Source organism: Amblyomma americanum, chromosome 7 (assembly GCF_052857255.1).
Source record: "Amblyomma americanum isolate KBUSLIRL-KWMA chromosome 7, ASM5285725v1, whole genome shotgun sequence".
NCBI lineage: Eukaryota > Metazoa > Arthropoda > Arachnida > Ixodida > Ixodidae > Amblyomma > Amblyomma americanum.
This window is the reverse complement of record NC_135503.1, coordinates 155,498,790-155,787,147: the sequence shown is the minus strand read 5'-3', so window position 1 is coordinate 155,787,147 and position 288,358 is coordinate 155,498,790. Positions and strand designations below refer to the sequence as shown.

At 48.5% G+C, this 288,358-nt stretch overlaps 3 protein-coding genes and 1 long non-coding RNA gene across 8 annotated transcripts in view; 2 read left to right on the top strand and 2 right to left on the bottom strand.

Moving 5' to 3' along the window:
- Positions 1 to 1,986, top strand: part of LOC144097536 (uncharacterized) — a 36,546-nt gene extending 34,560 nt beyond the window's left edge. For both annotated transcript variants that reach the window (XM_077630233.1, XM_077630232.1), the window contains one exon: positions 1,791 to 1,986. In XM_077630233.1, coding sequence (XP_077486359.1) covers positions 1,791 to 1,826 — 36 coding nt within the window. In that variant the 3' untranslated portion in view covers positions 1,827 to 1,986. The remainder of the gene's footprint in view (positions 1 to 1,790) is intronic.
- A 7,841-nt stretch (positions 1,987 to 9,827) lies between these two features.
- On the top strand, positions 9,828 to 91,491 carry LOC144096703 (glutamate receptor ionotropic, kainate 2-like). Of its 3 annotated transcripts, none has more exons than XM_077629546.1 (16): positions 9,835 to 10,006; positions 35,719 to 35,845; positions 40,082 to 40,245; positions 41,395 to 41,659; positions 43,557 to 43,735; positions 50,716 to 50,769; positions 51,810 to 51,971; positions 56,544 to 56,702; positions 59,988 to 60,092; positions 65,704 to 65,817; positions 66,324 to 66,533; positions 68,613 to 69,173; positions 70,330 to 70,555; positions 77,443 to 77,714; positions 81,711 to 81,940; positions 87,839 to 91,491. In XM_077629546.1, the coding sequence occupies exons 2-15, from the start codon at positions 35,764 to 35,766 to the stop codon at positions 81,888 to 81,890; spliced, it is 2,733 nt and encodes a 910-aa protein (XP_077485672.1). In that variant the 5' UTR covers positions 9,835 to 10,006; positions 35,719 to 35,763; the 3' UTR covers positions 81,891 to 81,940; positions 87,839 to 91,491. The 3 variants fall into 3 exon arrangements, with proteins under 3 accessions (XP_077485674.1, XP_077485672.1, XP_077485673.1); XM_077629547.1 differs by lacking the exon at positions 9,835 to 10,006 and adding an exon at positions 33,075 to 33,198; XM_077629548.1 differs by lacking the exon at positions 77,443 to 77,714 and having other exon boundaries at positions 9,828 to 10,006.
- A 2,674-nt stretch (positions 91,492 to 94,165) lies between these two features.
- On the bottom strand, positions 94,166 to 247,474 carry LOC144096705 (glutamate receptor ionotropic, kainate 2-like). Of its 2 annotated transcripts, XM_077629549.1 has the most exons (15): positions 247,319 to 247,474; positions 214,520 to 214,681; positions 176,989 to 177,237; positions 160,877 to 161,043; positions 158,970 to 159,023; positions 149,791 to 149,955; positions 143,855 to 144,010; positions 126,126 to 126,230; positions 118,759 to 118,902; positions 116,026 to 116,229; positions 110,503 to 110,843; positions 107,394 to 107,592; positions 98,917 to 99,142; positions 97,137 to 97,411; positions 94,166 to 95,449 (listed from the first exon to the last, which is right to left on the bottom strand). In XM_077629549.1, the coding sequence occupies exons 1-15, from the start codon at positions 247,416 to 247,418 to the stop codon at positions 95,279 to 95,281; spliced, it is 2,718 nt and encodes a 905-aa protein (XP_077485675.1). In that variant the 5' UTR covers positions 247,419 to 247,474; the 3' UTR covers positions 94,166 to 95,278. The 2 variants fall into 2 exon arrangements, with proteins under 2 accessions (XP_077485675.1, XP_077485676.1); XM_077629550.1 differs by lacking the exon at positions 126,126 to 126,230.
- Positions 140,443 to 142,204, bottom strand: LOC144096706 (uncharacterized). Its single transcript, XR_013306817.1, has 3 exons — positions 142,073 to 142,204; positions 141,315 to 141,408; positions 140,443 to 140,578 (listed from the first exon to the last, which is right to left on the bottom strand). It is a non-coding gene; the product is annotated as an uncharacterized LOC144096706 (long non-coding RNA).
- Positions 247,475 to 288,358: the final 40,884 nt, after the last annotated feature.

The following is a 288,358-nucleotide window of genomic DNA, read 5'->3' as shown; positions in this document are numbered from 1 at the left end:
ACACCCAAGGTACGCACGCACAAACCTGGGTTGGGAACTTAAAGTTTAATGTCTAGATTCATTTGTTTATGCTTCTGATGAATGCAAGACAGGAAAGATTAAGTAAGACGAATAAACACATAAAAAGTGAAAATGCAAGCAATGAAGAAAAATAAAAGCTCGACCTTCTTTGATCTCGACGCATACGCAACAACTTGGTTTCCTGTGCTGACTTAAATCTGATTCTTGATTCTTAAGCCATATCGACGGCTCGCTGACGCAGTCTCTTTCCTGTCCGACGGCGCGCAGTATATACTTGAAAAAGTTCCCGGGACACTTGGTCATTCGACTTGAGCGGTCCTTGCGTTTTGTGAATAAGCGGGGTGCTTTTGCGTTCACACTCGCCGCACTGTGCAGCTGGACTCCTAAAGCGCCAAAGAAGTCTTAGGGCTTGCTTAGCTTCAAAGTAAATATCTCTGGATTTCCAACCCTGCAATGTACACCACACGACACGGTATACAAGGCAGGCGACCACATATATGTGTGTGGACGGCAGTTCGCCCCTGAGAACTCAGTGAAAAATTTGCACCCTGTTTCTGGCCGTACAACATTGTGTGACGACTCGCTGAAACCAGTTGCACAGTCGTTCCCGACGGAGCGGCGCCCTTTCAGTGACGGCGCGCGTATTTGGAAGCGTTGCATATGGTTCGGCTAACGCCGTAATCGGCTTAATTTCGTGCTGCGTTTTCTTTCTCAATATTTCCGGCCAAGCAGTGGTTTGATGATCCTTTAAGAAAAGGGAAATTCGCCAAAGCTTTGGAATGATTGCGTTATCGCAACTTTATCACTTTACGTGAGCTACGCAAGACAGACTATGATCGATCATTATTACGGTGAACAGCGTTTATAATATAGAAATTTCGACGGACAGCGTTAAGGGTGCCGTTCAGCAGGAAAGCCGGCGTTGTAGTGCCCATCGGCGTTGTGTCGAGGAAGTACGGATTGGTCGAGAGAGTCGTGATGTTATATTACTTCGCGCGGGTAACTCAAACATCCCATAATTATCACACAGTAAAACAGGGATGACGTCACAGCACAGTTCCTTATTGCTTGACGGTGTCGTGATGTTATTCCACCACTGTTACGTAGTTCCCCTGAAGAACTGAAAATAATTGCGCTTAGCAGAAATATGTTCGAGCGACGACACGAACGGCTGCCCCTGTGGTTGTGAGCCGGGCGCGCTGTGCCTCGACCACCGAGGAATTAACGCTCGTTCGACTCGGTTAAAGGGACGCCTTGTGCGACTTCTGACAGAAAAAAAAACGGTGAGAATGAAAAATTGAAACGAAACAATAAATAAAAAAGGAACAGCCTCCGAGTCTGCGAAGCCACATGCAAAGAGGACTGCATGCCGCTGAAGGGCCCCATTAACGCTGTCGCGTCACACCTGTAAAGCGCAGCTTAGTGTCCCCGGAATGTTATTTCGGAGTTGCCGGTGATTTATTAAGAAAGTTAAATTTTAAAAGGTCGCTACATCTGTGCTATTACAAATGTTCATTAGGAAAGAAATGTTGCGGTGAACTCAGTTTTCAGTAAAGGTTTGGCGCTGGCTTTATTATCATGTTGATAAAGTAATGTTCCGTCGCTGCGACAGAGAAGGCAATCTGTGACTGCAACCTACATGGCGTGTGCCACAGTGGAGTGCCGCGAATATATTCCTTACAAAAATATAATGCTCATTGACAGGGGCTGTAATCTTGACTAATGTGCGGGCTTTTACTGCAACCTACTGTTTTTCTTTCCCTCTGCAGAACACCCAAAACCGTTGCTGTCGAAAGCCGCTGTAGGCCACTCCAGCAAGGATTTTTTTAACTTGGCGGCCAAATAAGTTCCAATTTTGAAGAGTAGTGTCGGGCATAATCAGGACAACACTGAATGTGAATCACTTATGTTTCTGTAATGTTACGTGGCTATAGGGACTGCGAAGTCCAAAAATAAAGTGATATTTCCGGCTTTATGTTATTGTTAGTTCATTTGTGTTTTTGGTGCTCTGTTGGTGTAACAAACGGGAAAACAAAAAAATACTGTTAATTTTTAATTCTAGAATTTTTAAAAATTTATTGAAGACAATAATACATCATGAGTCTTGGTAGACGTGAGTAAAGGCAGGAAACTGCCTGACGAGGTCACGTCTACCTGTGGCAAGCAGCGGTTGACGCTCATGTACAGATAAAGAAAAAATAGCGGCACTGTTTACAAACAAATGAGAAACAAAAAAAACATCTTTTAGAGAGCACTCCCGAAAAAAAAGAAAATATGAACCTGTTCTGTTTTTTTTTCCTTTTCCCTGTCTTTTTTTGCACATATAAACAATCACTACAGGCGTAAGAAACAAACAAGACTATGGTGTAGGAACAGCGCTAAGAACAGGACAGAAGTCAAACATGGAAGCACAGGGACGGGCGCTGTCCCTGTGCTTCCATGTTTGCGCCGTCCCTGTGCTTCCATGTTTGGCTTCTGTCCTGTTCTTAGCGCTGTTCCTACATCATGCAATACCAACTAGCCCATCAACTCGCTCTCCTAAACAAGACTACTTATACAGTTCTACTAGGAACCGCATAGTTGAAACAAAAAACACATAAACATAACCATCCAAATTACATAAACATGACTGAAACTGTCAGCTTCAAAAAAACTCCTAAAAATATTTAGATCGCTGCTCCTGCTTCAAAAACTCATTCTTCAGAATTTCCTTAACTTGATTTAAGGAACGAGCATTTGTTAATAAATCTTGAATCATTGGACATTGGTTCATTAGATCTTTTATCTGATAGCTTAACTTTTGGTGCTCGTAGTTGGTTCGCTAAGCCACCGCGGCGGCTCGCTTTTGATTGGTCGTCTCCATCTCAGTGCTGGTGTGAAAGACGGCAGTGACTTATTTATTTCTTTATTTATTTATAGAATACTGCAGGCCCTTCTGGTCCTTAGCAGGAGGGCCAAACAATGCAACAAAAATATAAAAAACACTGAAAGAAATTTGCAACACCAAGCCGATAAGTTTGATGGCGTCAATCTTTTATTTTTTTCAGTGGAGTCTATACCGTGTAGTGCTGTCAAAGGTAAAGCATTCGATTCAGGTTCGGTGCGAGGGAAGAATGCGTATTTAAATTGGTTTGTTCTGGCGGTGAATGGAGATTCAGAGTGGCGATGTCTTGTTGGCCGTGGAGCGGAAAATGTCTTAGCATAGGCATCTGGGTGCATTGACAAATTTTTATATTTTAGAAGGAAAAGAAATTTCAATCTGATAATTTTTGCTCTCACTTGTGATGTTTGAGTCCGGTGTTCTCGCGTTATAGCAGCTGGTGAGTCGGTTGGACAATATTTTGAGAGATCTATCTAATTGCCTTTTGCTGAATCTTTTCAAGTGATTGAATGTTAGCTTTCGTAAATGGGTCCCAGACGGCGCAACCGTATTCTAACTTTGGTCTGTTTTATGATTAATAGCCTAAAAATTTCAATTCTACTGGAACAGTCTTCAGTTTGTGCTGGAGGACACAAAATTTGAGGAAACTTGATGCGTATACGTTACTTCTATGTTTATTTCAGCGTAGATTGTTAGCTATTTTCACGCGAAGATACTTATATTCAGTTACCTCGGAAAGCGGAAATAATCGAAGAACGTAAGGGCACAATCTACTGTTCTTTTTATCATTTAATCTCATCAATACAGTTTTCTGAACGTTAAGTTTCATATCCCACTGATTACACCAATCCAAAATATTTTCTATTTTAAATTGAGTAAGACTTTGTCTTCAAAACAAGTAATTGAATTAAACAAATTACAGACATCTGCAAACAGCTGGATATGAACGGGATGAGCAACTACTTCAACAATGTCCCAGAAACGGACATGTTAGCCGGGAAGCCCAGTTCCTTGAGGGGGACAGTGCTGGGAGTGAATGTTTCTACTCGCAGACAAAGTAGCAGCATGGTTCATCGTCTGAACGCGTCTCCCGTAGCACACACAGGTTCCTCCGGCTCAGTGATGACTAGCCCTCGCACGGACGCTGCCACAAAGAGCGCTTTTCTTTTAAACAGCCTAGGAACGCGACACCGGACACCGTAATATCAGGCGGAGATAAGACAACTGCGGACAAACTGTGCCGTCACATTCACTGGAGAAAAGTGAAGTAGCCTGCCTCATTGCCACCTAAAACAAGGCCGAACATAATCGCTCCAGAAAAATAAGAATGTGAATGTTTGGCGACAAACACTTAGTTTTTGCGAAGCCATATAACGGGGCCACTGCATAGAGTTTATAATGAACAAATTACTACCATTAATCCTGCATCTAAGAAAATACACGTAAACTGGTAGTAGAAGAGACTGCATTGGAAAGTGTGGATGGTGAAACTAAACATGAGAACTTCGTAATCTGCGCACGTCTCCTGGCGTCATGCTCCTAAGATTCGTATTTGTAGGGTTGTGTACGCAGAAAGAAGCAGATAAAGGAGATATTAGTGAAAAAACGGGAGCAGTTAAACATCTTGCTGGGTAACAGGCGTTGCTTTTTAAGCTTAAGGTCGCGGGAGGGTCATACGCAGCAATTCTGGACTATGGCATTTTTGAGGGGGAACCGTTTTTTAACGCAATTTTTTCATACGGTGTAGCATTTCACTACAACAAAAAAATATATCCGCAGATCATCTGACGGCAGTTTTGCTTATTTTTTTTCTATTAACGTTTTTGCTGTCGTCAAAATCGTTACCCTTTGGTTTTTTAAGGCAGTCTGAACGGCTCGATGTGATAGATGGAAACCCTTTAAAAGAAATACTTTGCTACATTGTTACATAAAAAAATGGACCATTACTTTCAATATTTCCATAAGATTGTCTTACAATTTTCTAATTTTCAAAATTTTTGCCCGAGATTGTTGGGCATGATGAATTACGAAGAGGAATTTGCGCGACAAATTTTCGATTCTAATAACTGAGTGCAAGATTAAAGTAGCAAGTTCGGTAGCTGTGCGGTATACTTATGTGCACTCTCAGAAGAAACAAAGCCCTTCATAAAGAGCTAGAGCACGTAATTCTCAAAGCCACAGTCAGGATACCCCAAGCATAAATTTCAGGCTAAATCAGTAAGTGGGAGATAACCGACCAGATAAAGTGCAAGGTGCGGCGTATTGAGCAACTCATAGATCCGAGGGGATACGCCAATGGAGAAAAGAGAAAATTAGGTGCAAGTAGAAAAGAAGGAAACAATACGAGGATAGGACGCCGACACCATTACCAATTTGGACAGAGAGCAGAGAAATTCGACTTGAGTTGGTGGCCTTGGCAAAGTAATCGAGGTACGAAACATTTTCAATCCATGAATCGTTAATGGCGAAAAAATGGCATTGAAGGAACAAATTTTGCGGCTTCTGAAGAGGAAGCAAGGAAAGCCTCACAAAGAAAGCAGCTAGGAAGACCGGTAGAGTAACGCCAAGAAGAGCAACTGCAGCGTTCTTCAAGAGGTGTTTTATGATAGCTTGCAAGTCTTGTACACCATTCCTCATGACCTCAAGTGTACCAGAACCAGTCATGAAAGGATGCCTACTTAATACAGATGCGTTAGAAAGGTAATATGAAAAGGTAATAATTATTGACCTATAAGCAACTCACTCTTAGGTCAGGGGAGAATTATGACGTTGAAAAAGAACAACGTTAAACTGCAGTGAAGCAATTGAAAAGGCTGGTTTCAGAACACAATACAGGAGAAAACGTCCATTCCATCAGTCAGGTTACAAGATAGCGTGCAAAATAATGAACTCTACTTGGTGTATCTTCACCTAATTCGGAGATAGTGGCTTCATTTCCGGACCAGCCTCCAGGCGCCCACGCTGTGGGATCTGTTGGTTTTTTCGTGCGGACGGACGGACGGACGGACGACTAATTCATGCTTTCATATCCATGTGGCACCTGAACGAAAGTTCGGATTGTCAGTGTTAATCAGAATATATTGCTGCCGATGCAAAGGTTCCTCCTCTATAACTTTTCTACATTATTTGCTCGATCGGTCTGCAGGCCTTCAGAGATATGCGGCGTCTTACAACGTGTGTAGAGTAAAAGACAAACTGAGCAGAATCGTTATTTTAATAAAAGTTACAAAAGAACTCGTAGATGAGTCTGACAAACATTGGGCTTAGAAAATTTCAATAGAAATAGCTCTCGGACATATTGTGAGAGGAGACCCGTGGTGAATCGACCTTGTAGGGCTTTCTCTGCGGATGTGAAGTTTCATGTGATGTCCAGGTCACAAACGAACGCTACGAATACTATGACGGCATCGCTTGCTGGGCGACGTCGAAAAAACCTATTCCTTTTGATTACGGCCTCAGTAACCATGTCGAACTCCTCATCGAGAAAGGTGACGGCTCTGTTATAAATTTTTGCCTCGCCCCGACACGGGGGGCTGAGTTGCGGCGGCAGGCAATGTCGCGTCCCGAGCGAAATAAATCCATACGGCTTTTTCGCGCCAAGGGTGGATTAAGAATGACTTTTTCTTATTTGATGGCAAGTTAAGGCACCGATGTTCATAAATACACCTTTAGCGACTGGTTCCTCTGCCTCAATACGGTGCTGTTGTTGGGTGTGCCGGTGCCGGCAAAGAGGGCGCGGACGGTGAAATCCCAGAAAATATTGACTTTTTACGCGAGGGCTTTAGTACCCTCATTCAGTAAAGAATTGTCCAGCGTCGACGTTGATGCCGGCGACTGTTTGATTAAGCCTACCAGCCGGATCCGCGGCCAAAGCAACCGGAGCGTCGGGAGGATGCCGGCTAATTGGGTCAGCCAGGTCACGTGACCTTGTGGCGTCATTGCAGCCTGTCCACCTTATGCCTGAACACCATGGCAGGGGGCAGTTACATGATTGATTGGTCGCGAGAGGTCGCTCTTCCCGAGCAGCCCTACCGGTGCCAGCACCTGTCATCGCAGGGCAGTTGATTGCTTAACGGTTACTCCACTGCGTCAGGAGGGGTATGAGGACTCAGCGGTCTATGACCAATTCCACATATATGGGCATTAACCCATTAACGCTACCGCGTCGTGTCATTAATGGGGAGCTTAGGTGTCTCCGCAAAATTTTAATGCGAAATCAATACAGAGCTCATCTACACGAGAACCTTGCATCGCCCAGAAAGTGGCGCCGTTACGAAATCTCGCGTTTGGTCGAAACGGTTTGACGTCATCAAAGACGGAAACATTTTAAAATGATCTCCGCTAATAGCAACTGGAGAGCTGATCGGGCTGTAGATGGTAATTCGTGATGGTCAGCTTCACACTTGTGAAAAAGTTGCACTGTGTTGTACTCCCAGCTTTAATAGTCAGTATAGCGCTCACAACTGCTCCATCTACAAAGGGATTTAATAGAGTTGTAATATAATTTGAATGTAATTAAAATAAAATTGTAATCATAGTGGAACAGAATTTAAATGAAATTGCAACATAATTAGAATGGAATCGGATGAGGACCCAATCACGGGAGCTGTGCAAGACTTTTTAGAGCACATAAAGTTCACTCTCTCTCTCTCACAATCCGATGGGCAGATTTTTATGACGCCACAAGTTCATGTTACCTAGGTGGCCCACCTAAATTGCTTCTGCGGGGATTTTCTGCAGAACGGGCACCTTAACGCTATCGCGTTAACAGCTTGTCAGGTGTTTGCTTCACGAAGTTGCCGTGCAACTGAGTCTTTTTCTGCTTCGAAGTAAACATTGCCAGAAAGTGCCATAGAATGAATTTTTGTAGCGATAGCTACATTAGGGTGGCATTTCGAGCCTTCAGCGTGGCGGCGCCGCCACGCTGTCACGTGGTGCGAAGCAGCTGCCGGCGGCGCGGCGCCGTGGCTGATCACGTGGTTCGTGACGTGGTTGGTCACGTGACCAAGCTCCATTCGGCCAGCTGTAGCTATCGCGACACTGCAGGCTTAACCAGAGCTAAACCACCGCTAATTTTTTCTAAGAGGACATTCCGATTCAGCTATCCCCAGTGCCGCTTTAAGTTTCACGAAAAAAAAAATGTATCCTCTTCAATGATGCCGGCTAGTATCCATCAGTAATGCGTCTAAGCATCTAGAAACGTTTTTAACGGCTCGTGGCCAGCAGGGTAATGTTTGGTACGACATGGGCGTCAGGCCCATTAATGGTTGATTTCACTCAGAAATTAGCCATCTAATTTGAAATAATGTCACAGTGCCCTGGAACACACTGAAAACGCACTTCTTGCACATGAAGGCGCTCAAATTGCACTGGGAACGGTATAAGAGACTAGTCCTCGAGCTTTCAAGCGCTGCCAAGACTGAGAGACGGTCCGAGCGAATGATTGCATGAGAACTATGGCGGGGAACGTTTTGAAGAGCCAAACCAATAGCAAGAAATTCAGCAGCAAAAATTAGTGTCTAATCAGGAACTTGGATAGAAAAACACCAATCTAGTGCGCGGGAATAAACACCTACTGCTGCCTTTTCACGAGGCTGAGATGCATCCGTAAAATAGATACCGGAACAGATATTCTTTCAGGAGACCATTTAGCACATTGGCAGACCAGTGCTTTGTGTACTGCGACAGCGCATGGTCGAAAAAAATAGCCGATGCAGCCTGCACATTGCTAACGCGCTGTACGGACCTACGCGAGACTGCACTTCTAGACAACGGGTACACTGCAAACACAAATTTAGGCAGTTTGTAGAGCAGCCAATGCTTATCTAAAAACAAAGCTGGGTTTTATAACAAAAATGGAGGAGCCACTCCAGGCAAGGGCTGAAGTCCCCGTAAGAAGGTGCGCACAACGAGGAGCTGGAAGCGAGAGTTGAAGCCACGTACGCGAGCTTCCAGAAAGAGGACACAATTTGCCACAGATTTTGGCAAACCCAGGCAAAGCCGTAGAGCGCGTCTCTCCAAAAGCAACAGAGGTTGAATTTTGTACCTAGTACAACCGGAGAACAGAACACAACCGAACTCCAAAACTGGTGTTCTGTAAGTACTATAGAGAAAGAAAAGAGTGTCTCTTCGCATACCGAATTTCTTATCGATGATTCGCGTCAGGCGACAGACAGCTCGCTCACCTTCGAAGACTACACTCTTGATATAAGGTTGCCAGTCTAGACGAGGGTGGTATATTAGACCTAGGTAGTTTCATAGCAGTATTAGTGGATGACGGAGACGGTGTGCAGTGCACAGCGCGAGTGCGTTGCAGTTTACCGCGCGGAGTGTTCGGCTACGGCGATTGCTCTGCGAAGCTGATAAGTTCGAGCACCTGCGGTTTCGATTCCGAGCATTGGTTATTTATGTGATTTCTTTCGTTTATTGCTTTCACCTGCACGAAACTACACAAATCGATCGGAATAGTGCTTCCGCGCTATTCCTCCTGCAGTGCATGCTTTTTCCTCATCTATTATTAGTTGTATTTTGTATTTTTGTAGTAGTATTTGTATTGCATTTTTTTTTTCCTCTGTACTTTCGGCCAAACGAGCAGAAGTTATTGTGTTTCCCCCCTCTGCAATAATGCCTTCGGGTGCTGCAGGTATCTGTAATAAATAAATAAATAAAAACATGTGCCTGTGCGAACCTCCAACCGAGGGCTATCGCTCATGAACACCGGAACGGCAGCCTTCTTTTTTTTTTTGCTATACGGCATCACGTAAAGTGCGGCAGTTGTGCGGAGAATGTTCAGGATGTTCCTCTGCGGTTGATTGGATGCCGACGGCCGCATCCCGAGCGCGCGTCGACCCCCCCCCCCCCCCCCCCCCTCTTCCCCACACGACGTCTCGTGGGAAAGGGGATGTGGCACAGCCGGCCTGCGACCGTACCTTATTCTCCCTCGGCGCGTGGAGGAGGGGATGGGATGCTGCGGAGCCGATCGATGGCGCGCCATCTTGGAGCGGCGGGCTGCATCGCCGAGCGCCTGTTCCCCCTTCGGCTGCCGACGACGAACGCCGTGCAGTTGGGCCCCCGTCCTCTAGATCGTCGACACCGGGCTCGACGGTGAGTGAGCGTTTGGCGTAGAACTGAATTTTCAGGGGCCAGCAGCCTTGCGCTTTGCACAACTTCCGTCGCCACCGCCCGTGCTTTTCCTCGGCACCATTCGCGTCGCGCCGCTTTCGCTCGGAAGGTGCAGTGCGTCGTTTGGCTCTACATGACTGATAGTGGGTGCAGTAACATCCTGTGGTCGGTGTCCGCACTCTACCTGGCATATACGCATCCTGAGGAGCGACTTGGGACAACGTGAATGATTAGGACTAATATTTGCGTCTTGTCGAGTCGCCGCCTTGCATATGGCGCTCTGCATCATACGCTATATGCAGTTGTCTTCTGCTAGGCTCCAGCTGTGAAGCTGCTACGGTGGGTTTGACAGCAGTTTTTATTCCATTATGAGCGCTGCCTTTCGATAGCGTGCGAACTTGAACGACACAGAACGTGGCAACAAGCACACAGTGCTGTAAAAACAAGCTAAAACTTGCCATTGATGGGCATAAAATAAAGACAAACACTGCAAAAATGCGAGTACTGACACCCTCCGGTACATAGGCCTCTTGAGCTTGCAATTGATTCCTTCTCAAAGGATCAGGTGGTGGCTGTGCATAGGCTTGCCCCTCGTAGGAACGGTCCTGCTCCCGTTCTAGTAAGATTTTCAGCCGTCAGCATTCGAGATAAGTGGCTGCTTGCTCGGTCAAGACTCCAATCCTTGGATCAAAGCAATGAACACTCCAAGTTGTTCTTCGCCGAGAAGCTTTCAAAAAACAAGATAACTTTTCTGGGCTTCACGTACTGCAGCCAAGGCAAAGGCCTACGATTTTTTATGGGTTAAGAACGGTCACATTTACTTGCGTAAGAAGGAAGGGGACCCGTCCATTTGTGCTAGGCATTTATCGGACTTATCGGTGTTGACTTAGGCTATCTTAATCACCTCCTTTCTTCTCATGTCTTCTGGTTTGCTTTCATTTCGTGATTTTTCGGCTCTTCGCGACGCATTCCTTACTGCTACTGAAAGTTGTTTTGCTGTTCTTCATGTGAACATTCGAAGCCTTCGGAAGCACTGGGACGAATTCTGCTTTATAGTAGGTGTATTAAGTGATTCCATTGATGTTTTCGTTTTGACCGAGATTAACATTTCACATAACCATTCGCACCAATTTTCAATATTGGCGTACTCTAGGTTTTCTTCACTCGTGACTCTGGGCTAGGGGGCGGTATAGCGATTTGTTGTTGTTGTTGTTAGCCTATCAAAAGATAGCACATACCCACACTGGGGGATCGGCCAAGAATCGGGTGGCTATTCACCTGAACGCAGTTAACAAAAAGGAAAAGCACGTGGGAGCGCAACACCGGTGATTTTTTCGTCATGAACAGAAAAGGGATGAGTGTTTTGATTTTAAAATTTTAAGAATAATAATAAAGAGAGGGATTAAATATGAAAGATTTAGTCAAAATGTAATAATTGATAGAAAAGAAAAGGTTGGAACACTTAGCAAGGCAGTCGGTGAGATTCTATCAGGAAATTTAGAACAGCGGTACAAACAGATCTGTGGCTGAACCCAAATGTGGTGGCGCCAAATGATAGCAAGAGCGGGCTGCTCAAACTAAGGACAAGATGCTGCAAGGGCTCCTCCAGCAACCTTTTTCCCAGAGAGTTGAATCGGCGACAATACAGCCAAAAATGTTCAATAGATTCAGGCTCACGGCAAAATGCACAAAGGGGAGAGAGCGCCAAACCCGACTTGTGTAAATAGAAATTTAGAGGGGGGATGCGGCAGAACAGCCTCGTCAGTGATACTTCAAGCTGCCGAGAGCAACAAATTTTCCTGTTCCAATAATATTTAAGGTGCTCATAATCCGCCGATGTTAAAAGTGATGTAATATAGGCTGTAGCCGGGATGATTGGCAACACGGGGCCGCTGAGGGAAGCCTTTGCGAGATTATCAGCAATCTCATTTACTGTCACACTACTGTGACCGGGAACCCATACTAAATGAACAAGGCTCAAATGCGGAGGAAGTAGGGATAAGAAAGTTGATAAAATGGGACCGTCAACATGGGCAGCGAGGGACGAACACAAAGATAAAGAATCAGTAATTACTGCAACTGCTGTAATAGAGGGGTCTAGCTTGCGTAGAGCAAGTACAACTGCTAGAAACTCTGCTTGAAAAATAGGGGTGAAATCTGGAAGGCGCAGAGAAAAGGACCAGTCTAAATGCGAGCAAAATATTCCCACACCTGCTTTTTCATTGCTTTGCGATGCATCAGTGGCTACTGCTTTATCTGTAGGTAGGGTCCTCAGATGATCTTCTAGAAGACCATTTAGAATACTCGGTGGCAAAAGTTTTGCATTTTTTGGGAATATGTCGTCGAAAACAATGTGGATAGCGGGCCCATTGCGAAGCGCAGGAAGGATATCATAAATGTTTACATCTAAAGGCTGAAGTAATCTTTGCACAAACACTACCTGAGGGGAATTGAAACGAGACCAGGGGACACCAAAAAAAGGAGGTCGGCTGAGAACAGCAAAATGCTTTGGGAACGGTGGAAATGAGATTCATCGATCCTGAGGTAAATTTTCACAGTTAAAAATTGAAGGCGTGATAAGAGAGACGGAATGCGGGCTTCAAGGTACAGCACAATGATAGCCACAAATTTTGGAAGGCCGAGGCAAATGCGAAGTGCTTCCCTCTCTAAAAGGACGAGAGGGCGAAGTTTATATGTAGCCGAGCCTGAAAACAACACTGATCCAAATTCTAAAATTGGCCTGACATACATTATGTAGATCATTAATAGCGCATCTCTGGGCATGCCGTACCGGTGATGACATAATCTCCGTAACATGCCCACGGCACGAGCCCCATTCGCCGCGACATGGTCCATGTGAGGTCGCAAGGTGAGTTTGTTGTCATAAATGACCCCTAGGTATTTTAGGGATTGCACCTGCGGTATCATTTTTAACTGACAAGTGAGAGAGACCACTACAGGAGTGAATAGAGGGAAAACAAGAGTGGCGCACTTGCCCACATTTAACTTCAGGTGTAATGTGCTCAACCAGTGCTCAAGTGTATTCAAATATGACTGCAACAGACCATACAGAGAATGTATATCCGGCGCAGCAGCAAAAAACGCAATGTCGTCCGCATAGATGTAAGTGCGTACATGGCGGTGGAGAGGAATTGAGCTTAACAGAATATTAAAGAGCACAGGAGAAAGAACAGCTCCTTGCGGTACACCTCGCGTTTGTCTATACCTCTCTGAATGAACACCATTATGGACGCAAAAGAATTCCCTGTTATGAAGAAATGCAGATATCCATGCAACTATATAATCTGGAAATTGAAGAGACTGTAGCCTATGTATCAGGATGGAGTGTTCTACACTGTCGTAAGCTTTGGCGACATCTAACGTAACCAAAGCCGCTACCAGGCGTTGACGACGAGCAAGGAGAATTCTGCTCTCAAGATCAGCATGTACATTCCATATCGAACGAACACCGTGGCCGGAAGCCGAGTTGGCACGGGCTGAGTATACTTTTGCGGTCCACAATGGCTGACACCCGAATTAGTAACACCCTTTCTATCAACTTTACCACATTTGATGTTAAAGAAATTGGCCTCATATTATCCAATTCATAGCCTCCACCCTGATTTTTAAGTAAAGGGATCACCTTGGACAGCTTCCACTCAGAAGGTATCCAAGCGTGTTTGAGAGAGTAGTTTATTAGGTGCAATAAGGAGTTGGGAGACTCTTCAAATAGAATCTTGAGCATCTTTGTGGTAACACCATCAGGACCAGGAGCAGCAGCTGGCAATCTCTGGACAACTTGTGAAAGCTCTGATAGATTTACTTGTGAGGCATTATCATTTGGCACGACTGGTGCAAACAACAATGGTCGCATAGGTAGTAAAGACGAGAACCGCTTTTGCAGGCCTGTGGCTATTAATTCAACCGCCTGGATAGCTTCTACAGGTGACATAACTAATGACTGAAAATTATGAGAGGACATGAGCTGTTTCCTAGACCGTAGAAAACCGAATAGTGCACGTCGGTTGCCCGCCTTTGAAATATAATCGAAGTGTTCTGAGTCATATTTTTCCTTTGCGCGAAAAACTGTGCGTTTAAAGGTGGCTGCAATAAATTTATAATCACTCCAGTTATTCGGACATTGGTTATGGAGAAGCTTTTTCCGTGCTGCCTTCCTCCGCCTGTAATCTCTTGTACAGTCCGCATTCCACCAGTTAGAAAAATTCCCTTTTGTTGGCCTCACCAGGAACTCCGACTTTTTACGGCTTTCCTCAATAGCCAGACATATGCTTGCTGACTGGTGGACCTCGGCGATGTTAGACACTGGAGCAAGGGCAGAGCGCAACGCCGTCTGAAATCTGTCATAATTTACATGTGACCGCAACTGAGAAGACGCCGGAGTAACACGACATATGATATCAAAATGAATAGGTATATGATCGCTTGAGGTGCCGCTATCAACTGTCGACCAATTCGTTACGCCAATTCCAGGACTAATGAACGTGAGATCTAAAACAGATTGAGTGTGTGAGCGAAGATAAGTGGCTGATCCTGAATTTAAGCACATCAGGTTGTGATCAGAAACCCAATCCCAAAGGCGCTTGCCGCATGTATTAGTCCTAAAACCCCAAGACACATGGTGAGAATTGAAGTCCCCAGCCACGAGAACTGTTTTTACAGTTTACGAGTAAAAAGTCCAGAGGTCTAACATCCTGGACTCTATTGGGGAAATAACAATCTGCTATTGAAAATGGAGAGCACCCAGGAAGTACAAAGTCTATTGCCAAAATCTCACAGTCAGGAGACATTTGTTGAAAAGATACCACAGCCCTGTGGCAAAATTTTGAAGAGACTAAAGTTAGTAAACCCCCGCCTCTTGACTGGCGGTCTAGGCGAAATGAACGGTAATTTTTGATATGAAAATGTTTGTCGGTTGAAAGCCACGTTTCTTGCAGAATTATGACATCCGGATTAAGCTGAGTAGAAAGGCAGTGTAAATCTGTGGAAGCGGAAAGAATAGAGCGACAGTTCCACTGCAGAACTCGCAACGACGCTATGGTTGCGAAAGTCTAGCAGCAGCAACTGCCTGCTCCAAAATGGTATCCTTGGGTTTAGTGCCAAGCTGCTTCTTCTTTGATTTGGGCTGGGTGCCCAGAGAAGACAACGAATGAGACATGGGGGACCCACTGCGCTTAAGAAGCCGCGCATCAGGCTCCACCATCTCGAAATCATACATTATATCAACATCCCTCGAAGTACCCGAGGTAGGTACAGCGGAAGGGACAGGAGTTTGTTCCTGGGGTTGTGATGCTACTGGAATTGGAGACCGGATAAGAGGAGAGGGAATTGCTGTCGAAAGAGGTGCCAAACTACCCTGCACGGCATGTGTAATCTGAGTCGCTAGAACATTTGTAAAGCACTCCGACACACTTGCGACAATCTTTTCTACCATTTTAGACATCGAAGCCTCCACAGCAGCCACAATTGCCTGGGACAGCGTTGAGTCTAACATGACACCTTGCCGAGCGGTCACACCGGCATAACCGGGGGCACGTTCTTTGACCTCTGAAATAGCGTCACGGCGCGAACAGCGTTTCCTGTCAATTATTTGCAGAATTTGAATTTCCTGAGCTCGAAAGGGACAATTTGAGTAGTTTGCAGAGTGAGCACCATCGCAAAGGCAACACTTCTCATTCTTCTCAGTGCAGGTGCTCGTTGAATGACCATCCCCACAGTTGCAACACCTCAAGTAGGATTTTCAACCGCCGGCGCTATGTCCATAGCGCCAGCAGTTGTTACACTGCAAAGGCCGAGATGATAATGGGTCTACCCGAAAAATTAGAGGCCATGCATTGATTTCAGAGGGGCAGGAAGTGCCGGCAAAGGTAGCAATCACTGATTCAGTGGGCATCCGCAAGTTGTTTACATCCCGGCTACAGCGGTGCACAGCAACAACACCTGCAGCCGACAGAAGCTCCAGAGTCTCTGCCGGAGACAGGGAAGAGTCTACGCCTCGTACAATACCTTTCGTGCACGCCAGATGTGAAGGGATGAAGGAACTTATCCGAAGGGAGGCAAAGGATGAGGAGTTTAGTAAATCTCTTACACAGGCGAGGTCTGGCGATCTGCACAGAATCCCGCCGCGTCCAAACTGGCGAACCTCTGAAATTGACTCATAATGAGAAGTCGCCGACTGGAGAGCAGCCCGAACAGCACCAGGGTTGTTCATCTTGATAGCACCACCATCCTTAGGCACCAGCGCGACAGGGATACTGCCGGCACCACTGTGCAAAAAAGCTTCCAACGGTAGGAGATCAGTGGACAGAGAAGCCGACCAGAGGGAACTCCCCTGGCCGGGAGACTGGGTGGACATAGCCAGGGCTTACTGCCTTACCGCGCAAAGACGCAGAGAGAAAATGCCACAATCAGGCACCCGAAACTTAGCCGATCGTTCCCAGCAGAGCAGAGCCGTCGGGGCAGCGATGAACAGGACGAACGCCACTGGGTCGAACGATGTCACGGACAGTTGGGTTTCGACAACTACTTCTATTTCTTTCACTACTGCTGAATCATTAGCTGTCTGTATTCACAAGGGACATTTTCACATAAGTGTGATTGCTTTATATTGTCCACCGAAGCAAAATATTGCCTATTTCATCGAAGAGCTGAGCAAGGCTAACCTTCCACAGGGTCGTATTTGTATGATTGGTGACACCAATTTTGACCTTCTAAAAACTAAAAAACAGTTGGTTGTCGATTACTTAAACACTCTTGCCGATGCCGGCATTGATGCCACAATCAACCTTCCCACTTGTGTTGAAATGTTTGGTAGTAAATTAGTATCGTCATGCCTTGGGGGACCATGTGAACGTTCGCCTTGAACACAATGAATCCTGTTCATTTATCGTAGCCAATGTAATCAGAGCGCTAATGAGAAAGACAGCAGTGCACAGCAATGCGTCATCCCGCCAGTAACGAAAGATGAAGTAAAGAAAGCCTTAGAAGCAATGAAAAGGGGAAAAGCAGCTGGGGAGGATCAGGTAACAGCAGATCTGTTGAAGGATGGAGGGGACATCGTGCTAGAAAAACTAGCCACCCTGTATACGCAATGCCTTATGACCTCAACTGTACCAAAAGCTTGGAAGAATGCAAACATTATCTTAATTCATAAGAAGGGAGACGCCAAGGACTTGAAAAATTACAGGCCGATCAGCCTACTATCCGTTGCCTACAAAGTATTTACTAAGGTAATCGCTAATAGAATCAGGGCAACGTTAGACTTTAATCAACCAAATGATCAGGCAGGCTTTCGTAAAGGATATTCCACAATGGATCATATTCATACTATCAATCAGGGGATAGAGAAATGCGCAGAATATAACCAACCTCTATATATAGCTTTCATTGATTACGAGAAAGCATTCGACTCAGTGGAAACCTCAGCAGTCATACAGGCATTGCGTAATCAGGGGTTAGAAGAGCCTTATGTCAAAATACTGGAAGATATATATAGCAACTGCACAGCTACTATAGTCCTCCATAAAGTCAGCAATAAAATTTCAATAAGGAAGGGCGTCAGGCAAGGAGACACGATCTCGCCAATGCTGTTCACCGCATGTTTGCAGGAGGTATTTCGAAGCCTGAATTGGGAACAGTTGGGAATAAGAATAAATGGAGAATACCTAAATAATCTGCGATTTGCTGATGACATTGCCTTGCTGAGTCACTTAGGAGGTGAACTGCAAATCATGATCAACGAGTTAGACAGGCAGAGCAGATCGATGGGTCTAAAAATTAACATGCAGAAAACCAAGGTAATGTTCAACAGCCTAGCAAGGGAACAACAGTTCACAATTGGCAGCGAGAGCCTAGAAATTGTGCCGGAATACGTCTACTTAGGGCAGGTAGTGACAGCTGATCCAGATCATGAGAGGGAGATAACTAGAAGGATAAGAATGGGCTGGAGCGCATATGGCAAATTCTCGCAGATCATGAGTGGCAGTTTACCAATTTCCCTCAAGAGGAAAGTGTACAACAGCATAATCTTACCGGTACTCACCTACGGGGCAGAAACGTGGAGGCTAACGAAAAGAGTTCAGCTTAGGTTAAGGACAACGCAGCGAGCCATGGAAAGAAAAGTGATAGGTGTAACATTAAGAGATCGGAAACGGGCAGAGTGGGTGAGGGAACAAACACGGGTTAATGACATCCTAGTCGAAACCAAGAGAAAGAAATGGGCTTGGGCAGGTCATGTAAGGCGAAGGCAAGATAACCGCTGGTCCTTAAGGGTAACGGAGTGGGTTCCAAGAGAAAGTAAGCGTAGCAGTGGGCGGCAGAAGGTTAGGTGGGCGGATGAGATTAAGAAGTTTGCAGGTAAAGGGTGGATGCAGCTGGCAAAGGATAGGGTTAATTGGAGAGACATGGGAGAGGCCTTTGCCCTGCAGTGGGTGTAGTAAGGCTGATGATGATGATGATGATGATTTCTTTGTTGGCGTTCGTGTTTTTCCACAAGCTGGGTTAAGGGCTATGAAGCAAGATAAATTGGACACAATCGAAGTCATTGACAGACTTCGACTTGACTCCGTACTGGAAAAATACGACTGGGATCTGTTCCTAATTCGCACTTCTGAAAGCACGGTTTAAGATTCATTTTTTGAAGCCTTTACGCTTTTGATGGATTCGTGTAAAAAAAAACTATAATCATAAAGCAAAGAAAGTCTGGTCTTCCGTGGATTAACAACGACGTTTTATCGGCTACTGCAGAAAGGGAAATGGCTTGGGCCCGTTGTAGGCGTTCGCCTAAGAACACTCAATTGAGGGCACTGTACAGGGCAGCCCGCAACAGGGCTAATGCATTACTCCGATCAAAAAGGCGTCAGTATTTCCAAGCAAGGTTTGTGGCGTCGAAAGGGAAGCCAGCTAAGTCCTGGGATGTTGTTAATCGCTTACAAGGCTGTGCACCTAGGAATGTGGCTGATTCCATTTCCCGTAACTTTGGGGCATTATCTCTGACACTTGCTGATGAGTTCAATGCCATTTTTTCGGCTGCTGGTCTGGCTGTGCATTCATAAGTTCCCAGTCTACCATCTAGTAGCATGCAATCTGTGCTTGAATCAGCATTTCTGCCACCTTGCACTGAAGACGATCTACGTTGCATTCTTTCTGGCTTCAGCAGGCGAAAGCCTCCAGGGTGGGACGGTATCTCAGTCGATACACTTTTCAGAAATTTCGAACGAATAAACCATGTGCTGCTCGCGATTATCAAAGGTATAATCGCCACCCAAATAGTACCTGAGGGCTTGAAGGCGGTGGTTATCCCTATCTATAAGAATGGAGTAAAAAATAAAGTTGAAAATTATCGTGGTATCTAGATCCTACCATGCATAGCGCTTGTTTTAGAAAAACACATTTCGACGGTGATGGTCAGTTTTCTTGAAGCTCACGACGCGTTCTCTGGCAATCAGTTCGGGTTTATTAAGGGTCTTGGTACGCTGAACGCGCTTGATGAACTTCGTGATATTCTAAACAGCTGCATTGAAGAAAATGAATTTGCCTGTGCTTTATTTTTGGATGTGTCCAAGGCGTTTGACACGGTTAATCATGTTGTGTTGTGAGATAAACTCCACAATTATGGGTTTAGGGGTCCTTTTCTGTCTCTTCTTGTTCACTATTTATCTAATCGTTCACAACTCATTGCAGTAGGTAAATTTAGAAGTGGCCTGCTGCAAACTAAATCCGGCGTTACTCAAGGATCTATACTTGCACCCATTTTGTTTAATTTATATGTCAATGACTTGAGCTCTGTCTGTAAACTGTGCCGTGTTTTTCAATATGCTGATGATACACTCTTAGTTGCTAGACATAATGACTTTAAGACAGCTTTATCTCTCATCCAACACGACAGCGAGCTGGTTATGGAATGGTTCAGCAATAACTTAATTAATTTTAACAATAAAAAAACTAAATTAGTATTTTTTCACAATTATTTAAAGAAAATTCCTAATGATGTGTCTATTCGTTTGCACAGACCAAATTGTGCCCCATGCAAATGCCCTTTAATTATACCTGTGTCAACAATCAAATACATAGGTGTATTCTTTGATTCCGACATGTCTTGGAATACCCATTTGTCTTTCGCCTGTTCTCAGCTTCGGAAAATTGCTTGTTTGATGCACTCTATTAAGACCCTTTGCCCTATGTTTGCACGCAAGCAAATTGTATACGCCTTAGCCTACAGTGTGTTACGTTATGGTATTCGCTGCTTTTATTTCTGTTCCGCCTTTTGGCGAAAGAAGGTCAACAGCATTCTGAAATCTATCCTTAAATCAGTTTTATATGGTAAGGCGCGAAATGAAGGTAGTAGCGTTTTTGAACTATTACACATTCCTGACTTCTCTCACCTTTTTTTTGAATCAGTAGTTTTTAAGCACATTTGGACAAGCTATTTTTGTACACCATATATTCCGGTCAAAGATCTGCGAACTCGTGTTCGTTTTCTCGTGCTTAGATTGCGAACCCGGTACGGCCAGCGTCTGCGAAAACATTATGTTCCTTCTGTTCTCGACCGGTTACCTAAAGAAATGTTTCCTGCTAACTCTACAAAAATAGTGAAAGCTTGCCTTGACAAATTACGTTCTTAGCTCCAGCATTCTATTTTGATACTATGATTTTACATTTTCTTCGTTTTCTTTGTTTCCTCTCCGCTTGTGTGCATTTTTGCGTCCGCGCTTTTCGAATTCATTTTAGTTTTGTCAACCCCCTTTTTTGTTTTTTGTTTGTGTGCTCGGTGCATGAGTTTTGTGCCGTCTGCTGCCGGGCGCTGCCACTCAAGCCTTCTAAGGCTTTGGCAGGCCCGCATTTGTATTGGAATGAGGAAATAAAAATTTTCTTATTATTATTATTGAAATTACCTGGAGCTGTGTGGGTGTCTGCGCAATGTTTCCACGCTAGAATGTGGCCTACTAGCCTACCAGGACAAGTAATAAATCAATCAATCAATAAATAGTTTTATTTTCATCACAAAATGATGAGGGTTGGTTCAGGCAAAAAGTCGGAACAACTTCCACTTGAAACAGCCTGAACCCCCCGTATACATGGCTTGCAGCGTGGGGGACACGTTTGCAAAACAAGACCAAAAAAAGAACACGAATAATATTTGCGTGCGAAATAAAGCGCAAAACATTTAGCACTTAAGATATACATCCTGGTAACTCAAGAAACACGTCAAGCAAGGCGGTCACTAGATCTCGAAATATACCACAAACAGAAGTGCGTCAAGTGATTAATATGCGGTCTCAGGCACAAACAACATAAATAACACTACAATCGTAAACATATGTCCCGGATGTCTTTCTGATTGCAGGTGTCAATACAGACGTTGTTCAAGATAAGCTTATTTAGCAGTACTGGAACGCTATGGCGCAGCATTTGATCACCATATGTAGAGCGTGAAAATCCGAGATCATGCAGTCAGCAGCAGAGCGCTGCATTTTTTTTTTTGCTTTCCCTGCTTACAGCCTCTTGGGTCGCAGTGAAGTGGCCTAGGTGTATTTACTGTTACTTCCAACTATGGAGCGCTCTATGCCGACACAGGTTTATTGCACCCTCGTACTCGTGGCAAGCTCTCCTGCACAGGCAAACTCTTTGAAGACGCCTGCTGCGGACTGTTCTCAAAGGTAGACTATACTTTAAGCATCGATACCCATTTGGGCACGGCGATGGTTCGGAGATAAAGCGCGCACTTTGCGAGTTCCGGGTCGGTTGCTGGAATCTCGGTACCTCGGCAATCATTCGCCAGTAGAAAAAAAAAATCCGGGTGTACTTCGAATTCAACAACCCGGCTTGGGTTGCTGCCTAATAGCGGCGAAGAGCCGACAAACAGTGAGGACGGGGTTCAACAAAAGTAGAAAGGCCCGTTGAGAGAACAAAAACGCCACTTCTCATCAGAAAAGGATTAGGTCACCGTTGCGCAGCACTTGGGCACCAGTCCAATACAGTTACACCAGTAAAGCCTAAGCCTTCTGTCCCCAGGTAGAGGTTAGATTTACGAGGCAGAGGAGTGTGCTAATAATCACGGGGCCGGACAGGCCACCTTTGAAAATTGAACCTGGCAAGCTTTAACGCAAGAACCTGTTCGAGGAATGCTAGCCAAGCAGTGCCGTTTCAGGAGCTAGCGGACAACAAATGGGTTATGATACGGCTTAGTGAGTTTAAGAGGAGGGATAAGACTTGTTTGTGCACCGTTAAAGGGCGGGCATGTAATACTCTATCCATCTTTACCGGAGAGCTGAGACCTAGATGTTGTATTTTTGAGCGGAGAGAGGTTACTGCCCTGCTGTGAATAGATATCGTTCTGTAAATACCTGAGGTACAGTCTCTAGTGTAGAAGCGGGTTTAGCGAGCTTCTTACAAACGTTGACTCCCCACACACCAGGAGGGGCCGAAGCTGCAACATGGGGGAGACCCGGTGCGGACCCGACGGCTTAAGTCATCCCCCTACCTCCAGAAGCCGAGGCTGGCGATCGAGCCACAACACCACAACGGTGGTGCATTCTTGGTTAACCAGAGTATACCTGACAGCACCGAAGAATTCTTCTCATTAAAGATAGGGTGACGGTGGCCGTTATTTGCTTAATAAGAGGTACAGTTTAATTTGGTCCATGCTTAGCACACACATGCATATGAGTCTCGATGATGAGGTAGTGAAAAAGGCAGTTTGAAGACGAAGAATATAGAGCAACAGAGAAATATTTAAAAAAGCGCTGTCACCAAGCGTTATATACGCCGAAGTCACAAAATCCTTCTTACAGCTTAAGTCACAGCCACCGCTCTAGCCCTAAATGAGAACAAAAGTATAGTAACTGCATGTTCGATTTAAACAAACGTTAGCAGTGGCAGCGTCGTTTGTAACCATGATACACCTTTAGCTCGCATTCTCGGCAAACTCAATCGAACATCGGCCGGAAATTGGAGTGAAACAAGCCAAATATGACGCCGAGCATGAAGCGAACATGAAGCCGGACGTTTCGCTAACGTTCCGAAATATTCGCTAATCCTGCAGAATATCTTTACCGTATACTATAACCCTGAGTGGGATTCGAACCAGCGGTGAGCGAAACAGGACACCTTATCTTCCCGATGGCTTGAGCGACCGGGTCATTAACGGTTTTTTTCATGTGGCGTTTATTGCAATAAAAGAACTTATATCTACAAGATATGTTCAAATAATGAACCGACCCTCGAAAACACAAGAGGAACTGCAATAACACGCTGAATGAATGCAAGGTTTAGCAGATAATAGGGGGTACTGGTTGGATTTAGAATAAAAAAAAAGACAAACAAAGAAGGATCATAAAGAGGGTACTTTACAAGCTATGCTGTCCAAAACGAGCACGTATAGAGGCTAATAAGCAGAGTATAGCGTATTAAGTTCGCAGATGTGATGAGAATTCGAATTAAAAGAGTGTCCCGGTTGAACAGCCGGTAAAGCGTGATCAGTTTTTTTTTTTCGGCCACAGCACAAAAGGCAGTCGACACGGACATTCTCCCGTTTATGTACGAGTTCTCACGAGGAATGTTTCAGTGAGCGGCTTGTACAAGAAAGTCATCGTGGAGGGCTAGAAAGGCGTTTTAAGTACTTTTAAAATTAATGTCGGAGACAGCAGTCTCCACAACTCACGAGCGGCGAAATAAGTTGACGTTTCTGCGGTTAGCTCGTGGTTTTAAGGCGAATTTATGGGCGAATGTCGGACTCTTGTGCATTAAAGCTGACAGTGAAAAGAGGTAACCACAGGGAAACATGGCACCTATGCGTCCAGATTACGTTCTGTGTGTCCTGGAGGCTTCTGTCCTCGACGGTACATGTTCAGGAAGGCCAGAACACACCCGGCTCTATACGTGGACGGAAGGAGGTGTGTATGACATTCAATCTTCACCCGACAACGTTAAGGCTCCCGTTCTGCAAGAAGCCCGCCGTCGTCGGCGCTGTGAGCGAGAAGTGCCTGGAGAAGAGCCCAGATGGTCCATCTAGGCCACGTGACCTTGAGGCGTCGTCACAAGCTGCCCACCGTGGCAGATGGCAGTTAAATTAATGATTGACCGCTCCGGAAGAGCTACCTCGGTCGCACAGCCCCCACCGGTGGGAGCACCTGCCATCGCAGTGGCGCATGGCTTCAAAGCTGCACCACTGCGCCAGGAGGGGAACGAGGCATCCCAGGGAGCTATGAATGTAAAGTCGACACTGACCAATTCTGCATGTATCGACACTAACTAATTAACGCTATCGTGTCATGCCCTTAACTCGGAGCTCAAATGCAGTTTCCAATTTTTTCTACCACCGTTCTTGCAATGCCAAAAACGAACACTCGAGAGAAATACGAAAAAAAAATTGGCTGTGGTTTAGCTCTGGTTAAACCTGGTTGAATTACGAAAGCTCGTTTAGCTGCTTCGGCTTCTTGTCGTTTTCGAAATCGTTCTTCTCGTTGTTCTTCTGTTTCCTGGGCACGTTGCAACCTCTCTTTATCGTTCTTCCTAGCTTGCTTAGCTTTCGCCTTAGAATTTAACTGTTCCGATGCAGTAGAGCAACTAGATTGAGATATAGAATCTTCGTCGGTACCTTCCATGGCAAGACTGATCAACCAGTGCGTAGCGCACCGCTATATATCCCAGTGAAGCTCCCACGGAGCAAGCGCAAGGCGAGGAGATCGTCATATCAACGGAGAGACCACCTGCTAGGCGCGGCGCCGGCTCGAGGAGCGGTTAGACCTGGCGTAGTATTGCTTTCCCAATAAAAGACACGAACAGCAAACTGCACCTCATGCCTTATCCCCCCCAAACGGCGACAATGACCAAAATGCACGAACGCACGAATTCTCGAGTGTAACTGTCTCGGAAGAACATGAAACGCGAGACAAACTGCCGCTCAGACTGATGGATTAAGTCCGGCAACGCAAACAGGCCAGAAAAGTTAATCCCATCTCATGGGCTCACATGATGAACCCCACACAGATGCCGCAACGCTCCGTTGAAGCGCTAGGTGCAAAGCCAAGCGAGATTAATTTCTTGCAGAACGGAATAAATGTAACATATATTGTGACGAAAAAATGGACAGATGATTACAGCAGTCGGCAATGCGAGCCACCTCACAAGCCACTTGCCACCGCTGGCAGGTGGCGTGTTACGCTGCTAGCCACCCTCCAGGTGGCGTTTCGCTCTGCTACACGGACAACCGGTTACGCTTACGCGGAACGGGAGCCAGAGGGCTGTGCTCTAAATCAGTTTCAGAGGTTGCCTCTATACCAAATACCGAGAAAGCATGTACGACAAAAGTCAGAACATCTCGCAGAAACTTCAAAACGCGTTCTGTCCAGTAAGCCACCTTATGTTCAGACACGTTTTGCATGCCAAGGTCAAGGTTGCTCATACATCCATGTAACGACAGCGTATTTAGCCGATCTGGATCCCTAAGGAACCCCAAAATTGGGATGGCTCATCCGAAAATTAGGAAAGACAATTAGGAAGGAAGGTGTGGATGTCAACAAGAGAAGGTATTGCGGTTAGGGTGGAGGGATATAAAAGGATATACGAGGAAAAGTTTGGGTTTAAAATGAATCACCCATCGAATCACCCAGCCACGGCTCCTTCAAAAAACGAACAACTTCATCGGTCTGGGGCTTCTAAGCGAGAAAATAGCGTGATCATCTGCCTAAGCTGGGACAGTAAGCCCGTTACCCAAAATACGGAAATTCCGAAGCGAGCAATTTTTCAGACCCCTCCTACACGGCGGTTCCAAGTAAAAGGCGCACAGCAGCCATGATAGTGGCCAACCTTGATCTATAAAATAAAGGATTGGCTGAGGTTTTGAGAGCCAACGTTGACGATAAACCAAATGATGAAGTATGGGGAGATTTAGCCAAAGCGCTGCACAAATTTGCAAACAATCTTTTTTGTTGTTCATTAGTATCAACAACTGCACAGATACCATAGTCCTCCTTAAAGTCAGGAATAAAATTCCAATAAGGAAGGGCGTCAGGCAGGGAGACCTGAGCTCACCGATACTATTCACCGCCTGTTTACAGGAGGTATTCCGAGGCCTGAATAGTGAACAGTCGCGGACAAGAGTTAATGGAGAACACCTAAATAATCTGCGATTCGCTGATGAATGCTGAGTCACTCAGGAGATGCATTGGAAACCATGACCAATGAGTTAGACAGGCAGAGCAGAACGGCGGGTCTTTAATAAGATGCAGAAAACCAAAGCAATGTTCAACAGTCTATAGCAAGGGAACAGCAGTTCACAATTGTTAGCGAAGTGCTGGAAGTGCTTAAGGAATACGTCTACATAGGGCAGGTAGTGACAGTTGATACGGATCATGAGTTGCAAATAGCTGGAAGAATAAAAATGGGCGGGAGCGCATATGGCTGGCAGGTTCTCTCCGACCATGAATGGCAGTTACCAATACCCCTGAAGAGAAAAGTTTATAACACCTGTATATTACCGGTACTCACCAACGGGGCAGAAACGTGGAGGCTAACGAAAAGGGTTCAGCTTCATTTAAAGGGGCTATGCAATGAACTAAAACCCGCTTGTACATGTTTTCATTGCATTGAAATGAAGCTAAGGAGAATTTACATTAAGTATGAGCCTTCGGAAATAAGCTGGCAATTTATTATGAATGTTTAAAAACAGTGTTCTTCAGATTCCGCGGGCCGACTGGTGTTCTTGTAGCGCCGGATTTTGCAACTAAAATCGTGAAAATATACGTCACTAGTTCCGTGACGTCGGCAGGCCACCACACACTGTCATTCTCTGGAGCCACGGCCCCCACGACGTCACGGGCACACTTCCGGTAGCCGTGAAAGTCGTCTGCTCGTGCCGCCGCGCGAGCCCCTCGGGAAAGCGCGAGCCAGGTCATCACCTTCACGCGTATGGTTTCAATTTACCTCTGCCGCCTCTTTCTCTCTGTAGTTGCGGGGCCACCCGCAGTGTCTTTTTCGTCCGCAACAACAGACGAAGCAAAAGATTCCGACGCGCGCCGCAATCCAGAACGGCGAAAAGAGACTGCGGAGAAGCTGCCGATGCTGCTGCTGGGGCGCTGGGTGCGACAACCGGAAGTTGCAAACCGAACGTCAGCGGATGACTTGTTCATAGTCGGGGCCCAGTCCCAACCTTGCTTTTTCTGGTGCTCCGCGTGTACGAGTTGAGGGGGGAGAGGAGAAGTGTAATTTTTAATCGTCTATATCTTGGTTGTTATTGATGCTAGCTCAAAAATTCTTGCACTGGGGGGAGGAGTGGTCGAATGCCAATATCTCGTCTGTTTTATGTAACCTCAATTAATTTATTGCGTAGTGTCTTTAAGGAGAACTCTGCGAGCCATGGAAATAAAAATGATAAGTGTGACATTAAGAGACCGGAAGTGGGTTGAGTGGGTGAGGGATGAGACACCGGTTAATGACGCCCTAGTAGAAATTAACAGGAAGAAATGGGCTTCGGCAAGGCATGTAATGCGAAGGCAAGATAACCGCTGGTCCTTAAGGGTAATGGAGTTGATTCCAAGAGAAGGCACGCGTAACAGGGGCGACAGAAAGGTGGGCGAATGAGATGAAGAAGTTTGCGGGCATACGGCGGGCGCAGCTGGCATAGGACAGCGTTAATTGGAGAGACATGGGAGAGGCCTTTGCCCTGCAGTGGGCGTAGTCAGGCTGCTGATGATGATGATGAGTATCAACAATCTGGAGGCCAACGGAAATGTTTTAGCTAAAATTGAGGACAAAGCAGCGACGCATGGAAAGGAAAACAAAAAGTGTAACGTTACGAGACGGCAAGACGGCAGAGTGGGTGAGGTAACAAACGCGGGTTAAAGGCATCCTAGACAAAACCAACGGGAATAAATGGGCTTGGGTAGGGCATGTAATACGAATGCAGGATAACCGATGGTGATTAAGGACAACGGTCTGGATATTAAGAGAAGGCAAGTGCAGCAGAGGGCGGCAGAAAATTTGGTGGGTAGATAAAATTGAGAGAGAGACACCACGTTTATACGCTTCTCATAGCGTCCTGGGAGTCTTGGTGGGTGGAGTCCCTAGCCTATGACTTCTGCGGCAGCTGCGGTAACTTGGGCCCGTTCGAAAGCTGATGAAAGCTGGTTACCTGGTTCCCAGCTGGACAGCGCAGGATAAAATTAAGAACTTTGCGGGGACACGGTGACCGCGGCTAGCACAGGACAGGGTCAGTTGGAGAGATATAGGAGAGGACTTGGTCCTGCTGGTGACGGTTACGATGAATGTCAATAAAAAAATAGCAGTATTGCTGCTCAGCAGAAAAAGTACAACCTATTCTGTTTGAATTCCCAGTGGATGCCGAGGAGCGTGCATGCTATGAACATTGTCCGGAGCCACTCACCCATGTTCCTCTAACAGTAGACTGTTTGTCAGGTGCCTTAGCCTGCTATCTCACTATTTATTTATTTATTTATTTATTTATTTATTTATTTATTTATTTATTTATTTATTTATTTATTTATTTATTTATTTATTTAGTACGATACATTCAGGAACTGCGGGGCGTTTAGAGGGGGTGGGTGTAAAAAGAAAAAAAATACACATAGTACAATGTACAGGCAAAAAGCAAAAATCATGATTCAGACGCTTGGTCGACAATATAGTTGGTGATGAGTGGCTTGAAGGATTACGCGTGTTCAGTGCAGGCGATATGGGATGTAAGGTGACTCCAGTCTATGCTTGTCTTCGTCAAGAAAGAATTAAACAGTACATTCAATTTGCAAGCAGGGATGGCAACTTTATGCGGACCGTCAACACCTGATGATACCTATGATGGGGCAGTAGAAAAAAAATTCCTGTTTAGTGTCTAATCATGGAAGAAAATCCAGTGGAAAAGACTGAAGCATGAAATGTTTCTAGGAACTGCGAGGTTAATCAGGCCAAGTTTAGCTTTTATTAAAGAAGCACTAGACGTGCGAGAGTAATTCGAAAGGATGGACCGATTTTGAACGCAGTCTATAGCATCAATGAAAGGGAGTTGTGTAAGGTCACATATTAATGATGCGTATTCTGACTTAGGCCGTATTAGTGTTTGATATAAAACTAACTCCAAATGGGATGGAGTCTCAGGGAAGTTTATGCATACGTAACCAAGGGTACGGTTTGCATTGTTAGTGACATATTCTATGTGCATGCCCCAATATAAATTGCTAGTGATGTGAACATCAAGATATAAGACAAGACGCTCTCTAGTGGAGCTCCACTAATCTTGTAAACGAACGTTTTGGGCGTGTTAGGTTGGCGTGAGATGAACATAACTTTACACCCTTTTTTGATGGGTTGAGAACCATAGACCATCGCTGACACCAAATAAAAACGTTATCAATATCGGACTGAAGGAGGGAACTATTGTTAGCGTTATGTAGTGCACGAAAAATAACACAGTCATCAGCAAAAACCTTAAGGCAAGAGTTATTTCGAATCAGAAGGTCATTAATATATATAAAAAGAGAAAAGGACCCAGAACAGAGCCTTAGACAACAGCACATGTTACGGCACATGGGGATGATATAGAGTCGTTAGCTGATACAAACTCGGTGCGGTTAGTCAAGAAACATTCAGGTAATCTGAGAACATTAGGGTCAATATTCGGGGAACTTATTTAAGGAGTAAGCGATGAGATACCTCATCGAAAGCCTTGTCAAAGTCAAGAAAGACGCAGTCGGTTAGTAAACCGCTATCTAAAGACGATTTTAAGATATCAATGAACGACAAGAGCTGAGTCAAGCAATAAAAGTTTTTCGAAGCCCGTGCTGCTGACAAGAACTTAAGAAAGAGTTACTTTCCAGAAAAGAAGCGAGGTTAGAATATATGATGTGCTCCAGAAGTTAACAAGGAATGATCGTTATTGAAATAGATCTGTAGTTAAGGGGAGAATTCGGATTACCTTGCTTGAAGATTGGAACCACCCTCGCTACCTTCCAGTCAGTTGGCATTGTGGCGTGTTCGACAGTCTGGGTCAAAAAGATGCGCTAAATATATGCTGGAATATACAGAAGTGTTCTTCAAAAACTTCCAATTAATGTTATCGACACCGCAACTGTATGATAACCTGAGGCTCTGGATTAACGTCACAATGCCAGAAAAATCGATGACAATGGGGTCCATCGGAAAGAAATCGTTTTTAAGCAATTCTGGAGCAACGTGGAAGGAACAATCAGAAAACGATTTTGCAAAGGCGAGGTTTATGGCAGCAAAACGTTCGTCACTTGTCACTGTATTTCCAACACTATCAGAAAGCTGAAAGAAAGTTTTTCTTTGGGTCTGATAATGTTCCAGAACTTAGATTGATTAGTGGAAAGGAGTGACGGCAGAGGTGTTATTTAGAAAGACGCGCTTGGCTACTTTGATAGCTAGTCGTTAAGTTTGTAGAACATCACTGTATGCGGACCAACGTTCCGCAGAGTTTGCATGTTTTGCAAGGCGACAGAAGCGGTTATTCTTATTCAAAAGTCGTTTCATGGCGACGGTGAACAACAGTGATCGGGATTTTTTTTTACATTCGGCGTATCGGGACGCGCTTATCGACCGGCAACGCGACTGTACTCTTAAATAAAACCCAATTTGTCAATGGTTCTCTCGAGGAAGATAGGCATGCAGTTCTTTATGAGCAGTGCTGGTTCGGTGTTATTTGTTGTGTAGTCGCCTCTCTAACAGTCTCTAATTGTCTTAAGGCTGCTAACTTTCATAGGAGTATTTGCTGTTATTTGGAAGTAAATAAGGCAATGATCACTCAAACCGGGCATGTAAGTTATTATGCGCTCTACATGCAGTGAACTTTGTCATCGCGTTTGTAGGACATTTAATTTCACCACTTACTATCTCGCAGCATTAATTGTTGATGCACCTCAGCCAAAATTCAATGCCCAATGATTTTTATTTTTATTATTAGTTTTAATTTTGCTTCTCTTACTTTTTACTTTATAATTCTCTTCCCCACGCGGAGTAGCATGTTAGCGAATTTTTCATGCCTGCTACAATCTATTCTCTTCAGTAAAATGTTTCTCTCCCTCTCTGTACCGAAAAGAACAGCACAGTGGAATTCCTTGCCAGGTGTTGTTGCAGAATCAGACACGTTGTGATCATTTAAAATTAATATTACCGCGAACCTCAAAAGTGCATTTTGCATGCGTTGTAACTTTGTACTCGTGTTTGTATTGTTGTTTACATTCTAATGTTGTTCTTTGTTGTCATGACCTTACCTTTTTCTTGTGAAAAAGTGTGTTCTTGCTCTTCACCTTGTCATGGTCTTTACCGGAGAACACTGTTAGAAAATAAAATCTTCTGGATGTGTATTCCTTTTATTTTGTTAAGCTCTTGCGGGCTTAAGACATCCGATGGGTGTTGCCTTGTGCCTATCTTTTCTGATTTCCTGCGTTTTCTGTTTTCTGTTATAGCAACTTTGGAGCAGATTAAGTCCTTCTTTATTTTTCCTATTCCACTCACTCCTCCCTTTAGCTCTTTAATGCCTGTCGGTGCAGATTGTAGATATTCGATATTCGAATCACTGCATAAATAAGTTGCCTCTTTGCAATTGCAACGCTGAGATCTAGCGATACATACCGACGTTGAATTGTGCTCAGGATCCTCTTGAACTGGTGGCTGTAAGATTTCGATGTAAGATAACTCGGGGATAGGATAAGGTATAGTAGCAAGAAGCTACATAACGAAGATTGACGCCCATAAGGTTGAAGAGCCAGTTGAAATCATCTCGTACGAAGGCCTTCTTTTCCTTTCAACTGCCTTGTCAAGAAACCATTCGTAAAGAAAGGGGAGGGAAAGCATGATTGAATGTTAGGGCGAGATGGCAATAAAGGTGTAACTGTTCAGTCAGCATTTCCCTTTCAATACGCCGAGCTTCGAAAAAAGGCTTCCTATAAAAGGCTTCCTGTTTACTCTCTAGTGGTTATTCATGCTGACGTTATCTGTCGAAGTACGCATACGTACAGTATGAGCTCTTTGAACTTTTAAAGATTTTTATTTCATGAATCATTAGATGTTGGTCAGTGCGGTCTGCGCATGTCGATAGGGAAAGTTGGACATTATGTACGTGATAAAGCTAACTAAAAGACAGTTCATTAATTGAAATTATCCATTAAACGTTAAAATATTTTTTAAGCTTCAAGATTAGATTTCGAGTTTGAAGCCCGCAAACTGAGTCTACCGAAATTGAAAGCCGACCCTAGAATTTAAGTCTTCTCTGTCGGTGTGTGTGTGTGTGTGTGGAGGGGGGGGGGTTGCAAATATCGAGCATGAAAACTATCCTTTTGTGACATCGTTCAATTGGCTTTCCCACCTTGCACGTTTATAAAATGGCGTCAAGGTGCGTGGTATTGCCACGCGTCCCAGTAACTTCTCCTTCATCATAAATTGAAGATTTGCATCTATTGCGGCGCCATTTTATCACTCTGCCACGTGGGAAAGCCAACTTAACGAGCTTTCAAAGGCACATTTTTCACCTTCCCTATATTAAAGCACGAAACCGACTGAGAAAATTTAATAACTGGGCTTGCCTTCAATGTTCACGCTTTTTCAGTTCTGCTCTATCGCGCACATAAGGTACGCATTGCTGCGTAATCAACCCGCAGAAACCGCACCGAAGTACCTTTCACTGCGTTTAGAATAAATTACGTAAAGACTAAAAAAATAAAATGACCAGCAATAGTATATATGCACTTCGAGCAACAAAAAAGAAAGTGCACTTGGTTGTCACTCGCCCCCTTTTTGTCCTCACTGTCTCCTGTCTACTTTGTTCTACGTTAGCAAGTCTGTACCTGCCAGCCCGACTGTACGCTACGTGTCCTTGTAGGCCGCCTTTATATACTCAAGGGTTGAACTGCGCAAAACCCGCAGAATTTTTCCGCTACAGAAAGAATCGCTCAGCCTTCAGATGCTACGAGCCGTGGTTTGTCATACTGGCCACAGCGTTCTTGCCCCGGAGACGCTCTGTATGATGAATGAGCCCGTCAAGAGCAGCTGCCGCTCTCGGCCAGCTTAGAGCGTTGGTAGTTGCGGGGAATAGTCGCAAAGGAAGGATAGCTAGCATCATGCCGCCTACCGAGGAAACGTGGCTTCCTACTTCCTGCTAGCAGTGCAAGCAACCCCGTCCCGGTACGGTGAGTGTCGAGCCTTCCGTTCCAGTTACAGTTTTCGCAAAAGCGGAGGCTCGGATATGATTGTGGAGACATCGTTTGCAGTGCTCCGTTTTAAAGGGCTCACTCAGGTTGCCGCTGTTCCACGGACGATCTGTTACGCTCTTTGCCGTAGTTTTTTTTTCCTTGCCCAAGAATATTGACGCCTTAACGTGCTTGTCGAGCGGGGCAAAATGCTGGTTCGATGGCCAATAGGTCACGCCAAGCTATATGCTTTTCTCTGCTCATGCTTTTTTGGAGGCTTCACAAAATTATACCTTAGAGTTTTTTTTTCCCGACAGGGAGAATTTTAATGCTAATCGCATTCAAATAAACAAAAAGAAAGAAATGAGAACCGGCAAGGGTGGACCGTATAGAAATGACGCAGACGCTTGCCACCATTCTTGTCTGCTCACAACTTACCTCCTTCAGCAGCAACTCTAGCGTCCTGCGTCCTGCCAGTTTCTCATTTATTTGGTCGCAGGACCAAGACGCCTGCAAGTTGTGTGCGCCTGAGCAAGAATCATTCAAGAGGTAGCTTTGGATATTTGCTTTCAAAGTTGCACTAAAAGAAGATTCCAGTGGCAGTGAAGACAAAGTGGGAGAATTACATTGAAGTGGATTGTGAGGCTTAACGTCCCGAAGTTAGAGATCGGCAATGAGAGACGCCGTAATGGAGGGCTCTGTATAAATCTAGACCACCTGGGGTTCTTCTTAATGCACTGGCATTGCACAGCACGTGCTCGTTTCTGTATTTAGCCTCCGTGTAAATAATTCCGCAATGGCCGGAATTGAACGCGTAACCATTTGTGTAAAATAATTTCAAGCATGTGGAAGCAAAATAGACAGTGCCGGTGGTTTTCCGCCCCAAAAAAACTAGCTTCCTTGTGCAGAAAAACAGACCCTCACAAGGCTAAAAACACAGAATGCAGTAAGAAGCACGAAGCTCCGTTTGCGAAGTGTGCCGTGGGCGTTGTGCATCAGATACCTCTAAGCTGCGAAAAATATGCATAGGCCAAACTGCTCGTTCTATCAATGATCGTCTATCTGAACATAACTGGGATTTAAGGTATGGCACGGGGCCGCATTTACCTCATCACTGCAAAGCCTGCTTTGAAGAAGACAAGAGCATTTGCGTGGCCAGGTAGAAGGACACCAATATTTTAAAAAGTAAGGATAAGATAGCCCGCGAACTGGTCGAAGTTTTCCTTATCAGAGAAAAGGGTAGTCATTGTGTATGCACCCCATCAATTACCATGTATAAGAATGAAAGTGTTTTCTTCGAAAGAATGAGGCGAGACACGTGTGTGCTGCTGTTGCTTGCTGAAACGCATTCCCTTGCGCCTCCTCTCCTCCTTACCCTCTTGATGATCCTTCGTATATTCACTCGCGCACGCTGTGAATGAAGAGTTGCAAGTTGCGCCTGTCCAGTCTTTCTTGGTGTGCGTTGTCTTATTTGGCATCTGTCTTTTCTGCCTCAGTTGAAGGGGGAAGCTCCGCCCTAAGAGTGTGACGTGATGTCTTTAGTGTGTTAATGTCTATATATGCGGAACTGGTCATTCTATACTTAACATTCATAGATGGCGGCGAGTCCTCATACCACTGCCAGCGCAGTGGCGCAGTGGTTGAGAGGCGCCACTGCACTGGCAGGTGGCTGTTTCTACCACAGCCACCGGTAGGAATTGTGGTGCCCATGTTGCTTTTCCCGAGCAGCCTCTCGCGCAGCTGCAGGGATGCTCCTCCGAACGTACCCTACTTACCCGTGTAGTCTCGTGTAGTTGCTACCTGAGTAACCTCGGATTGTTAGGCAACAGCATAAGAACGTGCGTACGGTGAGCTGAGGTACGTACGATGAAGTTACGGTGACGACATTATTGGTCGGTGTTGGTGAACGGATGAGTGCTGTCGCATACAACTCACTTTAGCGATCACAAGACCGTCACTGCTGCATTACATTAAATGAAACTCTCGAAAGCAAGCATGTCTGTAAAATTCCTCAGCGAACGCTCAACGCCCTTGAAAAGCGCCGCTGCTGCGCTGCACGGGGGCTGCGAGCGGAGCCGAGTCAAACGTGCATGGGCCACAGCTCTTCCCTCGGACACCCCCGCGCTTAGTTTTGCATCCTAGAAAGCTTCCCTGTTTTTTATTCGTACTAATGCAGGAATATACTCCATGGATATCATGATTGTTGCAGTGTGTTAAAGCCTCCGAAACAGCGGCAGTTTCAAAGCTAACAAAAGCTGGAATGCGCACAACCATTACGAAATCTTGTACATGTGGCCAAATTCCTGGCGGACCCTTCACGACCACCCGTTTTGAAAGAATCATGCGTGTGAATAGCAACTCTGTTTAACGTAGATGGTGTTTATCAGTACCCAATGCCTATCGAACATTTGTGTGCGTTGGCCCCTTTCCTTAGCCCGCTGATTGGTACACTTTAAGTATGCAGCTGTGCCACTATCGCCATTGGCACATATTTCGCGGAATATAGTAGCGTATTTGCAGGTTGGCCATGGCGGCGCCCCTCGGCTGAACGCCTGAGACGCCACCATGCGGGAGCGCGCCTTCCACCCGCTGCTGCTGCTGCTGCCCCTGCTTTGCAGCCGGTCATCCATGGCTGACATCAAAATAGGTGGGATTTCTACCTCCTGAGAATTTCCCTTATGGAAGCCTACGTGACGACAGTGTCCCAAAAGGAAGAAATTTTCCCCTCCTGAGCTCCCAGCTTTTCAGAGTCAACTGTCTGCCACACTCGTCCGAGACACTCTCGTTTGAATGCACGCATGCATAGTTAATTTCGGGTTAGCTCCCACTTTTTTTTCCGCTTCAGCATTCGCTGCTGTGTTTTTAATTTGCTGAGATTTTTTTTGAACAATGAGGTAAACCCTTTTGTTGGACTTACACTTGGAAGATTCCTTATGGCAGATGGGGATAAACATATAGTTCTTCTGCCTGACTTTTCACACTTGCTGGGCGGAAAAGTTATAACGTGCTTCGCTAAAGGATGTCTTTACACCATGCCCACAGGTTTGATAGCAGCATGACTGGGTGCAAACTTTTGGCAAACTTTCTCATCTTTGTAGCACCATTTTTAGTCACAAACAATGAAACATTCCCTTTGCACCTCCGAAATAAAAAAAAACCTGTTTCTTCAAACTTTGCACTTACTGTTTTCCTCCGTTCTTGTGCAGCCTTTAGTAAATGGCAGACACTTCATCCCTTATCCCGCTCAAAGTGTAGTTGTTTACGGGCAGGTAATTGTTCCCGTTTTTCTTTTATTTGGTTAGCTCATCTGTTACTAGCGCCGTCACTGTGCAACTCAGGCACTGAGAGTGCTTGGGAGGTCCACAAATGCTGTGATGTCATTTGAAATAAAGTACAGCTAGAGAGTTGCGCAAGAAGCCAAAGCCAAAACACAGTATGCGCCACATCTGTATGACTGGTCACCAGCGCTTGAGACTGGGGCATCAGCAGCTGGCGCTTGTTCTTCCCTTCGCTCTGCCCGAAACACCTCCACTCGGCGCCGAAAGGAGAGCTGCAGTGAATACGTCCGATACGCCCCCCTTAGAACCACCTACACTAGCAACAAAGCACCTTGGTGTAACACTCATTTAAACAGGTTATCGAACAAGAAAAAGCGTTTATTTCGTTCAGCTACACTCTCCTCAAAATTACCTCATTGGTTAGCGTACAAAAGGGCGGCCAAATCTTATGTGACGTCTTTAAGGTCAGCTAAGTTTTCATTTTTAAACACTACTCTTCCACAGTTACTAAAAACTAATCCATAGCGATTTTGGAATGTCATTCGAGGCAACACTAATAAGAGTGTCTTTTCACTACTCACCAGGTCGGGGACTCAGTGCCGCCTCATCTCTGTTCAAATGTGCGTAACAATACATTCATTAGGTCATTTTCATCCCCAGTACTCTCCACTCAGATGCCAGTTGTGAATGATACCAATTATCATATCATGGACCCCATAATATTTGAGTCAGCAGGTATCAAAGCTATAATAAATAAATTGAAACACAAATTATCTTGCGGAGTTGACGAGATCAATATTAAATTTTTGGAAAATACGGTGGAATACAGTTCAATAACACTAGAGTACATTTTCTCCCAATCGTATAACTCTGGCACTATACCTCATGACTGGAAATCTGGAAAAGTAATCCCCATCCACAAGTCAGGTCCAACACATGATCCCGTCAATTACAGGCCCATTTCCCTTACATCTGTACCATGTAAAATCATATAGCACATTATATACACGCATCTTGTTAACTATCTCGAAAATAACCACTTTTTCTAAGTGCCCAGCATGGATTCCGCAAGCATTTTTCTTGAGAAACTCAGCTTGTCTCCTTCACTAATGATTTGCATGCCTATTTAGACTCTGGTTTTTCAATTAACTGTACAATTCTTGATTTCTCTAGAGCTTTTGACAAGGTAAACCATGCGCTACTTCTTCATAAACTAAGCGTCTTAAGCATTGACCCTGCAGTAATTGATTGGATTCGCGCTTTCCTCACGTCCCGCGTTCAGTCTGTAACTACTAATGAATTTAACTAACATTCGGCGCCAGTCCACTCCGGCGTTCCGGAAGGGTCGGTTCTGGGTCCTCCCTTATTCTTGATTTACATAAAGGACTTGCCTTCTTGCGTTTCTTCCAAAATTTGCCTGTTTGCTGATAACTGTGTTCTGTACCGTAAACTTACTGATAATTCCGAGGTCCTATTAGTTCAGAATGACCTTAATAATATTAACGAATGGTGCAGTACATGGTGCATGCAATTAAATATTAACAAATGCAAATCGATGATGGCATCTCGCACTAACTTAACAAATCCCACGTATACGCTTAATAACATCTTATTATAGTCTGTGACATCGTACCGCTATCTTGGTGTAATCATTAGCAATGATCTCTCTTGAAAATCGCGTGTCAGTTTCATCATCGCCAATGCCATTCGTACTCTTGGATACATTCGCCGTAATTTCTCTCTTGCACCAGCATCATTAAAATTTATAATGTACACAACCTACATTCGTCCATAACTCGGATACGCATCATCTGTTTGGGATCCCGCCCAAGTAACCCTCATACAGTCCCTTAAGGCAGTGCAAAATCGCTCAGCCCGGTTCATCTTAAATAACTATCAAACGACAGCCAGCGTTATAATATGAATGCATACTTGTATCTCCCGTTATTATCAACTCGAAGAAAGCTATCACGCATCTCACTTTTTCATAAAATATACCACCATAACTCAACATTACGCTCATTGTGGATTCAACCCCCATCATAGAGTTCATATCGCCGTAACCACAGTCAAAAGTTCAACATTCCACACTAAAACACGGTTGCCCATTCTAACTCGTTTCTTACCCGGACCTGTAATGATTGGAATAACCTATCTACATCATTCCCTAGTATAACTGGAGAAGGAAACTTTAAATCCGCGTTGCAAAGCTTCTTTTTTGTCTAGTGTTAAATCCCTTTTCATTTGTCTATCTTCATTGTGTACTGTGCTCCTTGTTGTATTTTTATATTTTTGTTGTATTTTGACACCAATGCCGCCTTAGAAATTACATTTTGTACCTTGTTCTTTTTTCTTCTGTTTTATTTTGTTTTCTTAATGTGCTAGCTTTACTTTGTATACATTTTTATCTAAACCTTGTCTTGACATTGTATAAACTGTATCCGCCCCTCCCCTCTGTAACGTACATCTGTACCCTGAGGGTATCTTAAATAATAACAATAATAGCCGCGCTACTGCATGCACAATTCTTGACAATTCCTTCAGTGTGGACCATATATTTATTATTTATTGAGTCATAAATACTAGAGCCGCTACCGGGGGCAATTGCAGTGGTTGGATAGACAAATAAATAAACATGTTATATAGAAACAAATAACAAAAAACACAATTAACATAAAATCTCGCCACCCGCGACAGACCTGATCTTCTGGGCATGGCGGCGAGGTCCATTTTTGTAACGTGTGGGAGATTTCAACCTAAAGCTTTTCACAATCACGTCTACCTGCCTTGCAGCACAGCTCAACGCTCGGTAGTATCAGTACTCACCTGGCAATTATGTATGTTATGGCTCAAAACTTAATTTTAGTTTTTTCCAGGAAGCGCGTTGGTATGCACAGTATATTAATCCTTGTTGTTCAATGATCACTTCTTGTCCCTACAATTTGCAATTACGTGATTTTCATTTATTACATGCCCTTTATTCGGCATCCATATATGTGCCCACTTGCAATTTTACACTCGCCATGTCGATGTGAGATCACTTACCCCTCATGCGAAGTGGACGCTTGCTCAAAAATGTGACTACTTCTTTTTCCGTCGTAGTTCACCACTGCTTCGTTAGCTCAACAAAACATTGCCGGTGGTTTAGCTCTGATTAAACCTGAAGTGACGCGATAGCTACAGCTGGCCGAGTGGCACTTGCTCAGTTGACTTGCAAAGTCAATCTTTCGCCGCTTCGTTTCGCTGCACGTACCTTCTTCATCTTCGTCCCACTTGACAGTTCGCATGCGCACAGCTGTGGCAGCTCGGTTTCGCCGGCGCGCCGCGCTGCCGGCAGCAGCAGCTGCTACGCACCACGTGGGTGGTCACGTGACCAATCAAGTGACGAACCACGTGATCAGCCACGGCGCCGAGCCGCCGGCAGCTGCTCCGCACCACGTGACCAACCACGTGACAGCGTGGCGGCGCCGCCACGCTGAAGGCTCGAAATGCTACCGTAATGTAGCTATCGCTACAAAATCGAGAAAGCGTCCTGTCAGGCCGGCAGGCTCCCCGTTGGGCAAACCGCCGGAGGAGGACCCGCAATCAGTCTTTCCCACTCACAGGCGGCATCTTCGAGACGGGCGACGACGTGCTCGAGATGGCCTTCAGCTCGGCGGTAGACCGCATCAACACCATGGGCCTGGGTGAGCCCGGAGCCCAGTTCGTCACCCCCGGATCCCGCCTGCTGGCCCGCGTAGAGCACACCGAGCGTCTCGATTCCTTCCAGGTAGGCTGCTTTGGTCGAAGCGGCCGTTCCCATCGCGCGTTGCAGGGTGGCAACATAAATGAAATCGTAAGAATCCATGCTATTTACGCCAATATGTCAAACTCTTGCCGATATAACGCGCGGTGGTATAAGACATTTAAGGTATGTTGAGGACTGAAAGCAAGGTTCCAGCATTTCATAGAATAACGTTTCACGATTTGATAACATTTGTATTTATTTTGATTATTTCCTGACACATTGCAAGTGCACATAACTATTCCCCGGAACTATTGCGTATAGCAGAAATGACTGACTATATCTTTCTTTCTATTATTCATAGTTTAGCATAAATTGACCAGTGCCGGACAAAATTTACTCGTCGCTTTTATTTATTCCATGTGCTGGCCGTGGGGACGATCTTCTGAAATTCCGTATTCCTAATCTACTGGATTGTTTTATGTGTCTAGCGGGTAACTGCAGTTGGGTGGGTCGCGCTATCCCCGGAAGCGTCTACATGGCGGCACACGTGGCTCCTCCCAGCATTACCGCAAGCAGTGACTACATGCACAATTGTCACGCGCTGCTCGTTTTATGGTACGCTCTTATTTGCTTTTCAAGGAAACCATTTCCACTGTGAACCATTATGGAAGACACGCACACGTCAGATACATCCGGTCGCACCGAAATAATGGTGGTGAAGTGTTCTCGGCCCGCGAATTCTTATGCGCAAAGCCATAGGGGGCCATGGGCTCCACAAACATAAAGCGACATCATATCTTCAGGGAAAGGGCATTTGGACAGAAGGGAGCTACACTCGCAAAAAAAAAAGCAGAAAAGCCAAAAGCAACTATAATAGAAGTACAGTTTTCGCGGAAAGAAGAAATGTACAGAGCGCTTCAAGCCACTTAGACACAAAAATTTACTGAATGTGGATTAGCGTTAGAAAAAATTATTTCTGTGTGGCGGAGAAGAGCAGGTCAGCCAGAAGCGTAGAAGCAGGATAGAACATGGGCGCAAATATCATTTAGCGGGCTTACCTAGTAACAGGACGCAGTTCGCTCTCAGAAAAAGCTTCCCAGAATTTTCGCCCCTATCCTGGCCGCAGCAGCGAATAGAAGCTTAGGCCAATGTTATCCAAGGTGGCGAGCGGCATAGGGCGTCCCCGCGCAGGCCTCGCGGAAGGTGTGCGCCCTGCTCGAGGAGGGCGTGGCAGCGGTGTTCGGCCCCCAGTCAGGCGAGGCGAGCGCCGCGGTGCGGTCGGCATGTGCCGTGCTCGACGTGCCGCACATGGAGACCCGCTGGGACTACCGCGCCCGGCCCGACAACCACTCGGTGAACCTGTTTCCCCACCCGGCCGCCCTGGGCAAGGCGTACCTGGACTTCATCAAGCACAAGGACTGGCGAACCTTCGCCGTCCTCTATGAGGAGAACGACGGTGAGCGGGCCTTACACATTCGCTTCCTCTTCTCCTGAAGAGTCTCTAACGGGCACATTACATAGACGTATGCATATTGACGTCAAAACACTGACAATGCAAACGGTTTACGTCAATGAAGGGTCCTTCTTGATGGCCGATTTAAGGAAGTGAGTTTGGATGACTGTATCCCCTTCGGTGCCTTTCTGATCTCAAATGCGGCTTCAATATTCGAGCAACTAGAATCTGAGCATTGAAAGGCGTGCAGCTAGCCAAATGAAAGCAAATTTAAGAAAAGAAAAATACAGAAATGTATTTGCATTAAACTAGTGGGACCATAGGTGAATTATGTCTCAAATGCGTGAAATATGACGGACCAATGTGGACATCTATGAGCACTTCACCTAGTTCTGTACGTAGAGTGGAGCTCAGTTGTTTACTTTAGCGCTTCAAAGCGACAAATAATGATGTAAAGTGCAAACAACCGAAGAACTCTCAGTGATGGAATTCAGTTTTTCTGGCAGTTTAAAGACCCGCAAAAAGAGTTTAGCGATGCATGGATGTGGAGCCTCGTAATTGCTCTTCGCTGGCGTTGACTGCATGCGACGTTTGTAGAAGGAACCGAGGGTCAGCATTTCAGCACAAAAACAAGAGTGATGAACAAACTCCCAATATCGGACAGCGCTTTCTCTTTCTCCAGAGTCCGATATTTTCCGCGAAAGAAAGTGTTATATCACGTCGTACCGCTCTTCTGACTGAATCATCGAGCGCCTCGTCTCTTTCCAGTGACAACACTGACATCCGAGGGGTGTTCCTGCGAAATCTTGACGAAAGGACACGCGGATGTCCCCAGGAAGTGCGGGGACACTCCCGCGGAAATCCCTCACATATCCTTCTATTCTCACTTACTGCATCCAAGGGTGGTCCGCAGGAAGCCCCTGAAGATTTTCGTAGTCCTTAACAAGGACATATTGTTTATTGCGGAAATAACGGCAAATTTCCCTAGATCTTTTTTTATGGGCCCAGAAAAAAAACTTGCTCGGCCCACGTGAAAACTTCCGCAAAGAGTAATTTGCAAATTCTGTCATTTAGATGTGAAGAAACAAATGACTACAGCTGATTACAATTGTGTAGTTGCTTGGGCTAGTGCTCACATTTTTACGGGTGAAATCCGCATAACTTCACACGCTGTCACGGCGAACATGTCTAACAACACGCAAATGCGAAACACAGATCATTCTTCTGAAACGCTACAATTCAGAACTCATGCAGGGCCAATATATTGAGCATCCATGCACAGAACGAAAAATTGCCATGAGCCTATATACGCCAAACGTAAGACCATCGTTTTCCCAAGCAGCACAAGTAATTGGCCCAACATTGGAACTGTATTGGCACAGCTAGCCCTACAAAGGGCCAGGATGGGACCATCCTCTTGCAACATTGGGCCGATGACCTGTGCTGCTTGGGTTAGAACCAGTAGCTCTAGCGCCTTGAGCGTTGTGATGAAACAAACAATAAATGAAAACGAGCAGATCACGTTGCGTGTATCTTTTATTAGGAAAGAACATTACACTTCACTCTGCCATCTTTGTCGCGAGGTAATCCCGGCATTCGGGCCAGTGCTAACACGTGTAAGCATAGCATACAAGAGCAGTGAACTGTGCTGTATTGTATGCTTTATACTTGAGGAAAAAACAGAAGCGCAAGCCAGAGAAGGCAGGACGAGCGCCATACCTCTGTCATCTCACTTTGTCCGTGTTTTTGCGCCCCCCCCCCTTCTTTTTCCTTAGGAATGCACCCACTTTACTGCTGCTCTAACATCGAGCGTGTCTGTCAGCTCAGTGTTTCCGAACAGCCCTTTTTCCCATCGAAGACTGTGCGAAAGCTGTGCTTGCTCTCTCCCTCTCTCTCGCAGCGCTCATCCGACTGCAGGAGATCCTCAAGGACCCGCTGATGCGCGAGCGCAAGGTGGTTGTTCGGCAGTTCGAGCCGGGCGTCGAGTACCGCAAGGTGCTCAAGGACGTCGGCAAGAGCGGCATCAAGAACATCGTGCTCGACGTGCCCACCGAACACATCCACACGGCGCTCAAACACGTGAGCACTGCCTGCCGGCGGTGACAGAGTCTTGTGCGCGGCAGACGTGAAGCACCCCTTGTGTGCAGTCGAGGGCCATGCGAAAACAATAGGAGATGCAGATACGTGCACTACCGCGGTCGTGGGTTGAATTCTACAGCTCATATGCTCAGCTGCCTGAAAGTCCTTCCATTCATCCCGTGATGTGACGCACACACCAGCTGCTTGCTGCTCTAGCCACCAATCACGCGCCGTCTAGCTCTTCGTCTCTCCTCTGTACACTTCACCTGCTATCACCCCCGCCCGCCTTTTTTCGCACACACAGTATTTATTTCTCTAAGGTAGAAAAATAACCCTGGGCTAATGGCTACTTCCAGAGGAACCTTTCACATGGCAACAGACAGCATACAGCATTCATAAAAAAAAGTAAAGCATAGGGTGAGATTGCATAAGCCATGTAACGTCAATGCGCAATAGAGAGGATACGTGTAGTTTTACCAATTCAATCAGAGAGAAAATGGCACCATATGACAGGCAAGAAAGACAATGCAGGACATCATTATCAGGCTTCAAGAACACAATTCAACTAAACAGTCAAAGTAATAAAGACCTGATTACAAAATAATGCTAATGTTCTCTGTTCAAAGTGCAATGCACTGAAGGTGGTAGAAGGGTACAACACAGAATATATAAGAGAAAACAGTGTCATCATCCATCTTACGTCTGAGAAAATTTCTCACCAAGATATTCCTTTTACGGCCAGTAATTTTACACCACCATTCATTTGAATATAGTGTGTTAGAAATCATAAATTTCATCATTTGCCGCTCATTATTATTCTCCATTGCCTTTTTTACCTTAGTTACCTTTGTTTGTTCTCTTATCTTGCGCTTACAACTTATGCTTACTTCTTTTACTCAATTAATCGTATAACCAGGAACATGACGCTTGCGTGTTGAATTTTTGCTTTTGTTCTCTTTGTATAATTTGTAACTACTCCCCTCTGAAATGCCTTTGGCCCTGAGGATATCATTAATAAATAAATAGTATGAACCTAAGGTATTGTCTATTTCTTTTTTTTGGCTTTTCCATTTGTTTTAAGGATGCAAGTGCGATTGGAGGTCATGGATTTCATAGGAAGCAAGGTGTAATACTTTAGCATTTTGTGTACGCGATACGTAATCTGCACAGGAAATAAATCGGATAGACTTTTTCTGCGTTAGGAGAATGTGGTTAATACGTGAGCGGGCTGCGGTTCTCCGGACGAAGTGGAAATAGTCAATCTGAAAGTGAAGTGATGTGTGGTGTATAATTTTCTTAATTTCTACAGGTAGTATATCGCGACAATGACAGATAACACCTACTGTTTTTGATAAGTTACGAGTAAGGTGTTGAATGTGGTCAGACCACTTAAGATGTTCGTCAACGATGACACCTCGACGTTTGCGTTTAGTGACGACTTCAATCATCTTGGTGCCAAGAGTTAGCGACTTAGATGCAGATACTCTGCGTTTTTACTGTAGGGGCAAATATTGCTTTAGATTTTCCGGTGTTAAGTTTTAGAGTGTTCATGTTGGACCAGTATAGCACTTTTTCTAGAACGGCATTTCCTTTGACAAGTAATTCACTTTCAGTTGTGCCGACAAGAAACCAACTAATGTCGCCGGCATAAATTATAAATCTTGCCATATTTGTAACCTGCGCCAGGTCATTTTTCTCCGAGCAATGCCACGGCCCCTGGAAACATGGCGCTGATATTGTAAAAACTAGAAAACAAAGCAGCAGTCATGCATGGATCAAAAACGTGGTAATAAAAAGCACTACATGCAGTATCTAAGAAGCAGAGGGCTTGAGCGGGACAAATTGGAATATGAAGACAGCGAGTATGGGCCAGTGTAAAAAGAGAGGAGTTAGTTCAGAAATAAACCGTTTCTGTACAGTTCAACAGACAGTGGTCCACTGTTTGAAGGGAGATTATAGTGCCTATGAACGCGCAGCTCAAACAGACATATGGCCGAGTTTATTATTCTGCAAGGAACAGTAAATATAAAGAAAGGATTTTGCATATTCTGTATCAGTGTTGAGCCAGGTCTCGATACAGGCAAGATCTGTATCAGTGAGGTTCATGGATAAGGAGCGTAATGTAAATAGAACCATGGTAGAATTCAGTAAATGGCGGTTCTACAATTGGTAGCTTAAAGGCCGTAAAGGGAACTAAGATTAGTTCCTGGGAGTTAAATGAAGTAACATAAACCATACAGGAGTTCACGTTTGAAAGAAGAATGCTCACGACGGGCTGCTATTAGGCAACTCAACTGCAGGCGGGTTGGTAAGAACGAGTTCTAAGGCTTCCAGCATAAGCAGCAATGGCGTCCAGAATCCTAGAACGTAAGCATTGCATCGTCATCTTTTTGTCGCGGCAATAAAGCTGGCGTCAAGGGTTCAACAAAGGGTGAGTTGCAATACAGTACTAGTTAAGGGCGAGAAAAATGTAAAATTAATAGGTAAAGTACTGGGCCATACCGTTTCAAAGGAGACGCTTTTCCTCCGGATGCCTCCATGCATTCGTTCTTCAGTCTTCCTTCCTTCCGTCCGTTCATTCATCCATTTATTGTGAAATTACGATGGTATGCTTTCAAAACTACGACATACGAAGCTAATGCGATTACCACAATGGCTTAATGCAAATAAGAAATATTATAGGGCTTAAATAGCCTTATCGAACAATGTAAAGTGTATAGGAACGCTAGCACCACGTTTCTTCAGAGCACCTAACAAGTTCTGGTAAGAAATTTGTAAGAAATTTGTATATCATAGAATGTGAAAAAATTACATGTCGTGATATGTAAATTTCAGCGGTAAAATTAACCATACAAATGAAGAAAAAAACACAAAGTGGGCTGAGAGTTTGAATTCACTTTTTACAATTCCAGCCACTTGAAACGATAGTAAATTTCAGTGTTTTCAGCCAGCGGATAGCTCTCCTATAACAGATGTTGAGATCAGCGAAAAAGAATAGGTTTCCGCATCACGTAGCAGCACGAAGACAGAAGTGTGGAATAAGTTCCGAATTCGCTTGTGAATGTTGGCTCGGAAAAAGAGTCCAAGCCCGGACGGAATCTTGACTGAATGGTTACGCTGATTGGATTTCGATATCTCTGAAAGAAGGTTTTCACTCGTCTACCAGCGTGGTTGCGTGGCTGTTGCTTGGACACTTGCTAAAATTGTTCCTGTGCATAACAATGCTCCCACCTTGACAACTACAAACCCATTTTCCTCATTAGTACTTGTTCTAAGTTACTTCAGCGCATTATGTACCAACATTTGTGAACTTATGTTTACATTCTTGGCAGTATCAATTTCTTTGTTGGCAAATAAGCTTGGGTATCACACCTCTCATGGAAACTGTACCTGATCTGTGCTTGTCAATTAATTCCCGCATGAGATAAGATTGCATTTTTTTATTTCTAAAGTTAATGTTCCGCACCCTAAGCAACTATTAAAGTTAGCTCTGCATTTAAAGATAAAATATTCACTAAGGGGTTTACGTTATGTCTCTCCCCTCGAGTACAGTATGTTCAGGTTCAAACGTATAAATGCAGCACTAAATCAGCCCACTGCAGTGTTGCCCCTGGCAGCGTTCCGGGTCCTCTCCTGTTTTTGATTTTGATCAGTGACTTGACAGTGAGGCGCACCAGTTATATTGTATTGAGAGGGCTCTATCATTAATAAACAAATTACTGCTCAGGAATGCCATATATAGCTAAATATAAATTTGCCAATAATAAACGAATAGTGTGAAAGCTAAGGATAGCATTAAATTCGGATAAAACTTGTTTTATAACAATACTAGAAGGAAAACTATTTAGGAATACAGCTATATCAGCGGTAGGTTTTTAATCACGTTGAGTAATTACAAACGCCTTGAATTAAAAATTAATTCTCAATTCAGCTGAAATTGACACATAGATGATGCGTGCATCAAGGCCTTCTAGCACTACGGAGCCTAAGACGCAATATATGCGGTGTATGTTCTGAAATAAGGAATCTGGTTTTTAAGCGTCCAGTAAGATCAATCATGGAATGTGGAAAATAGACCCGCACACTTATCGCATCTGTTCTGAGCCTGAACGAATTCAGCGTCTCGGAGCAAGGTTTGCGTTTAACACGCAAAGGCATTCTCATTCACCCACTTCCTTGTGTGAGCGTGCCTAGCCACAAGGCGAAAATTAATCCATACATCAAAATACTTTGAAATTAATATAGAAGGAGCGTAATGGCATCGTCAAAGCTTCTATATCTCAATGCCGACTGTCCGAAATAATTGCTTTAAATTTAGCTTTTTAAAGAGTGGAACATGCTACCACACCCTGTTGTCACATCACACTCACTGCGCGAATTTTTAGAGAAGCTGCACAATGTTTTGTCTTCTGCTTGATTTCTATGCCATTGTTTTATATTGTAAATGTGGCGAACACTATTTGCAGGGGATTTAATGTGACTTTCAATGCTAGTTTTATTTTCTTGTTGCTTATTGCGTCATGTTTGTACATCCCCTCCTGTGATAGTTTTTTGCCTGAGATGACAGAATGAATGAACGAAATAACTGAAAAGAAAATATAATGAGAATCTCGAAGAGCACCGCAATTTACGAATTCATAATAGCAGGTAATAATGCTCATAACGACACTTTGCGAATAGTTCGAGAAGTAACTGCGTTAGAACTTCAGCGCAACTGTGATTATTTTTTAATAAAGAAATTTCTGAACAACTATTTCGTGTCTATAAAATAATTTCCTTTCAGATCAAAAGAAACGCCCAGAGTGAATCGGGCAATTAGGGACAAGAAGGGAGTAAGAAATGCCCGTTGTGCTGCATTCATCTCTTGCCTCTATTCCCTGTCCTATTCGCGCAGTCTTAACTTATGCACTGATCGCAAAACCTGATTGACGTTTAGATAACAGCGCATCTGAAAATTAGCAGGGCACTTGGCATTAAGCGTCCGAGAAGCAGTTTCCAGCTGCAGCGTGTTTGCAATATTTTATTGCTAACTACGTGGCTGTGTTCATGCCCAGCTTGTCTGGGCTCAGCAACGAGCGCCGTCAGATGGCCGCCAATGGGGAACACCGCGTAATTCAATGGGAGTATTTGAAACTTGTAATTTTGAGAAACCTAGGTAGTCGGGAGAGATTCTGCACGAACGCGGTATATATCACTGCCGACTCTTTCTTTTCGCTTTGAAATTTGACTGATAAATATTTACCTGCACTCAGACGAACTTTTTCCAACGGCCATAGAAAAATAAAGGGGACAGGGAATTCAAAATTCTCGTGGTGATTTTCAGTGATCAGCGCCTCGTGGCACGTGGAGGCAGTTAGAAAAACAGGAGCGTTTCTTCAAAATCCCTGAGCTTAAAATGTTCGGTTTAACAATAGAGACATTTACAATAGGGTGACGCTGTCGGTTAGGGGCGTTTGAGAATAGCGCGGGACGAGAGCTCAGACGCAGGACAATAACGCCCCTTCCACCGGTTATTCTCCTGAACCTGCCCATTGCTCTATTGGCCTGTGCCCCTAACCGACGGCGTCGCCCTATTGTAAATGCCCCTAATATCTGTTAGCCCCGAGTCATGCGGTAGAGAACGTTTAGCCTCCTTGGCTCCTTTCTTGTAGGCCCAGAATGTATGCTTTATCGCAACGCTAGCGCGACGTGCAAGACTTGCAGGCAGTTTGCGTCTGCATCCTTGGCGTGAACTTTATTGCCTCGTAGGCCTCGAACATTGATAGAGCTTTCTTGACATTTCCGATTTTACGCCACGGGAATTAAATCAGTGCGTTCTGTAGCCACACTGCAGGATTAGTTTTACCAGACAGTAAGCGTACGTGTGTTTCTTTTATTTTTTCATTCATCTCGTTTCGAATGTCGACGCCGTGAACAAGAAGTTACTAGTCTGCGGCGTAGCGCTTGTGATCGATCGCCACTTCAATCAGTCCATGTCAGCGGGCTGTTAACCGCATGCTCCATGTATAGAAACAACCCTGATGGGTGTGCCTGCACACATCGCTGCCTCCCTATGTTGCATTTGCAGGGAAGTTATAATGAACGCGGCACGCAACGCTACCAAAGTAAATAATTGACAGCTGCATTTAGTCGATAACAGGCAGCCGAACTCGGCATCTCGCAGACGAAACACCTATGATCATGGTTATACGCTGGAGCAAAACATTTAGCGCTATTCTTTGATTGTGATAGCAAGCCTAACGTATACTTTTTCGTGGTGCTTTGCGCAAAGTTAACAGGTGGCTAAAGGGAACGGAACACACGCACACTCAAAACTCAAGCTCTCAACTCTCAACTTGTTTTCCCTGGCGTGGTTACAGCACCTTTCTACGGTACCGCCAGGGCCACTATTCTCCTAATTAAAATGGCAAGGAGTATATGCAAAATCCACGCTAAAAACGCTTCACGAAAAACAAGGAAACTGCGCCATTGGGCTTTCTTTCATGCAGTGTCTTTTATTGTTGCGTGGCAGTGATGGCATGCAACTGGCGCGCAGGCGTACGCAACAGACAGGCCGCCTGACGCAGAAAGAAAGCGCTCAGTTTATTGGACGAAATTGTGCCCACAAATCAGTCGCTTGGCTGCACGAAAGTGACTCGGGGAGATTTCAAGATACGGCACTTCATCGCCGCGAACAGTCACCCACATCGCAGCATCGGCCGCCTTTGGGCGGGATCTTTTCAGGTTTTTCTTTTGTTATTCCAAGGATTGCACGTATGGTGCGCTGCTTTGGTATAGGCACTCACAGACACTCATAGGTAGTAGTCTTGGAGGCTATTTTCGTGCAGGAACGTGAGCAGGCTCCGGCGCTTATTGTTGTCTGACAGCCACACCGAGACGTCTTCCTCCCAAGCAATTCGGCCATACCTCGTTCTTGCCAGGTTCCTACCCAAAATCAGGTATTTCCATGACACTAACATCTGATTTTTTTTCCTTTCTAGGCCCAGCAGGTTGACATGATGTCCGAGTACCACAACTACTTCATCACGTCACTGGTGAGTAGATAACGACTCATGCGTATCTAAATGTAGCACGCAGTGTGCATGTAAATTTCTGACATCGATTTTATAATGTGGAACATGCGACCTTGCACACAATCTTGGCTGGAGCACAATCTGGTGCTTTGCTTTCCTCCAAAATAGGACATAAAAGGACATCAAATGGGACATAAAAGGAGGTAGTTTTCACGCGCCCAGTCAACACTGAGGATAATCAGGCACTCGGTATAGTTAAGAGCTGCGGATTAACTTTTGCCAATTAGGATTCTTTAGATGCCCTCAAGTCTGAGTAGACGAGCACTTGGGATTTCGCGTTCATCGTAGCCTCACACCATTCAACTCGGGCTCGGCAGCCGTGCGTCCATGCAAATAGCCATCACGGCAAGCAAGCGAGCGCAAGTCTTCGCTTGAATTTCGGCAACTTGCGACTGATAGATACAAATTCAAATTTAAAATCTGTCGCGAAATTTTTGTTACTTCAGTGTGAAACGGGCGGCAGATGTGTATTTCGTGACAAGAGCTGTCACCATTTCGGCGCGAAGTTTTCAAGGCATTCAAGTGCGGTGTTGGCTATGAATTCTTTCACACGCAAGGAGGGTGGAGAAGCGTTATTGGGCAATTATCGCCCGCGATGCAAAAGTAATTAGCATCTGCTCACTCGCTAGTAGCAGAAAGAATGCGCCGTAGCTCTTCTTGAAGCAAGTTGCGCGCTTGAATTGGTACTGTTTTTCTGTTTTTTCTACGCATAATTTGTCCACAGCACATAAAATCCATTTTTGCTTCGGCGCAAGTTCCGAGTGGAGTGATTGCGGCATCATCGTAAAAAATGGCTTCACCGATTACAATATGCGTTTGCGCCTGAGTGACGCACGCGAAGATGTCAGCACGTCCGGTCTTCACAGAAGCCTCCGAGACCCGTGGTTTCACCGATTACAATATGCGTTTGCGCCTGAGTGACGCACGCGAAGATGTCAGCACGTCCGGTCTTCACAGAAGCCTCCGAGACCCGTGGTATATATAGCCTCTCTCCACCGCAGGACGCACACACGGTGGACATGGAGGATTTCCAGTACGGCGGTACAAACATCTCGGCCTTCCGCCTCGTCGACACGCACGCCAAGGAGTTCGACGAAGTGGCCCGGGACTGGATGACGCGCAGGCTCCGACATGGACAGAAAGGCGAAGGCAACTTCTACCGGGTATGCCCTGCTCGCACCAGGACACCTCGCAGAGCGGTGTACAACGTGTACACGCAGTCATATCGGTCGCCTTTTCTTTTTTAGTGAACGCCAAACCAGGCTGCTGGCCTAGGAGAGGAACTGAAAAATTAAGAGGCACCCTGCAGGGTTCTGCCTCTCGTCTCTTAGGGTTGTGAAACGATCTCGTTACTTCCGATGATGAAGGCCGTTCAAGCGGATATTTCCAGCCTCTTTCCGCTTCCCTATCCACTTTAGTGCAGCTATAACGAACAGTGCACATTTCGCGAGTACAGCAATTGTAAGATGGTGCTGCGGATGATGCATGGTTTAGCTGCGCGAAATATTTTCTTGCACCAATGGAGATTGCTGCAAATTACGCTGCCAATGCATCCTCTCTAATCCGCCCTATCGGGCACTGCTTTTTACCGCTGTATTTTTGGGCTACGTCTCTGCATTGGCCTGCGTCAAAACTTCCTCTACAGCAGCGCCCTGCAGCCTCATGCGATGGCTGGCCGTGTGCTATACAGGGCTACATTTTCTGCCTCTTCCATTTTCCGCGCTGCTGTAATCGAAAGTGTTTCTAGCGGGCACCGCCTCCGCATAAATATTAGTAAACGCTCCAAGTGATTACTTTAGCACTAAAACCGCGCTTCTAACATTGTACTGACTTCTGTGACCACGCCTCACAAGTAATATCTGAAGGGTGTCTTTATGACCATAATCTCACCTGAACACGAAAGTGCTTCACCGCAAAGAGACACGCTGCGCGAAACAACTGTCTCATAGATGCGGAAGAAGCGAATCACTTGCTTAAAAGAGGAGTGTCTCTCAAGAAAGCTAGAGGAAGACAACAGCAAAAAAAATGATCAAGCAATAACGTCAATGAGGTTACCGAAGCTGGCGCAGCACGAAAATATATTATATCCTATCTTATTTTTACGCACTGTATTCTTATGCGAAGCTGCAGTGAGTATTTTTTTACATACTTCAGCATCGCATGGGCAGGTGCAGGAAGGAGCATTCCCCGGGAAAGGTACCCTGGCTGTTAGCGCTGCTGTAAAGGAAGTTATGAATCAGGCCAAAGCGTAGACGAAGTGTAACTTACCGCGGTAATAAGCAGTGGCTCATCCCCAGTAAATCTGGATGAACCCTTCTAGTTTGCACGACTCCCATCACGTGCAGCGTGGCGCTAACTACTCAAAACCAGCACGGGATTTTCGCATCTTTGCTGCATCACACTGAGTTTCTAGGCTGTTGGAAGTAATAGGTCGTGAGCGTAGGAAACATTTTATAGTTCAGATTTAGCAGCGGAGAAGAATATTCGGTCATGATAATTACCATGTCCGAGCAGAATCTCTCGGGACTTTTCAGTTCTTCCATAATTACGATTTTAAAATATTCCCCTGAGATGCGCGGGGTTCGCTACTGGTGGCCAACAGATGACGCAAGTTGCTGATGTCCAAGAACGTTGGGCAAGATTAAGAGAGGTCGACTTTTACAGCCGCATTTTAGACGATACGAGGGCATTAAAGGAGCAAATATACATTCTATGCGAGTCCCACGCGTATTGAGGCCTAGCCTCGCTTTTTGATCGCAAGCCAAGAGCCTGACGTCTTGGAGAGCGTGGCAGAGAGGTGCTGTGAAAACCAAGCTTTTTATTCATTTATGTTATGTTATAAATACGGGCTCTCCACGACATCTAACTGCCGAAACATTTAGATGAATCAACTGTTATTCGCGGTTTGTTTTATGGTAAAGAAATATAGTGTACTACTGGGAGTGAAGGGTACTGCTTCTATTTAGAGAATTGGGGTGCCATCACAGAGCAGTCTTTCAACTGGTCATTGCGGAGAGTAATTGCTAGGAGGTTAGACTGGAAAATGTGGAGCTGTAAATGCGGAAAATGACGAAGTGCTTTGGGAGTGTTCAATCCGGGAAACCATAAATATCGGGAAATATTTATTGTACGCAAGGTTGGTAACTGTCTCAGCGCGGATTATAGGGCGTTTGAAGCTACTGAAAAAGAATAAGAATTTCAGAGCAACAGTTGCTCACTAGACCACGAATTTCTAGCGCTTTGTAATCGTTATTAATTTATTTTTTTTATTTATTTATTTGATATACTGCCAGTCTCTAGTTGAGACCTTAGCAGGTGGGCATAACACGTATCACAGCAGAGGATAACATTTCTAAAAGCGGCTGTGCGAAAGACAGCTATAAATTAGACAGTTCATATCACAGAAAAAAAAGCTCAAAAGAAGTTGACATATTTGCTCAAGTAACTGAAGAAAAAAACATGCTCGTTCGAAAACATGAACATTAACATGGGCAGCAAAAGCCTTCTGTGATGCAAAACTGGGTGGTAAATTTCCGTGCAAGGTATTTTTTCCCTTATAAGATACGGTTACAACCTTATGCCTCGTCGAACATTTTCACACGGAAGCCAAATAATCAGGTTCAGACCAAAACCGCTTCCCTTGTGTTCTTTATTCCTGCCTTCTTGATTGTCTGTAAAGCCGTAGTTTTTCACTTTCAATTTGTGCGTGCGTGCGTGCGTGCGTGTGTGTGTGTGTGTGTGTGTGTGTGTGTGTGTGTGTGTGTGTGTGTGTGTGTGTGTGTGTGTGTGTGTGTGTGTGTGTGTGTGTGTGTGTGTGTGTGTGTGTGTGTGTGTGTGTGTGTGTGTGTGTGTGTGTGTGTGTGCGTGCGTGCGTGCGTGCGTGCGTGCGTGCGTGCGTGCGTGCGTGCGTGCGTGTGTGTGTGTGTGTGTGTGTGTGTGTGTGTGTGTGTGTGTGTGTGTGTGTGTGTGTGTGTGTGTGTGTGTGTGTGTGTGTGTGTGTGTGTGTGTGTGTGTGTGTGTGGGTGCGCGCGCGCGCGCCCTTGTCAGTGTTTAATTTTGCAGTGTATTCTATAGTTGCTGCAAAATTGTAAAAAATATGCTCTTAAGTGTCACTAAATTTTCTTTTGTTCGTTGTACCTATTTAAAACGCAAAGCGGTGGTCTGCTTTTTACTCTATGCTCTTGTTTTTTTTCTGGCAATCGTGGCAATCGTAGCTTTACCTTATGTTTTGACTTTTTTCTGACTCCTTTGGAGGACATGTGATGAACTTTTCTTTTTTGAGCACTGTGAACAGACGGTGTATATAAAGTCTTGTCGTGTCCCTAACACTTCCACATCCACTTTGAGGCTAGCGCTGTATGTTGAAATGGGTAATAATAATAATAATAGTACCCAACTACATGTTTCGCTGATGTTATTGTATGCACACCTAATGTACTGCATGCAGGTGTGTATTCATTCTAATATTTTTCTTTATCTGTAATAATATTCATACCTTTCCTTTTTATGATATCGCTGGCTATGAAACAATTTGAAGAACCTTACGGTGAGTACAAAATGTCTATTATTGCCCATGAATTTCATTCCTTCCTACGTCGTAAAATTTTCAATCGCTTAGACGCTTAGAAGCTGCATATAACAATACCGCTGATGTATATTTCAGTTCTGTTTCGGATGGTATGACTCAGAGCTAAAAATATCATTTTTGTAAGAGACTTTAAAAGTTTTGTGCTGGGGCTTTGTAAGTTGTAGCACGGCAGATGGCGAAAATGTGCTGCACTTTGTGAGCACCTACCGTCAAAGGATTTTGTAAGGTGACCTGAATGGAAAATTAATCTTTCCAGCTGGGTGCTTTGCTTCAGAATTCATACAACACTGCGTAGTTCACATGCTCGAAATTATACTGAGTATTCCGGGCGGCGTGCACAGGCTGTGATGAAATTGTTTTAGTTAACATTGCGCTTCATGACGGTGGCAGCACACTGTTTCATTACCAGGAGAATTTTCTTATCGAAGCATACAACCATCTAGCGAGCGGCTTTCACAAGCCTGTGCGTTGAAATAGACGACCCAACATGGCACGCAAACAACGTAGCGCAGGCGCCACGCAAGAAGAGCACGCATCCATTGGAACAAACAGTGCGGTAAAACATAGACTGAAAAAACAACACAGGACGAGCGCTGACTCTCAGCTCACGCATTTACTGAACATATGAACGCGTCGCTTAGTTCACTCGATCTTAGTCAGCTATACCTCGTTCCATATGTTAGGCGCAACGCTCTGAAATGTACGTAAATAGTCCGCATGACGAAATAAAGGAAGGCGTGTTCCTCCGCGCTTGTTTTGTGGAAGAGTGGTCTAAGGCGTGAGAAACCGACAGTGTGCCGTCAGCAACAAGAGCTCATTTAATAAAGCTCATGGCAAATATATCATGTAATAAGGCAGCGGGCAAACAGTTGATAATTTCTCGCGCACTACAAGCAGCGCACTACTTTTTAATCGCGGATGTGGGCAGCGCAAACAAGAGCGCTAGATTTGACAGCGTTGCACCTGGTGTACGAAACAGCGTATACACATTCCTAATATGAACGACTACCCACTTTACGTCAAGGGATGAAAAATATTGAATGCTGTTTTCACCTACTTTGTGCTCTCCATGGCAAGGGCGAAATTTCCTATGGCGCGTGAAGACTTCAGGCCTCTCAGCCGAATGCTTCTGACGCACTGCTTGCAGACGAAAGTCGCCCTGATGTACGATGCCGTGCGGCTGTTCGCCACGGCGCTTCGAGATCTGCAGCCGAACAACGGACCGAAGATCCAAGTGCGGCCGCTGTCGTGCGAAACGGAAGAGCCCTGGTCGCAGGGGAATTCCTTCGTCAAATACATGCGCATGGTGAGGAGCCGGCAGCTGAGCGCCGTTGCATGCGCCTCGCGTGACCTCGCGTAGACCGCTGGCAGGCTGCTTTGTATGACTGCCTACAATGTGGCGTCAAGGCAGAAAAGGCCGCATTAGCGTTGGCAATGGTTTGCGCGCTATCGCCCAACGCTCGCTGAGAAATACAATTCCCGAAATGCACCACGGCCGTAATTTCTCTACATGATTCCAGCTCGAGATAAGACAGTAGTTTAGTGGAAGTTAATTCTTGCTAGGCTCTTTTTCAATGCTAGTGTTGTCTGTCCTTCTGTGCGTGATTTGTTTTATAGGCTTCGCTTAAAAAAAGTGCTGAAATGCGCAGTATGGTGGCAAGCCTTACCGCTAGGCGTTTCCTGTGATGAGCTGCACATAGCACTGTGATTTCAAAAGGACCCTTGCGCAACAAGATATGAAAGCGGACAGACAACAGCTTTGCGCTCACGCATTTAAAGATGAGCACTACGCATGTATGTTGCATTGCAACGCATTCGACATTAAGAAAAGAACTGAGCAAAAAAAAACATGGACAAGAAGGGCACAGGACAGGATATACGTCATAATGGTAGCGAATGCGTAAACAGCGCACTAAAAGCAGCAGTGTGCTGTGATGTAGTCAGTAGGTATGCAGCAGCATCGCGCAATACAAAGTAACCTCACTGAGCACTTTAAACAAAGACACCTCTAAGAACACAATCCGTCGCGTGCAAAGAAGAAGCAGTGAAGCACTGATTGCAATACTATTTTTTGTGCGAAATGCTCCCAGTGTCTTTGTGCCACTTAATTTTTATCCATGCCCAGGACGTTACCCCGTAGAATTGATCCTCGCACTCACAGTTGCTAGGTGCGCAACTGTTTTGCTAATGTATCGAAATCAAGAACGAGAAATGGGCTTGCGCAGAATATGTAATGCAGAGGCAAGATAGCCGCTCTTCCTTAAGGGTAACAGACGAGATTCCAAGGGAAGGGAAGCGTAGCAGGGGGAGGCAGAAAGATAGGTGGGCGTATGAGATTAAGAAGTTTGCAGGCATGGGGTGGACGCAGCTGGCAAATGACAGGGTTAATTGGAGAGACATGAGAGAGGCTTTTCCCCTCCAGTGGGCGTAGTCAGGCTGATGATGATGTGCTTCAATAGAAGAGAAAGGAGGGATATCTGGCAAGAATTGAGGGTACTTCTGTAGTGCGTCAAAGCGATACACAAGTGGACTACTCTATGAAGCCCTTTGTAGTGTTGCTGTGCTGTGCAAAGCGGCAGTGTTGTCGCGTTTGATACCGTGCCCCTTGTCAGCACATCGTTGACGCAGTCGCCTTGCCTCAATGACGCTTCGACGGCGCTTTAGGCATCTCCCGGAGGTCACTGAGGCCTTCTCTAGCCAAATTATTAGCAAAGTGGAGGTCTGGCGACTATGTGCCATTCGTGACTTGAAGACGCTTCGTAGCAAGACCCTTAGCCTTGTGTACCGTCTCTACTATGTGGAGTAATTCTTTGGCTGGTCTCTGTTGAAAAGCCTGTCCATGGTTCTGGCTTTTTGCAAACGGTGTCGCAAAGGACCATGCTGGAAGTGCGGTCGCACTTTGTGCGTAGTGAAGATGGGCAAACGATCACTCTTTATCTGTCTGTGAGCGACTTTATCAAATGGTGAGAAAGGAGGTGAGGTCATCAGCGGTGACCCGGAGACAGCTAGAAGCCGAGGCTGGGCTGACAGGAAAGAGCACTGACAATCGCCTCCTGTCATGTGATCGGTCTCGGCGGTGTCGCCACGGACTGGTCTTTTTTGCATGTTCTATTGGCCTATACTTCCAAAAACATTGGCCAGAAAGAGCAGGGAGACGTGAAGCATACATGGCTTAAACTTCTGTCTATATGGAGAAAGATATCTCTCCAATCGTGCTCAGGTTGTGAGAGTCAAAGATGACTTCAGCCATTTCAAACCAATTCTATATGGCGTGCCACAAGGTTCCGTTTTAGGACCTTTCCTTTTTAATATTTATGTCAATGATTCAGCACATCTAGGTCTGAATTCATTACTCTACCAATACGCCGATGACACGGCGTTGCTTGTTTCGCACGAGTCATACAATAGGGCTGCAGAGCTGCTACAGTCGGATGTTAAACAAGTGTGCGACTGGTTTTCAGGTAATCAGATTTACATAAATAAGCAAAAAACAACTTTGGTTTGTTTCAGAAATTCACATAAAAAAGTTATATTAAATGAATGTGTTATTCTGCATGGTAATGTTTGCTTTAGTTGCCAGTGTGTTCCTTTACCCTTCTCTGAAACAGTCAAATATCTGGGCATTCATTTTAACGCCACCATTACCTGGACAGCCCATGTTGAGCATCTCATCAAACGTCTCCGTGTAATTTCATGCATCTGTACAAGATAAAATTCAATACTTCTGTCAGGCTGAATCAACTGGTGTTTAAGGCCCTAGGGGAGTCCGTTTTAAGGTATGGCGTCACTATGTATGGTTCGTGTGCATCGTCAAGAATCAGTCAAATCGATAGAATACTGAGCAGAATTTCCGCTAACGTTTTGTATGGCACGTCAATGGAGGCCCTTGAAAGCGCCAAACGGATGCTCGTTGCTGATATGTTCTGCATTGAAGATCTATCCACGCATGTAGTAATTACCAGAAACTATTTCTCAAATAAATTTAAACTCCTTGAAAACAAGCTCAAGGTATTAAGAAAAATAAATCCGTTCAAACTTTCCAAGGTATATACTAACTACGGGAAAAGGTGCCGAATGTTCTACATCCCATTTCATTTTAACCAGCTTCCAACTGAAATTCTATCATTACAATTCCTTAAAGAGGTAAAATGTAGAATAATGTCCTGGCTTAATATGTCAAAAGCCCTGTAAGCTTGCATTAAAAGAATGCTCTAAATACTTGAGTTTGCCATCCCATGTGAATCTAGGTTGTTTAAGTTGTTTTTGAACCTGTGTAAATAAGTGTCTTAATTTGGCAGTGTGCATTAGTGATATTGTTCTTTTTTTGTATTCAGGAATATTATGTGTCTTATTGCAATAAGCTTTGTTGTGTAGTATTTGTTTTGTTTCTACATACAGGAAACTGTTTTTTCGTCAGTACTGAGCCTGTACTTCGTTCGATTGCCGTGACCCGCCCACAAGCGCATTTGCGCTTCCGCGGGCACACTTATTTCAACTTGTAATTGTGACAAATAAATATGTATATATGTATGTATGTATGTTCTGTACATAAAAATGCAGGCTGTGAAGCACTTTTTGGTTCATGTTGCAGATCAACGTTCAAGGTCTGACTGGCAACATCAGGTTTAATCCCAACGGCCATCGGACGGACATGAAGCTCGCCATTCTCGAAATCACTCACAACGGATTGCGTGAGGTAAGCTTATTTCAAATTTTCCAAACGCTCTTAGAAGGAAACCATCGACTGAAAACAAGCACCTTTATGTTCAAGCCAAGCAACCAACTTGCCCAAAAGCTCTTTTTACTAAGGCATATCTTCTTCCGCTCTTTGTTCCGTCATCCACATTGTACAGGGATGTACAATGCTTTTTTCCGAAATAACGCAGGCAAGGGCTGCTTTCGGTAACAATTGCAGTGCGTGACGCCAGACATTTTTATTCGGCTGCATGTAGGAGGGGAAAGAAACGCTCTCATCAGTGCAGAGGATAGTTTCCTGTCTTTGTACATAAGCGTAGTGGCCGCATTGTGCCACAATTTATAGCAACTTGGTACAAGACAACTGCTGATAATGAGCGAGCTTCGTTTAAAAGGTACTGGCCAGATGCTTCGGAGGTTTTCAGAGGATCGTACTGTCAGTGAGTCGAGAAGGCGGACCAGAACACATAAAAATGATAACTGAAAAAAACCTTCTTTTTCAAGCCTTCCTCAGGACAAAAGACCTAGCTAAACTTGAAATATTTAAGAAGTATCGCAACAAACTAAACGCGGAATTGCGAAGAGCAAAGAAATACTACTACAACCACCTTTTCAGTACTGCAAGAAAAGAGCGTCCGGACAAAGTTTGGAAAATATTCAACGAAGCCCTAAATAGAAAAATAACACGAGAAAACACTTCTGAATTGACAATAGATGGTAAAAAATTATCCGGAATTCCTCTAGCCGAGTATTTCAATGAACACTTCGTCAATGTGGCAGAGCCAGCAGTCGTTAACTCGACTAGCGCTTTGCTTCACTACCAGTGTAAGGAGACGCTATTTCTATACCCAACGGATGAAACAGAAATCTATCGCACATTTATAAATTTGAAAAACACCAATGCCAGCGATATTGACGGCTTTCAAATAAAGGCAGTGAAATACGTTATCGATATTATTGCGCCGCATCTAGTATACATATTCAATCTGGCCCTTACATCTGGATGTTTCCCGGATAGGATGAAAATCGCTAAAGTTTCAGTTCTTTTAAGGGGGGGCGATAAAAACGATGTTAACAACTATAAACCCGCCTCAGTTCTTCCTGTATTTTCTAAGGGTTTAGAGAAGATTATTCTTTTGCGCATGAACAGCTTTTTCGTTAAACATAACATGCTTTCAGATGCTCACGAGCACGCTTTCGGAAAGGCAGGTCAACGGAAACTGCACTATTAACTCAGAAGGAATTAATAATCTCTAATATTGATGAAAGCAGACTTACCCTCGAATTTTCATTGACTACAGCAAAGCATTTGATCGCCTAAACCATGAAATATTACTAGACAAACTGTTCAGTTATGGTGTCCGAGGAGTTGGTTTCGCTTTACTTAAATCTTTTCTTTTGAATCGTCAGCAGCACGTCTCTATCGCTGAAGTGACTCATCCCACAGATTACTAACTTCCGGCGTGCCACAAGGAAGTATTTTAGGGCCGTTTCTTTTCAACATCTATGTGAACGATATCGTGCAAAAGGAAAGCAATGCAATATACGTGCTCTACGCAGATGACACGAGCATCTTTTTCACCGGTAAAAATGTAGACGAACTATTAATAGAAGCCAAAAAAGAGCTTGCAATAATTTGGGATTGGTCAAGTAAGAACTGTTAAAAATAAATGGCAATAAATCTAAGGCCATATTATTCATGGCCAGAGGGAAGCAAGCACAGATAGAAGAAAGGTTGGTTCTTGGAGGTGCACCCATAGAAATTGTTAAGAAACATAAAATTCTTGGCGTGACCTTTGCTGCTGACATGTCGTGGAATCATCACGTTCAATCATTATCAAGGACACTATCTACGTCAGTCGGCGCACTAGCACGGTGCCGTCATTTTCTTCCAGATAGAGCAAAACTTCAAATTTATCATGCACTGTTTTCCTCTCACATAAATTACTGTACACTGGTTTGGGCCACAACCACACAAACAAATATTCAAACACTGCTCCTTCTTCAAAAGAAAGCACTTCGTTGCATTGCAAATGTGTCCTATTTACATTCATCTGCACCATTGTTCACACGGTATAACATAATAAGCGTCGGAAAAATTTACGATTTCCGTCTACTGTACTCATACTTATTTTCCGATGAAAAGTTTAAGAGCCTCATAAAATTCCTTTCGCATTTGCAGAAACAGAAAAGTGATTGTCGCACCCGTGGATCTGAGACATGGCTGATACCACGCAGACGTACAAATTATATGCTACAGTCGCTCACGCACAAGTTGCCGTGCTTGCTTAACAAATTACTGTCTGCAAATTTTGACTTAAGCGCATGTAATAGAAAACAGACACGTGAAATTTTTTTCTCATCCCAGTTTTTATGCAGCTAATCGTATTCAATGTATTTTCATTGCCTTTATGTTTTTCGTACTGTATACTTTCTTGTGCTGTGTTTTAATGTGTTTCGAATGTGTTCCGATGAGTCAATTTCTGTGAAAGTGTAACTGAACATGTGTTCAGAATTTTGTGTTGGCTATATGCTGCTGCCTTGTACGGGCATCAGGCACCCTCAAGCTGCCAATGGCAGCTTTTTTGCCTGATGACCCCCAACGAGTCGTTGGAAATAAAGTTTTGAATTTGAATTTGAATTTGAATATACATTCCATCGCTTCAACCACACTAGCCTTGGGAAGTGCTTGTGAGTGAAAATGTTATTTGTAAGCGTCTTTAGTACAGGTTAAGCATAACACGTCGGATTGTCATTTCAGCGCATCTTCACATTGTTACACTGTCAGTTGCTTTTGTGTGTTTGCGTGCCGGCGGCTCATGTTACCTATACTCATACGTTCCCAGCTGATGCGGCAGGCGACCACCCCTGAGGACAAGTATTGTAATGCAGTAATCATAGTTATCAAAGGGGCGCCTAGAAAACTATTTCGAATCCTCTTTGACGCGCTTTCTGCATCTCCCGTGTAATACTCCTCTTGCAGAATAAACAAGCAAAAAAGCGAGGTGCCAGCACTGCGCTGCCAGACTTAGAGAAAGAAAGAGAGGAACATCATCCAAACACTCAAAAAAGAAATCTTGAGTCCGGTACAACAATCCTGCGCCCCACTGAAGAAGAGCGCTTTATGCCCCACTTTCCTTAGGCATGCCCAGCAACTTGCAGGGCCACAAGGATGAAAGTATGCCCCATCTTTTTTTTTTGTGCATCGCCATGGCTAGCGTGTCTCACTTTGTTGTTTTTTCAGTGTTCTGCTCATGCATACGAATTTGAACGAGTCTGAAGAGTCCTCGTTTAGGCCTGGCGAAGTGCAGTGCTTTACAGAGGTCATTCCCAATTGCTGAATTCAATCGTGTTTGCGCCAGCCGCGACGTCGTGATTCCAGCAAAACTTGAAACATGCGCTCGTGACTTCTCCTTCCTCTGGACAGCTCTCGGCGGTTTCCGGTACAGTTTTCATTTTCTTTCAATCTCATCTGTCACTCCACAAGACTGCCGATGTGCAGTTCTGCATTTCAACCAAAATATTGCCAATTCGCTTTATCTCTCCAGTACACGCCGCTTCCTTTTTATTTCTAATGTTGCAGCCATGATTTTTCCTTTCTGCCACTGAGTTGTACGGCCCACTACTTCCCTCTATTAACACTTCTTTTTGGGCGAGTTGGTGCATACTTGATTTGAAGAAAATAGCGCCAGAGCATGCAAACCACGAAAAGACAAGGACGAGACACAAAGCGCTAACTCACAACTAATTTTATTGAAACCAGGCAGCGCCTTTATATGGCGACATTTCACTGAAAAAAGAAGAAGGAGGAGGGCAGGAAAGGTAAAGAAATCTAAGCGACCATCACAGCGAGCACACATGAGCAAGCGGTAACCAAAACAAAAACAAAAAAGTTAACAAAGATTATTTAAGGGCGGCATCTAAAAATTCGAACTCGGACGAAAAAAGTGAAACAGATGGGGTGCTTACACACCTATTGCCAAGTTTCCTTATGTAAAAAGCCTCCAGACATTCACGTGCCTTCTTATCTGTGCTTTTGCCAAGAATCTTAGTCTGACTCAATCGTGCCTCGCATCCGTCGCAACCCATAATATGCGCCACCAAATGTGCATATTTATCCTTTAAATCTGATAAATTCCAGATTCTGATAATCTGATAAATCTGATAAATTCCAACTCCCATTCACACATACCATAAAGTCTAAAAGCCTTCTTCACGTACTAGGTGCTCAAGGAATATACCAGCGGTGAAATGCTTTGGGCACATTCCACTTATCCCGAGGTGCCCACCATCTTTGCGCAAAGTATGCAAGAGAACGGACCGATTCTTGAACGTTGCGGGCCCTCCATAGAATGCTACGTGCATTTCTTCAACGGTGGCCAGGTCATATGAAATGCAATTGTTTATTTCACATGCAAGGCAAATATAACAACAGCCAAAGAGGAACACCACACAGGAAGGAGACACGAAACGAGGCGGAATACAACGCGAAAGCATTCTTGCCGTTCACAGTACAGTAGGAATCATAAAACACAAAAGGCAACGTTCAACGAGTAGAAAAGAACAAAAAGAAATGTTCAGCGAACTAGAAAGATGCTGCAGCATGATCTGAATCTCAGCTAGGTGGTTCAGAGCGCAAGCATAATAACAGCCAAAGAGGGACACCACGCAGGAAGAAGGCATGGCACGAAGTGTCCCTCTTTGGCTGTTGTTATATTTGCGCTATGAACTAACTAGCTGAGATTCAGATCATCCTTTAGTTTTACATTATTGCTGGGGAAAGCCTTTCTCACCGTAGTTTTACCACATCAAATTGTTGTGACAATGCCTGCTGCTAGGTAAAGAAGCGCTTCACAGCAATACCAAGAAAGGGAAGCAGTTCAGTAGTGCAATGGAAATTTAAAAGAGTGATAGGGAGACACAAATCAATCGTGTCAGTGAACGCTGGCAGTGCACTTCGGGTGGCGGCACTATTATTACTTTACTGCAAGAATCGCACTTCTGTCTGCCTGCTGGAAGCAAAATGTCATACGTACAGCCCCCGTACTCGAAGCCATTTATTGTTCGAGAGATCATAGTCGCTGAGCACACGCAGCTAGACACGCTTAAGGCATCACCAGCAAACCTACTGGGCTGCATACTTCTGACGAGGGGTTACCTTTCCCGGTTATTTCGTTGCTGCGGCTTGAACACCGTGTGAAAAACGGAACACTGCAACTTCCTTTTTACTATAATTTTAATAAAAAACCACTACCACCACCGCAACACTGAAAACGCAACACTGTAACAGTGCAACAGAACACAGCAAAACTGGAAAACTGCATTACCTGCAGTATGAAGTGATGCGAATAAAAAAAATATACCAAGGGCTCTTGCTTCATGAGCACAAGGACTGCGTGCTTGGGAACTACTAAAATCAGTGCCAGGCCTTCCTCTGGTCTCATCGATTTCCGAAGTCATGTTAGTCCCGTATAGAGTATCAGGCACAGGCTACCTGGTACAGCAGTCAAACTGCGTAATTTTACTCCTCGCATTCAGATACAGAAAAGTACTACCGGTGCCTCACTCAACGCTTTTCAGCGTCTCTTCTGTGGCGTGCGCCTACGTTGCAGGCCGGCGAATGGACCATGCACGGTGGAATCAACATCACCACCAACTACTCTCGGCAGCTTGAAGAAGCCCGCCTGCATCTCATGAACAAGACGCTGATCGTTACGACGCTGGTGGTAAGAGATTTGATGCTTTGCTGTCTTGAAGTTTATTTTTATTTATTCCTCTCAAAACATTTCAAGGTACCAGCTTTAATGGAATGTGGTGGTAGTCTTGTTCATACATGTACAGGAAAGACAGTACACAAGTATACGGGGTGTTATATTTTATGGATGATACGTTGCCTTTACGGGGTTCTTAAAGCATGTGATGTGCAGTTTCTTGCGTTTTTACCTGCTCCTAATCGTGTTACCGGTTTAGGCCTCCCGGCTTTTTCTTGTCGTCAACGAAAAAAGTGCTTTCGAATTCACTCTACAGAAATTAGCCTCTATTAGAAAGTTACAAGTGTTGCTGTTACCGTGTTAGCAACGCTAGCTGCCACGGGTGCATGCTCGTAAATAATGACGAAGAGATCAGCTGTGTCTTTGCCAGCTACAGCACTGCTTGGATGGTCTTTAGCGCGACTATATTCGCTGCTCTTGGCACGGTGGTATCACGTGTGATTTTTTTCGTATCTGCTCAGCAAGCCCCGTACACGATGCTGAAGGAGAACCACGCCGAGTTGGAAGGCAACGCCAAGTACGAGGGCTACTGCATCGACCTGCTGGAGGAGATTGCCAAGCTGCCCGACATCAACATCAAGTACAAGATACGCGAGGTGGCAGACAAGGCGCACGGCAGGCGCGACGAGAAGAACGAATGGAACGGCATGATCGGAGAGCTACTGCAAGGGGTGCGTGGGCTGTCCACACCGGCGCAGACTTTGCTTGAGTGTGCCGTTTCCCAGATGCGCAGAGACTGACTATACTGGTGCGCATACGCGCAGCATGTTCGCAATTGAATTTCCAACCCTGCGCCTTCAGCAAAACGAATAGCAGTCGCAGTCGCACGACACCAGTGTTCGTAACGGGCAGTACGTATAATCGCAACAAACCACAGCTAGTTCTCCACTTAATAGCGGTTAGTTCATTTCACGATAGTGATTCTGAGGGGTGCCCACAGTAACCAGTATACCTGTGCTTCCACAATTTCGCAAATTATCCAGCGTCAAGTACGGTTCTTAGCAATATAGAAGGAAAGACGGAGATTTTAATTTTGGTCTAGGGAAACACGAATTTGACGGTGTAGTTGCCCTTTTTTTTTTGCCTGCAGCGCCTCACTGCCTTGGTCATCTTACCTACCTTAGCTCGTATACACCGCTTTCCCAGACTTGAACTTCCGCTGTCTGAGCACATGAGTAACGACGCCGATGAGCTGCTGCGAAGCAGTGTGAGGTCTGGGGAAAAGTGCTGGCGTGTGTGTGTGGAATGCGATGGCGGACTAAATGCTTCGCCCAAGTGCGGGAAAGGAGAGGAGGAGGGATGGAAAGAAAAGGTGTACGGACAGCGAGTGCGGATAGAGCGGACGCCGGCCAGCCTTATGTCGGGGGGAGGGTGTAGAGGACACCGAGCTGCTGAGTGACTGTAGTGCTCCCTACCTTTTGGGCTGCTCTGTGCGCATACTTACGTGTCCGCTTTGCCGAGTGCGAGGACAGACAACGAGTACGGTGGGTGGCGCATTGCACGAAATCACGCATAGCCACGGTTTCTGAGCTGACATGATGAGACGGCTGAGGAGACGGTCCAAGGAGCAGCACGCGCTGCGGATCGGATCACGAATTACACATTATGAAGGGCGTGAGGCCAAACAGATTCTACGGCGGTGCGTATGAACGGGAGAACAACGCAGGGCTAATCAGCATGGGCCAGAAACACACTGCAACACGCCAGGCTGACCATCAAGTTCACCGTGTGCGACAAGCAGCGCAGTCTTTTCTAGAAAAATAATGGCAAGCGGAACTTGGCCTAACGCGGGCGCGGCTGAAACGAGTGACGCGCCGGGATAATCCTAAGTGAGAAGGCGAAACAAGGCTGCCAAATTTTTCCTTCACATCTTCGCTTCTGATAGACGTAAATCATTTTTTCCATACCGAGGACATATCAATTGCACGCTCCCTGTTTTGAGAACGTGGATAGTGCCACATTATTTGACTCGGTGATGGCCGCGCCAATTGTCGGGAAATATATTTTTAGGGGTTTTTGTCTGTTTTTGATTGCATCTGCATGCTCATTCTGCTTTTATTGATTAGGCTTCATTTTGACCAAGCATGTTTTACGCTGTTCTTAAATGGGACTGCGGGGTGAATAAATAGCCTTCAAGGGGCTATGAAAGGGGGTCTCAACCTGTGCGCTGTACCTAGAATGGTAAAGGACGCCACTTCACAAATATCCCCCAGCAATGATTTTTTAGACGCGTTTTGTGGAAGCTGAGTTATCTGTAGTTAAAGTTCGAATTTCGGCAGTTTCGCGCCTTTCCCTCTCCTCTCGTCACTTTTTGCGCGCTAAAATGTCGGCGCTCCTCCGCCGGCCCCTCGCACTCGCCCCCTCCGCCGGCTGCCGACGGGCGCGAACCATTGCTAACAGTCCGCTGCTGACGTAACGAGCGCTACATGATGTAACGAGCTCGGATGCTGACGTAACGAGCACGGATTCGGGCGAGAGCCCCGCACCGCAGGTCGGCCCTATGCGCGGAAGCGGGAGTTTTAAAAATTGCATTGTAAATTATCGGCTCCCTTTTGAGGTCTTGCACGCGGCATGAACGCTCGGTGGTCTATACTCTATGTAATTCGAGCATTTTATAACCAACCTCAAACACTCTTTTAAGAGACCCTTTAGGCTTCACGCGAGTAGTCTGCGTGGTCTTGCAGCAGCAGCTTACAGAGCACTGACGCTGCATTCTCATGGCGCTCTCGCATTGTTGGGGACTTTCGCAGAAGGCAGATTTGGCCATAGCGGACCTGACCATCACGTACGTTCGCGAGGAAGTGGTGGACTTCACGATGCCCTTCATGAACCTGGGCATCAGCATACTGTACCGCAAGGCAGACAAGAAGCCGCCCTGGCTGTTCTCCTTCCTGGCGCCGCTGTCGCTCGAGGTGTGGATTTACATGTCGACCGCTTTCCTGGGCGTGTCGCTGTTCCTGTTCGTGGTGGCGCGCTTCAGCCCCTACGAGTGGGTCAACCCGCACCCGTGCGACCCACGGCCGGCGGAGCTCGAGAACCGCTTCACCATCTGGAACACCCTGTGGTTCACCATCGGCTGCCTCATGCAGCAAGGCTGCGACGTGACGCCTCGCGCGCTCTCGACGCGTGTGGCGGCCGGCATGTGGTGGTTCTTCACCCTCATCATGGTCTCCTCGTACACGGCCAACCTGGCCGCCTTCCTGACCGTAGAGCGCCTCGTGTCACCCATCGAGAGCGTCGAGGACCTCGCCAAGCAGACGACCATTCAGTATGGAAGCCTGCAGTCGGGCTCCACCCAGGCTTTCTTCAAGGTGCGCCGACGCGTCCTTGATTAAATTTTGGCCCAAAACGGTTCGAAAGCATTGAAATACGATGCCATGTAGCGGCACGAACAGGAAAGAAAGTTACTTTTGAAAATGCTGTAAAAGGTGTGCCGTTAGTCGTCGGCATGGAGCTCATAAATCGTGAACATTATGCAGGCGCAACGATGATAATCGGCGATCAAGCCGTGAGCGAGGTTTTATGTCATATAGAAAGTTGAAAAATCACAAGGTGGTGATTCCAGCTAGTTGGTGTGGCTTAGCAAACGGCAACAGCGCACTGTAGATTTCAAAAAATTATTTCGGGGCGAAAAATGGTCATCTGAACCAGCGTTTTCGTTTTTTTCAGAAGAAATTGATGTTCTTGGTTGTCTTTCGCTGCGTTCATGTTTTTTTTTTCACTGTGAGATGGATTGAATAGAGTGAGGATTTTATATATTTCTTGCGGATAATGGTTTCGCATGCGTTTTTCTATTGTGTTTAGAGACTGCATGCGCCTGCGGCTACAGTATTTTCAGATAAATACATAAATAAATGTTCAAACACGAGAAAAACCGTACCAGCTATCCTTTAGTTTTCTAAAAAATATGCAAAGCCGGATATAAGGAATGATTATGCCGGGCCTGCAATATTTTTTCGTGCGTCTTTTTTGTTACTTCTTCAACCTGCATTAACAGACTTGAATACACGTTGCTTATTTGCGATCCAGCGTGTCCCCGGTCAGGTTCCCTCGTTGCACTCTGCGTCCCCTTAGCGTGTTTTTCTAATTATCAATGAGCAGTCTTCGTCTAAAGACTACGAAAAATAAATGAGAAACCTCAAAAGATACAAATTGGCTGTTACAAACCGCAATCATTTATTCCCTTCAGCACATGATGTGAAGAAGAGAGCATATGTGGCAGAGGAGTGTGATAGTTGAGCATAAGAAAAACTGTTATACAGCACGGGAAAAACGAAACACAAGTAAGCTCAAGACGAGCCTGGCCTCGGTTTCCCCGCACTGTGTAACTTTTGCTCAGAGAACATTCAACATATATCAAAAGTTACCAGTGCAAATATCACACCATGGATAAATCACGAGGAAAGGTTCTAGAGCTGCAAGAGCTGTAGGAGTTGTCTGTGCTGATGAAGGTGTACTGCTCCGCAGGAGTCCGAGTTTCCCACCTACAAGAAGATGTGGCACGTGATGCAGGCCGCACGGCCCAGCGTGTTTACCGAGTCCAACCAGAAGGGCATAGAACGAGTGCGCCGCGGAAAGTACGCCTACCTGATGGAGTCCACCTCCATCGAATACGCCATCGAGAGGAACTGCGACCTCACGCAGATCGGCTCGCTCCTCGACAACAAGGGCTACGGCATCGCCACTCCGCCTGGTGAGGGGCGTCAGTCGAATACTTTCAGGCGGCTCCGCACCCCACTTTTCCGCCGGACGCTTTCCGGCCTCGTCGCATAGTGCACTGTAGCCACCTGCAGGGCCAGTGAAGAGTAGCCGGGACGGATGGTGTAATTTGCACACGAACTAACCGGCACTTGGTCGCTGACACCCGGCACAGCCATGTAGAGGACGACGCGAAATATTACTTCCTGACATGCTAAGAAATCACATCAAACGGGCGTTATAACGAGTAGGAAATTCCTGCTGGAACTGTAAGTTTATAAGGCTGAGACATGAGGAGAAAACGGCGCATTTAAAGAACGGCCTGACTTACGATCTAATAGAGATCAAGGCTTAGACTCTAGTTCAAATGTACAATAATGATGCGTGCCATATTCCTATGATTAATATGAAGTTGTACTTTTGTAAATATTCAAAACTGATTTATTTTTATTTTATTTATTTCTTTATTTATTTATTTATTTATTTATTTATTTATTTATTAGTTGCCTGCAACGCCCCGCAGGGCATTACAGCAGGGGGGTACAGACTTCATTTATAGGCATAAAGCAATTATTGCAGTGCATGGAAAAATGCTTCGTTAGATGTAATACATACAATGCTCGATGGCAAACTGTTCCAGTCACGAACAGTTCTAACAAAAAAAGAATAACGCAAGACGTCACCCTTGCAAGAAAATTCTCTGACCTTCAAGCAGTGGTCCAGTCGCTTTGATATATAATGAGGTGCCTGGATATATTGTTCGCGGTTTATGCCAGTTTTTGAATAATAAATCTCATGGAAAAATTTCAATCTGATGTACCTTCTACGGTCCTTCAACTCTTGCCAGTTAAGTTTTCGTTTGCTTTCCGTCATACTAACTTGCCAATTATAATTACCAAGAACAAATCTAAGTGCCCTATTCTGAATTGTCTTTAATTTTCCTACACACTCAGATGTGTGTGGGTCCCAGCAAACACATCCATATTCAAGTATGGAGCATACATAACTGAAATACAGCTGTGTTCTTAAGTTACTTGGTAAATGGCTAAACTTCCGCCGTAGAAAACCCAAACATGACGCTGCCTTATTCGCAATATAATTATTGTGCTTATTCCATCGTAAGTCCGATGTAAAAAAGACGCCTAGATATTTAAATGACTTGCTTATGTTGAGAGTAAAATCATTAATTCTATACCTATACGGATGATTAGCACGTTTTCTTGTGAAGGTGACGTGAACAGTTTTGTTTATATTTAAGGACATGTCCCAACGTATACACCAGTCTGCCACAGTATCTAAATCAGTTTGCAGGATTTGTGAATCAGAAGTGGAATTTACTACTCTGTAAACAACACAATCATCGGCAATCATCCTGAATGAAGACTATGCCAACTGAAATATCATTAATATACAGCAAAAACAAAAGTGGTCCTAATACTGAGCCTTGGGAAACTCCCGACGTAACTGGTGCATACTGTGAAGAAATACCATTCAGAACAACAGCCTGCCTTCGTAACGACAGATATTCTGCAATCCACGCAATTATTTTACAATCCAGGTTATACGCTTTCAATTTGGAGAGAAGAGGACTGTGCGCGACAACATCAAATGCTTTGCGGAAATCCAAGAAAACGCAGTCCACAATTTGTTGCTTATCGATGCCGATGCCAAATTATAAACGAACTCTACCAGCTGCGTACTGCAGGAAAATCCACGCCTGAAACCATGTTGACTAGTGCATAGGAGATTGTGTTTGGTGAGATGGGCCATAACGCAACTATATATTACATGCTCCATAATTTTACAGGTTATGCTGGTTAAGGAAATGGGTCTGTAGTTCTGAACGGAGTTTCGCATACCACTCTTATGTATGGGCACGACACGCGCTACCTTCCAATCAGCAGGCAAGTCGGTTTCATTAAGAGACTTCTGAAACATCCGGGTGAAATACAGACATAATGTATCCATACAATTCCTTAAAATTGCGGCAGGAACGTCATCAGGGCCACAATCCTTAGCCTGATTCAAATCCTTCAATAATTTACGCACACCGTCAACACAAAAAGTAACTTCCGGCATGCAATCTATTTCAAGAGGTAATGCAAAACAGACAGAACGTGAACTAGGTGGCAAAAACACAGATGAAAAATAACGGCTAAACATTTCAACTTTAGCCTCATCATCATGGATGATTATCTCATCATTTTTCAGAGCAGGTACTAAGCTGTCGTCCTTACCATTACGCTTCACATATCTCCAAAATTCTTTGGTATCACTGACAAGTTTTTCTCCTAAATTCGAAAAATACAAGTCTTTAGCGATGTGAGACTTCTGTCTGAATTCATTTTTATTGTTTTCAGCAAGGCCAAACACTCTGGCGATTTAGACAACTTGTATCTTCGATACATTCGTCGCTGTCTGCGAACAAGGGCACGTAACTCAGTGTTAAACCAGGGTTTATCTCGAGCTCTCTTTCTTGATATAACGCTTGATGGAATAAAAGCTTCACGTAATTCGAACAATTTCTGTTTGAATGTATTCCATAGCTGTTCGATATTTAAGTTATCCGCGAGTTCATCAAAAGTTGGAAAGAACGAATCGAAAGCAGCGCTAATCGCCTCGTAGTTGGCCCTGCTGTAGACATAAATCTTTCGCCTAGGTGGTTTTGCAACCTTCACATAGTGAACTAATAAATCTGCTAGAATAATACTGTGGTCGCTCAAACCAGGCAACACTTGTACATTGCATACAACATCAGGCACGTTACACAGCAAGATGTCGAGTACGTGACCAGTTCCGTCCGTTCGTGATGGCTCATGCACATACTGACAAAAGGTGTTGGAATCTAAAATGTCAAAAAAAGTTGAGTATAGATTCCCTCGAGCTATATCTCTTGGTTCGTCAGCTGACCAGTCAATGTCCGGAAGGTTAAAGTCCCCCTCCCCCTAAAACAAGGCATTCAGTGTTAATGGTTTCAAGAAAATGAGATAAGCCAACTAGCGGCTTTACAGAACGACCAGGAGGCCTATAAAATGACCCAAGAACCATTGCTTTCCCGTTCGGCGGTCGTACTTTGCAAACAACCAATTCAGTTTCACTATCAGAGAATTCCATTTGAGCACACGGGACACTTTTATGGACCAAAATAAACACTCCTCCGCCACGTGCACAACGGTCGCGACGAAAACACTCGTACGTGTCAGGAAATATTTCAGCGCTTGAGATGGTCGGATCGAGCCACGATTCTGTTCCCAAAACAAAGGTCGGTTGGACGGTATGAAGAAGAAAGTGAAAGTCATCAACTTTATTTTTTATACTGCGGCAGTTAATTGACAAAATGCTGACTGGGCACATCGCAGAATGAACAGTGGTTTGTCATTGTTCCCGTACGGTGCCGGCTTCACTGTCCCATTGGAAACGCCTACTACCCAAATGAAACGTATCATATTTCAGAACTGCTTTCACGCCTTCTTCGCCATTTTGTTTGGCATAATCCCATAATTTCTTTCTCTTATCACGGAGAGTACGGGAAAAGTCTTCAGATATAGCAACACTGGATCCCTTGAGCTTGAATGCATTTGCAGGCACAGCCTGGCGGTCTTTAAGGGAATTGAAGCACACAATGATAGGCCGATTTTTTCCTTGGGAGAATTTACCCAGCCTATGAGCACGTTCAATAGACACGGAATACAATTCCAGCTTCTCAGTGCACTGACTTATGATAAGCTCCTCAAACTTGGCTGCCGTCTCACTGTCATCAGAATCAGTTAAGCCGTAAAAAATCAAATTATTACGCCTTCCACGATTTTCCAAATCGTCTATTTTTGCAATCATGCTTGTCAGAACTTCATGATCTTTTCGTTGTTGATCTTCAACGTTGGCTAGAGCTGTTTCAATTGCGTCAATTTTTCCTAACTTAGTTTCCAATACAACAAGCCGGGCTTTTACGTCAGTCACGTCCGTGGTAAGCTGCGATAACTTGGAAAGAATTGTGGTTTGGCCATTCAACAGCTCTTGAAACTGTTCAGCTGTTGCTAGGCCAGGGTTACTCTCAATATCCCCGCCACAAAGCAACAAGATTAGCAGATAAAACGCTGGGCTACGAAAAACTGAAAAATTCCTCTTAACATACAGACGATTTGACAACACAAAACCGCGTGGCTTACAGGAAGAAGTAAGATAAAGCATTTGGGGTGGAACCGGCAAAATGTAGCGCGACGGTTTCAAAGGGTGAAAAAGACCAACCTGCGTGAGCAGTAGAGAGCTTGTAAGGGTCACCGCCATCTCGCCGGTTCCACGCCCCATCGTTACAGTGCTGCTCCGATGCTTTTGTAGCCGACACTTCGCAGCGTCGACGCCCAGTTGGCAATGTTGCCAGCTCGGAATCACAAACTGTTCAAATTCGTCGCTGGCTGGGCACTGTTGCAATTCGAAGTTCTCAAACAATGCAGTCGTACACGAAGAACCACTGTCGACCAATTCCGGGCATACGTCGTCGAACGGAAATCCGCCAGGAAGGACCGCCGCCAAAATGTTCGCCGAAAACACCTGCGTGAGCAGTAGAAAGCTTGAAAGGGTCACCGCCATCTCGCCGGTTCCACGCCCCCTTCGCTTCCTGCTTCGCGCCCAGCGGCAAGGAAAAGACAGACTTGAAAGGAGCCGGAAACGTGTCTGACAACAATGTACAACAAGTGTTCGCTTTCACTCTGAACGCACGCTTCGGCAAAACCTGCCGGCATTCGGGTGTCTGCCAGTCACTGTCAGGTGTGTACCTTTCACGGTGGTGATGTAAAGCGCCGTTGTACGGGCTTACCGCGCGTCGCGTTGCTTCCACGAAAACCCGAACGGACGCTTCTCGTGTCTTTTTTCTGTGCATGCGGCGTGCGTCTATAGATCCATTTTGCCTAGAAGGCTAATTTTCTGTGTGCTAACGAAACGACTTCGTAAAGAACTTGACACAACTACCTTCAAAGAGCTTTGCCCTCGTACCCTCCACCTTTTCTCAGATGGATCTCCCAAACGTATTCTCCTAAGTCCGCTCGAGAAAGCATTGCTCATCTAATACCAAGGACGACCACTCTTTCTTTCCAGCTTCAGTTTGCCAAACGAAATGCTCACTTGCATGGCGCACAGCCTCTATGGCGTTCTTGCCATACGCACTAGAACACGGGTTCGATGCCCGCCCGCTAGTGCCGCATCTTGATGGACACGAAACGCAGAAGGACGTAACTAAATTTATAAACTTTCCGCTCGGCTCGCAATTGTAATTCCCATTAGCCAAATGGAGCTTCGAGTGGTTTGAGTTCACGCGCTGCGAAAAACTGCTGCTTCTAGAAGAGGCAGGATGACCCGTTCTGTCTGTGGCGCAAACCTGCGTCGGAAAACTTGGCATTCAAAACGCTGTTCTGCAGAGGTACCAACGGACGTTAAAAATTCACACGTATATATAGCCTCGCACTTCAGCGTCCGTTAAAGCGGCTGCGAAACACCGCTTGAACGGATGCCGGCTTCCCTTCAGATGGATTCTTTATGTCTCATAGATGCTGACTCAAAAAGAATTACGAGAATCGATGCATATGAGTGGGAGTTATTCAATGAAGGAATTTCAAAATACAAGAAAACAAATTGCTCCCCTCAACTCGATTTTCGCGCAGCTTCTCATTCCCATTTCACTATCCCAATGACAACACTTGGTGCGACCAATCAAAGCAGCGTATCTGAGCACATGGCAGAAGTTTGCACTCCGTGGTTGCCTGTTCTCTGTAACCTGTTCATGTCTAGGCTGGCAGCGCCATTTGCATGGTTACAACAACCATGTGAACGCCCAGCTGACCCAGCGATGCTTGATAGTAACGTCGACGGAGCAGAAGAGAACACTGATCAGTGACGTTCCTTTACTTATGGATCCAAACTGAAGCGCGAGATACTGCGACGGTGTGACAGCCTGCGCAAGATATCAGACATATTTAGCATAACGCGTACTGCTACTGCTTGCTTACCGCCGACCATCGCCCGTCGCTCCTGGCGTGCTGGTTGGTCACGACGAGCCAGGAGCGCGCGCTGTTGGCGGGAACATGGCGCCACCTGGCGCCACCGCCCGGCTATCCTCCACAAGCTGACGAGGCGCACTCCCTGTTAAATTTGCAACGAACGCATCCTTCCTTGGGGCCAAAACGAGCGCTTATAGAGTTCAATGGCTCGATCGGATCGATTCCGCAAAGCCGCTCTCAGATACATAGAGAGCAGCGATAAGCGTTGAGTGCTAGGTCGTAGGATGTTTACAGAGAGGCGCAAAGTCCTTCGATGCAAAAAGTAGCCAGAGCCTCTGGTGGTGTATTTTTGTCTTACTTGCTTTACAGTGCTTTTCTTTAGGGCAAACAAGTTGGTTTTGTTCGTGTAATATAAAACACAAAAACTTGACAAAACGTATCTCTAGTTATTAAGACAATTTTCAGTATATTTACTCTTTGTCCAATCATCAAGCTCCCACTAAGTGATCTCATATCCGCTGCTAATACCGCCACTGTATGGTGACACCATCTGCGCCACGAATTTGTTTTGCGAGCTAGTTAATATATTAAAAACCGGAGTATATACGCGGTACGACCGATGCTAATAGCGTCACTATAACTCATTCTATGCAACCAGCAGGCAATACAATGCACTTAAAATGTGTTTCGGGCCCCTTCAAGGCTGAGACAGTAATAAATTTTTGTCTCCAAACTTCCCTGGGGTTCCAACTGATGTGTCGCAGTGGCGGCTTAGTGTGACTTTGTGCCGATGCGCAGCTTCGCGCTTTCATAGCCGTGGGAAAAAGCTCAGTTGTGCATGCCACTCCGGAGGCCCTGCGCCCAGGTGAGATAAGAGATTGGGTGCGCGCAGGGTCCCCGTACCGCACCATGCTGTCCCAGGCTATCCTGCAGCTGCAGGAGAGTGGCACCCTGCACGTGCTCAAGGAGCGCTGGTGGAAGAAGCGGCACATCGTCAAGAAGTGCCCCAAGGAGGAGGCAAGCGCGTCCAAGGGCACCTCTGCCCTGGGCCTGGCCAACGTGGGTGGCGTCTTCGTCGTACTGCTCACCGGATCCTGCATCGCCTGCATCACGGCCATCGTCGAGTTCGTCTGGCGCTCCCGGAAGGCGCTGCCCGAAGAGCGGGTACGCCTGCTTTGAGTTGGCGCTGGTTGAATAGCTGAGACACAGCGCGGAAACACAAGGGGCAAGAACTTACTTAAACCTTACTTGCCCCTTTGAACGGAAAGACGTGTATGTGTGTGTGCGTGCGTGTGCGTGCGTGCGTGCGCATGCGTGCGTGTGTGCGTGCGCGTGCGTGTGCGTGCGTGCGTGCGTGCGCACGTAACACTGGTACGCAATGCAACCTGGAAGGTGGCGGTTAAAATAATGATTGGTCGATCGAGGTCGCTCGGGAAGAGCTACTGGATCACAGAGATTCCACCGGGGGCGGTACCTGCCATCCAACGGCAGTGGTGTACCGCTTACATCGTGGGTGAACAGCGCAACAAGGCGGGACAAAGGCAAGACCCGCCTTTGTTGCGCTGTTCACCCACCATGAATGCTTACCAACTCGCCCAAATCTCAGCTTTACTCAAAGTGTACCGCTTAACCGCTGCACCACTGCGCCAAGAGTGTTTTTTTTCTTTATTGCATCGAAGTACACGCAGCCTGACAGGCTTCAAGCTCGATTTAACCATGTTGCATTCCGCAACCCGTCATACGCGCTCACACCAGCATCCTGCTCTGACTTTACCTGCATATCAAAATTCCGGGCAACACGTACACATGCATCGAGTAAAGGCAGCCACGCACGAGGTCGATCCTGCGCCGCATATAGCCCACGAGGGGTGTGAGGACTACCAGAGAAAGAGTAGTTCTGCATATATGGGCATTAGCCCATTAGGCATAGCATACTCCTAAGGCGGGCCGCGGTGCGGCTACGACTGCCTTCACGAATTCAGCACACAGATAAGAAGCGGTGCGGCGGCGTCACGTCATCGGCTACGTAGAGCTATGCAGAGGTAGAATTTATAGATGCATGGCAGCGGGTTACGTCACGCTGCCGCGCGCAGCGACAGCGTTCACAATGTGAGCGGGCGGCCTCATGGCTTCTCACGCGTAAGCAGTCTCAAGTGTCTCTGCCTACTTCTGTTGTCCCTCGCGATTCCTCGCGAGCAACAATGTCACGCTTCATGCAACTCGTCGAGCACGGCTCACCCGATGCTCCCATGCAACCCTTGAGAGTGTCAGTTCAAAGCAACAAGACAGGCCGAAATATGCGAAGCGTTTTCATATTCGTTGTTAAACAGCGCAGGAGGATAGGGCAGACGAAAGAAAGAGCACACGTTTTAAAACGTCTGACGTCTGTGTTCTAGAAGTATGCGATAGTGTACCAGGCGCTGCTAGCATTAGATACATGCAGTCCATCTCGTCATTCGAGCGCAGATTCAAGCAAGATGTGAGCTGGAGGAGCAGGTCGCAGATTCCGCGGTGGTTCACGCAGGGTGTGCATTGTGCCGAGAATCGCGCTTAACTGGCTCCAAACCGACAGACGAGAAACACACGTAGGAACGATAGTACAGAGGAAGCACGCTCCCACAGCTGGCTTTAATGGTCGGAAAGGAACTAATTTACACACAAACGTAGCTGTGACAGGAGGTTCAACACCAGCAAAGACATCAACGCTACCAAGAATTGAACCAAGAGTGATCAGTACGATAGTCCCAGCCATTCTCATTTCGCTACCAAAGAGATCAGGTGATGCAGTACTAAGATGTCTTTGTTCCCGTGGCTGCGGTCATTGTAAGGATCACAGAAGAAAATTGCATTATTCGTTTCTTTTTATTTTGCTACCGTATTTGGGTTCGTGTTCGCTCCTGTTACACCTCACATCATATCTACGTCTGTGTATAAATGATCTTTTTTTTAAGCAGTAAAATGATTTTAAGAAAAACACACCACCCGCCGCGGTGACTCAGTGGTTTGGGCGCTCGGCTACTGGTCCGGAGTTCCCGGGTTCGAACCCGACTACGGCGGTTGGGTTTTTATAGAGGCAAAATGCTATGGTGCCCGCGTGCTGTGCGGTGTCAGTGCAAGTTAAAAATCCTCAGGTGGTCGAAATTATTCCGAAGCCTTCTACTACGGCACCTCTTTCTTCTTCTTTTCTTTCACTCCCTTCTTTATCCCTTCCCCTACGGCGCGGTTCAGGTGTCCAACAATAGAATAATAATAATAATAATAATAATAATAATAATAATAATAATAATAATAATAATGAGTTTATTTTCCCTCGGTACAAGGAAAAGGAGCAGCCGCAAAGAGCTGCTGCGAAGAGCAGCTTGACGGGCCGACTGCCCCCATATTTGACAACAGCTGGCAGCATGACACGAGTCAGCACACAGTGAAACAGCCAAAAAGGTTAACAATGAAAGTAATTGAAAATGAAACTGCAAGAAAAACGCAACGAAATAGTCCAGGCAAAATCCATGGCAATCCTACAGAGAAACATATGAAAGAAAACAGTGTACACTTGACAGGACTTCTCATAGGACGGAATGAAGATTTTCATTGATAATACGGCATCTAAGACATCATCAATAAGGTTGGGAGGGTTTTTTTTTTCTTGTGGAATAGTGTGAGTAGTATATGAGACAGATACTGCGCTATTTCCTTTCCGCAAAAATACCATTTATTATTATTATTATTATTATTATTATTATTATTATTATTATTATTATTATTGTTATTATTATTATTATTATTATTATTATTATTATTATTATTATTATTATTATTATTATTATTATTATTAAAACACACCCTTAAGACACAGACAGAGATAAAAAGGATGACACAGCGCTGTGTCGTCCTATATTTCTCTGTCCGTGTCTTAAGGGCGCGCTGTTCTTACCAAAAATGAATTACCAACTACCACGTTCGACCAGCCTTGCAAGTGAAATGATTTCTGAGTTCACGCTTCGTCTGTATTATCGTTCTTCCGTGTGTTTTTCGCCTTTCGTATTGTAACCAATTTAGCATGATTCCCTGCACAATGAACAACCAAGAAACCCCCATTATCACCTTGTTAGTGTAATAATAAACGATGTACTATACGGTATCGGCGAGGTCTCCTGGAGTATGTGGTGTTGGGCAGCCGCCATCACCAGCCGTTCCTTATCGCTGAGTAGTTTACTGGGTGTCCTTCGATGTTCCCGCTTGCTGACGCTTTGCTTGCGTGCACTTCCACGGTCTTAGCGACGCCTTCGGAGAGACATTCGCGAGAAGTTAACGTGAGTGAAAAAAGAGGTCATAAAAGCCAAACAAGAAAACGAGGGAATGAGGAGGAGGTGGGAAAACTTTATTCGTTAAGACAGAAACGAGACTTGAGGTCGAGGCTAGGTGACAGAAGACGTTGCTTCGAGATGACCTCGGTGGTCACTCGAGAGCCCGGCGTCGGAGGACCAGGTCCGAGTTGAGCAGCGCCGCCTCCCATTGCTCAAAAGGACGGAGCTGCATCTCTCGTTTAGGAAAATTAGCGGCGCATGCTAGCGCATAGGATGTGTGCTCTATCGGAGCTTTGACCTGAGGCCGCATTCGTGGCTATAGCTACCGCTAAACATGGAGGAATACTGGACCGGCGTTGGCAGGGACAGCGTTTCAAGCTGTCCCCAAAAGGCTATTTCATATTCTGCAAGAGGTCTATAACACGGTAGAAAAAGCAGTCTTTCGAGCGAAAAAAGTTACCTAGGGCACTTAAGTGGAGTAATGCGAAAGCATTGAAATCCGGTTCCAACTTTATTAAAATTCCACTAGGATTGTATTTCATTTCTACTTAAATTCAATTTCAATTACATTGTATTCCTTTGTAGCTGGTGCAGTTGTAAGTACTAGTGCGAACTATTACTGGCCGACATTTCTTATTTTCGCAACCTTGATGACGTCACTGCGTTGAACCAACGCCGCTACTTATAGGAGACGCCCGGTTTTTGTGTCGATGAGCCATCTAATGGTTTCGCACGAATAAACAAGATGTAACAGTACAGGTGGATGTAACAGTACAGGAGGAAATCTCGTTACCATGATTCGACAAGGAGCTTCACTGCGAGCCCCATCAGACACGCGCCTAACCACTGCTTGCAGGAGCCGGTGTGCATGGAGCTGTGCCGTGAGCTGCGCTTCACCCTGACCTGCGGCGGCAAGAAGCCCGTGCGCACCAAGGGCGACGACCGGGTGCCCCCGACGGCCGCCGGGGAGAACGGGCTGCCCTTCATGCCCCTCACGGGCTACGGCGCAGTCGTCTCCAAGGACAGCTTCTCCTGACAGGACGAGCCCCGGGGCGCGCCCGACGACAAACTCGGCTCCTGCTACCGGTGAGCACGCATTTCGATACGAGGGGCGCGACCAATCAAACGTGCTCTAAGAGGGGCCTCGGGACATCTGCTTTTGGAGGTGCATTTGAGGAAAACTATTCGCCACGAGATGCGGGCCCACTTTGCCGGGACGCCTGCTCCTCGCGAACATTGGCATTCCAGGGCCTCTGGTGTGCGCAAGTTACTTTTCGAGCCTGGCTGTAACCATTTTGCCGTGTTTTCTCTTCTCCTGCCACAGAAGCCCGCCGCCTGCTCTGCTCGACTACCACTAACTTTACCAGCCTTCGTTAGCCAGAAACAGCACATGTTATCTCGGAGTAACAAAACCAGCCGTTAGACGACGCCACTTTCGAGCTCTAAAAAAAGCAGAACAAAACGAAAAGAGGCTGTTATCTGATAAAAGTAAAAAATCCCGTGACCGCATAAAAGAGAAATATCAATGGCGCAGGGAAAGATTGAGGTTGTAACCGTTAGATAAAAAGTAATCTCCTAAAAATATTCGCACTGGTGTCACGTACTGGGCACAAATTCAGCAAACGCCTAGAAATACAGAATGTGGCGAGGGCAGCCTACACGAAAACAAGGCAAGCCATGCAGTTTCTATGTGAACACATAGTGCATACATTTAAAAAGTGCGCGAGCAAGAATCGAGAAGAGACTCTGCACCTTTCCACAGATCAGCTACAAGTGGAAACAAATAGAGCAACAAGTTTAGGTAAAGCGCCGGTGTGACTGCCTGCTATATCTGCTACAGAAACGACCGCCTCTTTAAATTACGCTTGTAGTGTACCAACTGTTACGGGTTCCGCTGCCGGCATACGTCGACACTACGCTGCGACTGAATACGAAAAAGTTGCCCCGCTCTCTTGGTGCTGGTTACGCCTTAATACGCTGCAGGATCCGTCACAGCGGCTCGGTCTCTCCGAGGACACATAAGAAATGCACCCCTACACACTGCAATATAGGTAAATCCCAGCAACCTGGAGAGAGAGTGAAATGAGCCTGATCATCATCACCATCAGGCTGACTACGCCCACTGCAGGACGAAGGCCTCCCCCATATCCCCCTGATTAATAAGTTTGCTCTTGTTTCTTGTTTTGTTCCTTTCTAAAAACCTTACTTTTTGTTGTGGAAAAGCTCGTCTTCTGCCTCCACCCTGTACCTGCCTGCACCGGCCTACAGTATTAGAAAATAAATAAATAACCCTGTCCTGTGCCAGCTACGGCTCTCCTTCCCCCGCAAACTTAATCTCATTCGCCCACTTAACTTTCTACAACCACCTGCTACGCTTGCCTTCCCTTCAAAAACCACTCCGTTAAATTTTTATTTGTTCTTTTATTCATAACGCCTCACACGCTCCAACAACTGAGTATTGTGTGAGGCGGGATTACATAGATAGGGGTAATGACAGGAGCATGAGCTCCACGTTTATACAAAAGTTATTGACAATTAGTACCGGCCTCTGAAAAGTAGGAACGTCATTATAGCATGTTTAATGACACGTTGGTAACTTGAGAATATTGCCGTTATTTCGGCCCTAAAACGAGCTCGATCACGAATGTTCACGATGTGTTCCAGAAGGTCATTCCATGAGTGATAGCCTGTTGCAGGGTAGACGAATTAAATGCACCGGTTCTACCAGACATGCGTTGGAAGCTTAGAGGGTTGTTCAAACGACGTGAGGTGCGGTTTGGTTGTGCAGCAGGTAGCGCTGAAGAGTAGGCACTGTAGACTATTCTCTGAAGTAGGCAGATCAGGGAGATTAATCTCCGCGACTGCAATGTAGAGAGAGAGAAAGAGAGAGAGAGATCGATAATTTGATGCTTGTTAGGCTCGAGTGACGGTTGTAGATTCTGTAAATGAAACGTGCAGCATGGTTCTGAACAGATTCAAGATAATTAATTAAATAAGCTTGATGAGGTGACCAGATAGAAGAGGCGTATTTGAGTTGTGGACGAACAAAGTTTGGTAGGCGAGCTTACGGGTAGTGGCAGGAGTTCCATGAACATTGCGTTTTAGATACCCTAATGTACATGATGCTTTAGCTGTTACTTTCTGCACGTGACTGTACCAACAGAGGTTACCCGAGAAATGTGCGCCGAGGGATTTGTAATGAACTGAAGTATTCTTCAATAAGTAACTGAAAGAAAAGTTAGTTTTTCTCGGCTCAATATCAGTAACTTGCATTTCTCGGTGTTAAGTGAGATTTGCCATGATGTGCGCCAAGCGGTTATGCGACCGAGGTCTCTTTGAAGTTCTAGGTGATCGGCAGATGATCGTTTTTGCTGTAAACGATGCAGTTATCTGCGAACAAGCGAATAGTTGAATTAATGTTTGATGGCAGGTCGTTTATGGAATTAAGGAAGATGAATGGGCCCTGGACGCTACCTTGTGGTACACCAGAGAGGACGTCGTTAAATAAAGTGGGGACCGTTAACAACTGTAAACTGCTTGCGGGATGACAAAAAATTTCTAATCTATTAGGTAGTTAATAAGTCCAGGTTAAGTCAGGTGAATTCAGATGCTAAACGTGAATGCGCGACGCCGCCAAATGCTTTAGAGTAGTCTAAGGATATGCAGTCTGGTTGAAAGTTCTCGCCCATAATATGTCGCAGTTCGTTGTAAATTCCAATAGTTACAATCCTTAGGGACCATCGGTTATCTTGTCTTCGCACTACATGCCCTGCCGAATCCCATTTCTTCATCTTGATTTCGCCTAGGATGTCATTAACCCACGTTTGTTCCCTCACCCACTCTGCCCTCTTCCGGTCTCTTAACGTTAGGTCAATCATTTTTCTTTCCATAGCTCGCTGTGTTGTCCTTAACTTAAACTGAACCCTTTTCGTTAGCCTCCAAGTTTCTGCCCCGTAGGTGAGTACCTATGAGATACAGCTGTTGTACACTTTTCTATTGAGGGACATTGGCAAACTGATATTAATGATCTCAGAGAACCTGCCATATGCGCACCACTTTTTTTCTTATTCTAATTATTTCACTCTCGTTATCCGGATCAGCTGTCACTACCAGCCTATAAGTATACGTATTCCCTTGCCACGTCCAGCACCTCGCTACAAATTGTAAACTGTTGTTCCCTTCCGAGACTCCTGAACATTGCTTTGGTTTTCTGCATATTAATATTGATACCCACAGCACAGAAAATGCAAATGTGAGCGCAATGCCACCAGTATATGGACTTTCAACGGCCGCATCGGCTTTTCTAAAGCAGTGAATGATCATTTAGATGGCTGGGCTAATAAACAGCGATATTGGGGGAACTGCAGAGAAATGTAAGAAAAGATCGCTCGTTGCAAGAACATCGTGGGAGAAGGAACTGAAGACGGAACGATGTTGGTGGCATTTCTGGGAATTCTAGAGCTGTATGCAAATGTAGACTATTTTCTACTATGGCAAACCTTCATAAAAAGTGGCGTACATAAAAATACTGGAAGATATCTATCACGACTGTACATGAATAGGACAAATTGCCGGGCTAGTTGGTAATGATCCATTCTTGTTGACAGCGCGTTAAAGCACAGGGACAGAAGAAACACAGAGGACGACGTCACAGGCGCTGAACTTCAACTTTATTCAAGAATCATCGAAACACTGCATATATACCCATGACAGAGACGCCACCAAGCGGCGAAAGTTTTATGCGCTCGTGGAAACAGAGATGATAAGGCAGGTGGGGCGAAATGACAAAGGCTAAAAAAATCGAAAAATTTTTGAACAGAGCAGGAAAAAGCAGAGCAAGAAGATGCAAAAAACTTTACCAATTCATTTGAAAGAAACACTCCGACACGTGAAAATAGTGGCGCAGAGGACGGACAGAATTTTGAAGACGGGTTCCCGAAAACATTGAACCAAAATATACGCGTAAAACAAAAATCAAACGTGGCGAAAAAAGAAAAGCATAGTGGCAAGCAAAAACCAACAATGAAAAAGCACAGTGGTGATTGGATAGGCAAAACAGACATTTATATTTAAAAAGTCACATGACCTGACGTCACTCGCGCACATGCCCAGAAATATAACAGTCTAAGACTATATCATGAGTCAAGATTAAAACCTTACAACGCGATTTCAGAACTCTGTGATTAACCGAAAAAAACACGAAACAGCCAGAAAAAAACAAAGGTACTAAAAAACAAAACACAAATCACGTGTTGTCAAGAAAAGCGACCTCTTTATCGACCATCAATAAGGAAGGCTGACTGGTGCATTCATCCCGTCTTTTCCGAATGTGATATATGCCTCAATGAGCTCCCTTGTCGTCTTATCTCTATGGCGGAATAAAATACGTGTGCGCGCGACTAGAGGTCTGCATACTTTCTTATTTTCAATCTTGCATGCTTCGCAGTGCTCTCTTAGATGCGAATAGTTTGAATCTGATAGTGAACGAAGATGCTCCCTAAGTCGAATATTTATACATCGGCCGGTCTGTCCTATATATACTTTTTTACATGAAAGAGGAAGTTCATACACAACTGAACATGCGCACTCTACACACCTTGATCTATGGGAAACCAAACAACGAAATGGGCTAATTCTTGATATATTGTCATGGCGGTCCCCTATCATGCGACAAAGCCTCCCCCCCCCCCCCCCCCCCCAACTTGTGTGGCGCAGAAAACACCACATTCACGTCAAATCTGCCCGCCACCTTTTTTAGATTATGAGCCGTTTGGTGCATATACGGAATAACAGCAAATTTTTTTCCTGTTCTGCCCAATTTTGTATTCAAGAAATCTTTTCGCACTACCCTCACCAGCTTCTCGCAAGTTGCTGAAATCACCCCCTGTGGAAACCCTGCGGCTTCTAATCTACTTACTTGTAACATCAGACTGTCGGCTATGCAGTGATGGCATGAATTTGTGAGGCTTGAACGTAAGGTAGTCATTGCAATTCCATTCTTTACTAGCTTTGAGTGCCCCGAGGTAAAACTTAACACCGGTTTTTGGGATCGGGGTGAATGCATCCAGCAGATGTGCTCTTCCCTAAAAAACAACTTCAAACTTAAAAACTGCAGTGCATTTTCTGACGGCAACTCGAAAGTGAAGGACAGTCCTTTACCACATTCTTGAAAAACCTTTAGAATGTCATTCACTCTTGTATTGAAACTATCCCTGTCTACTAAAACTAAAAAATCATCAACAAATCTTGAAATATGCATTGCAAGACCCCCAATTTTGTTTTTTATTTCCTTGTCTACCTGGGAAAGATAAATGCTGCTTAGGGCTGGAGCAACCTTCAAACCTATGCATATGCCCTTTCTTTGAACATATACATCTCCTCGCCATCCCACGATGTGGTTTCCTTCTTTGTCTTCCGTCCCTTTCGCGCTGTTTTTTCCACCCAAAATGAACGCATACCAACTCGCCCAACTTTCCAGTCCACCAAGCTAATAGGCTCTTTTTTTCGGTGATAAAGTTTGCTTTCTGAACAAAATGGCCGGACAATTTTTTCATGCGGTGCTCCAAGCTCTACCACAAACTTGCACATACGAAGGAACGGAGAGTTACCCTTCTTTCAAATACCGCAGGGCGCCTATAATGCTTATATACGAAGCTGAACTCGCCTATAATGCTTATATACCAAACTGGACAGTGCGAATCAGACTTTTTCACACTGCTGCTAATCGCATGCATACCTCTCATTCGCTGCCCTCTCCGAAGCCGAAGGAAGGAAACAACGCCTGCACTTTAGAACGTACTCCTCAAGCGTGCGGTTACAACGAGTGACATTAAGGCACCGAGAAAAAAGTGAAGCAATGTTTTGTGACACGTGCGGCCATGCGAGTGGCCAGTGCAGACTTGGCGACATTGCGGTTTCTGCACTTGCTCTAAACTAGTTTCTTCTGCTTGCCTGACGAGGGCGCACCTGTGTTCTTTTTTGCAGCCCTGTCCGGGATTCCCCTAGAAGTTACCGGCCGGAGGACGCCGTCGGTACCGAAGTCTAGACTTCGAGCCCCAGTCTTTAGCACCTCTCTCTCTCTCCCGTAGGGTCTGTCGCGCGCCTCGCTCTTGTTTTTTTCTTTGCCCGACACGTCGACGTTGTGCACTGTCGCAGTAGAGTTTTGGCCTTTCCAGGTATTTCTGCATATTTAACAGCGAGTGGGCCCCACGAAGCTCGTTGTTCGAAGAATTTCGAGGATGCCTAGAAATTACTGACTGCTTTTCGAGCTCAAGCGCTAGAGAGTACACAGTTGAGTGTTGAAAAAGGTATATGTTTTGTTGAAAACAGCGAAAAACGTGTTTGATGCTAACTTTGAAACGTTACTCTTGCCTGTGCTCGGAGTCTGCTGTCATGCTTTGCGTTACGCGTTAACGCAGCCACAGTTTGTGTATTGAAGAGCGGCAACAGATGCCGCCGAAAATTGCTCAGCAAATATTGCCAGTCCGAATAATAGGAAGGGAGCTTTAAAGACTTCTTTCGCCATGCCGAGAGGCGAAAAATTTCCGCCCCTTCTAGATTCTGGCTTGAACTGACGCAAGGCTCTTCATCGAGGCTCCACTCATGCACAGAACGAGTGCGCCCCACAACTGCGCCCTAAGCATGCGTGTTTTGAGACACAGCAGCAGCGTAAATAACGAAGACGTAGAAGAAGAAGCAGACAGGAGCGCAATCACTCAACTTTTTGTTCTTCCACCTCTCCGTCCTTTACGCTAGTGCAGTGCTTTGAAAGTTGACTCACGAGCGGACCCGACTTTCTGCATTAATTTTCGCCGTTTTACTTCAAACTACCTCCAGAAGGGACTGACTGTCTGCTGTTTGCGTTACGGTACCACATAACGCATTTCGCAAGGCGCCTCATTCAGTGGTTTGTTGTTTCCACGATTAACACGACCAAGAGTTATGCATCAAGGCAACGAATATGAAAGACTTACTTTAGATTCGTAGCAGTGTTCGCATCGACCTCGGTAAATTAATTAATCGTCTCTTTTGCAAACTGGTAGCTGCAGTAGAGGGAGACGAGGTTGTAACACGATTGCCCCGAGTGCGAAACGCCCGTTGCAAAAGCCTCGGTAAAGTTCAGCCCATTCCATTATCCTCGCGTGCTTAAAGCCCCGCTTTGATTCTGCAGAGAATAACCCACTTCATCAACCACCGTTTTCTTAGTCTTTTCATATTAATATTCTAAACCTGGAATGTAATGAAAAAAAATGCGAATCAGGTACAAAAGAGAAAAGAGAGGCCGTAAACATGCATGGCCCGTTGGCTAACTGTGGAAAACGCACATTTAAAAAAAAATAAAAGTACCTTCGCATCGTCACTACGTCAAGCAGTAATGTAAATAAAAAATAATTATAAAAAAGCCTTTGAAGACATTTCAGCCAGAAATAATCAAGAGCGTGCAGGCCGGTCCGAAAATATTTAAAACAAATTAAGGGGAATAGTAAATCTAGCTATATTGAAAATTGGTGCTGCCATATTGCTTACAAGGAGGAGGGTTATATTATGGGCAGGTGACCGGGGCATGGACAGATCCCAGACTGGCTCACCAGATTGCGTGCCGGGACAATGGACCAGGGCCACCGTGTCGAGGACTTCTGAACCCGGGGCAAAATAAGCTTCGAATCTCGTTACGTGAATCTGACACATGGCTCCTGACATCGGATACCACCATGTTTCACCAGGGGATGAGACCTTAAGTATTGATGCTGCCTGTTTTCTTAGCTCATGTTTATTACTATAAATTATTATAAATTATAATTATTTTATTTTTCATTTGATAGAATGTTAGGTGGGACATTTCGCCCTTCGCGGTACGTAAGGTGCAACCTTCGCACTTGTAAGGTTTGGTTTAATACTCTTCTACGACGGCCTACAATTGTCACTACAGCGGAGCAATAAGCGCCGGGTTAGAAGTTCACGACTAAGTTAGCGCACAAGCACCTAATTAGCTGGAGAACTATAGATGTCTCGTTTATTCGGCAAGCACAACGGAAATGCAACTCCGTTATTTCCAGATGCCGAAGTTAAAGAAGGCGATATTTTGAGAAGCTTGAATTAATATTGCAGATAGTAATCGATGTCCCACTGTTACTGACAAGATGTACAATATGCTTTGAAGATCTGCGAGCACCGCCTATTCTACCTAGCACTAATGGTTTTGAGATTTGACCTGCCGTCGTTGCCTGCTCTGAATGAAAATAAGTTTAATCGCAATGGCGTCAAGGCTTGGCGTGTTCTTGTACGGCCTTCAGCGTGTTGACTTGTTTTGCGTGGAAAGGCGCTCTATTTTTTCCTCACTTATCTCATGCACCCCATTTTCACAACTATCAAAAATGGTTTATGGTAGACTCACATGGTTTAAAGGGCAACTGAAGAGGTTTTAGAATTCGATTAGTTTAAAAGGGCCGAATGTGTGAAACATGCAGGTAAAGCCTGCGAAATCATTTTGCCCTAGCATTTTAAATGGCGATGTAATCGCCGAATAAAGCACTGTTGGCGTTAAGGCTTCTCTGCAGCGCACAGCGAGTAACAGAGGCCCCATTAATGGCGTCACATACGACAGCACTACATTTCCAGCGAATAAACAGTTGCTTTATGGAATAAAACCAACGCCATTAAAGGTGAATCTCACAAAGCATTGTTTCGAGGTATCGGACGACGCACAGCACCATGTACGCGAAGGCAGCGGACATCTGAAGTTTCGACAGTCATAACGTCACAAGTTTCCCCCCACTTACCATTTCAGCTTCCGTTTAACCTCCCAAGTGACTCGCGCTATGAGGGACGCCGTAGTGGAGAGCTTTGAATAATTTCGACCAACAGGGTTCTTTAACGTGCACTGACATTGCACAGAAGACAGGCCTCTAGCATTTTGCCTCCATCGAAATGTGACCGCAACGGCCGGGATCGAACCCGCTTCTTTCGGGTCAGCAGCCGAACACTATAACCACTGAGCCACCGCGGCGGCCTATCAGAAATGTCTGCAGGGCTCTTGCAACATGTACTGCGAGCATTACTACAACTAGTTTGCTATCTTTCACCCGGTCACACTAAGGCTGCAGCAATTGTTTGAGCGGGCTATCATTTTGTCATTGCTATGATTCTTGTGCGGGCGCTTTCTGAACGCAAAAAAGGTAAGCTAGCGAAATTTGTCGACTCACGAAGTGGTTGCGTTGCACGCATTGTGTTTACATTGAAAAGGAAGACTGATTGAAAATGCTTGGCTTATACGCAAATAGGGGCGAAGTTGCTTGGGGAAGCAACCGTACTGCTTTAAACTTAAGTGCAGCTTGGAAGTTACAATGAAGAACGCGTGCGAGACCGATTCTCTCAGGGCTCTGTCACTACGTGCACTTTTGTGGTTTATAGAATACAGGATGCGAACACACCCAGTGATATACGAGCGGCCCAAGGTGGCCGCAACTGGTACAGGGCCGGGTTAACTGGAGAGGTATAGGAGAGGGATTGGTCCTGCAGTGGCCTTGGCCAGGCTGCTGCTGATGATGATGGCGATGAATATATTAGCCACACAAGCGTGAACCGAGAATGCAAGAGCAAGAAAACCGGCGATGCAGTCGTGTCGTTTGGATCCTAAACACTTCGAGGCGAGGTAGGAAACAGAGCTTTAGTGCAACTTCGCGACACCATATTTCAAAGCGTACTTCTGATTCAAGAAGGCGGCTAAGTCGCCGAGAGGCGGCTGGAGGGCGCTTTTCGTTAAACACTGCACGAGTGTGCAGACTGCAGTTGCAGGCTTCTGTGCTTCACAGTTTGCTTTGTGCGAGAGCATTCAGTGACAAATAGTGAGAAAAGGATGTTGCTCTTCATTCAACAGCGGCTCGGCTGGACAAGTTTCTGTTCCGGATGCTCGACCTTGAATGATATTGAAGCTACTGCACGATGCAGTAGGATTTTGTTGTCATACGACGGTTATATGCGGTTAAAAATGAGCTGAAGAAAGTATTTGTTGATAGGCAACGACTTCTGGGTGTTCACATTCCTTTGTACTCGCCTGTAAATAAATCTCTATTCACTCACCGTTCACTGAGCTCCTTCCCGGCCGGCACGCCAGAGAGAGTGGAGGAAGCGGCCCCTTCCCCAAGTGAGTTGTGTCCTCTGCTAAATGCGGGCTTTCTATGTTTTCAAATTCAGGGACGCGCGAACAGCGTTTCCATTTTTACATCGACTACGACCGATGAGGTAACCCTGACCTGAGTGCGCATTTAAGGCTGCCGAGACGATGGGTTACAAACGCCGGACAAATACCTGTTTTGAACTTACCCCGACAATTGTTCACCGCTTCCTTTCATAAAAGCTCACCATTTGTGACAACTGAACGTAGCGACATAAAGAAAACATCGCTTTTCCGAGTGTTCTGTGTGTCGCCCTACGTCCCAGCGTTGAAGCTGGCCCCACATATGGAATCACACCAACTAGCCCGCAAGAAAGCCATTCTGCACGAAGCCCACCACAAAGAGGGCTGACAGTCTCGTTGCAGTGCCGTTGACTGTTAATGCCTTTATTTAAAATCTATCCTAACCCTAGCCGTAACCTAACCAACTTTGAAGCAAAGTTAAACATAACCAAACTGACCATAAAAGTGCCTTTAACTAGTGCAAGTAATTGCTAACTATAAATTGTTAACGTCTCAATATGAAATCTAACCTAATCATACACACAGCAAAGTGTCACGAAATTTAAAATTTAAATTTAAAACTAGTTTTTGGGGAAAGGAAATGGTGCAATAACAGTCTCACATACCTCGTATGGAGTGAAACAAGAAAGTAAGAAAGGAGTGCCGTAGTGGTGGGCTGCAGAATAATTTCGACCACCTGGGGATCTTTAGCGTGCACTGACATCGCACAGCACACCGGCGCCTTCTGCGTCGCGCAGTGGATCTAAGCCTGGGTGCGGTGAACTTTCGTCTGCGTCAGATAGGCGTCCAGCTTCTTGGACATCGCTTTCAATTGCGATGCAACTGTGGAATATTATAAAATACCATAATGAGCATATTCATGGGAATAATGTAACCTTCCGATGCGTAGCAACACCTTGATTTTGTTTGTCTTCTGCACGTAGAGAGTGAGGCCTTTCATAGAAAACCAATAAGGGGTTGTGTTTTAGGCAGTAAATTGGAGAAATCCACATGATTGCCGAGGAGAGATTCACGGTTATATTTATTTTTATGGTACCATCTTACAATACGCGAATAATTGCTTTCCCAAACAACCTCCCGTTGAAAAACGCTCTTGTCTAGAATCGGTGGGTATGAAAACTGGCGGGCTATTGTCCGGTGCCCGTCTCTCGTTGAAGGCTTTCATTGGGGGGGGGGGGGGGGGGGGGCACTTGGTGTACGCACACACCGGCCGTTTTCGAAAGCTATACGCTACATGTTTACGATCTCGAACGCCAGCAAAAAAACGTTAGCGATGACAATCATCCTGAATCTGTAGCATTAACAAGCTACTTCGCGATGCTGGCGTGAAATTAATGAGGCTAATGCAATACGTTTTTAGCGCATTGAAGTAAACAGCGAGTTTTGGAAAAGGGGGACCCTTCTGGTTAAGGCGTCAAGAAAAAAGCGGGGCTTCATGCAGAAAACAATAACCGGAGAGGCGTTCTCGTTCGGCGCATGCGCATTGGCTTCCCGCTATTCTCTTATCCCCGAACTTATAGAGTCCCCCTATTTTAAAGCTCTGTAATGTCCGGACGGCCCTGGTCCAAAGCTGTAGTCGCGTAAAGCCCTCTTTAGTCAGACCCAGAAGATAATCATGCGCGGCGACTTGCCACAAACATGCAGACAAGTGCACTTTTCACAATCGCTTGCCTTTTCATTTCCTATTTTCTGTGGTCCTTCCAGCGTTGCATCTTTGCAGTGGGAGTTCACTGAATGTGCAGGAGACTGCTCTTGCAATGAACGGGTGTGAGCACTGAATACAAACATGTGCTGGAAATCAGCACTCTATCCTGGTTGGTGTGGCCGACCTACACAACTGCGATTACGGGGATTGAGGCCATCGCTCTGAACAGTGCCGCATGCACCCACGAAGGCCACAGTTTTTTTTTTCAAGATTTTGACGGCGTGCGGCCTCTACATGAAAGCGGTTGTATCATTTTATTTTCCCCACAATGCAATGGAACCCATATTACGCCTACCTCTTTTGTATGACAACCACCCTGCAAGACAAATTAGCGTGCACCTGACGGACTCTTTATGGGGATAAGGCGTAGAAAATCTGGGAACTGCCCCCAATAAAACAGGCTGGTAGATGAATTTATCGTTTTATTAACAGGGTTCACATCACGCCATGTTATTCCGAATAAGAATTAAGACGCAGATACGCACGCATAGCGATGCGATTTGCGCTCGACCAGTATAACTGACCGTCGGCGTGAGGCGGCTCTCGCGTCGTTTGATTTTCCGCCGTTTCTCTGCAGAAACCGTTGTTCATATCAATCGCGCCCTATAGTTTAATGTCAAGTCATGTTATTACGTCACTGTAGATAGCTCCCCACGGAACATCCCGCCCAGGGAATTGATACAGACAGGAAACGCAATCGCACTTTGCCTACTACTTTTTCCGACTTTTCGGATGTGAATTTGGAGGCTGTGACTCTTACATGAGCGCGGCTCTCACCTAAGTGTATACGGGAATCCTGGAGCCGCTTGATGCTAAATTTTAATCTTCCAGTTGTAATTCCTTGTATTCGCAGCATGAATAACCTCAGCGAACCAACGATTTATTTCAGAACAACAAATTATTTTTACTTTGTTACCTTACACCAGAGCAGTACGCAGTCCAAAATACTAAGTGGACCGAGCATTCACCAGGAACATCGAACCTGAAGCGGCGACAAACGTTTAGGCGCTGAGCGTATTTACAGTGACTTGGCGTTTCTCAACATCAAAGTTTATAGCAAATTTCACTGTTACATTTAGAGCTATTGAGCTGTCGCCGAAAACACCTACCTTCATATTGGCCACTTCACACAGGCGTGAGCCTATTTTACAGACATTCATGAATCTACGATGCTGAGAACATTTCTTCTGTGAAGAAATTTATTTCGCGCTCCTCAGGAAAATGCGCATTTTTTTATCGAATGCTTTCCCTCCATGAGCTTATTTCGACCTTTTCGCGCCACTGCCCTAGCGTATTTTGCTGCTTCATGTCGATCGCATGCTTTCGTCGACGATGTACAGTGCATTAAAATGCGCAACAAATGCGCTGTCCGCGATCTAGTTTTCCTCTTCCTTAAGTTATTTTTCACTGCGTGAGCTTTCGCGGGCCGTCTATATCGCGTACAAATGTCAACTGTCAAATGGACGGCGGGAGACACCTTCATTGTGCGTGCGGAGAAGGATAGGCGCGAGCCCATCGCGAATCACGGGGCATCGTTGGGCGTGGTGATGGTCGGCGTCTGCGCTGGCTGTGCTGCTGCTCCGGCGGCTGTTGTCTGGTTCTGGGCCGAGTCCTCCTCCTCCTTGGGGTTCTTCTCCTTGCGACACAGTATCGCCGCGCGCAGTTCTTCCACCAGGGTGTTCCACACGGCACTCTGCAGGGAGTCAAAACGTGTTTCAAAAGGTCACCGGCCTCCACAGGTGCCTCCACACACACTGCGTCGTTGGCAGCAGGCGACAAAGACGAGTTTTGCCGTATAGCAATTGCGGCACGGGGTTGGGTACAACACGAAGGCGAGAGCCTCCGAGATGTCTATTTTTGCTCAGATTATTGCCTGCGGCCGGTCAGAATGAACTGAATGAACCTCAGTCGTTCGAAGTCCAGGGCAGCAACCAGTACCACCGGTCTTTTCCTGAGCTTGTTGCTATATGCAGATCGGTTCGTTTTCTCGCATTCTATTCAAAATCAAAATTCTGCTCTCGATCACTTCATAAAAGTGTATAGATAACGCTTGGGTCATCTAAGTGGCTGCTCCTAACCTCGCAAGTATGCCGCGCGACCATTACCTGTATCATTCGTTTCTTGTTAGGAGTGAAAATACACACGCACAAACGGCAAGAAAGGCGACCCACATACAGGCACTAAACGTCATGTGTTTTATTGGTGGAATCTGCCAGACTGGACGTTGCGTTAACGGCCTTTTAAAGGACCACTGAGTGCAACTCCATCCAGTTAAAGCTATCTGTGAAAACTGATTCTAATTATTTATTTATTTAATCATACCGCAGGCTATGTTGATGTTTGTCCATCAGCAAAAGACGCATTTATCGGCGAGGTAAGTGTATGTAAAAATCTTCCCGCCAGCCGATTCAAACCCATGACGCCCTTAACCAAATGGACCGGGTCAGCCGCCTTGAAGGCAATGGCGATGTAGCATGTAGCCTCTGTCGTCCCCGCCCAAAAATCGGTGTCAACGCGCGCATTTCACTCGCGAAATCGGCCGCTCATGGCGACCCCTGTATTTCGCTCTCTTGGCTTTTCTTAGCCTATAAAAGCTCCGTCTGTGGTCAAAGTGGTCTCTTTGTGATCAGAACGCGGTCCTCTAGCAAAAAAGCTGAACTTATAAGTGTGCTCAGTGCCCTTTTAAGCAGACTGGAAAATGAGCTGTCTTCACAGCTTACAGCTGTATGCTCTGATGGTCCACCTTTTGTGTGATGTCATTGGGTGCCCACGCATGCTTTTTGCTTGTTCATCGATGACATCCCTATCCTTAGATAACAGAAATGCTTCTCTTATATAAGGCGTGAGCTCCCGGCCATAAACCAGCTGGGAGTTACCACCCGTATGTTTGTCTTCTTTCTTGTGGACTGTCAGTGTTTGCGCTAGTATTACATGATCACGATGTACCAGCTTGCACAAAAATGAGTTATATTGAAATTTTACTTCCAAATACACACGGGCTGGAGGAGTAGACATCACTTGTAAGTCCGCGCGGTTCAAACGCAGGCGGAGGACTGAGCGGGACAAGCAGCGGCACTTCTGTGGGGGGCAGTCTATCAGCGTGCTGTTCGTCGTGCTCACCAGCTGTTCACGCGGAGCGTATGCAACAGTGGGAAGTTTTCCGTAGCATCAAGAGCACTAATTTGTCCCTCCCGCTGCTAGGGACGCTGATCGCACTGGCTTCGCTCATTTAGTGCTGTCGCAGATGCCGGACACACCGTGAGCTTAACAAAGGGCCGTAGTACTACTGACGCAGTGCGCGTCCCCACTGCCTGGTTTGTTGAGGCTTCTGTATCTGAGGGTGTACGTGGAGTAAAAGAAGGGACGGGAATAAAACTGACCATGGACTCGGCGCTCAAGTTCTTGCGAGCGTGTCCGCGCACGAAAATGAAGAGCATGACGACCATGGTGATGACGAGCCCCAGGAGGAGGAAGACGAAGACGAGGCTTAGTCGACCGAAGCGCACCGTGAACGGAGTGGGCCGGTACACGGGCTGCTCGCGGGGGCAGTTGACGGCGCCCTGCTCACGCCACCAGTAGTGGCGCAGAAGCTGCAGCGTGCCCTCGCTCTTGAGCCGGATCACGGCCGCCGACAGCTCCGACTGGTACGCGCTGCCTGCGACATTCGGCCAAGAGCGGTCGCTTAGCAAAGAGCCTCTTAAAGAGTGCATGCCCACCGCAGCCCCTGCGTTGTTACTAAGCTCGACACCAAATCTGAGTTGAAGGCGCTCAGGAATCAGTCCTTGTGCAGCACTGACTGCGCTTGTGTTACCATTAATGTTACTATTGAGGCCAACTCGCGGTGGCCTAAAGACGACAAAAACGAGCCGCTTTAGGGCAGCCTTAATTTATTTGGAAAGCTAACGTATGAATTTTTGTTTACTTAGACAAGTGAACACTGTGTGCTGTTGTGTGCTGCTGTATGCGAACAAAACTTTGGAACACCTGATACTACATGACACTTCAAGGGCTACAGACAAAAAGTTTAAACGGTGCGAGGTAACTGACACCGGAGAGACGGAAACAGTATTTAAGGCCGTGGATCAATTATGGCCTTGTTAGATTCTGTGTCTTGTCTTATTATGCGGTGGATGTGTCCTGACATTTCTTGCAGAGTTCTGAAATTTGCTTTCTGCTCGGTCGGAGCCGCATGCAGGATCGTCCATGCCAAAGCTGTCCCGTTTCCGATAAGTTCGTCCCCAACCAGACTGGATTACGAGCGGCGTAGGCGGCCAGGGGGACCGGCATGCCGACACCGCTGCAACAAAGTTGACCGCGTAAGGCTAGGCTTGGGGTGTACACGATTTGATGTGTGCTCCGACAACAGTTGGCTTTCGGACAGCCGACCTCATCCGAACAGACGTCCTCTCGAATTAAGAAAATACCGGAGACGCGCAGGCCCGCAAAGGCCAAAATTCCCCCCGGAAAGTCCACTCACGAGGTCGCCGCAGCGACCCTTCAACACCCTATAGGCCACCACCGAACCCCTACAAGGTGGCTTGGCCCATCGTGCTGAAGGCGTCAGCGCTAAGCGACGCTCACTGCTCCCATCAGCCTAGGGGCTTCGAACTCATAGCTGCTGAGCACTTTTTTTTTTTCCCGCTCACCAACAGGAAACGTTCCACATTCAACAAGCACTAACCGCGTAGATGGCGCGGGGGCACGCCTGAGGCGCGGATGAGCGGCAGAGAAGTGGAAGAGGGAGACGTGGAATAGGCTACAGACAACCTTGCACGCAAGGGGTTCTGGGACGTATATTTTATTTGCTTCTCTTCTTTATTAATAAGGCCCTGAGTTCACGATTGTGGGTAAATCTCAAGGGCTGCGGCCACGTCCTGTTAGTACCTGATTGGTTTATTCAAGCCCCAGGTGGGCCAGAGTCAACGACTTCGGGTGGCGAATCATGAAACTGTAAAAACAGTCAGGTAGTTCAAGCGCCAGAACAAAAGCGAGCGAAGGCAGTGGCCCATCAGCAAACAAGGCACCCGACCGAAACTCGAGTGCGGCTACCTACAACCATAGAAAGCCCATTTAGAAGGTGCTTAACAATTTCTGCATTGCATTTCATGCTTACGTCTTTTTACCAAGCACGAGCGATTCGGTTCGCTTAGCAGTACTCACCCTTGGGCAGGGCGATGGCGTAGCCCGACGAGCCGATGATGTCCCCCACCTGCTGCACCTCGCAGTAGCGGCTCTCCAGGTACTCAAGGGCGGGCGACTCCATGAAGAGGGCGTACGTGCCGCCCATGACCCGCTCCAGGCCTTCGGCGTAGCTGTCCACGAACGCGTCGTCGCCCTGACCCTGGATTCCCTGCCACAGCTTCATGTACTGCGGGAACGTCGAGCGCTGCGCACACCAAGAAACAGCACGTTTTGAAGCATTTCGTGCACTAACTGCTTTACTTAGAGTCGATGCAAAATGCCAACGAAGTATTGGAACGTGAACCAGAGAATATCTTGAAATGAATTATTTAATTAAGGAAAGTAGGGCGCATGGTTGCTGGATGGGGGGGAGGGGGGCGAAAGGAAGTGGGAATTCCGCGGGACCTTGTTCTTGAGCACCTTGTTATAATCCGCCGAAACTTGTTCTCGACAAAGCAGCCAGAGCTGCAAAGCCTAAACGATCTCTTGCCATACATAGCGAATATAGCCCTGGTTGAAACTCTTATTTACACGGAGATGTTCAAAGTGGTTAGTGCCTGACAGCGGCGTAGGTAATTCCTTTTCGCACAAAGAAATATTCTAGATTAGAACAGTCGACATAACACACAACAAAACACTGCTTAGCACACAATGCAATACAATGCACACAACGCAAATGCTAAGATTAAATGGCAGATAAACTATAAGAAAAGGTCTGCCATATTTCAGTAAATAATAAATTATTTATAAATGCAATAAATGAGCAGTCAGCAATAACCAAGTACATAAGGATGCAACCATTAGGTTTACATTCGCAGACGAAAGAAAGTAATACATAAAATTCATTGCCAGCCAACCGATCAGCATATAATGCATGCACAGCAAGTGCGCTAACTGTAGACGGGTCGCAACTAATGGTTTTATTTTCATACAAGGATAACCACAATACTCGTTGTTAAACGCGTATTTCTGGCATAACTGCGAACTGCCAACTTTACAGAGCCACGGTAAAGGTAGTGTCTTTGGAGACAACCGGATTTTCTAGTCATATGTCCGTGGATGGTTTTCGCGGGACTCAACCCCGGAAAGTTGAAGGCATCTATCTGCATGGTCTCCGCTCCGAGTCGTGAGGAAGGGAATGTTTTCACGAAATACTACAAGTGTAAGACAGGTAGTGCAGGGCCACTGTGCTCAGACAGTGAGTGAAGTCGTACGCAGGTAGAACGAGCAATAGACCTCTGACGGGATAAGCTGATACTTTTTTGATACGCCTTTATTTCTGCATAAAATAGGCCTAGCCTTGCGGCAGAAATGAGGGGCTTCATGGGGGTGGAGGTGGGGGAGGGGGAGGAGGGCCGGTCTCCACTTCTTCTTCGAAGTGGGGTGGTCCTGTGGTCGGCTCTGCAAAGAAACGGCCAGGCCCTTCTTCTTCCTTGCAGTATAGGAGAAAAGCCCGCCAGAGCCGGAGTGCGTCCGATGATCCGATGTGTAATGGTGGATCGACCCATTCCTGCAAGGTGCCAGGTCGGTGCCCGCCCAGGGACTGAAGTGCTCGCTCCCGCACCACGTCAAAAGCAGGGCAGCGCCACAAAAGGTGTTCGGCCGTGCCTCTGGCCGGGCATGCCGGGCATTGAGGGGTCGGGTATGAGTGCGGGTTGATGAGGTTGAGCTTTGCTGGCGACAGAAGCTGGTCAGTCTGGGCGCGGCGGAGGAGTACCGCCTTTACCCTTCGGAAAGTTCTAGGTGGGCGGCGGTATAATTGCTCAGGGTTCGCCACGTGCTGGAGGATGCGGCGGCGATAGCATTGTGCGCGATGCCATGTCTCGGCCCTATCCATAGGAGGTGACGACGGATGTGCAACGTCATCACGGCCCAAGAAGCGGAAACGAGTGTGCATCCAGGCAAAGGTGCGGAAAGAGCTGCAGCGCGCGCTGCCTGGTGTGCCTTTTCGTTTCCAGTGATTCCTTCGTGTGCAGGAATCCACCTAATAACAATAGTGTAGCCCTCCTCTCGCAGACGTCGGGCTTCCGTTCGAATTGCGCTGAGAACGGCATAGTCTGCTCCCCCCGCGCGGCATGCGGTGTACGCTGCTTGCGAATCAGTGTAAACATGGTAGGTGCATGGAGCCGGATCCTGTCGATCTACTATTAGAGTAATGGCAAGGCGTCTGGCAATGAGTTCGAGATTAGTGACAGTGTGTTCTTCGGAGAGCCGTTCAACTATTGTGGTATCTGACTCAGAGTCGTGACAAGCTATTGCGGCGCCAAGTTGAAACTGAGCGGCGTCTGTATATAGTCGGATAGCCCCTTCCTGGGCTAGCTTGTATGACATCTTCTCGTGACGTTTAGCGGCAGCTTTGCGCCTTTGGGGATTAGCTGAACTCATGTTCTTTGGTAGTGGCATACCCTCTACTAAATCGAATAGTTCCCACGGTGGGGCAGGAGACGACAGCAGCTCTAATTTGTCAGTGTTGTAGCCTAATGCCCGCAGGATCTGACGGCCAGCCGCCGTTGTGGAGAGACGGACACGCTGGGCTTGCAAGTGCTGCTCTGCCACATCCTGTAGGGAATTGATTTTGCTGCATGCGTGTAGGTCCTCTACTGGGCAGAACTGTGGTAGGCCAGTAACAAGGCGCATCGCCTTCCGATTGATTCGCTCAAGCTGAAGGCGTTGGGTCGCGTTAAGCCGCATGTAGGAATATGCATGCAGTATTTTTGATGTTATGAGTGCCAGGGCTATCTGACGGAGTCCCACCTCTTTGATTCGCCACCCACGAGCAGAGACGCGGCGCATAAGATGTAAAGCCTGATGGCAACTAAGCACCGTGTTATGAATCCAGCTTTTGGCTCCTCCATCCTCGTCAATAAGCATTCCGAGTATACGGATTGTTTGTTTCCGGCAAATAACCGAGTCCCCTAAATGAAGAGAGATAAGATTTCGTTCGGCCTCGGCTCGCAGCCGCGGACCGTTTATGACAGCCACGTACTCGGTTTTTTCCGGAGAGGTTTTCATGCCACATTTCTTGATGTAGTTGTGGACGGCATTAAGGCCTGTCTGCAAGGATAATTCCTGCTCCGCAGGGGACCCAGAATTGGTCCAGAGCGTTATATCGTCCGCAAAATTAAGACCGGGTATCGACGTTAGAATTGGCGGAAGACCTGACATCGCGATATTAAAAACAGCCGGAGATATGACGGCGCCTTGGGGTACGCCGGTTCGGTTAGGTTGCCGTGCACTTTGAGTATCCCCAACCATTACCGAGAAAGTTCTGTCCGCAAGAAACGCTTTCACGAAGCGGTAGAGGTTCCCGCGTATCCCCACTTCCTGGAGCCGTTGAAGTATGGTAGAGTGGGGCACGGAATCAAAAGCCTTTTTAACGTCAACCCCAACAACCACACGGAGCTGTGCGCTGCAAGGGTATGCGAGAACGTCGTTATGAAGTCTTCTGAGAATATCTTGCGCGCAGAGTCCTCGTCGAAAACCTACATGCATAGGAGACAGGACGCTGAACTTGTCTAAGTACCATTCCAGTCTTCTCAGAGCCATACGTTCCATGACTTTACAAAGGCTGGACGTCAGCGATATCGGCCTGAGGTCTTGTAATGTCCGACTTGGCTTACCGGGTTTTGGAATTGGTATGACAACTGACTCCTTCCAGGCAGGGGGAAGAGCACCGTTGGTCCAGCATTCGTTGAATACTTTCAACAGGGCAAGTTTATGTGATTTGGGAAGGTTAAGAAGTGTTGAATAGCGTGCACCATCCGGCCCCGAGGCACTTTTACGGTTTGAGTCATACAAGGCTGCCTCCAGTTCGTCTAATGTGAAGGGAACGTCGTAATCATTCGATGTATCTGAGACGGGGTCCGCAGGCAAGGCATCCACCTTTTCAGGTTGGGGAAAAAAGACCTTCCCTGCTTGTATAGCTAGATCAGCCGGGGAGACGTTCAATTTCAGGGCCATGCCTTGGGAAGGGGGAATCGGCCTTTTGCGTCCAAGGACAGCTCGAAATATGTGCCAGGCCTTCGACAAGTTAACTGTTCAATTGAGCGAGTGGCACAGCAGCTGCTAATCTTGGAGAGCGAACTGCATAGTATACTGCTCGACCTCTTGAGTAATGCGGGTGAGGGCGCGCCTACGGTGGGATGTCCGACCAGAGCGGCGGTACGCCTTGAGAGCACGAAGCCTACGATTCCACAGACTCAAAAGGTGGGAGTCCGGCTTCGGGGCATCGTATTTAACTGAAAGCTTCGTTGTGGCTTTCTTCTTGGCACCATTGATCTGAGTAATGAGTTCGTCTAATTCTGTGGGAACGTTCACCTCACCGAGCATTCTGCGAACATCGTCCCATGAGACGTGCTCCTCTATTCGATGGCGTTGTTGCCGCTTTAGTGACTTTCGCCCTCGAGGGGCCCATGACACCACCACGGGATAGTGATCACTGCCCATGACATCATCAGCCCGTGACCATATGATCTCATTAGGATGGGAAACAAGTGTCAGGTCTGGAGAAGTGTCTTGTTGACCTTTGTGCTGGCCACAGCGACTGGGCAGCGTAAGGTCGTTAACGATGGTCAGTTTGTCTTTGACAATGTGCTGCCATAGATGCCTTCCCCTAGCATCTGAGCGATGATATCCCCAGCTGGTGTGCATGGCATTAAAATCACCCCCAACTATAACGCGATCCCGAGGATATATCCTTAAGAAGTGTTCTATAAAAGATATATCTACTCGATATGTCGTAGTACCGAAGGATCTGGCATAAACCGAAAAAACCAATGCTTGTTGGTCCCCTTCTAATGTAAGGCGCACTCCCGCTACCTCTTGCGTCTGCGTGCACCACGCGGTCGTATCAAGCTCGGTGTGGGCAGCGCGAGAGAGAACAAGTACGCATGCCTGCCCATAGGCTACTGGATTCGCGGATCGCGATCCTGGCCCAGGACGTCGGTGCTCTATGGAAGGGGTGCAGTAAGGTTTGTACCCTATTAGATTGGACCTATTAGTACCAGTCTGCTGAAGCAGGATAGCTAGAGGAAGCGTCGGCGTGATGGACAGTCTCCTTTGAAGTTCTGCTTGTTTGCGACGGATTCCCCTGCAGTTCCATTGTAAGAACCATATAGGAGAGTCCGAAGCAAAAATGTCATGAGGTTTCGAGCTAGTGCCCGCCATTTTGAAACTGGAAGGTGCGCGGAAGAGAAGATGATGTGTGCCCAATTCCGGGCTCTTGATTCGGAGAAGCCTGCGACAGTTCTAAGAGTGGAAGCATGCGCTTGATCACCTCAGCAGTGACCATTTCGATAATGTGCTTGAGTTGGTCTTCATCTAAGTGCACCGTGCGTGAGCGATCTTGCGCCAGATGCGTTTCTGCACCGCGCTGTGTAGCACGGAGAGTTTCAGCATAAGCACGGTGTATGTGTGCTTGCTTTGGCGCCGTCGCGGAATGCTCAAGAGATCTCGTTAGGGATGGAGGTGTGGCATTCCTTAGACTAGTGCTCTCAGTTTGTGTAGAGCGGCCGTGCGCATTTTCCCCTCTAGTTTTATGTTCACTGCCTGGTTCCTTTGGTAACGGCTGACTTTGTATTGGAGGGAAGTCGTCCTTAACAAGCACAATTTGCTCCGAGGGTGACCGCTGTGCGCTGGCAGGGCTCTTGTGCGCAGCCGTCGAAAACGTTTCGTTGCCATGTAGAAGCTCGGCTGCTTGCGCTCCTTTCGTCGCGATACTCGCATTCGGCGGACAATGCCGTTCCTCAGGGTTTTGGTAGTCTGTCGCCGAACAGGGCACTTCGGGTCTGTAGCTACGTGTTGACCTCCGCAATTACGGCATAGTGGTTCTGTCGGGCATACCTCGAGGTTGCTATGTGCGGGGCGACCGCAGAACGAGCATCGACGTTGGTCGACTAGTGGACACGAATTTGTTCCATGTCCGATTTTATGACAGGTCTCACATATGACAGATTTCGGGTGATAAGGTATGACCGGCAGGAGTATGCTGTATAGATGGATTTTGCGGGGAAGGCTGGAGCCCTCAAATGTTATGAGGGCTGCTCCGTTCTTGCCCATTGGTCTGGCACTGATTACCTTGCACGAGTAGCACGTGAGGTTGGCCATGAGCTGTTCGCTTGTTAGCCCGTTGGCCCGATATATGACCCCGCGGATCTGGCCGGAGCGAATTGTTTCATAGGCTTGTATAGATGTAGGATTTCCAGAAATTAAGACAGGCTGCAGTCCGAGAAGATGGTCCCTGGCATGCGTATGCGATACGTCGACCGCAAACTGATTGCTTCTTTCAAGAGGCCGTACTTGAAAGCCTGAGTGAAAATGGATTTTTGGAAGCTCATCGGCAATGGCTCTGTGCAGCCAGTGTGCGGGAGTGAGCCTAGTTGTCCAGGTGAAGTTAGCTTCATTATCACAGTATGTTTAACACAGGTTGGATCGGCAGCTGTAGCTTTGTTCTTTCGCCTAACAGGCTGCCAGTCATCCTCTTCAGAGTGGTCATTATCAGCCGAGTGATCGGTTCTACCGAATGTGGTGACCATGGGGGCCGAGGAAGGGCCCCGCGATTAAAAATGCGTATCCGCGTAGCAGCCATTTATTGCTGTCTGCGAGCGGCCAAATTTTACGTCGTGTCGTTTGTTCACCAAGCGACCGTTTTCTTGAGTTATCTGAGAAGTGCCTAACTCCATCCTAGGCTGCTTGGCAAATTTCGAAAATGGAAAAGTGCAAGATCCTACCTGAGAATGGTTATTTCCAGGCATGTTTTCCGTGGAAAGAACAGAGAAGGGATTGGAGACAGGTATCGCCGCAACCACTTGGCTGGATTCGTCGTCCGTCATGCTTGCGTCGGCGTCAAGCACAGCGACAGATTGCGCCGCGTTATCTGTGCCGCTACGAAGCGATGTTGCCTCGGCGGCTTGCTGCGGCTCCCCGGGAGCCATGTTGGCGGCATCGGCGGTGGGCGTATCGGATGTATCCGGATGGTTTCCTGTGGTAGTCTTCGACATGGAAGCGTTGCAACTGTTGTCCACAGGTGACAAGGAACACGATGGCACTGGCCCATTCATTTTTGGGAGCCTAGCCCAAAAACGTCTGGGCCAAAAAGCTTCGAAAAGTCGGAGCGATGCGAACGTGCGTCAGTTCGAGACGGCTGCTTGCAGCGCCCCCCAGCTGATACTTTTATTCATTGCGTATTTAATGAAGTCGGCTTCGGTGCGCCATGTGTAAGCAAGCGTCCTCTTTCTTATCAGCGCATCTTTTATCAGCAATCAGCGTATTGTGTGCGTGTGTCTCAACTTTCTGTCCACGTCTTCGAGCGCTGGTTTTGATAAATGCAGAACCCACTCTACCAACAAGCCAATTTGTTGAACGTTCGGTTCGAAGCTACAGGAGCGATGCTCCCGGCGAAACACGGTGACGCCACCCTGGCTCTTGGCTGCAAGTCCCCACGAAGCGCCCTCAGCAAGCCCGGGAACCTTAGCAGTGGTCGAGCAGACTATGTGTTCAAGAGCGCGTACACATGACACAATTGGAAAGTAAAAATTTTAATAAATTAAAAACAAATGTTTTCGCCTAGACGCCGGTAACAGGCGATCATTCGAATGCAGACATGTCGTACACGCTAGTTTAAAGGTGACAAAACAAAACAACAGCATAAAAGTTTATATGGAGAAGGTTTCTTTAGTGTTCATTGTGTATGCATGAGATCAGAACACTGGACAGCACGAATGCACTCTGCAGTTGGGTAATCTGGGCTTAGCACGATTAGACGGCTAATTTATTCTTTCTGTGTGTGTGCACGTGCGATGGAAATGAAAAAAAAAGTGCAGACGAAGCCCAGGTAGTTGATCATATTCTACATGTGCTCTGTATGCATCTGCGTAACACAGTGCAAACATACTCATCATGAAACAGCTAATAGTTGTGTTTCTTTTTGAGTGGGCGCTATAGATGGCGAACTCGAACACGCGCCTTACTTTTCAGAATTCTTCATTCTGCCTGGCTGTATTTGTTTCTGTTTTCCGTTCTTTCAAATATCGCTGTACACTCGAAACTTGAGCGGAAGTTCAAGGTGCGAGTGCACTGATTTTTACTGCCCCAATCAAATGTTCCGTACAAGCGGCGCGAGCGGAACTGTGAAAATGCGGAGGGCATGTGATATGAGAGAATACATGAAAATGCATAAACATTTTCATGTGTTTTCCGCATGTTTTCCTCATCATTTACGTAGTGTTCCAAATGGCTTCACCATGATGTGCATGACGTCATACGGAGTATACATGTATACATGAGTTCCGAATAGTCTGTATAAACTGCTTGTTTCCCACGGTTTGCATATGAGCCACACAGAAAACATATGTAGTTGTGACGATCGTTTCACAAGGTGGACGAGAAAACCTCACGTAAACATGGGGAGCTGCGCTGGGCGGCAAAGTGGTCGCTCGAGGAGAGCCAGTGGAACGCACCTGAAAGAAGTCGTGCGTGGAGCCGTGTCGCAGCGTGCCGTACTGGATCTCCTTTTGTCGCAACAGGTCGTCCAGGCTATCCAGAGTGGGCCGGTCTCGGTAGCGAATGATGAACTCGCCAAGCACCGACGCGTACGCCACCATGACCACCAGCGAGAAAAGCCACCACGACACCAGTGCCACGACGGTGGAGGGCGCCCTGCGAGCACCGTATATCACTGAGGTTTTCCAGGAATGCCGGGTGAGTCGTCCGAACGGCATGAAAGGGCAAAACATTTATACCACTCAGTGTTGATGGCCTCTGCGTTGTTTCTTAGCAAGAGAGAAAGATTTATTTGAAGGAAAGGTTTATGGTTTATGGGGGTTCAACACTCCAAAGAGACCCAGGCTATGAGCGACGCTGTAGTAAAGGGCTCCGGAAATTTCGACCACCTGGGGGTTCTTTAACCTGCACTGACATCGCGCAGAACATAGGCCTCTAGAATTTCGCCTCCATCGAAATTCAACCACCGTGGCCGGGATCGGACCCACGTTTTTCGGGTCAGCAGCCGAGCGCCGCAACCACTGAGCCACCGCTGAGGCTATTTGAAGGAAAGGCCGAGCGGTCTGTCTGAGAGATCATTTTCCAGCCTGGTACTGTTAACTGCGGAAAGGCAAAACAAGAAGAAAGAGGATTATGATCATTGACGATATGTGCATGGCTTGTCGACAACAGTCCAGCAGTATATAGCATGGTAACATGGTAAATGACTGAGTACAAACATGCATGCCAATTGTGTCACTGCATTAAAGATACATTTCACACAAAACTTCCATGCCGCTACTTTTCTTGTAAACGTTAACGAATAGCCAATTACCATTCTGCCGTCCGAAGCGCTACTACTTCATTGCTGGCTGGGACACCTGGCCGGTTGGTTTTATATTTTTCTAGTTGCAATTTTTGTTTTCCTCCCATGAAAATTATTACCGGAGTTAACTGACCGGCAGGCGCGACAGTTCGCAGCCGGGGGAGCACACACAACCAGGTCATGCCAGCACTAGCTGCAACGCCGTCGACAGCACCGCGACAGTACAATGCCCCCGTCGTCTCGCGTAACATGTTTACCGTAACAATATGCTACCGCAAACATGTTGTACCATAACAATAATGTAACAATATGTTTGCCGCGTATTCGTTTTCCTTTCCTGTAAGCACAATGTTGCTTCGACCCGACTTCACTCTAAAATGCTTCGGCTATCGAGGGCACTGCAAATAAATAAATATAATCAAAATTAACTTGAAGGCCTTATAATGTACGCAACGTCGGACAAAATTTATGTACCTCATTTATACATAACAAAGCCCTATTCACAGGCTCGAAACGGCGTTAAACGGAAACTCAATAGATTTTAGAAGTGATAAAACCCACAATATACTAATTATCATTGCATAGTACACAGATATAAACTAGAAAAAGCTTGCACATAAATTTAAGAACACATGCCCCATTGGCATCACCATTAAGGATCATCATCACCATCAGCCCGTCTACACCCACTGCAGGGTAAATGCCTCGCCCATGTCTCACCAGTTAACCCCGTCCTTTGCCAGCAACGCCCACCTTATGCCCACTAACTGCTTAATCTCATCCGCCCACCTAACTTTCTGGCGCTTTCTGTGCCAGTTGAAGTGCAGTATAAGATGTGAAGTTAGCTGCTTCAAAGAAGCATAGTAGAGAAGGTAGGTTTGGTACTTTGGCTGGACATGGTTGTTTACATTTATTACTGCCATGATTCAAGCCACCCTGATTCAAGCATTAGCAGTCCAAGCCTTCTCCTCATAAATTTACAGGTTTCCAGCATATGAGATCAAAAAATTCAGCAGGGTTTCAACCAATTTTAAACCGAGTTAAACGTGCGAAAGCAAGGTTTGACTTGGTTTAGCCGATGATTCGCCTTCGGTTTTGCCCTAAGTTTCACTTTGTTAACGCTCTAGGATATGCACAGATTAGGCCACGTGTTAAAGCAAAGATAAACTTTTATTGCTGGCACTATCTTCACGTGCAATGTGAATGAATACAGTCTTGTGGTCTGTATAGTAATTAGCAATTGTGCACATTTACTTGGCAGGATGAGAGCCGATCTTGACCTGCTCAAAGACCAAATCTATGCATGCGCTCCATTGGGTGGTAGGCACATCTGGTTACGACGTTAGGTTTAGTTTGAACTCTTCCTTCATGCGGTACAGGAATTGGTGTCCTTTCTGGGCATTTTTTGCTGATGTCCCCGGTGGAAATCGTGGATGATCCGCTGTATTGCATTAGGGGACCTTAGTCATCCGCACGTATTGCTATACAAACATATGGGGGAGCGTGCTCTGTTGCGCACCGCCGTTTCCGCTGTCCTGAGAGACCGTGGCAGCCAGCCAAGATGCTGCACACCGGTGACATGACGGCGACATGTGAGAAGGCGAAACCCGTCCGCGCTTCGTGAACGCAGTCGCACGCGTTAGCACACCAGGCACATCCTAACGACCCGGTAGACCTGGACGACACTGCCGACCTACTCCCTCACCTACACGGCCGTGCTCAAACAGCGCAGGCGGCAAGCGGATGGGCACTCGTTGCGAGTGCACAAATAGGCTCTTAAAACCAGTGAAGTTAACACTTCGCAACCACAACGAGGACAGGCGACCAAAGAAATGAAAACAGCACAACGGTGAGCAGAATTCCACCTGTTTACTTGCGGCAGTGAAATCGCAAGCTATATTGAAAAGGAACTCAGAAAAAAATTACAGCCACCTTTGTTACTTGCACGCGCTCAAATACGAAGTTGCTAGCACACTATCTTCGCAAAAAAAAAAATTTACGCAATCAGCAAACAAATGCAACTGCGGAGGCCGGGTGAGACCTTATTGCGGCAGGGTGGAAGGACAAGGAACACCAGGAATCGTATCACTGTTAGAGTCGTGTTGAAGCAGGACCACATACCTGAGTACAACGCAACAATCAGCCACAGTAAAGGCAAATGTGAGGGAATGAAGCGCTACATGACCAGAGGGAGTGGGAGGGGGGCAAGAAAACGCTGTTTCCGCGTTCACTGCAGACCGAGGAGGTTGCGAAGCGAGCACCTGGGCATGAGCGTCACCCGTTGCAGGGTGAGGCCGCTGAAAAGGAGCCAGAAGCAGTTGCCCAGTGTGTAGTCGGTGTCGAGGCGCGAGTCGTTGACGCGTCGCCACTCGAGCGGAGACAGCCGCCCCACCAGGCTGAGCAGCAGCATGGCGGCCAACACGGTGGCGACCACGGCGCACCACAGCGCCGCGCTGAACGGGCTGAGGAAGGTGTGCGTGACGGCCTCGTCCTGGCGGGCGTGCAGCAGCCCGATGCCCAGCGTCATGAAGGGAGCAGTGAAGTCCAGCACGGTGCTCCTCCGAGAGGTCATGGTGAGCGGAGCCAGCGCCATGTCCGCCTTCTGCGCAGAGCCAAACCGAACAGTGGTAAACTCTCCGGCCGCAGAACATGCATGCACTGAGCTTACGCACGCACAATGTGAGTAGCTCATCTCCTGTATGCCTGTTCGGCTCAAGAGCTTCTCTCGGTAAAAAGGCTACAGTTCAAAGGACGAGAGAACCGTGCAGCGCAAATACAGAAGACAGACTAAAAATTCGACGTCATGCTTCCTTCACCGCGAAAGTACCACGTGCTAAAGAGCCCTGGGCAACATCGCGATCATGTATGTGTCGCCCGCACTGGCAATGCACGCACATATTGGTCTTGTCCGCGCGCAACTCCGTCACTGGATTACCTCCCGCGCTAATTCTTACCTTCACGTACCCTACTCTAGGGAGAGCGGAGCGGTTTCTCCTGCTGCACTACGCTCAACACTACGGCCACTTCTGGTGGCCTGCAGTACCCGCGTGTTCCGTAGCCACCACTCTAGTTGGATCCTCACAAGGTACGAAATAAAAGACGCACGCACAAGAAAAGAGGTCAAGCGCTAGACTTCTATGTTAGTGAAAGAGAGAATGCCTCTAAAGGCCGCCCTCTCATGCGGAGTTATATAATCCCCCCCTCCACCCCCTCAGACACGTGCATAAGTATCAGCTTACTTACAAGTTCAGTGCACTCTTTTTCTGTCACCCTTGTACATTTTTTTTCCGGGTCACAATGTGGAATGCTTGCGCAATTCCCCTCTCATATCTCGTAGTAACTCTCAGTAATGTGGTTGCAAGGCTGAATATCGACTTTTGCAGACGTACCAAATGACAGCCGTGGTTCCCATCGAGGGATGTAATATTCTCCCGGAATCGCGTGTTATGCTCCTCCCTGTCTGGCCTGTGCATTCATTCATTCATTCATTCATTCATTCATTCATTCATTCATTCATTCATTCATTCATTCATTCATTCATTCATTCATTTTTATTTGTTCTTCACAACATGACGTACACATTGTGAAAGGGGCCAAGAAGAAAAGCCGTTCCTTTACGGCTTGAAAAAAAAATCTTGGTCCCCCCTGGCATTGACGGCAACGAAGCAACACAATCCAGAAACAAATGTACAGAAAAAAATGTACAGAAATATACAGAGACAAACAAAATTATAACTTGGCATTTTTATGAAAGGTATGGCGACAAGCTCATGGAACGGTCGGGAAATAAAGACATGCAGTCATAATGAAACAGTGGCTAAATATCTGTACAAGGTGTTTTGTTTATGAAATGTGTGGTGTGTATTAGGGACATGCAAATTAATAAAACAACGCCTTCAGGTTCCGGAAATTTAGTCCTAAAATATCTGTTCCCGCTTTAATGTGTTCATTTAGTAATCGAGGCAGGTTATTCCTAAGACTCTGAAACCCATAGTTCATACGGCATTTTGGCACTTTCCAACGGTCTGTTGTCCTCGTATTGTAGGCCGCGTTGCCTATTAATTCTAAGTTCGATATGTCCAAAAACAGCCTTTGATTTTCCTTGATGCTGAGTTTATATTCGCGTAGGAGTTTATAATGATACATTTTAGTTATTGGAATGACCTTAAGATTTCTGAAGATAAATTTACTTCAGTAAAACTTAGGCAAATTATTAATGATCCGTAAAACCTTTTTTTGCATCCTTAAAAGACTACTAAGGTTTTTGTCGGTCGTTGTGCCCCAGACTAAATGAGAATAGTTCATGTAAGAAGAAAATAAGGCATAATAAATGGCTAGTTTTGCAGACATTGGAAAGACATAACGATTCCGACTGAGTATACCTGTTATGGAACATAATTTCTGCAAAATATGGTTTACGTGGTCATCCCATTGCAACGTCTTGGAAAAGAAAACGCCCAATACCTTTATTATTTCGACGACCTCAATCCTTGTACCTCTAAACAGAAGATCGTAATCGGTAGATAGCTGCTTACCCTTAGGGTGAAAAATTACTGCTTTTGTTTTTTATGTATTAATATTCAGTTGATTACTGTCTGTCCAAGCTTCCAACTTTTTTAAGGCTATGTTTCCTTTAACGAACGCGTCAGCACAAGAGGATGAAGGCACAAATATACTAGTGTCGTCTGCATATATAACAAACTTCAGGTCAGATGATATACATACTATATCATTAATGTATAAATTAAAGAGTAAGGGACCAAGAATACTTCCTTGAGGTACGCCTGCGACTATTGCTTTCTGATTAGATATTAAATGGCTTACTTGAACAAATTGTTTTCTGTGAGAGAGATAACTAATTAACATATTAAGTGCATGTCCTCTGATACCGTAGTGATGTAATTTATCAAAAAGAATAGAGTGATTAATGTTGTCAAAAGCCTGCGTAAAGTCAACAAAAATCCCCAGAACGTAGTTTTTATCCTCGAAGTTTTGCAAAATGTATTTTTTAGGCATACCACTTTTAGGCATACCACTAGAGTTCGATACAAAGCTTCATTTCCAACCTAGATAAAGGGTTTTCGCAAGTTTAACTTCGCATCTCCCTTTATTCCTCCTCGAGCGCAAAGGAAAGACAGTATGCAAAGTGCAGAAAGCACAACGGAAATAAACTAGTTGAAGTACGTCGCTTTGTGGTGTGGTGGCGCTTTCTTCTGCGCCGGGAATCATTTCGTACGACGTTTTTGTCACGGCTTTTCACCGTCTCTTTAGTGTTGTGCGGCACACTCTCAGAAGAGTCAACTAAGGCAACGTTCCAGTCAGAAGTTTCACATGCCGTTCGACATATTGACAGTTGTCACCTTAATGTTTAGGCCATGTCTAGGAAGCTGGTTTATAATTTTAATTTTATTGGAAAAGTGCCAGCAATAAAAAAAATGTAACAGTACAGGGTACTACTCTAGCAACTACTTGCCACTGGTGTAATAGCCGCAGCGTGAGAAGTGAGTTCTTTTAATAATATATATGCAGCACAGACAGAAAAATTCGTGATAAAAAACCAGTTTATTATCGATATTCATACCTAAATCATTCAGTCTTAGCCGGCAGCCAACGTGCAGAGACCCTATAATTTGCTTAGGTTAATCCTGAGACACTAACCTTCGGCTTACAGAGATATTCAGGGTAACTGCGCACATTTTTGGTTCCGATTAAAAACGATTCTTTCACACTTTTTGACCACTTCTCTTCGGCAGCAAAAGGCGGATTCTTGGACGTGAAAACTGTACTAAAAAAATGCAACATCGTTCACCCCGCCATTCGATTTAAGATCGCGGCGTTTAAAACCGAAAGTATTATGTTTTATCTTCACCGTTTTGTCGTGTTACTGGCCTTTCGGTATTTAGTTCTTGGTTTATTGACACTGCTTTAGCGACGATGAGTAAATTTTACGCATTGACTGTTTGTATTGTTTTTATTTACTTTGACACTGCTTTTGCTAAGAGATGTTTAAAGCTATGTTCATCGTTCCCGTCATTCATCATCATTACTTTTGTCTTTTTTAAAATGGTATTGAAGGGTTCTGTACCAATTTTACACGTATTGCTATCAGGTGTCACACTTGGCGCCGGTCTGCTGGCATGAACAGTGCGTGTCTTGTCTGATAATCTTGTGATTGCCCAGCGCTTGTGTAAATGTATCTGCCTTCTACGGAAATAAACTAGTTGGAAGTTGCGCTGTGTACATGTCGTGTGTGTTCCTTTGTTGTGTCCCGTCCTCTTCCCGCGACTACGTATACCCGTTCAAACATAAGGCCGAATTGCATGCAGTTTATTGTCTGTTTGTTTATCCCATTCACTTTGCCACATTTGAGTTATGCTGTGTTCAATGCGATATCTGCGGTCTAGGTTGCGAATCTGGATACTATCCACCGGTCCCATAATAACGCACTAGCGTTAAAGCTCCCGTTATACAGAAAATCCGGCACCGTCGTCGTCCTCGGTGGCGTTGTGAGCGAAAAGCAGGTGACAATCGGTGACGTGAACTTGCGGCGTCATCACAACCTGCCCACCCTATAATGTGGCAAAAGCCAAGCTTCGCAGATGGTAGTTAAATGAATAATTGGTCGCGAGAGGATCTGCAAGCTCCACCGGTGGCTTTATTTGAAACAGCCACCTGCCGGAGAGTAAAGGCGCAACATTCTGGTGGCGGGTGTGTGTGTGTGTGTGTGTTTCTTTGCAGTGATGTGTAAGACATTACTTCGCAAGGATCACCACGTGGTATTTGCCTAAGACAGAAAAATAATTTACAATTTATTTTTTCTCTCATGATGCTTTGTTGTCGGTTTCAACAGCGCTTTGACGTCAAAGTTCCGTTTATTTCACGTGAGGCATGAAAAAAATCTGTAATATAATGTATGCTTTTTGATTCGTTGTCACTCCGACTCTTGTGACGGGCTGGTTTTAGCGTTGTAGTAAATTAAAACACTGAAGCCGTGATTATACTGCTGTTTTTCATGCCTCGCGTTTCTTATACGAGACATTGACGTCACAGTCCTCGGTCGCCTGTTGAAACCGAAACCGAAACAACATGAGAAAGAAATTCGATTACAAATTATTTACCGATCGCAAGCAAGTACCACGTTTAATAGATGTCTACTAACGCCTTACTCATCATTACAAAGAAGAAAACACGCCCCAGAAATTATACATCTATGCTCCTTTAACGGCTCCACCACTGCGTCAGTAGTTCTATGAAGAATCCCCGCGATCTATGACTACGTAGCAGATAATGACCAATTACGTATATATATACGGCGTAAACTTTTCCTCCACGCTAGCAGTACAGAGCACCACTTCACATTACCTGAAATGGTTCTCAACGTCGTTCGCACACACTCCGGAGGCAGCAAACGTATGGTGGGAGAGACGAAATGGCACGAACGGCATCCATCCATCCATCCATCCATCCGTCCACCCCCCCACCCACCCCCCCCCCCCCACACACACACACACACACACATCCTTCCCTCCTTCCATCGAGAACGGCATATTCAGCGCCGCAAAAAGCTGTCGCTGATTCTCGCGTTACGCAGACGTATTAGCCGGCGGTCTGCCCTTTTTCCCATTTTTCAGCTTTTAAAGGTGGGGTTTCAGAGGACTTCTTTATTCGCGTTAAACCATCGACAGAGGCAAAATCATTAGTCCTCGGCATCCCTTTCAGACTGCGTGCATGTCGGTGGTTATGATGCCCCCGTGCACCTTTCCCTCACGTGCATGTCCACGTACCCCGGCGAGCAGTTCTCCGATCATGCCGTTCCAGCGGCCGGGCTCCGGTTCGGTGCCGAAGCGGCCGTCGGCGACGATGTCCAGTCGGTAGCGGAAGCCAAGGATCTGCGCTACCCGCTCGATCATGGCGACGCAGAAGCCCTCGAAGCGGTCGTTGCCCTCCAGGTTCTCTGCGCCTTCCTTGAGCATGACGAACGGCGGCGACTGGAAACACGACATTGCGATGTAGAGTCGCTGCAATATTCCCAAAAGCACGGTATCCCCCATCCCCACGTCACCGGCTTCAGAGTATGGCTGCCTGACCATCCAGGCACAGAAATCATATTTGTGGAGCTTTGTGTATGTGTCTTCACTACGTCGTTACTATAAGTGATAACTTGACCACCTGCGTATTGGCGCAAGCAACTGTGGCGATGTCTCGAACGAACAGTCGGAATAAAAGTGAAAAAAGAATTTTTCGCAGCTCGTTCAAGCAGCAGCTTACGTAGATGTTGTCTGGAGTACAGCCTAGAGGAATTCGAAGGACGCTGTCCTTCGAAAATTGTCTGCAGGTTTGTGTTCGCTGTTCTGGCAATACTGGGCTGCTACGGCCTCCCATGTCGGCGGTGAGAGGAAAGGAAAGCGGAATTCTTCCAATAACTCTACCGCGTCCTAAATAATAATAATTGTTTTGGGGGGAAAGGAAATGGCGCATTATCTGTCTCAAATATCGGCGGACACCTGAACCACGCCGTAAGGGAAGGGATAAATTAGGGAGGGAAAGAAGAAAGGAAAGGAAGAAAGAGGTGCCGGAATAACTTCGACCACCTGAGTATCTTTAACGTGCACTGATATCGCACAGCACACGGGCGCCTTAGCGTTTTGCCTCCATAAAAACGCAGCCGCCGCGGTAGGGTACGAACCCGGGAACTCCGGGTCAGTAGCCGAGCGCCTAACCACTGAGCCACCGCGGCGGGTACCAGAGTTGCCATTTTGAAACTAGCTTAGAACGAGCTGATATGGGCGCCGATCGCAGATTCTAATGGCAACGTTACATTTGGAGCTAGTTGGCTCATCAATAAAGACATATTACTTGATAGCGGGACACATCACGCAGCAGATAAATGTGGACGGGGCAAGCGACTGTCCCGTACACATTTAGCTGCTGTGTGTTGCCCTATCATGTAAACCGTATATAGGCACAATTGATAGCATCTGACCTATATTGCACATTTATGATTACATTGCGTTCTACCCTGTTTTCCTCTCAATTTGAATGAATGAATTATAATATAGAATTCAAACCTAATACGTTGCTATTCAGGGTGTAACTTTGCCCAAACGTTGTTTTATGCCAGTTCTTTACTCCTTTATACTTAATTTCAAAGAGAAGTTCAACCCAGAGCTTCATTTTGGGTTGGCCTCGTTTTCCCTATGGAACATTTTTTGAATAAAAGCATGAATGAACCTCAATTTTTGGACGTCACGACAGCTGTACATAAAGAATTCAGCATGAAAGGAAAACACGCGCGCCTATGCTCTACATCAGGTACAGGATACACTGCCATTTTTCCGCGATCCTTCATTGATAAGAAATGCCAACTCAAGTAAGATTTCTGAGAGACCTAAACTCTTTTACACGTCAACTTTGCCCAGCTGGACAACGCCCACAACTAAACCCTCTCTAAATGGTTGAAGTGGCCAGCTTCAATCAACCTAATAACTTGGCGGTACTAGTGAGGCCGTAATCGCCGCTCCTTCAGAGCTCGTATACAACGTATGCGTTAGTAAGCTGTCCCCTCGCGTTTGCGGGAAATAACATAGAGCAGCCAGAAAATCCGCGGCGTTCGGAATGTCAGATAGCTATATGGCACCCAAGGAATGCAGTTTAATAATGAAACAACACAACACCAAAAGTGAAATAAGACTTTTGTACACTTGAAACCTTATAAGAAAGGGATCACCGCTAACATAATTTAAGGATTCAAAGAGCCATCTTGCTCAGAACCTAGTTTCCATCCTCCTCAGAAAATAATTTTAGTCTTTCCATCCTGACTGTAACGTCGCCTTCGTTGCTCCTGCTCACTGTCTAGGGCCTCGAACACTGAACATTGGGTCGCCACAGTTCACACTGTGGTGGGTATCGTATATGTAAAAGGTGGGCGCGTGCGTGTCTCCGCAAGCAACGCTGAACCAACGGCCCATAAAATGGAGTGCGGTCGCCTGCATGACAAACATCTCACAGCAATATGTGTGTGAAGATGGCGTCGGCGCCATTCGTCGCAGCCAGCTCCTCCTGCGTTCATCTGCTCGCCCTACTGGCGGTCCTTCGTATAAGTCCACAAAGTTATCCAGGCGGGCTCGACCGCGCGCGAAGAATTTGGATACACGGCAACCACATCATCTACCACGCTGAAAAATCATCTACCAGGCTGAAAAGTCTGGGAGGTGGTTTCAAATGTCCCTCACGGTGTCCACATTCCAAATCACTACCCTTTCTGAAAAGCACCGCTGCTACCGTTTTTCACACCTCTAACTATTGTGCTCAAAGAAAAAACATGACCTCATTGCTGCTTCACAGATTAAAAGCAAATGCTACATAATGAACTATCATCAAGAATCTCAACGCGGCCCGAAGTGAACATGGCTTATTTTGCATATAGCGTGCCGCTTCACCCCACCAACTGATAGCCCCCAAAATTATACAGCGGCGTCGTGAACACTCGCTGCGTGAGCTGACCATCGCGGCCTTACCAGGATGGTGGTGATAACGATCGTCCTGTTCTCGAGGGAGTTCTCATCGATGGAGTCGTCGATGCCGTCGCCTCCCGGCACCCCGTCGTCATCGTACGGGTCGTGCACGAAGTCCAGGCCTTTCTCGGCGCTCCATGTCGCCACCTGCACGGCGCATGCAATGTCTGGGCACATGGTGGCCCCCCGAGCCACGGCGTAATGAAGGAACATAACATACGTTATAAGATAATTAAGTTTAAATTAGGAACCCCTTTATTTCTGAGTTTATTCCGGTTTCTAAAATGTACCTCACAGCCCGGCAGTTGCTTCTGCTTTCTGATTATTTATTTTCGTTTTGCGTCAAACCTGTTCCTGGGCTTTAAGCCACGTCATAGGGGTACCGCAGTGATTTACACCTATGCATTCTTAACGCACACCGAATTGTCTCTGGCAATCAAAGAGCTCTGGTGTACGCTGTATCAGCAGAAGGAGAAGGAAAGGCAGAAATGAGAAGCAGGAGAAAAAGAAAGACAGGGAGGATAACCAGTAGAAGAACCCGGTTTGCTACATCGCCCAGGAGGAAGGGGATGAGGGGACATAAATTTAAACGAGAAAAAAGATTTAGAGGGAAAAGGGATTTAGAGGGCAAGCTAAAAACATGCGGCAAAAAATAGCCTATCATGCAGTGATATTGTCTTGTCGTAACTGCAGATAGGAGATGCATATTCATCAGCCATACTAATAACAAAGGAGTGGTTGTTCGTGTCTGCGACACCAAGCCAGAGACGGCCCAGCCAAGTCTCCTCAGGTCATGATAGGCCCGGTGTAAGTTGGAGTTTCAGGTGAGGGACCAGGGATAGTAGGTGTGGGTTCGAAAATTATTTCTTCGAGGCGAGCGGCATCTCCCACGCAAGTTTCGAATCCTACCACTGCATTTTTGGAAGCTTGGAAAAAAAACAACCTTGGCGCAAATAAATTCACACAGACAAAACAAAAGAGACAAAGAGACAACGGACAGGCGCCAACTTCCAACTGTTTATTGCAGAAGCAAAACCACAAAGATTTATGGCCACAGGATACGCCCACTTTTTTCACTCCACGTGCCTTATCACAGCCGTAACTTATCACCTCGCATTATCAGTTTTGCACAGAAAATCGTACTCCGCCACATACAGAATGACGGAAGTATCACTTACATACAAGGCTGCCTTTTTCTTTATGTGAAAGGCTTCCAATAAAAGCCTCGCCTGTTTACTCTTGCTCCTGCCCAGAATCCTTGCCTTTTCCAGTCGAGGTACACACTTGCACGTGTTAACATGGCTGACCAAATTGGCATCCAGGACACTCAGTGCCACAAATTCGGGGTATAAGTTTGTTCAACTTGAGTGGGGCTGAAAAAACTAGCGATACATTGTGTCTGTTAGCCACCTTCTTCAGATTATGTGACACTTTTGTACATAAGGCATTACTTCGGGTTTTACCGCAGGGCCCCATCTTCGGGATTCTTTGGACGGCTGCAGCGTTTTGTTTTTTGGAGGATTGTTTCAGCGACGGCAGTCAACACCACCGAGGGGAAGCCAGCAGCCAAAAGGCGGCCAATCTGATTTTCGTCCGTTGTCCGTTGTCTCCTTGTCTATTTGGTTTTGTCTGTGTGAATTTATTTGCGCCAAGTTGGATTTTTTCCAAGATTCAAAAAATGCTAAACCAACTAGCCCAGCAACATGCCTTAGTGAGCTACCCACTGCGTCCACTCTCGAATTTGGGATCGACACAAAATCGTCGTTGTGGTGGGCGGTTCGCGCGCAGCATTACCGCTGTGTCATTTTGCCTGTTGTTGATGACAGAGTTATGTAGCTCTCGATATCCGCGATGAGTCATTCTTGGGATCCACGGCGGAGAGCAGCTTGTAAGCCTTGGAGGGCTGCTTTTTCTCAGGGAAATAGGCCACTGGTGTGGCCTTTCTTGGTTGATATATTCAATGCTGGCACAAAGAGCAGGACGTTCTTCACCCATCCATGAACCTGGGGAGGTGTAACAACTCCGATTACGGCGGCTCGTACGCGGATGAATACTGATCGGGTTCACGGGGCCGTCTCTGTACACATGCAGCCGGTGTACGTGGTTTTGATGTAAATATTAAAAAATTACTTCTTTTAATTCCGGCAATAAATAAATTGCTCTTTTTTCCTGGTGCTGGTTGAGGTATTCTGCATAGTGAACAGCACGGTCTAGATGCGCGTGTAAACTGGAATGGCGTCAATAATTTTTCCAAACTATAAGGGATGCCGTAGTGAAGGGCTCCGGATAATTTCTACCAGCTTCGGTTTTTTAACATGCACTGACATCGCACAGTGCATGGGCCTCAAGAAATTCGCCTCCATCGAAATGCGACCGCCGCAGTCGGGATCGAACCCCCGTCTTTCGGTCAGCTGCCGAACACCACTTAGCCATCGCGGCGTCTATGCGTGGAAAGATGGCGAGAGAGGTGTCTGATATATGCTCTCACAGCGTAAACCTTAATGTAGGTGCAGACTGGATTCTCCTGACGTATAAGTACGGTTGCGGCCGTAGGGGCACACTTCACCAATCCTAGGCACATCCAAAGAGCTTGAGCTTGAGACTTTTGATATACATTTTATAGAATCTATCGCCACCCTTTATACCCCTCTTTTCTTCTATAAACAATGTTGAGACTATCTATAGATAAAAGTCTATAACAGTCTTAATATCCTTTTGCCTATAGAACACCAATAGACCAAAGTGTAAAGAATGCCAGTTTCCTTTTGACTTTAGAAAATGTATAGACTTACCTATTGACAAAAACTATAACATTTATAATTTTTTTTGTTTTAAATCATCTATAGACGGCTTTTAAACTATATAAGATCTATAAAAATTTCGGTTTCATTTTGTCTATAAATAATTTACAGACTGTCTTTATCCTAAGGTCTATAATAATTTTTCAATCTCCTTTTGTCTATAAGTAACCTATAGGGTGATTTACACTGAAATCAAACAATTTCAATTTATTTTTGTTTAAAATCTATAGAGAACGTTTAGACGAAAGTCTATAACAATTAAAATAATTGTTTTTGTCTATTCGAGGTCTATACATAGTACACATTGTGGACTCAAGTTGATAAGAAGGCCAGTTGGCGGAATCACTGCCGATGTCTCTTCCAGCCGTCTTAGGGGTAATATGGTACAGCTGAACTAGGTGATAATAGCAGATTCACTTGAGACAAAGGTTTTGTATTCCTGGAACTATACCATTGGCTGGCTTCAACGTAAGCAGGATAATGAGTGCACAAAAACCGTTTAACACGGGAAATCATTCAAGCTGAATGAATTTCCCTGTTGCAAGATGACTGTGTGAGTAGCCTTTCCCTGGTACTGTTGCTAAAGAAGCTCGCATATCTGGCTGATACGCTTTGCTGCGCATGATGTGATGGTGCATGTGTGATAAATCAAATTTCTTTTGGGAAATAAATCTTTGTTGGAAGTTAGAGCTGTATGCGTCTCTCTTTTGAAGCCCTAGTCCTTTTTGGCGCTGCGATATTACCCTTGACACTGAACCAAAAAGCCCAAGCGTCTACACTTCAGAATAAGTGACTTCATCCCTTGTAAAATCTGAGCGTCTGCTCAGCCTGTGGTTGAAGACGTGCAAAAACAATTTGGTATCACATGTAATAAAAAAAGCTACCATATGTTAGCCACCGCGATTAGCTTAGTTGTTCAACTCGCTAACGCTTATAGACTTGTTTGGGCAAAACCTTTCAATAGCGCGCCGAATGTGGGTAGGATTTCTGCAACCGTGTTTACAGAAGCTGGGATCGTTACTTGCCCACGTGGCAATGGCTGTGGCAGATTCCTGGATCGGCTTCTGGATTTGGGGCACTGTAGATAGGCTTTTACGAAAACTGCGTTGCCGGCTGTTATTCATATGATTAGTTTGCAGGAAAATTGGCATGTGCAATACTACGTGTTGAAGTAATTTTCAAGATGTTCAAGAGATGTTCAAGACGAAGTACATATAGTAATGAGATTGGTCTATAAAGGCTAAGCAGGGATGAGTTTCCAGTGTTGTGGATACGAATGATTTTCCATCTATTCACGCCTGTGGGAGTCAACACGTAATAGAGACCAAGAAAATATAAATGTTAAGTACTTGGAACACCAAAGCTGTATCTCACAAGCAATGTATTCGGTTTCCGATAAATTTCCGGCGTATGTCTTGCGTCACTACAAAGAAGCAGTGACGAAGCCCATTCTTCATAAACAGAAACATCAGTAATCGGTGAACCAATCGAGTTAAAGTCAGGCACTCTACCATCATCGTCGTCGTAAAGACAGAATAAAAGAAGCGGTTAATTGACGAGGAATTTTGTGAAGCGTCAGTAAGTAGTTCACCGTCAGTGACGACAGTGTACACAGGCGTCTTCATTTTCGATAACTGCCGCCAGAAATTTGCAGGAGACGAAAGAAGAAAGTTTTTGATAAATACGCGAAAGTAATGGTCTTTTGCCCCTTTGATCTTATATTTTAAGCGGAAGCGTACATAATCCTGGTACATAAGTAACCTTACCGCATTAGAACCTGTCTTACATGCTGTGGTAACAAAGAGATGCGTACAGGAATAAATATGTGAGCACTACAAAAAACACCACATACCATGAATATTATTGCTGATTAGAAAGTGAAACATCATATCCCCAGCCCCGGGTAACCCCCGGAAAGTGAAATATTGCCGCGAATCTTTGCAGTGTTTTTTTTATTTTTGAAAACTAAACATTTTGACAGATTTGCCTGTCTGGTTGGGTTTGAAGACTTATAATAAACTGCACATCTCCAACCAAAATTTTAACTTTAACCCAACGTTTCGAAGCCGACTCGGCTCCTTCATCAGGGGTGACTGAGGGCAGTAGCTAGCGTCTTTTAAGTATGGAGGGGAGGGGGGGGGGTGAAAAGAACGACAGCTGTGTCGCGAAAGGCGCGGGGAATGGCGCTGAATGGCGACTTTTTTTCGTTGCGTTGAAGAGCGAAATCCCTGGGCATATACTGGGGGCAGGTTTCCTTTTGTGCGGTTGATATTGTTCGGGGTGGTTTGGATATGCCAGGATTCCAGAAGGAGCCTCTTGTGGTAATTTGTTCCTGTTCCGAGGATGCGGGTTTCTTCAAAGTTGATTCTATGGTCGGAGTCCTCGGAATGTTCGGCTACTGGATTGCGCTCTCTGGCGAATTTGCGGACGTTGTTCTTATGTTTCCGAATTCTTTCTTTGAAATTTTTTGTTTCGCCGATGTAGCTTGAGTCGCAGTCGGCGCATGGAATTTGGTAGACAATGCTTTGGGCTCTTTCTCTCGGCGGCCGGTCTTTGGGAACAGGTAGGCAAAGCGCAACAGTGTTTGTGGGCTTGTGCGCAACCTGAAGACCCGATTTTTTCAGGATTCGTGCGATGGTTTCGCTGACACCTCCGACATAAGGCAAAGCGACGTATTTTGGTGGTGGCGTTGGTCCGTTGATTTCTTGACGAATGTTGTGTTTTTGACGTCGAATGGTTTTTTGAATAAAGTCTTCTGGGTAGCCGTTCAAGATGAGTTCTTTGAATATCGTGCGTTGTTCTTTTTTTCTGTCAAGTTCTGTGCTGCTGTGTGTCTCAATTCTTGTGAATAGCGTCTTCACCACTGATGCTTTATGGACTGTCAGGTGGTTCGAAGAGAAGTGGAGCTACCGGCCTGAGTGGGTTGGTTTGCGGTGTACGGAGAATTGAAGAGTATTGTCGTTTCGGGACACGAGGACGTCCGGCACGCCGGCAGGCCACTTTATCGCTTTAGCTGCCGGCACGCCGCTTTATCGCGTTGTTTGCGATGCAAGACGCGACCAGATTTATCTCGATTGATCGCATCCAAGCATAGCTGATTCTACGTTGTTCCAGAATGTTCTAGTAACCTTGCACGCTTTATCTCGAAAGCTCGCTATTAGCTTTAAATTGAGCACGGCCGACAGCGGCGGGCATTCTGTTCGAAGACCGCCGAGGACGCCTGTTGCTACGCCGCCGCCGAGTGATTCAATGCACTGTGGGCGCAAGTCAGACCAAGTAAAGAGTTTTGTGCAGACACCATTTTCGCAGCCTTTGTGCTCTCCGGACTGCAGTCACCGCTTCGTGGCAATATGATGGCCCCGGGTAGTGTCACAAAGAAGCTGGCAGTGGCGCGGGACGGAGCGCTCACGCTAGGCCAGCCGCCATTAAATAATTTCCTGTCCATCGTTCATCGCGCCTCATTCTTCGGCTGGCCGGCAAGTGACATTTGTTGTCAGGTGCGTGGGAATCATCGACATCCTGGTCCCGGAGCTTCGGCGTCCTGCGTCAGCCGTGGTAGGCGGCCGTGAGTTCTTGGCTTGCGTCGCTCGGCCGTGCCCCTGATTTTCAGACCCGAACTGACCTCGCCGTTGCTCCCCCACCCAGACCACCCGACACGACGAACTGAACCCGACGAAAGGACCCGACCTACCGACCCCAACGACCCGAGACGCTGCACACACGTAAGGACACCGCCCCCTTGCCCATGCCGTTCGGTGCGTCCAAGGGCTTCGACCGTCGGCTCCTGTTGACCTGGGGCCCGGAGGCTTCGTGGACCAGGAATCATTCAGCCATCTCCTTCATCGTGACGCTCAGCACCTCACCACTTTCTCCTCCCTGTTCAACCATCCGCTCAAGACCATCACCATTTCGCGCGTCTCTTAGCCAGCGATTGGGACGATCACTTGGTGGCCCCGCGTAGAGTGACGAAGAAGTTGAATCTGGCAGTGGCGCGGGACGGAGCGCTCGTGCTAGTCCAGCGGTCATTAAATCATCTTTTTGCCGTCAGTAATGTCCTCGCATTCTTAAACTGGCTGCCACGTAGCACAAAAGAAAATGGCAAAGCGGTTGTTTTGTATGGAAGCGGTTCAAAAACAACCATTTTTCCTCTGATGGGCCCACGCCCGCAAGAGAGGCGGGGCGTGTTTAAAGTCTATTAGGCAGTATATGTGATCACAACCATAAAATTAACTGGCGCTTTAGCGAAAACATCTTCGTCTTACGTTTCAACGTCTCCTCTATCGCTGCCGTCTCTGTTGGTGTCGCACAGAGACGAGCGCAGAAGTGCGAAGGCCCCGCTGACGCTCAGTACCTCTTCGTGGACTGGAACGAGTCCGCCTACCTTAACTTGAGAGCCACAGTTTTGGCCCACACATTTCTACAGGGGGAGCGCGCAAACACCTTCTGCGATGCTGAGGTCCAATGTGTTGGTGAGTGCGCACGAAGTGTGCTAACGTTATCGCCTTTACGCTCTACACAAAGCCTCCGGTGGAGGTCACGCCTGCACATCGTCCATCGCCACCTGCTCACCTTCTCGCTGCGGCCTCGGTGCCACTCGTACAGCTGCAGGTCGTCCAGCTCACGGTCGCCGTCTTCGTCAAAGTTCACCTCTCCCGTAAATCCGTCGTAGCTCGCCTGCGGATGAGATCAGCGGAACGGGACGTCGGCTTACAAATTCGCATTTAGGAGACACTATCCACAACTACAGATTTCATCCCAACGTGCATCCCATTCGATTCGCACGTTAGTCAAGCACGCACACTTTGCAAAATTCCAAAAAACACCGTAATCGCGACTCCCTGATTCTTCATTTTCTGAATGCTTTTTTGACACCTGTGGCAAATGCACTGCTTCGTATGTCAGTCTAGAAGACTGCCCCTTCTCCTGTCCTCTCACCCTGTCCATTTCAGGATGTACTGAGCGCTTGACCAGCGCTCTTTAATAAAAACTTCGCGGTGTTAAAGGCCTCGTAGCATGGCCGGTTGTTTTGATGCAGGGTAGCGTTGATTGGCCGCAGAAGGGATGAAGAACGATGGAAGCTGGCATTTGGGACAACGTAAACGCAAACAGGTTTGCTGGCACTTAAAGAAACTTATTTGGATATTTTGCGAGAGAAGGAACAAAAAGTAAGGAATTCAGCGTTCATAGCGTCGAGCGACTGGGTGAGCCTTGTCGCCAAGGCCCAGAGCAATCGTTGGAACTCAGGACGCTCGTTAAATACACTGAGGCCACGCCCCTTTCACCACACGAGACACAGATCGGAAGAGTCGCCGCACATTGCAAGCGGAGCCCCGTTGGAATGGGCGAGGAGCATACGGAGGAAGGGATAAGAGGGCATAACAAATTTTAATGGCCGCCATCTTGGATTTGAGAAACCGAAACTATGCCACCATTTCGTCCCCTGTCATCATACTCACCTAGTTCCACCTCCATCCACCATATTAGACCGTGACGTCATCATTGGCACGCGGCAGTAGGTTGTTTCTACAATGCTATTGTAGATCGCGCTAGAAGTCTCAATGCGAGATGCGCTGTTTTCTAGTTGCAGCCACAGATGGCGTTTTGATCTCAGGTTGGGCACCTGGGCTAACCTTGTCTAACTCGTGTAGCCCAGCCGAAGTAAGGCCGATCACTCGAAGGTGATGTCTCTTCAAAAACGCAATTCTTACTGAGGCTTCAATAGCAATGTTTTTGTTTCTTGTTTAACTAAGTCCCATTATAGCAAAACTGAGAGATCACCGCGTGACCACGTGCCCTTCAAGCAAGTAGATGCAGTACGTTTGAAGATTTCCTCTGAGAGCAGGCAGCTATCCAGCTTCCACAGCTCCCATCGAGGATGGAGTATGCGCCGACTGTACCTCCCTATCTGATGAAACACCATGCAGTTATCACTGAAGAATATAGGCCACACCTGTCAAGCCGAGCACTAGAGGAGCACTGAAAATGAGTGAAATGAATGTTATGTCCAATATTTTGCCCAACATCCAGCAGGTTGTATTCGCAAGCCAAATCAGTAAGTAAAGCAGCACTAGCGTCATAACGCTTACTTAACACTGCTCGGTCTTCCTCCCTACAAACACAATTGAAATCACCCAACAGCATAATTTTACGATCCGAGGAGAAATGGTCGACTAGCGACCGGAAAAATAGCCTTCTATCACGAATCACACAAGGGCATAAATACAGTCAATTCGCCACTGTACACCCGAAATTGCGAGGTCACCGCAGATAAGTCGCCCGTCATCATCTGTGCTATACGACACGGCAGTAATCCCCAGTGAGTTGGCTAGGAATAGAATGCACCCACCTGATAAGCCTCTCGAGTGGCTAGCGATAACACTGAAATCTGACAAAAAGGCACGACAGCAGCTTCAGTCTCCTCATCGGAGGACAGCTTTGTTTCCTGGATGGCTACCGCACTCACACCCCATTTGTTTAAAATATGCCGTAACTGATGTTGCCTTCGACGATTGCGCAAACCCCTAATGTTCAAGGTAGCAACCTGATATGCTGTGACGCCCGCCATTTTTGGCGCTTGTTTTATTGAAGGCCACCTCCTGTACTGGGGTGGCCGGCCTGCAAATCGGCGGCCTGTAGGGCAGACATCGCCCTTCGTTTCGAGGTTACCCTTCCCAATGCCACCGCACCAAGTGCCTTCTGCTTATTGCCATCGACACACACCTCATCATCTGTAGGACACTTCTAAGGTGCGCTGTTGTCCATCGCCTCTTCTGAGACAGCCAAGGCTTCGGCCCATGAAGCTGAGTGGACCACGGCGCTGGCAACCTCGCTGACAGCCGACGGGGCACAGAACATACTAGAAGCTGACACTTCAGGCGACACACTGCTGCACACCGGCGACGAAGGAGCATCGCCGGCCAGAAGGCATGTCGCACATCCACTGGCTGAAGCGCCTCCACTGACTCTACAGTAGGGATGTTCTGCTCTCGTGATCGTTGGGTGACAGGTGGCTCCTGAGCAGCAAGCACAGGGCTCAAAGTAGCAGAGTCGTGTCCGGTGGCTTTGGGTGTGAAGAAGGGAATTCCTGTTTGTCCGTACTTGCACGCGTACCCTTGTCAGTATTCGGTGCAGGAGCCTTTGATCCATCTCCTGTTGGGAGCTCATGACTCAGTTCACTCGATGCTTCCACAACATCTGACAGATCCATAATGCGTTCTGACACTTCCTCCTTATGTGCCCAGATGCCCTGGCGTAACCTGTAAGCGTAACTCATAACACAGTTGTCTACCTTGTGCCCGAAGCGTCGGCACTGGGTGCATCGAGGCGTACGACACTGACGCCGTGCATGACCCACACGGTTACAGCGAAGACACAGCGGAGGCCTGCCCGGGATGACAACTAAAGCTGGTACCACGAAAACGTTAAGCGTGTGAGGAATTGTACTTGCTCACACTCCGTCCTTAAGCGTGAGCGAGATTTCACGGTTCGCTGTTTCCATGTGCTCCATTCCGGAGCACCGCCACTTCTCACGCTCGATAGTTTGTACAGTTCCAAAAGGCTCCAAAGCTTCCACAATCCTCCGGTGCTCCATATAGCGCGGGAGCCAAAGAAGCTTAAGCTTCATGTTTTTGGTGTCCGGGTCAAGCACGATACATTTTAGACCTTTGACGTGGAACTCTGCTTAGTAAATAAGCTTCTGTTTTGAGGAACTGCTCTCGCAGGTAACCATCCAAACGTGGCTCATTTGGTACTGGCCAATACACAGAACCTCACGGAGGTCCACATCTTTGCGCGAGCGCGTTTCGGAAGTCGGGAGCACGGTATGGGCGACCCTTGATGTCAGCATGCAGAAAGACGGAGTTGAGGACATTACCGGTAGGTAGTCGAGGGAGGACAACTTTGTACGAGTCAGTGGCAACTTCAGGTGTAGGGAGACCTCGGCCTACGGCCGATGCGCTGCTTCCAGCTAGAAGCATTTCAACACACTCTCGTTCAGAACGGCCATGACGGCTCATGGTTTCATCATGAATAAAGGCGCATCTAGTGAATTCTCGGGTTTCCTTTATTAACTCGTCAGATCGAGAAGTCGCCGCGCTTTCGCTACGTATATTCTGGCCTAACCGAGCTAGGCCATCAGCAATTTTTTTATGTGATTGTAGTGGCCAATACTGCCACCACATTCAGGTTAGCCAGTGATGCCATCCCTGGGATTTCATCTGCGCCTTCATGGATTAGGGAGTGGGTGGTATGATATGATATGACGCCACATTACACGGGTGTCACATGACTTTGTACGACGTCACATTACATCGTTGTCACAGGACCTGGTATGACGTTACATTACACCGTTGTCACGTAAATTGGTATGACGTCACGTTACATCTTCTCACGTGACATGGTATGAAGTCATACTTATGTAATAGCTAACTATAATAATTAGTATTTGTGATACCTAATTACATTAATTTGACTAAGTTGTGTACGTTAATTGGCGTAATTAATTGAAAATGTGACGCCGTCATCATCACGTGACCCGTCGAGTCGAGACCTCATATGGTGCCGCTTCCTGCGGACAATTTTTGCGGATATGACCTTGCAAGTGAGCCATCTAATGCTTTCGCATTAATAAAGACAACGAGAAAGAGCGCGCCCCCATGTGCCCAAGGCCCACATCCGACCGTGTCCCTTATCGCTACTACTGTGGGCAAAGAACGTTCTGCTGCTTTCTGCATCCGCTCCGGGATTCTACCTGACGACGTCAGACTTCTTTTCAATGGTCTCAACCCCTCGACTGCGCATTTCCACACCGTTGCATTCATCGGAAGAGATGTGTGGTAGGTGTTGCGCGCATCTGACAGCCACGTGTAGCAGCGCGCTGTACACTGAACACTGGAACACTGAAGACAATCGCAACCACTCTTACAGGCACAGCTGTGTAGAGACTTTCGTATTTATCTGATCTCATTTTTAGATTTAAAAGAAACATCGCTGACAAGATAGTACATTATGGTCTACGGTCTCTCACAAGTAATTCAAAATCAGTACTTGCCTGTATTTTCTAGAATTAAGGAGCAACTGCTGTCAGCTGAGAGTACAATTTTTGCAGACGCGAGCCAAGCAGCTGATCTAGGGTGCTTCGACTGACTCACTGACTGAAAACTTCATTTTCAAAATATATACAGGGAGCTAGTGGAGCGGTCCTTAAGGGTCCGTTCCTTACAAATGCTAGGTGGGCTGCTCATTACAGCAGCCCATTGGCGGTAGCTGCTGCTCGGGCGCGCCCGACCAGGGCCTTTTGGCTCGCCAGGTCAGAGCAGCCGAGCAGGGCCGCCTCCCAGTCCTTCCGGGCAGGGTTGGGGACAGGAGGAAGATGCGGAGTTGATTGGCATGCCCACACCATGCGGGAAATGTCCGAAGACTTTTCCCTGCTGTGCGGGCACTCCCCTGTGCACGCAGGGTCGAAATGTTTGATTACTGCCGGGCACAGAAGTGTTTTAGTATAAAGACGAAGGAGTAAGTGTTCCTCCGCCTTCGTGAGGCCTTGCAGGGCTTAGGAAAGATTGCGAGGCCGAATTGGTAATACTGGATGATTTCCTTGAAGGCAAAAGCCGGATTAGGGTCGGAGTCCGCATCGGGGGGAGGCGAGGGTGATGCCCGGAGAGTGAGCGCGCGGGCAGCGGCGTCGGCCGCTTCGTTGCCCTCGAGACCCGTGTGCGCGGGAGTCCATACTATTGTGCGGGACGCGGGAGCCCCGGGATAATTACTATGTTGAAGAATTCGGTATGCCAAATAGGGAATAAAGCCCCTTTCTATGTCCCTGCAGGACCCCCGCGAGTCGGTAACGATGACCCGCGAGTCCTGATCGGCGGCGGCGAACGCGATTGCCACCTCTTCCGCATCAGTAATGTCTTGAGCTTTTAACGTAAGGCTGTTCACTGCGGTGTTTTGGTGGACGACTGCGGCTGTGTACCAACCCCCATGATGTGGGCCGGTGGCATCCACGTAAAATACTCCGTGTTTCCATAGTAGCGTGCCAAGGCTTCCGCCCGCGCGAGGCGCCGGCCACTATGGTCGTCTCGTGTCATGTTGGCCGGAAGAGGGCGTACGTGCAGGGCGTATCTCCAGATCTCGGGGATGCGCACGCGCTCTTCCGTTAGTGTTGGATGGTGGATGTGAAGTCGAGCAAGCAGGCGGCGACCCGACGGCGTCTTTGAGAGTCTTGTGTAGTGGTTTGTCAAGTGTGCTTCTCGGAGCTCCATGAAGGTGTTGACCATCCCCAAGCCCAGGAGGCGCTGGTTGGACGTGGTGACCGGGAGATCGAGAGCACGCTTGTAAGTCTTACGGAGAACCACCTCAAGGGCTTTCTCGTCACATTTGCGAAGGTGGAGGTAAGAAGTCGAGTACAAGACTCGACTGGTTACGAATGCGTGCGCCAGCCGCAAGGCATCTTTGCACCGTAACCCCCCGCGGTTATTGGAAATCCGGCGGATCATGCGGCCCTCTGCCACCTTGCGCAATTTGGCCCGCTCGCTAGGGACAGTTCGATTTTGGTAGTGCACTTCGGCGAGGGTCGAACGTGCACAAATTCCGATTTGGCCGGGGAGCATTCAAGGCCGCAGCGGCGGGCTTAAGCATCCACAATCTCCGCCGCTTGCTGCAGGTTGGCTTCAATGTCTCCTACCGATCCGCGCTTAGCCCAGATGGTGATGTCGTCGGCATATAGCGCGTGCTGTATTCCCTCGACACTTTCCAACTGCGCCGGAAGTTTCATCATTGCCAAATTGAATAGTAGAGGTGAGAGGACCGCGCCCTGCGGGGTACCTCTCGTACCTAATTGGTAGGGGCCGTGTTCTTCATCTTGTATCCGGATATACGATTGCCGGTCGGAGAGAAATTGCCTAATGTACTGAAACGTGTTGTGTCCACAGTTGGTTTGGGAGAGGTGCGTCAGAATTATGTCGTGTGTTACATGTCGAAAGCCCCCTTCAAATCGAGGGCGAGTACTACCTTGTCATTAAGGGGGTGTTCGACGGGATTCAGAATTTCGCGGTCTAGTTGAAGCAGGACATCCTGCGCGGACCGGTGCGGGCGGAACCCGAACATGGTGTCTGCGAATATATTTTGGTTTTCCGAAAACTCGGACAGCCTGTCTCGCACCATAGTCTCCATCAGCTTTCCCGCACAAGACGTGAGGGATATGGGGCGGAGGTTGTCCGTGTTTATGGTTTTGCCGGCTTTAGGAATGAAGGTGACCAGGGCGGTCTTCCATTCGATTGGGAGGGGTGCCTCACCTTGCCAGATTGAGTTTATATATGCGAGGAGTGTCTCGTAGGCCGGGTCGGGAAGGTTGGCAAGTAATTTCACAGTTATTTTGTCTCTTCCCGGCGCCGTTCCTAGTTTCATTTTACTCAAGGCCGCCTTCAGGTCGTGGAGCCGGAACGGTTGATCCAGCTCCGCGTTCTCAGAACCTGCATACGAGTACGCTGGCCCTCGGGGGTCCTTTTGGATGCAGAGGTATTGATCGCGTAGTTTCCATGCTAATTTAGAGGTATTTCCGTCGAAGCTACGGATAGCCCGTAGGAGATGTTTTTGTGTCTCGGCTCTGGTTTTAGTCGGATCGATCAAGGCGCGAAAGAGACGCCAATTGCTCCGGCTATACATATGTCTAGCGGCCGCGTTGCACCGGTCCACCCAATTCGAGTCGGCGAGCTGTGCGGCGTAATCAGCCGCTCGCTGGGTGAGCTCGGCGATGCGAATTTTGAGCTTCCGATTATGTTTTTGGCGGCGTCATCTGCGGACGAGGCTGCGCCGCGCCTCCCAGTTGTGCAGGAGGTGGTTGTCCACCTCCGGCGTGGCCTCCGATAGTTGAACTTGAGTTTCTACCGAACGAAGGTGTGTAACCAATTCTTCTGACTACGCGTGGTAGCCTTGTTCGTGAATAGCGGCCGAATTAGTGTAGGTCTGCCGGAACTTTGTCCAGTCGGGTAGGCGTGCTTGGGCATGGGATCTTGCCAGTGGTTTAGTTCTGACGCTGGTGTTAAGTATGCAGTGGTCACTGCCGAGGGTTTTCTCGGTGTTGGCCCATTCTGCGTGTCTTATGTTTTTGGTGAAGGTAAGGTCCGGACACGTGTCCCGAGTCACGGAGTTACCCACCCGCGTTGGATGTGCAGGGTCGGTGTGAAGGGTCAGGCCCAGCGTGGACGCAAGTTCCGCTAGCTTGCGGCCGCGCTTCTCTTCAAGCACGTACCCCCAGAGTGTGCTTTGAGCTTTGAAGTCGCCCACAATCACCAGGGGGTCCCTGCCCGCAGCCCTCAGGGCTCGACTGAAGAGGGCTGCGAAAGTTACATTTTTTTATCTTGGGAGAACAATAGATGTTAAGTATATGCAAGGGTGCATTTTTTTTCTTAAGCGGAAGAAGAGTGACCATCACATAGGAATATGCAGCATTGAGGTCCAAGTCAACCAAGTTGGCTGTATATTTTTTGTGCACGCAGATACAGGAAGAGGAGTCCTGCTGGAACGTAACATAATTTGTAAGGGTTGCGCCGCTACCTGGCTCCTGCAGGGCAACCACCGCAGGAAGTGAATCGAATGTTGACAGGAAAAGCCGGAGGTTCGCCCGCTTGGCACGGGAACGGAAACCGCGGCAGTTCCACTGGGTGATTAGGATGGGGGTGGTCGAATTGGTATGAGGAGAGCGCCTAATTTGAGGCCTGTCCGCCATGACGAGTTAGGTGAGATGTCGACTGTGGGGACGCTGCTCCGGATCCAGCACTCGCGGTGAGGGGGCCATCCTCTATTCCGGAGAGCGAGCAGCTGTCGTCGTCTTCTGCTAAAGTTTCCATGGCGCAACGCATTTCGGGTGCTTCGATGCGCGCGCCCCCGCTCAGGGTGAGGACATCTGCGTTGTCTGCTACGGCGGCCGCCATTCTGGCTCCGCGGCATGCATGTTTCGTTATCGTGGGGGGAGGGCTGCTCGCTTCTCGCTTGCCGCGGGCGCTTAAAATAAGAAAAATAAGGAGTCTTGCGGTGCGCTTCTGTTTTACATTAGAATAGAATACTAAATTTTGTTGGAGAGGCTTCAGCTTTTAAAAACGGGACAAGCAGCCAACATCAAGGCGTCGATGGTAACAAGGATAGCAGGTATGCAAGATATGCGCCAATTATGTCAGTGAATCTTCTCTCGAATCTATCGCTATAGTTCAAAACCTATCTATAATTATGCACTGACCCCGTTGGTGCGAATAAACAGCACTCAACCCCAACATAAATTTGCGTCGTCAGCTAGCTTACTCGCGTCAAGCTACTATCCTTCTAGAAAGGAGAGGAAAAAAATTCCTGAGAACGTTTATTTACCGAGTTTTGCGATATATTATAATGAAGGGAACCGTTACTAAGCAGAGGAGCAGGCAATAAAAAGTTTTGAGCCGCTTTTAAGATAAGTTAAATCTCGATGACGGTTATGTCAAGACATATTCTGCATACCACCGCGGGTATTGGCAGGCCCATTGGTGCTGTCTTTCCTGCGCATGATTAATCTCCGGGCGAACAGAACGCTCGAAAAATGACACAAACCACTGCGTGTTGAGGGGAGTTTGAAAATTTATTGTAGAGAACACCTCCCTCAATTGAAATTATTTAATTCTGCTAACTGCTTTCGTAGTTAATTTCACACTAACAAGTTTAATAGATTGCTCAAACGCAACGGGTGATTTCTGTGCCAGCTTGTTTCGCGTTCTTTTTTAAATTTTGGCTATAAATGTCCTAATACAAGTGAGTGCAATGGATGGGTAAGAAACTGAGCAGACGCGGTCAATGACACAGCGTCTAGGTTTCACACGTTTTGGAGAAACAACGATCATCAGCAACGGTAATAAAATATAAGCGCTTTCCTGTTCATCTCGGTATACCTAGATTAACACAAACTGTTACCCAAGTAAACATGAAATCATTTATTCAGTGGTTATGAAAACACGATAAAGTTACCAATATTTCTGTTAAAGGGAACATGAACATTATTGGCCTTGTTCAAAGTAGACATCTGTGTTAAATAGATGACTGTAATTGACAAAACAGTTGCGCCTGCTGTGGAGGTTGAATTGGGGTGATAAGTACGTTCTCCCCGCTTAATCGCGGTTGGCCACCCGGACCCCACCCCGTGATCGCGTACGCTACCGAGCGCACGCCAACCACGGCGGGCCTTGCTCTGAGGGAACAAAGGAACGACACACTGGCTGACACAAACAGGCATTTATTGCTACAGCACCAATAACGCCAGCTAGCAACAAAGTACGCTAATGAATCAAGGTCGTCCGACTCACCAGCAAGGTTCCGAGCGAATGTTCGCCCGCGCTAGGGCAAGGGATATATACTCCGAAGGCCGGACGGGACGAGTACGGGAGCCTGTCTTCCCGTCGCTTCCTCACCCCGCCGGCGAAGAGCGGAGCCGCGAGCGACACGTCCGCTCGCGCCGACGATCCCAGCCGAAGTCCCATGCCCCCTCTCCCGCGCGCGGGCTTTGGCAGGCTCCCGCGCAGCGATGCTAGCGCCCTCTCTTGCCAGTTAATGTAACTGACATGGGAATGCGTTCATCCTCGAGGTGAGACTGCCGCTGCACGGTGCCTCGCGGGAAAGCAAACACAGGGGGCTGCAGGGCAGGTCCCCACATCCCCCCAACCTTAAATAGACCCACGCGCCTGAAAGTACATGCTATGGAGGAGTCTCCTGGTCTTCATGTCCTTGAGGCACGTCTTGCAGCGGAGCTTACGCCGACAGCGTCCACGCAGACTTCCGCGGTGTTCCGAAGGCGGCGTGAAGGTCTCCGCTGGGACGACTCGCATGGACCGCGGGCTACCGTGTCCGCAGGTCCGCGAATAGAAGGCCGGTGGGAAAGCTGCAGGCCAGAATTCTGCAGTGGTCGCCAGGGCAGCAGCAGCCGAAGGTGACTGCTGACTGGTCTCGCCACAGCTGCCCCGGATGGATGCGGCGAACAGGATACAGGCCGCTCCGTCGCAGCAGGTGGCAGCGAGACGATGTGCACCGGACAGCAAGCCTGGGTGGCTCCACCGGATCTGCAAAATTGCCGGAACGCTCTCGGCGTGCCTTTAACGTAGGTCGCGAGAGGGAAACGGCATCCGCAAGGGCCTTGTGGCACAATGCCTAACTCGCTAGCAAAACCTGTCGGCGGCTGTGCAAACACAAAGTTCGAGTGAACAAAGCCCTTTCTTGAGTTGAACGAGACTGCTCAGTTCGTGCGAGGTTACAAAAAAAAAACGGGCGGGCAGCAATGTGCGCCCCCTCTCAACGCCACGGTCCTGTGGTCGTGCCTCTTCTGACGTGGCGCAGGCAGCTCCGAAAAGCATTAGGCCTAACTACCACTCCGACAACGACTGTGAACACAACACAGACCCGAAACGGGTTAAGTGCGCGCGGCCGCGAGGAGACATCAGCTTTGTGGGGTGGTCCTACGCCGCTCACTGCACAAAGCAGCTTCTGAGCGTTCGGCGCCCACAGTATCGGACGGTATCGGAGCGCCCGGTGCCGAGCTGCAATGCCAGCGAGCTCGTAGCGGCACCCGTGGCCCCAGGCCAACTGGCTCCCGGAGCCGCCACTCCCAGAGTCGAAAAGAGACAGTAGAGAAAATATATACAGGAACTCGGACCATCCACGCGGCTTCCGTACTCACTCGCTTCGGGCTCGGCGACTCCGCGAGCGCTAGGCCACGCGCTCCCTCGATGCGGACCAAGTGATTCTCGCGAAGAAACTCCAGGGAAAAATGTGCTGAGCATGTCTAAAAGTTCAAACATGCTGCAGCGCAAGACACCTCGCACTCAAGAAAGCATGCCGAAGGTCCTAGATATCAAAATTCACTCTAGGCCTATCACTTGTCAAGGCCGGACAAGGAGCGTTCCTCGAACCGAACCGACAGTCGTCCAATGTTCCAAGAGCAGGCCCCAGTTGGGCTGCCAGATGTGGGGGTTGACACGGGGAGATGAATACGTTCTCCCCGCTTAATCGCGGCTGACACGGTTCAAAGCCGCCCGGACCCCACCCCGTGATCACGTACGCTACCGAGCGCACGCCAACCACGGCGGGCCTTGCTCTGAGGGAACAAAGGAACGACACACTGGCTGACACAAACAGGCATTTATTGCTACAGCAACAATAACGCCAGCTAGCAACAAGGTACGCTAATGAATCAAGGTCGTCCGACTCACCAGCAAGGTTCCGAGCGATTGTTCGCCCGCGCTAGGGCAAGGGATATATACTCCGAAGGCCGGACGGGACGAGTACGGGAGCCTGTCTTCCCGTCGCTTCCTCGCCCCGCCGGCGAAGAGCGGAGCCGCGAGCGACATGTCCGCACGCGCCGACGATCCCAGCCGAAGCCCCCATGCCCCCTCTCCCGCGCGCGGGCTTTGGCAGTCTCCCGCGCAGCGATGCTGGCGCCCTCACTTGTCAGTTAATGTAACTGACAAGGGAATGCGTTCATCCTCGAGGTGAGACTGCCGCTGCACGGTGCCTCGCGGGAAAGCAAACACAGGGGGCTGCAGGGCAGATACCCACACTGCATAAATACATAGAGGCATAATTCAGGCTTCGAAGCTAAACTTTCGCGGGACTTCATATTCTGTCTCGCTTACACAAAGCTGACTCCAGCACAAGTTTTGCTTCCGTGGCCACTAGAATGAGGGCTCGGAATTTGGCGAAGATGAATTCGGAGCCTCACACTGGCATATGCAGCAGTCAAAATTTTTTCTTATTCGCTCTTTGTGAGCCATGCAAGTCTTCACAGAAGGCTTGTCTATCCCTTGAAGACATGCGACCAAAGAACGAAGTGGCGACTTCATGGAGAAAAATGTGCCGGTACACCATGAATTGACGGCTGTAAAATGCTCTTCATAGTTTTTCAGTGTTTTCATTACATCCCTGCTGGGATATATGAGGTTTTGTCCATCCCTGACGTATTCCTTGAGTGCAATGAGGGAAACACTCATCGTCAGGGTTGCCAAGGAGAGCAGCCTTGCACTGCGCACAAGTTATGAATTTTAGAATTCCTTTCAAAATAAAACCGCCAAGGTAAAACAATATACGGCTTTTGGTTGACGTGAGCTCTTCAATGAACAGGATTTCCGAATCATTGATTACATCGACTTCGTTTTCTGTACCTTCCTTGGCATGTGCAAGCAGATCGACAAGGTATTCACGGTCATCAAGTTCGTAACTTGTCGACCTGGGAGTATGAAGAAAGTGACTGACGCTGATGAGTAGAAGTGCACACTTCAAGTCGTACGCAGTGGGCACTGGCTTCATCAGCCGTACCACAGAAAAAAGGTTTTCTAGGCAGTCTTGCAACAGCCTGCTCGTCAGAAGAAATTCATACCTTTAACTGCCAAGAAGCACTTCTTGAAGGCGAAGGACAGCCGTTGTTGCAATTAGGACCCCTGCTTGCGATGGCTTCCACTGAGATCCACTGCCCATTTTCAGTTCTCTGATCGTGTCTATTGCCATACGCAGTGTGCCCAAGGTGGCAACATATTTAGTCATGTTTCTGCGGCTTAGCGCCTTGGTGAAATAACGCGATGACGTAAGGGCATACCACCTAGAAACGAGGTCCATAAACCACGCTGTTGTTTCGGCCTTTGGTTCAGACACTCCTTTTTTTATTAGGAACCGAATAGCTGGCGGCGCTTCGCGGAAGAGCTGGACAGCGACTCCGAGTTTCATCTTGGTGAAGTGTCCACCACTAATGTGGATTTCTGATAAATTTGGTGCTACCTTAAGTTCTTTTGCAGCGTCATAGTCCAATACGGCCTGTACATGCTCTAGTTTCCCCTTCCAGGAAGTAAATCCGCTCTTGCTTACTGTATCATCACTGAGCATGAAAACTTTAGAGCTTAGAAGCTGTCCTTTCAGGTTCTTAAGGACATGTGCTGAGTCAGAGATGAAAAAAGTTCCTTCCCGTCTAAGGTTGGGTGGGGTATTGAGCACGAAGTTGTCGAATAGCGGTGACTCGAAAAGCCAAATTCTCTTCACATAGCGCAGTTTCCAGCAAGCATGTCACAGGTGACTACCCGTACCCTTAGAGAAATCTGGCTGCATATCTGGGCTATTTCCAGAACATATGTCTTGAGTACAGAGCCGTTCACGTGCCTACCAGTAAATTCGTAGGCTATCACTTGCTTCCATCTTTGGTTTACCCCGCCCAGCATAAACACCAAAGCATGGTTGGCGGCCTCTTCAGGCTTCGATGTCAAGGTCGTTCCTCCCAAAAGCACGTCTTCTCCACGGTCGAGTTCAAATCCGGGTGGTATCTCCATTTCATCTAGAAAGAGAACACAGTCTTTTTCCGCGTCCTCCATTCCCTCTGCAGTCGACCTCATTACATCGATCACTTCATGCAGGATACCTGACAGAAACTTCAGGCTCTGAATTCTTCTTGCTAACGTTCTGCTTGATGGGAGAGAGTAGCCAATTTTTTTTGACCGTTTCATACCCAGTGGTTCCACAAGCAAATTTAATTTTTAGGCCTTGCTTTACTGTTTGCGCTGACCATGAATTGGCACGAATTTGGTTTTGTTTTAAAAACTTCGCATTTTGTGAGAAATTAGCTGCCTCTTTCTGCAGCTTGCGATTCTGCTTCTGTAGTTTTTTTGACACTGTTCTTAGATTCTTCGTGGTGTTGTTTCAGCTTATTATTGGCTGATGTGAGATCTACTATCTGCTTCCTCAGCTCTGCTACCTCAGAATCAAAGGGTTGGGTCGCACAAACCACTGCAGTTTCTTGAGGCTGTACATCCGTGGTGGTCGAAGTAAATGCCTCACCTGAATTGCTGCTTGCGTACCCACCAATGTCTCATTTATCACTCCGTCAGACGATGAATATGCTGGAAGATATTCTTGCGTGTTTAAGGGAAGGACGTTTTTAACTTCTGGTGAAGAACCTTGTGCGGCAACGTTATCACTGAGTAATGCAGGCACATGCACACTCCGGTCCCTTGGTGGCCTTCGCTCTTTGGCGAGTTCTGGAACCAGATAAATAAGCGAAAATAGCACATTACATATTTAAAATAGTTCTCCTTTTGCAAAACTCAGAAAGTAAGCTTTATGCATTGCAAAGTATCCTTCACCATGGCGGCCCATCCTAAACGTCACGTGCAGCTGTTTTTCACTCCCTTCAACAAAAGGAGAGGCTAGGCGAAGCTGGTGCTAATCCCTTTATTCCAACAGCGTGTCGTCTAAAGAAAAGAAACACGGCATTGTTCACGCTATATATCTCTGCAGCATTGCACTCTTTTTTTTTTACCCCAAAGCTGGTTTGGCGGCCAGGGTGAAGGAATTTTGTTGAGCCAAGAAGCTGACCTCCAATAATAATAATAATTGTTTTTTTGGAAAGTAAGGAAATGGCGCAGTATCTGTCTCATATATCGTTGGACACCTGAACCGCGCCGTAAGGGAAGGGTAAAGGAGGGAGTGAAAGAGGAAAGGAAGAGAGAGGTGCCGTAGTGGAGGGCTCCGGAATAATTTCGACCACCTGGGGATCTTTAACGTGCACTGACATCGCACAGCACACGGGCGCCTTAGCGTTTTTCCTCCATAAAAACAGCTGACCTCCAAAGTTTTGAAAAGGGTCCATAGAAGATGCGCCAGAAAATTTAATATGCATGCACACCAACCACTTCCTCACTCAACATTTTCAAATGTAGACGACGAGGCGATAAGCAACATGGCAACAAACACCAAGGTTAACAGGTATCTGACCTCTGAATGGGAACACCGTTGGGACAGCATTGGGCTTGAGCTTCTTCCATCCGTCCGCGCGGTTTTGTTCGAAGCTCTTGTCTTCAAAATGAGCCTGCAGATTAATTTTTTATTGGAATTAGCCCCACACTTGCTGCTCTAGAATGAAAACAATGAACAAAGCACGCAAGAAAACAAAGTAGTCCAAATATATAAGTCGAATTACTCCAATGAGCGCCTCAATCCGCACATAACATATTCTATTAATCTCATTTACTGACCTAATGTGGCGTCGTTGGACGAAGCATCGGGCTAACTGTCAACGCACGCTACCCAGCGCAGCATACGTGTCAAAAACTAAAAAAATCGTAAGTAAATTCTTCCGTATTGGCTCCTAGACGACCCAGATGCACAGTAATTGCCACAGCGTATGTGCCCTCGCTTGTTCTCGCCCTATGTGCCTTGATTCGTGCCGGCCGCGGTTCGCTGACAAGCGCCTCGTAAGGGCAATTGTTTTCTAATGAACAGAAGCGGCGAAAGCACGTTTGGCACACAATCACGAGCGAAAACATTGTGACATGCAATTTCGGATGCAAACAGGCAAGCGACAGGCAATGGCCGGTTCGGCGCTGAAGCGTGCGTTTTTTTTACGCCGAACAAGACGAATAGTGCGGAGATGACATCTGACCAATAAAAAATGTTCCGCTACACTTAGCTGGCTAAACGCGAAAGCGGTAAATCGCAAAAAAAACAGCACTGAACCAATATGCGGCACTTACACTACAGACACATGAGGACTTCGTCGGTTGCCACTTGTCACGCTTGATCCGGACCAGCCACAGAAGCTTCCTTTTCGGGTCTCTTGGAAAGTGGAACATCCTCCAACCATTTCTCGAATGGCAGGAAAACTGAGGAACACAACATCCAGGCATTGCACGGCGATGAAGGGCGCGCGAACGCAGGCGCGCAGCAGTGACGCCCGCACGACAGTAGAGCGGCGAGGTAGACGCGGGGAACGCAATGGCGGAGGGAGCACGCGAAAACCGGTTTAGGCGGCGTCGAGTGGTTCAAAGGTTGACTTCACCCTAAGCGGAAGCACGCGCATCGAGGCACCCTAAGCTGATCTGACAGTATGCCCTACCTGTCGGACGAAGAAGCAACCAAATGCCTCGCTCGGCGGATCGTCGAATTGCGCATTTGCTCCGAAGCTTACTTTACCATTTATTTTTTGCGGTGTTGTAGATAAATAAACGGTGCGTTTTACTTTTGACTAATTTTAACGAGCAGACGAAGCTGCATCTTCAAGGAACCGCACAAATTGCCCACAAGCCATCCGTTGCTTCTCTAACCTGCATGGGGCGCGGCACCTTGTTCTGGCTGCTCAGCCAGCTCCTCCAAACACTGTACCCATTGTCGACACAAGTATTTCAGTAATCACAGAAAATGAGGTCAATACCGATGTTTATTAAGATCTGAGAAAACAGACAAAAATGTGATACCTTGTGAACGATGTTTGCTCTCCATTAGGGCAGTAGTTGGCATATTGATTTTTTTTAACCCAGACAGATGAATACGGAAGTCTCTGTTTACGGCATACTTCCGGCATCATCGCCGTTCGCGCTGTCCCCCTCTCCTTTTCTCTTGTTCCCCTCGGTGTTTCTAATGTTCCGCAATTCCTGAAAGGGGAACTATGGACAAATTGAATCGGTCTGTATTGGCAGATAACTGCGTCTCATCCGAAAGAGGCTACTTTCTTTGGAAACGAACCATTTATGAGCTATGACAAAAGGGAAGCATCGAAATACAGCTATCATTGCCGCAGGCCGATTTCAAGAGAAAGATTGCGCCGCGGAGACAGATTGTAAACGTGTATCTTTGAAGCCGGGTGCACTGTCATTCACTGCCAACCTTCAATCACGGTGTCCTTCTCGGTCCTGATGTTTCGGATCTGAATGGAATGCCTACAAAAGATGTTGCGTTTTTGAGCCGCATTTTATCAGTAATAGATTCTTATTTCGCTTCCAAAGAACCCCCCTAGAGGCGCTCGTGTTCTCGTCACTTTCTGGAAAAAATCAGTTCGTTCACTCTTGCAATTCTTTCTCCCTTTAAAATGCGTTCTTTTCTACGTATCACAGCAAAGCGTTGTTTTACGCGAACACGATAGCGCTGGATAGCGCTTTGCTTAACAAAACCTTTAAGTTGTTCCACTGATTTTTACCAGGTTTATGTTGCAATCACTCTGAAGTAAAGCCCCGTGTCGAGTGACAGCTCCAGAAATAAGAAATATTATGATAGACGCCCGTGAGGTAGGTTCAATGTGCACGTTAGTTTTTATTTTTCTAGTGTGTAAATATAATTTTCCGCCTCATAAAACGCACATCACAATGGCGCATTTTTTTCGCAGAAATCGAATTTAAATCTTTTTTTGTTATGTTACTAAAAAAATGTTGTAAAGAAAACATATTTTCGCAAAAACTGAAGGTCCAAAGCACAATGAGTGGACTAAGGTTGCTCAGTGTATTGAAGGGCTAAGCGCAAGCAGGACCGGGAGAGGTACTGACGCTCTTGATGGCCTCCAGCAAGTGCCTGCCGTCCCGGAGGTAGGTAGCGTTGTCGCAGTCAACCGTGTTGATCTCCAGGCTGGCCCCGGTCACCGAGATGTTGTGCAGCGCCGCCGCAAGCACATGCACCGCGTCGTGAACCAGCGCCAGCTGCGTCTGCAATCAGCCGACAGGGGGAGGGGGGGTGGAAGGGGTAAAGACGCTACTTTTAGTGTTTGCAATAGCAGTAAACTATCGTCGCCAGCATCGTGTCACCAAAAAAAAAACATTTGCACACATTTAGACGCACTGTAGTCATCTAGAGTGTGAGTCATCTACAGGTGCGAGATCGGCTTGAAGGTTCCAGAATTATAATGGTTCACTTTCTCCTGATTCGCCTGATATCGCCTCGCCAGGTTCTTGAAACCATGTAAGAGCTGATGAACATGTGAATTAGAACTACTGCGAACATGTCTTTTCTTCGTTTTTTTCTCTGCTTCGTTCTATAGGGAATAAAGATTGTATTGTTTCCATCTGTATATCCAGATGAGCACAAAAGCGTGGGAATAGTTCTTTCTGGTAGCGTGCCTACCTTAAGCTTTTGATCTGCGCTATGAAGTTGCTAATCATCATAAGGAAATATGACTTTACGAGGACACTTCGTAAACACGACTGGACAACGCGATCGTTTCTATGTTTATGATGTCTGCGCTGTAACTGAGGACGAATTTCACCGATATACAGGTTATAACTCCAGCATATATGACCTTGCTCCAGCTCGCTCTAACAGAGACATGGTTACCATCAAGCCAACGACTTCGTTGGTTTTCTTGCCACTTCCTCCCCTTCCACTGCGTCTAGGAGCAGTGATTGATAAGCTAAAATTTAAATCTAGCTTGAACATTACGTGAAAAAAATTGCCGAAAATCCTCTCTAGCGGACGCTGTTTTGAAGCCCAGTCCAATATCGCACTCCTTTGGAAGCTTTCAGTATCATAGCAGAAAGCGGTGCTGCGTGAATGCACTATCAGACTACCAGAGCCCTGAAGTCGTGATGAATAACACAGGGCGTCTTTTCAATTATTCTGCAAATGTGACGACCAAAAAAACGAGGGGAGAAGGGGGAGACAGTGCACAAACAAAAACCGAAACGTCACCACCTGGCGAGATTTTTATGCAGTGCAACTGTCGTCAACTCAGAATTACACGAGATTACCAGCGCCTCATTGCAAGACAGCACGATCGCCGAGGCTGAGGATGCGGCCGTCGCTCTAGTGGCAGCGGAGGGCTATCGGATTGGGCGGTCACTGACAATTCTTACCGACTCACAAGCAGCCTGCCGCAACTCTCTTTGCGGCAGAGTCAGTCACAGAGCGCTCCGCATACTCCGCTCTGTATACTGCAAGACACAACATACAGATGTGGAACCGATGAAACATAATATCATCAGGGTACCGGGGCACATAGGGGTGGCAGGAAACCAAGAGGTGGACAGGAAAGCTCGAGGATATACTAACTACCGAGCATACAACCGAGTATTCCTGAGTATTCCTGAGGTACAGGCAGGGACTGCCTGTACCTCAGGAATACTCGGCCATACTAAACAACTACAAAGTCAGCAGGATGCGGTACCTACCACCGCACAAATCCTTAAACAAAGACGAGGCTGTCACATGGCGACAACTACAAACGGGGTCATATTCAAAGCTAAACACACTAAGTAAAATCCACCCCACACTTTATGAAAACAACTGTCCGTGGTGCCATGAAAAACCTACACTATATCATATAACATGGGCATGTCAAAAAGTTGACGTCTTTCCAATTAACACTAACCCAAGTGCGGAGCAATGGCAGGGTATGCTCTCCAGAGGCTGCCGCGATGACCAGATCGGTCTGAAGCGTGGCTCGCAAGGAGCGTTTTTCCGGGCGATTCGTCGGCGTCGACGGCAGCGGAGCGTTTTTTTGCCGCGAGAGAGGACGTTTTTGCCAAATCGTCGGGTTCTGGCGGAACATATAAAATCGCCGACGCCCCGCCGACGCCGGAAGAGGGCAACGACAGAGGGCCAATGAGAGCCGGAGCGGGCGTCACGTGATTCTTTATGGGGCCGCGCTGGTGCACCCGGCTACAATTCGCCTTTTTTCACGACGCGACTGTGCATGCGCCCATTCCCTGGCGGCGGTGTCGCGAAACATATTGGAAGAGTCGCGCGCTCCACTCGAGACCGGCCGTGGAAGTGGTAACAAACCGGCTTCCTACGCAGGGTGCGTTGCTGCAGCCGTCGGGCGTTCAGCGCGACGTATTTCGCGATACCTACGAAATGTGTTGCATACGGCTGCAACGCCCAATATGTAAAGGGAAGCAAACTCGGATTTTTTCGCTTTCCGAGCGCTTCCCGGGACAGCCTTCGACGCAAAGCGTGGATAAAAGCAGTTCGACGCCTCGACGATTGTGGCCGCCGTTGGGCACCGTCAAGCACGTCAAGACTGTGCGGGAATCACTTTTCTGACAAGTACGGACGGGGTACTGCGGTTAAATGCGTGTGCAGTCTTTCACAAAAGGATTTATTCATGGCCAGGAAGGCCTCGAATGTCACCGCGGCATTTAGACTTCGTTCCGACGCTTTTTGCTTTCTCAAGCAAGAAGGCCAAATGGGCAAGTGCTGTGAGCCCCTTTCAACGCGCGATGGAGCGGGCAACGAAAGAGTAGCTACGAGAGCATTCACGCATGGTGCTAAAATTTTGTCTTAATCTCCTACGGAAATTTCCTTGTTTATGCCACTACACCCTGGCCAATCCCCCCGTGTGGGTATGTGCCATGTATTAAGAGGCAGAAGAAGAAGAAGAAGGTGCGTTATGCGTGTGTTCGAATCACATTCATGATGAAGACCTCTGCGTGGTATCGCCGGATTAGATCAATGTGCGCCTCTCGCGCTCGTCTTTATGGACGCGCATGCTTGTTTAACCTATGCAGCGGTGTGCTGTGGGAAAATACAGTGAAATGCTAGCAGAGCTGCTTTGTTGCGAGTACGCTTGTGCTTTTATAGCTCGTGTAGCTATTCTGCAGCGCTTGAACACAACGATTGCTTGTGAAAACTGTTGTCCCCAGTCGTTTTCAGTACTACGGCGTGCACGATGTAGTATCCACCTTTCATGAATGGCAGGCATATACAGCGGAAAACGCCAACCTTACTGATCGGGGATATTTCATTGAACATTATGTTCCGAATGTAGGCTTCATTTCTGAAGCGGCGGCCTTTGCTCAGCTGGTGTTCGCATCGCATGCCGGATGATCGGAGATACTGAAGAATTTGCTCTTCGGTGGGCACTGCAGCCTGCCTCGTACCTCGCACCCAGCCATCAGTCAATCCTAGAAGTCCTCCAGGTACCAGGTGCTGCCCAGGACACGCCGTCGTCGACAGATTCCAACAAAACGTGCTCCGGAGCGGCACTCAGTCCGGCCGGGCTGGGCGCGCAGTACCCTACCAGTGAGCTTCCACCGTTGTACGCGAGGTGGCAGCACAGGAAAATGAAAAAGGCGGATTACCCGGCCGAGGGAGACTCTCTCGCATGATGGATGCGCGCTCGCGAACATTTCGCGCGCGAGGGCCAGCGGCTTCACTTCGCTTCCTGCGCATCTGTCTCTGATTTCAGTATGGATGGGGCGCGCGCATCGCACAACTGGGCGGCAAAAAAAACGCCGCTGGGCTGCTCACCAGGCGGGAAGAATTCGTCGACGCCTGCGCGGGCGTCGGACGCGCGACGCGATTTCGCGGGCAAAAAACGCCCCATGCGGGCCACGCTTCATACGGCGAGCTCAGCTGATGGCAGCATCCAGCGGAGCCCTGGAATAGGGGCAACCGACCGTTGCGGAGATGGACTCATCTGAACCGCATAAAAGCAATTGCGCTAGAGCTCAATAAAGTTATCCTATCCTGCCCTTACACCGACATGAAAACGCATGAAAGCAACAAAACAAATCAGAAGGAAAACAAAAACATCCAACATTCCATTTTATTTACTTGAACTCTATCGTTATAAGTGATAACGTAGACGCACTAACACCTTTGTCTTGCTATTAGACATCGTGAACGCAAGCCGACATCTCTCGCCATTTTGCTTTGCCATAGCCAAAGCTGAGTAACAAAAATGAACACAGGCATTTTGAACGATGCTTGCGGGGTCAGCTGGGAAAACCGGTCTGAGTTAGTCGCACTTTCAAGCAACGCCCTGTTTTGCATCACAACTTATTGTGATCCAGTAAACTACACTGCACGCGCATTCATCAAAATTTTACTTTGTTTGTCCCGCGGCCTTCGATGTCCTGGGAGTAGTGGAGTTCACTTTGAGTGCTAGCTCTTCTGAGCTCGTTCCCCTGTTTCGCACCATCGTCGTCGTCGGCTTCCACAGCGGCACCTGCCGCTTGCCTTTGTTGATAGGTGGAAACGTGGAGAGAGGGAGTCCCCTCTCCGCTATTCCGCTAAAGGGGATAGAAGGGAAAAGTGAAGTGGAGATAGAGAATGGAGGGGAGTGGCCTAGTGGCTTGGGCGTCTTGTCAATGCAGTCCTGGGAAATTCCGGATCTACATATGGCTGTCTGACTTTGGGCAAAAAGAAAACAGAACATGTCTGCGAACAATTCTATAATACCGCACGACATTTAATGCTCAAACACTCGTCGTGTTACACAACTGTAACCGTCCTGTGATTTTTTTGTAGCGAGAGCTACACTGGGCTACCAGTCGAGCATTTCGCGGTACACGGGAGAGTCCAGTTGTGCGCATGCGCCGTTACCATGGCAACCGAAGAGGAGCAAAGTGCGGCGTGCGCTCCGCCGCCGCCGCCGGTGCGCGCCCGCTCCACCGTCAAAGCCCAGCGTGACGTCACGCGGATGTGCAGTTGTGCGCATGCGCCGATGCCATGGTAACCAGAGAGACCCCACAGCTGCGCCGCGTTCTTCGTCGCTGCCTCGCCGCACGCCGCTCTATCACCCGAACCCCGCGTCGTATGCGCAGGATTGCGTATAAAAGGCGGAGATGTAGTGGGCGTCTGTATCACAACGTTTGACTTGCATGCAGAGAAGGAGAGTCCAGCCGCTGGTAAACGGCGGTATAGACAAGAGAACATTAACTCTTCCGATCCTGAGGTTGTCGCCTGGCAGTTGGCTTGAACCAAATAAGAACGCTGGAGTCTGTGTGTACGTGAAACAAGGTATCACCACTGTCAAACATCTCCCTTCGATCGCGGTGAATAAGGGTGAAGTCTGCTGTTTTCGGCTCCTGGAAAGCGGCATTATCATCCAAGGAGTCTACGTGGCACCGGGAACATCCGTCAAGCAGACGTTTGATGTAGTTGCCACGTGCACACCAGAATACGGCACGGTTTCACAGTTGTGTGTGACTTTGGGTGATTTGAACCCGAAACAGGACTCTCTAAGTCAGTGTATGAAAGAAAAGTTTGACTTTAATTTAGCTTCGGACCCTCACGCCCAGACTACAAAATGGGGAACTACTATAGAGCTTGTATACTAAAGAGGCTCTACCAAATCAAAATACTGTATCGACAAACTTGAGACCGCTGCATGCTACTTCACAGATCATCGGGTAGTCTTCGTCTCTGTCAAGCAAAATGAATAAAAGATGTGTATACCCAATGTCTCTCATTGCTAAACATACAGTGACCAAAAGCGCAGCCAGGGAAACGTACCTCTCGCTACGCATATCCTGGCACAGCCGAGCTAAGCCACTGCCAATTTTCTTGCATGGGAATTTAAGCTTTTCCGTAGGTGATAAAGCAAACCTGAACGGACTGGATAAGGGAGAACTTGGATAGAAAAGCAAAAGAATGTTTTTACGAATGAAGCCCATATCATGTCAGATCTCGCACACGAGCCAGCAGCTTACGCTGCTTCTTGTCTTTCAAACCAGGACCACTACGCAAGTCCTTTTTTGCAGGTTACCTGCTTCTCACGGCCCCCGGCGGCGAGCTCCGGGTGGTAGCGCACCAGCCGGCGTCCCAGCAGGATGAAGTCGTCGTCCTCCAACTCCAGCATGCGGAAGCTGTACACACGGGCGTCGCCCACCTGCTGCCGCAGGGCCGCCCGGCTGCCCGGCACGTGCGCATCCTGCGGGAGTCGAGAGGCCGTGTGTGAGGCAAGCACGGGCCAGTTTCAGCGAAAATTCCACATGCAGAGGAGAACATGCTAGAGCGCTTGCTTGCGCTGATTGGTTGGCCATCATGCGAGGCACCCTAAAGTAAATGCAAGGGCACATGCTAGAAGGCACGTACGCAAAAAGAATAAAGAACTGGGCTCTCCAGAGCATTCCTTCTTCCTACTGCGTCCGTGTATTTCTGCGTTAATCAAGCAACCTGAAATGATGCGAAAATGCTACGTGATGCTGAATTGCTTTGGGCAGCTCATGTGGAGTAAACGCAAGATATGTGCACCACGAGGACATACTTGTGAGGAAAAAATGAAACCCTCACCGACAAAGGAAAAATGTGAGAAGACGTTCCGCTGCGGTAAGACTTTCGCTAAACGAAAAACAACATTACATAAACACCCCAGGGAAAAAATTCTTACAACGAAGGAAGAAACCAACAGAACACAGATTTTTTTACGAACAAGGACGGAAACGCTGCCTCTGCCCAGAACAATCCAAGCCTCAGAAAGGACGCGTCGCCTTCTCTGCTAAGACACAGCCTGCCGTCGGACGTATGTTTCTTTCGTCTAACACTTTGAATGTTCCCCCGCCCCCTGCAGCTCTCAAATAATTGCCCACTACAACAGCTGGAAGAACAGCAGATATCTTGAACTCTGTTGTCGCATGCAATACGTGGGAGACGTATTACAGGCGCGAAGAATGACTCATACAATTCCAACAGATAATCTACTCTAGAGGCCCGCCGAATATTATGTCCTTTAGCCCTGACAGCTAATGAACATATTATTCAGTGTGCTTCCAGAGTATGTTGATTATATGTCGACTTGCATTAAGAAGATGATTCGAAAAGAGAAATTCACCGGCATTGTGGTTCGAACCCACGACCTCTCTGCGCAAGGCGGGCACGCAACGCATACGCCATGAAGCTTTTTTCTTCAGCGTGGTATTTATTACACGCGTTTATATGCAAGAAAGAGCTACCACGAACGGTCGCTGGTTCAAGCACGTTAGAGGGGCACGAAGTGGAGGCATTGTTGTGCCTACGACGGTAAAGTGCGTTGGGGATGTGTACTGATGCTAGACAACGATGACGTGCGGAAAAAAAAGTTGCTGACGTTCGAACGCAAATTCTTCGGCATTTCTCCATGGCAGCAGACTGCAGTGCTCTCCAACTTCTTATCACTGCCGTGTCGCGCCACCAAAAAGAAAAAAGAAACGGCGGCTAAGAAGTGCCCAAGTGCGCAGATTCGATTCGGACAAAAACAAGGCACACCAACCAGCTGCGCTGCTTTGGTCCTTTCAAGGAACATTAAATGACACTACGTCGTCTCATACGACCAAAGGAAAGCTTCCCATGTACTCAGGAGGAGCAGGAAAAACATTTATTAAGAGCATAAATACTGGGTGGGTTCAGTAGGAGAACCCATTGGTCGCCATCGTAAACCGGCCCCTAATTGTTGTTGTTTGGGGGAAAAGGAAATGGCACAGTATCTGTCTCATATATCGTTGGACACCTGAACCGCGCCGTAAGGAAAGGGATAAAGGAGGGAGTGAAAGAAGAAAGGAAGGAAGAGGTGCCGTAGTGAAGGGCTCTGGAATAATTTTGATCCCCTGGGGATTTTTAACGTGCACTGACATCGCACAGTACACGGGCGCCTTAGCGTTTTGCCTCCATTTAAACGCAGCCGCCGCGGTCGTGTTCGAACCCTGGAACATATTAATCAGTAGCCCAGCGCCCTAACCATGAGCCACCGCGGCGGGTCCATTAGGCGCCTCCCAACCGAATATTTCTGGTCGAGGGGACAGTGGCTATGAAGGGTTGCCTCCCAGCGCTCATATGCCGGATCGGGATCGCTGTCCAAGTCTGGGTTTTCTTTACATTCCCAAACTGTGTGAAAGACTTTGCCAACTGCTCCACAGAAGGGGCAGAACGAATCGTACATGTATATGAATACCATTTACTCACTGAGTAGGGATTGAGATGAGTATTAGCTTGTAGTCGCCTCATTATGCGCCCTTCAAATTTGCTAAGGCTTTTGTGAGGAATAGGATATGTCCTTCTTATGGTCTTCGAGTGCCCCGAAATTTCACGGAAGTGTTCGAAGCCCACACACTGGCGAGGAATGAGCATTCTGCTTGGCTGACGCATCCTCAGGCCGTTCAGCCGTCATGGCTACGCTGAGAGCGATGGATGGATGATGATTATGGATTTTTATGGCGCAAGGGCAGCTATGGCCAAAGAGCGCCATGTCACAAGGTATTTGTCTTTTTCTCAAGGTGGGGTCAAAGACCCATATCCCAAGCATTTCACCCTAAATAAGCCGAGCACCAGACCAGGGGAAAGCTTGTACCCATTGTATCACCGGTGGGTACTCGGCGGCACTGGGGATCGAACCCCGCACCTCCCGCATACGAGGCGGATGCTCAACCACTTGGCCACCGCTGCGGTCTGAGAGCGATGCGTCTAACAATCTTGCATTAACCACGTCGATTTGCTTGGCGGAATTAATGCTGAACCCGGTGGTCAGGGCTGGATGACTGCAAAGTCAGCACGGCCGGGTGCTGAAATTCTGGAATGCTGTGCGAGTGTGGCGCTGTACAGGAGACGCACTCGACTGCTTGGTAACGGCAGCATTGCGTGGGAGTAGAGGACCGGGCACATCTCTAAGGCTGAAGGAAGGAGAACAGCGAACGACGTCACCCTAAACGCCGAAGCTCGTCAAAATCGTGCTACCATGCTATGATATCAGATGATCAGGCTAAGAGGCTTAGGGGGTTTTTAGACCGAAGCGTGGCCTTGTGGTAGAGCATCCGACTCGCATTCGGGAGGTGCTGGGCTCGATCCCCAGTGTCGCCGGGTACCCACCGTTCTTTAATGGGTACAAGATTTCTCCAGGCCTGGTGCTCGGCTCTTCTAGGTTGAGATGCTTGAGAAACGGGTAATAACAGGAAAGAGGAGCACTCGCCAAAAAAGAGAAAACGAAAAACAATTGACGTTTCGAGGTCCGTACGGGTCCCTTGTTCGCAATGGCAGCAGATGGACGAAGGTGGTGATTTATGTACGGTGCAGGTGACGTAATGATCATGCGTAAGTCTCAGGAGGATTACCCAGCGTTCGGATCAAAACATGTGGTGTCGTTTGGATGTGATGTGATTCTAGAAGTTGCGCAAGCTGAGAAGCGTCTACTTCAAGCCCGTATAATGGATTCCAGATGCGCCATCAAGCGCCTAGAAAATGTTTTCTTCGCGCAACGCATGCTGGATGATTGCCTTGACAGCGCTGTTGCCACGTACCGTCAGGAGAGAAGCCGAACTCAAGAAGCCAAGTTCTGTTCATTGCTGGATAACAGCGTCGTTTCTGGTGCTGCATTCGGGATACACAACCTATCTTCCCACCGCCTGGGCCCGGCAGAACTGAGCGTCCTAAGCCGAGGTCTTAATTTCAATTCCGGCGCCCAGCCAAACGGTGCAAGAGTGGCCTGCGCTGTGGAGCAGGCAGTGAGCAAGGTGGACCATGGTAAGCGAGAAGAAACTCGTTGCCGCGCCATCGGGGTCCTTTCGAGCATTGCGGGAAGAAAACAGAAACGTTGACCTCCCCTGAAATGCATGCCTTGAAAAGGCTCGAAGAGAATAAAGACATTGTCATCCTGCCTGCTGACAAGGGGAATTGAACCATCGTTCTCAACTAATCGGACTACATCGTAAAAATGACGGCGCTTCTCCAGGACGAGGCGACGTTCGAAAAAGTGAAACGTGACCCCACAAAGAAGGTAAAGACAGAGCTTCAAAGACTACTTTCCTACGTCTTCAAGTTCATCCCAACAGAGAGCAAGCACCACCATTTTCGGCTGCTGTGCCACAACGGTTCGGCGCCTGCTATCTACGGCCTTCCTAATGTGCGCAAACCAGACGTACCACTACGCCCTATCGCAGACTTTACGCGCTCTCCATTGCACGCGCTCTGCGGATACTTCCATGAAGTGCTTCGCCCTCTGGTTGGAAGAACAACGACGTATGCAAAGGACTCCTCCCGCTACGTCAACAAGCTTAAGGATGTCACTATAGACGACGAGGATGTCCTAGTCTCTTTCGACGTGAAGTCAATGTTTACGTCAGTCCAGGTAGACTTCGCAGTTTCATCCTGCAAACGTCTTATAGAAAACGACGCCTCGCTCCCTTCACGTGTGCCTTTTGTGGTTGTTGACCAATGTCGTCTGATCGAATTCTGCTTGCACAACACGTATTTTGTATTCAGGAAAAAGCACTACAAACAACTTTTTGGTACAGCCATGGGTGCTTCCGTCTCGGTCGTAAGCGCAAACATTACTCTAGAACGCATTGAAGCCGAAGCCCTTGGTTCATTTCATCCAGCCCCTAAACTGTTTCTGCGGTACGTCGATGACTGTTTCTGTGTGATTCGCCGACCGGATGCAAGCCGTTTCCCTGGACACCTGAACTCCTTTCAGCCGACAATACAATTCACCAAATAAGAGTAGAATGGCGCCATTCCCTTCCTCGACGTACTTGTGCAGAGAACAAGCAATGGGCTCGCAACGCGCGTGTACCGCAAGCCCACTCACACTGGTCGGTACCTGAGTTTCCATTCGGCCCACCCTGTTGCGCACAAACCCTCCATTGCATCCGCACTTTTCGGCCACGCTTTCCGCCTTTGTTCAAACCCGAATGTTTGATCTAAAAGTCATGAGGAAGGATCTTGCCAACAACGCGTACCCGAAAAATATGATAATACACTGCAGTACTCCGCTGTTCACGTCGAAACGTGGAAACAACGGCCACCGAGAAAAGCAAGCAGGCAAGCATCCCCTACGCTCCAGGAGTCAGCGAGGCCTTAGCCAGGGTCTTCAAGGACTACAATGTCAATATCGCCCTCGTGCCACCAAGTAAACTGAAGCAAAAACTTGTCAGAGTTAAGGACCGGGTTGAAAGAAAAAAAGATTCCCCGGAGTGATGTACAAAATTCCCTGCAAGGACTCCAAAGCTGCATACATCGGCGAATTAAGCAATTTTATTAGATACTTAAAACAACAGCGAAATGACGTGGCGAAAGGCCGCACGAAAGAAAATGTCTTGGCTAAACACTATCAAGCTGCATCACATGCCATCGATTGGAACAACCCCTCAGTCATCGCGACGGAGAAGTTTTTATCATCCCGCTTACTTCTAGAGTCACTTCACATCCAAACGACACCACATGTTTCAAACCGAACGCGGAGTAATCTTCCTTAGACTTACGCATGCACATTACGCCACCTGCACCGTACATAAGTCACCACCCCCGTCCATCTGCTGCCATTGTGAACAAGGGACCCGTACGGGCACCGAAACGTCAATTGGTTTCCTTTTTTGTTTTTGGCGAGTGCTCCTCTTTTCTGTTATTATGATTTTTGCTCGCCAGACGAGGTTCCGTCAAATAGTCGACTAGGTTGGGAAAAGGGTCCTGGACGAAACAGTTGCCTTGACGGATCAGAGATAAGTTCCGCCGTCAAGCAACCCTAAATCCGCCTGGTGCGGTAGTGGCCAATTTGTGAAAATGATTACCCAGGTGGAATCCATCACTTTCGGCTGCAGTAAAATTAGTAAATAGCTGAAAGCCTCGCACGGGAAAGGAGAATGTTCGCAGTCCTTTCTTATGTACGCCGCCTGTCTCATGGCCTGAAAACTGTGGCACATAGGGATTGTGGTGTTTTTTCGCCAGTAAATAAGCTGAATGGATTTTGTTCAGTTTTAGAAAATAAGGCTCGGAATCCTAATAAATCTGTAGCGACGAATGGGATTAAGCATGATGATGCGAAGTTTTTGCCGTGCTCTGAGGGGTTAGTGTAGAAAACACCTCTGTCCGGCGGTCAAATTTACATGGGAGAAACGGGATGGTGTATTAACACACGACTCCGAGAACATCATAACTCATAAGATTCTGCCCGGTCTACTAATTTATTCGATCATTGCCGAGAGTGCTAATCCTGTTCTCCTCCCTTATACTATAGTGACATACTCTAGAAACACCCCGACCAATTGACCACTCAAATCTTCGAAGCCTACCAAATGAAGAAAAAACCGAGATTGTGCGTCAGCAAACTATATCTGCTCCTGCATGATAGTGACGCCTATCTTGGCCCAAAGTAGTAATACGTGCCTAGTTTCATCCCTTACATTTCTGTTTCCTGTGATTAAGCTTCAGTTGAGAGAAGCGCTTGTCGTGTGTTTTTCTCCCCTTTCGTCTTAGTTTTTCGCGCTGTTATTTTCGTTCCTTTCTGTCCGCAGCCGAGTGGGCAGAATAGTTATAGTGACGGAAAGGACAACTTCAGAAGACATGGTTCCCGTGGAATGAAGGTGTGAGCTCTCTGGAGACTCACAGCCGAATTGCGGCAGTGTGTGACGAGCAGGGTGGCACTCCAAGGCCCACCTCTCTCAGGCGACCAGGCGATCAGCGCTGTGTTTTGTCCCTTCCTTGTTTGGCTTCGAGCCGTTGCGCTGGTTTACAAACACAAAAGGCGCGTTCAATGACAGCGACCCCTGCTCGAAGCATGCCACACATTGGCGCTCGATGGCTTCAGTGGAAGCGACCGTTGTACACGCTTCTGACGGAGAAGGCGACGCCGTTTTTCCAACGCTACTGGGATATCGCAAAACAGTGACGGCTCGCGTACTATGCAGTGTTCCAAGTTAACTGTGAGTTCCCGCCTGTTTTAATCCCCGCTCGTCGGTGGAGTCAATTCGACCGGCACCAAGGACTTGCCACAAATTACAGCACATTCGATCGGCTTCCGCCCGCCGTCCCCACAATTTAAAATGCCCATCGAAAGGCAGATACAACAAATATTGCAAGATAAATAACCTTTCATAAAGAGAAGTTTCGGAATTCAATAAACAACTGAATTTACAAGAACGCCAAGGATAACATGCAGTTGCTGTGAGATGTTGGAGCATATTGTAGCCGGCTACCTGCGAAAGTTCCTGAGCGATCAAAATCTTTTGTCTGATAATCAGCACGGGTTTAGGCAGGGGTTATCCATAGCTGATCAGACACTTTTGTCTGTGCACGAATTTGCGAAGGTGCTTGATATGTCCGGGCAAACGGACGTGGTTTTCCTTGATTTCTACAAGGCCTTTGATAAGGTGCCACATGGCAAACTTCTCTATAAGATGGAATGTATGGGTATTCCTTTTTTATCATTCGATGGACTCAGGCATACTTTACAGACTGACGGCAACATGTCGAAATCAATAGGACCGCTTCTAGTGTTGTTAGAGTTCACTCAGGAGTTCCCCAAGGAAGTGTGCTTGGACAAATATTGTTTTTAATATATGTCAATGATTTAGTTACGGTTGTTCCTGAAGATTTCTCTGTTAAGTTATTCGCAGACGGCTGTGTTGTATATAAACAAATTTCATCCGAACATGACCACAGCTCTGTACAAAAAGCAGTTTTTGCCATTGAAGAACGGTGTCTGAAATGGAGTATGGAACTTAATAGCCAAAAAACTGTTTTTTTGCGTATAACTAGAAAAAAGTCTCCCAGTTTGCTTCCTTGCCTTCTTCGCGGCAAAATAATTTTGGAAGTTGCGAAATATAAATATTTAGGTGTAACACTTGACAATAAGTTAAAATGGTCGGCCCACATGACTAATATTTCTACAGCTGCATTATGAAAGCTATGGGTTTTACGAAGAAAGCTAAAAACTGGCTCAGCACACATAAGAAATTGGCTTACGAAACTTGTGTGCAGTCTTTACTTGAATATGCTTCAGTAGTGTGGGACCCATACACGAAAAAAGACAACGATCTTTGAAAAAGTCAATAGGAAAGCGGTTATATTTATATACAGAAACTACAAAAGGGAAGACTCTCCCTCGCAGTTAATGATCTCAAATAACATTCATACACTAGAAACCCGCAGAAAGATTAATAGATTGATATTCTTGTTTAATTGTTTAACAGGCAAAAATAAACTCATGCTTCCAGAGTGCATTAAGCGTCCTCTAGTGAGAAGGACTCGGAGCGTTCATGAGCATTCACTTGTTCCCCTTTTCGCCAAAACAAATAGTTTTTAATACAGTTTTTTTTCCTAGAACAGTGCAAGATTGGAATTCGTTACCGCCATCTGTTTTTTTCTTCACAAAATTTTTCTGATGCGTTACATCGTCTACTTACCTGCTAATATTGTTTATATGTATGTTTTGTATCCGTGTGCTGCTAATATTATTATAATTTTATTCTTTTGGTTTTGTAACAATGTTAATTCATTCCTTCTTGGGCCAAGCAGTGGCCTGCAGTATTCTGAAATAAATAAATAAATAAGGAACGAGATTAAGGCCGACAGTATACTCGAAATAAACTAAACCCAAAGGGCACCTGAGTGGCCACTTGTGGGGCGAAAACGCGCAAAATCGGACGTTCTTCCCGCGTCTGTTTTTATTGCTTCACCATGAACTAATCACGCGCGCAACCTCCACTCATTTCTTATTGTGTAAATAGTTTGTATATATATTACCTCTCCCCCAATCCTCTCTTCCTGTGCCCTCACCTCTTTCATTTCACTTCTCCATTCTGCCTGCCTGCCTTTATTTCCGCTGCCCCAGCTCAGGTGCTTCATTACCAATGGCAGATGCTGGGGAAGCAAAAAAATCTTTTCCTTCCTTTTTATTACTATTTTACTAAACCGCTACTACTACTACTTCCACGCTGGCAGCGAGTTCCTCACCTAGTTTCGAATGACATCGACAGCCCTGCGGCATCTGCCGAGCGCCGCTTGCACGGTCGCATGCATGCGGCGTTAGAAATTTCACGACGCAAGGATTTAGAGCTTGGAAAGACATAAATTGTAATTAGATAATTCATGCAGGATTCATATCCATTGCCGAGGATGTAAAGTTCATGCTGCAGCCCATAATCTCGCGCGGAGAGTAGCTTGAAAGAGCGTGCTGCCAACATCAACACAAGCGACTCTTCTCACCAGCGACACGAGTAGAAAGTTGTGCAGCTCCGTCACCAGGCCTGCCTCCTGCGCCTACGAAGGGAAAAGGAGAGCGGAGGGGTCAGGTCGGTACAGCCCGAGCCACGGATCGCCGCATTAGCAGCTCACAAGCTACACGAGAAGCAAGCACAAGCCAGTGTCCGACCAGAAAACATTTTGCTACCCCAGATACCACTATTGCCGGTATATGGCCTAACTATTTTCTTGGTGAAGTGTGTAGAGGAATTACTGGGTACAAGGCATGTTCTCCTATTCAGTGTCTCCTTCAGCAAAGGGCTGAAGGAGATGTCTGCAAGCATGCACGGGGCATGCGATTCCCTCTGCGCGCCCTTTCTCCCTTTTACGTGAGAGTTCGAGCTCCTAAAATACTATGTTAATTAGTCAAAAGGTCACATGAATTCTCAGAATGTTTGAGAGAAACTCCGCTTGCCTGGTTTGCTGCAGAGTAAAAAGCAAGATAGGATAGAGGCAACACTGAGGAAATAAGGTGATACTGAAGAAATTTTACACCTTCATCCCTGCGTTGAAAGCGTAAAAGAATACTGTACGCTTTATAGGGGTATAATGTCCCAAAGCGACTCCCGCCTTAAGAGACGCCGTAGTGAAGGCTCCGGAGATTTCGGCCACTTGGGGTTCTTTAACGTGCACTTACATTGCACAGTACACGGATCTCTAGAATTTCGCCTCCATAGAAATTCGACCGCCGCGGCCGGGATCGAACCCACGTCTCTTGGGCCAGCAGCCGAGCGCCATAACCACTGAACCAACCGCGGCGGCTGAATGCGCAACGCATAAGCTACAAATACAAACCAAACAGATGATGTGCAGTTTACTTGGACTCGGTCAGTGATCGCATTTCTTCGTTTCTGTTTGATATGTGACCAGACGAAATTTCGGTTTGGTTCGGTTCATGGGGGTTTAACGTCCCAAAGCGACTCAGGCTTTGAGAGGCGCCGTAGTGAAGGGTTCCGGAAACTTCCACCACCTGGAGTTCTATAACGTGCACTGACATCGCACAGTACATGGGTCTCTGGAATTTCGCCTCCATCGAAATTCAACCGCCGCGGCCGGGATCGAACCCGCGTCTTTCGGGTGAGCAGCCGAGCGCCATAGCCACTCAGCCATTGCGGCGGCCCTAGACGAAATTTCTCTTCACTGCACATATATTACCTCCTTTTTCACAGGCACCTCAGCGTATCAATTCAATTGCTGTAGACGACTTTCAGCACAAGATGCTTACTTCAGGGTTTGTACAGCTAGTGCAGGTGAATCCAAGCTAGGGGTTTTCCAGCCCTCTATATCAATGGATCGATCGATCGATCAATCAATCAATCAATCAATCAATCAATCAGAAAAAACTTATTTCGGAACTTCACAGGGCGAAATAGTCAGCAGGAGAAAAAGCTGCTACACTGCGGCTTGAATGGGCTCCAGCCACCCATCAGTGTTTCGAGGCCTGCCATTGGGAGAGCAAAAACCCTTTTTCTAACGCAAATCATCTGGTAACCTGTATACTGCAACACGTTTACTGGTGGTTTTCATCCCGTCCTATGAGGGTAGCGCGATAGAGATATCAACTGGCTCATGGGCGCAAACAGCTTCCAGCTCGATGACTACCACTCTGTTTGGAACACCGGAATCACGGTTTGGCCCGAAACATTGTATCCAATCACTAAGTAAAGGTTAAAAATTATGCATGTTAGGTGCTAACTTATCCATCTGTATGCATGCGCTGTCTTTGTTTTGGTTCATTACGTTAATTCGCCCACTCAAGTGTTTGTCCTTTTTTCCCTCCCAGCTATAATGGCATTAAGCCAATGTTCCATTACGTAAATAAACTAAATAAGCAAATGCCGCAAGTCGCCCGGGCTGGTGACCATTCCCACCTGCATAAGCACGTCTTCGATGCGGCGGTCGTCCACGTCCACAATGATGTTGCGGAAGCCCGAGCTCACCACCTCCGACCACACGTCGTCCGCAGCAAGGTCGAAAGCCAGCAGCTTCCGCTCCGCCATGGCTTCGTCCCGCTCCAGCTCCTGCAGTCGATCCAGGCCTGCGGCGTGCGTCCGAACCCGTTGCTTTTCTCAGGGATCTTCGTTCGCACGCACGGTCCTTTACACAGTCCTTAGGTGTCTCAATTTTTGGCCCTCACTCCCACCCTTGATGTACACGACCTTCCCTTTCAAGACCTCACTTAGTCAACTACATCCTGGCTGACTTTTCTGCGACACGAAAAAAACAGCAGACGTTAAAACGGCGCACAATAAACAGCAGAGCGACAAACCAGCACAAGAAAAGACGGCACAGTGACTAAACAACACAGGGAAAAGGCAGCACGGTGGCAAAACAGCGTAGGGAAAAAACAGAACGCGTCAAAACAGCACGCCCGACAAAACGGCACAGTGACAAAACAGCATACCGAAAAAACAGCACGACGACAGAAGAGCGCAGAGAAAAACAGCACGACGACAAAATAGCACCGCAAAATAACGGCACAGCGACAAAACAACACAGAGAAAAAAGGCACAGCAACATAACAGCACAGGAAAAAACACCATGGCGACAAAACAGCGCAGGGAAAAACATCAGGCCAGACACAACGGCACAGCGACAAAACAGCAGACCAGACAAAACAGCACAGCGACAAAACAGCGCAGGAAAAAAACAGCTCGCCCAACAAAACAGCAGCACAGCGAAAAAATAGCCCGACGACAAAAGAGCGCAGGGAAAAAACAGCACGACGACAAAACAGCCCATCGGAGTAGGGTGCAGCGCTGCTGGTGGGGTGCACTATCGCAGCCATAACAACAAACGATAAATCACAATCCATGAGGCAGAGACCTTTGGAATTACGAGTGCTCGTTTCGCTGGTTCATTAAAGAACAGTGCGGGCTCATTTACTGAGGAGCAGCGTTGCTTGTACGCTGCATATGGCAGAACGAGTGAGTATGTAGTCAAGTGCACTAGGTAGTTTATATTGTCTTATTAGCAACAATTCGTTATTATTGTTATTTACTCGTTTGCTGGACCTTCCAAATCTTCAAGCCCGATTGGGCAATAAACATCCTATGGAACGAAATTCCCTGCATTCATTCTACAAGTCTGCTTCAGTGGACTCCCAACGGTATTTGTTAGATATTCTTCTCCCTCCTAAAAAACAGGGTCAAATTTGGCAAAAACTGATGTTTTAAACAAACTATCTTCCAAGCGAAAAAAGTAGCTGTGGTCAAACGTTGAGAAAAATTGATGTTTCGAGATAATCCCCTTCGAGGTGAAAAAAAAAGAATTTAATATAATATTACAATCAGCAAGTTCACGCTGATGCATGAGTATTCAGGTCAGGTGTGTAGCCCATTTCGCGAAGTAAAGTAACCGCCGGTAAGCCTCAGGAAACCGCTGTCCAGTGCTCTGGTTAAACACCGAACAACTTGGAAATATCGGCTCGGTCAATCCTGCCAACGGAAAAAGTGAGCTGCACATACCGGGCAATTTCATTTGAGAAGACCTTGTAGCCGGCTCCAATCAAAATTGCTGCAGATTCAAACCCCGACAGCCTGAGTTTTGTAAGAAGGAAGTGGCTATTATGCCGGCAGCCGGAGGAATCACCCGAAGTTTCCGGCAGTTGGCCCCCTTTGGCTGCCTATGATCAAGTTGCTGTAGTACCGACATATTCTCGCTGGGCCTATTGTCACAGCAGCCGGCAGAAATGATAGCGGAGAAACGATACGGCAGCCGGCATTGCATCGAACAACTGCAAATGTGCCGCCAGCCGGCAGAATCGGCATCGGGGAAAAATTCCGGCAGCTTGGCTAGCTGCAGAAATCCAGACAAAAGTCAAGAGAGCACGCGGTTTTTTTTTTCTATGCTTATCAGTCAGGACAAGCAGTATGCACCGTTTTGCAAGCAAAGCGATAAGCCTCTTTTGTGTTCTCACAATTGCTCTCTCTTGGTCCTGATTCATAGCTCCACAGTAACGACAGTAATGCCTTTTTGCGCTCCTCGCGTGCCCAAGACACCTATCCTGACAAACTAAGTATCTCACATACCTGAAGAAACCGGCGCTTTTATGCAATCATGTATAATTTTTGGTTTCCTCTGAAGCAGACGCTTATTCAGAGGATGACTACGCAGTTCATAACGAGTGGTTTCGTAGCTAACGCCAGATAAAGAGTTTTTGTAACCCGCACGGCTCGTGTTCAATCCCGGTAGCAGCCCATTTAGATGAAGGCGAAGCGCAAATGGTGCCCGTGCGCTGTGCGATATTAGCGCACGTTAGAAGAGCCGGGTGGTCGAGAGCCTTCAACCACAAAGTGCCGAAGCTCATGTGTCACTTCGTGACGCTAAACCCAACAAATATCACACATAATCTTATATCTCTGTTGTAGCTGCATATTTTTGCAGTTTAAATAGTTTTAAAGAAGCCCCGAAGGCAGTGAAAAAAGGTGAGCTTCCTATTGGGCAGGTATGAGACATTCATTTTTACTGCAGAAGCAATGCACAGACATTTTCTATCTTGCACTCCTAGCAATCACAACTGAAATAAGTGCAAAACAGAGTTATTGACAACTGGATCATTGCCAGACTTTCACTTTTGGCTGCCTCTTAAAGCGTACGCAAGGCAAGTGGTACCAAGATAAACACCAATCACGCATGACTGAGTCGTGAGTATTGAGATCGGTCTTGCATGCTTCACATTTACATTGCTGTAGCCTTTGCTTGTATTCGAACATATCTGTCGCGGCTAACCAGGCATCGTGTGAAAACTGGGCTCGAACAGCATTTACATCAGCGTTTTCATCTAAAACACCACACCGCATTAACTCTGGCCGTTGTTCAACGTCTCTGAAGCTTGGAAAGAATCCACCTTGGCGCAAGTAAAACCACACACACAAAGGGAAGACAAGGAGACAACGGACAGGCGCCAACTTCCAACTGTTTATTACTCAAGAAATCCACACAGATAAATAGTCTCAGGATACGCCCACTTTTTTTCACACCATGTGCCTATCACAGCCATAACCTATCACCCTGCATTATCAGTTTTTTCACAGAAAATTGTACTCCGCCGCATACAAATTCACTGACGTGTCACTCACACACAAAACCGCCTTTTTCTTTATGTGAAACGCTTCCAATAAAGGCCTCGCCTGTTTAATCTTGCTCCTGCCAAGAATCCTCGCCTTTTCCAGTCGAGGTTCGCACTTGCACATATTAACATGGTTGACCAAGTTGGCATATTTATCTTTATTGTTTTCAACCTTTTGCAATGTTCCCCAAGGCGTTTGTTGATGCACCTCCCCGTTTGCCCTATATAGGACTTTCCACAGATCAGGGGTATCTCGTACACCACTCCTTCCATACAACGGGTGAAGACACGCTGATGTTTTATATTGCATCCAGGGCGCTCAGTGCCACAAATCCGGGGTATAAGTTTGTTCAGCTTGTTTGGTGCTGAAAATACTAGCGGTACTTCGTGTCTGTTAGCCACCTTCTTCAGATTATGTGACACTTTGTGCACATAAGGCATAACTTCAGGTTTTACCGCAGGGCTCCTTTCTTCCGGATTCTTTGGCCTGGTACAGCGTTTTGTTTTTTGGAGGAGTGTTTCAGCGACGGCAGTCAACACCACCGAGGGGAAGCCAGCAGCCAACAGGCGGCCAATCTGATTTTTTAAGCTATCGTGCATTTGGTGCGAACATGACTTTGAAAGTCTTAAGGTCACTTTTATTGTTTTTAGTCAGCAGCCCTACTTGCAGAGAAAAGGTATATGTATTGGTTCCTGTGTAGCCCCTATCTTATGTGAAATTTTTTTAGCTGCTTTGGACCAGGATCTTGCACAGTTGTTTTTAGGAGGACCTGTTTTTAAAACTTTTAGATATGTTGACGATTTTCTTATCCTTTTATCCACCGGTTTTGACAATTCTTTTGAAGCTATTGTGTCCAGGATTTTAAGTGTTTTTAACCTCAAAGGTCGCGGTCTAGTTTTTACGCATGAAGTCCCAAGTGAGAAAAAACTGCAAATTTTAGATCTAAGCTTAGCGTTCCGGGAGGACCATTTATGCTGGGGTTACTATCCCCGTACTAGCAAGGAACTCCTGCCCTTCAATACGGCGCATTCAAAAATTGTGAAGCGCGCCATCGCCTCTCTCTGCATTGAGTCCTCGCTTTCAAAGTCATGTCCGCACCAAATGCACGATAGCTTAAAAAATCAGATTGGCCGCCTGTTGGCTGCTGGCTTGCCCTCGGTGGTGTTGACTGCCGTCGCTGAAACGCTCCTCCAAAAAACAAAACGCTGTACCAGGCCAAGGAATCCGGAAGAAAGGAGCCCTGCGGTAAAACCTGAAGTTATGCCTTATGTGCACAAAGTGTCACATAATCTGAAGAAGGTGGCTAACAGACACGAAGTACCGCTGGTATTTTCAGCACCAAACAAGCTGAACAAACTTATACCCCGGATTTGTGGCACTGAGCGCCCTGGATGCAATATAAAACATCAGCCTGTCTTCACCCGTTGTATGGAAGGAGTGGTGTACGAGATACCCCTGACCTGTGGAAAGTCCTATATAGGGCAAACGGGGAGGTGCATCAACAAACGCCTTGGGGAACATTGCAGAAATTTTGAAAACAATAAAGATAAATATGCCAACTTGGTCAGCCATGTTAATATGTGCAAGTGCGAACGTCGACTGGAAAAGGCGAGGATTCTTGGCAGGAGCAAGATTAAACAGGCGAGGCTTTTATTGGAAGCGTTTCACATAAAGAAAAAGGCGGCTTTGTGTGTGAGTGATACGTCAGTGAATTTGTATGCGGCGGAGTACAATTTTCTGTGCAAAAACTGATAATGCAGGGTGATGGGTTATGGCTGTGATAGGCACATGGTGTGAAAAAAAGTGGGCGTATCCTGAGTCTATTTATCTGTATAGTTTTCTTGGGTAATAAACAGTTGGAAGTTGGCGTCTGTCCGTTGTCTCCTTGTCTGTCCTTTGTGTGTGTGGTTTATCATGCACCAAGGTGGATTCTTTCCAAGTTTCAAAGATGCTTAACCAACTTGCCCAGCAACATGCCTTACTGAGTGTTCAACGTCTGCTTCTTCCAGTCGCTTTCCTTGCATTACAGCTTTTGCAGCACTCTCACCAACTAACCGTGTCAAAATTCTTTTTCTTTTTTCTCTCACTGACAAAAGCTTGAAGGGGACACGTTCACCAGCAACACGCTTCCGTTTTTTAGTTAGTCCAACTACGGTCAGCGTGTGCTTCTTTGGCCACCCACTCTTACGCACTGATGGCGCAACTTTGATTTCGCCCAGTGCATCATGTGTTACAACAGTAGCCTCATCTTCTTATAGTTGGCTTCCACCTTTCAGAGTGAAAGTCCCTTCGTGTTCCAGACTGTCGTTGGCGGGATCAGAGTCAAGCGCACTAGAATCTTGCATTGTTGTGGAAATCATTTCATTTTCCACAGGTACAGTGTTACACTTACATCGGTGATAAGGTCATCTGGGGCCATTATGTCATCAGTTTTTCTTTTAGAATTCTCTGAAGGACAATCGCTTTGTCAGAAGCTAGCGCCACACTGCGGCGGGCGAAGACGCTCAAGGGGAAGAAAAAAAAGAAGGAGACGTGGCGAAGAGCGCGTCGAAGGGAGAACGGTTGGAACGCGGTCGGCGACGGACGTGGGGAAGATCTGCTGGCTCCGCGAATTTCCAGACTTGGGCCTTAGCCGCAGACGTCCGGGCTACCAGACCTGGACAGCCGTCGTCGAGGGCCAGGCCCACCAGACCTAGGCACCGCGGTTCCCTTCCTGTGCGGCAGCTTCAGAACACGGGCCGCTTGGTCTTCTGCGCTGCTTCCCGGTCTACCAGACCTGGGCGCTACCTTTCTTTCCACCACGGCATCCCCGGATTACCAGACCTGGGGGCTGTCTTTCTCTCCACCACGGCGTGCCTGGACTACCTGACCCGGTCGTCCACCAGAGCGTCGACCTGAGGGCTTGATTGCGCCAACGCCCCGCCACACCTCCTCACCCGACGCACCACCTTCACAGAGCACACTCAGGACGATGAGCGTTCCGCCGAACGTTGAGTGAACGCTTCCTCTTTGTGCTTCTACCTTTCCTTTGTCTGTCGCGAGTGTTCTCTTTGTCAGCTTTCCTGTTTATGTGTTTTTACCTCCTTTTCTTTTAGTTTCTCACAATGGAGTTTCCTTTTTTCCCACATGCCGCCTGGGTTTATTTCTTCGACCTTTTACGCTGAGATAATGTGAACCTGCAGTCCTCTTTCCCATCACAAATTTGGCGTCCACGAGAGGATACGGCGGGTTTTATGGGTTTTTTTCCCCTGTGATCAGCGAAATTTTTTCTTCAGCATGAGTGCGTCAGAGTTGGTTGCTTTAGGCGAGCGCATGGGCTTGCATGACGCCGAGTTACGCGCGTGGGTGGAGGAAGAGCTACGTAAGGTGCGCGAAGAAAGAGCGGCTGAGCATGAAGCCACAAAGGAGCGTATGGCATTAGAGGCTCAGATTTCTGAGTTACGAGTGAGGCTTATGGAGGGCGGTGAGCGACTTGCAGATGCTGAACCAAGCGCTCCCAGGGCTATATCGTTTGGGGCCATCAACCCTCATGGGCTCATTCCCGTTTTCAATGAAGGGCGCGATGATCTTGACGCGTACCTCAAGCGATTTGAGCACGTGGCCACTGGTCAAGGTTGGCCAAGAGACAAGTGGGCCACGGCTTTAAGCCTATGCTTGGGGGGAGAAGCTCTTCGGGTGTTCGGAAGGTTATCGCCAGAAGACACTCTGGATTACACCAAAGCTAAGCTAGCGCTCTTGCAACGGTCCTGTTTCACCGCGGAGGTGTACCGCGAAAAATTTCGCCACAGTTAGCCCCACGACGGCTAGACCGGTAGGCAGTATGCTACGAGACTGTTTAGTTTTTTGATCGTTTGGTGGAAATGAGTGGTCGTGGCAAAACATTCGAGGAGGTTCGCGACATGATTGTCACCGAAGAATTTCTGAACAACTGCCACGCGAGGCTTGCGATATTCATTCGTGAACGGGACTGTAAGACAGTCGACGAGATCACAGTAGCTGCGGATAATTTTATGGAGGCTCAGCGGCAAACTAATTTGCTCATTTTTAAGGAGAAGGTGGAACCCAACAGCCGGACGTCGAGGGACAGTACTCCGGGATCCAAGACACAAGTGCGATGCTTTCTGTGCGATAAGGCGGGACACAAAGCTTCGGACTGCAGGACGCGGCCGAAACAACCGTACTGCATGGTCTGCCGCAAGCAAGAGCACGATGCACAGTCTTGCCGGCGCAAGAACCCAGGAGACCGCGAGGTGTCAGCCTGTTGTATGCATCTTTCCAGGCCCTTGGTTGAAGTTTAGCCTGATGTCGCCAGTGTGGATGTGGGTTACCGGCCAGCTGGATTCAGTGTCAGCATGCCTGTGCTGGCAGGCGAGCTGTTTGGGCAGCCGGTTTCTGTTTTGCGTGATACCGGCACTAACAGTATCGTGGTGCGGAGGGACCTGGTTCCCGAAGCAGCTCTTACGGGAGATAGAGCTACTCTCCTCCTGGCGGATGGCAGTAGTTTGAAGGTCCCAGAGGCGGAGGTCCTCATCTCGTCGCCATATTTCACGGTCAAATCCATCGCTCGGTGCTTGGAGACCCCACTGTACGACGTCATCACTGGGAACGTGCCAGGCGCTAAGGAGCCATTTTCCATCAACGGGACGGGGCCACCAAGACATCTGACTCTCCCTGAGGGGACGGGAGAGACTGAAGACTCTGCCGTGCTGGGAACGGCGAAGGTTGCTCCGGTGCACAGGGATCAATCCCTCAATGCGTGGGAGGTGTCCAGTCCCACCTTCTGAAAGAAACAAGAGGAGGACACCACACTGGATGTGTGTCGGAGAAAAATTGGCGAGACTTATCCAAGCAGGAACAACAACACCTATACGTTTCATTTCGAGGGCGGAATTTTATTCCGTTCGTTCCAGTGTTGTACAGGAAAAACAATACAACAGGCTGTGGTACCACAAAATTTGCGAACTCAAGTCCTAGCACTTGCGCATGAAAGTGCTCTCTCCGGCCATCAGGGCATCCGCAAAACCACTGAAAGGGTGCTCGGTGAGTTTTATTGGCCAGGAGTGCAGGCGGATATCAAGAGGTTCGTAAGGTCTTGTGACGCATGCCAGCGGACACTACCCAAAGGGAAGGTAGGGAGAGCCCTTCTGGGTCGTCTACCGCTCATTGATACACCATTTGAGCGAATGGCTGTAGACCTGATTGGACCGTTGCACCCCCACTTCATCCAAGGGAAACCGCTATATACTTACGTTGGTGGACTTTGCAACACGATATCCCGACGCGATACCTCTACCTGCGATCGACTCGGCCACGGTGGCAGAGGGTCTTCTGGAAATATTCTCACGGATTGGTTTTCAAAGGGAGGTCCTCTGTGATCGAGCATCGAGCTTTTCGTCTTCGTTAATGAGGGAAGTTAATGGAATGCTTGCAATCAGGCATCTGTGTTCCACGCCATGCCACCCTATGTGTAATGGCTTGGTGGAGTGATTCAACGGGACGTTAAAGAGCATGCTCCGCAAGTTGTCTCAAGAACAGCCCAAAGCTTGGGACCGTTACCTCGCGCCTCTGCTCTTTGCGCACCGGGAGGCACTGCAGGCTAGCCTGGGCTTTTCCCCGTCTGAATTAATTTACGGCCGACAAGTTCGAGGACCTCTGACGATTCTCAAGGAGCTCTGGACCGCAGGCCAGCTAAGCGAGTCAGCGAGAACCACATATGGCTACGTGCTGGACTTGAGAGCGAGCCTAGAAAAGACGTTGCGACTTGCGCATGACAACTTGGCGAAGGCACAGAAGTCGCAAAAACTATATTATGACAGGCGCACTACCCGCCGGCACCTTCGCGTTGGAGATCGCGCGCTGGTTCTTTTGCCTACGTCGCAAAATAAATTGCTAATGCATTGGAAAGGCCCCTTTATTGTGACCGGCAGGAAGAACGACTTTGATTACTGGCTCGAAGTCGGCCACGCGAAAAAACTTTTTCATATCAATATGCTAAAAAAGTATGAAGAGCATCAGCCGGTGACGGCTCCCCAAGCGTCGTCATTCGTCGTCGTGGAAGAAGTTTAGTCGGAACAACCTATACCTACCTTCGCTGCGAAGCCGGGTGTCTACATTGAAGCCATCAAAAGGTCTAATGCGTTAGACAGTTCCCAGGCGGCCCAGCTGGACTCGCTGCTGGCTTCGTACAGTGACATATTCTCGGAGGTTCCAAGGCGGACCAACCTCCTTCAATGCCGCTTGGACCTGACGACAAAGGAACCTATCAATACTCCTCAGTACCCGCTACCGTTTGCCATGAGGGATGTGGTGGAAAAGGCAGTTAGGGACATGTTGGCGCAGGGGGTCATTGAACGCTCGCACTCACCATACAATTCACCTTTGGTCCTTGAGAAGAAGCCGGATAACACATACCGCACTTGTGTCGACTTCCGGCGTATCAACAGTGTGCTCGTCGCCGACGCCGAACCCATCCCGAGGACGGACATTATGTTCGCGGAGGTTGTCACTAAGAACTACTTCTCGAAGCTGGACCTCACAAAGGGTTACTGGCAGGTTCCTATCGGTGAAACATCTCGACCTATTACTACCTTTGCGACTCAGTCAGGACACTACCAATTTCGGTATATGCCTTTTGGGATCAAGACCGCGTCTGCTATCTTCACTCGCCTTATGAGATCACTCCTAGTAGGCCTTCCAGATGTAGTCCATTATATAGATGACGTCCTAGTCGCAACCGCTACTTGGGAGCAACACTTGCGCACCTTGACAGAGTTGTTTCGGCGCATTCGAGCGGCTGGTCTTACAGTCAAGTCTCAGAAATGCGAGATTGGTGCGACCCGCGTTATTTTTCTGGGGCATACGTTGGGTGATGGAGCTATCCAGCCGGTAGATGCTATCGTGGCAAAACTGCAACTTGCCGCGAGACCCGAAACAAAAAAAGCAAGTTCGGTCCTTCCTCGGTTTGGCTGGCTACTACCGCAGTCTCATTCCCCACTATGCTGATCTCGCTTAGCCTTTAGTCGAGTTAACGCGGAAGACGGAAGGCAACCGTGTACGGTGGACGCCAGAACGAGAACAGGCCTTTGACAGGCTTAAACAAGTCCTGACATCCAAACCAATTGTTAAGGCGCCTGACCTCGCAAACGATTTCATTCTCCGCACGGACGCTTCTGGTACCGGTCTCGGGGCGGTCCTTCTGCAGGAGTACGACGGCACCCTTCATCCCCTATTTTATGCGAGTCGACAGCTCCTTCCACGAGAAACGCGCTACTCCGCTATAGAGCGAGAGTGTCTTGCGCTAGTTTGGGCGGTAGACAAGTTTCACATCTTCCTTTATGGACGCATGTTCACTATTCAAACGGACCATCAGCCCTTGGCATACTTGGCTCAGGCCAAGCACTTAAACAGCCGGGTGTTGCGTTGGAGCCTTGTACTACAAGAGTACACTTTTCATATTGAACATATCAAAGGGTCCGCGAATGTTGGTGCTGACTATTTGAGCCGGGCATGAATAACAGAAGTGTTCTCATCCTGTAACTCTGGTGCATAATCGTCAATGTATTGATATTTTGTGAGTGTGTTCCGGGGCTTCCCCTGTTGTGTTCTATTGTGTCCCCTTATGTTTGGTTGACTGCCGTGTGTTCAGTATTTTCTAGTCCGAACTGAGGTTGTGAAAACCGTTGGGGCCGTTCATCGTGCGTGTGTGGGGTGATGTGATGTGATGCGTGCTCAAAAGTGACCAGTGTCTTCTCGTCGCGTCTTCAACTTCTGTCTTGTGTGCCGCTGCCCCACGTTGTAATTTTTTCCTGTGGTAAAAACTCTGAAAAGGGGGCTTTTGTCAGAAGCTAGCGCCACACTGCGGCGGGCGAAGACGCTCAAAGGGAAGAAGAAAAAGGAGACGTGGCGAAGAGCGCGTGGAAGGGAGAACGGTTGGAACGCGGTCGGCGACGGACGTGGGGAAGATCTGCTCGCTCCCCGAATTTCCAGACTTGGGCCTTAGCCGCAGACGTCCGGGCTACCAGACCTGGACAGCCGTCGTCGAGGGCCAGGCCCACCAGACCTAGGCACCGCGGTTCCCTTCCTGTGCGGCAGCTTCAGAACACGGGCCGCTAGGTCTTCTGCGCTGCTTCCCGGTCTACCAGACCTGGGGGCTACCTTTCTTTCCACCACGGCATCCCCGGATTACCAGACCTGGGGGCTGTCTTTCTCTCCACCACGGCGTGCCTGGACTACCTGACCCGGTCGTCCACTAGAGCGTCGACCTGAGGGCTTGATTGCGCCAACGCCCCGCCACACCTCCTCGCCCGACGCACCACCTTCACAGAGCACACTCAGGACGATGAGCGTTCCGCCGAACTTTGAGTGAACGCTTCCTCTTTGTCCTTCTACCTTTCCTTTGTCTGTCGCGAGTGTTCTCTTTGTCAGCTTTCCTGTTTATGTGTTTTTACCTCCTTTTCTTTTAGTTTCTCACAATGGAGTTTCCTTTTTTCCCACATGCCGCCTGGGTTTATTTCTTCGACCTTTTACGCTGAGATAATGTGAACCTGCAGTCCTCTTTCCCATCACACGCTTTCTGCACATACTTCTTCAAAGGCATCTACTGTGCTCCTGGTGCATGCTGCTTCTGAACAGTTGTCCTTTCTTTACAAGTGCACATCATGCCCATTTATACTGTGGCAAAGCAGATCTTGCAGCAGTTTCATCCTCTCTGTGAATTTCGTCATCGAACCTTCAGCCACAATACTTGCAAGTTTTCCTGTGATTACAGTTGCTTCCCTAAATTTTTGATGGCTTGAAAGAACTCTCACACCTTGCTGTTTTTCAACACGTACCGCTGCCATTTCATTGTGCTCACAATCCAAGAACACTGTTACGGTTTGTGCACACCGTTTTGCCGACCACCTATCGCTGCAAAGGCTTCCGTCAAATTTGGTAAGTCCAAAGTAATGCCTCACTGCAAGGATATGGCAGCACGGAAGCAGCATTGCATTCCTAAACCCACAGGAAGCAGTCATTTGCAGAAGCAGAGCTTTCCATGCCATTGACGACCACAGTTGCCACCTCCCCATCATCGAATTGAAGCACACTCTAGATGAGAGATGCAGTTGCCGCTCTATATGTCTGGATGAGTATGGCGTCAAAAGCCCACAGTAGAGCACGTGAGCTTCATCAGTACTTGAAGTGACGTGCCGTTTTTGAAGCATTGTGGCTACTTTATGAGTCACCTCTTTTCTTGTCGAGTGCACAAATGTGAGAAATATGCGCACAAAATTTTCCACTAAGGTGTATTGCTCAACAATGCTCTTGAGTTTTGCATTAATTGTCTCTGCACGGTTGTTAGTTGAATTAATAAAATTTGCACATGACCACTTGATGCCCATGATCCATTCCTCATGAATGAGACGCCAATTTGAGTTGATCAAAAACAGATGGTGGTGAAGACAATATGAGCGTCTGATTAAGCGGGCATACTCTTCACTCTGCGCATAGACCATGCGCTGAAGTAGATCAAGGGCTGTCTTTTGCACCGGCCTTAAGATCTTTAGTTTTGCATGTTTATATCCCTTTTGAATGTTTGAAGAGTGTGGAAGGCACATATGTGCAGTGAAGATGGGGGAAATACTTTTGTAACCACTCGACGCTCTTTGAAGTCATTATGTGACATAGTTACCCTAGTCAACTCCCAGTTCTTGCTGAGCTCTTTGAATGTTTTTAAAAACCATTCCAGAGTTTCCCCATTTTCTGTGGCGAAAATGCCGACAGCCACAATCTCTATGGCCATTGCCATCTTCAATAATCACTAGGAAGCAGGCCATCCTTGTCTCCAGTAATGTGTGTATGGCATCAATGAACATAATCTCAGGGTAGGTTTCGAATGACTTCTTCATGCCTTCATCTTGAAAATATATCGCCCTCAGTTCATCTTTCACATAAGTCAGGAGACGAACGGAGGCATGGTACTCATTTTGCAGCATTGTGACTGTGGCTTGGAGGTCGCTTCGGGGAGCTTGGTCGTTGCACTTTGCAGATATGTTTGATGGGTCCTTTAGTGTCACCACCTTGCTACTCTCTCGTTTAAGGTGCTGTCTCACAAGCTTCTTGTTTGCTTTGAGTTGAAGCATAGCCTTTGCCTTTTCTTCCTGCTCAGGTTGGGGTAGATGACTAAAGAGTGCCCCTAACAAGTCACGGTTGTGGTCCAGGACGATGCCCCTGTCTTTTAAATGTCAACCATCCTTGCTTGCAACCCTGTAAATGTTGAACTGGCTGTCTTTCTTGAAGGTCCTGCATGACACATGTTTTTTTTTACCTCAAACATTGAAAAAAAAACATGCGAGAATTGCCCCTGTTAAAAGACTAAGTGTTAGAATGTCCTCTAATCGGCTGTTAATTATAGTGAGCAGTTTCATTACATGCTCTACCCTTACCCGACTCAAATGCGCGTCCATATAGCCCCTTGCTAAGGCTTCTTGAGCTTGGAACACATCTTTGCGAGCTTTCGATCTAACGCTATTGACGCCCGCCGTGGATGCCGATAGTGCACCGCTCAGTATGTTGTACGCTGCATAATACGCTACTCGAATGCGCGTCATGGCTCTAGAGCCAGTGTAATCGGTTCGAAGAGATCTGTTTCAAGCTTATTCACGTATCGTATTCGCGCTCTACCGGCATTCACGGCGGGCGGATAGCCGCATTGGAATCGAAAGTACAGCAACCAACGCATCCCCCAGAGCTCGACAGCCGGTGTATTCGAGTCCTAGGGGTGTTTTCCAAGCTGAACAACCCATATCAAGGGAACATACGGACGCATATTATCGTTGTACGCTCCACCGCCATCATTCAAGGTTAACGAGAAAACTCGCAATGCTACCGGCTGCGAATGATACCCCAAAAACGGATTTAGTTCAATTCCTTAACTAGACGTTAAAGGGTCGAGCCACTTAGCCCTAATGCATAAAAGCGCATGGGAACAAAGCCCGTCGACCTCCGTCAATAAACCACACTGAATCATAACCATTCATACGAGGGAGAAAGCTTATAGGAGCACACTACTATGAACTAAGGGTCGAGGGAAGAAAGGAAGTGCATGCATCTTATTTCAACAATGTTATCCACTTCGAGCAGCTTCGTTCCGACGCCTTGGTTGAATACAACAGAACTTCACCGACTGGTACCTAAGCGCGTCAGGCATGCTGCCAGCCATCCTGCCGGCTCGCTTTTTGGTCGCATCGATGGTGCGTGCGTCTCTTTTCCACAACTGGATGTAATTCTGGGTGCTGCACCGTGAAAGCTTCTCCTCAAGCTCTGAAAAGCTTGCAAACGTGTCGCGAACGTTGAAGCTGACGCGGTTGCCGCCAATGTCAGCGATGCAGTCGTCAAACGGATCCATCGACAGAGAATCGGTAACAGGATGAGCCCCCATTTTGGGATGGTCACACCGCCGTTTAAACTTGTCAGCCGGTCACCGGAAAAAGAATATTTAGTGCAGCGTAACCTCCCCATGGTTGTAAAGCAATTATGCGGCCCGCACGGACTGGCCACAACTGACCGACCCGGGATGCCCGGGAACCTTAAAAATTATGTGGACGTCATGTGACTGCAGCCAGATAATGAGACGACACTGCCGGCAGTCTATCCCTTGAGCTGTTTTGCCGGCTTCCGGCAACATATCTATTGCGTTTGAAAAAATAAGAACTTTTGGTGCACCCAAAGCCCTACGTCGGGCGTATTATCCACAATTCAGCACCATGGTGGTCAACCCGCACAATCGATGCCTCTAGGACAACTTACTTGGCGTTATTCATTCCATTATGCGCCATATAAATGCCGATATTTGAGATCGCGAATATTAACCTACCCTGTTCCTTATTGAGTCTGTGAAACGATCACTCGCTGACTTAAAAGGTCACTGCCGCATGTGTTGTGATTTATCGTTTGTTGTTGTGGCTACGATAGTTCACCCCTCCAGCAGCGCTGCACTTTACTTTAATGTACCGTTTTTTCATTGTGCTGTTTTTTCCCTCTGCTCTTCATTCTCCGCGCTGTTTTTTCGGTGTGCTGTTTTGTCGCTATGCCGTTTTGTCCGGCGTGCTGTTTTGACGCGTGCTGTTTTTTCCCTCTGGGTTTAGCCGCATGCTGTTCTTTCCCTGTTCCGTTTTGTCGCTCTGTCGTTTCTTCCCTGTGCTGTTTTGCCGCTGTGCTGTCTTTTGTGCGCAGTTTTGACGCATGCTGTTCTGACGTGTGCTGTTATTTTTCACGCTGTTTGCCTTAGTTAAACAGCGTACTGCCTTAGACAAAAGTAAGCATTAAGATGAAGGCTGCTCTAGTTGAATGATGGACGCAACGCAAAAGACGAGGGCATCAAAAGAAGGACGACACCTTCAAGGTCAGAGTGGCGGGATTTGAAGGCGCACGCTCGTTTCCCAAGAAATGCGCCATGGGAAGCCGAGCACCAGGCCGGGCCATACCTTGAGAACGTTTTAAAGAAACCGGTGGCTAACCGGCGGTGAGGGGGGTCGAAACCACCACCTCGTGTCGTGTCGTCATTCTGCTTCCGTTGTCATCCTTCCAGTACACTTTCATCACGAAAAGTGAACAGCACAAGCACTTGGATTCCAAGCCAGATTATGGCTAGCAGCAACCATGCAAATGTCAACTTTCAGAGCGGTGGGAATGACGTGTCTCTCAACAAAGGGACCTTGAAGTGATTTGGATTGTTATATTCTAATGCACCTTTTTTAATCGCCGATTTCTTGGAGTTCGTAAAGCTAGCTTTAAAATTTTTGCCTACAGAGAGATTTGGGCCGCACGCGGTGCATAACGAGCCACACAGCGAGGCGCCCAAGCTAACCTTCTTAGACACTTGTGAAACCTGGCCGAACACAAATTTGGCGTAAGGGGGAATAAAAGCTTACCTTCGCTGCCCTCGTAAAGGTAGGCGACGAAGAGCCAGCCCATGCGCTGCACCAGGTCTGCGCAGGCCGCGGCCAGCACCTTGGGTGAAGGGGACAGCTGCAGGGTGAAGGCCCCGCTACCTTCCTCCTCCTCCGTCTCCAGCTGGGGCACGTGCAACGCGGCGCACACCGACGAGGCCAGGGAGGAGGCGTGGCCGCCCCCGATGGGGCCCAGCAGCGCGACGGCGCCGCCTTCCAGCAGACCGCACACTGCACAGCGCAGGAAAAGGATCGTTTCTCGCATTAATCCCATTCAGTCCCAAGCAACGAAAATGTTGAACAAAGCTAAAATCGTCCATATTTCCTCACTGCATAAATACAAGAAAAAAATGTTCAGTTCATTTAAATTCACTTCTGTACATATTACGTGCGACATCCATAATTCCAAGTTAAATTATTAGGCTTTGGGGACTACACGCAAGTGCGGACTGCACAGAGTTTTTGTTTAATATCGTCCCAAATAGCTCGAAATGTAAAACGCGATTATACGTGCAGGGGCATAAGCGCTGTAGGGGGTCCTTAACCTTGATGTGAGCGCCTCTTGCGCTCCAGCAGAAAATCTGGATCAGTGGGAGAGGAAAGTCAACTTTAATAGTCCTGAAAGTCTGACATTAGTTCCTTAAGCATGGTCACGGCACGCCTGTTGCACATATCTGCGCCGCGTTGAAACAGCGAACAAGCTACTGAGACAGAGCCAAACGGGAGGACAAACCCCCGCCGATCGTGCGAAATCGCCTCTACCGCAATATGAATCCTTTTTTTTTTAGTGCAGGCTGTTATCCAGACCTAATAAGAGCTCCGCCACGGTCCCTGCCGAAGCAGATAGATCTTCAGCTTAACAAAAAGGGCTTAGTGGAATTGTTTACTGCTTATTTCTTATCTGCATCCCCCCGGACATTACAGCAGGGGGGCTACAGGTGTTAAATATGATTATGAGAAAATTACATCAGAGCTTTAAAAAAGTATCATTTTATACGACATATACTGTTTTGGATGGTAAATTGTTGCCGTCCCGAGAATTTCTACCTGCCGGGCCCACGGACCGCAAGGCAGGAAGCATATGCCCCTAATCTAAACCCAGTCATTACGTCACAAACTTCGGCCTTGAAATGACACCTACTCCTCTTGTCCGCCTCATGTGATGATGATCCCCTCAGGCTTAATGGCTAGGCACATGCCCACGGCGGGGGACTGGCCAGAGTGCATTGCTGATTAAGGAACCCGCACAGGTTTCCATATGTCTTTCTTCATTATTCGACTTGGTCATTGATTGCAAACCGGCTTCGAAACAGAATAACGACCGACGCCACTCTCATAAGAAAATTATCTGACCTTCAACCTGTGGCCCTGCCGCTTCAATGTATAGTGTGGTGCCTGACATACTTTCTGTGGTTTATGCTTATTTTGGAATAATAAATATTCGTAAAAAGTTGTGATCTGACAATTCTTTCGCAGGTCCTATAGCTCTTTCCATTTAATATGTTTGCCTTCTGTCATATTCTGTTACAGTTCTGTCATGTCACGTTTCCGGTTACAATTTTTTACAACTACTATAACTCCCCTATTCTGAACGTTATCATATTTACTTATTAGTTGGGCTGTTTTTGGGTCTATACCAGCGTCCATATTCAAGTACTTATCGCTCGTGATAGAAATAGAGTTGTGTTTTAGGTTACTTGGCAACTGAGTGAAAAATTGGCTGTGGTTCAGCTCTGGTTAACCCTAGTTGAATTGCGAAAGCTTCGTTTTTCCTCGGCACGTGGTCTACGCAGCGTCCCATTCCGACGCTCTTGAGAACTCAAACCGGTCTCTTCTGCAGTTGAAGAATCACTCCGGGACGTGGCACGACTTCTTTTAGCCGCATCTTCGTTACGACGGTTCTCGAGTCGTGCGGCGCGCTCTTCTGGCGTCTCTTGAGCGCGCTGTCTCTTCCTCGCTGCGTTCTGTCGTTGTTGCGTCTCTTTCGTGCTCTCAATAACGACTAAATACACTCTGTCTGTCTGTCTGTCTGTCCGTCTCTGTCTGTCTGTCTGTCTGTCTGTCTGTCCGTCCGTCCGTCCGTCCGTCCGTCCGTCCGTCCGTCCGTCTGTCCGTCCGTCCGTCCGTCCGTCCGTCTGTCTGTCTGTCTGTTGCCAGGAAGAAAGAAAAGGAAAGTGCACAGGCCTGCTCACTGGCTCAAGCCGAGCCACAATCGCTACCACGTGCAGATAGTAGGAGAGTTGAAAGATGGGATAGAAAGACAGGATAGTAAAGACGCGCTTAAGACAAGGCCGATCCCGGAGGCAGTGCAATTTCGGCCAAACGGTGGCGGAAGTGAAGCGACCTTCAAACTTTCCGCCACATTTCCAAAAATAAGTCCAATGGACCCGTAACAGATACTCTACGGGGTCCGGACATTCGCTGCTATTACTAAATACACTGAGGCGAAGCGTATATTGCCGCATGCAAGAAGACGCCAAAGATGAAGACTTGGTCTATGAGCGCGAGGCAAGAAGAAGAAGCTGAAGTGCGCAGGGACTTTTTCTGGTTAACCAGTAAGCCGTTTTTACTTTAACCTCTCCTCGGGGTTCTATCGAGTCCTGACACTGGTGGACGTGCTGGGTATGCACAGGACTCCTTCCGGCAGTCCACAGCGAGTCCCGGACATCGACACGCCTGTTCATCGCGCTAGCCGCCGACGTCTAGGCCTTTCCCCGGAGTACAACCATCTACCGGGCGACTCTTAAAACGTCGAAGTTCGCCGGGTCTTCCAAGCCATGGCACCTCCCACCCCTACGTCGGTGACTCTTCACAACACCAAGGTACTGGAGTGCTTCCGCGGGAAAGCGTTTGAAGATGTGGAAGACTGGCCCGACCAGTTTGAACGAGTGGCCAAGTTCAACCAGTGGAGCGTGGACCAGAAGCTTTGCAATGTTTATTTTGCACTTCAGGTTATTGCTAGAACTTGGTATGAAAACCACGAGGCCAGCTTGCACACATGGAATGACTTCCGCCGCCAGCTGGTGGACACTTTTGCACTACTGATCGACGAGAGAATGCGCTGCGCCTGCTTGAAGTGCGCGTCCAGAAGCCAAATGAAAGCGTAGCTATGTTTGCGGAAGACATGGCTCGACTTTTTCCTCGTGCCGACCCCGATATGACTGAGCAAAGGAAGCTACGACATCTCATGCATGGCGTCAAGGAGCAGGTGTTTGCCGGCTTGGTGCGCACCCCACCTCAAACCGTCAGTGAGTTCGTCAAGGACGCTACAGCTATAGAGCGAGCCCTCCAAATACGGTGCCGCCAGTACGACCGACCCTTCACCGGTGTTCCACCGACTGCGGCGGCACTCACTGCAACCGATGGGAACACTCTTCGAGACCTCATTCGAGAAATCGTCCTTGAGGAGCTGCAGCGAATTACTGCTACGAGCGTTCAGTCACCAGAGGCCGTCGCAGCAGCCGTTAGGAAAGAGCTCCGGCATGCTCTGTCACCGTCTGCACCATACCACGAGTCTCATCCAGTTGACAGCGCGGCAGCCGTTTGCGAACCATACCACGTGCCCCAACCCAACAGCAACATGGCCGTCAACACGGCGCCTTACTATGAGCCGGAGCCGCAACCCGCGAGCTATGCGGAAGTCCTTCGTCGTCCGCCGCCAGACCACGCCCCACCGAGCACAGCGAGTCGTCAGCAGACGCGGTTCTTCCAGGAGCCTCAGTGGGCACGTCCCGGCCGCCCTCAGCCGCGCCGAACTGGCCTGTGGCGCTCTTATGACAGCCGACCACTCTGCTTCTTCTGCGGGCAACCTGGCCATGTGTATCGGTACTGCCGCTACCGCCAAGAGGGGCAGGCCTTTCCGCCTGGTTCTGCTCGACGCCATTTCGACGCTGGCCGTGCCCAACTCGAGGACCCGCCGCTCAGCAGGGAAGCCGACTCACCGGGCTTCCGCCGCCGCTCCCCATCTCCACGGCGTTATTCTTCACCGACGCGTCGTAGCGATGCTGATGTTAGCGGACGGCGGACCCCGAGCTCTCGCCGGGGAAACTAACCGCCGCAACCTCGCGAGGGGAGGTTGCAACCAGTCGAAAAGTTTCAAAGCCCTCACTACCGCCGCAACTGCCGACCGCAACCCACGACTGTGACGCCTGTGTTCACATTGACGCTGCCGCACTACCACCGAAAATGCCGCCTACATTAGCGCCGAACATGCCGAACCAGATAAGCAGCCCCGACGACGAAAATAACCGCGCCGACCTTACCGCACTTCCGCCGCAAATGCCGAGAGACGAGCAACCCAGACGACGTTGTTAGCGCTGACCTCGCCGTTTGCATTGATGGGCTGGAGGTGCACGCTCTGGTGGATACCGGGGCGGATTTTTCAATCATTAGTCAAAAACTGGCTGACAAGCTGCGCAAAGTAAATACCGAATGGACTGGGCCAGTAATAAGAAGTGCTGGGGGTCAGCTACTGGCACCGACTGGGAAGTGCACTGCCCGCATAGGAATTGGAAACTCAGTGTTCGCTGGCCGCTTCGTTATCCTCTCAGACTGTTGCAAAAACCTCATCTTGGGCATGAACTTTCTGCGCCTTCATGGGGCTGTGATCAGCTTTCGGGACAACGTCGTTGCCTTCACCAAAAATCATGGAGACCTTGGTTATGCGCAAGTACCACTGATTCCCTTACGAGTTGCCAATGAGGGGGTGACATTACCTCCGCGATCGTGCTCTCTTGTTGAAGTGAAGTGCGACGTGGCGCATACCGGCGATGGCGTCGCCGAACGGGCCGTCACCCTGATACTCAGCCGAAGTGTTTCTATAGCTCGAGGACTAGTCAGTTTGGCCAATGGGCACGCCAAAGTGCTGCTGACAAACTTCAGCGACGAACGTCGGCAAATTCCGAAAGGCACAACTGTGGCCTTCTTCGATAGCGTCACAAGTGACCAAGACTATTTCGTGCTGCAACTGGAAGGATCAGTGAGCAAGGCGCCCGCACCCATAGTCGATGTGAGCCCAAATCTGTCGTCTTCAGAACGGGAACGTCTTTTGGATCTCATAGATCACTTTCGAGACTGTTTTGCTTCAGAATCGCGGGTCGGCCAAACACCTTTGACCAAACATCGCATTATCACGGATGACGCAAATCGCCCGATTCGACAAAATCCTTACCGTGTGGCTCCGAAAGAGCGCGAGGCTATTCAGCGTCAGGTGGCCGAAATGCTTCGAGACGACGTTATCCAGCCGTCATAGAGTCCCTGGGCTTCCCCCGTGGTGCTTGTTAAAAAAAAGGACGGCAGCTTACGATTTTGCATTGACTACCGCAAGCTCAATCAAGTAACCAAAAAAGACGTGTACCCCCTCCCTCGCATCGATGATTCCCTTGATCGGCTACGAAATGCATGTTACTTCTCTTCAATGGATTTGAAAAGTGGATATTGGCAAATTGAAGTAGATGAGAGGGATCGGGAGAAGACAGCACTCATCACTCCTGACGGATTGTATGAGTTTAAGGTTCTTCCATTCAGTTTATGCTCGGCACCAGCAACATTTCAGAGGCTGATGGACACTGTGCTCTCAGGACTCAAGTGGCAAACATGCCTGGTGTATCTTGACGACGTGATCGTGTTTTCGGCGACATTCGAGGAGCATCTGCGCCGTTTGGTAGCTGTTTTTCAGGCCATACGATCTTCGGGCCTCACACTAAAACCCCGAGAAGTGCCACTTTGGTTACGAGGAGCTGCAATTCTTAGGACACGTTGTTAGCCAAGAGTGTGTCCGGCCTAACCCCGAAAAGCTCTCCGCAGTCGCCAACTTCCCAACACCTACGGACAAAAAGACGCTTAGGCGCTTCCTGGGGCTTTGCGCCTATTACCGTCGATTTATTTCTGGCTTCTCACGAGTTGACTGGCCATCAACTTCACTGACACGCGACAACGCTGTCTTTCGCTGGGGTGAAGAAGAGCGCCAAGCTTTCAATGAACTCCGGAGACGCCTACAGACGCCACCTGTCCTGGCGCACTTTAATGACGACGCCCCTACCCTGCTTCATACCGATGCAAGCAATGTGGGTTTAGGTGCTGTATTGGTGCAGCGCCAGGATGGTGTGGAAAAAGTGATTGCTTATGCCAGCAGGACCCTGCCTAAAGCTGAAGCGAACTACTCGGCAACAGAAAAGGAATGCCTTGCAGTTGTATGGGCGGTTATGAAATTCCGCCCTTACTTGTACGCTCGCCCCTTTCAAGTCGTTAGCGACCATCACTCTGTCGGCTGACGAACTTAAAGGACCCTTCAGGGAGACTCGCGCGTTGGAGCCTTCGGTTACAAGAGTTCGACATGACGGTTATTTACAAATCCGGAAAGAAGCATGCGGATGCTGACTGCCTTTCGCGAGCACCAGTCGGACCCTCCACAATTACCGATGAAGACACTGCTTTTTAGGAGTCATAGATGACGCAACTCTTGCCCAACAGCAGAGAGAGGACCAGGAATTGCTCCCTCTTATTGGTTTCTTGGAGAAGCGAACTACAGATGTGCCTAAGATTTTCGCCCGCAGCCTCTCGTCATTCTTTCTTCGCAACGATGTAATTTACAGGAAGAACTTCCGTCCTGGGGGGAACAGTCATCTGCTCGTCGTCCCAACAGCTCTTCGCACGGAAGTCTTGCAAGCGTGTCACGACGAGCCAACCTGCGGCCACCTAGGCTACACCCGCACGTTGGCTAGAGTACAGCGCGGATGCTACTGGCCGTAACTACCGGCGACAGTGAAGCACTATGTACGGACGTGCGTAGACTGCCAACGTCGTAAATCACCCCCTGAAAAACCAGCCGGTCTACTCCACCCTCTTCAAGTGCCAAAGACACCTTTCAAGAAAATTGGCGTGGATCTCCTGGGACCATTTCCGATGTCTACTGCCGGGAATAAATGGATAATTGTCGCCACCGATTATCTAACTCGCTACGCGGAGACAAAGGCTCTGCCCAGGGGTACCGCCGCCGAAGCAGCCCGGTTCTTCGTTGAGAACATTGTCCTCAGGCATGGCGCTCCGGCACTCATTATAACTGACCGAGGAACTGCGTTTACGGCCGAGCTTTTGGAAACCGTTCTCCGCCTCAGCGGTACCAGTCATCGTAAAGCGACGGCCCATCACCCCCAAACCAATGGTTTGACGGAACGCCTCAATAACACAATCGCCGACATGCTCTGTATGTACGTGGACGTAGACCACAAGAATTGGGACGAAATTCTTCCCTAAGTGGTGTTCGCCTACAATACGGCACCACAAGACACCACTCGCATGACGCCTTTCAGCCTTCTTCATGGCCGATCAGTGACAACTATGCTAGATGCCATGCTGCTCCCGAATGCCGACGGCGACTATGTCGATCACGACGCCGAGGAATTCGCACAGCGCGCAGAGGAAGCTCGCCAACTAGCGCGTGTGCGCATCAGAACTCAGCAGGAGGCTGACGCACGACGCTACAATCTTCGCCACAGACATGTCATGTATGAACCTGGCGACAAAATGTGGGTCTGGACGCCTATTCGCCGTCGTGGACTCTCCGAAAAATTATTGCGGCGGTACTTCGGGCCCTATGTTGTGCTGCGACGTTTAACCGACGTCACGTATGAGGTGGTGCCGGACGGGTTATCGACATCCAAGCGACGCCAGCAACAAGTCGACGTCGTCCATGTTGTACGTATGATGCCGTACTACTCGAACCGATCTTGACCTCCTACTTCCTTTTGTTACCATCAAGACGGTGCTTCCTGAGGGGGGGGGGCAAGCCGCATGCAAGAAGACGCCAAAGATGAAGACTTGGTCTACGAGCGCGAGGCAAGAAGAAGAAGCTGAAGTGCGCAGGGACTTTTTCTGGTTAACCAGTAAACCGTTTTTACCTTCAGCTCACCTCGGGGTTCTACCGAGTCCTGACAATATATATACATTTACATACCCCGCGAGGCGACACCTCCTCTCCCTCTACCCCAGCGCAGCACATCTGGTGGAGCGAGCGTCGACGGCGGCGCCATCTGTTGGAGCGCGGCTGCGGTGGTGCTAGGCAACGGCGGCTCAAGGTCAGGCCACGAGCATACGGCTGAAGTGCGCGACGAGCCGAAATGGCTCGCTGGCTGGAGTAGTAAGCTTTCGCTTTAAAATCGACAGCAAGTAATCCAAGAGTAATCCAAGCAGCATTATTTCCACCTTAGCTAACATGCTCATTTCATCGTGGGGTGTAAAAACGACTCCTAGATACTTAAATGTCTTGCTAGCGCTTAAAACAAAATCATTAATTCTATACCTACACAAACGGTTAGAGCGTGCTCTTGTAAAGGTGACGTGAAGAGCTTTATCTATATTTACTGACATGTCCAAACGTGTACATCAGTTTGCTATACTATCCATATCAGCTGGTTTGATTTAGTCTATGGGGGTTTAACGTCCCAAAGCGACTAAGGCTATGAGAGACGCCGTAGTGAAGGGCTCCGGAAATTTCTACCACCTGGGGTTCTTTAACGTGCACTGACATCGCACAGTACATGGGCCTCTAGAATTTTGCCTCCATCAAAATTCAACCGCCGCGGCCGGGATCAAACCCCCGTCTTTCAGGCCAGCAGCCGAGCGCCATAACCACTCAGCCACTGCGCGGGCTCTAAGTCAGCTGGGAATCAGAAATGACACTTACTACTTCTCACATATATTAAGGAGCCTAAATTAAATTTTAAAGGAAAGAAGTGTGAAGAAGACGAAGTGGATTAACCGAAGAATAAAAAAGAGGAAGAAGCATTCGGTGAGGTGGAGAGAGATGATTGTTGGAGAAGAGAAGACGACGACGACACGGCTTAAGTGGACTAACACCGAGGCTATAAAAGGGCGAGTGAGAGCGAGGCACTGGGGGGAACAGCAGAAAGATGGAGGCTCCGGCGGGTCAGCGACACTTGGGCTGGAAGAGAGCGACGCCGGCTACTGCTCCGGTGAGCTCGAATTCTACGGCATCGCATCGTGGGCTACCTGCCGTGCCTGAGCCCGTTCCGGGGAGTCAACGGAGGACGCTACCACCTGTTTCGGCAAGGGGTGTCTCCAGCGCTGTTGCCACCCATCCGGGTGGTGCCCCCAACGCCAACAACACCGGCATCACCTTCACGGGCGCTTGGACCGGGAGCTTGTACGACGCAGCCAGCGACGCCAGCCCAAGCACGTCGAACGCCGCCTCAAACGCCGCCTACTGAATCCATACAACGCCGCAGCCACACCGATCCAACCGTGAGCACGAACGCCGTCCGCTACCAGTAGAACGATAGTAGTAGACGCTGGTAGCAGTGTGCCCGGGCCGTGTGTATTTATAGTCTGTTTTGTGTTAGTTTTGTTAGTTTTGTGTTCTAGTGTGTGTGTCACGTAGGTTGTATTAAATGTGCGTTTGTGTGGGCACACCCGTCACCTAGTCTGGTTTGGTTTATGGGGGTTTAACGCCCCAAAGCGACTCAGGCTATGAGAGACGCCGTAGTGAAGGGCTCCGGAAATTTCGACCACCTGGGTTCTTTAACGTGCACTGACATCGCACAGGACACGGGCCCCTAGAATTTCGCCTCCATCGAAATTCGACCGCCGCGGCCGGGATCGAACCCGCGTCTTTCGGGCCGGCAGCCGAGTGCCGTAACCACTCAGCCATCGCGGCGGCTTCGTCACCTAGTCCATTCTTTCGGTCCGAGTGTTCGCCGGGGAGATCCGTGACAAAGATAAGTGGCGAGCCTGTGCCAGGATTCATTTCCTTTTTTCTTTTTGCTTTGTCTCGGATCTTTCCGATCTCTCAACAGCAGAAACTATAGATTTGGCAAAAACGTTAGAACTGGCGCTCAAGCTGGGATTAAGCAAAGAACAGGCGATGCGTCTCTATGAGGAGGAGGCAAAGAGGCAGAGAGAGGAGGCAGATAGGCAGAGAGAGGAAAGGGCGGAAGCACGCGCAGACGCTCGCGAGGCAGAAGAGCGAGAAAAGAGCTCATGAAGCAGAAGAGCGCGAGGCGAGAAGAGCTCGCGAGGTAGAAGAGCGAGAAGAGAAAAGAGCTCGCGAAGCAGAAGAGAGAGAAAAGGGCTCGCGAGGCAGAAGAACAGGAGAAAAGAAGGAAATAACGGGAAAAGGAGTTTATTTTGTGGAAACAGGCGCATGCCGCGGTAGGATATGAGGAGATCACGGACAATGATCAGCGTTCTTTAGCGGGTACAGAATTTCCTAAACCGGCTAGAGTTTGTCCAAGAAAGCTGATGGCTCCTTTCGATGACAAGAGAGATTATTTGGATGCATATCTGCAACGATTCGAGCGGATATCTTTGGGGCAAGGCTGAGAGCGCAGTGAATGCGCCACGGCATTGAGCCTGTGTTTAGTAGGAGGGGCGCTGAATGCGTTTGGAAGGATGCCTGCTGCTGATTCCATGGACTACGAGAAAATCAAAAAGGCGCTCCTCCAAAGATTCAGGCTTACGGCAGAGGGTTTTCGTGACAGATTTCGCACCGCGAAACCTGAGGATTCGGAAACCGCTAAGCAGTTTTCCTGCAGGCTGACCAACTATTTTTATAGGTGGCTTTATATGTCAATAGCGTGGCTTTTTGGGCTTGTTGGTACATAGTTCCAATACACTGTAGCGCAGCAAAAGACGAGGACACAAGAGACGAGAGACGAACACCACGAGCGCTAACTTCCAACAAATTTTATTCTCCTGAAGCATCACATTTATACACCAGAAAACAGTAATCACACGTGCGAACAGTATCGATTTCTTAGAAAAACGAGCTTTTTATCTGAGAGGAGAATGGAAGGTGTGCTTACACACGAGCATCCTGACCTATTTATCTTTTCGGCTTCAATGATTTCGCGCGTTAACCTTTCTCTACTTCTTCCTATTACAAGACTTTTATCAAAGAAAGGCTTACAGGGTTTTGACTTGCATGCGAGAATGTGGTCAACCAGCGATCCGCCTTGCCCGTTTCTGACGTTGCGAGCGTGTTCCATTAGGCGCTCGTTCAGACATCTCCCCGTCTGGCCGATATAGTGTTTCCCGCATGACAAGGGAATTTGATATACAACACCTTCATCGCACGCGACGTAGGGCTTCTGGTGCCTAGTTGCGCATCCGCGCGCTTTGTTGGTGTTGGTTTTTCCCAGTTTGCACAACGTTGCAAGTTTTTTCGGCGCCGAGAACACGACGGTCGCATTCGCTCGTTGACCAATTCTTTTTAAATTGTGGGAAATCTTGTGTAGATAAGGTAATAGAACAAAGTTTTTCCGTTCACGAGGAACTGGGTTTGGATTACATTGATTTTCTGGTTTCATTCTCTTAACAACTTTTTCTGCAACAGAAACTTGAACATGGGAGGGGTATCCGGCATTAGTAAGCCTCTTGGACTGCTCTTGAAAACTATCGGTCATCATGTGCGGACAAGATTTCTGGAGAGCATTTCGAAAACATAAATTGACAATACCTCTTTTTATCAGTTTTGAACGAGCGGAGTGATATGGCAGCATCGGCTTGTTGCTTCGCGGCTGGTAGGCCCAGCATATGTGATGAGCGTGAAAGGTGAAGTTAATATCTAAAAATCTAATGGAGTTATCGATGGGCAATTCGCATGTTAAAACAAGCGGTTTAAAATGTTCTGTCATGGTAGTTAAAATGCTATGAGCCTTTGACTCAAGTGAGCCTTGGTCACACTTAACAAGAATAAAAAAGTCATCAACAAATCTAAAGACCTTGATTACGTCCAAGCTGTCAAGGTGGCTGGAAACAGCCTTGTCAAGTTTTGTTAAAAACAGATTACTCAGAATTGGCGCTATGCACGACCCGATGCATATCCCTTCTTTCTGAAGGTAGGGTTTTCCTTCCCAGTTAATGAACGTGGACTGCAAGTAAATAGCTAAAATTTCTAAAAAACTGCTTGCCGACACACCCGCCGCATTCTGGAAAGCAACACACCCGAACTCATCTGTGCACTCCTCTACACAGCACAGCACCTTGTCGTTCGGCAGCGAGTAATATAGATCCTTAACATCCACTGGAAATGCAACCATGCTGTTATCAGAGCACGACCGAACAAAGTCAAATTTCGTCAGATTTCTTAACCATAAAGGGGTCGTCAAGCGGTAAAAGGTTAAGTTTGCTTTGTAAGTACATTGAAACCGTTTTTGCCATGTGCCAGTTTCAGAGATGATCACCCTGAATGGTTTTTCCGGTTTATGGGTTTTTGCACTGAAAAACACGTCTAAAAAATCTTTTCGTGCATCGCCTATTTCTTTAGCCAGCTTGGTAAGGTTTAACTTGTTGCATAGCTTCTTCTCTTTAGATTTTCCTTTTGACATCATTACTTTGTTGCGGCAGTTAAATACAGAAGGCACGGCTTCGTCAACCTTAGACTTGTAAAGTTCACAGGATAGAATCGCAAAGCCACCTTCTTTGTCAGCAGGCAGCACGACCAGGTCCTGTTCCTTGATGAAGGACTCGACATGCTTGAGGGGTAGCTTGGAAGATCCTGGCTTTGAGCATTGCAAAACGTCGACTCCTTCTGAAATGCAGCGGTCGTGTTCCAGTTGCGTTGCACGCTGCGATACTTGGCGTACCATCGCAAGTAGTTGTGCAGCTGACGGCTTGGGCTCCACAGCAAACTTTGGTCCTAACGATAGAACCCTTGACACGTCATCCGGTAGATCCAGGGCCTCCAGGGTGTGGACGGTGCTCCGGGCTGTCTTCGTCCTGCTTGCAAGGTCGGCCCGTAGTTGTGGCAGATGTTGAGCCCACAAGCATTCGGTAGCTTGAGCAGTGATACGCTGGTATTCCCGAAGAGTTCGCCAGGCTGCCTGACTTCCGCCAAACGAGAGAAGCTGAGCCTCGAGGCACTGCCTATGAAGCCGGGCTTGCCTGTACCACTCGGATTTGGCAAGCTTGCACGCCCTCATGCCGTGACCAGCCGATGGGACGAATCCTCCAAACAACCGCCTCACGTCTTAAGGCAGCAACCTGTTGCGAATGCAAAACGACATTGTGCGTGCACGACACGTTGCAAGCGCTATGAGTGAAACCGTAGCACAGGGATTCTGGTGAACATTAAAAAGCGGGCCCGTTGTACTAGAAATATAGTTCAGTAGCGTGACTTTTTGGGCTTGTTGGTACATAGTTCCAATACACTGTAGCGCAGCAAAAGACGAGGACACAAGAGACGAGAGACGAACAACACGGGCGCTAACTTCCAACAAATTTTATTCTCCTGAAGCATCACATTTATACACCAGAAAACAGTAATCACACGTGCGAACAGTATCGATTTCTTAGAAAAACGAGCTCTTTATCTGAGAGGAGAATGGAAGGTGTGTTTACACACGAGCATCCTGACCTATTTATCTTTTCGGCTTCAATGATTTCGCGCGTTAACCTTTCTCTACTTTTTCCTATTACAAGACTTTTATCAAAGAAAGGCTTACAGGGTTTTGACTTGCATGCGAGAATGTGGTCAACCAGCGATCCGCCTTGCCCGTTTCTGACGTTGCGAGCGTGTTCCATTAGGCACTCGTTCAGACATCTCCCCGTCTGGCCGATATAGTGTTTCCCGCATGTCAAGGGAATTTGATATACAACACCTCAAACACAGAAAAGAGTTTTGAAGGGGTGCGAGACAAGCTGGTCACAGGACAATTTTTAGCATGTTGCAGCTCAAAGCTAGCGCTATTCCTGGAAGAAAGAAAGTTGCGTTCATTAGAAGAGTTCGCCGACACTGCAGACAAATTCCTCGAGTCTCAAGGGCTAAGAAATTTGAGTAAGGCAAAGGAGGAAACACAAAAGACACTAGAGACAGATGCGGCAAAGCCAAGAGCATATGGCGGTGATTCTAAGGCGCCAGTAAGGCGTTTTCTCTGCGGCAAGGTGGGACACCGTACAGCTGACTGTCGAAACTAGTAGCGCTGCCCAAAAAACACAGGCTGTGTGTCAAGGTTGTAAGAGGAGAGGTCATACTCTGGATGAGTGCCGATATAGAACGCAGGACCGAGCTGCATGAGTTGTGGACTCTAGGGTAGAACTTGTCACGACACCCGAAGTTTCACAGCTGAAAGGAGAGCAAACGCCGCTGGAAAATGAGGCAGTGAGTGGAACACCCAAGTCGAAAGCAGCAATGCCGGTCGTGGTTAGGCAAATAGGGGACCGTCCTATATTTGTGCTTAGAGACAGCTGAGCCCATACAGTTTTGGTTCGGAGAAGCCTGGTGAAGGACGATGATCTTACAGGGGAAGCGTCGGCCGTCACTCTTGTAGATAGCACAGTAAGATACCTTCCCGAAGCCGGGATTCTAGTGTCCACGCCATATTATACTGGACAGGTGGTGGCAAAATGCGTAGGCCAACCAATCTACGATCTCATCTTGGGAAACATTACGGGTGCAAGAAGTGTCGAAGACCCCGATCTCGAGTGGAGGATGCTCGACGTTGAAGAACATCCAAAGGAGGAAAGGCCTGCGGCAGCTCAGACGGGTGCAGTCAATTTCTCATCGGCAGTGCAGACAAGAGCTCAAGCGACAGCCCGAACAACGCAGCGTCCGCTTTCTACTCCTGTTGCGATGGGCTTGAGCGTAACACCGGGCGAAATTGCAAATAGACAAAAAGAAGACCCGAGCTTGAAAGCCTACTTCGAAAGAGTCGGGGAAAAAGTGAAAAGAACAGTCGTACGTCATTCGAATATCAATAGGTATATGATCTTCTGCACAGGGAATGCATATTTATTTCAGGAAGGCGGGTAAAACAGCTGGTGTTACCCAAAGATATGCGAGAGACAGTGCTACGCTTAGGACATGACGCCATTATGGCCGGACACCAGGGTGTTCAAAAAACGGTGTCTAGGATCACCGAGGAGTTCTTTTGGCCGGGTGTTCAGAGTGACGTTAAGCGCTTTGTTCGCTCATGTGACGTGTGCCAGCGCACAGTTGCGAAGGGAAGAGTTGGTCCCGTACCTCTCAGCAAGATGCCAGCCATCGACCTACCGTTTCAGCAAGTGGCTATTGAAATTGTGGGCCCAATCTCTCCAGTGCCCGCCAAAGGCAATAGATATGTGCTTACCCTGGTTGACGTGGCCACTCGTTATCCTGACGCTATTCCACTGAGAACTATTCACAGTATCCAAGTGGCGGAGGGTCTTGTGGAAATGTTTACGCGTTATGGGTTCCCGAGGGAAGTTTTGAGTGACCGGGGCTCGAACTTCACATCGGAGCTAATGAAGGAGGTTAACCGCCTTTTGTCAGTAAGGCAATTACTGACAACGCCTTACCATCCCATGTGTAATGGGCTTGTAGAGCGGTTCAACGGCACCCTAAAAAATATGATAAAGAAAATGTGCCAGGAGAGACCAACTGATTGGGATAGATATCTCCCAGCTCTTTTGTTCGCTTACCGCGAATACCGCAAACGAATCTTGGTTTCTCGTTTCGAGATGTTATATGGGAGAACCGTTAAAAGTCCACTTACAATACTCAAGGAACTGTGGGCTAATAAGGAGATTGAATCAGATCTCAAGACAACATACACATACGTTCTTGAGTTGCGCGACAAGTTGGAAGAAACATGCAGGCTTGCACATCAAGGCCTCGAAAGGGCGTGCGAACACTGTAAGGGCTACTATGACAAGCGAGCCACTGACAGGAATTTGAAACCGGGGGACAAGGTTCTCATCCTCCTACCCACGGATCATAAGTTACTGATGCGGTGGAAGGGCCCGTACCTTGTGACGCGGAAGAAAAAGGACATGGATAATAAGTTATTGATAGATGACACTAAGAACGTTTTCCATGTAAATATGGTGAAGAAATACGAAGAAAGCGGTCCCGTACGGTACGTCCCCAAGGTAGCATTTGCGGTAGTGGCCAAGGAGACAGGTGATATTTCCGAGGTTCCCACGTGCAGTGGGAAGAAAAAGGTAGGAGGGGATGCGGTACTAATGACGCCCAATGTAAATCAATACAGACGATCACAGCTCTACTACAAATCAAGGAGGAGGCGATTTCAGAGGGGCCAAGCAAAACGGAGGTCATATATTACAAAGTAGACTTGTATACAGATAGACCTAACTGAACAGCTTTAGGTATATCTGGGATGTATCTTGTTGTTGCTGTGTTAATGTACCTCTGGGATTTCTCTTGCTGTTGTTGCTGTTGTTGGTATTATGTGACTATACAAGTGAGTGTGTTGTGGACATCAACATGTTTCTTAAGGACTCTGTACGGACAATGGCAGTGGTGTGTTAGTGTTCTGAAAACGCAGTTTGGTGTACTAAGGTAGTGGTGTGCTCTTGGTGTGTACTGGACATGTGCGGTCTGTTGTGTGCTGGGTCCAGAATCGCCACAAAAGATAGTCGGTTGGCTGGATGGCTTGAAGATGAGTATGGCGTGAGCAGTTTTTCATGGAAAAACTCTTGAGAGAGGGGACCCTTGTCACATATATTAAGGAGCCTAAATTAAATTTTAAAGGAAAGAGGTGTGAAGAAGACGAAGTGGATTAACCGAAGAATAAAGAAGAGGAAGAAGCATTCGGTGAGGTGGAGAGAGATGATTGGTGGAGAAGAGAAGACGACAACGACAAGGCTTACGTGGACTAATACCGAGGATATAAAAGGGCGAGTGAGAGCGAGGCACGGGGGGAACAGCAGAGAAGCGGGGGCTACGGCGGGTCAGGGACACTTTGGCTGGAAGAGAGCGACGCCGGCTACTGCTCCGGTGAGCACGAGTTCTACGGCTCGCATCTTGGACTTGCGGCCGTGCCTGAGCCCGTTCCGGAGAGTCAACGGAGGACGCTACCACCTGCTTCGGCCAGGGGTGTCTCCAGCGCTGTTGCCACCCATCCGGGTGGTGCCCCCCAATGCCAACAACACCGGCATCACCTCCACGGGCGCTTGGACCGGGAGCTTGTACGACGCAGCCAGCGACGCCAGCCCAAGCACGTCGAACGCCGCCTCGACGCCGCCTACTGAATCCATACAACGCCGCAGCCACACAGAACCAACCGTGAGCACGAACGCCGTCCGCTACCAGTAGAACGATAGTAGTAGACGCTGGTAGCAGTGTGCCCGGGCCGTGTGTATTTATAGTCTGTTTTGTGTTAGTTTTCTTAGTTTTGTGTTCTAGTGTGTGTGTCACGTAGTGTGTATTAAATGTGCGTTTGTGTGGGTACACCCGTCGCCTAGTCCATTCTTTCGGTCCGAGTGTTCTCCGGGGAGATCCGTGACAAAGTGGCGAGCCTGTGCCAGGATTGGAATGGCGGTTTTGGCGCCATCTGTTTTCGGCAGTCAAAAGCGTAACGATAAGGCCGCCGAGGCGAGCGTTGCAAGAAGCGCGGGCCCTTTGAATATGCTGTTTCGGCCGTTTCGTCTGCTTCAACTGAAGCGCTTACAACATTTTCGGCTAATTGAGTAGAAAAAAAATATCAGAACAACTGGTTTAACGAGGCTTTACCTTTCAAAGAATATTGTTTGCAACGCTCGTCTCGGCTGTAGTGACGCTTTTCACTCCCGAAAACAGATGGCGGAACTGCCGCTCTTCAGCAAAAAAAAACGTCTGCGGGTTTTGGTTCACCGATCTCTACGCAGACGATTACGTTTTCGCATCATGCACGGCTCAACTCAACAAGTACCGTTGTCAAACTTGCTACGATACAAGACTTACCATAATACGCAAGCTCTGTGTGCAGTTTCACCGCAAATGAGCCAGCGGTGAAGGCGGGGAAATTTTTTAGTCTTCACGATAAAAACGCACAATACTGTACTTCGCTACTCAGTTAATCGGGATTTCTGTAATTTACATGCTCGTAATTAAATTATTCATGCACCACTCAGTATATATCTGACAGATACATTTCTTAGGTATGTGTACATTCAAAAGGCACACCTTCATTCACATCCAAGAGTCGAACAGTCGTGGCGGATCAATAGACGATATGCGAAACTGCTCGGCGGTATGACAACACCGCGCCCACAGCTTCCGGTTTCCGTCTTGGTTCAGTCGAGCTCGTCGAGCTGGTGCGTCGTTTACTATGCGTACTTTCCGATACCAGTGTAGCTGTCGTGAATCTCATGAGTGGAATATCAAAAGCCAATGCCTCAGGTGCAGTTGAAAATTGAAAATTGGTTTTGGGGGAAAGGAAATGGCGCAGTATCTCCCTCACATATCGGCTGGCTCCTGAACCCCGCCGTTTAAGGGAAGGGATAAAGGAGGGACTTATATAACACGCCGTTTAAAGGAAGGGATGAAGGAGGGACTTAGATAAGAAAGGAAGAAAGAGGTTCCATAGTGGAGGGCTCCGGAATAATTTCGACCACCTGGTTATCTTAACGTGCACTAAAATCGCACAGCACACGGGCGCCTATGCGTTTCGTCTCCATCGAAACGCTGCCGCCGTGGTCGGGTTCGAACCCGGGTACTCCGGATCAGAAGCCGAGCGCGCTAACCACTGAGTCACTGCGCGGGTTTAAGGTGCAGTTGAAATTTGGTTTATGGTTTGGTTTATGTGGGTTTAACGTCCCAAAGCGACTCAGGCTTTGAGGGACGCCGTAGTGAAGGACTCCATAAATTTCGACTACCTCGGGTTCTTAAACGTGCACTGACATCGCACAGTAAACGGGCCTCTAGAATTTCGCCTCCATCGAAATCGGACCGCAGCGACGGGGTGGTGGTGGTAGTGGTTTTATTAAAATAATAGTAAAAAGGAAGGAAAAGATTTTTGCTAGCCCCGGCATCTGCCATCGATACTGAAGCACCTGAGTTGTGGCAGCGGAAATAAAGGACAGCAGGCAGAATGGAGAAATGAAATGAAAGAGGTGAGGGGACAGGAATAGAGGACAGTGGGAGAAGTACGGGGATCGCTGCCGCGTCTTTAGGGTCAGCAGCCAAGCGAAGTGTCCACCGAGATGTCGCGATGTGATAGCTACTGCGTCCTTTCCTCTCCTCAAAACACATGCTTTCGCATCCTTCCACGTAAGCAGACTTATATGCCCTCAGAATTTTTGTTTCCATTGTATCAGATTATCAGAATTGACCACGTCTATAACTTCTGGATGCTGTGTTTTTTTAAATAGCTCTTAGAAGAGTTTAATAACGGAAGGACCACCCTCAACATTTAAACTCACTTCTGCCAATACCCGTAGTGCTGACTCTTAATTTGTCTACTTCCATAATAACTTCTATAACGTCCGTACACTATCTCTACTCGTATAACTTAACAGTTCGCTACAAACAGCACATAGCTACTTCTGAGAGTGCAATGCTTTCTATCGCCAATTTAACAACACTTACACGAACATATCGTTCACGTTATGCTCATAGCTGGACGGTACCTTTCGTACGAACAAAGTTTGGTCAGTAAATGCGTGCCCATACTCTGCTCACTCTGTTAAACTATTTTCGCCAAAATAAAGTTAATATTGAAAATGTTAATAAGAAAACAAAACATTATTCTTTCTCTCGCAAATCTAATTTCTCTGGTTTCCTGCAGTGTTCCTCCTGTGTCTTTTGGATTTTTGTGGGTTTGTTGCTATGTACAGTTGCTGTTATTCGCTGATCATGTTTATCATTCATATTGTGCTTTTACCTTTTACAACAAAAAAGACAGAACTATGCGTAGCAAGAGCTACAGTGTCCGTAAATGGACTGGGATGTACTGCCTAAATTGTAAGTGCACCTAATGTTATTACCGACACCTCGCTTTTTTGCCATGTAATGGGGCCCGATCGCCGTCAAGTGAATTAACGTTCACCTTTTGCCTAGGGTCCCCCATTTCTTACTGAAATGGAAAATAAACTTCAAACTTAAAACTACAAACTCAGAAAAGTGCACCTTAATATTCTTCATGTACTCAACAAATATGAACATACTGCAAATTCACCATTCAGAGAATTGCAACTTTATTTTGTTGGGTGTGCGAAATTTTTAGAGTCACTACTTCTCAGCTAGTAGCTGTATAGAGTGAGTTACCGAGCCAATTTTAGTTGATTTAAAAATTTCATTGTTTGGTACTACCAAAGGCTTTCATGAGTTCCGGAAGCAATAAAGTCGCCGGGGCTAACGTTGAAAAACGAGAAGTGACAATTCACCTGTGAAGACCTGCTTTTAAGAGCGTGAGCTCTTACATCTTACGTTTGTCAAGGACGCCTGTGCCTGCAAAGAGGTCAAATTCACTGAAACAGTTACCACGTGACTACCCTATCTCACACAGCAAGAGTGGGCGCGTAGCGCCCCAATTTATGCCTATACTTTCGATCCATTATACATGCGCCAGTATAGCGGCCATCTAAGTAGGGCACCCCCTCCGGGATCACTGTTTGATTAAATTTCGGGGGCCACCCGTTTGACGCAGAATGTTGGAAGTAGTGTTTAAAGACTTCGCATGTTTCTGAGAATGAAATTACTAATTGAGATGAAGCTCAAAATATGCGTGGGATTCGCACCGACGACTTTCCGCACACAAATCGTGCATTCCGAGTACCTTCAGACGGCATTGCGGCCGAACCGTTTGTCGCAATGGGTTCCGCATTGTGTCAAACGACTCGTCGTGTTGTGATGCGCACGTTTGCAAAATTTATTAACTGTTATAACAAAAAATTATGCCGGATGTAGCGAAGGTGGCTGTAGCACCACCGCGGTGGCACAGTGGTTATGGCGCTCGGCTGCTGACCAGAAAGACACGGGTCCGATCCCGGCCGCGGCGGTCGAACTTCGGAGGCGAAATTCTAGAGGCCCGTGCACTGTGCGATGCCAGTGCACCTTAAAGAACCCCAGGTGGTCTAAATTTACGGATCTCTACACTGCGGTGTCGCTCATAGCCTGAGTCGCTTTGGGACGTTAAACGCCCATAAACCATAAACAAGGTTGCTGTAAATTGCAATAGTAGTGCAAAACCCATGAGGTAGATGGAGCTGCTTGCGTCTTAGGAAACATCCGCGGATGTTTGGTCTTATCAACGTTTGCCGAGCACACTGATGTAAACACTTGAAGCTACCGTAGCTAACGCTCTATAGTCGAATCGTGGGGCAACGTTGGCGGAGAATTTTTTCTAGGCGACAATGTAAGCAAGAATGGAGCGCGCCCAGGCCCGGAGAAAACAGCTGCTATCGCAGTTTGCACCGCCAGCCGATGAGAAAGCTGCGCGCATTCCTCGAATTGCGCGCGTTACCGACGATTTGTCAAGATTTCTGGCGCATCGCCAAGTTTGTGGCCCAACTGACAAAGGCAGACGCGCCATTTAAACGGGAAGCGCCGCAAGTGAAAGCCTTCAAGGAACTTCAGCGTCGCATGCAGTCTCCTCCGGTCCTCGGGCACCTTGACGAAAACTCCGGGAGTGAAATTCTTGCCAACAGAAGCAGCGCGGGCTTAGGCGCCGTCCTCGTTCAGAGAACGTGCGGACTGGAGAAAGCAATGGCATACGCTAGCCGTTCTCTGACGGAGGCCGAAACGAACTATTGGATGATCGAGAAGGAGTGTCTCGCCATCATCTGGGATACGTCGAAATACCGCTTCTATCTCTGTGGACGACAATTCAAGGTGGTCAGCGATCACCGCGCGCTGTGTTGGCTTGCCAATTTCAAGGCCCGCTCCGGCCGCCTCGCTCGATGGAGCCTGCGCCTCTAGGAGTTCCAATATCACCGTCGTCTACATATCTGAGCGCAGGCACAACGATGCGGACTGCCTATCGCGAGCCCCAGTTGACCATTCTCATCCAGTACCTGGAAATCAAGGTTTCTTCACTCCCAGCAGCGTTCAGGCGCGGTTTGTCCTCTTTCTGTCCGCAAAATGGCATCGTCGTGAAAACAAACTTCGTACTTTAACAGACCGTTTACCTCCCCGTCGTTCCTAATACGAGAAGAAATCTCCTTCCTTGCCACGACGAACCAACAGCTGGGCACCGCTGGTTCACCCGCACTCGTCGCCGCATTCAAGAGAAGCACTACTGGCCACGACTCTCCGCAGACGTCGCACAATGCGAAAAAATCTGTCGAGATTGTCAACGACGAAAGACGCCACCGACCCGACCAGAAGGACTCTTGAACCCTATTGGATTCCACCAAGGCCCTTCCAGCTGATCGGCACGGATCTGCTTGACCCTTTCCCGCAGTCATCTCGAAATAAGTGGATCATCATAGCGGCCGACTATCTGACCCGATAAGCGAAGGCAAAAACCCTGCCGACCGGAACACCAGCAGAAGTCGCACAACATTTAGTGGAACGCATCCTTTTCCGACATGGCCCCCGAAGTGCTCGTTACTGAAAGAGGAATAGCGGTCACGGCGGAGCTGACGCAATCCTTCCAGCGCTACAGACAGACAAGCCACCGGAGGTCGACTGCGTACCATCCAGAGGCCAACGGTCCTAAACGGCGCTTGAACAAGACTATAGCAGACATGATTGCTATGTATGTCGACGCCGAACAAAGAACTTGGGAAGACATTCTGCCCTACGCCTACAACACCGCAGTACGAGAGACCCCCTGATGACGCCTTTTAGGCTCGTCGATAGCAGTGAAGCCACGCCCACGCTCGTCACCATGCTGCCCAACTTTGCTGAAGAAGATAACCTGGAGATCTTTTTTGGCCACATTTGTTTCCGTTCTTAAAAAGCATACGGTCCATGCTTATTTAAGTGGGGGGGTGGGGGGGGGGGGGTAAGGACGCAAAGCTTTGTCATGGTTGTTTGTTCACTTCTCAAAGCTGCCGGCACGCGGCTTTATTGTTTTGTTTGTGATGAAAGGCACGAATGAAAAACTTTATTGAATTCTTTTGGTCAGTTCCGGAGAGTCTCCTTGCAGCTGCGTCTTGGCGCTTGCCGCAGCCGCCGCCGCCGTCGGGAGCTCCTTAGCAAGGGTGGTCCCTCATTCCAGGGCTCCACTGGTCCTGGCCACCTCACACGCGTGCTGCACCAATGCCCTTTGGGCGGTGAGCTCGCTGCTGGTGAGCAGGCCCTCCCATTGCTCCGCACTCGGGTTAGTCTGTTTGTGGAAGCTGTAATTGTTTACACTCCCATGTGACGTGGTAAAGTGTCGGGACGTCCCCGCACCAGGGGCAGCTGTCGCTGTACTGGGTGGGGAACATTTTGCTTAGGACGTGTAAGTTAAAGAAGGTGTCAGTCTGCAGCCTCATCCAGCTGACCGCTTCTTGCTGTGTGAGGAGTTTGTGGGGCGGGGGATACTTGAACCTGCAGCCTCTGTAGTGATTTAGTATGTCTGCGTACGTCGGGTCCACCATCGAAGGGTTCTCGAGGTCCTCCGTCAGCAAGGCTCGGTGCGTGATCTCGCGAACCTGGCTGTCAGCCCTCGAGTTGCCCTCGACTCCGGTGTGTGCCGGTACCCAGAAGACCTTTTGCTTCGCTTTGAATCCCGAGGCTCTCGCGCCGAGGAGGATGCGTAGAGCCTCCCTGCAGATCCTTCCTTGCTGATATCGTCTGCAGGCCGTTTTGGAGTCCGTTATTATAATCTGTGGCTTGTTTCTGCGGTAGCCTTCGACCGCTGCAAGCGCCAAAGCGATCTCTTCCCCTTCTGCCACCGTACGTCCTCTCGCGGATGCGCAGCTGATCGTGTCGCCCGTGTGGTCTACGACCGCCACCGCCACTCTCGTGATGTTGTTGCGTCTATCCCTCGGATATAGTCCTGCGTCCGTGTACACCGTGTTTTCCTGCGTGGCTAGGTGTCTCTCCACGTATTCTGCTCTTGCTTGTCTTCTGGCCGCGTGTAGGTTGGGGTCCATGTTGCGCGGCAGTGGGCAGATTCTGAGGGTTTGCCGGATTTCGTCCGGAATGTTCTCGTCCGGATCTGGTGTGGTTTCCACTCTGTGGCCAAGTCTTCTCAGGAGTTGCCTGCCTGTTTCTGTAAGTTCTAGTCTTTCTAGCTGTGCGTTCAGCTGGGCCGCCGCCAACTCCTCGAAGGTGTTGTGGACTCCCAGCTGTAGTAGCTTGTCGTTCGGGGTGTTTCTCGGTAGGTTTAGTGCGGTCTTGTAGGCTTTCCTTATTAATGCCTCGGTCTGTTCTTTTTCCCTCTTGATCGCCGGGTGGTAGGGGAGGGAGTACGTCACCCTACTGACTACCAGGCTCCTGACTAGTTTGAGGGTGTCCTCTTCCTTCATGCCGTGTCTTCTGCTGGAGACTCTCTTTATCATTCTGCCGACTTGTTCGGTCGATTTCTGTAGCAGGCTGATCGTGTGGCTGCATTTGCCGCTGCTCTGCAGCCACATGCCCAGAATCCTTATGGTGCTTCTTTCTGATATGTTTTGGCCTTCGAGCTTGATCTCTAGGCTCGCCTCCGTGGGTTTCCTCGCTACTCTGAGTAGCTCTGACTTGTCTGTCGAGCACGCTAGACCCCTTGCCTTCACGTATTCTTCTATGCAGGTCGCGGCTCTCTGTAGACTCTCTTGTTTTTCTCCTAGCGATCCACGGTTGGCCCACACCTTGATGTCGTCCGCATACATGGCATGTTGTGTGCCTTCGATTTCCCCCAATCTTTTGGCCAGGCCGATCATGGCTAGGTTGAAGAGCACGGGCGAAATCACCGACCCATGTGGGGTTCCTTTGTGGGGGGTGTTAAAGGGTTGGCTTCTCACGTCTCCCAGCCCCACGGTGGCAGTTCTGCCTGCGAGAAAGGCCCTCACGTAGTTGTGAGTTCTTTCTCCGCAATTTATGTTCTGGAGGCCCTCCATTATCGCCGGGTGGCTGACGTTGTCAAAGGCCCCCTTGATGTCTAGGGCCATGACAACATTCTCTCCAGCCTTCGGGATGTTGGCGAGAACGTCCTCCTTGAGTTGTAGGAGAACGTCTTGCGTAGACAGCTTTGACCTGAATCCAAACACGCTGTGTGGATAGAGTTGTTCTCGCTCCATCCATAGCTGGATTCTTTTCGTAATTATTCTTTCGTACAACTTTCCCAGGCACGAGGTGAGGGAGATCGGTCGTAGGTTTTCGATCCGCAGCTTTTTGCCCGGTTTGGGGATCATCACTACCTCCGCGTGTTTCCATTCGGCCGGAATGGAGCCCTCGGCCCAGAGTTGGTTGAGGTAGTCTGTCAGCTGGTTTACCGCTTCCTCACTCAGGTTGCGTATGAGGGAATTGCGTATCCTGTCTCCCCCAGCTGCCGTGTTCTTAGTGAGGGCCCCCATCGCTTCGTGCACTTCTGCCAGCGTGATCGGCCTGTCCAACAAATTTGCCTCGAATGATTGCACCCAGGTGGAACCGATTCTGCGTTGTTCGAGACTGCTGTGATTGTTTTGCGTCCCGTATCTCCAGATTTCGTTGTGAGCGTTAAATTCAGTATTGCTGAGCAAGCTTGTTGCTGTCACCGCTGCTGAGTCATTCAGTTTTTTGTGAGTGCAGATCAGCCCAATAACCAGTTTCTTTAAGAACCCCTCTTCCTTGTCCTACCGACTGCCAGACTGTCGGCACCCACACGTGACAACAATGTGGAAAGAACCAAAATACCTTTCTGGTTAACATCTCTGCCCGTTTCGCTTCCTTTTCATCTCTATTTTTTGCTCGGTTCATCTTTTTCGTGCATGCTACCTGATACGTCGATGTATCATCGAGCTCGTGGTGGTAGTAGTGGTTTTTATTAAAATAATATGGTGGAGGTGCCGGGTAACAGCCCTGGAATTACGCAACCGTACTCTCCCGCCCCCTGCGATGCCTCACGACGTTCAACATCAGGCCGTGCAAGTGGGCCCAGCTGTTACCGGCGCCGGCTCCCTTCGCCAACGGGACCCGGCCATCTTTCTTCAGTGGGACCGATGAGCAGGATGTCGAAGATTGGCTTACGTCTTACGAGAGGGTGAGCCTTTACAACAAAGGGGACGATGCCACCAAACTAAATAACGTAATTTTTTATCTCACCGGCGTGGCTAACCTGCGGTATCGGAACCACGAGGTGGACATCCGCACCTGGTCTGCTTTCAAGACAACCTTCTCTAAAGTGTTTGGTCGTCCTGCTGTTCGGAAACTCCGCGCCAAACAACGCTTGCGTGAACGGCCGCAGCAGGTCGGCGAAAGCTTTACCAGTTACATAGAAGACGTCATTGACCTTGGCAAGCGTGTCAACCTGAACATATCAGAAGCTGACAAGATTAAACACATTTTGAAGGGTGTTGACGACGACGCCTTTCAGATGCTGGTAGCGCGCGACTTGCGCACCGTTGCTGAAGTCGTCACCCTCTGCCAAAGCTTCGAGGAGCTGCGGAAGCAGAGGCTCCTGACTCGACAGCACCCTCGACAGGTTGAATCGCTTGCTGGACTGACACCAGCACCTGACACCTTATCGCTGGTGCAACAAATCAAAGACTTCGTTCGGGAAGGAGTGGCGCGTCAGCTTTCTCTTCTCCCTAACCCTACAGGGCAAGCTCCAGATTTGGCTCCACCCCTTCGACATGCCATCCAAAAGCAGGTTGCCGAGGCTCTTCCACCCGCCCATCCGCCACCACCTGTCGCCGCTCCATTGACATATGCCGACGTTGTCGCCCAGACGCCGCCCCCTATGGCAGCTCCGCTGACATACGCGGACGTCGTCGCCAGACCTCTACCGCCTACCTATGCTTTGCCTCCAACACCTGCGCGAGCGGTGGCTCCTTCTCATCGGCCGGCTCCGCGAGTCAGCAATCCCTGGCGTACCACCGACAACCGGCCTATCTGCTACAATTGCGGCTTGCCTGGTCATGTGGCCCGGCTTTGCCGCCGCCGTCTCCCAGTCTACGCGTTACCTCCTCCAGCTCCCGCGTACTGGCCTTCCACGAGTCAGTACTCCGGATCTGCTGAGCCGCCGTCTAGTCGTCCTTTTTCTCCTGACCGTTCAGCCCTTTCTAGACGCCGTTCACCTTCACCGGGGCGCCGCTCCGTTTCACCTATGCGACGTCGCCCCAATCTCCCTCAGGAAGAAAACTAGGTTCCGCAGTTCCTGAGGCGAGAACTGCGTCCCCGTCGAACTTTCCAAGGCCTCACATATCCCCTGCTAATCTGATCTAAATTTCTGTCGAGGGCATTACTGTCTTGGCCCTTGTGCACACTGGCGCTGCGATTTCTGTTATGGACGAAAAGTTTTGTAGTTCGTCGAGGAAGGTAAAGACGCCGATTGCTGGACTGTCGCTGTGTACGGCCAGCGCTGAGCACATCAAGCCGTCCGCAGCGTGTACCGCTCGAGTTGTGATTCAGGACTCCCTCTGCACGATAGAATTCGTCGTGCTGCCTTCCTGTTCCCATCCTGTTATTCTGGGCTGGGATTTTCTTTCCGCCCATGAAGCTATCATCGACTGTGCTCGAGCGGAAGTCGGGTTCTCTTCTCTGCCCAATCCTTTTCTGGACGCTACTCCTCCTGTTGCCTGTGTTAAAGCCCTCGCCGCCGAAGACATCGACATTCCCCCGTGCTCTTCCGTTCTTGTACACTTGTCTTGAGACTCTATCGGTGACGACACTGTCGTCTTTACTCCAGGCCATACTTCTCTGCACCGCAAGTGTCTCCCTCTGCCATACGCCGTACTGACTGTGTCCGCTGGCCTTTCGATACTTTTGGTTTCTAACCCGTTTTCCTGCCCTACCGCTCTGCGCCTTGGTGAATGCCTCGGCAGTGTGCAGACCATCGCATCTCTGCTCATCCGCGAGGAGACCGACGATACACCGCTCCTCGTCATGAACGCGCTCAGCCCTTCTGCCTCTACGCCAGATCGCTCTTCTACCGAATTGTTCTTGCGCTCCATCGACGCCGATCTTCCCCCGCCGTAAAGAGCACAGCTTCTCGCCCTCCTTCATCAATTTCGCTCTCCCTTCGACGCTCACCAAACTTCCTTGGGCCGAACTTCCACCGTCACCCATCGCATCGACACTGGTGTCCACGCGCCGCTGCGGCAGCGCCCCTGTCGTGTGCATCTAACCGAGCCCCAGACTATTACAGAGCAAGTCAACCAAATGCTTCAAAACGGCGTCATTCAACCCTCAAGTAGCCCTTGGGCATCGCCTGTTGTCCTTGTGAAAAAGAAAGATGGCTCCTAACGCTTCTGTGTCGATTACCGCCGCCTTAATAAGATAACGTGCAAGGATGTCTATCCGCTCCCCCGCATAGATGACGCTCTCGACTGTTTGCAAGGGGCGGAGCTCTTTTACTCCCTCGATTTACGTTCTGGGTACTGGCAGGTCCCCATGGAAGCGGTCGATCGTCCCAAAACTCCTTTTGTAACCCCCGACGGATTGTACGAATTTACTGTGATGCCATTCAGCCTTTGTAATGCCCCTGCAACCTTCGAACAGATGATGGACACCATTTTGCGTGGACTCAAGTGGAAAATGTGTCTATGCTATCTCGACGACTTTGTCGTCTTTTCCCCAGACTTTGAAACCCATCTATCCCGCCTGACGCATTATTTGACCTGCCTCTCTGACGCTGGCCTGCAGCTCAACTTGAAGAAATGCCGTTTTGCTGCGCGTCAGCTGACAATTTTAGGACACGTTGTCTCTAAGCAAGGCGTTCGTCCCGACCCAGCTAAACTTCGCGCTGTCGCAGACTTTCCCAAACCCACTTCCCTCAAAGACTCGCGCAGCGTCTTAGGTCTGTGCTCTAACTTTCGGAGGTTTATTCGCAACTTTGCTTCGATTGCTGCGCCTTTAACACAACTGTCCGGCAGTTGCGACTTATCGATGGGGTCTCCGGCGTGCGACGATGCGTATAACACCTTGCGCCGCCTCCTCACAGCGCCGCCCATACTGCGCCATTTCGACTCGACCGCTCCTACCGAGGTCCACATGGACGCCAGTGGTGTCCGCCTCGGCGCCGTACTCGCCCAGCGCATCTGTGGTTTTGATGAATACGTTGTTGCCTACGCAAGCCGCACACTTACGAAGGCTGAAACTAATTACTCCGTCAGTGAAAAAGAGTGTTTGGCCATCGTATGGGCCCTTGCCAAATTCTGCCCGTACCTCTATGGCCGCTCTTTTGACGTTGTGACGGACCATGATGCGCTTTGTTGGCTTTCTTCCAAGAAAGACCCATCCGGCCGCCTTGCCAGGTGGGCTCTTCGTCTCCAAGAATATGACATCCGCGTGGTCTATCGTTCCGGCCGCAAGCATCAAGACGCTGATGCCCTGTCCTGCTGCCCACTTACAGCCGAGATCGCCAGCCTTTCCACCTCTGACGTCTCCCCGTCGTCCCTTCACATCAGCGACATGCCCTCAGCGCAACGTACTAACCCCTAGATCGCTTTTCTTCTCAACTTTCTCTCCAACCACACGGCTGCTTCCCCATCCCGTGCTCTCCGCTGCCATGCTTCCCACTTCGTGATTCGCGATAACCTCCTCTATCGCCGGAACTACAGCACCGACGGCCGCAAGTGGTTACTCGTTATTCCTCGCCACCTGCGTACGAACATATGCGCCTATTTCCACGCTGACCCACAATCCGGTCACGCGGAAGTTTTTAAGACATACACCCGCATCGGGCTGCGCTATTACTGGCGCGGTATTTACACCTTCGTACTTAAATACGTACGCGCCTGTCTCGCCTGTCAACGTCGCAAGCCATCTCCTCATCGTTCTGCTGGAGAGTTGCAGCCACTCCCTTGCCCACCACGCCCTTTCGACCGTATCGGCATTTATTTCTACGGCCCGCTTCCGTACACTGCGGCCGGCAACCGTTGGGCTATCGTTGCGGTTGATCATCTCACGAGATATGCCGAAACCGCCGCCCTTTCGTCTGCCACAGCGACAGACGTTGCCTCCTTCCTTTTGCAACGTTTCGTCCTTCGTTACGGTGCACCTCGTGAACTGCTTAGCGGCCGCGGACGCGCCTTTTTGTCCGATGTCGTCACCGCCCTGCTCCGCCAGTGCACATAATCCATCGTACCACCTCCTCCTATCATCCGCAGACCAACGGCCTCACCGAGCGATTTAACCGCACCCTCGGGGACATGCTCTCTATGTATGTCGCATCCAACCACTCAAATTGGGATCTCATCCTCCCTTATGTGACTTTCGCCTACAACACCACCCAGCAGTCCACTACTGGCTTCTCTCCCTTCTTTCTTCTTTACGGCCATCATCCATCTGCTACAATAGACACCATTCTGCCTCACCAACCTGACGCCTCCGAATATACCCGTTTCCGAAGCCGCGCAACACGCACAAGATTGTCGCCAAATCTCCCGGCCACTCACAACTGACTCCCAGTATCGCCAGAAATTCCGCCACGGCAACGCTCACAACACATCGCACTTCTCTCCTGGTGCGCTTGTGTGGCACTGGATACCATCAAGTACTCCTCGACTCTCCTCGAAATTTCTCGCCAAGTATCACGGCCCCTGCCGTGTCCTGGAGCGCACATCTCCAGTTAATTACGTCGTCGAACCCTTCACGCCATCTCCCGATCTCCGCCGCCGCGAGACAGCGCACATCCAGCGTCTCAAGCCTTACTAGAACCCCTCCATATTGCAGTCGCCGTAAGTCGCCAGGATGGCTCCTCTTGGCCCTGGGGGTGATTGTGAAGAAGATGATGACCCAGACAAAGCAGATGACTCGAGAAAACGAAGAGGATGGCCCTGCGCGTCAGCCATATTGCTATCGCCACTAGTGTCTGTGCCCGACCTGGTTGCCCTCGGATTGTTCTCGCCGCTGCTCCCTTCCTCCCAGCTCTTTTAAATAAACCCCCGCCTTACAAATAATAAAAAGGAAGGAAAAGATTTTTGCTAGCCCCGGCATCTGCCATCGACACTGAAACACCTGAGCTGGGGCAGCGGAAATAAAGGATAGCAGGCAGAATGGAGAAATTAAATGAAAGAGGTGAGGGGAGAGGAAGAGAGGATGGGGGAAGAAGTAATATATAAAACTATTTACACAATAAGAAATGTGTCCAGGTTGTGCGCGTGATTATTTCATGTTGGAGGAATTAAAACGCACGCGCACGGCACTGTGTTGGCTACAACTGGAATGGGGCGTCAAGTTATTAATCGTTCAAGATAGAACTCGCGGAAGGAAGGAAGGAAGGAAAACGTTTATTGAGCTCTAGAGAGTAGGTGAGCAATTTGGCGGAGTCAGGTGTGTCGTCCGTCTTCTTAGCAATGGTCATCTGCCCCTAGTCCAGGGCTCCGCTGGATGCCGCTGCCAGCTGTGCTCGCCGGATTAGCCCAAGTTGGACGTCCTGACGGTCGCTGGAGAGCATTCCTTCCCATTGCTCCGCACTCGGGTTTGGTATTTTTGGTGCCACCTCTATTTTCTGGCAGGCCCACGTTATGTGATAGAGCGTGGGCGTTTCATGGCACCATGGGCATTTGTCTGTGTATTGTGTGGGTTGTATTTTGTTGAGTGTATTTAGATTCGGGTATGAGCCCGTCTGTAGCAGCCTCCAGGCGACGGCGTCTTCCCTGGAGAGAGATTTATGTGGTAGGGGTACCGTTTCCTGCAGCCCTTGTAGTGGTTTAAGATTGCCGAGTAATCTCTAGCGACAGGTTCGGCTTCCTCGAGGTCGCTTGTGGAGGGAGCTCGGTAGAAAGTCTACCCTCGAGCTACCCTGTCGACCGCTTGGTTGCCTTCCACTCCCGCGTGTCCCGGCGTCCATACCATCGTATGTTTTATTGGTTCTTCTTCTGTGCTTTGTTTGCGTCGGTCCCCAGAGCGGAGTATGCGGAGCGCTTTGTGACCTATTCTGCCTAACATGAAATTTCGGCATGCCGTTTGAGAGTCGGTTAGTATTGTTAAGGATCACTTAGTCCGGTAGCCCTCCGCTGCCGCTAGAGCGACGGCCACTTCTTCAGCCTCGACTACCGTGCAGTCCCGTAACGACGCGCTGATGATCTCCCGCATGTCCGAGTTTATCACAGCCGCTACCGCGTTGGGGTTGTTTTGTCCCGTCCTTCTGGGGTATGTGGCTGCGTCCACATACACCGTTGTTGTCTGGCTGGCTATTAATTTTGGATGTACTCGGCTCTCGCCTTTCTGCGTTCTTCGTGTAGGTTGGGGTCCATGTTCTTGGGGATGGGGGTCGCTCTAATTGTGCCTCGTATGCCGTCCGGGATAGTCGCGGTTCGCTGGATTTCTTGTATTTGTTCGTTGCATCCCAACTTCTGCAGAAGCTCCCTGCCAGACGGAGTCTGCTGTAGTCTCTGCAACTGGGCAACGTGTTGTGCCTCTCTCAGTTCTTCAAAGTTCTTATGAAGTCCTAGTGCTAAAAGCTTCTCTGTGGATGTGCATTGCGGTAGATGGAGTGCTGTTTTGTATGCTTTGCGTATAATCGCATCAATCTGTTGGATTTCGCTTTTGATTGGGTTGTAGTATGGAAGACTGTACTTGACTCGGCTGATCACCAGGCTCCTGACCAGCTTTAGCGTGTCTTCTTCTCGCATGCCCGAGCGTTTATGGGAGACGCGCGTGATCATGCGGGCAACTTGTAGGGTGGAAGCTTTGAGTAGAGCAAGTGCATGTGTACACCGTTGGTTTGATTGTATCCACATGCCCAAGATTCTTATGAGTGTTTTCTCTGGTATGGGTTTTCCCTCTAGGTAGACGTTGAGCCTAAGCTCGTCGCTGTTCGGGACTGTGCGGTTTTGTTTCCCTCTCCAGACTCTCAGCAGTTCTGATTTTTCGGTGGAGCATGCTAGCCCTCTCGCTTTTACGTAGTTCTCTACGCAGGTCGCGGCCTCCTGTAGTCTTCCTTCCTTTTCTTTTAGTGAGCCCGTATTTGTCCAGATGGTGATGTCGTCGGCATACATGGCATGGTGTATTCCTTCGACTTCCTTAAGTTGTTTTGCAAGGCTGATCATTGCAACGTTAAAAAGCGTAGGTGAGATATCCGAGGCCTGGGGAGTTCCCTTTGGGTGTGGAACTTCTCCGAGCGGAGTTCTCCCAGCCCTATCGTCGCTGTTCTATCTGAGAGGAAAGCTGTGACGCAACCGAAGACCCTCCTGCCGCAGTTCAGATCGTCCAGGCCTGTCAGGATGGCTTCGTGGCTTACGTTGTCAAAAGCTCCTTTGATATCCAGTGCCATTATTACGTTCTCTCCGTCCCAAGGAACGTTACTTAGAACTCCTTCTTTGATTTGTAGAAGTACGTCTTGGGTCGACAGCTTCGCCCTGAATCCGAACATATTGTGGGGATAGAGTTCGTGATCCTCCATGTATTGTTGTAGCCTTAATGTTACCACTCTCTCGTACAGCTTGCCGAGGCACGATGTGAGGGAGATGGGTCTTAGGTTCTCGATTTGTAGCTTTTTACCCGGTTTTGGAATCATAACCACCTCTGCATGCTTCCAATCCTCGGGAACGGTCTCCGCTGCCCAGTGCTTGTTGAGGAAATCGGTTAATTCTGCGACTAGCTCGTCACTGAGGTTGCGGATGAGTGCGTTGTTGATTTTGTCCGCACCCGCTGCCGTATTCCTAGTTATGCTTCGAATTGCTGCATAGACTTCTTCCCGTGTAATGGGTCTATCTACGTTTGGAGTTTCTTTCCCCCGATAATCTCTTGCATAGGTTCTCGGGTTTGTGTCCCCGAAGCACTTGATGCGCACTTTGTCCAGGAGTTCCTCATCGGTTCCTTCGAACTGGTGGATTAATCGGTATATTGCTTTATTGTTTTCTGCTTTGGTTTTGGTCGGATCGATGAGCGCTTTCAGGATATGCCATGTCCTAGCTGTGCTCAGAGTTCCGTTAAGGGAGTCACTGAAATGCTGCCAGTTCGTTTTCGCCAACTGTACTGCGTACTCCTCTGCTTTCGTTGTAATTTCTGCTATTTTAAGTTTCAGCTTCCTGTTGTGTTCATGTTTTAGACCACGTCTGGCTTCCCATAGCCTAAGGAGCCTGGCGTCTACTTCGGGTGTCTGTGTTGTTCTCTTGATCTCTTTGGTGTGCTCATTTTGCCTTTGCTTGAGTATGTTTCCCCATTCTTCAATCGACTGAAACCCTCCTTTGATGAGGTGTTCGTCGCATGCTTCTCTAAAGGCGTTCCAGTCTGTGATTTTAGCCGTGCCTAGTTGCCGCTTGAGTCGGTCGGAGGCCACTTGGGTTTTGATTATGTAGTGGTCACTCCCCAGATTTTCCATCAGGTTTTCCCATTGCGCCTGTCCCGGACCCTTAATGAACTCGCGGAGCGTTCGGTCAATGCGTGTGACTACCTGACGGAGAACAGACGCGACGTCAAGCCTGTGTGTTCGAAGAATGCACAGAGGCTCGTCAAGGTTCGCTAACGAGTGCGCGCACTGCCCTGCAGCCACAATAGCGTCTTGAGGGAGTCTGGTAGTATGCCCAGCGCCCTATAGGCCGCAAGCATATCGCGACGAGCATCGGCGAACGCAGCACAGTGAAGGAGCAGGTGTTCTAGTGTTTCCACTGCACCGCATCCATCTTGTAACAGTTTTCCGGGCTTTTACAGGCTACAAAAGAAGCTCTTTGCTCGAAAAGCCTTCTAGTTGTTCCGATGAAATACATTTCAATATATCAAGAAGGTAGGACCTTTATACGAAATCATTGAGACAGTGGACAGTTTCTGCAACATCTGTACTTGCGAAAGCTAGGTCACGACGATTTAAATGCCTGAGATTTCTACGGAAAGCGCTACCAGAAGCTGTAAACACAATATAGTTCTCCCGTCGTGTACACTGGCGCAGCGACTTGGGATGAAAATTCATCCGCAGAACTCAACACGTGTTTTTAATGCGATGCCGATATCATTTACTGTGGGACAGAAACAGTTCTCGCAAAAAGCAAGTGTTCCGGCACAACTGGTAGTTCACACGAGTATACCGAGTCCTCGTGGTCCAGCTGTCCCCAGTAGTGTTATCGGTCAATGTGGCGATCCTCGTCTCCAAGAGCACTGCTGCAGACAGAGTCGCCTCCTAAGTCCCCCGCATCGTTGGCCGGCACTGCCTCATCGCATACTCGGGTTCCGCATCGTCCTATGGAACACCCGAGCTGCACTGAGATGACTGCTAACGCTTATTGGTCCAAGGCTAAAAACACTCGAATAGTCTGCACAAATGAACAGCCCACACCTTTTATGGTCAAAAAGAAGCCTGACAAAGCTCGCATTACTAAGGAGCCCCCACCCCAACCATCCACACACGTGCAGAACGTGTCAGCGTTCGAATATGCAGTGAGGGCACAAAGGACGCAAGGCCCGACGGCGCATAAATAAGGGGTCACTGAGCACCGGGCACAGCACCGGCGTCCGCTGCATCCCGTTAGCCCGCTGACCGCGGGTATTGGTAGTCTTCGTCGACGGAGTCCGGGTCGAGGATCCACTGAGCGGAAGCTCTCGCCCTGCCGGAGAGGTTTGCCATGGGCAGCAGCCAGAGGGAAGTGTCGGCGCGCAGGCCGTCCGGCCTCGTGAACAGCGCGGAGCCCATGCAGGCGGCCACAAGCACGACGCTCAGTGTCACGGCCACCAGCACGTACAGCGCCTCGGAGGGTCGGTCGTCGTGGCGGGGGGAGACGCGCATATTCCACTTCTTCTTTTGTTGTTGTTATCGAAAGATGGCGCCCTCTTCTTTTACGCATACGGCCTCTCTCTTCTTCCTCTAAACATGCACAATTTCTTTCTTTTTCACATGTGCCTGCCGCCTTTTGTTTGAACCGGAGAAGGGTTTGTCGGTCGAACCCTTCAGCACGCCAGAATTTTAGAGAAGACAATGAAGGCGTTGTTGGGAGCGCGTAACGTGTACGCGGCTTCGGCGGACAACTGTTTGTCATATGCGTGCAAAGGGACAACAAGCAGTAAGATACAACAAATAACCGAAATATACGCAATCTGCTGCGTATGTTTTACAGTGCGATACAATCCAAGCGCTTGACGACATGTGACGCTGCCGTAATACATGCGCAAAATCACGCTATACTGCAACCTCAAAGCAGACAGAGAAAAAAAAGAAAGGAGTGGAATGAACAAAAAAATTGGAGTGAACACTGAATGTCCGCCTTAGGGTCTGACGCGAGATAGCGTAATGGGCGAATTCCCATATATGCAGAAGGACATTCTCGACTTCAGATTCATAGATCTTTGGGAATCCTCGTACCCTTCCTGGCGCGGTGGCGCAGCGGCTAAGCGATGCGCCACTGCGCCCTGCGATGGCAGGTGCTTCCAGCGGTGGATCTTGTGTAGCCCAGGTTGGTCTCCCCGAGCTACTAATCCTTAATTTAACTGCCACCTGCCCCGGCGGGCAGAATGCTCACTATCCGGTGGGCAGGTTTTGGTGATGACGCAAGGTCACGTGACCTAGGTGGTCCCCCTGCCTCCTAGGTTGCTCTTTGGGACCGCCTGCCAGCGCCGTGGACGTGATTTTTCGCTTACAATGCCGACACTACGAACATCGACAAGGGATTTTCTGGAGAACGGGGCCTTTACCGCTATCGCGGTAAAACTGCATTTATGGTCATATGCAATTGAAAACATTGCAAATCGCAATGAGAAATAGAACACTGAAATTGACAGTACGACCGTCACAACTTGTAGTTGAGGATCAGTACTTTTAGTCGGACGCAACTAGGGAGCGCAGCGGCGAATGCCCTTCAAAGAAGGCCCTCCAGCCAACGGCATCAAGCGGTTCTCATGACATCGCGGTTAATGCCCTGGCGTGAAATCGCGGGCCACTGGCAAGTGTCTTCATGAAATAGGACTGCCCGCGCCGTCACGACAATCGGGCGATGCCAGTGGCTGGCAGGCCACCTCTAAGGGGTATCTGCCGTAGCGCGTTCTTAATTTGAATCCTACTATAGTTACCCAACCAAGCTGAGTTGGAAGTCCTGTGCTTAAAATAATAGTTAGTTCATGACATATTCTTTATGTCGAAATTCATATTGTTCAAACTATTCAGCTGTCCAGTTACACCCTTGGTTTATTCCGACATAACTACAGCGTACAGCTGTCTCTACGCCTGATTCTGTATGGATGCTGCCATGTTTTAGCGACCTTACACAGTAAGAAAGTAGTACAAAAACTTTGTGAAGTTTTCCGTAAGAAGTGCTTGGGATTTGGCAAGTTCGAACATGATCATATGCAAGACGTGCAAGATCACATCAAGATCTATGCAAGAGCTGGTCGAAATCAAGAGGAAGGAATGTGCTTGAGCAGGGCAAGTAATGCGAAGGCAAGATAACCGATTGTAACAGTGTGGATTCCAAGAGAAGGCAAGCGTAGTAGGGGGCGGCAGGAAGTTAGGTTGACGGATGAGATTAAGAAGTCGGCGGGCATATGGCGGCCGCATCTGGCAATGCACAGGGTTATTTGGGGATATATGGTAGAGGCCTTTGTTCTGCAGTATGTGTAGTTAGGCTAATGATGATGATGACGACAGGTTGCATCAGTCGGGTGAACAGACTGTGATGGCATGAATAACGTAAACCAAGTCTCAAAGACGAGACGTCCCTCTCCTGAAAGAGTACATGTATGAGACGAACCTGGCGGGTTATCCGAACTGTGGAAAGCTCAGGGCAAGGAGCAGACGAGTGCAAACGTAACTGGCAAATGCGGGAGTACATAGTTTTCGAGGCACCTCGTTCAGTGAGTGTCATGTGGCCAGCTCACCCTTTCGGTAGGCCTGCAGCGTGCCTCCGTTCTCGTCGAGGCGCTCCACCTGCAGCGACAACTTGGCTTCGGGCAGCAGCACCGGGTCCGTGTTGACGCGGTCCACGGCGTAGCGCAGCGCGCTCTCGGCCAGCGCCTCATCATCGCCCGACAGCAGCGCCCCTGGGAGATGCGAACGAGGCCGCACTTAGTGCACGTACGCACATCCTTTGCGAAGGTGCGATCATGCCTCAGATTTGGCCGTGGGAACCGTTCCAGAGAACGCTCAAGGGTAACGAGTGACGTCTGCGTTCAAAGCCATGGCACCATGAGCTGAAAATTTCCGACATTGTACAGGTGCCCAAAAAAGTTTTCGGAACGTAAGATTTACAGCAAAGCTTGATTGCGGGGCAGATTAAGCATGAAATTTGGAAATGAAAAACATTGGTGACACATTCGGTTTCACAGAGTACGTGAGTGCGCCTACACGCAATAAAATTTTGGACCTGTTGGTTTGTAACTCGCCTAATTTTGTAGATTCTGTCACTTGTACCTTAGGGATAAGTGACCACCTCGCTGTCTCAGCTAGCATTAAATAAGAAGTTTGAAGTTTATTCTCTGTTTCCTCTTACAGAAACTAAAACTCCCCGCAAAAAAGGTGCTTCTTTGCACCTGGCTAGGCTCAGGACAACATACAACCTGTACACAGGGGAAACAGCGCGGTACAGTTGCGATTGTTGTCTCCACTGAAAGATATAAATAAAAAATAGAAGAAAGGTGAACGGTAACACCAGTAACAGGCACTCAAACAGCTAAACATATTTTCTGACGTTGATGAGATTTGACGCTTACGACGTTGATGATTTTTGATGAGATCAAGCGAACCAAGACATGCCAATGGAAGAGGTATATTTTTTTATAAGGATGATTATGCTGCCATTTCTGGCGAACTTTTTGATCATTTGTCCGTTTTCGGTTGCATTTGCGATAATACTGCCACTGTGAAACTGTGGTACTTTTTAAATAGAAAAGTGATTTAACTGACGTAAAATTATGTGCCAAGTATTGATTCAGTTAGGCTGAAAAAGTGAATGAAGCCATGGGTGACACGAAAAATCCTGAGACCAATAAGAGAGAGAAGACGAGCACATCTCGCATTTTAAAGAACACAAAGTAGTTATCAGTTCAGAAGGTTGAATGAGGTAACTAATGAATACAAAGGGTAAATTACACAATGCGAAGGATCGTTACTTCAGTCACCTCAAAGACAATGTGAAAGCTAATCCCCTTCCCTTACGGTGCGGTTCAGGTGTCCAAAGATATATGAGAAAGATACTGCGCCATTTCCTTTCCTCAAAAAACCAATTATTATTATTAAAGCTAATCCCAAGCTTTTTTGGAAATATGCGAAAGGATGCGGATCTCACTCAAATGGAAGAAATTAAATCGTTCCAATTATAAATTTCTATGGAGGATACAGCTGCGGCAAATTGTTTCAATTTTTTTAATTACGTATTTTTACCAAAAATAAGTTTCACGGGTTCATGTGTGAGTGCTGCACCATTAAAGCTCCCTGTCGAGCTTATTGTGGGTGGAACTGAATCATTGTTAATGGGTATAGATGAAACGAAGGCACCCGGCCCAAATGATATATCTCCCCTCATGGTGAAGCGCTGTGCATGACCAATCGCATCTTGCCTTTATCTCATATACACCAAATCTCTTTTTACTGGCGTGCTACCGGATTATTGGAAACTGGCACATGTAGTTCCAGCTCGCAAGGGGGGTTAAAAAAAAGATGTAAACATTTATAGGCTTTTATTATTAACATCAATTTATTGCAAAATATTAAAGCATATTTTATACAAGCAAATAGTAACACATTTGTTAGAACATGGGCTATTAATTTTAGGAGCAACATGGGTTTCGTAAGTGGCTATCCTGTACTACACAATTGATTGATATTTATCAAGACTTAATATCTGAGGTAGATAAAAACGGGCAAATTGTTTTTTTTCACGTTAAAAGAACCTTCGACATGGTTTGTCACCCATTGCTCATTAACAAACTTAATGTGGAAAATATTAATCGGGAAGTGTGCAAGTGGGCTATCAAATACTTGTCCCAGCTCCGACAGTGTGTCATTTTAAATGGAGCTACTTCCCCTTGTGTTGAAGTGACATCGGGAGTCCCTCAAGGCTGGGTTTAAGGCCGCTATTATTTAGTTTATATTAATGATGTTATATCCTCACGCTTACATGCTAGCAGCTTACTAAGGGCGCGGCACAGGAACAACAAGTATACGACGGGACGAGGCGCTAACTATCAACTTTTATTTTGAAGGCGAGGCGGACCAGTATTTAAGAAGTGCCCTGTTAGGACACATGACCACGAAAAAAAAAGACCAAACGAAACATGACACAAAAATTTCAGGTACGAAGAAGCGAGGGCAAGACCTGACAGGACTAAGAAGGAAAATACAGAATCACAACAAGGCAAAATATGATATATCTTCGTACAAAGGAAACCAACTGAGGTAAAAACATTTAACTTATACAACAACAAGGTCACCCATCAAAAAAAATCAAAACTAGAGCCACCTGGAAGAGAAAAGAAATCCTTAAAACTATGACATTACGCTGGCTGAAAGAACATGACAACAATGTGAAGCAAAAGGTCCAACATCTTGTCATTCACTGCCGCGACTGTAAAGATTTGAAATCGGGTTGATTGCCTGACGTCGAAAAGACCACAGCGATAGAGGAACACGGCAATAAGCTGACACGTGAGATGATAGAAGCTGACGACATAATCCATTCGAAGGAGCAGTGTGTCAGCAAACCTTCAGTTTCTTTGACCGAAAAGGAATTAGCCTTTTTAGATATTAACAACACTTTTTAAGTTGCTTGGTTTTATTTTTCTTCTCATCAAGGTTTTTAACTTCTTTCGTGTTTTTCATATTTTTTCGTGTTGTTTGTGGGGTTTTTCATGTCCACCACCATGATTTTAGCGTTTTCTTAGTTTTTTTTCTAGTTGTCTTCATTGTTGGCTCTTCTAGTGTTTTGAGCGTTTTTATTCCCCTTCCTTGTTTCGTTTTCTTTTGCCGTGTTGTTGTTGGCTATTATTATTCATCAAATGCGTAATGTCATGCGTAAAGTCATAGTTTTAGGGACTGTTTTTCCTTCCAGGTTTTGTTTTGGTTGGGTTGGCCTTTTTGTTGGTTAAGTTAAGGCTGCGCAAATTTTTTACCTGAGTTGGTTTCCTTTGTAGAAATATATCTTATATTTTGCCTTGTTCTGATTCGGTTTTTCTTAGGCACGTGAGGTCTTGCTCTCGCTTCTTTGTGCCAGAAGTTTTTGTGTCACCTTTCGTTTGGTTCTTGATTTGTTTTTTCGTGGTCACGTGGCCTTATGTGGCACTTCTTAAATGCTGGTCCGCCTCGTCTTCCAAATTAACTGTTGATAGTTCAGCGCCTCGTCCCGTCGTACTTCTTGCTCCTGTGCCTCGCCCTTAGTGCGCTGCTAGCATGTATCCTAACCAACTAGCCCAACAACAAGTATTGCTCACGTTTACGTTTCTTCGCTGACCACTCTGTCCTGTACAAAACGATAAATACTGAACAAAATTCTATTTATTTACAAACTGACCTTAGTAACATTGTCTCATGGTGTAAGAAGCGAAAAATGCCACTGAATGCAAGAAAAAAAATGTGCCCATTTGTCCTTCAAAAAGAAAAGAAAAAATTGACAATTGTTATTTTCTGAACGCTGAGATTTTTAACAAGCAACCTATATATAAATATTTGGGTGTGACTTTTTCATGTGAATGTTCCTGGAACGCCCATTTCAGTAATGTTGTTTCAAAGGATGCCAGAGCGTAAAATTTCGTTCAGCGAAATCTGAAATCCTCACCTTTTCTCCTGAAAACACACTGCATATAATTAACACGTTCGGCCGGCGCTGGAGTATGCGTGTTGTGTTTGGGACCCTCACCAGAAAACCTTGATTGATCAGATCGAGAGTATACAGAATAGAGCAGCAAGATTCGTTTTAGCCTAGAAAGAACCTTGAAACATCAAGCAAACATCAAGGAAACGAAACAGGAAACATCACGGACCAAAGCCAAAGATGTTTTCTTCAAAGCCCCAGCTGAAGATCGACCGACATATGAGTCTGAATGCGTTGACGCGGTTGCTAACAGCGGTATTTCGAAGGGCAGCATAATCAGTTTCGTTTCCTAGTCAACTATTTTTCTGAAAATCACCTGCGCGTTTTACAGTCGGATAAAGAAGGGTTTTTTGTTCTAATTTCTGAAGAGCAGTTCGCCATACAAGCCCGTGACGCGGTTCAAAAGAATTTAAAAAGTGTAAAAAGAATTCCGGCTCGATCTAACGGAAAGGCATTGGCTTTACTGGAGAGTTTCAGTCTCGAACATTTAGCGAAAAAGATTAAAGAAGCTAAGCTTTCAGAGCTTGAAGTATCTTTTTCGGCAGAAACCCACAAACCTGATGTGCTGTTAGAGCAATCGTTTCTGAGCGCAACTCTTGGCAGTTAGTTGTATCTACTTACCTGTGCAGACATCTCTCTGCACTTGATGTAGTGGATCCTTTCATGGTTCCTAACTTGGAAACTGTTGCAAGATTCCTCAGGGATGAAAATCCCGGCCCTTGCTCTGGCTTTAGCGTGGATGTGGTTGATTTGTAATATTCACTTCCACATACCCAATTCATGAAATACGTGCAGCAATGTATCACTGAGGACAACGATGAATAATAATAATAATAATAATAATAATAATAATGATAATAACAATAACAATTGGTTTTGGGGAAAAAGAAAATGGCGCAGTATCTGCCTCATATATCGTTGGGCACCTCAACCGCGCCGTAAGGGAAGGGATAAAAGAAGGAGTGAAAGAAGAAAGGAAGAATGAGGTGCCGTAGTGGAGGGCTCCGGAATAATGTCGACCACCTGGGGATCTTTAACGTGCACTGACATCGCGCAGTACACGGGCGCCTTAGCGTTTTGCCTTCATATAAATGCAGCCGCCGCGGTCGGGTTCGTACCCGGGAACTCCGGATCAGTAGCCGAGAGCCCTAACCGCGGCGGGTCACAACGATGAATGCCTCTCCTAGAATTCCTGCGGTATTCCAACCGCGTCCTTTCTAGAACTGTTGTGATTCTACCTGAATAACGCGCATATTATGCGGGAAGGCAAAGTACTCATACAAAAGTCGGGTATCTGTACAGGTGCTAGGATAGCCCCTATCCGGAGAATTATCTTTTTGAGCCGCGTTGATAAAACAAGTGTCGAATGAATTAGCCGGAACAGTCATACGCATTTTTCGTTATGTGGATGATTTCCTGGTTTTTGGAAGACCCCCTGATCTTGAATATGTGTCGCGAGTTCTTGATGTTTTTACACAAAATGGCTCGGGACTGAAGTTCACGCATGAAGTCCCCCAGAAAAATGTCTTGCAATTTCTTGATTTGAAGCTGACTTTTGTACGATACCATGTGTGTTGGCAATATTCCCCCCGGAGCGAGAGACCCCTACTGAACTATAAGTCGTTCCATTCAAAACTGGTAAGGAATTTTTACTAGTTGTTTAAGCATGGCAATAAACAAATCTTGTCCTCATCAAATGAGCAGCAGTCTCCTAGCCCAAGTGCGCAAGTGCAGGGAAGCAGGATACCTGGACCCGGTTACTGTATCAAGTTCTGATAAAGTGTTAAATGCGCTGAAGTGCTCTGAGCGCACCTCATATGTGCAGTCTAGTCAAAAAGAGAGTGGCTGTCATGCCATATGTTCACAACCTGTCACACCGGTTTAGAAAAGTGGGGGCTAAGTACGGAGTTAATGTTCTTTCTTCGGTTCCTAATAAACTATGTAAAGTAGGGGCCGCAGTACAAAGAAAAAGTGAAGGACATAGAAAGAGGAAAGGGTGTAGCATCAACCATGTCAATCAATATGTCCCCTGCAGAACTGGCATTGTCTACCAGATACCGTTGTCTTGTGGTTCTACGTACATAGGTCAGTCCGGCCGATGCATTAATGTACGCCTCATGGAGCACGCCAATTCCTAGGGAAAAGAGTCTAACTTAGCCAAGCATTGCTTCACGTGTAAATGCACACTGTATTTTGTCGACACGGAAGTGTTGTTTGTGCACAATGATAGGCGCTCAAAGGAGATAGCAGAAGCCTTCCATATCAACAGGAAGCCAAGCAGTTGCGTCAGCGCGCCTTAAGTATCTCTAACCTCCAAGGAAATGAGCCTGTTGCACAGGGGATAGCATATCGGCGATAACTGCAGGAGCCTTTGATGCGATGTTATTTTTATTTGCATTTTTAATAAGTACATCTGTATTTGACCATGCGCGTGTGCGTAGTTCTGGTGTACGTATAAATTGACGTGTTTACTTCAAATAAAATTTCGTTGTAAGATCAGCGCCGTTGTGTGTGTTCCCTTCGTTCTTGGTCCTTGTTGCTTAGCGCTGTTTTAATATTATGGATCAACCGGAATGTTCAGGACCTCCACAAAGACACTTCAAAATAAACAAGCCTCCTCAAATAAACACGCCTCCAATAACTTCGAAACTTGGGCTTGTTTCATACTAGTTGCAGCGCATCAAAGGACAAGGGACTGCGAAAGACATGGACACACACAGCGCTACCTTCCAATAATTTTATTGGGAAACGGCATAACTACTTATACATGTTGAGTTGCCGCGACATCTAACGACATGCACATAATCAGCAGGTGCGAAGACAAGCAAGTTCTTTTTATTTTGAAAGGCTGAATAATGATGTGCTCATGCAAACACTTCCTAGTCTAGCTATCTTCTCGCTTCGATAATAATTGTCCCGTGTGCCTATCCTTCCATTCTCCAACTAAAAAAAAACACTTATCGAAGAGTAGCTTGCACCATTTACACGTGTTGCAATGTATTACAAGTTGATCCTCTTATTCGTTATTATTTTTTTACATAAAGATTATGGTCTCGAAGGCTGTCATTAAAAAAACGACCGGTTTGGCCCACATGGTGTTGCCCGCACGGAAGTGAGGGTTGGTACTCAAGACTTTGTATGCATTCAACAAAATGGAAATTGGCTATTCTTTCTGCATTTGTTGCGCATGTGACGGTCACGCCTGCTTAACTTGCGTAGCCTGTCTCACTTCTAACGATCTGAAGAAACAACCGGTACCTCTAATCGCTTCTCAATTCACTCCAGATAATGAGAGATGGTGTCCATGTACAAAAGCATGTAAGTTTTTATTGTTTTTGTTTGCTTGCTTTTGAGACTGCGCACGGACACATGATTGCTCTTGAGTGCTCTGTTTTCTTAAGAATGTTTCTGCAATACGCATCTGAAGACGGCAAGGCTAGCCTGCGAGCAAGAGCCTATTGCACTATTGCTGGAGACTTTTACACATGGCAAGTGGAAAGGATTTTAGAAGGCCCTATGAGAACAAAGATTCGCAATCGCTCTTTCGCACTTCTAAAAAGGTTTGGATTTGGGCTGATCTGGAGAGTAACGGAGCCTCACTATTGCGTGGTTCAAAGGCCCTGCAGGTAAGACGAGGGCGAAAGAGGAAGTTGATGGCCAGAAATTTGAGCTTGTTAGAAGGTAGCTCGAATGTTAAAACAAGCGGGTAAAAGCTTTGTCTGAGCATGATGAATATTATAAAAGCCCTGGATTCACGAGAATCCTGGTAAATTTCAATAAAAGTCAGGAAATCGTCAACGTACCAAGAAGCCTTAGCTACATGCATATGTCTAATGTTTCCTTTATGGACTTGCTTAACTTGGCTAAAAAGCGGTCACTACCATGGCGACATAACAGCCTATACATATCTCTTCCATTTGGAGGTGAGGCTTATAATTTCACAAGACATAGGTTGACAGAGAGAGAGACAGAAAAACTTTATTTCGCAAGTGAGTTTTAGATCCAGCTGGGTCCCTGGGCCACCGCGAGGTCCCGCACAGCATCAATTAAATCATGTCGGGGCATGCCGTCCGCAACCAGAGTCACCGCAGCAAGCTGCGATGTCGGGTCTGAAGGCGTGAGCAGGACCTCCCAGTCCCCCCAGTTCGAGATGGCGCGCTGTCCCTGCGGGGGGGGGGGGGGGGGTCAGCAGGGCAGCCGAAAAGGATGTGGGAGAGGGTCACCGCATAGCGAGCATGCAGGAGAAGTGCCACAATAGTGGGATAACAGCTGAGGGGATGACAGAGTGCGGGTCTGGAGGCGTCTGAAGAGGATCTGTTGGGAGTGCGCAAGAGTGGGGTGGGGACGGTGGTAAATCCGGCGGTGCAATCGGGATATTTGCGTGAGCTCCGCAAAGGTGTGCGTCCGCTCCCTCGAAAATCCCGAATCGAGACTGTCCTGAGCCCGGCAAATCAAACCTCGGGCCAATGTATGGGCAGCCTCGTTTCCAGGGTTCCCAGAGTGAGCCGGCACCCACTGGAGCTCTACCCTGCGCGGTACATTTTGGGCAGGGGTGTTCAGCAATTGCCAGGCAGGGGTGTGAATCCCCGCCCCTGGCAAAGTTGGACTGTTTTGGAGTCACTGAAGACGTATTGGGCGTCCGAATGTGCGAGGGCTAGGGCGATGGCGGTCTCCTCTGCCTCCTCGGGCGTAGAGCCTGAGGGAACACGGTGAGTTACGAGGTGGGGTAGGGTTTGATTGTAGGCAACTGCCACCGCTTCATGCGCTGTACATGCGGCGTCTACCCAAACAGCATCGTGGGCTTGCCCATAATATTTATGGAAGGCATTAACGCGAGCTACGCGGGGAGGGATATGATATTGGGGATGGACATTTCGAGGAAGGGCTTTCACAACGAGAGGTGCATGGATGCGTCGAGAGATGGCTATAAGGGTTGACTGGTTAGCTGGTATGTTAATGCGAAGGGAGGAGAGTATATGGCGGCCAGTGGCGCTCATGGCAAGTCTAAGTTACTGTGTTTGAAGGTGCGCGCCAACTAGTTCCTGAATGGTGTTATGCATGCCTAGTGCAAGGAGTTTAGCTGTGCTGGTGATACGAGGTAGGTTTAGGGCTGCCTTAGTCGCAAGGCGGATCATGGCGTTTGCGCGTTCGGTTTCCGTGCGGTGTTCAATTTGAGATATGGTGTTGCGTATAGAATGCGGCTAAGCGTAAATGCATGCACTACTTTCATGTTGTCCGATTCGTCTAAACCCTTGCTAAGGGAGGATACTCGGCGTAGAAGGTGCAACACGGATTGCGTGCAGGCCTTCAGTCTTTCAAGGGTATGTTCATTTCGTCCAGAATCCTGCAAGTGGAGGCCAAGGATGCGGAGGGCGGGTGCGATGGGGACAGGGGATCCTTTTAAAGCGATTTGGATGGGCGAGTTAGCGCCAGATTTTGGCCTATTTAGGAAGAGCGCGGACTTAGCGGGGGAACATTCGAGCCCGAAGGATGACGCGTGAGAGGAAATGGTGTCTGCTGCTAACTGAAGAGTTTCCTCAATTTTCCCGTCAGATCCATAAGTGGTTCATGTGGTAATATCATCAGCGTACAGGGTATGCTTTAGGTGTGGGATTAGAGCCAGTTTGTGAGCTAGGGGGATGAAAGCAACGTTAAAGAAAAGGGGAGAAGACCGCCTCTTGAGGGGTTCCGAGCTCTCCGAGTGTATAAGGGGGTGTGGTAATCTGATCTATGTGCACGGAGGCAGTGCGGCCCGAGAGAAAGGCGCGAGCGTAGTTGTATGTTTTAGGGCCTACCTGTAGAGCCTGCAGTTCCCGTAAGATGGCATCGTGTCGAATTCTGTCAAATGCCTTGGTGAGGTCAACTGCCAGGATAGCTTTAGTGTGGTGTGGGATGGTATCATCAAGCACGTCATGCGTAATTTGAAGTAGGGCGTCCTGCGCAGATAGATGCGCCTGAAAGCCGAGCATACTGTGGGGTAAAAGGTGGTTATCTTCCATGTAAGTTGTTAGCCGAGCAAGAATTACGTGCTCGAAGACCATTCCTAGGCAGTATGTAAGAGAAATGGGGCGGTTGTTATCTAGGGTGATAGGTTTGTGGGGTTTTGGAATAAAGATGATTTTTCATGCTTCCACGAGGCAGGGAGAGTACCTGCCTCCCAACATTCGTTAAGGTAGTCGACTAAGTCAGAGATGGAAGCATCGTCAAGATTTCGAATAGCTGCTTTGGTAATTTGATCGTCTCCGGGAGCAATATTCCGTAATTTCAATAGGGCGGCGCGAAATTCTGATTCTGTAATAAGAGCGTCAAGCTCGGGCTGGGGTGGGCCCACATAATCGGGGTACTTGCAAGGGAGACCGGGGCGCTATAGGTGCATTTCATCAGCGCGAAGGAGGCGTCGGTGTCCTGTCGATGGTTGTGAGCGAGGCGGCAAATGCTAAGGCGCGTCAGGGATTTGGATTGCGAGGGGTCTAGCATGTGCCGTAACAGGTGCCAAGCGCGGATTGTGGATATTGCCGCGGAAGCCGTCACAAACCTGAGCCCAGTTAGCTTTGCAAAGAGTGGCACTACAATGTCCTATTTGGGATTGAATCCGGACAAGTTTCAGTTTTAGTCTACTATTGTGCTTTTGAGTTTTCCACCTTTGCGTTATGTTGTCCTGTGCTTGGAGCAGGTGGGCGAGCTTGCTGTCAATAACAGGGATGTCTGGGGCAGAGTCGAGCGTTTGAGTGTGTTGGCGAATGTCTTTTTGCAACTGAATAATCCAGGTTTCTAGGTCGTAGGGGGCCTGTTGGCTGCGCTTGCCTAAATTTGCGGAGCACGTCCCAATTAGTGTACTTAACGGTAAATTTGCGCTGAGATCGGCGATAGTTTAGCGTTATGTGAATTAGGTGGTGATCGCTGCCTAGTGTGGGTAGCATTCTTTTGCACTGCAGGTGGTCCAAGTTTCTACAAAGCGTGAGGTCTGGGCTAGTATCGGCACTAACACTGTTACCAATCTGCGTAGGTAAGCTGAAATCATTAAAGATGGTCAGGTGGAGCACCAGCGTTTCATTGTATAAAACTTCCTCTGTGGTTGGTGCGCCAATAACCCCAGCCCACGTGAGCGAAATTAAAATCGCCGGCAATAAGTAGGGGTGTTTCATCCGGTCAATTGGGTTGCGGATTTGACAATTGAGGGGAGAAGGTTAGTTGGCTGACGTGGAAGAACGTAGCGGTTAAGAAAGAATAGGGGTGATTTTGCAGGGGTGGGCGGTAAAATTTCAATCAGGCTGTGAGCAATAGGGGAGCTAATTACGTGTTCCACATAATGCAAGGATTTACAGGCGTATGTGACCACCCGAGGAAGATCAGTGGGGTCTGCGGTGATAAAAGCGTACCTTGCCGTTGCTTGCAAACATTGCCATCCTGAATGGCGATAATGTCTGGTGGTGATGACGAACTTGCGATAATTTGCTGTAGAGGAACGCGGTTTCGCCGAAAGCCCCTGCAATTCCACTGAATAATCTCTAAAGAATTAGGGCCCGTCGGAGGAGCCATGTTGTAGGGTAATGAGGGGAAGGAGGGGTGTGGAGAGTGGGACTGTGGGAGGATAGCCCGTTGAGAATCCAGGAGTGAGGCGAGTTAAGCGCTCCTCTACCTTGGTCATCATGCTAGAGATGACACTATCCATTAGACTGGTAACGGTAGCTTCAATCATAAGCTGGCACTGTACAGTGACCTGCGTAGTGATGCGCTTTGTGAGCCTAGCTTCCAAGTTTTGGGCTAAGTCCTGAAATTTGGCGTCTAGGTCTATTGGTTCGACTGGGCTCTCGTCAGGCCTCCTTTTTTGGGCGGGAGGTTGGGCGGGTTGGGTGGGTGAAGGGGTTGGCGGTTGTGGATGGGGAGATACAGCAGAGGTGGCGGTTGAAAGGGCTGCCCTGAGCTGCTTTACCTCTTCCCGCAAAGCCTTCACGTCCGGGTCCTGGGAGGTCCTGGTGTTCGTCCCGGCAGCCTTGGAGGCCCATGTTGCAGTAGATGGAAGAGCCGTCTGCAGCGGAGGAAAGTCGTCCTTGTTAGGGGTAATTGCCTTCTGGGGCGATGGGTTGCTTGGTTTGGCGGTGCGATTTCTTGCCTTACATGAGCCGGTGCCCGTGAGGTGCTGTCCTCCACAGAGAATGCAGGTCGGGATGCAGGAGGGCACAACCTGCGGTTCATGCTTGTCTCCGCACCGCAGGCAGAGACTAGCCTTGGGGTGCGGGCACACGTCATACCTATGGCTCGGCCGACGACAGTTCCTGCACGCGTCTGGACTTCCCTTGTACGGCATGCACCTGTACACTACACTCATGTAGCGTACAGTGTGGGGGACTGGTCCGTGCGCAAAGGTGATCAGTACGGAATGAGTTCTACCCATTCTGCGGGCTGCGATGATATCAGCGTTTGGGTTACGGGTCTGGAGGTCCTGTAGCATCTGCTCCGGCGTCTCCTCCCAGTAGGCTCCCGAGATGACTCCGCGCACAGCAGCCGCAGGCGGTGCAACGTAGGCTACGACAGTGTAAGCGGTCTCTTGCAGGACTACTTCCTTGAGCTGGACGAGTTGAAGGGCGGTTGTCTCGTGCGGGGTAGCGACCGTGAAGGTGTTATTCGTAGCGTGGATCCTCAGGTGAATATCCCCGAGGTCAGCAGGAGCCGGAACGAAGGACGCCGAAGCAGGAGCAGTGCGCCGCAGGGCTTCGGCGTAGGTGAGACGACGGTGAGGCGAGACGGGAGGAGAGGATGGACGAGCCTCATCGGCAGGAAAGGGCGGCCGGAGCGCTTGCTGCACCTCCTCGCGGAAAAGGTCGCTATGAAACTTGGAGCTTTGGGAGGGGCCGCGTACAGCTGGCGGTGTTCGTCGCGCACAATCGAACGTATGAGATCGCGTAGCAGGGAGGCGTCAGTGCCCTGGAATGGTAACTCGCCGTAAACGGAGGCGGCGGACACGGGTTGATCGCACGCGGACGCTCTTTACTGAAGAACCCTTCCAATCGTGGAAGACTCAGTGAGAAACTCGGCGACAGTCTTCGGAGGGCTGCGGACAAGGCCAGCAAAATGTTTCTCCTTGACGCCACGCATGAGATGGCGTAGCTTTTTGTCTTCGGACAATGCAGGGTCCACGCGCCTGAACAGACACATCATGTCCTCTACATACGCTGCAATGTTTTCATTTGGAAGCTGAACGCGCGATTGCAGAGCGCATTCTTCCCGTTCGCGTCGATCCGAGCTGCCGTATCTTTACAGGAGACGACACCGGAACTCTCTCCAAGGGGACAACTGGTCTTCACGGTTTTCAAACCAGGTCCGAGCGCCATCGTCAAGACTGAATTTGACGTTCCTGAGCTGGGCGTCGTCCCACTGGTGAAACACGCCAACTCGCTCGTAGTGCGGCAGCCAGTCTTCTACGTCCTCGAAGATGTCGCCGTGGAAGGACTTCGGGATGCGGGGGTTCTGGAGCGTGCAGTAGGGTGCGGGCGCCCCAGGCATTGGGGTGGTCGCGCCAGGCATTGAGACGGCGCCAAGTGGTTCCGAGGTCATACCCGATGGGTCAGGCTCAGGTGGTAAGCCTCGAATCCGGCGGCGAGCGCAGTGGACGGGCGTCTTGACGGGTATAGGACTGGAGCACCGGCTAACCGTTGGGGTACGGGACATGAGATCGATCCCACCTCCACCAGATTTGTCACGGTGTTGGTGACAAGACAGGGACTCGGCAAGAGAGGGCTCGGCAGCACGTCCTTCAGTGGGAGAGAAGGGCGAACTTCAGCGTCCTTCAATCCGCGCGCCACCAGCGTCAACGTCTTTGTTGCCTCAGCGCCACCTGACAATATCTAAATTTATAAATACAGAGATTAATCCCTCCTGCTGCTTTTCAGGTGAGAAAGATAACTTCGACCATATGATCTGGGCGTGCCAAGTCCGTAAGCCTACCCCAGAATTCTTGCCCGATCCCTCCAAAGAAGCATGTGATAAGCTAAGGTCCAGCGATGATCCCGAAATTTATTCCAAGGACTTTAGTAAGGCTTTCTGACGGGCTAGTTAGTACATATTTATTTTTGATAGGCTCTGCACTATCATTCCAAGGCCGCCGAATGGGCCGGAGTCGCCAAAGGTCTCCACGGCCTGCGGCACGCTAGCTAACTAGCCTTGATCATCTACCCTTCTGCGCAATAAAGCTTTGTCAACCTCAGCAATTATAAAAGCGGGCGCGTGCTGCGGCGCATCATGACGTGGGACGCTGGCCGCGCCTTCTTGTCGGATTTCGAGCGCCAGCAGGTCAAGCAGCCGAAGGGCCAGGCTGATTACGACTCAAGGAAGGCGGCTAGCAGCGCGCGTAGCTCGTTCCAAAATTTTTACGCGTGTCTTGCAAAGCATTTCATGCCTGCATGCAACCACTCTACTGCAAGACATACTGCGAATATATGTTTTGTTGTAGGTTTGTTTGTTCGATAATTTGTTAATTTTGTTATCGTGTAGTGGCGCACTCAGGCCCTCACGATATTCTTCTCGTGGGCACCGTCATAATGCAGAACTGGCGCCATCACTGGTCCGGTCTGGCTTGGGCAGTACTTGACTGAGAGGGAGCAGCCGTTGGCTGCGTGGTGGAATCGTGTTATTTTGGGTGGGTTTTTCGCATGCGGATGGCTTCTGTTCATGAGAATATTGATTTCACATCGTTCTCGCGGGTACTGGAAACCATTATCAATCACTGCTGCCGCTGGCACGGCGTTATGCGCAGCACGGAATGTGTGTGGGCCAAGAAAAACGGTCAATACGTCTGTCTGTAGGCTTCTTGTAGACTGTAGTGTCTTTCTATAGAAATTTCCTTTTGTAGCAAGAGCTACGCTTGGCTGTCAGACGAGCATTTCGCTGTAGTTCGGAGAGACCAGTAGTGCGCATGCGCCGATCCCATGGCAACCGGAGAGGAGCAGCGGGTGCGGCGTGCGCTTCGCTTTCGCCGCGGCCGCGCGCCCGCTCCACCGTCGGAGCCATACGTGACGTCACGCGGATGAGCAGTTGTGCGCATGCGCTGATACCATGGTACGTAGAGAGACCCCACAGGTGCGCCGCGCGCTTCGTCCCTGCCTCGCCGCACGCCGCTCTATGACCCGAACCGCGCGTCGCATGCGCAGCATTGCCTACAAAAGGCGGGGATGTAATGGACGGCTGTATCCCACCGTTTCATATGGACGCACAGAAGGAGAGTCCAGCCGCTGCTTAACGGCGCTATATACAAGAGAAGATTAACTCTTCCGATCCTGAGGTTGTCGCCTGGCACTTGGCTACTAAACAAAGAGAGAGTGAGCTTAAGAAGGCGAAGAGAGCAGCGGAGACGCCCGAACAGAGAGAGGAACAGCTTGCCAAACGGAGATTCCAGACTGCCGAGCGTAATAGACGGCGCATAGTCGCCAAGATTGAGCCTAATGTCTCTGCTAAACATACAGTGACCACAACAAGCTCAGCCAGGGTACGTACCTCTCGCTACGTATATCCTGGGCATACCCGAGCTAAGGCACTGCCAATTTTTTTTGTATACACAGTCAATAGACTGCCTATAAAGAAAAGTTGCAGGATCGCACTTAATTCTGCTTAAGAGCGGAAATGTGAAAGCCCTTCCCTGTCCTCTCTTTTCCCTCCGTTTTTCATTCTTAAATATTTTATATTGTTATTAAGTTTTCTTTTTGTTTTTATTTTTCTTCTTTGCATACCTATTTTAGTTTTATTTTTACTCGTTCTTATTTTCATTTTTGGTTTTTGGTTATTATAATCTTTATATTAACCTTTATTACTTCACAGCGACATTCACGACTCCATTATGATCAGTACGATATACGATTTCTATGCTGTTGGGTACTTTTCCATTCGGAGTAGTTTACGCAACCGTAATCTTTACCGGGAAACACACGCGGGGAGAAGGAACATGCTTCACATTGTTTGCAGGCGCCGTTATCATACATTATGCGGTTTGCACTTCACACGAGGGCTTCGAATGACGTCAACCACTTTCGGGGCAGCTGTGAACCTAATATTTACCGGAAAGCATCGGATGGTGTTCCCACTGTTCACACGCACCTTCGAAATCAATAATGTGGTTTTGAAGCTTGTTTTGTCGTTTATTGAAAACGAGTACTAAGCTATATGCTGTATGCCTGATTTCGAAGGAGATCTGCTGTTTCTGTGAAGGTGGTTGGACAGCGAAGCTGTAAAATGACACCTAATTACCCGTTACGACGGCACTTGAGCATTCACTTTTTTGCGCTGTTGGATACTTTTCCACTCGGAGTGGCATTAAATTTGTAGCCTGGCGTTTTTTGCTCACCACGACACGAAAATTTTCTTGGACGGTAGAGGTATACAGTTTCGCTGTAAAATTGGTTTTTTCGGGAGAGGAAATGGCGCAGTAATTCGACAGCTTCAGCGTAGCTGGTTAACCGTACGGCAAGTTCGGTAACGCATTGCCGTTGCTGCCGTTGTGAGGCTTGCCTAGCCATATCTGCTGTACGGTAGCAGTTACCGTAGTCCCCGTGTTTACAGTGCGGAGGTGATAAAAGTCTATTGTCTCACACTTCGGTAGACTCCGGAACCGCGCCGTAAATGGAAGGCAGGAAGGTGGGAGTGAAAGAGAGAGAGAGAGAGGTGCCGTAGTGAAGGACTCTGGAGAAATGAGCCGGCGCTGAGGCAGCGATAGATTATCGAGCGTTAACGCACCTAACATAGGTCGCCGGTTCGAATCCTTGCCGCGGGCTAGACTCTAATTATTAAGTTTATGCTTCACGAAATCGTATGCCACCACCCTGAACACTTTGCGACAAACGGTTGAGCCACAATATTTAATTAATATGAAGATTCCTAAAGCCGCGGAATTGGGGGTACATAGGTCGCCGGTTCGAATCCCTGCCGCGAGCTAGGCTCTTATTCAACTAGCAAGTTTATATTGCAAAAAACGCAGAATTGTATGACGCCATCCGGAACATCAAACGGTGGGCCCACAAATTTTACACGAATCTCGTGACTAAGTTTGACGCCTACCAGGCAAGGGTATATATACCGGATCGACGTATTTTAGTTGCAAGTTTTGGTGCACGGGCGTCATGCTGCCGCGTGTTATCATTTTATTCCATTACGTGACCACCTAAATTACCATGGCGACCACTGGGAAACAATGTCGTTGCTATGGAAGCCGCCATCTTGGATTCTATCCATGGTATCAGCATAACTCGGAGGCTCGAAACGCGACCAGTATAGAGCTAACGCTCTAATATTTCGACCGCCTGGAGATCTTTAACATGCACTGACGTCCCACAGCACACGGGCGCCTTTTGCGTTTCACCTCCATCGAAACGCGGTGGGTCATGAAAATGTGCGCTGATGGGCTAGCTGGTTTTGCATCATGGTTACGAAACAGCGCGATGGCAGAAGGCCAAAGAAGACAGTGCTGAGTTGCGTCGCTTTGTTCTCTTCCGCTCTTTTGTTTGGCCTTGTGCCATCACGTTGTTTCGTAATCAGGAGCCAGATAGCAGACAGTGAAGCTGATACAGTCTGTGCGCACGTGCGCTGCATTGCTTTGGTAGCTGCATGTGCCCAGGAACGATAGATGACGCTGTCTAAAACACACGTGATCAGACGCATGCAGATTTGTGGCATCGCGCCGTAGATGCATAGCTGGCCAGATGTTGACTCAGATGACTACTTTCGTGCCAAGACGAACGCCTGCAAACGAAGAGCTCAATTGGCCGGGTGTGCTGCCACTGAAAAGGTCCCAGGGCGCTGCCACACAATCGCTGTGCTAGAAAACTTAGCCACCCTGTATACGCAATGCCTTATGACCTCGACCGTACCAGAAGCTTGGAAGAACGAAAAAAGTTATCTTAATTCATAACAAAGGAGACGCAAAATACTTGAAAAATTACAGACCGATCAGCTTACTGTCCGTTGCTTACAAGGCATTTACTAAGCTAATCGGTAATGGAGGCTGGGAAACCTTAGATTTTGATGAACCAAAAGATCAGGCAGGCTTTCGTAAAGGATATTCCACAATAGATCATATTCACACTATCAGTTGGGGGATAGAGAAACGCGCAGAATATAAACAACCCCTACATATAGCCTTCATTGATCCCGAGAAAGCACATGACTAAGTGACTAAGTGGAAACATAAACACTAATACAGGCATTGCGGAACCACGGTGTAGAAGAGCCTTTTGTCAAAATACTGGAAGATATTGCCGCCAATATTTGCAGTGTTTGTTCGTTTTTCAAATCTGCCGCGACACCACCTTATCGCTTTGTTTGCGACGCAAGACGCGACTAGATTTATCTCGATTGATCGCAGCCAGGCAAAGCTGATTCTACGTTGTTCCGGAATGTTCTAGTAACTTTGCGCCCTTTATCTCGAATGTTCGCTATCAGCTTTAAATTGAGCACGGCCGACAGCGGCGGGCATTCTGTTCGACGACCGCCGAGCACGCTTGTCGCTTCGCCGCCGCCGAGTGATTCAGTCCATTTTGGGTGCAAGTCAGCCCAATAAACAGTTCTTTTAGAAGACCCCTTTCGTCCGTCTTCATCGCTGCTTCGACTGCCGTCACCACTACGTGACATCTGGTGGAGGTGCGGGGTAACTTCCATGTTCCGGACGCCCCCTTCAAGTCGTGAACCCAGCCCTGAGCGCTTCACACCCGAGGACGAACCAGCAGCTCAGCGAGCCAGCCGACGTCTCCAGGGAGAGGAGCCTGAGTTCGGGAAACTGCCGGACCGCACCAGACAGCGAAAAGACGCTGCTACCAGCACTGCAACCTCGCCAAAGATGTCGACACCGATCATACTGCAGCAGCCGCGGGTGCCGCCAACTTTCAATGGATCCCTAGGCGAAGACCCTGAAGAATGGTTGGACCAATTTGAGCGCGTGGAGGCATTCAACAAGTGGGATGATGCGGCAAAGATTGGACACGTTTTTTTTCTCATTGGATGGCTCCGCACGCACGTGGTACGAAAACCACGAGCCGTCCCTTACGACATGGGAGCTATTCAAGAGAGAACTATTGAAGGTATTCACCAGTGTCGTGAGGAAAGAAAGAGCCGAACGACTCCTCGAGTCCAGGATCCAGCTTCCGAATGAGCCCGTCCGCAGTTACGTCGAGGAGATGAAGCGCCTATTTCGCCGCGCCGATCCCGGGATGACCGAGGAAAAGAAAGTTCAGTTTTTAATGCGTGGCGTAAAAGAACAACTCTTTGCAAGCCTCGTCCGCCAGCCGCCAAAAACAGTCGAAGAGTTTATGCAAGAAGCCTGCACGATTGAGAAGACCCTCGACGTTCGAGCTCGGCAGTACAATCGCCCTTCCTCTGCCTGTGCAATCCGTTCGGACACGCCGGCCACCACCAGCGACAGCTTCCGGGAAGTTATCCGCGAAATCATCCGAGAGGAGCTACGCCGATTACTGCCATCCTCCCCACAGCCACAAGCAGAGACTCTGATGGATGTGGTACGGGAAGAAGTGCAACAGGCACTTGGCACCCCGACGGCCACAGAACCCCAGGCCATGACCTACGCCGCTGCAGTAAGGACTGCCCAGCCCCAACGACAACCCCCACGTCTTCCCCGAGATGAGCCAATCGTTCCACAACGCCGCCTCCCAGCCACCACCCGCCCAGCCTATGACCGACGCTCAAGCCCCAGGAAATGCGACGCCTGGAGGACTTCCGACAACCGGCCGTTGTGCTTCCATTGCGGTGAGGCCGGCCATATTCTTCGTCACTGCCCGTACCGACGTATCGGTCTTCGAGGATTTGCCGTTAACGCCCCTCGACCACGCTTCGGACAACGTCCGCACGAAATCGACGAGTACCTGCGTCGAGAAGAGTGGTGGTGGTGGTGGTGGTAGTGGTTTTATTAAAAATAATAGTAAAAAGGAAGGAAAAGATTTTTGCTAGCCCCGGCATCTGCCATCGATACTGAAGCACCTGAGCTGGGGCAGCGGAAATAAAGGACAGCAGGCAGAATGGAGAAATGAAATGAAAGAGGTGAGGGGACAGGAATAGAGGACAGGGGGAGAAGTAATATGTACAAACTATTTACACAATAAGTAATGTGTCCAGGTTGTGCGCGTGATTAGTTCATTTTAGAGAAATTAAATCACACACGCGCACAGCACTGTGTAGGTTACAACTGGAGTGGGGCGTCCAGTTATTAATCGTTCAAGGTAGAACTCGCGGAGCGTTCGGTCACTGCGTGTAACTACCTGACGGAGAACAGACGGGACGTCAAGCCCGTGGAGAAGAGTACACGCCGAACCGCTTTTCGCGCTCACCATCGCCGTCAACCTCGCGCTTTGCGTCGCCACGCCGCAGCTACGCAGCCGCGGTACGAGGAAGGTCGCCCAGCCCCCGTAGGGGAAACTAAAGGCAGCAACCTCTGGAGGTGAGGTTGCTCACGAGCTAAACGCCGAAGATCCTCCACCGACCACGCCCCATGAAGACGCTGCACCCGCGACGCCGCATGAAGAACCGACACTCGCTGCACCAACGCCGCACACAATGAGAACCTCGACCACGACGCAAGCTACCTTGAAATCGACGCCGCCACCCAGAGGAGCTTCGACCACACGCCCAACCCGTGACTCGCATACGCGACGAAGCCGTGACCCGACGCCGAGAGCGACATGCAATGCAAGAGCCAGGACCTCCGACCTAGAAGTGACTATCGACGGCCGGAAAGTTACCGCTCTAGTCGACACAGGAGCCGATTACTCGGTGATGAATGGAACATTCGCTGCGCAGCTCAGAAAAGTCACAACGGCTTGGGACGGCCCACAAATTCGCACCGCTGGGGGCCACCTCATTACGCCATCAGGACGATGCACAGCGCGAGTGACTGTCAAAGGACATACCTATCCTGCGACCTTTGTTGTGCTACCGCAATGCTCCCGCGAAGTGATCTTGGGTATGGATATCCTTAATGAGCATCAGGCGATCATCGACCTGCGATCCAAGCTGATCACGCTTTCGACAGACGAAGCCATCGCTTCGATGAAAACTCGGGAAAATCACGTTGCCCTAAGTGTCCTGGAGGAAGAAGTGAGCGTCCCACCCCGTTCAAGCGTTATCGTGACCGTAGGCGCCACGAAAGCCATAAACACTGAAGCCATCATCGAGGGGAACATGCAGTTGCTACTAGACCGAGGAATCAGCATCGCAAGAGGCATCGCACATTTCCGCAATGGCCAGGCCGAAGTACTGCTGACTAACTTCAGCGAAGAATACCGGCATATTAACAGAGGAACGACGATTGCTTTCTACGACGAAATATCTGACGTACGAGACTCCTTCGCCCTCTCCGACCCCTCCGCAGAAGATCCGCCTGACCAAGAGAACTCGCACACTTTCGACATCAACCCAGCCCTGCACCGGAACAGACAAGACCAGATCCGCAATCTGCTTCAAAACTACAGTGAGTGCTTTTCGACATCGCCGAAGGTGCGACAGACGCCAATTGCCAAGCATCGCATTATAACGGATCAACACGTCCGACCTCTCCGTCAAAGCCCCTACCGTGTGTCTCCGCGAGAACGACAAGCCATCCGGGACCAAGTCGAAGAAATGCTTCGCGACGACGTCATCCAGCCTTCAAACAGCCCATGGGCGGCACCGGTTGTTCTAGTGAGAAAGAAAGACGGCGCACTTCGATTCTGCGTGGATTACCGCCGCTTGAACAACATAACAAAGAAGGACGTCTACCCCCTCCCCCGCATCGACGACACACTGGACCGCCTCTGCAACGCCAAATATTTCTCATCGATGGACCTCAAGAGCGGCTACTGGCAAATTGAGGTCGACGAAAGAGATCGCGAGAAGACAGCATTCATAACTCCGGATGGGCTGTTTGAGTTCAAGGTGATGCCATTTGGTCTCTGTTCCGCACCAGCGACGTTTCAACGAGTAATGGATACAGTGCTGGCAGGCCTGAAGTGGCAGATTTCTCTGGTATATTTAGATGACATCGTTGTCTTCGCCTCGAACTTTGAAGAGCACCTCAAAAGACTTCGAACAGTACTAGACGCAATCAAGTCGTCTGGCCTAACCTTGAAAGCAGAGAAATGCCACTTTGCCTACGAAGAGCTGCTGTTTCTAAGCCACATCGTTAGCAAGGAAGGAGTACGCCCAGACCCGCAGAAAACAGCTGCTATTGAACAGTTTCAACCGCCGGCCGATAAGAAAGCAGTGCGCAGATTTCTCGGACTATGCGCATATTACCGACGATTTGTGAAAAACTTTTCGCGCATCGCCGAGCCCCTGACCCAACTGACGAAGGCAGACGTGCCGTTTAAATGGGAAGCGCCGCAAGCAGAAGCCTTCAAGGAACTTCAGCGTCGTTTACAGTCCCCACCGATCCTTGCGCATTTTGATGAAAACGCCGATACTGAAGTTCATACCGACGCAAGCAGCGTGGGACTAGGCGCCGTTCTCGTTCAAAAAAGTGACGGGCTGGAGAAGGTCATCGCATACACTAGCCGTTCCCTTTCCAAAGCCGAGGCTAACTATTCGACCACTGAGAAGGAGTGCCGTGCCATCATCTGGGCTACGTCGAAATTCCGCCCCTACCTCTACGGACGGCCGTTCAAGGTGGTCAGCGACCACCACGCGCTCTGCTGGCTTGCCAATTTGAAGGATCCCTCTGGCCGACTCGCTCGATGGAGTCTGCGTCTCCAGGAGTTTGACGTCACCGTCGTTTACAAGTCCGGACGCAAGCACACTGACGCCGATTGCCTCTCACGAGCCCCTGTAGATGCACCGCCGCTGGACGACGATGAGGACGCCTTCCTGGGACCCATCAGCGCAAGCTCTTTTGCTCAGCAGCAACGCTTGGACCCCAACCTAAAAGGCCTCATCGAGTACCTGGAAGGCAAGGTTTCTTCACCCCCGCTTCATTCAAGCGAGGACTGTCTTCTTTCTGTGTGCAGAATGAGGTCCTTGTGAAGAAGAACTTTACAGCGAACAAAACAGCCTACCTCCTTGTTGTACCTACTTGTCTCCGCGAAGAAGTTCTACAGGCTTCACACGACGAGCCGACAGCTGGACATCTCGGGTTTACTCGCACCCTCCGCCGCATTCAAGACAAGTATTACTGGCCCCGACTGTCTGCCGATGTCGCACACTATGTGAAAACATGCCGAGATTGTCAGCGACGAAAGACTCCTCCCACACGACCAGCAGGATTTCTGAACCCCATTGAACCTCCCTCAAGACCCTTTCAGCAGATTGGCATGGACTTGCTTGGCCCTTTTCCAACGTCAACATCTGGAAATAAGTGGATCATCATAGCGACCGACTACCTGACCCGCTACGCCGAGGCGAAAGCCCTACCGAACGGAACAGCAGCAGAAGTGGCCAATTTTTTCGTGGAGTGCATTCTTCGACACGGCGCCCCCGATGTGCTCATCACGGACAGAGGAACAGCATTTACGGCGGAACTCACGCAAGCCATCCTGCGCTACAGCCAAACCAGCCACCGGAGGACAACTGCATACCATCCGCAAACCAACGGACTGACCGAGCGCCTGAACAAAACCATCGCCGATATGCTCGCTATGTATGTCGATGCCGAACATAAAACCTGGGATGTCATCCTGCCTTACGTCGTCTTCGCCTACAACACCGCAGTGCAGGAGACCACCCAGATGACGCCTTTTAGGCTCGTCCATGGCAGGGAGGCCACGACCACGCTAGACGCCATGCTGCCCAACGTTACAGAAGAAGAGAACGTCGACGTTGCCGCCTACCTTCAACGCGCAGAAGAAGCTCGAAGGCTTGCCCGATTACGGATCAAAGATCAGCAGCGGTCCGACGCCAGACGCTACAACCTACGACGACGCAACACGGAATACAAGCCAGGAGACCAAGTCTGGGTGTGGACGCCCATTCGCCGCCGTGGATTGAGTGAAAAGCTTTTGCGCCGCTATTTCGGCCCGTACAAGGTTCTTCGTCGGCTGGGTGAACTGGATTATGAAGTCATCCCTGACGCAATGACTGCATCCCAGCGACGCCGCGTACGACCAGAAGTTGTCCATGTAGTCCGTCTGAAGCCGTATTATGCGCGCTAAAGGCCGCTGCATTTCCATGCTCTATTTTCGCAAGATCTGTTTTTTCCCTTACTAGTCGCATTATTTGTTTTAATGCATCGGGTCGATGCTTCTTTGAGAGGGGAGTAATGCCGCCAATATTTGCAGTGTTTGTTCGTTTTTCAAATCTGCCGTGACACCACCTTATCGCTTTGTTTGCGACGCAAGACGCGACTAGATTTATCTCGATTGATCGCAGCCAGGCAAAGCTGATTCTACGTTGTTCCGGAATGTTCTAGTAACTTTGCGCCCTTTATCTCGAATGTTCGCTATCAGCTTTAAATTGAGCACGGCCGACAGCGGCGGGCATTCTGTTCGACGACCGCCGAGCACGCTTGTCGCTTCGCCGCCGCCGAGTGATTCAGTCCATTTTGGGTGCAAGTCAGCCCAATAAACAGTTCTTTTAGAAGACCCCTTTCGTCCGTCTTCATCGCTGCTTCGACTGCCGTCACCACTACGTGACAATATATATAGCAATTGCACAGCTACTACCGTAATCCATAAAGTCAGCAATAAAATTCCAATAAGGAAAGGCGTCAGGCAAGGAGACACTATCTCGCCAATGCTATTCACCGCCTGTTTACAGGAAATATTCCGAGGCCATAACTGGGAACAGTGGGGGGTAAGAGTTAATGGAAAATACCTAAACAATCTGGGATTCACTGATGACATTGCCTTGCTGAGTCAGTCAGGAAATGAACTGCAAAGCATGATCAATGAGCTAGACAGGCAGAGCACAACGGTGGGTCTAAAAGTTAATACATATACAGAAAATCAAAGTAATGTTCAACAGTCTACCAAGGGAACAGCAGTTCTCAATTGACAGCGAGGTGCTGGAAGGAGTAAAGGAATAGGTCTACTTAGGGCAGCTAGTGAAAGCTGATCCGGATCATGAGACGGAAATAACTAGAAGGATAAGGGCAAAAATCCGGCGAGCGAAGCGGATTCGGCCGCTTTTGGCGCCGAGCGAGGCGGAAAGCGGCGCAGCGGGGGCGATCGGGTTGGACCCAAATTTTTCGCGTTCGAAAAACATAGCGGCGCCCTTCGACCCAGGACCCCTCGCCTAGGAATGAATTCGTCGTTGTTGTGGCCTTTTTCAGCGCGTTCACTGGCCATAAATCGGACACCGGTACATCGCTTCGTCTCACCTCACCTATAAGCAGAAGTACAAGTGATAAATTTGCTTTATTTTTTATTTATGGTGACGATTCTGCCGCTACTAGGCTTAAGAGGAGCGCTGGTTTTGTTGACTACTAGTTCCCGTCCTGACTAGCAGATGACGCCTCTAGGCTAGACGTTTCGTTGCTAGTCTGTTTGCATACGCTGAACTAGAAATGGGAATGTGCCTGCGTTTACGTATGTAAGCGTGCATACGGTTATGGCACACAGGCAGCATCGATTTATGCTCTTTTCTAACCATATCTGTGTACGCCGCGAGCGGTGACGTGGTGGCTGGGAAGTGTGTGGAAAAGCGATAAACAGCAGCGGCGCGGCGGTTCTGCCTCGCCCGGGCGTCAACAGATGTGAACAGATCCTAGTTTACAGATTCGCTCGCCGGATTTTTGGACAAGTGCGAACGCGCCCTAAGAATGGGGTGCAGTGCATATGGCAGTTTACCCATATACCTCAAGAGAAAAGTGTACAACAGCTGTACCTTGCCGGTACTCACCTACGGGGCAGAAACTTAGAGGCTAGCGAAAAGGGTGCAGCGTAAGTTCAGGACAACGCGGCGAGCCATGGAAAGAAAAATGATAGGTGTAACGTTAAGAGACCGGAAGCGGGCAGAGTGGGTGAGGGAACAAACACGGATTAATGACATCCTAGTCGAAACCAGGAGCAAGAAATGGGTATGAACAGGGCATGTAATGCGAAGGCAAGATAACCGCTGGTACTTAAGGGTAACGGAGTGGACTCCAAGAGAAGGCAAGCGCAGCAGGGTGCGGCAGAAGGTTAGGTGGGCGGATGAGATTAAGAATTGTGCAGGCATAGGCTGGGCGAAGCTGGCAAGGACAGGGCTAATTGGAGAGACATGGGAGAGGCCTTTGCCCTGCAGTGGGTGTAGTCAGGCTGATGATGATGAGATGTAAAGTTAGACACTGTTCAATCGGGCGTTTTGCGGACGCTTCTACAACGTTCCCACTGGAATTTGAGCTTATATTCGTAGGTTGCGAAGTTGGTTAATGAATCTGGAGTAATTATGTAACTAAGCACAATCCAAAAATAGTGTGACTTGATTCATACAATAGCCAGCAACGTGGATTTGGTCGCATCGTCTCAGAGTGCTGCGGCATATTTTTAAACCTTGGCTAAAAGTTAGCTGAAACACCCTGTATACCTTTTGATGGATATCCCTAAACTGTCATTTACGATATGATCTCAGAGTACCTGTCCCCAAATGCGCTTCACCCCACTCTCATTTTTGTAATAATTTCGTTATTGCAGTGCATGCCTGCCGTCACTGCCTGCCATAAGTAGACGTTCAGTCGAGCCCGGTTATGACGAACCTGATGGTACGCGGATTGCTCTCGTTGTGCCTGAGGTTCAAGCCGCCGCGGTGGCTCAGTAGTTGGGGCACTCGGCTGCTTACCCGAATGACGCGGGTTGGATCCCGGCAGCGGCGGTGGTATTTCGATGGAGGCTAAATGCTAATGGCCCATGTACTGTGCGAAGTCAATGTACTTTAAAGAACCTCATAAGGTCGAAATTCCGTAACCCTCCGCTCTACGGCGTCCCTCATGGCCTGAGTCGCTTTGGGACCTCATACACTAACTATCCGACGTTTATAGTAAATAGACTATCCGTATTAGAGCCAAAAAATACGAAGCCAGACAGTGCTGTTTATGTCTTTAAAAAATCCGTTGTGCATGGCTGTACCTTCAAAGGGGACCCTATAGTCGCTTTGTAAGCTCTCCAGCATGCGCCCGTACTCCTGGCCGAAACCCTGACTGCGGAGGAGCCACATAAGGCACGCGATTACACCAATAGCGATTAAGGCTTTCACAGCAACTGGTGGTAAGCTGGCATCTTCATCTTTGATTTTCGACAGAGTCATAAGGATGTAGCGACGTAGCTACCGCAGCACATCTGCGCACAGAACATTCACTATACATCCTTCTGGAGTAGTGCGCTCGAGCAGCGCATTGGGCTCCAAATAATTTAGTGACACCGCGCAACAGCTACTGTCTACTTGAAATAACTCTTCGCAGAAACAGGGCCACGCAGGCCTACAGTCAAGGTAGGAACTTGCACTCTACCCGAGAGCCAACTGCCTCATTTCAGTTTTCATTGGTGCACACATCAGGGCCACTCTGCACAAGGGCGACGCAGACTGCCCACTGTCTGCGCGATGTTTGCATGTGGCAACAGTGTAGAAGGCGGAGATCCTATTGTGCAGGTGACGCACGCCACGTGACCGGGTGGGAGAGCAAGGCATACCTCGTGACTGGTATCCGAACCTCTCAAATCGCTGCCATGAGTTGTTCACTGGCCGCGTGTAGTAGTTTCGCCTTGAACTCTGCCCACACTTTTGCTTCCACGTTAGACGCTTTGCCAAGCGGGCACACAAGTACGCACGAACTGACCTTGTGGCCGGTGCGCGCTTGGCCGGCGGTTAATTCAATGCCGCCTTTTTTCTTGATCTTTAGAGCTAGACACTTCCTTTGAAGTGGCGACGGAAGCTGAGAGTCGCTCTCCAGTCTATGCGCTGCAGGGACAGCACGCTTTTTCGGGTTTACGGAGCCTCCTCGTTCGTTCATTGTAACGGATTGGTGTGGCCACGATCATTAGTTTCCCCTGAGACACAGTGCCAAACCACTAATACATATTTTGACGGTACGCCTTCACCCGCTTTCGCTATAAGCAGGCGTTCGTTATAACTGCGACCATTATAAGCGGGCTCGACTATATTCTCTGGGCACTACCAGCGCCTCACTATATCGTAAACTGCTGTTGAACAAAACTTTAGTTTTCTATATATTAATTTTAGACACTCCGTTCTGCTTTGAATGTCAACGTCATTAATAATGCGTTGCTATTCCTTCCCTTAGTTACTCAGCAAGCTAATGTCATCAGGGAATCACTGGTTACTAATGTATTCTTCATTAATTGTTGTCCCCAATTCTTCCCAATCAAGATCTCTGAATACATCCTGTAAACACGCGGTGAAATGTACTCGAGAGATCGCGTCCCCCCGACTCACACCTTTTACTTTTGGGATCTTACTGCCTCTGTGCAGGTCTATGGCGGCTGTGCAGCCGTTATGATATTTCCCATTACCTTTACATACGCCTCTTCTACACCATGGTCCCGTAATGGCTGCGTGACTTCTGAGGTTTTGACTTAATCAAATACTATATCGTAATCTATGAAAGCTGCGCATTTCTATATCATCTGATTGATAGTGTGAATATGGAATGACTTAACAAGGTGATGGTTCGGGCTAGTGGGTATGCGTTATGATCCATAGCGCAGCAACAAAACAGGGGACAAACACAAGGGCTTTAGCGCTTGTGTTTCTCTCCTGTTTTGTTGCCGCGCTATGGATCATAACGAATATGGTATATTGCCGAGTAGCCTTTACGAAAGCCTGTCTGGTCCTTTGAGCAGACGAGGGTAGGGAAGTGAGGGAGTCGTTACAACATACATATAACGGAAGCTAACTATCATCGAATCCAATGAATGCATACGGCAATGCTTTTTATTTAATTTGCGGTGTTCATCATCCCTATTTCCACATCTCTTTAATTAGGAGTCATTGTATTCTCGCTTTGCAACGTTCAGAATAGAAAGTTGGGTTGTCGAATATTTCTATAATTTGCTTTCAGTTTAAGATTCCGACATTGCTGCTTTGCTTTCTCAGTTTTAAGTGAATCTTCCGCCCGGCGTGTGGAGTTAATGAACGATTTTGAAGGCAATGAACATTTCTGCATGCAAAGTGCGCCCGGTGACTGCAAGGCAAGGCATTTCGTAGGCACAGAAACAACGATAACTTTTCCCGCACCACCTTAACTTTACGTTAGATTTCACATCCCCTGGGGTATCTTCGTTCAGGCGGGCGGTCGACGAGGCGGCGGCCACTGGCGCAGATTTCTTTTCAAGTCTAGTCCGAAGCGCTCTCGCTGCCACCCAACGAGCAGAGGTAAGGGCAGGGCAGCCCACACCTGATATGAAGCTGCTCAATCTGCGCGAGAAGAGAGATCGCGCAGAGCGACGGGCGCGACGGACTGACAGAGCCGCCGACTGGACTGTCTACAACCGCTTGGACGCAGCAGCGCGAAGCCACGACAACAAGCTATACCGCCGGCAGTGGGCTTCACTATGCCAAAGGATGGAGGAAGATGTCAGCTCGCGGAGGCTGTTTGACACCCTGCGGCGCATCACCGAACCACAGGCAAACCGTCAACCGCTGGCCGCCCTCGCAATCTCCAGCGGGCTCAGCTTTGTAGAATTGGCAGAGCGGCTTGCCGATCGATTCGCGCCGCCCAGCCCCGCAAACGCCGCTAACAAAGCTCCTCCTGAGAGCCCCAGAAGCGACGCCAGTCCCTCGCCCGTCGCCTCCGAAGGTCCATGTGATGCGCCGTTCACCGCGGCGGAATTGAACAATGCGTTGCAGCGCTGCAGCCGCCGCTCGGCGCCCGGACCGGACGGGGTGACATACCAGATGCTGCGAAACCTGGATGCGCAGCAACGACAGATCCTCCTGCAGCAGATCAACCTGGTGTGTGAACGCGGGGAGCTACCGGAGGATTGGCGAACCGCGGTCGTTTGTCCCATCCGAAAGGCAGGGCGCCCACCTACGGAGCTGAGCGGATACCGGCCAGTGGCATTAACATCGGCGGCAGGTAAGCTCATGGAGCATATGGCGTTGCAGCGTCTGAACGAGCGGGCTGCGGAGGCTGATTTGTTTGACGAGCGGCAGACGGGTTTCCGTGGGATGCGGTGCACGGCTGATTCTATATCGGACGTTGTTACAGCGCTGGAGCATGCCAGGGCAGCAGGCCAGGTTCCGCTGCTGCTGCTACTGGACGTCTCGGGCGCTTTTGACAACGTTCATCGCGCACCAATTCTCGCAGTGCTTGAGGGGGCTGGTGTGAGCGGGCGCCTTTTGCGATACGTTCATGGCTTCCTGAGCGGGCGCACCATGCGCGTACGAGTAGGGGGTAAGCTCTCCAAGCCTCGCCCGGTCGACATGGGCTTGCCGCAGGGCTCTGTCCTATCACCATTTCTGTTTAATGTGGCCATGTCGGTGGTGCCGGCCTCCCTCCCCACGAGCGGCCGACACCATGTGTACATGTCCATATATGCAGACGACATAGCTCTGTGGTGCCGGGTACCACCGGGCGAGGCGTTCCGCGTGCGGGGGTGCCTTCAGGAAGCCCTGACCGCAATCGATGCCAGCTTGCGCGGCCTTGGTCTGTCGCTGAGCGCGGACAAATCGGTGGCCATGGCCTGCGTTTCGCGCTCGCACCTTGCGCCACTGTCACTGGACGAGACTCCGATTCCTTGGCGTAAATCGGTGCGGTACCTTGGCCTGGACATCGACTGGCGCCTTTCCTTCCGCCCGCGGCGACCAAGGCCTGTCTGCAGATGAAGAGGATCACCGCCGCCGAGCACAAGCTCACCGCTCGAGGCCAGGGCATCTCCCAGCAAGCCGCGCTGCGTCTATACAATGCCGCAGCTTTGGGGGCGGTGCTCTATGCGCTGCCGCTCGTCACGGTGCGCAAGCCGTGCTGGAAGAAACTCGAGCTTCAGCACCGCAAGTCCCTGCGCATGTGCCTAGACCTGCCCAAAAACTCGCAGTGCGCCGCAACGTTGGCCGAGGCAGGAGCGTGGCCCCTTGAGCTCCAAGCAGCGCGCAGGGCATTGAATCACATCGACCGGCTTCACCGCGCACCGGACGGCGGCTCGCTGCTGCAGCGTATGCGCTCGCACCCGCGCTCACGAATGGGCGCGGCGCTGCTCGAGTATGAGCAATTGACCCAAGGCCCACCCCCCTACGGCTCCTACGCGCCCTGGCCTGCTGCCTCGGAGGTACAGCGAGAGATCGTCGGCATTGCGGGAAAGCGGAGCACACGTACCCCTCTGTGCTGTGCAGCAGCTGGCCAGAGCCGTCATACACGAGGAGCTCCAGGACCATCTCCTCGTGTACACCGTCGTGACGGCTCAGTGGTCCGCGACAGCTGCTCCCTTGCTGCGGCGGCCACCATCCCCGCCCTGCGACTGCACAGCCAGAAACACGCAGCCTTCATGGGCTCCTCCACCACGGCGGAGTTGATGGGGATCCGGCTCGGGCAGGACCTGCTGCTCACCCTCGGCCCTCCGCCGCCCAGGAGTGCTCTGCTGTGCGACTCCCGCGCCGCCCTCAGCCGCCTGCAATCTAACGGCCGCAGTACCCCACAAGTGCGGGAAATTCGCTCGCGCATCGAGCGCCTCGCGCAGAGAGGTTGTGCCGTGCGTGCACAGTGGGTGCCCGGTCACTGCAGCATCGCCGGCAATGAAGAAGCTGACGACCTCGCGACCGCTGCACACCAACTACCTGCCAGCGATCTGCCCCTTGCGCTGGAGGACGTGCGTGCGGCCATCCACGACCATCTCCGAAAGCAGCACCCCGACCCATGCACCGCGGGAGGTGAGCGCATCGACAGTGTCACCGGCTGTCGCGCACTTACACGGTCACAACGTGCAATGATCCTCCGCGCGCGCATTGGCATGCGTGTGGCCCGGGGAACGACGGGTGCGTCACGGAATCGCGACGAGTGATGTGTGTGACGGATGCGGTGCAGTGGAAACACTAGAACACCTGCTCCTTCACTGTGCGCGTTCGCCGATGCTCGTCGCGATATGCTCGCGGCCTATAGAGCGCAGGGCATACTACCAGACTCCATCAAGACGCTATTGTGGCCGCAGGGCAGTGCGCGCACTCGTGAGCGAACTTTGGTGAGCCTCTGTGCATTCCTCGAACACACGGGCTTGACGTCCCGTCTGTTCTCCGTCAGGTAGTTACACGCAGTGACCGAACGCTCCGCGCGTTCTACCTTGAACGATTATTAAATGGACGCCCCACTCCAGTTGTAGCCAACACAGTGCTGTGCGCGTGTGTGATTTAATTCCTCTAAAATGAACTAATCACGCGCACAACCTGGACACATTTCTTATTGTGTAAATAGTTTGTACATATTACTTCTCCCCCTATCCTCTATTCCTGTCCCCTCACCACTTTCATTTCATTTCTCCATTCTGCCTGCTGTCCTTTATTTCCGCTGCCCCAGCTCCGGTGCTTCAGTATCGATGGCAGATGCCGGGGCTAGCAAAAATCTTTTCCTTCCTTTTTACTATTATTTTTAATAAAACCACTACCAAAAATGCGGGACACGCCGCCTAGCCGCCTCAGCGCATACGCGTAGTCGAAGGTGCTTTTAGCACTTCTCCCTGTCGTCTCGAGCGAGACGGGTTCTATCTTGTCCGCATTCAGGGTCAAGCTTTGTCCTTCCGTCACAAGCAAGACTTTTTTTTGTCGGGACTTTTCAGAGTGGGACGTTGTAAAACTAGGGCGTTCTAAAGACATCCCGGCCTCAGTTGCCTCAACCGAGCAACTCCACTGCGCTCAAATCGCAGCAGCGAGAAAGTCAGCTATTTCTTTTTTCCACACACTGCTGCCCTTGCAAAAAAAATGACGCCTCAAGTCCCACGTGGTCGGTTGGGCCTTTCCCGGTCGAGCACTGTCCGGCCGCAAGAGCAAAGACACTCACCGATTTTGACCACCTCCGGGAATGCCGCGACGCCCACCGTCAACAGCACGAGGACGAGCAGCGGCATCGCCAACCTCGTCGCCGCCATGCTCGGCTCCATCCGTCCGCCGCGGCTATTCGCGTCCCTCGGCCGAGCGTCTGTCTAAACTGGGATCCTCGCTCGCCGCGCCACCACGGCCCGAGCCCACAAGGCCGCCGCAGCCCTCGCCACCCGGCGGCGAGTCAGGCGTGTCCACGCGGTCCACGCGCTCGGTGCCGGGTGCCCGCGCGCGCGCTCTTCGCACCGGCGTCCGGACGTAGGCCACGGAAGGATTTCGCGTTTACGTGAGCAGCTGTCAAGATTCCTGTACCGATCGCAGTGTCGCAAGACAAAGCCTAGCGTGAGGAGCAAGCGTTCTTCAGGCGCACAAGTATACTTTTGTCAACGCCACCTTTCTGCGCGTGGACTTCTGCGCTCTGTTAAAAGCACACGTGGCGTGCTGCAGCTTTCAGCCCACCTCGAGGACACCTAAGCGAAGAACGTTGTGAGCCAGGCGCGCGCTTCTATTTGTTTAGTACGCGGTCTCGCATTTGTAGCGGCCTAACCCAGTCGAAAAAAAAAACACGGCATAACCGTGTCAAAAGTAAGACAAATAGTTTTGTCTTAACGACAGAATTTTAAGGCGTAAGCCTTTCTTGGCTCATGAGTGGCGTGGAAGGAAGTTGTCCGCAAAAGTGTCCGCACGAACTGTCAATCATAATTAGTGTGGTAATTAAAATGTAAAACCTGATTAAGCAAAAGTTTATAAGTAACATATATGTACTGACAGAAGTGATCGTCAACATAATCATCATCAGCCTGACTACGCCCACTGCAGGGCAAAGATCTCTTCCATGTATCTCCAATTAACCCTGTCATTTGCCAGCTGCACCCACCGTATGCCCGCAAACTTCTTTATCTCATCCGCCCTCTGCTACGCTTGCCTTCACTTGGTATCCACTCCGTTACCCTTAAGGACCAGCGGTTATCTTGCCTTCGCATTACATGCCCTGCCAAGCCCATTTCTTCCTCTTCATCTCAACTAGGATGTCATTAACTCGCGTTTGTTCCCAAACCCATTCTACCCGCTTCCGGTCTCTTAACGTCTACCTATTATTTTTCTTTCTATAGCTCGCTGCGCAGTGATAGCAAATAGATAGTAAAAATAGTGATAGATAGTGATAATGACAGCTACTGATAGTGCTAGAGACAGTGAAAGTGCTTGAGGCAGATGCTGATAGTGATGGCGATGGTGATTATAGCGGCAGTGATAGTTCGTGGTAGTGATGATATATGAAAATGATGATGGTAGCGATAGTGATAGTTGTAGCGACGATGATGACAGTGTTAGTCGGTGATAGCGATGATGATGATAGTGGTGATGACAGTAACGATGACAGTGATAGCGAAAAAGGTCGTGGGTACGAGTACCGCAGAGGTCGCGGGTTCGAGTTACATAACGGCCGTGGGTTCGAGATCGCGGGTGCGAGTCCCATGAAGGTCGTGGGTTCGAGTGCCGCAAAGGCGGTGTGTTTGAGTCCCGCGAAGGTCATTCGGACGACACGATAGCCATGGACGTCGACATAGACAAGCCTACTCCCTATGAGATAAAAATTAAAGAGGAAAGGGAAAGGCCTTCGCATTTTCGCTCTTAAGCAGACTAAGGTACAATCCCGTAATTTTTTTCTGTTGCTTTATAGTATTTTCCTGTAGTGCCGTTGTTTTTTCTGTTGTACTTTTATGTACACCCTGTAGTTTTCTAGTCCTTTTCTGTACTAACTACACGAAATTCAATTCTTACTGCAAAAAGTGATGCTCATGGCAAGAAACTATAGAAAATCTGATGTGACGACAGAAAATTTGCTGCAGTGGTTTTCGACTGGGAAGCGGCTGACAGCGAAAGTTTCAAGGAGAACAGCGCAATAATGGCACCGCCACCCGAACTTTGCAGGTTTCCCCCCGCGTCGCCTTCAAGTTCGGCACAATGTGCGGCGCCAACGTACACATTTATAAACTGCAAGCGTCCGCCGACGAAAGCGACTTGGCCCCACGTCTTTTCCTTAGCTGAGGAGTGTGTTAGTCAAGGAAACGCAACCCGCGCCAACAACTAGCTCGGGCGCCGTGCTGTTCGCGGCTGCGGAAGCGAGAAATAGATGGCTATTTTGCTGCTCCAACTTGCCAACCCTTTCCCCGGAGGCTTCGTCTTGGAATAACTAGCGAGTGCTCGCGGAGGGCGAACCTCGCGCGGAGCAGCCCGTCCTGGCATTCGCAGCTCCGAAGCGCGGCGGCCAAGCGACTGCATCTTCTCCTTCCTGGCACTAATGTAAGCCCGTGGGTTGACGCTGTTCGCTCCTCGTTCACATCGTTTAAAGCAAAATGCAGGAAAAATATTGCATACTGGTAAATGGAGGCCGAAACTGTGGCTTTTGAGGAAAGAAATGGTGCAGTAAGAGTCTCACTTTTCGGTGGACACCTCAACTGCGCCATGAGTGAAGGAAGGAAGGCGAGAGTGAAAGAAGAAAGAGAGAAAGAAGTGCCAGTGTGGAGGGGCGGAGGGCTCCGGAAAATTTTCGGCCACATGGGGATATTTAACGCGCGCTGACATCGCACAGCACAAAGACGCCTTTTGCGTTTCGTCTAAATCGAAACACAGCCTGGTTTGAACCTCGGTAAAAATGGAGAAGCGTCGATGAAGCGCACTACAGAATACTGCCTCGATGATATTCGTTTAGCCCTGTCTTGCACCCTCTGTGGCCCGGGACGCACGCGCTATAAGCCTGTGTTAGCTCTGAAGGGTGGGTTGCGAGCTTTAAAGGGAAGCTAAAGAGTCTGTCGAATTCAATAACACTCTCACATAATGATGTGGGAACCTTATAAATCATGCAGGCAAAACATTTTTGTACATTATTCACTTAGGAGCGGCGTAAACAAAGGTTATAACTGCGCTGTCACTGCGAAGTACAGTCGTGGCTCGTTAATACGGACACATTGGTTCGCGAGCAAAACTGCCCGTAAAGCGAGTCGTGCATAATAACGAGTCGAGGAGAAAAACAATAACCATTTACTGCAAAAAAATTGTAACGTCTGCTTCTGTACATGGCGGTGTGCACTGAAATGAAACTTTGACACAACATTGGCAATTTGGTGTGCATTGCCGTTATCGCCATGGTCTTCAAAAAATTGCAATACAGTCTGAAGCGCCTCGCGCGCCATGAGTGGTGACGGCCGCCTTTGCGTCAATCGAACTCTCCATGGCGGACTCTCCACTGCTCGATGAGTCGCCGTCTGGTTCTGTACTCGCCGTGGCGTCCAAAATGGCTTCGTCACTGAGATGCTCCTCCACGTCGAGGAGTTGCTCAGCGGCGCTTTTTGGGTCGGCAGCACCTGCTTCTTTCAGGCATTTTCGAAGCCTCGATAGGGGAATGTCATCTTCCGAACAACTAGCTTGGCCCGCGTCCTCATCCAGTGAGATGCCAGTGCGGCGCCCGCAGTTAGCGATTGTCGTCCCACTTACAGCATACCATGCAAGTTTACGCTCCCTCAAGCACCACCGGAAATATACTGTTTGGGGCTCCTTGTTCCCGGCACAATGAAGGTAGTGCTGTACCAAGGCAGCTCGGTAATGTGCTTTCGTCGCTTTATTCATGCCCGCATCAAGCGCATGAATTCTAGCCGTCATATTTGGCGGAAGAAATACAAGGTTGATGTTTGTAAACTCTTCAGGGGAGATGATGTGGCAGCCGGCATTATCAACTAGAAGAATAGCCATGCGACCGCGCGGCCTCAGCTTTTGCTCAAGTTTCTGTAAAAACGCTCTGAAAATATTTGAAGTCATCCATGATGTTTCATTTTCTTCGTATGAGCAGTAGAAGAAAGTTCTTCTAAAGCATCAGGGTCTTTTAGATTTGCCTACTACGATGGGCTTCACCTTCTCTGCCCCGCTCGCATTGCACATGAGACCTACTGTTATTCTCTCCTTGCTGCCTTTTTTTTCGTATTGCATGACCGCGAGCAAGATTTGCAGAAGGGCCAAGCTTATAAAAGAAGCCGGTTCAGTCAAAATTATATATTTCTTGTTGATAGCCACTGAGCAACTGCTTGAGATCATCTTGGGACGAGGAAACAGCGGAGCTGTCAATGGGACCCCCTTCTCCGTGAATGCGTCGGCTCGAGATCTTACGCCTCTTCTTAAACGTCGTAAGCCATCGTCGAGAGAAATTGAAGTCAGGCACACCTATACAGAGCGGAAAGTAATTTGTCTCAGAAAACATTAGCATTTTTAACTGAAGTAAACACTTCGCAAACCAACAGTGCTAAAACTAGCAAAATGACAGAACAGGAACATATACGTGTACCCATAATGCTGCCGAGACAGCAAGCCTTCTCTTAAAGCATTTCGTCACTCACAACAGCACCATTTTCGAGCATGTTCCCGAACCACATAATCAAGGCTGACTCCAATTCTTCGAACTGCGCTGGGCGCTGTCGGACTGTGGTTGACGCTGCGACGCCAATGTTGAGCCATTTATCAGAATCCTGTAGTATCGATGCAACCGTAGACCTGGCGAGGCTGAGACCAAGTTTAACTAGAGCGCCAGTCGCTTACTCCTTGGATTGACTAAGATCGCTTTTGCCTCTTGTATTCACTTTTGCCTCTTGTATTTGCCTCTTGCGGCCACGTCCGTATAAAAGACGCCGTGTTTGTTGCCAAAATGGCGGTGGAGGGCATCCGCCCGCGCTTGTCATCGGCCATTATGGTCTTCTTTGGACATTTTCGTAGGAACGGGTGGAACGTGGAGGGCGCATCTCCACATTTCGGGCACTCGTACCCTTTCCTCGGTGTGTTACATACCCAGCAATTCACGACAAAAGCATTTGTGAGCGGGAAGCCGTTAATGAACGCAGTTTATTTTCATATGATGTAAGATTTCACTATATCAATAATATATCCGCAGATCACCCGACGACACTTTTGTATTTTTTCCTATTCACGTTATTGCTATCGTCAAAATCATTCCTTATTGGTTTTCTACGGCAGTCAACTGTTCGATGCGATCGATGGAAATACTCTAAGAGAAAGATTTTGCAACATATAAAGATAATGGACCATTACCTTCCATATTTTCACAACAGTGTCTTACATTTTTTATATTTTCAAAATTTTGCCCGCGAAAGCCGGACTTGGTTGTGTGGAATGTGTAGACGGTATAAAAGGCGACGACCGGACACGGTGTGGGTGAGACGCGTGTACTGGTTAATGAGGTGCGCTTCATGCAGCCCCCGATAGGTCCCAACAAACACAAAACCTCCTCAAAACCTCCCAAAAATAGCCCATCAGGACATTGGAATTTCCCCAGCAAGTGCTCATTTTTCCCGAACACATCCAAAAAACGTCCCCACAACTAGCCGTGTCCATAAAGTTGTGCGTCCCAGGGAAAGCCCCAAAAGGTTGATGCTCGATTTCTCGGCTCTGGCTCAATGAAATTATTTCTCCTTTTTCATACGGGCTTCAGGCACCTAAGCGCACATATGTGCTAAATTTCAAACACATGCTTACGTTACAGGTGGTGTTATAAATTTCCCCACTCGCGTGAATGCATGCTGGCTCAGCCATTCGAACTTACCTGTTTACATTAAATGTGCTTTACCAAAGTGAAAAGTTGGGCTGGTTGGTGCATGATCTTGTGGCGGGAGCAACGCAGCACGAGAAAAAGAAGGGAGAGGCGGGGCACGACGCTGACTAACAACCAGATTTTTAATGCACGTTCGTCGAATATATACATCTCGCTCGTATAAGAAGGAAAAGAAAGAAGCATGAAAAACGCATAAGATGTGCACGTGGTAAAATATTAAGACATCGCACGCAGATAATCAATTTCTCTTTCACGAAGCGCTATTGAAGGTATGCAGACACAAACGTCGCTCTTTGGTCGGATGTTGCAGGCTTCTTCACTCTCCCTGGTCCGTTGACCAAAATATCACGTGATAACCATTCTGTTGCTAAGCTGCGGAGCACATCCATGCTCTCTGCAATGTTTTGGTAGTTCACTGCTGATGGCACCCTTTAGGGATCTTTTGTGCTCTCGAAGCCGTTCATTCAAACCGCGCCTTGTTTGACCGATGTAGGTGCGTCCGCATGACGAAGGTATTTCATAAACCACGCTTTTTACACATTTCACGTGTTCTTTTCGGTGCTTTTTCTTGCATTGGTTTTTTCTTTGCTCGCTGTTGACTTTGGCACGCAGGCTTCTTAACTTGTTGGGTGCTGACATGAGCACTTTTACGCCAGCTCTTGCGCCTTCCTTTTTAAGACTGTGGGAGATGCCATGAATATAAGGAATGACTGCGTACGGCTTCCTTTCTTCTGATGTGGTTGTGACATATTTTCTGCCCGGTCTTAGTGCTTGCAGAATCCTTTCTGCGACACTGGATAGCAGTCTCGTCGGGTAACCTGCTGGTTTCGGCCGACGGTTCTGGGTGTCAAAACTGCCTTGAACTTTATGATGACATGATCTCGTCAAGAGAAGGTAGATCAACATTGCGGTCACCTGAAATTTGGAAAATTCCATTCATACGCACAACCATCAGCCGTCAAATGCTCGAATATTCACTTCCAACTTTGTTAAATTATCTCCATAAACATGATATTAATATCCGAAGTGTTAGCACCCAAACTCTGAAGAATTTTTTTACACAACAAGAGTGATGATTATGCTCGCTATAATTGTATAATGATGTTTTTCTTTTCTCAGGTGTATTCTGCTGGTCTTGATGTGATGGGGACATCTTATTGTTGTGTAAAATGCAATTTTTTCTCTTCAGACAAGTAGGTCTTGACTCACTTTCTATGTGTGTATGTCCTCGTGACTTTGCTGCTATACATGTAAATGTGCAACTGCTGTGTGCCTTGTAAATGGGGGCTCAAACCACGTCAAGCGATATGTTTTCACTTTTGTTCGAGTCCCTTTCTGCCTCGACGGAATAAAGTTCAATTTCAATTTCATTTCATTGCTGCTTTTGTTATCCCTCGCTTGATGATCTTAGAGTGCGCAGATGTGTAGGGGAGCAGTCCCTTCTTGCTTCGTGGTCCGTACCGCCAGCATATGTGAGCGCCTAGAAAGGTTAGCGTCAAGTCAAGAAATCGCAGAACGTTGTTTTCTGGGATTTCACTCGTTATTTCTAGTCCTTTTCTAGTCCTAGTTTTTCTAATTCTCCTAGTCCTTAGCAAAAGCGGCAATGAGAGCCGCACTGACGAGATCCTGTCATCATGAAGTTTAATGCAGTTTTGACGCCCAGAACCGTCGGCCGAAAGCAGCAGGTCACCCGACGAGACTGCTATCCAGTGTCGCAGAAGGGATTCTGCAAGCACTTAGAGGCAGAAAATATGTCACAACCACATAGAAGAAAGGAAGCCGTACGCAGTCATTCCTTACATTCATGACATTCCCCACAATCTCAAAAAGGTAGGCGCAAGAGCTGGCGTAAAAGTGCTCATGTCAGCACCCAATACGTTAAGAAGCCTGCGCGCCAAAGTCAAGAGCGAGCAAAGAAAAAAACAATGCAAGAAAAAGCACCGGACAAAACATGTGAATTGTATGAAAAACATGGTTTATGAAATACCTCTGTGATGCGGACACGCCTACATCGGTCAAACAGGGCGCTGTTTGAATGAACGGCTTCAAGAGCACAAAAAATCCCTAAAGGGCGCCATCAGCAGTGAATTAGCAAAATATTGCAGAGAGCATGAATGTGATCCGCAGCTTAGCAACGCAATGGTCATCACGTCATATTTTGATCAACGTACCAGGGAGATTGAAGAAGCCTTCAACATCCGACCAAAGAGCGACGTATGCGTCAGCATACCTTCAATAGCGCTACGTGACAGCGAAATTGATTATGTGCGTGCGATGTCTTAATATTCTACCACGTATACATCTTATGCGCTTTTATGCTTCTGTCCTTTCCTTCTTGCACAAGCGAGATGTATACATTCGACGAACGTGCATTAAAAATCTGGTTGTTAGCGTCGTGTCCCGCCTCTCTCTTCTTTGCATCGTGCTCTGCTGCTCCCGCCACAAGAACATTAAATGTGCCAGAATTTTACACACAAAGGAAATATGAATTAAGAAAGTCACTCGATCCCGCCCATATAACAGGAAATTGCAGGGCAATACAGATGTGATTTCAGTTTATTAGATGTGCTCTTTGCATTTAAAGGAATACAAACAGGAGGCGCATATGTATGCACCATTTCACATAATGTACGTAGCACTACGGCACCAGCATATAATAATGGCCAAATTTTTCTCTAGCTTTGAGAAATCTGAAAAAATGAAGCAATAAAAACATAATACAGGCAGAACGTTTATGCACCTTAAGCAAACATTCTAAAGGGTACAAAAGCATATATGCACACGCAAAAGCAAACGCATGTAAAGAGGAACCCGCATGCCAGAAGAAAAGACGAGATGGGCGCACGATACAAATACGCGGTTTCAGGTCACGGATTTTCGGCAGGTTGAAACCTCTCTCTCGCTTTGCCTCTCGCACGAGCCTCGGAGGAAGCTTCAGCGACATGTTATGAAAACAGGGAAAAGAAAATTTAATTCTACTAGGCGAGAATAAAAAATAAGCTCAAACCAACATACCTTGACGAAATTGCCAACGGAAACCCGCGGAAAAAAAAAGCTGCAACTATATATATGAATTCAAAGCAGCCTTCTGTCCTGCGCCTTCTCACGGTACAGCGAACGCTCAGACATACGCGTTGCATCCTCATTACGCACACCGTTTTATTTTATTGTGACTAAGTGTGGAGATAAGACTGCTTGGAGCCAGGTGGAAAGGGGGGGCGCCTTGAGGTAGGAGCCCTGGCGCACCGCACCCATGGTACAGCAGACCACGCGTGCGGCACAATACGCCGTGGGAGGCGAGATCAAGGTGATCAAGGCACAAGTAATCCGGTGGGGGTGGGTTGGGAGTCAGCGACGCGAACACAACACAAACTATACCACTGCGACAGAACGGCAACGTAGGTATATAGAGCAGGTTAATCCAGGGGCACTCGTAGCAAGAGTGTGGTGGGCCTCCAAAGACCTCTCCCGCCTATGTCTGCAGTGGACGGCCACGCTGCCACCAATAACCAGAGATTGGCACCCTCACGAGGGCGAACCCTCATGAGGGCGCCCTCACCCTCACCTCATGTGGATTTCACTCGGTGGGGTGAGGGTGAGGGAGGATGGGCGCGTGAAAATTCGAGAGGATGAGGTTGAGGGAGGAAAGACATGGTGAGGTGAGGGTGAGGGAGGGCAGAATTCACTGTTTGAGGGCGAGAGTGATGTCCTGGACCGTACTCCCGGCTAACGCTTTTGTCTGTGTCGCACGTTATGAATTCCCGTTTTAAAGCGCTACTTCTTAGGGTGAAGATCCCGAGGAAGACGTATTTTCTGCACTCTGGAGATACACGAGGTGAACACGAAACGTGGGTGCAGCACACCTTCTCCGTCGCCGTGATGTACTACACCGCCGAAAAAAGCGCTATTCTAACTCAAAAAACTTTTTTTTTTCAATTGAGTTAAGTATTCGGTGAAACACTGTATAGCGCGCTAACAAGGGGCCACTGGTCGGGCCGTGCGGGTGGCCGTCAGTCTAGCAGGGCCATGGTACCGCAGTCAATATTTTCATTATCAGCCCCGAGTCTGTCGGATGATCAGAGTGTAGAGTAAAACACGTAAAAATTATACATAGCAAACCTATTGAATTCCAAAGTTTTAGGCCTCCTTCGCCGGAACGAAGTCCGATTTCAGCTCAGTGACGATTCACAGAATTAGCTGCAGCGCAAAAAATGCTTTTGAGAAATTCCACTGTCAAATCAAAGCCTGTAGGCGGCGTTGGTGTGGATTTTTTTTATTCACGCTGTGAGTAGTTCGGTACAGTCATATCTTCTGTCTATATTCTACATTTTCTCTGGAACTGCGGTATAGGAAAGCGGTGCCGCAATGTAGTGGGCAAAGGAGACCACTGTAGCCTTACCATGAAAATAAAGCAGCACCTTAAGCACCTTGGTCTGAATCATCGCACGCTTCGCCTTGCAATGCACGATGTGCTAAAAAAGAAAAAGTTACATGCTCTCCAAATAACAACAACATCACTTGGTTTATTTCTGTCCCAAGTATGACCTGTGACCACGCAATCGCGCGCCTGATTTTAGGAACCAAATTTCTAGCAGGCATAATAGCGAATTGACACTCAGTGTTTGAGTAAGGCGTAGACGTGCAAGCAACCAAATCACGGGCCTTTTCGCTTGGGGTTAACCATGGATTATAGTGCGCTAGCATTGTAAGCCCCGTTTCGCGTGGTTTATTTTGACTTTATCTGCTGTTGCTTGGCCTGAACATGCTTACTTTGGTTGATATGTTATACGATGTAAGCTCGCGTGTTATTGCATCATTTTAGACTTGTACTGTTGTAGAATTGGTCATTCTCTACATTCACAGGTACCTGGGAGTCCTCATTCCGCTCCAGGCGCATAGATGCAGCGGTTAAGCTACGAGCCACTGCCCTGCGATGGCAGGTGCTGCCATCGGTGGGGCTTGTGAGACCCATGCTAAGGTGGCTATTCTAACCACCCTACCTATGCTGTTCCTGAGAAATCTCTCACGACTAATCGTTAAATTGAACTGCCACAGAGTGCTCACAATTGATGGGCAGTTTGTTATGACGTCACAACGTCACGCGACCACTGTGGCCCACATGCTAGAAGCAGGCTTGGGACAGACAGACAACCACTTTTCGGCGGAACGGAAGCGCTAGAGCACTAAAATGGCAACCACAGGAATCGTTCACTCCAGCGGGGAGCTAGTGATTACTATTATTGAGCCCAAATGTTGCATTTTAGCGACCCGTCTGATTTTCAAGAGGCCTGCATAATGTTTTATTTTAAGCGACCGCATAAAAGCCTCACTGCAGCGGAAGGCCGGCACCGCACCGGGAGAAGACAATAAAGGGAGAAGAGAAAAAAATTTAAAGCTGGGGAAGCGGGATCCGAACTCGCGGTGACACAAAAAAAATCAGTTCCGCTGGCCGCTACTTTAGACCACCACGCCGTCGCCACAGCTTTTATTTACTTTATTTATTTATTAAGTCAACAAAGGCCCCATTTAAGGGGTATTACATGAGGGGTGGGCGGGGAGTACGGCAGTTATGACAAAAAAAATGATTTTCGATGGCAGTCTTGAATTGTTGAAGATCTTCAAGGGAAGCGATATGGCCGGGAAGGTCGTTCCGGTCCAGGGCAGTACGGAGGAAAAATGATTTTTGGAACGTTGTGGTATGGGCGCGCTGGGGGTAGACTGCTTTGAGATGGCTGTGACGGGATAAACGATAGGCTGGGCGGATGAGTGCGTTGTTCGGTGGCAAGCTGTGAAAAAATGTATGATAAAGAGAAAGGCGAGCTAGTTGACGACGGGATGCTAGGGTACGAAGTTCAAGTCGAGATTTTAGTCCAGTTACACTAGCGCGATATGAGTACTCTGAAAGAATAAATCGCGAAGCGCGATTTTGAATAGATTCCAGTAAATTCGACAGGTTGGTTTGGTGAGGATCGAATATAGAACTGGCGTACTCTAGTTTTGGTCGGACAAGTGATATATAGGCAATTAGTTTGACGGAAGGGGGTGCTAAGGAAAAGTTACGCCGTAAGTAGCCAAGGACGCGATTGGCTGAGTGAGCTATATTAGTAACATGACTGTGCCAGGATAGGTCACTGGAGGTATGGACACCTAGGTACTTAATATTGTCGGTTTGAGTTATGGGACAACCGTAAAGGAGGTAGTTGGGAGGTGAGTAGTTACGTCGGCGGTGAAAAGAGACTAAAAAGGTTTTATTGACATTTAGTTTCATGAGCCAGGTATCGCACCACTCTTGCACTTTAACGAGGTCGTTCTGTAGGACGGCAACATCTGATTGGTTATTTATGGAGCGGTAAATCACACAATCGTCGGCAAACAGGCGTATGTTCGATGACATGTTATTTGGCAGGTCATTAATATAAATTAGGAAAAGAAGGGGGCCTAAAACAGTACCTTGAGGAACACCCGACCGGACATGGGAGAGAGCGGATGAATGAGAGTTGGCGACAACAAACTGGAGACGATTGGTTAGAAAACTGCTGATCCAGGTGAGCACACAAGAGTCTAAATTAAGGCATGACAGTTTGAGTAGCAGGTGACGATGCGATACTTTGTCGAATGCTTTCTCGAAATCTAAAAAAAAATGCGTCAGTGGGTGTATTAAGGTCAAGGTTGGTGTGAATGCCATGAAGGAAAAAAGCAAGCTGTGATTCACAAGAGTGACCTTGACGGAAGCCATGCTGATTGGGGTGAAAAATGTTGACCGATGAAAGGAAAGATGCAACCTGGGAATAAATAATGTGCTCCATGATTTTTGAACAAACACTTGTGATAGATATTGGTCTGTAGTTGGTGGGGCATGAACGGTTACCTTTTTTGAAGACAGGAACGACCTTCCCAATCCTCCAGTCAGCAGGAATGGCACCACTAGTTAGCGATTGCTTAAATATGAGCGACAAAACAAAACTACTGACTACTTTAGTATGTTTAAGCACTTTGGCATTAATGCCATCTGTTCCCACGGTGGATGAATTTTTTAGTTTGTCGATTACATTAGAGATACCAAACGGGTCGAAAGTTATGGGATACATTTGGGGATGAGCATAATTCGGAGGTGAAGGGAGGTGCACAAATGTCTCATTGGTGAAGACAGCGCAAAATGCATCGTTTAGTACACCAGCAACTTCGTGTTCAGGAACATTGTAGCCGTCGTTATGGAACAAAGAAATACTGGTTGAAACTGAAGGATTGATTGTTTTCCAGAACTGTTTTGGGTCGTTACGCAGCATAGAGGGCAGAGTGTTGTTGAAAAAGTTGTGTTTGGCGGTATAAAAGATTTTTTGTACTCGCTGGCGGCGCGAAAATACTTATCCCATGCAGCGTCGTTGTTTGAATGCTTTGCAATGCGAAAGAGCCTTTTTTTCTTGTTATTCAACAGGTTTAGTACAGAATTGAACCATGGCGACTGTGCACGCTCTGTTATTGTGATAGTGGGGATGTACTTTGCGATTAGACGGAGAATTTCGGTTTTAAAAAGTTGCCAGTTAGTATCGACAGGACGCTCTTTATAACTGGCCGCGAAGGTGTCGCAAAAAGATGCCAACTCTGTATTCATACCTGCATAATCACCTTTACCATAAAGACTCAGTTTTTTGTTTTTTTGCTTTTGAGTGAACTGCAGTGGAAAGAGCCACAGATTACAGCGTGATCGCTCGGGGACGGGAGAAAGATAAGCGAAAAAAAAATATCGGCGTGGGTTGTTAAAATGAGGTCCAGGATATTAGAGGAGTGGTCTGTAATGCGTGTAGGTTCTGTGACCAGCTGTGATAGACCGAAAGTCAGGCACGTGTTCATGAATTCACATTCGTTGTTGCACTTTGACAAGGTGGAAGCAGGGTTAGTCCAGTTTATCGAGGGATAATTGAAGTCACCAAAAAGAACGACGGGGGTGTTATGATACATGGTTGTTATAGCTTGCAATGATTCGTAAAATAAAGGTAAGAAAGAGTCGTCTGTAGTTGGGGGTCGATAGCAAACACCAATTAGGAAGCGCGGAAAGGTAGCATTGCAACATATCCAGATTATTTCTAAAGGGGACGAGATATTAACGAGCGTGCAGCGCAGCGATCGGTTTGCGGCGATTAGAACACCGCCACCGCGCGCATTGCCGGGTCTATCTTTGCGAAAGATATCAAAGTGAGGGAGTGAAGGCAATATTTCGTGATCAGTTATTGATGGATTTAGCCAAGTTTCTGTAAGTAGTACTAAGTCACTCGAAGAAGAAGAAATGAGGCTGCAAATTTAATCACGTTTCGGTATAACACTGCGGATATTAGTGTACAAGAATTGCACCGGGGAATAATTGACGTTGGTGATTTCGCGTTGAACTTGCACTTCGCGCTAGGAATTTTCGACAACGTTTTGGCCGGCGTGATCATAAATGTATGTTTTGTTGTTTGCGATAAGCTTGTCATTTCTTAAGTTGATTTTAAGGTTACGTTCCTTCGCAAACTGAAAAAGCTTTTTCCGCGCAAGACGAGTTTCAGGCGAGAAGTCTTCACTGACGCTGTAAACGGTTCCCTTAAAATTTTTCCACAAAGAAAGCACAAGGTCTTTGTCTTTGTAGCGCTCAAACTTAACGATGATCGGCCGCTTTTTTCCTTGTGTGTAAGTACCCAGTCTATGGGCACGTGCAATATCTCGTGGCTGAATGTCGACATCAAGAAACTGATGACAGTGGTCAATGATCAACTTTTCGGATTCAGGCCAGGATTCGCTTGGTCTGTCCGTCAAACCAAAAAACACTAAGTTGTCGCGACGAGACCTATTTTCAGTATCCACAACGCGGGCAGTCAGAGCAGATACCTGAGCCAAGCACTGATTTGTTGCCGATTGAACTGCGCTCAGGTCGGACTTCAAGGCTGTAAGCGACGTAAACTCGGACTCAATTTTTCCTAGCCTGTTACTCAGGTCCTCGAACGTTTTTTCGTGGTCAGATAGCTTTTCGTTAATTGATTTAAGCTCGCCGAGTATGGTTGACTGCCCGCACTGTAGATCCTGTAACATCTTGACCAGGTCAGGAGATGAGATAGCGTCAACACTATCAAGAGGCCCGGGGTTCGTCTCTGCATCTCCCGCTAACAACAACAAGTTCAGCAACATCCGTGTACAGTCATATGCAATTTTGCGCCAACAGCGTGGGCTCGGCAACACAAGAATACCCCTATAGCTAGATTTCGTAGCAAAAAGGCAATTCCGGTTGGTTACCTGTAACATGAGGACGAAATGTCGGTAAGCTGGAGCCATCACTGTGCTGCCGAGCCCACTGAAAGGCGCTTCCGGGTGAACTGGCTTTATATCCTGATCGGCTGTGACGCTTGTCGAGCGATAACGGTGAGGCAATCGGGTTTCCAGATATGGGGATGATTGTTGGTCAGGCTGGGTTGGTCGTGACGAGTTGCTCCGCAGTGCGCCGTAATCCACCGGTAGTAGTTCGAAAGGGCACCACGTTCCGGGAGGTCGAGACAGCAAGGTAGGTGACAGGTAGTCTTTCGGGCTGGCATCAGCAGGGCAATGGCGGAACACCGGCCAGGCTGACAAAGAGCGGCAACCAAGGTACCGCGCTGAGGAACTGTAACATGAGGACGAAATGTCGGTAAGCTGGAGCCATCACTGTGCTGCCGAGCCCACTTTTTTTAAGCATGACATTTATAAGATTGAAAATATATTCTATTTAAATGAACTGAATTATTTGCAAACCTTTTAGAATACGCGACGAAACACATCGCAAAAATACATTAACAGAGCAGTAGACGCGAGGTATAGGCTGAGTGCATCACCAAGGAGTGCCACTCCGGTTTTAAGTCGGTCGGTTCATATGCTTCCCTAATTTGAACAATCAATTGGGAGAAATAATAACATCCTACTTGTAGGAATTGTCAAGCTGGAAGAAGTGTGTCCCTGCTAAAATGGCTGCACAGCGCTCTTCAGAAAAACCTCGCCATCCACGTAAATACGTGCCCTATTTGAAGAGAACTGCATCCTCGTCTTCTTAAGAAGTTCCGGACGTCCTCCTACCGTCTGAGGCCTCCTGGGAACCATGCATGAGTGCAGCTGAGCTGGAAACTGACGCTAGGCTTAGTGCCTCCGCTGCCACGCCGGAGGAGGTAGCTATGCCGGCCTCTCTCGTGGCATCACCTGCCGCGCAGTCGACACCTGATCCGCGGCGCCAGGTCCAGCTTTGTGCTCCCGGTTCATCAGCAGATGCACCCCTCCTGCCTTCCCGAAATGCCGGACTACTCGTGAGTGATCTGCCACCTGGGCACACGGCCATAAACTCTGCACCACCAGATGGGCCTCAAACCGCACGGCATGATGAACAGGGCATTCCAATGGACTTATCGGCACCTCTACCCGTGCAAAAGTGTCCTCGCGCAACTCACAAGCGTCCCTCAAACGAAAGCCAACCGATTCCACCTTCGGCAAGTGATGGCTCCCAAGGTAAGCGCACTTGTCTTACTATCGAGAACTCGGTGGAGCCTACACTCGGACGTCTTCATACAAACTGACCATTAAATCACTGGCCAACAAAAGCCTCGCGGATATACTCAACAAGATTTTACAAGCTAACATGGACGCGTGCCTCGGAACCAAAGGTTTTCGGGACTTCACCGCCAGTACAAAGTCCAACACCATTGCAGTGTGGCTTCCGACTCTGACTGCCATAGAACGGCTGCAAACGCTCACCAGTATTTCACTGACAAGCTAAATCTCAGTGCCAGTACAAGTGTATTTAGTTGAAGGCTCCGACTTGCAGCGCTGCGTCGTCTACAACGTCGATATCATTGAGGATCAACCTGCCCTCCAGCGTGAGCTGTACTGTCCCACGCACCGTGTCATCCAGGCCCGACGCATGGGAAAGGGGCGCTCTTGCATAGTCAACTTGCAAGGCCCGGAGGCCTCTGACACTCCCAGCCCGTCTGTACTATTATGGCTGTATTTTACGGCCTCGGCCATATAAACCGAGTGCGGTATATTGCTATAACTGCTTCCGTGCTGGACATATGCGCAAATCCTGCCCCTTCACTGCTGCCGGTGAAAGTACATTGGAAGGAAAAGTGGCTTATCGATGTGGCCTTTGCAAATCCGACCACCACGAGATAACATCTCCAAGCTGTCCGACAAAACAAAAGGCAACACAACAGGCTCGTCGTCGAATGACTAAGCATTGGCCAATACAAGACAGTATAACTTCATTGCAGACATCCAATCGGTTTGCAGCTCTCCACTGGGATGACGACGATTGGCCAGAGCTCCCTGAGCACACCTCGCATGATCCTTCAGCTCAGCAGTCTTCTAACGGTACTGTGCGAAAAGAACGCATCCGAAAACAGCCAGCAAAGCAGCGCAGTGTGCCTGAACTCCCGCAGGACGATATGGCCGCAGTCGACGAACAAATCGCACGTCTTTTAGCGGAGGTCACCAAGCTCCGGCAACACCGTGAACTGCTCGCTCGACGTAGACGGGCAGCGGAATCATCCGCCGCATCTATCAATGGCGCAGCAACATCGCCTTCCTGCCGCCCACCAGTGTCATTTCCTGCCGCCTCTTCCCAGATTACCGCAATGCCACTGGACAACTCTGCGACTTCTTTGCTCCGGTTTATGGTCAACCAGTTGTCCAACCTGACGTCCGTGATTCTACAGCGCTTGGGCTAGTAACTAGAAATGGCAAGTTCCAGTCGTGCTGGTGTGCTGCAGTGAAACTGCAGAGGCATTTCCACGAAGGTGTGAGAGCTCAAGGCCCGACTACAAATTCACAAGCTCCAGGTATGGGCCATGCTGCTACAGGAAACAAACGCCTTTCCATAGATTACAAGCTTCAGTGCCTACGTATCTCCTTCAATGGTAGACCGCCGTGTACAAACTGCTGCTCCCCCGGGAAAGGCGGCGGTGTATGTGGACTCACGTTATCCGCATGTACGTCTTGCTTTCGAAAACTGGTGCACGTCGTATCAAGAGGTAGTGGCAGTGGCTGCGAAACTTAAGAAGGGAACCGTTGTGGTCGTTTCATTTTGCGTTAGACCAGCCGGTGGTGCTTCCTCCCGTATTAATCTTGGCTGGGCAACAAGTGTCCGTCGGCAGTATCCCGGGTGGCCGATTTTATTCAGAGGCGACTTTAACGCCCCTCACCAGGATTGGGGCTACCCCACTTCAAGCCCTCGTGGCAGGCGTGTGCGGGACGCCTTCACGCATGCCCAATTTGTGCTGCTCAACCATCTTGGGACAGCAACATGGCCAGTGCGTCAAACTCGCAGTGCTTCCTATGCTCCAGACTTGACGTGGTGGTCGGGACCGGGTACGCCCTCCTGGCACATGAAGCCAGACTTCTGGGGAATTGATCATCATGCTATCATCATCGGTCTTCACACCTCACATTTCCGACCTTTACGCTACAAATGTTCTGTGATCAACTGGGACAGTTTCCGCTCCTGTATGGACAAAATCTCCTCAGATTCTTCGCCAATCCTTGTTGAGCGCATACAAACAGCGCTCAACAGTGCTACAACTACCACCTGGACTGATGTTGGTCGACCGGCTCCAGACCTCGGCCTTCTTAACTTGTGGGCGGCACGCCGTCAAGCCGAGCTGGCTGCTACGAGAGACCCTACTTCGTCGCAGGCACGTATGCGATTGCACTATCTTACAGCTAAGGCACGCAAATATCAACGCGACCTCTCTCGGGCGCCAGTGGCATGCGTGGTGCGAACAATTTTCTGCAAAATCCTCGAATGCCTCTCTCTGGCGAACATTCCGTACAATGGAACGCGGTCGCCGTACGACTGACGCAGCGGCAACCGCATGCTTCGCAGCTAACTTGTCGCCAGATGATTTCGCCAAAGAAGCAGCGCGAAAGTTTTTCCCGAAATACGATGCTGTGCCTTCTTCATCCGCTAGTTTAAATATGGCAGGCATCCCAGCGCATGTATATCAAATGCCGTCTGATGGCGACGTAGATGGAATTGCGTGTCCATTCTCTATGTCTGGGTTGCTGGCTGCGACAGATGATGCGAAACGAAAAACAGCGCCCGGTCCGGAAAATATTCAGTACGAGGTGTACAAGAACCTGAGTAGCGCTGCACTCCCTCAACTACTTGACACCATAAACAAAGTATGGTTGGATGGCATAGTGCCCGACAGCTGGAAATCCGGTGTCGTGATTCCTATCCCGAAACCAGGAAAGCCTCCGACGGACCTCGCCAACTTGCGACCTATCTACTTAACTCCTACGCTGTGTAAGCTGGCGGAGAAAATGCTAGCCACATGACTGTCATGGTGGCTAGAGCAGCACGGTTTTTATCACCCAGCACAAATCGGCTTTCATCCATATATTAGTACAGAGGACGGGTTGGCTGTCTTAGCATCTGCAGTTTTATCTACCCGCAGCCGCAATGTGCGTACTGTTCTAGCAATGGACGTTGAAAAGGCATATGATAACATCAGTCATGCAGCCATTCTGAACTCCATTGACATGCTTCATCTCCCTCTGTGAGTGCGTAGTTTTGTCCAATCATTTTTGGAAGGCAGAAAATTTGCAATACGCCTCAACGGCGAAGCGGTCGGATCATTTGTTCCTCTTTGCGGCGTGCCCCAAGGATCAGTATATTGTCGCCGACGTTATTTAATATTGCTTTCATCCCGCTGGCTTGGCGCCTACATAACATCCGTGACAAAATTTCTTCAGTACGCTGACGACATCACGGTGTGGAGTACTCACCAAGATCTCCGTACTCAGGAGGCTGCCCCTCAATCTGCCTTGGATGCTACCTGTAATTACGCATCATCCATCGGACTTCAGCTATCCGTGCATAAAACAACATACACGTCAGTCGCCAACCGCTGGGGACGCCGTAAACTTGCTGCAAGTCCAATCCGTCTTTGTCTATCAGGAACCCCACTACAGGAAAGTCCGAGTGTAAAAATCCTTGGCTTAATGATTCACCAATCAGGATCAGCGACTGCATGGTTTTCTCAGACAAAAAGGCAAGCTATTCAGACTTTGGGTTTGATTAGAAGAATTGCCCCTAAAACTAGTGGCGCAGGCAAGTTCGTTACACGGCAATTGGTGAGGGCAGTTCTGCAGCCACGTATTGTTTATCAAGCCCAGTTTCAACATCTTACAGGAGCCCAATGGGATCGCCTTGAAGCCGTGAACCGAGAGGCTATGAGGACCATTACGTGCCTTCCACGCATCACACCGGTCATAGCTTTACAAGAGAATGCGCAGCTCAATACCACTGATAAGCTGGTGCAGCAGCGCCGTGAAGCGCGCAGCCCAGCGCCGTGAAGCGCGCAGCCTTAAGGCCAGTCTATCACACTCCACGCATGCACTGAGAACTTATGCAACGTCACACTCCATTCTTCAGCCGCCAACGCCAGTTCTTCCCCCATTGAAGTGTGTACAGGTCAGCGACAACAAGCCAATAGATAATCGCCGGCCAACATCTGCTCATTCGGCATCATTGCTTCGCCAGAAATTTGAGGAAGAAGATGCTTGCCTGCCTGAATGATCTATTGTTGTCTACGTAGACGCAAGCATACAAGACTGCAAAGCAACAACAGCTATCTACTGCCCGTGCAGACCTGCCCTGAATCAAACATCTTGGTTTCAGCTCACGGAACCCCCTTCGTCCTTTTGTGCTGAGCTCGTTGCAGTTCAAGAAGCACTGTGCTCTGTGGCCGACTTAACTATGCTCCCTGCAGCCCGCGTTGTCATCCGCACTGACGCCCTTCAAGTTGTCCGGTTGCTACGACGTGTTAGCCGCTGTCCAACGATATGTCAGGACATCCACCTGCTCGCGGCACGCATCCCGCAGCCAGTACGTATTGAGTGGGTCCCACGGAATCTGCTGACCTATCAAAGGCAGGCAGATTTAGCGACCCGCCTTGCGAATCCAAACTCGTCACCGCCTCGGCTCCTTCATTTGGACAATTTTACCCTCCTTTCATCAAGAAAGGAACTCCTCCGGCGCCGCACACGTGCTATCATCCCTCCGTGTGCGGTAACCCTCCCCCGCGGTCTTACCAGCTCAGAGGAGGTTGCGCTTAGGAGGATCCGGGTCGGGGTTGCCCTCACACCAGCCATCACTCTGAAGTGGCCTCAGTACTGAGAATTGTTTCCTCGGCCAGGGTGTCCGGTATGTAAACACGAGGACATTCAGGCCGACATTCGTCACTTACTGTGGGACTGCCCAGCTCTCAAGCCTACAAGGATCCGGCACCTGATGGCAGCAGGTCTTTCACCAAAGCAACCCTTCTTCATACATTGCCTGGACGCAGGGACCGTACCATCGTTCTCTACTGGACTTCATCAAATACGCTAACCTTTTTCCATTCATTTAGATTATTCATCACACCTTCACCAATTATTGATGCCCTGGGGCAAAAAATTTCGCTTTCAAAAAAAAAAACTCCCAAGCTCTCGTGCTGCGCTTGCAATGTCGTCGTCTTCGTCACGTAGCCGCGTTCACGAGAGTTGTTGAAAGTGCCAGTCTTCTACGCTGTAGTTTGAAAGCGTGGTTCTGTTAATCTTCCAGCCGTGCGCGTGGAACCGTCATAAGACGAGCAAGTAGCAAACCGCACGAAACGGCGCATGATTAGAAGCACTGAAATTCAGAAGACCCAGTGCAATCGCAATGGCATCGGGTAATGGTAATTAGGCGACATATACAAAATTTCCTTCTTCTGAGTGTATTCTGTGCTTAGCACTAGTTTATTGTAATTATCGTGGTAAACGCTACTGAATTGTTTTCTAAATACTCCTAGCCGTACATTAGTTTTTGCACACAGACGCAACAACGCGCTGAGCGATTTTAGCAGTCCATTTTAGCGCAGTGGGCATGGCTGCAGCAAACGAGGCAGCATGCTAAGCAATCCTTTTAGCTTTGCTATCCAGGCTAGTGATTCCAAATCTGTACATGCTGCAGGAGTGACGATCGCTTTCTAGTGCTGCTGCCCTGCCCACTGCGTGTTCAGCGTTTCCTTTCTTGCGTGATTGCATTATCAAAAGATCTGTTGTCTTGCGGATGTGTTGAAACAAATCCTGGCTCGATTGAAAAACAAATGCTATCGGAATTGCTAAAAGGCCAGAGCAAGATTAACTCAACAAGGGGGGGGGGGGGGGGGCTGCAGGCGTCTCAAAACAGAATTGAGAATAAACTTGCTGGTTTCACTGAGCGAATTGATGTTATCGAGAAACAGTTGCCGGGCCTAAATGTCTTAGCCACGAAGGTAACAGACATGGAATCGGCAACATCAGGACATCAGGAGCAGCTTAGTACAGTTAGGAACCATACAGACGATATAGAAAACAGAGACGGTAGAAATGACCTGATCATTTACGTAATAAAACCGCTTAGCGAGGAGACTAGCCAGGAACTGGAAAAGGAAGTAATTGATGGTGTTTTTTTCTGGAACAAGGTTTAACAGTGAGTGGTGTCGAAAGATGCCACAGGGTGGGTAAAAAAAGAAATATATGAGGCACAACCAGTCGTTCTGAAACTCCTCGACTTCTGTGAAAAACTCAATATTACGTTCGTGCTATTAACTCAAAGAGACTAACATCTGCTCAAAATCCAAACACCACAAAAGCTCAAAATCATTAGCTGAAGACTTTTCTAAACGAGTTAGGGAAATACGGAAACAACCGTGGAAAAGCTCTGAAGAAGAGGGGAAAGAGTGCGCCAAGCTTTAAAGCTGATCTATGATAAGCGTACTGTATGGCTGGGATGAAACAAGAGCTCCTTGCTTTAGTCATAGAAAGAAATCAAACTGACACCGGACTAATGGATCTCAGGCCCTGAAAATACTAAATGTCAATGGCAGAAGTGTCATAAACAAGACAACTCAGTTGGAGGCTCTTCTGCTTTTGCATGACCCTGATAAAGCAGTTTTCACAGAAACTTTACTTAACAATACAGTATTTTACAGTGAGTTCATTACCCCTGCCTACAGTTTGTACCAAAAAGATCTTGATGGTAGAAGTTGAGATGTCAGCATTCTGTTTAAACCATCCCTGCGAATTTTATCAATGCCTGATGTACCCACTGTAGAGTGCATTTTCTGCACAACGTACTATGGAAACATTAGATATGTTATTGGAGCAATGTAGAGGCCCCCCAGCTTTACCGTTGCCGTATTAGACGAACTGAAGCAATATTTGTGCACGAATGTTAAACCCGATAACCGTATTATACTGTCAGGATATTTTAATTTGCTTGAAGTAGATTGGTCAAATTTTTAAGTTAAAAAGCATGACCCCGAATGTGAAGCTATGCTGGACATTGCTTTTGCCTTCGACTTACTGCAAACTGTAAATGAAAATACCAAATTTCTGGCCAATTCTCAACCAATGTTCGACCATTTATTTATTAGCGGGTCAATTACTGCCAAAGCAAATAGCCAGATAGTGGATGGAATATCGGACGACAAAGCTGTACTGCTTACTACTTCAGACGCCTCTTTAGATAAGACGTAAGTATTCATCCTGTCGAAACCATCCTCGAGCTTTTGTCGACATACATTACAAGTATCTCGGACTCTTGATCACTAATGACTTCACTTGAACTAAGCACATAATTGACTACGTCATGGCTAATATTAATCGCAAGTTGTTCTTTTTGAGAAGAGCTTTGAGACTTTCTCTCCGACTGTTCGCATACGAAAACTTAATTCTCCCGATACTAGACTATGCATGCGTTATTTGGGGCACTTTCACTAAAACTGACACTAATAAGATAGAAATGATGCAATGAAAGGCAGCTCGCTTCATTTATAATATAGTGGGGCGTACGCCAGTGACAGAACTCTGCCCTAAAGCGGACTTGCCCCCATTAACGCAAAGAAACCGTGTGTCACAACTGAAATTCCGCTTTCAGTTTATTAATAATAAGGCAGATCCCACGAGAATAATCTCTTTTTCGTCTGTTTACGCCAGGTAGGCAAAGGCATAGCCGCACAGTAACGCCATTCGCCACACGTAATAACCGTTTTAAATATTCTTTCTATCCACGAACAGTAATTGACCGGAATCTCTTAACCAATGACCACGTTTCAAAATCATCTACGTCAACATTTCTTTCCAGTATTGTTTAAAAATCTGTTGTGTATGCTTATTTTCCAAAATTTTCAAAGCTACGTAATTCTACTTTGTTTTTGTCCTCATTGCCTGTGTAATTATGTTGTGTTTACTTATATCTATGCTACCCTGCTAAAATCCCCAGTGGGGATTGCAGTATAAGCCAAATAACCATACATAACAAAGAAATGTTATAACTGCAGGCCACATGTATGCATGCAGTGCGTGCCAGAAGTAAAGCCGGAGTGATATTCTAAGGCCCAACTGGTAACTGTCTCGGTTTTGTCTCACGTATTAGCTCAAACAGCTCACACACACGTACCTGCATGCACCCACACAACAGTAGAAGCATTTAGCCTGTCGTCCAATAGAGCCTTGAGGGCTTGTCTTGTACGTTTATTAATCAGTAATATCGCCAGAAGTTGCAGACTAGAAAATATAACTCGAGTTTTAAAATGACTGTTAGTGAGCGTGAGGGAGGTCCGACGATGTGAAGGTGAGGGCGAGGGAGGGCCAGCAAATTTTTCGAAGTGAGGGTGAGGGAGGGCCATGGATTCAAAAGTGAGGGTGAGGGAGGAAAAGTAAAAATGAGGGCATTTGCCCACCTCTGCCAACAACACGCAGCAGTCGTCGGATGCGCTAAGAGATGCAGAGTGCGTGCTAGGAGACGCCCACTGCCTTGAAATCCTCTGCCGCGGACGGCGCCTGTAAGAGCGCCAGTATTGTGCTGGGCCGTGAAGCTGCGCAAAGGACTTGCGATGCGCCGCGCGCCGCTGTATCACTTCCAGAAGGAATTATGTGGGCACGCCGAGGTGCGCGGTAAAGCTGCCATGAATCCGTAGCTAAGAAGTTCACGACAGCCCAATGATGAGAGCAAGAGCTGCCGCGCGCTGGGGCTTGCGCGCGAGCGGCTAGAGGTTGCGCGAATACGTGTGCGCATAATGGCTTCCGTCCAGCGAGGAAGCCGGGCGAGCGATGGGAGGCCATTACTGCGCCTCTGCTAGACAGCGCCGCTCCGTGTTGAAGTTGGAGACACTATAGAAGACGGCGACGCGATGAAAAGGCAAACCGCCGTCGCCTGCCTGCCTGCAGCATGGAGCCGACGGCCCACGAGATAGATGCGGGGTTAACTGCTTACTTCGGCTGTTCGAACGAAACTGTTTGATCTCTCAAAGCGGCGAGTGCAAGAGCAAAACCTTCTCTCCCCGCAGCTTTTGGCGCGAGGGAGAGAGAAAAGGGAGCGAGGAGTCGATTTGTATTTTTTGTTGAAAAGCATTGGTCCCAAAAACGTTCTCCCCAGTTACCTTTCTCGGACCAAAATGCTATGATTCTTTTTTGTTTCTGCTTAACACCCTCGAAAAAACGTTCCTAGACCATTAGTAGAACACTGCCCTTTTGATTTTTTTGTGTCCTGCCTCTACGGTCTGGAAATGTTTGATAAATGTTGTATGGGACACTCCATTCTCTCTGGGCGCACATGGGGAGGTATGTTGTTTGCTGGGGTGTTCGTTATCCTCAGCGCGAGGAGCCTCGCATTGGAGGTGGAGATCGGGAGGTCGAGCGCCCTTTCGATGATCTTACGGAGAGTGGCCTCCAAGACATCTTCGTCATGCTTGCGCAAGTGTAAATAGGGAGTCAAATAGAGTATCCGACTCGTAACGAAGCATGCGTGAGTCGCAGCGGCGCAGTACCGTCAATCTTCGCGCACAAAAGGAGCTTGTGACCGCAATCAAGGCCAGCTTTCGCGAAAAGGAAGGAGCTTGAGGCAAGATTCTGACTGCGCGAACCGGCGTTCTGTCTAGTGTGCTACACGTAATCTCGTGATTGCTACACTGCTTTTTCAGTTAAATGGATCAGCGCTAGTTAGTTGCTTTCGTTGCGATAGCTACATTACGATGGTTGGTTTTTTTAATTGGTTTTTTTTTTAGGGGAAAGGAAATGGCGCAGTATCTGTCTCATATATCGTTGGACACCTGAACCGCGCCGTAAGGGAAGGGATAAAGGAGGGAGTAAAAGCAGAAAGGAAGGAAGAAGTGCCGTAGTGGAGGGCTCCGGAATAATTTCGACCACCTGGGGATCTTTAACGTGCACTGACATCGCACAGCACACGGGCGCCTTAGCGTTTTTCCTCCATAAAAACGCAGCCGCCGCGGTCGGGTTCGAACCCGGGAACTCCGGATCAGTAGTCGAGCGCCCTAACCACTGAGCCACCGCGGTGGGTACATTACGATAGCATTTCAAGCCTTCAGCGTGGCGACGCCACGCTGTCACGTGGTTGGTCACGTGGTGCGGAGCAGCTGCCGGCAGCACGGTGCCGTGCCTGATCACGTGGTTGGTCACATGACCCACGTGATCAGCCACGGCTCCGCGCCACCGGCTGTTACGTGACCAGCCACGTGGTGCACAGCAGCTGCAGCTGCCGGCTGCGCGGCGCGCCGGCGAAACCGAGCTGCCACAGCGGTGCGCATGCGTCGTGTGAAGTGGGACGAAGATGAAGAAGGAACGCCCAGCGAAACGGAGCGACGAAAGACTGACTTTGCAATTCAACTGAGCAAGTGCCACTCGGCCAGCTGTAGCTATCGCGTCACTCCAGGTTTAACCAGAGCTATACCACTGTCATTTTTTTTGTAGCAGTAAGGCATTACGCGTGAGTTAAACGGCGCTGGTATGAGAACGACAGCAAACTGCAGTGTATAAAACAGCGTTTTACTGTTAGGCTTGTGCGCAGCTCTTCCAGCATATCACAAATCAAAGCTGCGTCCACGCTATGCGAAAGGAGGATTGAATAACTCTGGTGAAACAACCGGAGGCTGCGCGTCGAGCGTGAAGAGAAAACTTCGTTGGGAAAGCGCGCGTGAGAAGACGTGATACGTAGACGCGTGCATATCGTTCTATTATTAATTTCAAATAGTGTAGGAACAATGCGTGCGCAACCATGAAGTGCGCAAAATGAGCGCCGCTCATAGATGCTCGTAAGGGCGATCAGCGGGCGGGGAGAGCAGATTGTCTCCGACGATGGTACCAGTGACAAAGAAAGAGCACCAATGACATGACCGTACATGTCCTTCTGGGACGTGATGCCGCGTAGGCGAAACTTCGACTCGATGGCCAGGAACCAGAGTTCCGAGTCCGAAGGCCAGAATACGGGCAGCTTGAGCGCGGAGGCGTCGTGCTCATGCAGGGGCGGCGGCGGGCACGACAGAAGGCAGTGGAGGAAGCTGTTGCCTTCTCTTACAGGATGTGTGGCAGGCGTCGCAGGTAGCCGAGGTCTCTAGCACCGTGTAACGGTAGGCGTAGGCCGATGCAGGCACAGGCCAGGAACTGAGGCGGGGCAGCTCAAAGCCCGGAGTCACCAGTTTGTGGAAGAGCATCACAGACACAAGCCGAAGGCGACTGGTGTCCACAAATTTATTAAGAGAACTCGTTCAGCCAGGAGGAAGCGGAGCCGCCGGCAAGCCGAGAAGGCGCTGCGCCGAGATCCGATCGCGTAGCCGTCGAGTCCTGATCTGTGCGCGACCGCCGAGCGTGCTGAGTATGTCGTCTTCTTCTGGAGCCGGGCACAACGCTGCACGCTACACTCTCTTATCACGAAAAAATCGAGAAATTAGTCACCTACAGCTACCGAGCCCAAAGTGCTGCCTTTCCATTGCTCTTGAATGAGCTGATGTCATGGGTACCCTGTTGCTCTTGGGAGGCGATGTTGAATCAGTTGTTCGGGGCCTGGAACCCCTTGAACCCTATAAACCAATTTTCATTTTTTCATGAAAATGATACGTTCATACGCCTTTTGCGATACGTTCATGGCTTCCTGAGCGGGCGCACCATGCGCGTACGAGTAGGGGGTAAGCTCTCCAAGCCTCGCCCGGTGGACATGGGCGTGCCGCAGGGCTCTGTCTTATCACCATTTCTGTTTAATGTGGCCATTTCGGTGGTGCCGGCCTCCCTCCCCACGAGCCGCCGACACCATGTGTACATGTCCATATATGCAGACGACATAGTTCTGTGGTGCCGCGGACCACCGGGCGAGGCGTTCCGCGTCCGGGGGTGCCTTCAGGGAGCCCTGACCGCAATCGATGCCAGCTTGCGCGGCCTTGGTCTGTCGCTGAGCGCGGACAAATCGGTGGCCATGGCCTGCGTTTCGCGCTCGCGCGCGCACCTTGCGCCACTGTCACTGGACGGGACTCCAATTCCATGGCGTAAATCGGTGCGGTACCTTGGCCTGGACATCGACTGGTGCCTTTCCTGGACATCGACTGGCGCCGTGCACAAGCTCACCGCTCGAGGCCAGGGCATCTCCCAGCAAGCCGCGCTGCGTCTATACAATGCCGCAGCTTTGGGGGCGGTGCTCTATGCGCTGCCGCTCGTCACGGTGCGCAAGCCGTGCTGGAAGAAACTCGAGCTTCAGCACCGCAAATCCCTGCGCGTGTGCCTAGGCCTGCCCAAAAACTCGCAGTGCGCCGCAACGTTGGCCGAGGCAGGAGCGTGGCCACTTGAGCTCCAAGCAGCGCGCAGGGCATTGAATCACATCGACCGGCTTCACCGCGCACCGGACGGCGGCTCCCTGCTGCAGCGTATGCGCTCGCACCCGCGCTCACGAATGGGCGCGGCGCTGCTCGAGTATGAGCAATTGACACAAGGCCCACCCCCCTAAGGCTCCTGCGCGTCCTGGCCTGCATGCTGCCTCGGAGGTACAGCGAGAGATCGTCGGCATTGTGGGAAAGCGGAGCACACCAATCTGTGCTGTGCAGCAGCTGGCCAGAGCCGTCATACACGAGGAGCTCCGGGACCATCTCCTCGTGTACACCGACGGCTCAGTGGCCCGCAACAGCTGCTCCCTTGCTGCGGCGGCCACCATCCCCGCCCTGCAACTGCACAGCCAGAAACACGCAGCCTTCCTGGGCTCCTCCACCACGGCGGAGTTGATGGGGATCCGGCTCGGGCTGGACCTGCTGCTCACCCTCGGCCCTCCGCCGCCCAGGAGAGCTCTGCTGTGCGACTCCCGCGCCGCCCACAGCCGCCTGAAATCTAACGGCCGCGGTACCCCACTAGCGCGGGAAATTCGCTCGCGCATCGAGCGCCTCGCGCAGAGAGGTTGTGTCGTGCGTGCACAGTGGGTGCCCGGTCACGGCGGCATCGCCGGCAACGAAGAAGCTGACGACCTCGCGACCGCTGCACACCAACTACCTGCCAGCGATCTACCCCTTGCGCTGGAGGACGTGCGTGCGGCCATCCACGACCATCTCCGAAAGCAGCACCCCGACCCACGCATCGCGGGAGGTGAGCGCATCGACAGTGTCACCGGCTGTCGCGCACTTACAAGGTCACAACGTGCAATGATCCTCCGCGCGCGCATTGGCATGCGTGTGGCCCGGGGAACGACGGGTGCGTCACGGAATCGCGACGAGTGATGTGTGTGACGGATGCGGTGCAGTGGAAACACTAGAACACCTGCTCCTTCGCTGTTCCGCGTTCGCCGATGCTCGTCGCGATATGCTCGCGGCCTATAGGGCGCAAGGCATACTACGAGACTCCATCAAGACGCTATTGTGGCCGTAGGGCAGTGCGCGCACTCGTGAGCGAACTTTGGTGAGCCTCTGTGCATTCCTCGAACACACGGGCTTGACGTCCCGTCTGTTCTCCGTCAGGTAGTTACACTCAGTGACCAAAAGCTCCGCTACCTTGAACGATTAATAACTGGACGCCCCACTCCTGTTGTAACCATCACAGTGCTGTGCGCGTGTGTGATTTAATTCCTCTAAAATGAACTAATCACGCGCACAACCTGGACACATTTCTTATTGTGTAAATAGTTTGTACATATTACTTCTCCCCCTATCCTCTCTTCCTGTCCCCTCACCTCTTTCATTTCATTTCTCCATTCTGCCTGCTATCCTTTATTTCCGCTGCCCGAGCTCAGGTGCTTCAGTATCGATGGCAGATGCCGGGGCTAGCAAAAATCTTTTCCTTCCTTTTTACTATTATTTTTAATAAAACCACTACCACCGCCAACATTTTTTCATGCTTGATACTCTTCCTGAAAATGAGAATTGGTTTTTGAGGAAATGAAATGAGGCAGTACTGCCTCACATTTCTCGGTGGACAGCCGAACCGCGCTTTAAGTTGATAACGGACGGAGTGAAAGAAGAAACGAAGAAAGAGGCGCCGTAAAGGAGGTTCCTGGAACAATTTCGACCCCCTGGGGATCTCTTCACGCACTGACATCGCACAGCCCACGGGCGCCTTCTGCGTTTCGCCTCCATCGAAACGCGGCCGCCGCGGTGTGGTTCGGACCCCGGTACACCGCCTCAGTAAATGAGCGCCTTATCCACTGAGCCACCGCGCATGTGATATTTTTCTTTTTAAAAATAAATTTTAGGGCACAAATCTGCATCGAAGGCATGTTTTTTGAGGAACGGGAACGTTTTTGAGGAAAGGACACAAAAGCTCTCACATCTCAACATCTCGGTGGGCACCTCAACCGAAAACATGAAATTGAAGGTGCGTATATGTTATTGGTCCAAACCCCTGTCGCAAGCTAACCTTCGACTTGACTAAAATATGTAAGGTATATGCTCAGAGAAATGCTATGACACCACCCAAAATGCTGTACGATGAATGGTTGCTCAAAATTTTGGTGAATGTATTCGGGAATACTGCCGCCGCATTGAGGTCGACCAGTGATGACATCGCTGGGATTTCGTCTGGACCCGTAGAATATCTGTTACGGGTTCAAGTTGGACTTATTGATGGAAATGTGGCGGAGGGTTTTGGAAGATGCCTCACTCCCGCCACCGATTGGCCCGGTATTGCACTACCTCCGGGATCGGACTTGTCTTTAGCGCGTCTTCACTATCCTGTCTTTCTATCCCATCTTTCAACTCTCCTACTATCTGCACGTGGTAGCGATTGTGGCTCGTCTTGAGTCAGTGAGCAGGCCTGTGCACTTTCCTTTTCTTTCTTCCTGGCAACAGACAGACAGACAGAGAGAGAGAGAGAAACAACTTTATTGCCATAGATTGGCGGGATTTAGGGCAGGTGGGCTTGGTGTGGCCCCCAGGTGGGGGCGACTTCCTGGGCCCACGAAATGAGTGCCAGTTGGATGCTCTTGTCTGGCCTTTTGAGGAGTTCGTTCCATCCATCTTCGGAGGGAGCTGGCAGTAAGGTTCGAGGGGGCGGATTTCCCGCGCAACCCCAGAGGATGTGAGCCTGGGTGGCGATTTCTCCCTGGTAACAATTTTGGCAGACGGGGTCGTATTCCCCGTCTGTGATGAGTGAAAGTCTAGAATGGCTAAGGATAGAGTGTGTCTGCAACCTGCGGAGCAAGGTGGCTTGCGCTCGGTTCAAGTCGGGGTGTGGAGGCGGGAACTGGCGTCTCATCTCTCTGTAGAGGTTGGTAATTTCGGCAAAGGTCTGGGGAGCCTCGGCAAGAGCGTCTGGGTCCGTGGGGCCGGCCGCCCGGTTGGTTAGTCCTCGGGCTAGTCGGTCGACCACTTCGTTTCCAGAGTTTCCCGCGTGGGCGGGTACCCAGACCAGGTTGATCTTATGGTCGGGAGTGCAGCCGCGAAGGATGCGTGCAGCGGGGTGGCAGATAAAACCTGCCGAGTAATTTTGTATTGCTCTTTTGGAGTCGCTGAGGACTGTGCGCGTACGTGGGTCAGCGATGGCCAGCGCGATGGCGGTTTCTTCTGCCGCTGTCGGAGAGTGAGCTACTACTGTGGCGGCGGTGACGAGAGTAGACTGTGGCGTGGCTGCACAAGCCACGTATGTGTTTGCACTTTGCCGTGCAGCATCTACGTATATTGCGTGTTCGTCGGCAAGGTATGTGGCATCTAGTGCTTGGGCTTTCAGCTGACGGCGCGTATCATGGCGGCCAGGTAGCATGTTTTTGGAGATTGGTTTTATAACTAGGCGGCTATAGACCCCTATCGGAATGGGCGTCGTGGGGTGGACGTCGCCTATGGGGTTGATGTTGAGACGGTCAAGTATGAGCCGCCCGTGTTTAGTGCGGGAGAGGCGGTGGATTTGGGCGGTCTTGTGTGCCTCTATGAGTTCTGTGAGCGTGTTGTAGATGCCGAGTTGGAGGAGGTGCTGTGTGCTGGCGTACTGAGGTAGCCCCAGTGCCGCTTTGTAAGCTGAACGTATAATGCTGTTCACAGCTTCCTCGTCCTTCCGGCGGAGGTGATAGTAGGGGTAGGAGTAGACTATCCTGCTAATGAGGAAAGCTTGCGTGAGCCGACAGAGGTCATCCTCCTTCATACCTCTGCGGCGGGTGCTGATGCGGCGGATAAGGCCGTTGATCTGGTTGGCTGTGGTGCGGAGGCGCTGAATGGCCTCCGAGTTTTGCGTGTTGTTCTGTATTAACATACCCAGAACGCGAATAGTGCGGACCGGAGGTATGGGATGTGTGTCGACTTGAAGCACAATAGGTTCTTGCGGGTCGGGGACAGGCAGGCGAGCTCGTCTGTCCCTGATGACTAGTAATTCGGACTTCGTGGAGGAGCATGTGAGCCCGTTCGCCTTTACAAAGGAGTGTACTTTATCGATTGCTGTTTGGAGGGAGTTTTGGATTTCCCCGTCGGAGCCAGAGTTGGTCCACAGGGTAATGTCGTCGGCATATATTGAGTGTTTAATGTGAGGTATCTTTTCCAGGAGCAGAGGGAGGCCTCTCATTGTAGTGTTGAAAAGGAACGGAGATAGGACTGCTCCTTGTGGTGTTCCTCGGGTGCCTAGTGTGATCTTCTCACTGTGGAGGTCTGCAATATGAAGTTCTGCTGTACGGTTATGAAGAAAGTCGGCGATGTAGTTGTAAGTGCGAGTGCCTACATTCATTTGTGAGGGGTTTGCCAGGATGGAAGCATGTGACACGTTGTCGAAAGCCTTGCTGACATCTAGGCTTAGGATGGTTCGTGTAGCTCGGATGGGTCTCGGATCGAGGATGTCGTGTTGGATTTGCCACATAATGTCTTGAGTGGAGAGGCCGGTTCTGAAGCCGATCATAGTGGGGGGGAAAAGGTCCTCTTGGTCTACGTGAGTGTGAAGTCTATTGAGTATGACGTGTTCCATGACCTTTGCCAGGCAGGACGTGAGCGAGATGGGCCGAAGGTTGCCCAGCTCGAGTCGTTTGCCTGGCTTAGGTATGAAAATCACTTTGGCATGCTTCCAAGTGTCTGGAAGGCGACCCTCATGCCAATGTTGGTTGAAGAGGTCCGTGAGTGCTTCGACGGACTGATCTTCGAGGTTACGAAGCATCTTGTTGGTTATGTGGTCGTCGCCAGCGGCCGCGGTGGTTTTAATCTGGTTGAGGGCGGCGCGGACTTCTCCTGCCGTGATGTCGGCGTCCATGTTGGTGTTCTGAGTACCCGTGTATCCTGAAGGGATGGGAATTTCAGTGGAAGTATTGATGTATTTGTCTTTCAGGGTAGCGAGGAGTTCCTCATTTGTTCCCTGAAAAGCGTGTATGACACGGGTGAGGTTCTTGTGAGATGTGGATTTGGTGTGAGTTGGGTCCAGTAAATGTCTGAGCAAGAACCACGAGTTTTTGCATCCTAACTGGCCGTTAAGACGGTCGCAGGTTTGATGCCATTGCTCCTGACTCAGTTTGACGGAGTAAGCTTCGATCTCTCGCTCGAGGCGAACGAGACGGAGCTTGAGGGGTCGATTGTGCTTTTGGCGGAGCCAACGAGCCCTAAGACTGCGCTGGGCCTCCCACATGTGTATTAGTTTGGCGTCGGGAGAGGGGCCATCCTCGTTCTGGGTAGTCGTGGAGGTGGCATTGGCGGTGTCTTCGAGAAGTGCGTTTGCCCATGCGTCCAGGTCGTCTATGGGGGCCGAAGTGCGTTTGGCGCGCACGTATCGGAAGGCGTCCCAGTTAGTGTGCCTGATTGTTCGGTTGGGGGCTTTGCTATGTGTAGCCGTGAAGGTTGTGCTGAGAACATAATGGTCGCTACCTATGTTCATGCCGAGGTTTTCCCAGCGTGCGTCTGGGATGTTGCGGGCGAAAGTGAGATCGGGGCAGCTGTCCTGTGTGACACTGTTTCCAATGCGAGTAGGCCTGTCGGGGTCTAGGAGTAGTGTCAGGCCCAGTGTTTGGGCTGTCTCCCACACTTTGGCTCCCTTACGACCGCATGCTTTGCGGGGGTAGCCCCACTCGGTATGCGGCGCGTTGAAGTCACCTAAGATGAGTAGCATCCCTGTTTGTGCAGTCGCGCAGGCCTTACGAACGAGGGTTGCCACTCGTGTGCTTTTGTCGCTAGGGGGGCTGTAGACGTTAAGGATGTGGAGCGGGGCTTGTGAGCGACTGTTCGGTAGGACCTGTACGAAAGTGTGCGGAACCTCGGGGTAACTAAGGTCTATATGATTAGCTGCTAAATTTCGGTGGACCAGGATGGCGGTGTTGGGCCGTTGGTCTGGTGTCGTTTGTTGGTTATATGCGGCGTAGCTGGTAAGTTTCGTGTCCATGTATGTTTCCTGAAGTGCGATGATGTGGGGGGGTGTGCGGCTGGGCCTGCAGGGTGTGCTCCAAGGCTCACCGCTTCGCCTTGAAGCCCCTGCAGTTCCATTGCCAAACTGTGAAGGGGGAGCTAGCCATCGCGTTTCCCGTAGGGTTCGGGGCGCTGTGATAGCGCGACGGGTGATTTAAGAATGCCGCCTGCACGTGAGCGCGCGGTTGCACTCTCCGATGTGGCGACAATAATGGGTGCTGGGTAGTTAGGAGGGGTTGGCGACTGCAAGGGGGTTGCTGATGTCGGGGGATTCGTGAGGGTATCGAGCCTGGCATGAAGGGTTTGGATGTTGGCTGCCATTGTGGCGCAGCTTTCTACTAGACGGTCAATGGTGGGGGCGAGTCGAAGGAGGGCGCCCTCGAATTGGGCCATTCGCGCATCAGCTGCCTCGAATTTGGCATCTACGTCTGCTTGTGAGGAGGGGAGAGGTGCTTTACGCTTCGTGCGCTTAGGCTGCTCAGTGTCCATGCGTGGATCACCTACAGGGTCGGATGTGGGAGCGTGAGCCACGTGCTGTGGTTGCAATTTGGGGTTTGCCTGTGCTGATTCTAGGCTATGAATTTTAGCGTTTGCTGTGGCCAATTGTAGCTGTAGTTCCTTGACCATATCTGCCAGCTCCCTTACCTGTGAATCTGGTGGAGAAGCGGTGACTTGTGCAGGAGTCTTCCATCCAACTTGTTTGGCTGCTTTGGTCCCCGGCCGGGCTTGAGAGCTGGCCCGAGAGCTGGGTGAGGCGGATGTGGAACGGCTGCGAGTGCGGCTGGAAGGGTTGTCGCTGCCGTCGCTGCCAAGCGGGGGGAAGGAGCCGTCCCGCAGTAGGTTGTCGTCGCCGCGTTTGCGGTCTCGGGACCGGGACTGGCGTCCGGGGTTTGCCAAGTTGGAGCCGGTATCGGTGTCAGTGACCGACGGGGAAGACTTGGGCCGAGTGGAGGACGTGAACCGGTATTTGCAGCTTCTGCTGCCTGTAGGGTGGGCACCTTTGCAGACGATGCATGAGGCTTGGCACGTGGGCGGTTGGCCAGCTGGAGGAGGGTCATGGGCTGCGCCACAGCGTCGGCAGGTCGGTTGTCGCGGGTGGGGGCACACATCCGCCCTGTGGCCTAGCTTCCGGCAGTTGAAGCATGCCTCCGGACGGCGTTTGTAGGGGTACACCTCAAAAGTGAAGCCGAGATACCTCACGTAGCGGGGTAGCTTGGCATTGGCGATAGTCACCACGAAATGTCGTGTGCGGCCCATGCGGCGTGCGGCGACTACGGGGAGATCAGGGTTTCGAGCTTGGAGCTCAGCGAGGATCTCAGAGTCGGTCTCGTGACTGTAGGCTCTGTATATGATTCCTCGAACGGAGTCATCGGGGGCTGGGGCGTACGTGGCTACCCGGATGGCATTGGAGTCAATGGTTAACGTTTGTATTTTAGCATACAGGAACGCCCGTTCTTTTTCCGGTGTGCTGATGGTAACAGTGTTGTTTGTGGGGTGGATGCGGACTTGGTCGGCGGTGATTGCAAGGCGGCCGTCGATCTTGGCGGCGTTGTAGATGGCCATCGCCAATTTGGCCGGGCCGACTGCGTTGAGGTCGACGGTACCTTGCGGTCGGAAGACGATTTTGTAGTCCTCTGTAGGCAGGCGAGGAAGTGGTCGTTTTTTAGTCGGCGGTGGTGGACGGCCGCAGGGTCGTTGGTCTGACAGGACAGTGGTGGCTGCAGGCGTTTGGGTGTTGGCCGGCGGCGTTGCCGGTGGTGGCGGGCGTCTGTAGCGGCGTTGCATTTCGAGCGCCGTCCAAGTGCCATCGGCCAGCTCCGCGGCGGTAACATCCGTGCCGGTGACTGTATACTGCATCTTTAAATGCAGGGAAGCGCCGTCGAGGCGAAGCGGGCGTCGCCGCCGCAGGTGGGAGCAGAGCACGCACTAGGCGTGCTGAGCCGTTAGGCCTAGCTCCCGCGGTCGGGCGTTGCCGCAAATCGGCCGTAAAGTTGAAGACACTCGCCTGAAAGTAGTTAAAAGTCCCACAGGTGACGCCGGATGGGTGGCGGGCCGTCCTGTGAAAAATTGGTGGCTGTAAATAGCCGGAAACTGGTGAAATCGCCGGAAAATCGCAGACCGCATATAAGATGCGTCCGCTCGCTCCGAGCGCAGTCGGCGTTTCTCGACAGACAGACAGAACAGACTGCACCAGATACCTGATATATTTGCAGCGGGTCCTATTGAACCTAAGATATTACACTTATTTTTGGAATATGGCGGTGTGCTTGGTTTGAATCAATCTGGCACGGGTCGGCCCGTGGCATATTAGCGCGGCGCACCCGCCGCGGTGGCTCAGTGATAAGGGCGCTCGTCTACTGATCCGGAGTTCCCGGGTTCGAACCCGACCGCGGCGGCTGCGTTTTTATGGAGGCAAAACGGTAAGGCGCCCGTGTGCTGTGCGATGTCAGTGTGCCGTTAAAAATCCCCAGATGGTCGAAATTATTCCGGAGCCCTCCACTACGGCACCTCTTCCTTCCTTCTTTCACTTCCTCCTTACGGCACGGTTCAGGTGTCCGCCGTTATATGAGACATTTCCTTTCCCCCAAAACCAATTATTATTATTATTATTAGCGCGGCGCATCTTGCACTCTTCTTGCACTCTTTGCTCTCCTATCCTTTACCGCTCCTACTTTCAGCACGCGGCAGCAAGCGTGGCTCGGCTTGAGCCAGTAGGCAGGCCAGTGCACTTTCCTTTTCCTTCTTTCTCTCAGCAATAACAGTCAGTCTACACCTGCGATAGACCCGCCACGGTGGCTCAGTGGTTAGGGCGCTCGACTACTGATCCGGAGTTCCCGGGTTCGAACCCGACCGCGGCGGCTGCGTTTTTATGGAGGCAAAACGGTAAGGCGCCCGTGTGCTGTGCGATGTCAGTGTGCCGTTAAAGATCCCCAGGTGGTCGAAATTATTCCGGAGCCCTCCACTACGGCACCTCTTCCTTCCTTCTTTCACTTCCTCCTTACGGCACGGTTCAGGTGTCCGCCGTTATATGAGACACTTCCTTTCCCCCAAAACCAATTATGATTATTATTATTAGCGCGGCGCATCTTGCACTCTTTGCTCTCCTATCCTTTACCGCTCCTACTTTCAGCACGCGGCAGCAAGCGTGGCTCGGCTTGAGCCAGTAGGCAGGCCAGTGCACTTTCCTTTTCCTTCTTTCTCTCAGCAATAACAGTCAGTCTGCACCTGCGATAGACCCGCCGCGGTGGCTCAGTGGTTAGGGCGCTCGACTACTGATCCGGAGTTCCCGGGTTCGAACCCGACCGCGGCGGCTGCGTTTTCATGGAGGAAAAAACTCTAAGGCGCCCGTGTGCTGTGCGATGTCAGAGCCCGTTAAAGATCCCCAGGTGGTCGAAATTATTCCGGAGCCCTCCACTATGGCACCTCTTCTTCCTTCCTTCTTTCACTCCCTCCTTTATCTCTTCCCTTACGGCGCGGTTCAGGTGTCCAGCAATATATGAGACAGATACTGCGCCATTTCCTTTCCCCCAAAACCAATTATCATTATCATATCTGTTGGTTGCACCAGCGTCGTCGATTCAATGGACGCAGTTTTGCGCCGCGCGTCTCTTTCCTTTATTCTTCCTCTCTCCTGTCTGCTCGTGGCAGCGATTCTGACTCAGCTCGTGTATGACGTCATCACTGTGTAAATTTTTGCGTCTTCATGTAACGTGAATTTTGCGCGACGTCATCACCGCTAAATTTTGCGTCATGTCACGTGACATTGGTGTGACGTCATTACCCTGACACGTAACTCATTTTTTGCATGTTATCTTGTCACTTGGCTTCATTCATTGAACTATTGACACATACATTCATCTGGAGTGATGTCATGGTGTTGACACATTTTGCGGACAAGATCTGCGGACGAAACTGAGTTATATAATGGTCTCGCATTGAAGGAGTATAGACACTTAATTTTGGCGGCATGTTTTCATCTCTGCAATGAAGCGGCAGTCACTACTACGCATGAATCATGATGTGATGTTCGCCTGCGACTGCTAAATAATTTATAATCGAATTTTTCCTGTCATGCTGTTTCGGTTTCAACAGCCAAACGATAGCTGTGCCGTCAGAGTGCTTTCGTGTCATGTGAGGCACGGAAACTGTCCATAAAATGGCTGCTTCACCGCTTTAATTTACCGCAATTCTGAAGCCAGCCTTCCTCAAGAGCCCAGAACCACAACGAATGCGGAAACAGCGATTATATTGCAGTTTTGCATGTCTCACGTGACCTGTAAGCACACGTTGACGTAAGTCCATTGTGACATTCCTTGTGTGCTACGAGGTACATTCCTTGTGTGTGCATCGAGTTGGGGCTTAAGGCCGCCCCTCTTTTCCAGCTGCATACCTTTGCAGAAAGCAGGACGCCGGCACACGCGGAAACCGAGAGCCCCCGAGTACATACGGGGAACGAAAATTGTCGCTTGACGCACGGACCCCCTCCCCCCCCCCCCCTTTACGACGTGGGCTATCGCCGGGAAGGCACCCACAGCTTCCCGCCGTGCCTCGTGAACAAAAGCGCATTTCCAGGAGGGCCGTGACGGACACCTGTCATGGCGGACAGGCAAGACTCGCCAAGAATGTGGGAAGACAGGGGCGACCCTTAATCTGGTTTCCCGGAGCGACAGACGAACCCCTTCATGCTTATTAGCTGTGTCCCGCCGTCGGTAGCCCGGCAGCATCGTGGGCCCTTTCGCCCCCTCCTCTGTTGCTGACGGGCGACGCGGACCGATGGTGGGTGGCGGTATGCATGCATGGGGCAAGGATTAGCTCCGAAGGGAGAGCCTGTGGATACTCTCACTTGAGAGAGAGTTGTGGCGTTTTTGTTTATTTAGTTTGTGTTGTTAACAAGACTCTGGGTTCGAGGCTAAGCCCAACCCAAGGGGTTGTCCCCATCTCGCATGTTATTTTTGATTGGAGAATTGATGCTTTGGGCGGGCCACTGAAAATGACCGCCCTTAGTCCTTTGTTAATCAAGTGCTTAAAAGCGCATGTAAACGGATGCAGTCCAGTCTGAGCGGGGGCTCCATGCTTAGCATGTAATGTGATGCTACTTAGGCACTAACCTGCCCGGTCGATGAGTAAAGTAGTGCAAAGTTTGTTCTTTTGTAAATTCAGTTCTGCTTTTTCCAGTTTAACTCTCTGTATATGTATGTTGTAAAATTATGCTCTGCTGTCATCATCTACAAGCTCGCCTCCTGTTCATCTTCCAAGCCGAACGACACTAGAGGAAGGGTTTGTGAACCATCCTCGAAGAAACGGACGACTATTGAAATTCTACTGCATACACGCTCAGGACGACATCGTTCGCGAAGAGGCCCTTCAGCGCCGAAGCCCGACGGCGTGCAGCTTCTGCCAGCAACCGCTCGAGCCCAACTCCGGAGCCACTCCATCGCCCCCATGAAGTCGTCGGCACGTAAGCTCGGACGCCCCAGCCTCTGATGTATAATCTTAATCAAGTGTAATTATTGAATATACCTGTTTGTTTAAACTGAGCCATACGGTGTCTCTTTGCCTCTCCGTCCCGTGTGGACCTGCGCATTATGGGGGTCATCACACTGGTGTCAGAAGTGGGGTCTCAAAAGCAAATGTCCTCTGAATGCTGCGACATTCATGACTTCAAAATTGTAATCAAAAGGCAATCACGGGACTGATTGTGGGACTTTTACCCCCATTTGAGAGGCTTGAGGCACCGGAGGGCTTGAAAAAAAAATGTCTTTATCTGAGGGAGCTCCCACTCCACAGCCGTCGCTCGGAGCAAGCATGCTGGCATTAGGAAGCGTCATTCCGACGTTTACGGGAGATAAGACAGGGGTTCCAATCTGCGATTTCTTTTCCATGCTAGAAGAGATTGGGAAAAGGGGGGGATGGTCCGATGCTCAAATGCTGGGAATGGCGAGGTGTAAGATGGCAGGAGCTGATCATGATTTTGCATGGCGAGACGAAAAAGTAAAATCCACAAAATCATTTGCGGAATTTAAGAAGCTCGCGTTAGAGCATTTTGACACTGAACCACGTCACGTGCGAGTACAGAGGTTCCGTGACGCCGGACAGATGGTAGGGGAGGACGTGCGAACGTTTGCGTCGCGGCTTCAGCGCTTAGCGCGCGATACGTTAAGCAGGGAGGAGGAAGGAGACCAGCTTAAGAAGAAATACGCGGAGGATATACTTAAAGAGGAAATGACCGCTTTGTTCGTGGCTGGTCTGCAAGACCCCGTGCGCCGGTTCGTGCTCTCGCGCAAGCCGAGCAATTTCGACCAAGCCGTGGAGGCCGCATTGGATGAGGAACAAAATGAGGCGTTAACGACAGCCGCAGCGAGAGTACGCGTCATAGAGAGAGCGGTGCTCAACCCTGAGGTTGCTCTCTTGACAGAGCGGTTAGATCGCTTAGAACAGCTGCTATCTCAGCAGGTAGAATGCCAGGTTGAAGCGCGCGCTCAACAGCGCCCATTCGCTGGAAACCGGAGACCGCCACAAAGCTACAGGCGCGGTATGCGAGATTTTGAAGACATCGTATGCTTCGCTTGCCAGGGTCGCGGACACATCGCCAGGTTCTGCCAAAACGTGCGCCGTGGGGATCCACAAAGAGAAGCAGGCGAGACACGCCCTAAGCAAGCCTACAGCGGGGCTCCAGATACCGAGACAAAAAACTAGTTAGTCCTCCCCAGCCTGAGGAGCGTGGGGAGGGAGCAGTAGATGATGAGGTGGTGGTAGTTTGTGTGGCCGACGAGGC

Excerpts from the sequence above, each read along its gene's own strand:
- LOC144096705 (XM_077629549.1), bottom strand. The coding sequence starts at position 247,418 with ATGGAGCCGAGCATGGCGGCGACGAGGTTGGCGATGCCGCTGCTCGTC. Across the intron at positions 118,903-126,125 it reads ACCGAGGCCGCAGCGAGAAG|GTGGCGACATGGAGCGCCGA; the intron begins GTGAGCAGGTGG and ends TGCGCCGTGCAG. Across the intron at positions 97,412-98,916 it reads CGCCATCGCCCTGCCCAAGG|GCAGCGCGTACCAGTCGGAG; the intron begins GTGAGTACTGCT and ends CGAATGTCGCAG.
- LOC144096703 (XM_077629546.1), top strand. The coding sequence starts at position 35,764 with ATGCGGGAGCGCGCCTTCCACCCGCTGCTGCTGCTGCTGCCCCTGCTT. Across the intron at positions 35,846-40,081 it reads CATGGCTGACATCAAAATAG|GCGGCATCTTCGAGACGGGC; the intron begins GTGGGATTTCTA and ends TCCCACTCACAG. Across the intron at positions 65,818-66,323 it reads TGATCGTTACGACGCTGGTG|CAAGCCCCGTACACGATGCT; the intron begins GTAAGAGATTTG and ends GTATCTGCTCAG.